The sequence below is a fragment of the Dipteris shenzhenensis genome, chromosome 17 (assembly GCF_047967505.1).
Source record: "Dipteris shenzhenensis isolate YYH24624 ecotype China chromosome 17, Dip_SZ_1.0, whole genome shotgun sequence".
Taxonomy (NCBI): domain Eukaryota; kingdom Viridiplantae; phylum Streptophyta; class Polypodiopsida; order Gleicheniales; family Dipteridaceae; genus Dipteris; species Dipteris shenzhenensis.
Genome location: NC_141612.1, coordinates 51,169,323 through 51,457,680, shown reverse-complemented (window position 1 = coordinate 51,457,680; position 288,358 = coordinate 51,169,323). Strand labels below are relative to the sequence as shown.

At 43.6% G+C, this 288,358-nt stretch overlaps 4 protein-coding genes across 7 annotated transcripts; 1 reads left to right on the top strand and 3 right to left on the bottom strand.

The window, feature by feature from the left end:
* Positions 1-40,604: 40,604 nt before the first annotated feature.
* Positions 40,605-67,479, bottom strand: LOC147892267 (selT-like protein). 2 transcript variants are annotated; one of them, XM_087388240.1, is made up of 6 exons: positions 67,103-67,479; positions 66,974-67,028; positions 65,720-65,802; positions 65,298-65,616; positions 40,770-41,216; positions 40,605-40,660 (listed from the first exon to the last, which is right to left on the bottom strand). In XM_087388240.1, exons 1-5 carry the CDS (start codon positions 67,174-67,176, stop codon positions 41,094-41,096), a joined length of 654 nt encoding a protein of 217 aa, XP_087244366.1. In that variant the 5' UTR covers positions 67,177-67,479; the 3' UTR covers positions 40,605-40,660; positions 40,770-41,093. The 2 variants fall into 2 exon arrangements, with proteins under 2 accessions (XP_087244366.1, XP_087244365.1); XM_087388239.1 differs by lacking the exons at positions 40,605-40,660; positions 66,974-67,028 and having other exon boundaries at positions 40,771-41,216; positions 67,103-67,476.
* Positions 67,480-75,386: 7,907 nt separating this feature from the next.
* LOC147892266 (scarecrow-like protein 28) lies at positions 75,387-77,726 on the bottom strand. The gene has a single exon (XM_087388595.1). The coding sequence runs from the start codon at positions 77,724-77,726 to the stop codon at positions 75,387-75,389; it is 2,340 nt and encodes a 779-aa protein (XP_087244721.1).
* A 15,450-nt stretch (positions 77,727-93,176) lies between these two features.
* On the top strand, positions 93,177-269,916 carry LOC147892265 (phosphatidylserine decarboxylase proenzyme 3-like). 3 transcript variants are annotated; one of them, XM_087388301.1, is made up of 22 exons: positions 93,177-93,492; positions 93,687-93,766; positions 93,954-93,978; positions 98,470-98,529; positions 98,921-98,989; positions 110,166-110,255; positions 110,471-110,521; positions 110,760-110,843; positions 110,961-111,052; positions 122,345-122,500; positions 122,769-122,853; positions 139,876-139,987; positions 171,058-171,158; positions 171,243-171,335; positions 197,761-197,808; positions 197,943-198,089; positions 219,548-219,643; positions 219,938-220,012; positions 220,118-220,210; positions 238,941-239,027; positions 239,151-239,201; positions 269,438-269,597. In XM_087388301.1, exons 1-22 carry the CDS (start codon positions 93,352-93,354, stop codon positions 269,462-269,464), a joined length of 1,863 nt encoding a protein of 620 aa, XP_087244427.1. In that variant the 5' UTR covers positions 93,177-93,351; the 3' UTR covers positions 269,465-269,597. The 3 variants fall into 3 exon arrangements, with proteins under 3 accessions (XP_087244427.1, XP_087244425.1, XP_087244426.1); XM_087388299.1 differs by having other exon boundaries at positions 93,178-93,492; positions 269,455-269,916; XM_087388300.1 differs by lacking the exon at positions 171,243-171,335 and having other exon boundaries at positions 93,178-93,492; positions 269,455-269,916.
* An 8,882-nt stretch (positions 269,917-278,798) lies between these two features.
* Positions 278,799-280,789, bottom strand: LOC147892264 (membrane metalloprotease ARASP, chloroplastic-like). The gene is made up of 2 exons (XM_087388909.1): positions 279,425-280,789; positions 278,799-279,294 (listed from the first exon to the last, which is right to left on the bottom strand). The coding sequence occupies exons 1-2, from the start codon at positions 280,722-280,724 to the stop codon at positions 279,287-279,289; spliced, it is 1,308 nt and encodes a 435-aa protein (XP_087245035.1). The 5' UTR covers positions 280,725-280,789; the 3' UTR covers positions 278,799-279,286.
* Positions 280,790-288,358: the final 7,569 nt, after the last annotated feature.

Genomic DNA, 288,358 nt, shown 5'->3' with positions numbered 1-288,358 from the left:
AGATACATATCAAAACAACATCCGTGCAAAGGTGCAACGAGTTAACCTTTTGGACTTTCAAACATTTTTGTTGCACATTGATCATGTTCTCAGACCTCCTATTGATCCCAACACTGGTATTTGCCCATTAGAGGCATATTTAATTCATTCTTTCCACATTGAGAATTTGAAGACAAGGATGAAAGGACAATCCCCATACATATGTTGTCAACTTCATTGTATTGGTAGATCCAAATGATTGTCCCAACAAGGAGTGTTTTGATCACCAAAAGCCAATGATTATTACTACTTTGTTCTTGGAGACTCCCATTAAGTAGAATAAAAAAGGCAACTTAATGTTGAGTTTCCTCGCAATCAATTTTATAAGACATCTAATTGCATTATCTATGCTAGTTTGACTACTGAGGAGGCAAAATTGTTGGCCTTTGATCACAATAAGGACATTGACTATCGGGATTCCATGTCATGGAGGATTGAAAGAGTATGGTTTTATCACAATGAAGTTGTTATAAAACTTAAACAGGATCGTACTTTGATCATTCCAGAGTTTTGTTTGGCATTGTTGAATGAGATTGGGAAAACTAAAACCATTAAAGATCCATCAAGGCCAAGTGAGAGCTTCAGAGCATGGGATGGGATGTTCCATATTTCTTTTCGAAGTGGTGAGGTATGATTTGATTAATGCAATTTTCACAAAGTGAGAGAATTGTGAAATCAAAGGGGGAAAAAATGTCATGGCTAAAGGAAGCAGGAAGGATACCTTGGCAAGGAAGCCTTTACCTGAGGAGATTCAAGCCACAGCATGGAAGAGTGTGCAAGGAATAAAGCATGAGACTCTTATTAAGTCCGTGCTTGGTAGAGTTGTATCTAGTAATATGTGTGTGTGTGTGTGAAATGTGCAATGAATTTGATGACTAAGTAAACATCTCTCCTTTGTATCATGACACTTTCCTTGATTTTACATGAACATATGTATAAAGAATGTTTATGTTTATTGTTAGGGGAGTGAAAGTAGAATAACTCATACATGTGTTTTACAGCATGCATAAATATTTATGAGAATACAAGAATCAATGATCCGGCAATTGAACAAGCAAGATTGGAAATTTGTTTAGGAAGAATATCCTAAAAGTAGCAAAATGGAGAGCCTTGCTCCATATTTCAATGTCTTCAAAAGCATGGTATGTCAAATTTGGTATGCATAGTTAATGAAAATTGTCTTTTAGAATTCAAAATTTTAGATGTGTAAAAACATTAAGTATTATTTTGATCATAATTTTAGAAACAAAGCAAGAAGGGATCTAAAAGACCATGGTGCCTACTAGTTTCAAGCAACTCATTGATTGAGATATCAAACAAAAATAGCATCAAATATGATAACAATCTATTCCTATTAGTGATGATATGTTAGAGTTCAATTGGGGAGAGAACCATCCACCAAATTTTTTTCTTGTGGTCAATGGTGATTGCAATGAATTGTCAAAGATAGTTCCAAAGAATACTCGAGTACTCATCAGTCATTGCAGAATTACCATATAGTTTAATGTTCCAGGCTCTACATTCGATGAACTACCTTACAAAGCAAAGGAGCTAATGAGTTTGCTTGACTAGTTCATGATGATGATAACAACGGCAACACTTTGGCATGCTATAATTTATCATTCAAACTTGCAGTCTAGGGCAATGATGAGTGTCATTAATATTTGTATCTTGATTTGCTAACAATATGCATCTCGTTTGCAAATAAACATTTGGAAACATGGAGTGGATCGAACCTATGCATGGTTCCCAATAGTAAGTCTTGAAGTAATCGATGAAAAGTGCCTACCACACGTACTTGGTCTTGAAGGCCTCCACCATGGTGTTGGCTTCTTGCACTCGCTCTTGGACTACCTTCCTTGCAGCCCCCCTCATGTTCATGATCTCGTCTAGATCCTTGAACATGGCTACCTCTGTTAGCCAATCATGAACCTTAAGCACTGACATACATGCCATAAGAAGAGGTATATCAGGCTGCCAAATACCTTCAGAGGCCAAGGTAAGAATAGCCAAAAAAAGAAGAACATGACAACAAAATGGTGAACATGAACAACAAAAGAAGAGGATAGCCAAAACATCATTGCCATAAAAAGGATAGCCAAAAAAAGAGACAACCAAAACAAGAGGAGGTCCACCAACCTTATGGCCCCTAACTCTACTGCCACATTGAAATGAAATCTAAAACTTAAGTCAACATCAACAGTCAAAAATTGTGATTGGAGTCCAAGATAGTGTCCCTAAGGATTTTTATCCAAAGAATCGTGTCCTTAAGTGTGCATGATGAGGTAGTCAACAAAAGCAATCAAAGCCCCATTGCGGTGGGCATTGAACACCAATATAGTGTAGAAGGAGAATTGGTGAGCACATGAAGAGTGTACCATCCATTATACCTCTAAATTTTGAGTGTGCAAGAAAGAAAACAAAATAAGAGAAAGTGCCATATCCAAATTCACCTTGTACTTGTTCATCCCAAAGGTTGCATCCATGGCTAGCAAGCCATTATTGGCCTACATTGCATTGCCATTGCGTTTGAATTCCCAAAATGAATGCATGGCCAAATGATTACAATTATGGACCAATTTTTCTTGGCATCAGGGTCTAAGATAAACCATACAAAAACAGGATATGCCCTACTTTCAGGAAGTTCATGAATACTTTTAGATCAGTTGGGGTGCAAAAAAATTCAGCATGGACAAATCTTTTGATTGTTGGGCATTCCTATGGGGTTCAAAGTCAAAATGAAGGACATATGGGAATGGTTTTTAGACAGGTTCAAGAAGAGAATAGACAGACTTGGAGGTTTGCAGGCTAATCTACTAGAAAGAAGAGTTGTCCTAAATCATTGTATCTACCCCATCTCCATTTTCTACCTCTCCTACTGGTGCCCTTCTAAAATAGGATTAGAAAATTTATCAAGATTTGCGGGTCATTCTTATGGGGGGGAGTGACATAAAAAGGAGAATCTCAAAGGTTAGATGGTCTTTTTGTACCAGACCAAGGAGTTTTTTTGTGTTAGTTTCCTTAAGAAGCTAAAGTTTTATACTGTTCTTGAAAGTTTGTATACCCTAATAAAAATGAAAATTTGGAATATTCGCCAGGATTTGAAACTTTTATGCAAAAACGTTCAAAGTTTCGCTAGGATTTACATTTTTCGTTCAAAATTCAAATGAAAATATATAAAAATGTACTACAATGTATCAATATTGTGAAACTTAAAAAATGAGCTCGATACACTTTTGCCAAGATTTTATATTAATATATAAGCACAACTTCTATAAAAACATCCATGAAGCCTCGAGGATTGGGAGTGGTTAATATTCAATTAGCTGCCTAGAAACTAGCTACTACGTGGAATTGAAAAGCCATGACTTCCCCAGAAAGTGATTGGGCTAACTTACTTCTTAGAAATTTTAAATATGTCAGACCGGACAGGGCTCCCAAGTGGAAGAATTTCCCTCTTCTTTTTGCTATTAGCAACCTAGAGCCATGTAATGACTAGGGGAAGTCGACTTTCGAAAATACTTTGGGGTGCATTTGAAGAGATCAAAAGTCATCTAGTCCTTTCTAGAAAAGGAAGTTTCATGTGTTTGGATTCAATTTGGGTGTCAATTTTTTTCACAAAACCATACTTATGTGATGAGGATGACCTCTCTAGAGCTTGGCATTTGTCAAGGAAATGGTTACAAGGCTTGGGGGGATTGTGGGACAAGAACAATTTTAAATGGAAATCTTGGCTAGATATCAAAAGGGAATTCAAGTTAATTAATGCTGATAAAGAACTGGTTATGAACATAATTCAACTCTGAGAGGGTGATCTTACTTGGATAGGGGGTAGGATATTAAACTATTCCAAAAAATTTAGATGGGTAGGTAACTCCTCTCTTTTAACCATCCCCACTCCATCTGAAGGTATAGAAGAGGTGGTGTCCACTCTTAACACTAGATGGCCTCTCATAATGAGAGGAAGTGGGAAGGAAAATTCTCTTTGGTTTGGGAAACAAAGATTCCAGAAAAAATGTGCACACCCTTGTGGTTGATCCTTTATAAAGCTGTTTGGACCAACTGCAAGAGCCTGAGTATTGGCAAGGGAGATGGAACTTGCAAAGCTTGCCATGGGATAAAAGAAGATATTATTCATTTGTTCATAACTTGCCTTAGAGCTAGGGAGGTCTGGAAGGTGATCCAACTCTTCTTGCTAGGGGCACCTGTCAATTAGAAGTCTCTGTTACGAGGAGATGCCTTGAAGATACCCTATGCCCTATGGGTCATCATTAGAGCACATGCACTGTGTTTTATATGGATTGTTAGGAATGCTTTTTAGTTTAATGATGAGTACTTAAGTGCTAAATAGTTATTCATAATTTGCTATGGTAAAAATGCAACTGTGCTTGCTAACTAACTCTTCTCTTGTGTGGCTCAGGCTAAATACCTATTGGACCAAGATATTCATAATTTTAATGATCATATTTCTCAGCTCTATAGGTGGAACTTGAAGAACACATCAGATCTATGGGAAGTTGTTCTAACTATAGCTATGACCTATAAACTCAGATTATTCCTTCTCTTTTTCCAGTCAAAGTTGAGCCAAAAGGTCGATTGCTTTCTACTGAATTTTTTACTCTCTACCCAAGTTATGCAAGGGAACTTTCCTTCTAACAAATGTGTCAGATCAGGTTACCCCATGACTACAGTCTAGATTAGAGGGGTTTAAATTTTGTTTTCTATCATTAAACAGTGGAATCTTTGGCTTCAAAATGGATCTTCCTCGTTAGAGGAGAGAATTTTGCTCAGCTGGGACATCAGATAACCCTCTTTAGAGGGGAATTTTTTGTACTCTAGGAAGAATATTATACAGATCTTATGATTATAATATAAACATCAATTTTTTACTGCCCAACAAAAATAAAATAAAACAAATGAGGACATTAAGATAGTGGTGGTTAAAGCAAATTCAGTGCTTCAATTTTTTACTGCCCAACAAAAATAAAATAAAACAAATGAGGACATTAAGATAGTGGTGGTTAAAGCAAATTCAGTGCTACCATTCATATCATTGTGTAGGTTGGTCGTAAATGAGGCCACTAGGATAAGCTTGGATCTCTAGAGGATAGGTTTGACTCATAAGGATACATAGATTGCAGGGGTGACTTTCTTGTGTCGCTTGGGCATTTGGGCGAGCGAGAGCCCATATGGACCGATGAGGACTGACAACGCATCGAGCCCTTGCGGGAAATGGTGAACCATGAATGTGAGGATGAGCTTGATTCCAAACTAGAATGGGTGCAATTGTTAAAAAGTTCTTGGTTTGGGACATCAACCATAAACTAAAGGCCTGGCTAGGGTGAATTAACACGAGTGTCTTCTTTTACTTTCAATCTACGTGATGTTTCTTTATTGCCATAGAGTTTTCTTCCCCCTGATGGATATTTACAATGTACTAGATTGCAGTATATGCAACCTCCCCACATCAAAAACATTCGAATGCATTGCAAGTTCTTGAATTTTAGTAGTCATAGGAGGGAATGGTACTGATCACACTTGCTGAGATTTATAAATAAGTATCATTCCACTTGCATGTGAGTGTTGTCCTAAATTGGAGACTGATGTCTACTTCAATCAATCATCTCATCCATTGCATCTCCATGTGGCTTGCCCATCTGCATGTCACACACACAATAGCGCATGACATCTTCATGATGCAAAAATTGGGCATGACAAACAGAGACATGCTGATGCATTACTTCCCCAATGAGGACAAAAGACTAGTGGAGACCATGCTTGTGAAAGAGAGGAGGGGGTCCACTAAGGCATGGTACAACTTGCCGATGAATGTTCTTGTGCAATTTGTTTATAGGATAATTGCTTGAGAGATATTTGTTCTTTGGAGATGCTTTGTAAAGGTCACATGCTCTTGAGAGAACTTGTGGGTGTTTCTTGTACAGGAGGAGTACCAGCACAAGTATAAAGAGGAGATGGACAAACAAAGTGCACACATCCTCCTTGGCTCTAGAGGAGTGTGAGAAGATGAAAGAAAAAGCATTGGAGAAGGCAAAAGACAAGGTAAATGCTATAGGGTATAAGATGCAATCCATTGCCAACTTAGCTAATTGGGAGGGATTCTGCAGTGTTGTGTTGTCCATAAATAGGGAGCTAAAAGGAAAGATCATGATTCTTTAGTGTCTTGTTCTCCATAAATTGGGATCTGGAAGGAAAGATTGTAATGGAGGACAAGCTCACTATGCTAGGCTCAGCCAAGATATCTTCAGAGAAGTATATTTTTATGAAGTCTGATATTTGTACTTGTGTTCTATGCTACCAGCATTACAGCATAAGTGAACAATGGTTATTTTAATGGCAAGAAAAAGGAGGTCTTGCACATGCTTGCTGGTGATGCAACCATCTAGATGGATCTTGGCATGCCAAAAGATAATAAGTAATGGCAACAGTACATAGCTAAGGGGACTTATTGGTCTCAAATGATGGAGCAAGCCTATGAGTTGGTTGGGCATGTGGATCCAGATGTTGATTCACTCTATGTATAGATCTCAAGAGATGCAATGAAATATTTTGAGCTCATTGGAAGCTACACTTCCAAGATACATATTTAGACATTGCATCTGACATGAAGAGTTCATCACCTAGGGACAAGCAACCACAATGTTTATAGACATCTATACATCTAGTGGTGTATAAGCTATGTTAGATGCAAGTTTCCTGTGCACCCTTACATTACATGGAGGTAAGTGTTGGTTTATAAATTGTGTGAAAGGGTTGCAAATGGTTCCACAAGCTCATGGAAGAGGGTAGGATCAATGAGAGGCCACAAGAGTGCAATGATTGGGTGGTCAAGAAAGGGCCTTTTGCCATGCTTCCTGACTTTTGGTGGCAGCGCTCTAGATGCTTGTCAATGTGGGAGGTAGAGATATGCCCTTGGTGTTTGGACTACCCAATAAACAAGGTCCCATGCTCTGAAAAGAAGCTACACAAAATTATTGTTGTCATGCTCCAACTCAAGTATGCATGTGTGTCAGCCATTCGTATATCAAGCCATGCAAAAAGAAGTCACCCCCATATTCATGCGTGCTAGAATTTGTGGCCTAGAAGCATTCACAAGGGAAGAAGACAAAGGATTTTTGTTCCACCATAAAGAAGGAGAGATGCACAAAGGCTAGGCATGATGAGGCCACTTCAAAGGCAACGAGGACTTTAAACTTTGAAAGTGGCCCTGGTGGTGAAGAAAGGAAAGGTGGGGGAGATGACGATGCCATAGACCTGTATTTGCTCATATAGAAGCTAAAACAATAGAGGAGTAAGCATTACCAATACATAAATACAATGTACCTACCTTGGGTCATGTTTCTATTACCATTGACCCTTCAGTGACCTTCCATAAATTTTGTGCAAATGTGGTTGTGCAACCTTCATCATCCAATTGTCCTAGTGAAATTAATTTTTCTCTTAAATCAAGAAAATGTCTTCTCTCCTTCAACAACCATTGGTTTCCATTCCGTAATTTTATCAACACCTTGGTCTTTCTAACAACCTTCAATGCTTCATCATCACCTAAATAAACTTCTCCAAAATCATATTGAACATAGTCTTGAAAATATTTCTTATGAGGCATAGCATGATTTGAAGCCATGAGTCCACTACCCATGCATTAGTGATAGTACCCAATGAAAGAATGAAGGCATCTTGCCACACAGTACCTGCTACATTTGCTTCCTCTGTATTCTCTTGTTATTTATCTCCTCCCTTTTACTTTTGCAATCAACAGTCTTTCTTCAGGTTTCCTTTCTGCACACAATGCCAGCACTCCAGGTTCCCTTTGGACTTGGATTTGGTTCTTCTTGACTTGTTGTGATGTCATGTACTCTTTCCTCTCTCTCTTTTTCTTCCCTGTTCTCAAGATTCAAAGCATTACCTAATGTTTCACTTGTGCTTTGCCATCACATTTCCTCCCTAAGGAGAACACCAACAATGTCATCCAACTTTAAAGTTTTTGACCCAGACCAAGCAATCCCAACTTTCTAGCAATGAGTACAAAATTAGGAGAGCTCAAACCTCATCATCAAAGTTTAATCCTACAGACTTTAGCTGGCTTGTATTTGTATTGAAGTGATTTAAATGATTAGCTATATATCCACCTTCTGATATCTTCAGATTAAATAGATGCATCATGAGAAATACCTTGTTAGAAGCTAATGATTTTTCATATAATGTATCCAACGTGTTCATGAGGATTACCAAAATGCGAGCAAAGCAAGCGAGCCAAAAAAAGAGAGCAATACAAAACAATAAAAGATATATAAATCTCCTATTTAAGTAGCCAAAAAATATAATTTATTCAAAAGTCCATATGTTTCCTCAATGCTAGAAGGTTAAGTATGCATATAACTTTAAAGCCACTAACACTAATTTCACATCCCTTATAAGAGAGCTCGTATGTTTCATCATTAATATCAAAGACAAACCCTGCTATAAACAAGTTCCATAAGTTCTCTCTTTTCACACAAGTGGGGTGTCCCAAAGGACTCCTTGAATGGATTAGTCTAGATTCCATGCATATGTTTTTAAAATGCTTATCTTTTTTAAATCTTCACTCTTGGAACGATTCTTTCAATCTTACATCCCACTAATCCAACCAACGCAACAAATTGACCACAAATTCATATTTTGGTGCATGAAATTTTCATAGATGGTGCAAAAAGACATGATAATAATCTAAATCATGCCTTGCCATTTGATATGTAACATGACTTTGTTTGGACTTGTAAATCAAAAGATATAGGGATGTGAAAATGTCATCTTTTGAGCCAAAACAGGGAGCACGTTAACAAGGATGTGAAAGTGTCATCTTTTGGGCCAAAACAAGGAGTACACTAACACACTTCCTGTTTTGGCCCAAAAGATGACATTTTCACATCCTTGTATCCTGGTAAGTTGTCAAAGTCTGGTTTTTTTGGGCTAAAAGATAACTTTTTAACATCCCTACATCTTTTGATTGTAAAAATCAAATGGCATAATGTTATATATCAAATCAAATGATAAGGCATGATTTAATTTGCACCATCTAAAAAAATAACGGGCATAAGAATGTTAATTTCGTGAATTTTTGGTCAATTTGTTACACCAAATTCAAAGCAAGGTTTCCCATAACAGGCAGCGAGAAGAACTACCTATTTTGGCCAAAAACAAAAAGCAAATTTTAACATCCTCTACCTTTTAATTGCACTTGAGGGGTCACTCTTCATCAAACCCATAGAGCATGTGCAAGCAGGCATGGGTTAAAAATTACCCCTATTTTTGCATTTTTTAGATTTTCTCATGTAATTGGTTAAACCCCAATATGTGTTTACATTAAAATTGTGATACTCCTTCATGAATCTACATATACAAATTATGTTAAGTTGCTATTTTATAATCCCCTCATGCAAATAAATGGCATGTAGGTCCCCCCATTAAAAGAATACCCCTCAATGCACTAAAGTGCTATGTTACATGTTTATGCTTGACCCCCCGGGGTAATTACCAAACCCAAATGGGGTCATGTTAAAGTAGTCCTTAACTTTGGACTAAATTTTAAGAAATGTGATACATAATCCCCATTTTGTATACTTTCTACTTCAAGCAATTATTTTAGGGATACTTAGATTCTTTCTTTGCTTGCTTGATTTTCCTATCAATTCAATAAATTGCCACTCGCTTTTTTGGGCTCGCTCAATTTTTCCCGCTCACTCTATTGATTACCTCCTCCTAGCATCTTTTGGTTAAAAATCTCCCAGTCTTCGACTGGTATACTCATAGTCTTCTTTGTGATATTGCAGAAAAAGATCCTTCTAGTACAAATAATCCTCAATCTACATCTTCCAATGCTGGTAGTTCTTGATATTGAACATCTTGAAGAGATGGGTGGGATAGAACCTTCTTCTACACACACACATGTGACTCCCCTAGATGCACACATGCACCTTAGAGCAAGCCCTTGATCACATTTATCCCAACACTTCTCAATTTTGAGCTTTCCTTCTTCCATCATTGCTCCCACTCAAACTAGGAATCTCATTCCAAATTATTCAAATGGGCATTGCTCTGATATTAGTTGCTAGGAACAATGCAATTTTGGAGCAACAATTGAGAAGTGGAACGTGTAAAATACGCAATACAGAAAGTGCACAGAATGGAAGAAATAGAGAGACACCGATATACGTGGTTCACCTAGCATGGGCTACGTCCATGGAGAAATAGCCAAGCCTACATTTTTCTTATCTAGCAAAATGAGAAGATACAAGATACAAGTAGTATCTCCACTGCTCTCTTACTCTGTGAGCCACACCCTTATCTTATAATTTTGACTACACAACTCATGAGCAACTCATGCACAATTTTTCATGTATTTTCCTGACCCCCTTAGAACCCCTCAGTGGCATCCCTCCCCCTACCCCCCCCCTTCATCAAGCAAATGGGTTTAAATAAACGTGCCTTAAACACCCCCTTATGGGTCCTTCATGGGATGGGTAAAAAAAATATTTGAAAAAAGGATCAAGCTCCACATACAGCACAATATAATGTGAGTCCATTGTTCATTGCCCCTCGTTGTACATAAAACAAGTAGTCTAGCAAGCATGTGGTGATGAGCCACCCCCATCTACCACCACCTCAAATGCCAAGGCTAGTATAGCATCCACAAGAGCAATATGTAGTATGTTCCACTTTGTAATGTCATGTCTAGGGATGTGCTCAACCAGGAAAGATGTGGGAAACTTTGGCCCATCATGATTACTACTACCTTACTAGGTGACTCATTTACAGTGAGTGATGGAGGGGTCATCAACTTCAAGAAATTTCTTAGTTTTATGAGAGCCCTACAAAAAAGACCATGACATCAATACTCACTCTCAAACAAGGTCTAAAAAACCACTTCTATATCTTGGCTCAACTAAGCGGATATCTATGCCACTTTTCCACTTCCATTTGTAGCTCTAATGAGTCAATAGTACACAACCAGCTCTACAGCAGCAGCAGCAGAAGTAAAAAACACATTGTTAAGAAACACACTACATTGACCTACAAACCTTGCTAGCAGGAGTACATAATCTATTTTTGTGCAGATTTGGCTAAGAATGAGGCAAGAAAGAAGTTGAAGGGTCTCAAATCAAATAATGGAGGCAAATACTATAGCAAAGACTTTGATAGTTATGCTCATATAGTGGAATTGGTAGAGAGAAGACAACTCCAAGAATGCCATAAGAAAATCTTGTGTTAGACAGGATGAACATAACAATCATGGAGCATGCAAGGAGCATGAGACTAGTCACACGGAGGGTCGCCCTTATAGCTTTAGCTTGAAGTAGTGAATACAAGTGCTTGCTTTTTAATAAACAGATTGTCGCTACCATTGAAGCTGCTAAATCTAGTGAGGACTCCAACATCGTGCCAAACACTCTACCAATGGAGGGAAGGATGGCTCTATATTCCTTTGGAAGACTTGGGAAGCAGAGCATCACCGAGAATCGAGGAACATGGTGTGTCATGTCCATGTCCTCCATTGTGAAGCCATGGTACCAAGGGAAAAGGTACACCAGATGTGGGCCAAGGAGAATGGGGCTCTGCTCCACAAGTGTCAAGGTAGTAGCAAGAGATCTTAGCTGGATGAGGAAGACGCCTCATGATGACCTCCTAGATGTGGTCTCCTTCTAGTGTCAAGCTCGCCTGGTGGATCCACTCTCTCACCTGTCTCCTTGTGGGAGTGAGGCCCACTATTCTACCCACAATTGCCTTGTCCTGAAATCATTGCACTGCATGTTGCACCCGTTGTGCTTGTTTGTTGGAGAGAGGAGTTATAACCTTAACAGCGGCTGTGGGATTTGAGGGTGCTTCCATAGAGCCCCTCTGGCCAGACCAAGGGTCACCACCAAGTTTTTATTTCTCTGGACAAGCACAAAAACTCCCACTGTGAGGAAGGTAAAAAGAAACAAAGAGCCACCTGGATGGTGGGTAGGGGAGCTACCTCACCCCAAGAAAGACTAGGGAGAGCCCTTGAAGAAAGAGGCACCTTGAAGAAGCCCCTGCTACCCAAACTCAAACACACCCAAGGCCTGAGGGTGAGACAAGAAGGGGTCGAAGGGCTACAGAGGGTCCTTTGAAAAGGAAATGGGAGAGGAGAGAATGAGAGAACGAGAGAGAGGAGGGCAGGGAGGGAGGTGGAGAAGGAGGACAAGATGGAGGTAGGGGGGAGATGGGGGAGGTGGAGGAGGAGCCCACATTAGCTTATTAACACAAGTTCTTGTTAGAAGAATTTCCCCAGCAAGCTTTATCAATGAATGAAGAAGTCATTACAAAGACCACCTCCATGCATGTATTTGATGCATCATATGATAAAGTAGACCCATTGTCTCTATAAAAGGTCACACTCTCTATATGGAGGTCTCAAAGCCATCTTCCAAAACTTGCAAATGGGATTGTTGGATGTAAGGAAACTTCTTTCGCATGCATCTTCTAGGTTTCCAAGGAGACAGTAGACCTCTCCACCATCTTGAGAAGCTAAGACTACAAGAACTCATTGGCCCTTGCAAGCTTCAAGCATCTATTCCACGTTGCACTCAACTTGTGAACCAAGGCTAGTACTAGAGCCCCTTCTAGCCAAGGGTTGATTGGATGGAGTGCTAGAATTTGAATTATCACCTATCAAGGCAGTCAGTGCATGTGCCTTCATAGCCAAACTGGCATTTTTTCCATGATAACATCACACAAGGATGATTATTATACATACAACATATACCTATGTCTATACCATGCAGATTGCCACTCGGATCACATCCAACAAACACCGAGGTGCTCTCATATGATGGTGTAATTTTTGCACATATAAGGGGCATTGTACTGGGCATGTCATAGCAATTCCATTTTTTGTTAAGGAAAACAAGCAATGGGATACTGAAGGAGAATACAAACCTATCGATGCTGTGGTAGGAATCCAAAGACGGTGCCAAAGTAAAGGTACTTGCGGTTCCAAGACATTCCCATGGAAAAGACAGTTAGAAATCTTGTCCATTTAGGCACTCTTCTTTATAACTTATTAAAAAAGCAATAAAGTCCCACACTACCAGCATTGCTGCTGCCCACATGGTTGTTGTACAGGGTCATGCACTTCTTCACCATGATCAACATTAACTTCCCACATAGCACCATCAATTTCGCCTAATGCTTGCATAGGTTCCCATGTTGGGCCCAGTTGTAGCTGCAGCATGCTATTGGGCCTAGTTGTAGCTGCAGCATGCCCAATCATATAGGAGTGTTCGGGTCTGGAATGAATCCTCACGTGGGCTATTAATAGCTTTGGTCCCATCTTCAAATGTGTAGTCATGAGGAATGCCAAGAGCTCTCATCACCGAGTGCTACACAATCTCTTGCAACTTGTAATTATTCTAAAACCCCACATCCTCAATGTTATCATACCAAACGTATAACCAGTCTACTCATCTCCCATATGAGTTCCTCTTCCCCATCAGGAATTTAGCCTTCAACATAGAGTGGAAGGACTCAATCGCACCCAATGATAAATGTGTTGGTCATGACCACCTTTACTGGTGAGTGCTCCCAACATAATGCAAAGATGCTTTTTGGTCAGTTGTTACTATTATTCATTTTGCTTTTGATAAATTATGCAAAGTTGTTTTGGTACATGATGCAGGATGAAACTAATGTGAGGCAGATGAAATGACATCGATTCACCTCTGCTACAAAGAACATTTCAATTGGATATTGGTTTGTTGATGGCAAGAAAAGAATAAGTCATATCAATTTCCCAAATTTTTCTACTTACACCTTAGATCATTTAATTAATTCGGATGTAACAAAGAAGCTAAGGCATGTGACAATGGATAAGAATGGGGAGATAGTAGATCCTTATCAAAAACCACACCTACTCATTAATCAATTCATAAATCTATTCTCGAATGGGAATGAGTCGATATAGCTCTACAAGCATAAATATGTAACTTCTTTTCATGTACATATATTGCATCAATTTGATTCTTAGAGCAAAGGGGACTTGGATTTTTGTTTGAGTACCTACAATCCTTGAAAGAAACTCCTACCACCATGACCACATACATCCAAGAATTTCTCCAATCTTATCACTCTAGGGATGCACGTGCTGGCAAATACGGCACCGTCATTATAAATCAGAGTACACTCAATATTATACTTGATCCAAAGGGCCTTCTCACTCCCAACTAAAGGGAAAAAATACCCCACAAGGTTTGTCAATGCCAAATTTCTTAAAATTCAGCCTTTGCTTGCTAAGGGCACTAAGTTCCATAGGGATGGAATACTACTTTGCACAATCATCCATCCTAGACTCAAGGAAGCAGCTGCATTCCTATGCATAATCTTGGGGGTCAAGTGTGGTAAGAATCATCTGGTAAAAAATGTAAAATTCCCCACTTATTGGCAGTAATCATAAGTAAAGAGGTGTAAGAAAATTAAATGACTCTATGCTTGTTCCCACAACCTATTGAGGATCTGGACATCCACTTGTCACCCATGTGGGAGCCATTACAATCCTCTCCTCATGCCAAATTGCCCAATGAGGATGTCCCAAAAGAACTACCTATGATGGAAGTCAAAATTAGGAATTGCCCCAAGAGATGCTACATCTCAATGCACAATTATAACCAATAGATCTCCAATAATAGCAGTAGAAAGAGCTAGAGGCTACATTAGTACAAGCCCCACCTATCAACATCATGCCAGTAAATGAGCCACAAGAGGATCTAGTGCAAGATCAACAACACGACTACTGCACCCAAGTGTTAGATCTACCAATGGAGCAACTTCTTGCCAACACTATAGAGTCATTAGGATGGATGCACGGGCACCAATTGAATGCCAAACATCACCACTGTCTACAATCCTCCATCATCAAGCCAACCAAATGCTTTAAATGTTAGAACTATTCACTCGCTTGGCCAAGGAGGAGCATGCTCGAGAATTAGAACGACAAACTATAGCAGACATACAAGACCAATTCCATGGATCGCAATAGATATTACGGCACTTTGGGCTTAGCTAGCCGAGAATGAGTTGAGAATGAACCAAGCTCTCCAAGTTCAAGAAAGAACAGTGCGGGATATGGCTTTCAACATCCACTAGAGCCAAATACAGCTAATAACAACACTTCATGCTACGACAATCCTACAAACCTCCAATGACCACTTGACCTTAGTACATGCTCAGCAATGGAGGAACTTGTACAAGCTCGTCTCATTCTAATCCAAGAAGAAGAATCACTCTACGATTGCCAAGAAAAGCTTGTCAAGATGCAACAATCTTTGGCGACATGCACTTTTAGCATTGTGGAGGTTACAAGGGAATGCCAACTACTAAAATATCAACTTACCACCAATATAGAGGCAACCACTGCTCAAGCTCAAGTCTTGGATCAATGGTCAAATACCGATAAAAGCCATTCCTCAACAAGAACAGGTCACCTTGCAGATGAAAAAGCTTAAGGGTGCATATACATCCATCTATCATAAAGTATAAGGAAAAGTTTGATGAGTTGCATCTCAAAGCTTTGAACTCCAATTGCTAGTGCAAAACAATGAGGCAGTGGATGACAACACAAATGAAGTCCAACTTCAATCCACGACCATGGTGTACCAAGAGCTTGTGGCTGATCTTCAAGCAAAAGATCATCTTAGAGCACGAGCACTCATCCAATGGAAATAGGTCCAACTCAAGATCATACCTGCTCATCCAAACATAAAATGGAAATTCTCCACAGGGGCAAAAACTTTGTGCAAATTTGCCAAGACTTGTCAGAAGATGAAAAAAATATCTTTTGCCTGTCCACACATGCTAAATTTACTGCACTGAAGACGGATGCTTTCATATCATATGTATGCCTCATGGGAAGTACTCACCTCAGGGTCATTCGTGGTATACTGCCATTGCTACCAAAGCCGTCACTCTTATCTACAGCGCATGACATGTTAAACATCCCACCCTTGCAACTAATGATCCCATCTCACCAAGAAAAAGAAGTGCGGAGGATGACATGCCCTATCTCACATCTAACTTGCCATATCTAACCACTCTCTATGCCAATCTCATAACCTCAATTTCCCTTGCTACTACCACCCTCTTAACCCTTCTTGACAAATATCTACTCCCTTCATTGTCTCTTTGTTCATGCCTCTCACCACTTTCAACTTACCCAACAATCACAAACTTACTAGCCCCTCACTCCTAGCTTCTTCCTCACCCTTACTAATCCTACCCCTGAGGATTACCAAGTTGCTCAATTCATTTGTCTAGTTCTACCCCCATTCCCCTCAAATAACCCTCCCATAAATAAAACTCTTCCATGTTATTCTCCCATGTCCCTAGATTCTCTCCATGCACTGCCATCACCTCCGACACCACTTAAGATGCCATCAGTAGAAATGGACCCGATCTTTGATTTTGAATATCAAGATCTAGATAATTTGAATCGCACTTCCATGCCAAATTCCAATGATGGCTATGATTATGATGTAATACCACTTCCAAGTAACCCCATTAAGGACTTCTGGAACAAATATCCAGATATGAAAACTTGAGATGGATGGACCCTGAACAACTTCCCAGTCAACCTTCACTAGCATCAAATTATTGAAGCTTGTATCTGCAACTTAGATCCCCAACCTAGCTGGTGCCACCCCAATATCTTTGATGTAAAATTATTGAATGAATACCTCCGTGCACCTCCATGCCTTAGAACCCATCCCAATTTCTATGCAGTTCCATGATGGCACAGATGGGAGGCCAACATACACACATTGGTGGGTGAGAATCACACCATTAATTGGCCAATGATTGAGCCATATTCAGGAGTAGAATGGAACATCCTAGGCACACTAATTTGAGCACTTCAACAACATGATGCAATAATGCAAGGCAACATTGACCGCATACTACGACAAGGTGCTATCTTTTGCAATACCTTGGAATACACATTCTTGAGGTCTCTAGCTGCATTGATCACCATTTTTCTACACTCAGTTTCAATCCCAATGGATGGATCAATGCTCAAATTACAAGTCGACTCTATCAAAGAGTCATCTTCTTAGAAACACACTACATATCTATTTTTGAACAAATGGTGTGTATACAGGCTTTCTGGAAATAAAGCAAAAATTGTATGGTGCAAAGGCATTACAACATGATCAACTGGCATGGCACAAGTTTCACAGCCACCACTAGATTACACGCATTGCATCCCAACTCTGTGGTCACAATAGGCCATATCTCAAGGATGGGTAATAAAATGGATTCAGGGGTATGTTAACTCTGTGTCAACCTAGACTCAAGTAACACAAAATGTGTGTATGGAGTAGTGGCAAAGCTCTGCTTGTAGTTGCATAAGTTTAGGAATAATCTCTCTTAGGAATCCAACATGCAAGTTCTACATGCATGTTCTCGAACAATTCCTACATGCAGTTTCTACATGTAAGTCCTACATGTAGCTCCTACATGTAACTTCTACATGCGCATCCTAGATGCAAGTTCTACATGTAGAGAGAAAAAGTCTTACAATTCCTACATGCAAAGAGAAGCTCTCCAACTTGTATAAATATCCCATAACGGAATGTGCCCACACTCTTTGAGATATGAAATTGGGGATTTTTCAGTAATATTGGCAAGAAAAGCATGTCCTAACCTTGTCTCCTACTCCCTGCTCCTCCAACTTTGCAACTTCTCCTCTCCCTCTCCTTCTCTTTTCTCCTCTCTCTCTCCCACCCCCAAGGTCTTGCACCTTCTGTAAAACCTTACCTACCTAGAGTAGTTCCTCAACCCTTGACCTCCAAGACCTATGAGGGAGATGAGTTATCCACCATGTACTCTACTTTGAACCTTGAAACCCGTTCTAAACCCTGAAACCTTGTTTTGAACCCAAAACCTCCTTCTAACCCTAAAACTCTTTCTAAACCTTGAAACCCTCAATGGAGTGAAAGCCTTCATTACCCTAACCATGTTGATAAATTTTCCTTTCACACAAGAATGCACAATGTTTGCTTCCCACACTTGAGCCTATGTCTCTAACCAAAATATGAACCAAGGTACACTTATATGACACCGATATGTCTACAGGTGACAAAAAGCCTCAAAACCCTGCACACCCTACTCATCTTGTGGAAGCCATGGGAAAGAGATTACATTACCCCTCGCCCATGTTGTCCCTCATCTCCCATCTCTCTTCATCGTCCCTCCCCTCCCTCTCCCTTCCTCTTCTCTCTCCCTCCTTTCTCCCTCCCTCTACCTCCCATTGCCCCCTCTTGGTAAAAGTAAGGCATTTCCTCATGAAAAGTGGGCTCATGAACACATATCTTTCCTACTAAGCTGAACACATGTTGGGGGGGGGGGGGTCACATGTGGGTCAAGCCATATGTTGGGGGGGGGGAGGGGCACATGTGGTTCACGCCACATGTTGGGGGGGGGGGGGGCACATGTGGCTCAAGCCATATGTGGAAGGGGGGGGACACATGTGGCTCATGCCACATGTTTTGGGGGGGGCACATGTGGCTCAAGCCATATGTTGGGGGGGGGGGGCAGGTGTGGCTCACGCCACATGTTGGGGGGGGGGGGCATAGGGGGGTGCACATGTGGCTCAAGCCATATGTGTGGGGGGGGGGGGGCATTACATCAATACGCATATCTCAGGTTCACCACAAATTCAGTTTGATGAAGAAATCAAGGCTGGGAAAAGTGCTTCGATTTTGGGAGTGGATGATGTAAGTTGTATTCACCTTTCTTGTTACAAATATACAGATTGATTACTCTATTCCACATGCAATTTGTGAATAGGGCCTTTTGGTTATCCCACTAAATATGTGTTTCCATGTCAAAATCAGGCTCCACTCATTTTTTATGACAAGCTTACTCCCAAAAACAAAATCATCAATGGAAGGGTAGCTATGGTGGGTTCCTTTGTGCTACTTATTCTTGAGATTTTTAGTGGTAACGGCTTTTTAAATGTGATTGGCTTCCTTGAACGTTTGTATTGGTATCTACCACACTTCCCTATTTTGAAATATTGATTGTTAGCCACGTCTAAATTCATGGGAAAAATGTTCTATAATCTTGAATTTATTGTCTATTTTTGAAACTCTTTCTTAGAACTACCAGGGCAATGCTCTAGTTATACTTTTGAAAAAAAGTGTCCCTCCAGTTATTCTAGGCCATGTTTACTCCTCTCTCTCTCTCTCTCTCTCTCTCTCTCTCTCTCTCTCTCTCTCTCTCTCTCTCTCTCTCTCTCTCTCTCTCTCTCTCCTCCCCCCTTCCCAAATCAACTTGTCTTTCTCTCCCTCTCCTCTTGACCAAATCAAAGGTGAAGTTGTTCACACTAGCACTCAGTTCCTCTATAGGAGCCTCTCCAATCGCAACTCGAACAAGGATGATGAGCTTGCACACTTTGAGTCTGCAAGAGCATATTGAGAACCTCCAAAGGGAGAATCATGAGCTGAAAATGCATATGGATAGTGTACTCAAGGGCCTAGCTACACTGGAGACTCAGTTAGAGAAGCAATCTGGCCAACAATGCATTCAAGAAGTTGTACACTAGTGTGTGAGTGATCCTCCTTCAATGTTATTTCCAAGCTTGATAATTTGATTTCCCTTGAGGTCAAATAAAAACTCAATAATCATGTGAATTTAGCATTTAAAGAGATATCCCCAGACAAAATATAGGTAACTTTACAATCATTATACAACCAATAAATAACATGCTACATTTTTGTGCTAAAACCCAAAGCTTGCAGGGTCTGTGTAATGAAATCCCATTGAACCGTGTCACAAGCTTTGGCAATATCTACCTATAGTAATAACACATCCTGCTCCGTGTATATGGCATATTCTATCCCAACATAGGCAATTGCAATTCTTCCACTGCCATATGCTTAGGTTAATTTTCCCCTCCACGATCCCACCTCCACAATTAATACCTTGAATTTTATTTTTGGAATGTCATGGGCACCCAAAACCCCCACCCTTATTAGCAGGGCGAGCTTTCTCTTTTGCACTGACGAATTTCCAGAAATGTGGCAAATGAGCCTAGCTTCTAGACATGGCTGACACTCTTTGCAAGAACTGCAACGACAAGAATGGGAACCATTCCGATGTATTACAGCTTTCATAGCATGTACTGCTCAATTAGTATGCCCTCATAATAAATAATCATTCGAGTGGCTAAGGAACTAATAAGCACACAAGATCCAAGCCCTTTTAATATTTTGGTTATGTTGGTCCTACAACATACAATAGTCAGTCAACCAAGTGGAACATGGGACTCTCTCTTCAAATCAATTCTCAGGTGGGAGTGAGAGTAAATTAGAGAGGAAAGTGCTTAGTATAATATAAACGCAGTACCATAGAGGACACAAATGTAGATGGAGAACATGTGAATGTATCAATCAAGACATTGCCAAGCAAAAGCAAGCCACACGAAGCATCACCTGGAGAGAAAGATTTAGGCAATTAACCTGCTCATAGCATAACTAAAAATATAGGAAAGCTAGGCTGTTGACCAGTTCTCATGAGACCAACACAAAGGAAGAAGGGTACACACAACCATTCGGGTTCATGTCTTGGACTATATATAGTTTTAGCAATACAAGGGTTAGCAAGCATTACTAATAGTCATCAAGGGAAACCAAAGACTCATTCGGATGTCAAGGACGGCCGACGACTACCGCAACACGCCTTTATGATCCCATGGTTCTTCCATGTTCACTAGGTCTTTATTGAGAAGAAAACAAAAATGGAACTTTGCGCAAACTATAAGGGAATGCCACCAACTTCAATGTGGGACAATGCAAAATTGGAGGGTCTTCAAGTAATTGGGATCCTCTCAATACTCATGTTGCTTTCAGGCTGACATTCGTTAACAAAGTATGACAAACCAATGATGCTTGGCACTATGAAATTACTACGACATCTTGAGAGACATTTTGTACAAATCATGTGGCATTGTAAGATTGAGTGTGGAGCATAAATAATAAGAAAACAAGGTGTGGAGACACCAAGTCCCTCTTATGCTTAGGTGGTTATTAATATGCAAAGGATAGGGAAAGGGATCAAAAGGTTTATTCTAAAGATGGAGAGCACACTATTAAGTAGGTGAGTGAGGGTGAGAGTAAGGGGCTATGAACAAATAGTGGGAAGAACTAAACTTAGCTCCTTTGAATGCCAAATGGGACAAGTATGCAAGGCGGCTAGCATTGAACTTGAGATAGCACTAGCAATTAAGCTCTCATCATCATTTTTGTACTATCACAAAACATGCCAAACTTAGAAGGTCAACTAAATTAAAGGCAAACTCAACCCAAATAAGAGGAGTGTATAGTGAGCATACATGGGAGTGTAAGTGATAAAGGTGACTTCATAAGTGTCTACACAAAGATTACATAAGGGAGAGTGTTGGTTTGTTTATAAAGTATCTTCATAGGAGGAACTTAGAGAGCAAAAATGGGAGTGTGAGTGTTGAAATTGACTATGTAAGTGGCTAAGAGATAAAACAAGGGGAGAGCAAAGTTGTTTAACGGAAAGGTTGGTTCACAAAGAGAGTAAGTGAGGCATAGAGTGAGCACAATGGAAGTAGTGGTATTCAAATAAACTACATAATTTACTACAAGTTTATGTAAATATGGATGAACAGAAAGTTACGTAAAACTTGTAATGAGGGATGGGCTATCATGGAGAAGCATAAAGTCGATAAGCGGAGTAGCTGGTTAGTGAATCAACAAATAGGGAAGGTTGAGGAGACACAATTGTGAACACATAGGAGAGCATGGTGCTTGGAGCATGAAGCTCAACATAGTATGATATAGTACTATAAGTAAGCAAGAAAAATGACCAAGTGACAAAGCATAGGGGTAGTAGAGGAACTTGGGCTTCCAACATGAACGAGATAAGCATGGTCGAATGTCAAACATTTGGATGCTAATTTTTGTGGAAGTTGTGAAAGCCGATTATGGAGATAGCACCATAGTACGGAGAGGATCAAAATTAAAGGAGTAGGGACTTTGGGAAGTTCAAGGTGGGTTGACATAAAAGGAGAAGGAATGATACAATAGGTCGCCCGTAGTGGTTAAGGGAAGGTGTGTGGCAAGGGGAAGGATAGAGTAGAGGATGGGTCCATAATATGTATCTATAGGCAGGGAACGTTCCATTGCAAGGGGAGACAAAAGATCAAGAGGAGGCAATGTGGTAGCTGGAATGTTAAAGAGATTAAACGTTATGTGAATATAATTGTATATCCAATAACAAAGCTTGGCCTAATTTTAAGGGAGGTAGAAGGTTCCAAAGTTAATAGAGGGAGAGACATGTTTGAATGTAAAAAATGGAAATAAGTGAAGGGAATTAATTAGTGTAAAGGGAAAGATGGTCTAGTAGGATGGTGTCAGTCAAGGAAACTATGCGTGTGCATGCATGTGTGTGTGCATGCACGTGCATGCGTGTGTGTGTGTGCGTGCATTCATGTGTGTGTGTGTGTGGGGGTGGGTGGGTGAATGGGTGGGTGGGTGGGTGGGTGGGTGTGTGTGTGTGATGTGTGTGTGTGTGTGTGTGAGAGAGAGAGAGAGAGAGAGAGAAGAAGCGCATTGGTCTTCCAATGCCCAAGCTTATATTTGCCTTCTCATTTCTCCATATGTTAGTGGACACTTATTGTTTTCATTCATTTTCTTGTCTCAATTTTTCTTTCATCTCTTTTTGAATGTATGGAAATACCATTGTGAATCTAAGCATAAAAAAGACTCTATCATGTCATCTCTATGTGATTGAGGAGATATCTTTTGGTGATCCTTGCATAAAAAAGATTTTTCTCTTTATTATTTTATTATATTCATCAATTATCTTTTCATATGTGGATGGTGAAAATAACTATTTGTGGATATTTTCCATGATATGTCTTTAAAATACCAACTAGATATTAGAACAAGAGCTTAGAGTAAGCCTTATCCATATTGTAAGGCTAGCCTTGATAGGAATTGAGCTTGGCCTTTTATCCTCCACCAAGTCTTGTCTTTTATCCTTTGACAATTCAATTTTAAAACCGACCTTGGTGGATGAGGATAGCCAAGGTCAGTCTTAAAACCATGCTTAGAGATGGATCAAAGCCAAGGATATTTAAAAGTGATCTTTTCTCTCATCCTCACCAAGGTTAGTTTAAAAACTGACCTTGTTGGAGGATGAAAGCCAAGGTTGGCGGAAAATTTTTCCTTTTCTTCATCCTCCACCGAGATCAATTTCTAAACTGACCTTGTCCTTCATCCTTCACCAAGGTTAGTGTTAAAACTAATGTTGGATATCATTCTCCATTGAGATCAGATTCAAAAGTTGACCTTTTCGTCCTCCACCAAGCTTCGTTTTAAAACCACCCTTTTCGTGCAACCTCCACCAAGATGATCTTAAAACCATCCTTTTCTTGCAACCTCCACCAAAATGATCTTAGAGGATGACACCAAGGCTAGGAGGGAAGGCCCTAAAGCAAGATGGAAAATAGCCAAGGTTGGATTTGTCTCCTTCTTTCAAGGGGAAGATTAAAATGAAGGTTGGTTTTAAAAAGACCTTAACTATCCTAAGGAGGGATGGGAATCATGTGAGAGAGATGGGAGGGTATGGGAGGGATGGGAGGATATGGGAGGGATGGGAGGATATGTCCAAGAAGTAGAGGTGCCACCAGGGTCAATTTTAGAACCGACCTTGGCGATCATCCTTCATCACCAATTCTTTGACTAGCAAAAAAGCGCTATCAAGGTCAGTTTAAAACAAACCTTGGCTATCATTCACCATCACCAAGGCTATCCCTCGCGCCTTGGGTATCATTTAGCTTGCATGTTTTTCTGCCCTTCCAAAAGGTTAGTTTTGCTAGCAACTCTCCTTCTTGCAAAGGGGAGAGCCTCGATGATATCCAAGGTTGGTTTTAAAACAAATCTTGGTGGTGCCTCACCTTTAATACAAAGAGGGCCTCATGCAAGATGAAGGTCAGCTTGAAAAATAAGCTTGGTAGCACCTTTCCTGAAATAAAGATTAAATTTTCAAAACAACCTTGGGTATTAACCTCACAATAGCAAGGTTGACTTTAAAACCAATGTTGGCTAACATCCTTACCTTGGAAGACCCTCCCTTTTGAAAACAAGAAGTGCCATGAAGGCTACTTTTGAAATCAATCTTGGGTATCATTATGGAAGGCCTTGCAAGAAGGAGAGACCACCTTTTATGCTTTCCCTTTTGAGATTTGATGTGCCACCAAGGTCAGTTTTAAAACTAACCTTGTGTATCATCCTAGTGGATCCTTAGGGGTGTATGTAGACATGTATTTTGATGTTGTGTATAGATATATAATGTAGAGTTTGCATTTGAGCTATGGCCTTTTTGTTTTCACATTTTAAAAAAAATAATGCATGTTTATGCTATGATATAGCGTTTACATTTGTGTTATGAATTTTTTGACCTCGTTCCTTTTTTTAATAAATAATGAAAGGCAAGAAAAAGGCTTCAAGTGCTACTATTGAGATCTCTAGCAAACAAGAAGACTATAGGTGTTGCCAAGGTTAAGAGAGCAATTTCAACTGGTGGTGGTTATGGCACACCAACAAAAAATAGTAAAGGCAACAAAAAAGTATTCAATGGATGCAAAGACGTGGAATGGGCATGGTACTTTGATAATAAGTATGATAATGCTCAACCAAACATGTTTCTTGAAGCTAATCAAGAGCCAGCGGAGTAGTCAAAGTCATTGTTGGATGATAACGCATCAACTAGAAGATATGCACCATATTTCCTATTGCTAAAAATTTTGTCATCTATCTTGCTAATCTAATCTTTAAAAAAATTATCACCATGTGACTTTGCCATCATGAAATAGCCAAACCTATATAAGATATTGGCAACTTGCTATGTGTTGGACATAGCAAAAAGCCTATAGAAGGATGATGTAGCTAAGTGCGAGAACCAATGCCAAATAGCTAACTAGTGACTTTACAAGTAATTTCATGCTCTTCGGGTCACCTTGCATGAAGCTTAGGGATTGGTTCGTTCCTGGTGTTGGTGTAGTAATTAGTTGCCACCTTGTCATGCACATGGTAGGCCTTCTCCATGCTTGAGGTCTTTGCTGCTAGGTGACTTTTACTACTCCCATTCATTGCCATCGACCATCTATCTGTGGTTCTGACTCCATTCCACATGTTGACGGACCGGCGGCTAGTGAACCTAGTCCTTAGCACTAATGTGAGTGCATAGTGCCGAGCAAAATTATACCGTCTCTTGCATGGGTCACCTAGTATACAAAACCTACTTGATACTTGGGATGTAGAGTTAGATTTCAAGAGCTCTATCATGAGGGTTAGTGCTCCATAAGTGAAACTATATGAAGACGCATGAATAATAATTTGAAATTCAAATTTCAAGTTGCATTCTTGATGATTTTGTTAATTTTCTTGTTTTTTAAGTTACTATTTTGGGAATGCAATTTGAACTTGAAATCCATCTTCCTTGCCCTAATCCAAGCTTGACGTTCTGCTCTCCTTTGAAATGTGGAGCTTGATCTTCCCTCTTTTAATGTGGAACTTGAACAGTGATAGAAGTTCCTAGGAGATTTCAAACTTGAACACTTTTTGAAGATTTTGAAGACAAGATAGCTCCAAGACTATCACATGGTATGTTTTTAATCAAGTTTACAAGGTAGAGAGGTAGGGAAGTAGGGAGATACTAAGAGAGAAGGAGCAGAGGAATAGGAAAAGAGAGGGAAGGACAGAGAGGTCTATTAATGGTTTGATTTGCTCACTCCGCATTGGTCAACTTATGGGTGCTCAATGTTTGGTGCTTGTGAACCATTAACCCAACCTGTGCGATGATCAAATGAAAATTCTTGCTATTGTAGTCCTTAGGGAGCTATGAATTTGAACTTGGTTGGGTGTGATGAAAATAGATTCAATAGAGATAACTCCAAGGTCGGGGTTCCTATTGAAAGAGAAATTGTATGATGATGGGAGATTGAGGGTGCAAGTAATAAATAGATAGAATAAGAACAATATAAACAAGATGGAAACAAACCACACTTGTATTATGAGAAGAATCTATCTACAATGAAGTTGCCTCTATTTACAATGAGCACTTAGCTATGCAAGCTCCTATCTTAAAAAGTGAAGCTAGAGAGAGGTCATGAACCACAAAAAATGTCACTCTGATGTTTTGGGGCATGGAGTAGGCTCTTCTTGGATCTAGAGGGAATAAAGAGAGCTCTTTCCCATCTTCATGGAGTAGGATAGAGATCTAGAGAGATAGACATAGCCATACCTGAGACTTGGAGGGCAGCATGTAGACTTAGAAAAATGGCAGATGGCTGGGCTAGCTCTCTAGGAAAGGGTTCCCTCTAAGGTTTATGATCAAGTGAGTTAGTGACTGGGATAGCTTCTTTAGGATGGGATCTAGAGGAATTCTATAGCTAGTGCCAAAGAGACCTAGAGATGGATGGCATGGATCATTTTTTAAAGTTAGTTTCATTAAGAAGGTAATCTTTTATTTTGGTCTCAACAGTTTGTATGCCCTAACAAAAATAAATGTTGAAAGATTCACCAAGATTTAAAACTTTTATGCAAAAAAAAGTAAATTTTCACGAGGATTACTACATAGTTATGAGGTCATGTGCACTCACACGCTTCTGCATAGGCACATCTTAAATTGCATCAATAAAAGAACTATGTCACACACTTTTTATTCCACCCTCTCAAAGCATGAGCTAAATTTACATCTCACACTACAGAAAAACCTGTCATACTTGCATACCAACTAATCTACAAGTTTAATGACCAATGGTATACCCTATCCAAAGTGGATGTAGGACCGAAATCCATGCCAACCTCACCCAATGAGACCCTTGCCAAAGTTCGCAGCTATCTGCCTCCTCTCAAAAAATGTGACCAAAGGCATTCGTGGTTTAGAGTGATAGCACAATCATCAATCCTAACTCAAGGAAGCAACTACATTCCTATGCACAGGTCAAGTGTGGCAAGAATCCCTCCCTTCCAATCCGCACATATTTTTTGCTTAGGAGGCAGCTAAAAGAAGACTGGATCCAGCATTTGCTCATCTTCTTAAAGAAACTTGATGGTTCATTTGGTAAAAAATGTAAAACCCCCCACTTATCTTTAACCTGTTAACCACGAACACCCAAAAAAAAGGAGAGGACACGTGGTAGCTTGGAGGAGAAGAGTCTGCCATGTGTCACCAAGAAGGAGCTCTTGGATGGAGGCTTAGAGGGGGGAGGAGGTGGAAAGACAAGAGGGAGGCTCTGGGGAGGAGGTGGAAAGACAAGAGGTAGCCTTAGGGGCAAGGAGGAGATAGAAGGTCAATGGAATGGAGGAGATGGAAGTTCACCTTCGGGAGGAAGGAGGAGATGGAAGGTCTCAGAGCCAAGGGTTAAGACTTAGCCAAAATTTAAGAATCAAAGATCCACCTTCAGATGGGGAGTGGTTGAGGATGGTCATGCATCTTTGCCTGTGCAAAGCACGCAAAGCACGGGTTCAGTACAGACGTGGAGGCTTGGAGGGGGGAGGAGGTGGAAATACAAGAGACAGGCTTTGGGGAGGAGGTGGAAAGACAAGAGGTAGCCTTAGGGGCAAGGATGAGATAGAAGGTCAATGGAATGGAGGAGATGGAAGGTCACCTTTGGGAGGAAGGAGGAGATGGAAGGTTAATGGAATGAAAGGAGGAGATGGAAGGTCTGAGAGCCATAGGTTAAGACTTAGCCAAAATTTAAGAATCAAATATCCACCTTCAGATGGGGAGTGGTTGAGGATGGTCATGCATCTTTGCCCATGCAAAGCATGCAAAGCATGGGTTCAGTACAGACGTGGAGGCTTGGAGGGGGGAGGAGGTTGAAAGACAAGAGGTAAGCTTTGGGGAGGAGGTGGAAAGACAAGAGGTAGCTTTAGGGGCAAGGAGGAGATAGAAGGTCAATGGAATGGAGGAGATAGAAGGTCAATGGAATGGAGGAGATGGAAGGTCACCTTGGGGAGGAAGGAGGAGATGGAAGGTTAATGGAATGAAAGGAGGAGATGGAAGGTCTCAGAGCTATGGGTTAAGACTTAGCCAAAATTTAAGAATCAAACATCCACCTTCAAATGGGGAGTGGTTGAGGATGGTCATGCTGTAAGAAAATAATACGTCTGTGCTCAACAGATAATAGGATCTCGTAGGCAAGAGAGAAAACAAGATAGTATGGAGAATCAAATATTTGATTACTGTAGAACTGATACAATAGATGGCGCTGCCTCCCAACCATGTGCTCCTATGAAAGAAGCTTCGATGGCATGCTGGAAACAGTAGAAGACAGAGGCTGGATGCTAAGGAATCAGGGTTGTTGTAGCCAGTGATGAAATGGGCTTCATGGGCTTGCTCTTATATAGCCACCAGTCGTAGTCGGTTAGGCTCAATTGGGTGACCGACCCAGTCTGCCCAAAACGGTCGACTGGGGGTCGGTCTCGAAATAGGCCACCGACCATACGATAGAACTGGTGAGCAAAATAGAACCGGTGCCCGTTCGGCCCAGAGCCATCCGAGATCATCTGAGGCTCCAAACGGGCCCGCAACCTGAGAGTGGGCTACCTCGAAAAATGCTCCATCTACCCTCAGTGCGGTCAGTCAAGGGATGCCTTCCCGCACTTGCATGTAGCCTAGTTGGCAGTGTGCCAACTCTATCTGAAGCCGTCCAGCCATCAGGCCACACATGGCCCCCATCTGGTGTCCAAACCAGGACCTACCGGATAACCGAGCTACTCAAATGCCTTCTCCTCATATGGGGGGCTTACAAGTAGAGTTAGCCGGTTCCCCCGTAGTTACACGAGAGTGGAGCATTAATATCTAACACATGCATCTTTGCCTATGCAAAGCACGGGTTTAGTACTCGTTGGTAGTAATCATCAGTATAGAGGTGCAAGGATTTTCTTGATACTTGGGATGTAGAGTTAAACGTCAAGAGCTCTATCATGAGGGTTTGTGCTATGTAGGTGAAACTATATGAAGACGCATGAATAATAATTTGAAATTCAAATTTCAAGTTGCATTCTTGATGATTTTGTTAATTTTTTTGTTTTTTTAAGTTATTATTTTGGGAATGCAATTTGAACTCGAATTCCATCTTCGTTGCCCTAATCCAAGCTTGATGTTCTCCTCTCCTTTGAAATGTGGAGCTTGACCTTCCCTCTTTTAATGTGGAACTTGAACAGTCATAGAAGTTCCCAGGAGATTTCAAACTTGAACACTTTTTGAAGACTTTTAAGACAACATAGTTCAAAGACTATCACATGGAATGTTTTTATTCAAGTGCAAGGTAGAGAGGTAGGGAACTAGGGAGATACAAAGAGAGAAGGAGTAGAGGAATAGGAAAAGAAAGGGAAGGACAGAGAGGTCTATTGATGGTTTGATTTGCTCACTTTGCATTGGTCAACTTATGGGTGCTCGATGTTTGGTGCTTGCGAACCATTAACCCAACCTCTGTGGTGATCAAATAAAAATTCTTGCACATAAGTGAGCTCTTGATCATTTGTCTCGTCCTTTGATTGTCTCTCCTTGAATGCTTTCTCATCGAGGGGCCGATCCACTATGGCCTCGAGTTTGGCTTGGAACACAGGATCTTAGTAGGCGAAAGCTGGCCTTTTTGTTGGGAGTTCCCGTGTACCAAAGCTAGCTAAGAGGGAGTTCCCGCATACCAAAAGGTTGTCATATATGACATCCCCTTGGCATATTGCAGAGTAGAGGAGCGAGCATCCTCACGCTATTTATTTGCTTGCCAACGTTCCCCTCATGTTAACGATTCATACAAAAATTTGGACGTAACCACGGGTAACCTTATATTGAACATTGAGATTTGCTTGAAAATGCACTTCGCCCCGTATTGCCCGCATGGAGAGAAAAAATTTCCATCTCCATCAGAGCACTGCAATGCCGCACAACTCTTGGGGTTGGACAGGGGAACAATGCAAGCCCCGTAGCATAAGTCGGCAAATATGTCGAAGACTTCCATCGTGGGAATATCATTCATGAGAGTTATCTAGGATCAACTTCTTGGAGGGACACATGCATACAAGCACTAAATTGAAGGGAGCTCTATGAACCTCGATAGCTATGGTTCCAACCTTGTAGCCTCACCTTTTCTCTTCAAATCCTACCCATCCACCATCCCATGATGTTCTTATTCTGCACATTGCATGTATTGTACACATACTATTATTCCAGGCAAGCCCGATGAATCTCATTCACCTTGTTTAACGACACACAAGCCTTTAGCAACATAGAGACCAAAGTCGAGGAGTCAAAATGGCTATGGTTTTTTAGGGCAGTCATCTTGCTTCTCAATCCTTTAGCTGATCGCCTTCATTTTTGGAATCACATCACCCGAGCTTCTACTTTCTTCCCAAACCTTCCTTTGCTGTGCGTTTCTCGACCCTTTCTCCTTCTGGCTTCAAACAGCCCTCAAAGCTCCACAAATTCCCCTCCTTGTGTAGAACGTCCCTTGACTTGGTAGCCCCGTCTTGCAACAATGATGAGGATTGGGTCCTTGCCATCATCCGCCTTAATGCGCTGCTTGAAGGTGAACAATGTCTTATAAAAAATTTCCAATCGATGCAACATGTTTGTAGCCATAAGATAATCCATCTCTGATCCATGTATTGAAGCATTAGATTGTGGCTATACAAGAGCGCACTCCGTGGACATCCCTGACGCACCGAACAATAGAGAGTCCAATTATCAGAGATATCCCCATACAAAATATAGGCAGCTTTACTATCATTATATAACCAATAAATAACATGCTGCATTTTTGTGCCAAAACCCAAAGCTTGCATGGTCAATGTAATGAAATCCCATTGAACCGTGTCAAAAGCTTTGGCAATATCTACCTGTAGTAATAACACATCTTGCTCCGTGTATATGGCATATTCTATCCCAACATAGCCATTTGCAATATTATCAGTGATGTACCTGCGAGGAACAAACCCATATTGGGTAGGATTGAGATCATCATGTAAATATCCTTTGATGCGATCTACCACCATTTTTGATTATGATCTTATAAACTACTGGCATAAGAGTAATAGGTCTCTAATTAGCCAATGATTGTGGATTGTCTAGCAAGCTATTAGTGTCAATACTTGAAATACAATGTATTTTAATCCTTCTATATTATGGAAATAAAACACGTAGCTTTTCAAAGTCTATGTTAGTAAAATTTCCCTTGTTAAGACATGTAGCTTTTCAGCTTTAATGTTAGTAAGTTGTTAATAGCTAGATTTGTGTTTCTCTTTCTCATGGGATGCCTTTATGATCCCATAGTTATAATAGGAATCTTCTTCCATGTTCCCTAGGTCTTTATTGAGAAGAAAACAAGAATGGAACTTTGTGCAAGCTATAATGGGAATGCTACTAACTTCAATGTGGGACAATGCAAAATTGGAGGGTCTTCAAGTAATTGGGATCCTCTCAATACTCATGTTGCTTTCATCATGTGCCCTAAGGGTAGCACTTAGATAGAGCAAAGTCATTGATCTCATGATAAGGATGCCTTCTCAATCTTGCTTGAGCCTAGATGAAGTGAGTTTGGCATGACATGAGAACAAAACTTGACAGAAGGGAAAGGATTAGCAAGATCTATGGCACATGAATTTGATTTGGGGAGTAGAGATGATTGCAAAGTGCTAGAAATATAAAGGCAACATCATACACCTCATAGCGCAAGAGTGATGCAAGGAGAGCAGACATCAGGTGTATGGTAAAATGCATCACGGTCCAACATTAATTTGTGGGGGTAAAGGGTGATCTTGTAAACCCACAGGTTGCATGGAGAGAGGTGTGACAAGAGCCCTATGAGGTGTCCCCTAGTACCATGCAATCCAAAGTATCACAACACTTTATTTACTTCTTGCCCTTTTATGTGCCTATAACAATGAAGTTGTTATATAAGGAGGCTGACATTCGCTAACAAAGTATGACAAACCAATGATGCCACTTGGCACTGTGAAATTACTACGACAACTTGAGAGACATTTTGTACAAATCATGTGGCATTGTAAGATTAAGTGTGGAGCATAAACAATTGAGGGTACATTTTATGCAAGAAAATACCATTTCTTGCTACTGCATGAATTTGGGCTTCGAGGGGTCTCCAAAGCCCGAAATTACTAAAAATGACCAGCTTCAAGACCAAACACTAAGTGTATGGACAGCAAGGGGAGATTGGCTTAAGGAGGAGGATACAAAATGGCAAGGTTGAAAGGGAGGAGGAGCATACAAGGCTCTGATAGCATGTTAGCAACATGGGCGAAAGAGAGAGAGTGCTCATGAGAAAATGTGGGAGAGGGAGAGAGACACTTGATCCAACTTCTTGTTTGGATTTCATTGCCTATCACACTTCAAATTTGTAGCTTGTAACTATTACACGAGAGGTTTCAACAATTACAAGAAGACTTCATATTTGGATGCTATGTGGATACTTACCTCTCTTATACACTGAAGAGTACCTAAGGAGCCTTCCTTGGGAAGGTCACCACTTATGGTTCCAACCGTAACCTGGTGGGTAGAGAAATGACAACCCACCTTAATCACATGCACAAGACGACGAAAAAGTGCCAATGGCTGCTTCTCATTTTGTTCGCATGGTTCATTTCATTTAACTCAATGCGAGTCCAAGTGGAGCTTCGGTGCTCAAAGTGGCACCTTGATTTTGGAGGTTGGAGATTTGAGCATGAAGGGCCATTTTCCATCCAACCAATCCCAACTTGCCAGTTGGCTCTAGCTTCAAGTCCCACCACCCTTCAGTGTACTAGATCTGACAAGCTGCTCTACCCCCTGGCTGTGTACAAACTTTGCACCTCACAGCCACTACAGGTTATACAATGTATGCCGCTCACAGAGAGCCTCTTGAGATCTCCATCGAATTCATTAATGTGATGCAATTTGGTTCACGTGGAGTATTTGAAGGTGGGACTTCAGCATCACACCAAGTGCATATTTTTGACCTAATATGCATAGACCCATAGAGGATAAGGGGGAAACTAGTTATTGGTGAGGGGGAGAGTGCATTAAGATAACACGTGTAAGATAGGTGAGGCCTTAGGTGCTCAGGGATTTAAATATGCTTAGGGGGAATCTCCTTGTCCCACCTCTCCACCTGTCCACTTCCTTCCTCTTATTCTACCCCACTACTCCTGGTGTTTTAGGTTGGGTTCACACCACCTGCTCGCCATCCTCCAAAAAGTGGTGTGAAGGGACGATGTCCTAGTTGGTCCAATAAGAGGGATGGCGAGCCCAGACACTGACATAAAAGATTTGTGTCCGGCCCATGAAGGCCGCCCACTCCATGGCCAATTCTTCCAACCACTACATGATTGGCCATTCCATCTCCTCTAACTCCTCCACCAATCAGAGGTTGGTGAATAAATGAGCAGTTATAAATCATCCTCTCTGGGTAGGCGGCTAGTGTGTAACCCTGTGTAACCCAACCTTATCCCCCTTTACTCCTAGTGCTGACCAATAGCTCCCCCTTATCCCCCTTGCATCTTCCCCTCTCATGTAGACTTCCATCGCTATGGCTACAAAGCTGCTTAACTAGGCCACTATGGCTTCCTTGGACCTCCTCCCCTTGCGCTCTATCATGGATTTTTCCCTGCCAGAATGATACTATTTCACTAAACAACTAGGTGAGACCTAGTTTAGTGTCCACTCATCGTGATAGAGTTTGATCATCATTGATCCATGGATTCCCAACGGTGTTTTTGGCTATTTTACCAATGCACGCGTTTAGTCTAGAAGGTGGAAATATGATGTCTTAGAGCTATGGTGTGTTTCTTTCCAAGCTTGTATGCAAAAATAGTCGTATGTGGCCACTCCTAAGGAACTAGGTGTGCTATACTTTATGTCGTCCTTTTTTCTTAATGCAAAGATGAGTCAGTCATTTGGAGGTTCTTTACGTTCTTATGATGGGCTTTGTGATATGGGTGTACCAAAGGTTTTGTTGCTCAGTCTAAGGTGTACTTCGAAGATGTCATTCTTGGGCATGTTGTGGTTAAATGCAAACGGATGGGCTTTTGCGGATGGGCTTTTGTTGAGGTAGTCGTCGGCCATCCTCCACATCCGAATGATCCTTTGGTTTCCCTCGATGACTATTAGTCATGCCTGCTAACCCTTGCAATGGTGGAACTATATAGTCCAAGACACAAACCCGAATGGTTGTGTAGCCTTCTTCCTTTGTGTTGGTCTCATGAGAACTGGTCAATTGCCTAGTTTTCCTATATTTTTAGATATGTTATGAGCAGGTCGATTGTCCAAATCTCTCTCTCCGTGTAACGCTTGATGTGGCCTGGTTTTGCTTGGCAATGTCTTGATTGATACATTCACATGTTCTCCATCTACATTTGAGTCCTCTATGCTATTGCATTTATATTATACTAGGTACTTTCCTCTCCAATTTACTCTCACTCCCACTTGAGAATTGATTTGAAGAGAGTCCCATGTTCCACCTGGTTGACTGACCATTGTATGTTGCAGGACCAGCATAACCAAAAAATTAAAAGGGCTAGGATCTTATCATTACCTTAGCCGCTTGAATGATTATTTGTTCCGAGGGAATACGAATAGCCTTAATACATTGGAATGGTTCCTGTTCTTGCCGTTGCAGTTCTTGCAAAGAGTGTCAGCCATGTTTAGAAGCTGGGCCCGCTTGCCGCGTTTCTGGAAATTCGTCAGTGCAAAAGAGAAAGCTGGCCGTGCTGATAAGGGTGGGGGTTTTCGGTGCCCATGACATTCCAAAAATAAAATTCAAGGAGGGATCGTGGAGGGGAAAACTAACCTAAGCATATGGCAGTGGAGTGTTGTAGAAGCTTCCCGCCCCCCCCCAAGCGGGTATATAGACGGGAGGGGGGCGGACGTCTCTGAAGAGGGGAGAGAGAGAGAGGCTTTGAGTAGGCTGAGTGGAGCAAGAGAGAGAGGAGGTTGAATCACCATAGCTTGTTGTTGGTCACGCATAGCCAAGGCTGTACGATCTTATTTTTTGCTCGCCTTAGTTTGTGGAGGGCAACCGTTTCAGTTTGTGATTTTACTCATTCCAAAGATTGCGGGCGATCATCAGGGGCAGTCTTGAGTTCTTAGGAGGAGTTGCCGAGTTGATTCATGAGCTTGTGTGTGGCATGCATCAGAGAGAGAGACAAACTTTTCTACCAAGCAATTGATCCAGATTTATGATCATCACTAGATTGGAAGCTACGGATTTTAAAATTCCAGCGAGCCATTACTTAATAGAATTCAGTAGGGGAGGGTTAGTGGATTAGGTTTTTTTTGGCTTTTGCAATCTTGCTTTTTGATTGCTTTTGTGATGCTGGTGTTGGCGAGGTGTTGTTGGGCATAATGGTGTGTCATGGTGGTGACAGATTTTGACGAATTTCTTGTGTTCTCGAAGTGTCTTTCCCTTGTCGCGGTGTCGGTTTCGGATTCCCTTGGATTGCTTACATGCAACACGCTAATTTGTTGCACGTTGTTGTTCAAGGGTACAACACAATGGGATTTCTATTATGGTCTCGTGTTGTGCATGTGGTAATTTTGGTAGCATGTCGGTATGTGCAGAAGACTCTCAATGGCATGCCAGTTTGTCGTTTGTGTGCTATTGTGATGTTGTGTCGGCAGGTGCATGACTTGCAAAAGAGTCCGGGATTCTGCTGGCTTGGGACGCCAGTATCTGCTAATTGGATTGCTTGTCGATGGTTTCCCTTGCTTGGCCAATTCATATGTAAGGGTAGAGGTGAGGGTCTTGCATTCAAAGTGAGCTTCGAAATTCCTATGAGAGCACATCGGACGTGGACATGGGTGGTGCTTCCCTTGTCTGACCTTGTTATGTCTTTATTTGCTTGTCAATGTTTGTCATGGTTTACGTTTCATACGAAGCGCCGATGTTCACAGTACGTTTGTTGGTTTTTGAAAGCTGCTATGCCGCATAGAAACCCCAATATTTTCTTATGATAGTACCCTTACATACGTATGTAAATGTCACGATATTATTGTGTTCTAGGCTTTGATGCGAGCTGCAGTTCTTGAATTTTGCAATGACCATGCTACACTTTATAGAGGTTCCAATCTATGCCTCTTGCATCGGCTTCCCGCATACGTGTTTGCTAGTTGGCCTCACTACCTTGCAATGGGGTAAGCATTGAGCAGCAACATGCCTCCAACAATGCTCATATTTAGCATCTATCATTGGCCATGTCTGCAAAATTCTCTCCTAATTCTCTGCTTGTGGTGGACCTGGTAGTCAGCTTGTTACACTGATGCTATGAAAGGAAAATTTTACACCTTGGATGAAAGGTGTACCTGAGCTTCACGCCCATATTTTTTCTTGTAGCAGAGCGATAATCTGAGGAAGGATTTTAGCACTTTTAGATGATGAAACTTTATATTTTCAGAAGTAAATACGTGCCTGTCATGCAAACATCCAAAAGTTGAACTTGTGCTTCTCATTGTATTCATTATTTGAGGAAATCTTAAGCTCTTGATGATGTAGATGTGAACATTATTGTGGTTAACACTTCAAATTATTGATGTATCGGAGCACCTCATTTTTTGAAGGCAATGAGATTACATGTTACAAGGTATTCAAGTATTAAGTTTACATCTGCACCCTTTTAATTCTTGTACATGTTGCAGAAGGCTAATGCTAGTGTCCACCACTACTCCCTGTTTGAAGATCTTATGAGTTTCAAACCCAACCTCACTCTACGACAACTTTGTCTGTTGTCCCCCCAAATCAAGGCATCAGACTATTACTATCATGTTGTAATGTGATTCCAAAGTCATATTCCCTTCACAATGCAATTTTTTACAAGCTATAATATCTGAAATGATTTGCAATATTTCGATTTAGTCTATAAATTTCTATTGAAATTCATCTACGTAGCAGGCCTGTTTTCATGATAAAATGAAGGATGTTGAAGCATGATACCAAGAGTCTTGTAGGATATAGGAGATGAATGCATATAGGAGATGAATGCATATTTGGATGTTGAAGTATGATAGGAGTCGTCTTGTAGGAACACAAGATTATCCTCTCAAAATTGATATACATAGTAGGCTTGTTTCATGATGAGATGAATGCATATTTGCGTGTTGAAGCATGATACCAAGAGTCTTGTAGGAATACAAGAGATGAATGTATGTTTGGAAGTGAAGCATGACAAGAAGAGTGTTGTAGGAATTTGTTTGTAATTTTTCCCTGCATTTGATATACATAATAGCCTTGTTACATGATCTTGATGTTAAACTATGATAGCATTCAAATAGAAGCTACCCAAGGATGTTGTCTTTGTGCATTTTTGGCTTGTTATAATGATGCTATTAGTGTTTGGTTTGCTCTTACTACTTATCTAGATCTACAGTTTCAAAGCAACTTACAACAGCAACATTCAGGTTGCCTATCTAATCTAGCAAGACCTGGGGGTCTCATCCTTAGACTCTAGATCTACAGTTTCAAAGCAACTTACAATAGCAACATTCAGGTTGCCGATCTAGTCTAGCATGACCTGGGGGTCTCATCCATAGACTTTTTATTTGTACTAGTCATGGTCAAGCTATGCGTAGGACAAGCAACACATAAAGGGTCAGATATGAGTAAGGAGCATGAGATGTGTGTTTTATATTAGTTAATCCAGTATAATGCATCTGTTACGCTAGTGTTAATCAAGCTAGTGTTAATTGATTAATAGTAGAGTGAAATAGACATTGGGTTGAGTTCATTTAGCTTATACATAATTCCTTTGCTGTGGGGTATTTCCATGATTCATCCCTTCCTACTACTCTCTTAGGGTTAAGTGATTAATTATAGAATGCAGTAGACACTGGGTTGTGTCTGAAATTATTTATTTAGTGAGAAGTGTTGTGACTCGTAAATTAGATTGAAAGTCGGATTATTGGACTACTTGTTCCATCTTCTATCAACACAGAGGCTAACCTAGAAGCCTCTCTCTCTCTCTCTCTCTCTCTCATTCTCTCTCATAGGTATCACCTCAGGATACATAGATACCTAAGTCCAGTATCAACTTCTACGGGGGTGTATTTGCTAGCCTCAATAAAATACAGCTAACCACATAATGCTAGACAGCACATAGGGTTGGCAAAGCTATAGGTATGTGAGCTTGTTGTGTGGTCTTGTGTAAGCCCTAGAATAGGCCCATACTATTAGATGGGATACCATACAACTAGTATAACAAACGTGTAAATACAATGGAAAATAACGTTGGCATACAACCAACAATATAGCCATGGATTGATTTTGATTCCCATCGCATCCCGCTAAAAGTAATAAATACACATGGGTTGCAGCTGCTTTTTCTACTAATCAATGATGACAATGTATTTCGGTATCAATTATTTGGACATTTGAAATAACTTTGAAATAACTATCTTGGCAAAGTACATACCCTCCTTAAACATTTATTCTTACTATAGCAATGTTTGTTGTTTGTACATAACCTTGCATTGTAGGTTTGTTGTGTTGGTTGTATACTAGTTGTAGGTTTGTAGGTTTATTGTGTTGGTATGTAGGTTTGTTGTGTTGGTTGTATACTAGTCCATCTATGCATTTTGTTCCAAGACTTGCACAGGGTTGCACAATAGCTCGTATGCCTGCAACTCTCTCGACCATGTGCGTTGTCTAGTGTGGCCTCAATGGTTGCACAGTTCCTTCACATTTACCAATGTTTTTTACATTTTGGCATTGAGATATCTTTATCATTACATAGGAGCAACATAAGAATGTAGCACTAGATAGATGTTCTTTCTTATTTATCATCATTTTTTACATTTTGGTAGTGAAATATGTTAATGGAACATCTTTCTTATTTATCATCATTTTTTACATTTTGGTAGTGAAATATGTTAATGGTTTCATAGGACCAACAGAGGAATGTAGCAGTAAATAGTAGTTCTTTCTTATTCACAAGCATTTTCAATGTTATGAAACTAAAGTACATTAACAATTGAGAAATGACAGTGACAATAGGGAGGGATACCTAACATTACTCAAATATGAATTTCTTATTGTCATTGGTGCTCTTTCATAGTCTGACTTGTAGCTGGATGCAATGATTTTTACCTATGTAATGCTTTTCTAAAATCTGTCCTACATTTGAGTACTGCAGTTCTTTTTTTTGTAATTTGCTAGTTTTTAAAAATCCTACCTAATACCAATCTATGATGCTATTTTTAAAAGCAAGAGCATGGAAGTTAAACTAATGCTCATAGTTTCAACATATGAATACTATAGTGAATGTGTTGCTCTTTAGTTATCTTAAATACATTCATGCATTTTTATTTTTGCAAAAGTGAATGTCGATCAAAAGAAGAGAGTAATGAATGTATCCAGTTCTTGAAAGAGTGTTTCGAGTGAAAACCCTAGACTAACTACTGCAAGATAGTCGATGAAGTGGTCTCTAATGTCAATGTGCTTTGTTCTAGAGTGCTAGATTCTAAGCTAATGCTTGAGCCGATTGATTACCACACTATATTATTGTTGGCTTTGTCTCATCAAGTAACTATTTCTACCAACAGTCTTTTGATCCATATAGCCTCACATGCACCTGTTGTGAGTACCCTATATTCTGCTTTTGTTGAAGATAAAGAACATGTAGCTACTTGTTTGACAAACATGATATAGCACCTTGACCAAGGAAAAATGCATACACATGTAGATCTCCTCGTCCCATGATCTTCTCCATAGCCACTTTCAGTATCCATGCTACCTTGGATGACTTCCTCTGTATTCTATTCTAAAATGTATCTCTAAGACTCCCTTGGCTATATTCCAGTGAGAATGTTTTGGATTTGTCATAAACTATGTAAGATAACTAGTTGCATAACAAATATGTCCTTGTGATAATCAATTATATAAGAGATCCTGTGAGTTACTGATAGTACTAGTCATTCACTAAAAGCTCTTTTGGATCTTTAGTAGCTTTCAAACTCTACTCCATGGAAGTGGCTTCAATCTTGTAATCTACCATCTACAACTTTTTTGGGATTTTATGAAGTCATGTCTCTTGAAAAAAGGTCACAAAATGGCTGTTGAGAACACAACCTACAAGGCATTGTTGAATTTAAGTTAATGATTAGGCCAATTTTTGGATGTATCCACTTCTATTCCTGACCTAGACACGTCTAAGACGTGTGAAGCCACATAATCCAACCTACCACCGTAACTAACTAAGATTGGGTGACACTGCGAGCTAAAGAGTTAAAATTTGTTAACCATTGGTAGTGTGACTGAGATCAAACTCAAATAACATCTCCTAAGGGATTCTAATCTGGAACACTCGAAAAAACAAGCCGTTGTCTAGCATTGTTGAACTACGAGACAGCATCCACAAGATCAATTTTCCTAATACGAGCACGTCTGCTACAAAATCTGGTGCAAAATAATGCTGCACAATTTCACTACACATTGGACAAATTACATCTTTAATGCATTGTCGAATTTCGATTCTTGCATTGTGTCCTAGTTGTTTCTGAGACCCTTGCCTTTGTCACAAAGTTCATGGCAGTGCTCTTTTTTGTCTATTCCTGGTCTACTTGGGTTCACACAGAAATCACTCTGAGAATTTAATTCTTGAATATTTAACCTCTATTTTATATACTTAAAAGAGATAGGAAACAACAATTATCTTTCTCATTTTCACACATTAATTGAAGTCGACATTAATTGTTGAAAGAAGTGTCTCACATCATTTAAGAAACTGTAGAAGAATGTGAGCACAGACCTCGAGAATTCTGAGCAAACCCGGGATAATCGTGTACATATCTTCTTAGCAAAACATGTGAAAAGGGTTTACGAGCACATGCATACAAACACACCGTCTGATATTGGATGTGGGACGAATGCTTTTGCCATAGTCTGCAAAGACTGGCTGGACGAAACCCTAGAATTTGAATTATTCATGATGACTGACAAGGTAACATGTGACGCAATGATTATCACATCAGTTCAACCGAACTCCAGGATTTTCTACAGCACCTACTGCCTTCAGCTCCATTGTTTTACCAACTCGCTCTCGAAGTTCAAATTCATCTGGAAATCTGTTCTCCTTGAGCTTGGAAAAAATCTGCCATTTCCACAGATCACTAGTTCCGTTACTGTAGCATGGAAAAGAAAATCTAGGGAATTTCAGAATGAACAATCCAAATACTGAAGAATACAAAAACCTGATTGAAGCTTGCGAAAAGAAGCAGAACAAAACAATAATCAAAAGAGTTGTTCTGAATCCCTCACATTAATAAAGAGATTGCATTGCAGAAACATGGAGTACTACTTTACACAACATCAATGATGGTGATGATTATGGCAAACAACCGGAAGTACCCCCTCACAAGGCAAAACATTTCCCTCTGCTGCTCAAAGGGCTCCTCACACGAATTCTTTCACTCTGACTTTTCCTGTGGGATCCCCCTGAATTTCCAGAGTCTTTGCCAGCTGTTTGGATCATTTTTTGACCCTTGCACTCTTATGCAAGCAATGTGCCAGGCAGTCCTATTGACGAGAGACATGGGTTCCTCAACTGACAATATTGTCTGAAATCATAGTTTCTATCAGATCCATATATATTTCTTGTCATAATATGAAATAATGCTGTATTAACCTTCGAAGCAGAGAATCCTCCTTAAATAGTATGTGGTGACCCCACAATACGTTGTGATTGGTGGACTCTTGCCCTGGTTTTGTTAGTTCTTTGGTCTACTGAAAAAAAACAACCGTTACCTAAGGCTACAAAATACATCTGGTCGCTATTCAAGAGTGTGTAGCATTAACGACAGATAGCTCCCATTGATGTTGTAATATTTGGCAAGCCAACTCTTCACACCATCCCAAAAGTCCTTACCTACTGTCATTCATACAGCATAGCAAGTGTTGAATGTAGTCCCCTGGCCATACCTGTCACGGCCACCTATCAGCCATGAATATCTGGATTCTGTCTGCAGGAGACAGTGGCGGCAATACATATGGGACAGGCCAGCAACAGCTATTCTAGGCCACCCAGAACAGGTCAGCCCCTAAACAACAATAGGGATCTGCAGCATAGTTACCATGAACGCCGTTCCCCCTTCCTGGAATGGGGGAACCCGTTCCAGATAGAAGCATGTTCTAAGAATCGGCAAAACGTCAGGTGAATATGAATGCATTCCAAATGTTCCCGGAACGCATTCCCTGGCGACAGGCTGTTTCAGAACGCTTCCCTCTTCTGTTTTTGGGGTTTGCCTGCAGAAGTGATTTCCCATACACTAGAAATACCATTTGGTTATCCACCTACTCCAACAATAGCTTATCAAATGTTCCAAATCGCTAAAATGGAAAGTTGAGAGCTATAGAAAATTAGTCTTTCAGATTCTAATATAGTTTCATGTATGTGTTGTATGATGTGGCATTCCTGACACCCTTTCTGGATGCATGGTACCCTTAGGGATATCATTTGGTTATCCACATACTAGAAGCATAGTTTATGCAATGTTACCGTTTCCGGATCCACGTTCCCTGGTCTTCTCATATATTAAGGATATAAATTGGTTATCCAGCCTAGCTTATGACATGTTCCAATAAATCTTTATAAAAGTTTAAACCTGAAATGTGAAGTTCAACGTAGAAATTTATATCATATATGAGGCGGCATATGACATGGTGTTCACGTTCCCATGCCCACGTTCCCCTTCCCAGAACGTTCCTGTTCTGACATCCGACATCCCCAAAACATTCCTGTTCCCTGATAACTATGATCTGCAGCAGCCTTTTATAGGCTCAGATCCAGTCTGTAAACTCACAGACCAGTCTCTGGAAATGGCAGTTACAGACCACTCTGTGAGATGGCAGTTACAGAAACCTTCAAGGCTATAAAAGCAGGCCTTTTACCTCATTCAGAGGCATAGCTCCAGCAGTCCCAGAAGCAGAACCATCAGCCTCCAACAACACCAGTAGCAGAAGTGCCATCAGCAGCAGCCACATGGCACTGTTGGATTTATCCCATATACAAGGTTGTAATTTTACGGCCAGTCCTGGAACTTTAAAAGGCCTGCTGTACTACATTTTTACGATACCATTGATCATTTGGCAATCATTAATGTGATTGATTCGTAACAGCTGAGTGATTGCTCAAGCTGAATTCTAAAATGGAATTAACTCCTGTCCTTATGCAGCCCCTAAGCGGCTATTTAGTATGCTATTTGATTAGCTAGCTAGCAGTCTGTTGGGTAGTCTTTTTGTAGGGGATTGAGCTTTTGTCACATGGCACTTGGGGATTTATCCCATAAGCAATATTGTAATCTGCAGCCAGTCCTGGAACTATAAATAGGCTCCTGGACTTTATTTGTGCATACTATCGATCATTCCCCTGGGTTTCCCCTATTCTATCTTCTGCCTATGATCTACTAAATCTACATTAGTAATTGGATTGGATGAAATTTCAAAATTTGATTCAATCTGGGCTTTGCTTCTACAATGCCACCAGGAAATCTACAAACCATCCTAGAAGGCACGAGACTCAGATCCTAGAATGGATGGAAATGAAATTGAAGATCCTTTAAGGGCTGCTCGTACTGCAATGAGTGGATTAGGACCAATTGGTGGGGAGCAGGCTGAAACTTCTCTTCGTAGGGGTGGAGCCTGAAGGAAATGATTCACCTTCTAAATGAACTAACAATCAAGATAAGTCTCAAGTTTGTCGAGAACAATTGATTCAAAATTGCATGGGGCCAATGCTCCAAGTAATCAAAACGTAACTAATAAAATCAGACTGAATTCATCCATGGCCTTCAGGCTTCACCCTAGTAAACAAAGACAGTTTCCAGAATTCCTTGATGTAGTCCTTCACTGTACCTTGTTGGGACAGATCATACCACTGACATACATATTGGCATACCACTGACATACATATTGGTCCCTAGCAAGGGGTGAAACAAAAGTCCCTGAACATCTCTGCTTTAAATTCATCCCATGTATCAATGATTGTGCCTTCCCTTTGAAGATGCCTCCACCATGAGTGGGCACAATCCTCAAGGTGCAGGACAACAGATCTGATTTTGCCTTGATCTTCTTTTCAATATTATAGGAAATCCATCTTTTGAGCCACTCCTCTAATTCAGTGGCAGTACATGATTCACCTCTGAACTTGGAGAGATTAATCTTTATCCTTTACATCTTTATCAGGATGCTAGGTTCAGTTGACTCGACGGTTTGAATATATTATTGAAAAGTCAACGTTGCCTTGAGATATACCGGTAATCCTTTATATTCATTAATCTTTTGATATAAGCCTTCAGCATCAGGACTGATCTCTCCGTAGCAATGAAGAGTGGTAGAAATCCATTTACTATTTTGGATTAAAATATGCCAGATGTGTCCACATGCCAGAAGCAGCCAAATTCAGGTGCACGCACCAAGTCAGGTCAATTGCAGGCAAGCCAGGCATGAGAAGAGAATTCGCCCATCTTCTGGAGCCAAGCGGGAGCTGGAATAGCAGGTCATATGCATGTCTAAGTCCCAAGAGCTGCCAGAAGAAGCTCGCATGGGTTTCTGACTGCAAGCAAGCTGATTCGGGGCAGGTATGGGCAAGGCGATTTTTTCCCTAGAGATCTGCTGGCTGTTCTAAAGTGGTAGCTGCTGGGCGAATTGTCCTAGAACTGATTCCTGTTGATTCCGGGGCCAGAGAAGCAGGGCGATTTGTCTTGGAGCTGAATCCTGCTGATTTCCAGGCCAGAGGAGCAGGGCGAATTGATCCTACTAGGGCTGCACAGGTTGTTCCGGGGTATGCCAGGGCTGAGGCGATTTGATCCGTGGCTGGTTTGTGCTGTTACGGATCTCCGACAAGATGGGTCAACTATTTTTTGGAGTCTTCCGGGCTGTGGTATTAGCTGGCTGACCTATCTATTGCTGATTTCTAACCGAGACCAAGCTGTGAATGCTGTGGTTGGTCTATTGCTGGGCAGTAGAAGGCTGGTCGCTTTGTTTTTGGGCTGATTCCAGGCAAGAAAAGGCTGGATGACTGGGGGGTTTTCCAGGCTGGGACTGCTAGCCAGGTGACTATGCAGCGAGATCTCTTGCAATTGGTCAGCTATTGAGCCTTGCTGTGCATTGCAATTCACAGGTTGTCAGACGAGGGGCACCGTAACAGCAAGGGGCTGAGTGTTGGCCTTGCTTGCCAAAGGATTGATGCCGTAACAGCTTGGCGGGGCTGAGATTGTTGGACGATTTCTACTGTGGGAGCTGGAGGCAGTTTCTAGATGGGTTATGCCTTGGAATTGGATGCTTGTGAAGCCATGTTTGGCTCGGATTGCTGAGAGCAGAGGTTATGCTGTAAACTGGATGCCTATTAGAAGGGTCCACTCTTTTTGTTGTAATCTGTTTTCAGTTGAATAAATAATAAAGAAATACCGCAAGGGGCACCATCTGATTTGGGGCCAATCGGTGTATACGTATTGAGCAGGAGCATTCTAGCTCCCTTGTGTTATTGTTTGTTGTGGATGTTATGCCAGTGGAGAAGTACTTGCTAAATTGTGTATCTACAGCCCTTACTTTTATTAGAGGCTGGTTTTAGGAGTTGCACATGCAGGAGTTACTTTAGACGTTTTCATATGTGTTTCCTGATCTGCCCCAACATCTTCCACCTAAGTGAATATTAACCACTAGTGTGCTGGAACTGGGTTCCAAACCTATGAATAAACCTCCTTTAGGCTCTCAAGGGGTAAAGAGGGAAGGCAAATTAATAAGTTAATGGACAGAAATTTAATTACCCAGTTCTTTTGCTTCTCCAGTTCTTTTGGTCAAGAAGGATGGCTCTTTTAGAATGTCTGTTGACTCCCTGCAAGAATTCCCAGGATTGATGACCTATTAAATGAGCTGAAGGGAGCTAATTTCTTCACAAAATTGATCTCAGATCAGGTTACCACAGGATAAGAATGAAGGAAGAAGATGAACCTAAAACTACGTTTAGGACTGAAAGGGGTCTCTACCAATTCAAGGTAATGGCCTATGGCCTTATAAATGCTTGTAATATGCGGGGAACTAGCTGTGCAGAAATTAGATGAACATAACAGGCAGAACTCAAGCATGAAGGACACGAGATCTACCTAACTGCTTTATTTATACATGGTTGCCAAATCCGCATACAAAACTGTGTTGAGGCCACTCCCCGAACTACGACATGTGGGAGATGGAGCTATGCTGCTGACAATGGACACCCCAACCTCGCCCATAGGATGGCTGAAAGGGCTACTGGAGGCTGGGAGCTGGATACTGAAATGAGGAAGGCTGAGTGACGAAAAAGGGGGGCAAGGGCCCCTTATATAGGGCGGGAAACCAGCCAACCTTGGGGCAGCAAAACCGACTGGCTGGTCGATTTTGGCCGACCAGGCCCATTTGGGCCATTCCAGGAAGGCCTTGGGGCTGCCTATGCTAAATGCCCCTCTTGCCCTCCTTCCACACTGTGTGCTGCCCTTGGGAGCCCCCAAAACCTGCCAAATATGCTGCGATCTACTGACAAGGCAGCCGGTTGTCACTGCCACCTAGGCTTGACCCTGGTGCATGTGATAATGCTCCTGCAACCTTCCAACCTCTTATGAACAAGTCCTGCAGCCTTTTCTCTACCAATTTGTTTTGTTATTTTTTTATTATATATTAATCTACAACAAATCCAAAGAAGTGCACCTACTGCATGCGTGCACCATTCTCACATGGTATCATTTACCATTGGTGATGAGGGACCTAGAGAGGGCTGAGCTGAGGGGCTGCTCATTCACTGCTGCTGCGAGTCTTGCCACTGTCTGCCCGGCACATAGGGGTCGGTCACCAGTCCTTAAGGCAGCCTGGTATGAACCAGACGATTTGCTGTAACAGAGGCAGCAAGAGCAGCCTGCTCAAACGTGCACTAAGGCGGCGGTTCCTAGAAGCTTGCCCGAGGCCTGTTTGAGGGCAATCTGCAGGCTGCAGCAGCGATTCGTGGCAATCCATGGGAGCCTGGTACGGGTTCCAGGCAGAGACAATTGGCAGCTGTTTTCAGCAGCCTGCTGGCAAAGGGAGTGCTTGTTGAAGACACCAGAAGGGCAGCTTCCTTCACACCTCCATCCCATCTTGCATCTCTTTTTCTCTGCTTTGTGGCTAATTTTGCCAGCATCAGTAGCAGGGGTACGAGGACTGGAATAGCTTCATGGGACCCCCACGTAAGAGTAAAGAGGATAAGCTCAACAGCATGAACCATGCCCATCAGAAGCTCAGTGTGAAGATATGGTTCATCCAAGGGCTTGTGGGAGCTTGTTCAGGGCTATGAATGGAAGCCTAAACGTCCCAAAAGCTTTATCAATTGGGATGCTGCCCAGGAGGATGATTTTCAAGAGGAACTCAAGGATTTGGTGGATCAGGACTCCAAGGCACATTCAACCTTAGTCAGGACAATCACTAAGGAGGTATCTCTGCCTGTCCAGACCCTAGATAGTGCATCTCTATGCAAGGGGTCTATGCTAGAGGATCTCTATGCAAGGGATTCAGCGATGTGTGCTGTCACCTTGCAGGGACAACTATACAATGTCGAGTTCCCCAAAGGTAGAGCCATACAACCGTTCTAGATGCAGGTAAAGTTTCTCCATGATCAGTTGCAGGCCATGGGTGCTGCCCTCACCACAAGTCAGCTGGCGGCACTCATTCTCACCAAGTTTCCTTTAGATTACAGCACGAGCCCAAGCATTGAGGTGCATAATCACCACAAGTCAACAGGACTTTGATGATCTAAGCTCCGTTCTCCTTGAGGAGGAGACAATACTTGTCTCCATGGGAGAGCTCAGGGTCACTCCAGGACCCAGGTGGCAATCTGGGTTGAGGTGAAGCACTTTTGACGGTGCATAAGAAAAAACGGAGCAAGTGCTACAAATGTAGAAAACGAGGGCACTCTGGCCAGAGATTGTCGGTCCAAAGGCAAACTAAGAAAACAGGACTCAGAGACAGATTCTTCTTCTCAATTAGGTGGTTCCAAGCTTCCCCCACGGGTCACAACCAGAGAAGGCATGTGGGCGGGATTACAAACTGATAACGTCCCCAATTATTTGAAAGTCTGGCAGGTAAAGCAAGGCTACGGAGCTATGGAACAGATAAGTACCGAGTTCACTGCTTGACGTCACAGAGACTATGCACATGGTGTGTACCCATATTTGTTGGTCAAGGTTCTCGTACGTGATATGTTCACCAAAAGGATACATATCATGGTGTGTAACAAAGATCATTATACCCCACTGGGAACGAAGTATAGACTGGCATGGGAAATCACAGGTGAGGACATCTCATTTGCTATTCGAAGGGACATTATGGTTCGAGGATCCAAGCTATTTAATACTCTCTCCAAGCTGAATCCAGTAGGCACGCTGCTGCAGGGTCCATGGTTACATCTTCATCAGCTAGCTTCTTCAAATTATTATGCACACCATGAGCTGCAGAGAGGGTGTTAAAACCTTACCTTTTCTTTTGGGCACATGCCCTAGGTCTCCCTCCCCCATGCTTTCCTCATATGGGGGCTTACAAATGGGGAGGTGACCTTTCCAAGACAGAGGAGGTATGAATAAAAGTCTTGACTCTAGTGACTTGCAAGTTCGAAGTTCCATGAATTTTTAAAAGTCTTGTAGCTTGCAGTCTTGCTCTAACTTGAACGTCGATTCCTTTTGATAAAATTTCAGAAAAGATGGCATACTAGGAATTTGGAGGATAAGATGGGATTGGTTTCATAGGCCAATCAACACTGTGGCACATATGCTCCATCCCCTATAGAAACACCCCTGCTAAATGGAATGATCGGGTGCTTGTGAGTGGATGGACCCAGTACTTGGAGAAAGTTTGTGACTCATCGGTCCAAAATAGGTGAGGTCCCAGAGTAAATTAATGCAGCCCGCTGCCCACTCAGTGCTAATTGCTTTATATTTAATGTTTATTAATGCCTAATTGTTTATATTATCTTTTTTGTATTGCAATTTGCAAATTGCAACAGAATTAAAGAGGGCATAGTCGAGTTTCACAATGACATGGGTGATTTCTCTCATGCAATTGCTAAGGAAAGAGACAACAAGCTATTGGCTCTTACTTGGTCGGAGAAATTTGCGATTTTGAATCCCTCATTGCAAACCCTAGCTCTTCGCATCCTCTCCCAAGATTGCACATTAGGTCCGACTGAGAGGATATGGAGTATATGTGCAGACATGCACACTAGAAAGAGAAACAAGTTCGTTCTTAAGTTTTAGCTACTTAGTCAGTAAATATATATAATCTAATATAACTTATCAGTTATAAGTTATTATGTATACAGTATAGCTTATAACATTTTTAAAAATAAGTCTTCAGACGGGAGAATTGACTTCTTTATATTTATAAATTGTGTTAGGTTGAGCGTGGAGCAGCTCAACAGGTTGGTATATGTAAATGCCAACCTACCCTTGATTGAGAAGTACATGTCTACAGATGGTACTAGTAGCATTGAGTGGAAGCCGAAGCAAGTTGATCCCGATAGAATAAAGTTGAAGCCGGTCGATATGTCAATCATCCAGCAAAGTCAAGAGAACAATGATGTCTACGACTTCCTACAACACGATATGCTCCGATTCCGACGTTAGATAGGATATGCTCCGATTCCCTCTTGTCTGACCTCAGAGGGTAGAGCGATGGAGAGGCTAAAGAGAGTAGGAGAGGCTGAAGAGGCTATGGTAGAGGGAATAGGAAAGGCAAGTAGAGGGTTAAGCAAGGGAGGGTAGAGTAGAGAGTGTACGGAGTGAAAGCTGAGCAAGACATGGAGCATGAGTAGCAAATCGGCGGCCCAAACGATGCAAGCAGAAAACGCCCGTCGAAATTCGCACGTGCAGTGGTTTTACAAAGACAGGCCATTTTGAGAGTTTCGGCAAAATGTTTCAGGGCGTGTATCAGTTACTGCTACTGCATCGTCATCCCGAGGACGTCGAGGTAGAGACAAGCCAAAGCAAGAGGAGAAGGCATTGGCAAACACTACAAACTCAGAGGACTCAGATCAGTTTTGCGAGCCACGGGTTGGTACATCCTCTTCCTCTTCAGAGGACGCAGATTCATCTAGTGATCACAACGATGAGGGCCCTAGGGTCATAGGCTCTAGCTCTAGAGACTAGTCACTAGATAGTAGAGTACTGTAGAAACGAGTGTTTCATGGATCATGGATTATGTAAGCAGTTACCACTTGTGACTTGGCACTGAGTCACTGACCAGTGCAATATTATGACATGTATGATATATTTCATTTTGTTCTCTTTTCATTCGATGATTAACTCTTGAGGATTGAGCCATTGCATCTCATTCATGGGCATTGAAATTTTGAATATTAGAATTTAAAGATGATTGAACAATGAAGATTCTTGAATGATGAATCTTGATTTTGATTCTTGAATTATAAAGTTTAAAGTTTCAATTATATAAATTATGCATAGGTTGTTTAAACTTTAAAGTTTAAGCCCTCTTGGCCTATGTACTATGGACCATGGCCCTGTAGGCTGTAGGCACGCCGCAACACTGAGCAGACTGTAGCCTGTAGGCTGTCACGGTTCACCTTTTACCTGTAGGTTGTAACAATGTATTTGAGAGCTCTTTTCAGAGAGAGAAGAATCTCGAGGTAAATATTTATACTATATATATATTTTATGATTTAAGAAAAGAATTTTAACCACGTTTCTAGGCGTTTCACCTCTCAGAACCTCCTTGGTCGAGTCCACCCGACCCTAACCCAAGGGCCAGGTCAGCTGATTTGCCTGGTCGCGTCAACTGACCTGCTTGGTCGGTTCAATGGCCAACCAACCAGGCTGGCTAGGGACCTATAAAGGCACCCCTCCACTAGTCACTCTATGTCTCACATTGTGCAATCTTTGAGGCATTCTCTTTCTCACTTTCACCAGCTCCTTGGCTCTGGATTGTCTCCCTAGATCTGGATATACAGTTGTATTACCTCTCTCTCTCTCTCCCTAGGTCTGTTCATCGATGAATTGGAAGAGTGGATGACAACACACAGCGCGAAGGTGTCCAGATTGCTGGCTATGCCCTCTTATTGCTTATTTGCGCAGATGATGTAGTCTTCTTCGCAAAAAGCAAGAAAGAGATGCAAACACATTTGGATACACTGGGAAAATTCTGCAGACACTCCAGAATGCAAGTCAACATATCCAAGACAAAAGTGATGGTGATTGGGACTCGGAATAAACACCTTGATTTCACTTTTGAGGGGAAACCTCTGGACGGTGTCACTACATACAAATATTTGGGGCTGGAATTTGCAGACACTTACAAGTGGAATGCATGTGTGGAAAGAAGAATCTTGGGAGGTTTGAAAGCTTTATATAGCTTCCAAAACAAGTTCAGAAAGGCACGCTTATGGAACTGGGAAATGAGAAAGTTTATGTATAACATGCTCGTACAAACAGTGGTCCTTTACGGGTGCTCAACCTGGGCACCTAGGCTCTCTAGGGCCTACTGGAACCAAATAGAGAGTTAGGGGTGAAAGCACAAACACTGTGCCCCATCTTTTTGGCTGAGACAGGTATGATACCTCTCGAAGGAGAGGCATTGTGCCTGGAGCTCCAAATCGCCACTGATCTACTCTTGGACCTTCTCTAGCTGTGCTGCCCACATGACAGTCATGATGCTGTCCATGTGGCAGCCCCTTTCGCTCTTTTTCTGTGGGATACTGCCCAAGGTCTCCCTCCCCCATGCTCTCCTCATATGGGGCTTACAGATGGGGAGGTGACCTTTCCAATGCGCCCTCTCACCGACACATCTCGGCCCAATGCACACATGTCAATGACGATGCTCCAGTAACTCCATGGTCGTAGTCTTCTGGAACATTTAGATGTCGAAATCTTTTCCTAGCTTTTCATCAAGTGGCTCCTGCTCCACCAAGTCTGGTTCCGCTTCCACACACCCTCCTGGTACACAGGTCCATCTTTGGTAGCACCACCTTCAATCACCTTCCCGCCTTCAAACTCGAGCAATCCATCCGTCACAATCTTCCAGTTGTCCCCCTCATACAGAGTGAACAACCTGGAGTCTTGGAAGCACCATGCTCTAAGGGTCTGTTTCAACCCGTTCTTCTTTTGGCAAGGTCTGCAACAAATGAATATCTTCAGATAACCTGGACCACGAACTCTCGCTGAGCTCTCAAGCATGTACTCTTCTGGCTTCAGTACACCTTGTCCATCACCTTCCAGCAATCTGCGTCCACGATTTGAAGAAGCACCCACACTTCCCCTTCTGCCTTCGAAGAAGCCCAATTCCTTCCAATCTCGCATTACCTAACACAAATGAAGAGCAAAGTCTCTCCACAGCATGCTATAAATGCTCAAATGAAGAACATCAAGTACATACCAGATCGTCGTACTGCCTGTGTGCTTGCTTTGAAAGCAAACCATACACCTCATCGAGGCACATACCAATAGCCTGTGTAATCCTGTACTATCCCCTTCTAAAATACAGCATCCATCTAAGCATGAAACCCAAGGCACTCCATGGAATCCACCCTCGTGTCAATATCAACAGCCATGCACCTGGAAGATTCCAAGCACTCCATGCTGCTGTTCACCTTCACAAAGGCCTCTGACTCCTCATCAACCCACATCTCAATGTCAGACATCATCACTGTGGTTTCTAGGTTGGCAAATCTGGCCTCATTAGCACACGGAGATGTCTACAACAACGACAAAGATGACAAGGCGCTACTGGCGTAGGACTATGCTGTCAAAGGAAAGGGCAAGCCTAACGGTGGCAAGTCCAAGAAAGACGTCTCGGATGACGAGGACACTTCCAAGAGGAAGAAGCCAAAGAAGTGTTGCTATTGTGACACGCCAGGACATTTTGCGAAGGATTGCAGAAAGAAGAAGGCGGATCAGAAAAACAAAAGGAAGGAGTCCGACTCAAATTCATAGGGTGATACAAAAGCCAAAGCAAATGTGGTAGTTGAAGAGTTGTTCTTGGTACAAAGCTTTTGAACCTCCGAGGCAGCCTCCTCAGTACCATCGAGGCCAAATGGCACGAGTCCACCTTCAGACCAACTAATGCCAGTTGATTCCTCACCACCTTGACCTTCGTCAAGTGGTCATGTACCGAATCTCTCTCAACAATATCAAGGTTGTAGAGCTGATGCTAAAGAAGCAAGATCAGGGATGTGTTGTCTGTCTCGTACAAATCCTTCAGAGTGACCCACGTCTGTACTGATGTCTCGGCCATCTGGATGTGAGGAAGCACAAAGTCTGTCGTAGTCCCTATGCTCAATGCGAGGGCATGGGCATCTCTGTCTTCCCAAGCTTCGAGCTCCTCTCCGTCTACTGCCATGAGTTATTCCCATTTCTGTCCACCATGTCCTCCGGCTTCGCCTACACTCCCGTTGTCAATTTTCATAGCTTTCGAGCCACTAAATGACTCAAGATCTTCACCTCTAATCACTCAGAGGGCAATGGAACTAAACCTTTAATCACTTCAGCACTTATTTACAGCTCACAAAGCATATATCACAACCATTAACCATTGCATGATCACCATTTGGCATTTACCCATTTGTTCACAAACAAAACCACTGAAAAAGGGATGGAGGCTAGAATGCCCCTGCTCAACAGACATAGACAAGTGCACCCGATTGGCCCCAAACACCGTGGCGCCCCTTTCGGTATTTCTTTATATCTCACAGTGAAATGATTACAAGTTGCATCTGGGAGACCTTCCCTGCAACTGAGCACGCAGCCCCAATTCACTAAGCCTTCGCAAGGCTTTCAAGCATAGAACACCATCACATAAGTGCACTTAACCCATAGGCTCAATCCAAACGCATTCTCTTTTCCAAGTGCAATTCCATTGGCTGTCCAGATGCAATCACACTGCACCCCAGCTGCACTCTCTTTGAGTGGTTTCCAGATGGCATTCACAAAGCTTTTCAAAGCTCCAAAATAAAATCAGCAAAGTACCCAACCAAAGAATGACTCATGTAGCACTGCCTGGGCACCTGTGAGCCAAGAAAGAGGCGGCACACGAGGCCAACCAATAGCTTATGGCAAAAAGAAATTGCAGTAGCAAAATCACAACTCACCAAGCCCTGAAAACTCGAACCAAGTCCTCAATCGCCAAGAGGACATAGTAGCCAATGCCCAATTGCATTCTCAGCCAAAGAGGAGTGCAAAGGCATGAAGAAAGAGCATTTACAAGAGCCGACCAGCAAGAATTCCACTGAAAAATGCGAAAAGAAGCACTTCTGTCGCGAAGAAGTGGGAGTTCTTGGGCTCAAAAGAAGCGTGCTTCAGAGAGGAATGCATTGAGAAGGTTTTGGAGAAGTTTCATCGCCGGAAAGTCCTCCAAAACTGAGAAAAACAGTCAACCAGCGCGTGGGACCACTCGAAATTCAACAGAAAGCTGTAGCTTTGCAAGAGGAGAGGCCCAGGAGGCGGTAGAAGCCAAAAGGTCCAGAAAAAGCCACTTTTGCAAATTCGACCAGCAAAAGAAGTGCTCAGCTCTGCCCGTTCTACCAAACGCACGGAGGGAAAAGCATATCACTACGAAGGGGAGGCAGAGGGGAAGCCATCGGGCCAAACAGAAGTCGAGGAATCCAAACGCGTGAGGAGTTATGAAGAAAAACGGAATTCAGCTGAAGGAGGCTGAAAAACCAGTCCAAAATCTCAACAAAGGGAGAAGATGAGAGAGAAAACCACACGTGAAGTTTAGAAGGCCCAGGAAGGTCCAGGAATGGCAAAGGAGCATGTAGAAGGCACTAGAGCCACCTGGAGCTCTAGGGGGGCCACTGAAGGTACATGGCCCTCTAGGGGGCCCATTAAAAATGCCACATCATCATTTCCCAACAACCACTCTTTTAATTCCTTGGAATGCCTTTGGGCCTAGGGATTAATTACGCTTATGTGCTAGGCACCATGCCGCGTTTAATTACACATTATTAAGCCCACGCTTGGACTTTTAAAACCAAAGTTATCACGGTCTTGTAGTACATTAAAGTACTTAGATTTTCACGCCCCCGTGACACCTTCCAGATCGGGTAATTTGACCCACCCATTTTCCCACACTCTCCAAAGTTAGGGATAGTGAAAGAAAGAAATATGCGGGGGGAGGAAGGGAGAGCAGGGGCTGAAGAGGCTGAAGAGGTCGACATCTCTGCTCCTAAACCACGCAGCAAAGTTGAGCAAACTCAACCTTCAGTAGACCATAACTCTCAACGCACTTGACTGAACATGAGTCACCCTCCTAGCAAGGGCGCTGTACTCCAGTCATGGAAGTCGATTCCCAAGAGCTTTTGAATCACGATCATCCTTCAGCAAGGTCCCTGCCTTCAAGCTCCCACACGTGTGAGCCTCCTACTTGGGCTCTGATTACCATGTTAGAAATCAACCAACAAAGAGTACGCACGATGCAAGACTGATAGAATTGCCCAGGAGCTCACACAGTGTGGTGTGGGGTGTGGAATCACAAACTTCTTAAACTTATGTGCATAGCATAGGTGTGCACACTCATCAATAGACAATGTACCAGCCAGATAGAGACACCACCAAAATAATATATTTCCGTCCAAAGCTATGGACACAATACAAAAGAGATAGATCCAGAGTCCCACCAATGGTGTGGTCCTCTGATCTTACCACAAGGTCCTTCTCCTATACCGGCTATCTCTAGACTCGAGCCCGCGTGCTCCACCTTGAGCGTCTGTAGACTTTCTGTCCAGAATGATCTTCTCAACCTTGCTGCCCTGTGTGTCAGCCTTGGTAGGCAGCCCTCTGTGAGCTGAGTCTGCAGCTCCTCAGCCCAGTTAACCTCCTGGTCATAGGCCCAACTAGTGCTGCTCTGCTGCTCCTTCCTGCTCCCTGAAGTGCTGCTCTAGAAGATGATATATGAGGGCTGAATGGCCCCCTTTTATAGGCCCAGGGCCTGATCCAAAAAACCTACCTGGTAGGGGAATATGGGCCCACCAGACTGCCCCTCCCTACCCAACTTTGTGGTCTGTAAACCGACATCCAGGCAGCCCTTGATTGGCCGACCTGGGGCAGCTCTCTTGGGCTGCTGCCAGGCCCTAAGGGCAGCCCATATAGGGCCCTACCCTTGGGTCCTTCTAGGGCTGGATGGCTGGCTATCCAAGGCCCCCATCCCTTCCACATATGCCTGATCTGCTGAAACTGTTAACAGGCGCTTATTGCAGGCGCCTTTGCCCTGCCGTGCTGCGCCATGTGCTCCTGCCGGATCTGCCCTCTGCCAGGCTCTCTCCAGCCACATGTGCATCTCTGTACTGGTCCGTACTGCTGCTGAGGTCAGCCGCCATGTGTTGCCATCATACAGCCACTCCTCGCCTTTGTCCAAAGCTCCAAATCGCCACTGATCTGCTCCTGGACCTTCTCTAGATGTGCTGCCCACATGACAGTCATGATGCTGTCCATGTGGCAGCCCCTTTCTCTCTTTTTCTGTGGGGTACTGCCCTAGGTCTCCCTCCCCCATGCTCTCCTCATATGGGGGCTTACAGATGGGGAGGTGACTTTCCAACAATGTGCACCACTCGTCAACAAGATACATGGGGTGGCTAACAGCTTATTGAAGCTACCCATTTCATTCGCACAAAGATTCAATATTCAGCCTCAATCGTTGCTCATATGGAAAATGTATTCAAACTGCATGGCTTACCCCAAGAAATTGAGAGTGACCATGATGCCAAGTTTATGAGACAGTCTTGGCAAGAGCTTTTCACATAGTAGAGCAGAACATCCTCAGACAATGGACAGACTAAGAGAGTCAATAGATGGTTGGAAGAGTATCTTAGGCACTATTGCTTTGATACCCTTTGAGGCAATGTATGGTTGCAAAGCCCATGGTTATTGATAAGGAAATTACCAACCAGCAAGCTAAGGATTATCTGGCCAATATGACTGCTCTGTGATAGCAGTGCACACACAATGTAATGAGGCCTCAAGCCCGGATGAAATAATATGCTGGTCAACATCGAAGATACAGGAATACAGCAGGAAGCACCTTCAAGGGTTGGAGAGGAGTGTAGTCAGGGGCTGGATCTGACAACAAGGCTCATGAGGGGCTGCACAAGGACGAGGAGTTAAGTACATTTTAGAATTCAGCCTGAGCAATCACTTATCCGTTACGAATCAATCCTATTATATATATATATATATATTATACATATAGAAAGATAGATAATGAAACCAGGAACATGCCCAAACTCGTCCTCTAAAAACACAACACATAGTGCAGCTTCAATCTCATGATAGTCACTCATAAGGTTGAGAACCATAAACTCGAAATACAGATCCACACACCCACACATACTTGAGCATCCATTTATACAAATACCTTCATACTGAGTTTCTGCCGGAACTCCCGAGGCGAAGGGCGGACTCAGCCATGACAAAGGCTGGCATTAAAGGAGAAGGCTAATTAAAAAGGAATCCACATTCTCTTCATTCAAGCTACAACTGCTTGTGAAGACTATACAATTTCATTTTAGTCTCTCCCAAACGTGATTGTCAAATGATCAATGGTATCGTGAAAATGTAGTACAGCAGGCCTTTTATAGTTTTGTGGCTGACAGTAAAATTCCAAGCTTGTATATGGGATAAATCCAATAGTACCATGTGGCAACTTCTGAGCAGCCTACTAAAAAGCCTACCAAGCTAACTAGCCCCTTTGTTACAGTCCACCCTTGGGAAAAAAAAGTTGTCCTCAAATGGTACCAAAGTTCATTAAATTCTGCACAGTTAAGTAGGGGCGTACTGCTCCCGAATAGATGAACATTGCCAAGAAGATTTGGTAGGGCTCTCCATTTGATGTACTATTGCACATATGACTTATTTCTTAGCACATGTCCCGCCTCATCCATAATTCCTCTAAAATCTACTCCGTAGGCCCCAAGTATTTCTTGAGCAGTGAAACCTGGAAGACACTATCAATTCTGAAAGTAGACCAACTAATAGGGCAATTCACCAGCTTTTCTCAACCTCTTAAATGGCCCATAATACCTATGGGCAGCTTTACATTAGTATTCCCCTTCAAAGATGCATATCCTGATTTGTGGAGCCTTAGAAATACATAATCCCCCTCCTCAAAGTGAAAATACTAGTCTAGTTTCACTTGTTATTCGTGCCGTGTTGTGAAGTGGAGGGTTGTGTAGTGGGTCCTGTGCTTGTGTGAGTGCTGGTGATACTTGAGCTAGGGTCATGGCAGTGAAGGTCAAGGCAGTGTGTCACGAGGACGTGAATTTTTTGGACTTTTGATTTCCAACTCCTGTAATTTGCACGTGACTGCCTTGAGCCTCTGGAATGCGAGGGTCTGGCCATGGGTCGGGACTTGGAGAATTAAAATTCCTAGTGGGCCCTTGTAAATAATGAATGTGCGCCTAGTTACTAGGCAATTAATTCCTAGGGCCAAAGTGTGCAACAGGGGGGCCAAAAGAGTGGTGCAATTAAAAAAACTGCTTTTAGGTACCAAAAGAGAGGTGCAATTAAAAACCACTGCTTTTTGGAGCCTAGGGCTTTAAAAGGGGGAGGGAGCCCTTCTTTTGGATGCAGTTGGCCAAATCAGTCCCAGAGAAGCCAGATCATCACTTTCAGGTGTTCCAGAACCTGCCAAGGAAATTCGTTTTTACCCAGGGGCCAGTTTCAGGTGTTCCACAACCTACCAGGGAAATTCGTTTTTACCCAAGAGCCAGTTTTAGGTGTTCCAGAGCTTGCCAGGGAAATTCGTTTATACCCAGGGACCAGTTCCAGGTGATCCAGGGCTTGCCAGAGCGAATTGCAATTGATCCAGGAGTCTGTTGCAGGTGGCGATTTCTACCAAGGTGTCTGTTCCAGTTTGCGATTTGCTTTTGGGCTCTTCCAAGCTATTCCAGGTGCTTGCGATTGGTTCTAGGGCTGTTCCAGGAGTTCTGGACCTAACCAAGCTGCTCCGAGTGAACTGCAACTTGCTTTTTTCAAGCTTTCAGGCTCTGTAGGAGATTTCGACCTCATTTTTTGGAGCTTTCTAGGTGTTGTGGCTGGTTTTGGTATCTTTCTAGGCGTGGGTGTTCTATTCTAGGCTGCTTCTTGGCTGTGCCAAGGCGGAATCAGCTTATCTCCGCAGGATCTAGGGTTTTCCAGCCAAGGTGACCTTTCTTCTGTGGATTCCGGGTAGAAGAAGGCTTGTCTTTGCCTGTTTTTGCCGTTCCCTGATTGGTTGCTGGCTACTTATTCTTTCCTCGCGAAGAAGGGTTGATTTATGTTGTTGGGCAGTGGCCAAGGAGGTTATAGATTGTGTTTGGTTGTTTGATTGCACCAGAGTTCAGATTTTCCATGTTTGGCTGGTTGGACACTTGGATGTGCGATTGCAAGAGTGGTTCAGACAGTGGATGCTATTGGGGTCTCTGTTGCATACTTTGGTTGGCTGAGGATATAGGATTGTCTAGTGATTGGATGCTGTTCACCGTTTGAAGTTGAGCAAGGAATTACAGGGTGGGCTGGACGGGGAGTCTGCGGGCGTTGGTTTGCCTGTGGTGCAGCTTCCCAGAGACCTTTGTAATCAGCCGCTTGGCTTCAAATGAATGTTAAATAAATACCGCAAGGGGCACCAACGTTTGGGGCCAATCGGTGTCTTGTTTCTGAGTAGGAGCGCTCTAGCTCCCCTGTGATTTGTTCTGTGGTGCATATTTACTTGTCTTTTTACTGTGTATGTTGTATTTAAGTGGATCCTACCACCCTTTACGTTGTTGAGGCTGGTTTCAGTGAATCCATTGCCGGGATCCACCTAACTTCTTCAAGAAGGGAGCCTGTGGTTGGCTTGGTGCAAGTCTAGCAGACTAAGTGAAGAAGACATCATACTACTCAGTAAATATGTCACATAGGGAGAGATCCGTGAGCCTTACTGAGGAGGAAGAGCAAATGTCTCCGTCTCTTGGTGGTGACCAGGATGCAGGAGAGGAGACCCGGCATGTTGCAGAGCATCAGGATGATCAGAAAGATGAGGAGGATGTGAAACTATTCAAGGCACAGATGCACAGTTTCATGAGTGCTTTCACGCAATTCACACAGGATCCTCGCTTCCAAAAAATGATGAACTCAGATGTGCAGTTGAAGAAAAGGAAGCCTGACGATGGGGATAGCGATGTTGAAGCTAACAAGCGACCACATGTCACTTTTCAGGATCAGCCCTCTCAAATCCCCTATGGTCAGCAGCAGCAGCCTAACACGATTCCGGGACCGACTCAAGGTAATAATTTTCAGTCCATGGTTTCCGGACAGCAAGGAGTTTTGGCAAACCAGGTTCAGCCAGGTTATTTTAGTGGTGGTTCAGTGTTTCAGGCTATGGTCAGCCCACAAGCCCAATTTTCAGGAGGTATGCCTGCTAGTCAAACAGTTGGGTTTCATCCTAGTTTACAGCCCATGGCACAGAACATGATGTATGTAAATGTTGGAGCAGCCCCAGGGATGCAAACAGGTATGCCTAATGTAGCAACAGGCAGCTTTGCTTTGGGAAATATGCAAAATTTGGGTGCTGGTCTAAATAGCACAGCTTTTCCTAATGCCGGTAGTGTGTTGTATAGAGTGAGTGCTGCTGTCCCATTTGCCCAGGCTTCTGTTTATGACAATTTGGCACCTCATGGGAAGTTGAAGGACTTTAAAGAGGCAGATGCAGCCGTAAAATTTGAGACATTCAATGGGGTGCAAGACAAACTTAAGGCCTTGACCTTTTTAGATCAATTGGAAGAAACTTCATAGAATCATCCAATGTACGCCCAGCTGCAAGTTTTCTAAAGGGGAATGCACTTCAGTGGTGGACCACTATGCTTATGGAGAGCACCGCACCAAACACGTGGGTAGGTTTCAAGCAGGTGTTTTCAACTGCATGGCTTACCACGACTTTTGAAGTGGATATCATGACTGCTTGGCATGAGCTGAATTCCAATAATTGCCGTAATTTGGAGGAGTATAACAGCAAGTTTTGGGCGGCTTTGTTGCCTGTTACCTCCTACCGGATTGTTCCTTTCACTGAGCAGGTTGAGAAACATTGTTGCGGGCTGCCTAAGGAGTTGAGAGACTACTGCACGAAGACTCAAGTCTCCAATATGTCTCAGCTTATCGAGAATGCTAGCACAGCATATGCTTTGATGCAGGGGAGGACTTCAGTGTTCAAAGGTGGACAGAAGCAGGAAGCTAAGAAAGATAACACAGATAAGAAAACTGGGTTTCGATTTTCCAAAATAGAGAAGAAGGCCAATTGTCAAAAGGATGAGTGTAATCGCTTGTCCCAGAGGAAGGACGCGCTTTATATGAAGCTGGTAAATGTTTTATTTGCAAAGAGAAGGGACATCAGTCTAGAAATTGTCCCAACCATAAGAGGAAAGAGCCGGCTAGTAACACGGATGAGCCACAGAATATTCCGAAGGGCAAGAGTTCTTGATTCCATAGCGGGTTGTTTACGGCTGGTTTTGTATAGCGTTGTTTACGGCTGGTGTTTTCCCTGCTACTTTTGGATGCTCTTTTGTCATGAGTTTTCGACAAAATGAGATTGCTATATTTGTCATGAGGTTTCGACAAAAATAAGAATGCTATTTTTGCTATGAGGTTTCAGTAAAATATGCATGTCATTCTTGTCATGAGGATTCGACAAGATGGGAATGCTCTTTTTTGTCATGTGGTTTCGACAAAAAGAGAATGGATTCCCCTAGACCTTGGTTCCGGATGCACAATTCCTGGAAGTGGTCTATGTCGTGCATTGTTGGCCGCAATGTACGTGGTGTACTAGTCACAGTGGGTGTACTAGTCGCTTGGTTTGCAATGCTATACGGATTTGTTATCTGCAGCTCTACAAATCGTATATGCATTGTTGGTGATCTGTTGGCGTCATGGTTGGCTGTCCACTCAGATTTGGATTTGATATCTCAAGTACTTCGGATGTTCATGATGTACCACTAGTGTGGGTCTGAAGAGATGACCATAGGTGGGTAAAGCATGCATGAACTATCCCTGGGAAGTACAATCTGAGTATCTATGTGCATGCATTAAGTGTTTACATATGCTCATGATGTACCACTGGCAACGGGTCCTTAGGGATAGCCATACGTGAGGTGGATCGGACATCGTGGGGAGCATATTGTTTGTGAGTGCATGTATGCATGTATGCATGTACGTGGAATGTTTGCTTGTCTTTTGCCTAACAAACATTTAGTGTTTCCACTTGGTTTTCTTTTGCAAGCAATCCAAGACGTTTGCCTTCTTTCAAGAAGGGGGTATGTCACGAGGACGTGAAATTTTGGGACTTTTGATTTGCGACTCTCGTAATTTGCGCGTGATTGCCTTGAGCCTCTGGGATGCGAGGGTCCGGCCATGGGACGAGACTTGGGGAATTAAAATTCCTAGTGGGCCCTTGTAAATAGTGAATGTGCGCCCAATTACTAGGCAATTAATTCCTAGGGCCAAAGTGTGCAACAGGGGGGCCAAAAGAGTGGTGCAATTAAAAAAACTGCTTTTAGGGACCAAAAGAGTGGTGCAATTAAAAAACACTGCTTTTTGGAGCCTAGGGCTTTAAAAGGGGGAGGGAGCCCTTCTTTTGGATGCAGTTGGCCAAATCAGTTCCAAAGGAAGCTTAATCACTTTCAAGTGTTCCAGAGCCTGCCAGGGAAATTCGTTTTTACCCAGGGGCCAGTTTCAGGTGTTCCAGAGCCTGCCAGGGAAATTCGTTTTTACCCAGGGGCCAGTTCCAAGTAATTCAGGGCCTGCCAGAGAAAATTGCAATTGATCCAGGAGTCTGTTGCAGGTGGCGATTTCTACCAAGGTGTCTGTTCCAGTTAGCGATTTGCTTTTGGGCTCTTCCAGGTGCCTGCAATTGGTTCTAGGGCTGTTCCACGAGTTCTGGACCTAACCAAGCTGCTCCAAGTGAACTGCAACTTTCTTTTTTCAGGCTTTCAGGCTCTGTAGGAGATTTAGACCTAATTTTCTGGAGCTTTTTGGGTGTTGTGGCTGGTTTTGGTATCTTTCCAAGCGTGGGTGTTCTATTCTAGGCTGCTTCTTGGCTGTGCCAAGGCGGAATCAGCTTATCTCCGCAAGATCTAGGGTTTTCCAGCCAGGGTGACCTTTCTTCTGTGGATTCCGGGTAGAAGAAGGCTTGTCTTTGCCTGTTTTTGCAGTTCGTTGATTGGTTGCTGGCTAGTTATTGCGTTTGGGTTTCTTTCCTCACGAAGAAGGGTTGATTTATGCTGTTGAGCAGTGGCCAGGGAGGTTATAGATTGAAGAAACTCGCTAGGAAGTGTTTGGTTGTTTGATTGCACCAGAGTTCAGCTGTTGAGGGCTTTGTCTTGCAGTTGTTCAGCCGTGTTTGGCTGGTTGGGCACTTGGATGTGCGATTGCAGGAGTGCTTCACACAGTGGATGCTATTGGGGTCTCTGTTGCATACTTTGGTTAGCTAAGGATATAGGATTGTCTAGTGATTGGATGATGTTCACCATTTGAAGTTGAGCAGGGAATTACAGGGTGGGCTGGACGAGGAGTTTGCGGGCGTTGGTTTGCCTCTGGTGCAGCTTCCTAGAGACCTTTGTAATCAGCCGCTTGGCTTCAAATGAATGTTAAATACATACCGAAGGGGCGCCAACGTTTGGGACCAATCGGTGTCTTGTTTCTCAGTAGGAGCACTCTAGCTCCCCTGTGATTTGTTCTGTGGTGCATATTTACTTGTCTATTTACTGTGTATGCTGTATTTAAGTGGATCCTACCACCCTTTAGGTTGTTGAGGCTGGTTTCACAATGTCAGGCTGTGATGGCAGTGGTGGTTGTGGGGTGGAGTTGAAGAGGTTCCAAGCCGCATCCATGTCTTCTGGCTGTACGTCTATATAGTACGCCAAGTGAGAATCATTAAACTGACTTATGCCAGTTTCAATCATATTTTGAAGTGCATAGAGAATATTATTGCCACAGGGTATGTACCAGTGTACGAAGGTGACTCAAGCCTCATTGGTCTTGAGAGATCTTTTCCTATTCAGTTTCTGGTCATTTACTGTTCTATCATTAGGGAAGGTCAGGGCATACTATTATCGATTGTTAGATTAGGTACAGACAGCCAGAATTAGGGCTAGTTCTGTTGCACCTCTACCCTCTCTAGTCAGTCTCAATCATGAAAGCCTTCCATAGACTCAGTCCAGTCCTTTACTGGGACCGAGGTGTCATAGCTCATCCCTCCATTAAGGGAGCCAACGGTTGCACAGTGGGTATCTAGTGATTGCAAGGCCTAACCCTAAGAATATAGACAGTAGTTGGCGTGTCACTTCTCTTCACAAGAGACGTACCCACTTGCTGGATAATTCATTTATTGCATATCTTTACTTGCTGACAATTTCCAGTTCTTTAAATTAGAATGTTTGCCAAAAGAATGCATATGTTTCCTATTGATCAGTTAGGTATTAGTTGGCTAGAGTCCAGCATTTGAGGATGGACCTCCATTGAAGGGCTTACGGGAATTAGTATCCCACAAATTGCCCGAACTCACCCTCGAAAAAGAACATATCGATGCTCTGCCCCTCATCGTTGCTACCTGGGAGACAGAGTGCTAGTCTTATTTGGGCAACTGCATATCCTTAAATCATCATTCCTTTTGTACACAAAACAATCTGCCCAGAGATTGGGTCGAGAACATATCCCATTCATGTAAAAGTTATTTAATTTTCTAGCACGTATACTAGATGAACATTGCAATTCCTATATAAACTCCAACAAAAGACATTGTCAATTACATGTAGGGTTCTCAAAGATCCACAATATCTTGGACAGACACTCATACAGGCATACCCCTTGTACTATCTTAATAAAATATTACAGCCGCTTCATCACAAGCTCAAATCTCACCGAGCTGCCCTGTGACACCAAGCTTGGTGAGATCTTTGCTCGTTGTTTGTTCACAACTTGCAGAAAACTGTGTCTAGTAAATATCAGGAGGCCATATATCCAAATCCTATTGGCTACTGCAGCTAGCTTCCCCTCAGAACAGACACTCCAAAAATAAGGCTAGAAATAAACAAAGAGGTGGATGTAGCAAAACTCGAGCAAGCAGGAAATCGAATAACAAGCACAATGACGTGTTTGAGAGGGATCACAAATTGTGGACCATTGTAGGAAGCGTTTAGCACAATTGGTATTACCAAGTGGCAGTGTGCCCTTACCAGATCCCCATCAAAGTAAACTTCAAAGGCCCCTGTACTCTGAAGCATGTTCTGCAATGCATTGCCTACGATCCAAGCACCAGCTGCAGCACCAAAGCGATTTTGGCGCAAAGAGTTGTACCAAGAAGGGGGAGACAGGTATCCCAACCTTGGAAAAATGTGATCTCCTGCAACGACCAGTGCAATAGCACTAAACTGAACTACTGGTACCAGCTTTCTTAGTAACCGTTTTGACAGAGGTGGTGGATGGTTGGTCAGTAGCACTTCCGTTTCCGGAGAGAAGCTCAGAAGCACATTTCGTGTTTGCACTGCTGTTTTCCTGTAAAAGTATTACGTGCAAAATCATATAAGACAATTGCAGGCACTATGTGCAAACATTCTTGCTGTCTAAAAGAGTGTCACTTTTCAATAAGTTGCCTTACTTGTAAGAACAAGAGGAACAAAAAGAAATGTGAAACTTCCCTCCCAGACTTATTGGATCAGATACTCCTGCACTTCCAAGATACTTCAACACAAAAAAGAGCATTAAAAAAATATTAGAGAATAGTCATGGCGAAACCACAGACTCATTAAATGACGTTTTACTCCGGAACTTTGCTCCTGTGAGCAAGTATATATGTGTCATTCTACTCCTAAACTTAAGCTTATCCTTTGAACAAGTACATATATAAAACCAGGTAGAATGACACTCCACTCCTGAGCTCTTATCCTGTGAGCAAGTCTGCATGCAAAGTCCCAAAACCGAACAAGCAAACTGCAGTACAAACGATGTGTTCCAGACATAGGAGACAAGTTTACGTATAAAGACAGTCGGACCAATTTTGATGACTGAACAGCATTGTCTATTCAATACCAAACATTCCAAAAGGTGTATTGAAGGCATACGATGTTGCAGAGGATTTATAAAGATCATGAACTGTAATACCGTCTTCAATCTACCCTTAAATTTTTGCAGTCACCATCTTACTAGAATCTTTCAAATGCTCAGATGACCAATAAGAAAAACTATGAAATGCAATTGAAAGGCTTAGGCCTATTAGACAGACATAAATGAAGCTCCTGTTCTCCTATCTATTTAGGATAAAATACATATTATCTGTCATCTACCTTGGAAACCATTATAAGACACGGCCTAAAATATCCAGATTACCATCATAAAACAAGGATATATCCAATCTTACAACTTTTAACTTTTTTGTTTTAATGAGTATCAAATAAAGAACAAGAGTCCAGAACTGCGCGTACCTTCCTATATGGAACACCTCCTAGTCTTATTTAGAGCTTATGGTTTAATTTAGATTGACGTAACGTTTTACTTAGGTAACCTACAAAGGGAGAATTCAGTTAGCACTCCCGCTAACGAGGCAGTGCTAATAAACACAAGACTCCCCCAAGAAAAAACACAGACCCACAGTATTTGACGTAACGTTTTACTTAGGTAACCTACAAAGGGAGAATTCACGTAGCACTCCCGCTAACGAGGCGGTGCTAATAAACACAAGACCCCCCCAAGAAAAAACACAGACCCACAGTATTACTTAATATGGGCATAAATAAAACCCGATGATCGACCGTTTAGAACGTTATCCTTTCCTCTCTCGTTCCACCGCTTTCTTCTACAACTGTGGATAGTCAACGACAGGACATCTATCTTTATTCATGAACTGAAAACTTACATATACCATCGTCGGTGAAACAAAGAAGCCGAAAAACGTTACCCGCGCAGGTTTCCTGCTATCCAAGTACAGGTCAAAGGACAGGAGCACAAAATGAAGATTCACGAGCCTGCTGGGTAGATCGTGTACCTTAGTTGGAGCAAGAGCTTGGCGAATGGCATCTTCATGGTGATGATCAGGATGGCGATGGTGATAACGGCCATGATGGAAGTAAGAGTGGACAACGATGTGGTAAAAATCTGAGGCGAGGACTAAGAGAGGGAATGCCAGGAGCAGGAGATGTTTTGTATTCCACGCCATATCTCATGAGGAGGAGGATGACTCGGGCCTGGAATTTTAGGGTGGTTAGACATTGAGGTTGCATTTGCATTGCATTCACATTAAGGGACCTTCATTATACTTGATTAAAGAGACGTCTTAGCTAACGTAACCTAATGAAAGAGACTAATAAGAGGCGAGAAGGGAAGGGAGAGGAGTGAGGGGGACGGCGTTGAAGGAGAAGGGGAGGACGAGGAGAGAGAGGGCAAATTAAGGGCCTTAGCACATTGATGGGGCTAGCATGGGTTTAGGATGGGAATATTTTTGTCATCATTACTCTCATCCTACACCAAGTGGTCTAGGATGGATTTAGAATGGGAGTCATATTAGACCATGGCCTCTAGACCCTCCACCCAGAATGGAATCCCCTTTTTTCAAAAACATGGAAGGATGACATGTGTCCTTGTCCCCACAAGGTCCCCACCTCTTAAACACATGAAATGATTCCATGTGTCCTCTTCCTCCTAAACCCATCCCTAGTTCTTTTTTTGTTAGCACATGGTGGGATGGGAATAGGATAGAAATATGCATGGGACCACTTGGGACCACCTTTTCCCATTCCCATCCTATTTCTTCCCATGTGCTAAGCCCCTAAGAGGCCGTTCTCGCGTCGGCACAACCTGGCAAATATGCCAAGGTTTGGCAAAGTTTGCATTGCTCCCCTGCATCTCCCCGAAGTTCACGCTACTACGAATTGGCAAATCCAACCCCCGCAGAATATGGAAATCTAACCTCTCCACCCGAGCAATCAGGGGCTGTGAGAGGTTTATCCAATCAGCCTAAGCAATCGCTGCTTCTCCAACGGGGCCCAGCCTGCAAACATTGCAAATGCTGCAAAATCCTGATGCGTAAGGACACTTGCCTCTCACCGCCAGGCAATTTGGCAAATGTGCCAAGTTGAGGAACGTGGGAACCTACTCTAAGAGGGATGAAAGAGGGGGAGAGGAGAAGGGTAGCGGGAGGGGTGAGGCCCGAGGGGAGGGAGAAAGGCGACAGAAGGTGTAGGAAATCGGAGCCGGGGGCCGATTCACGGGAGGAAACCAGGGCCCAAACTAGGGCCCCCTTCTCGAGAGGAAATCGACGATCGGATGTCGGAAGTCGATGCCTCAGTTTTCGACTGGAAATCGGCAATCAGTTTCAATTTCTGGCCGTTAGCGATGGGGGAGGGGGTGAACATGTGTCGAGGTGTGTTCGTCGGATTGGTAGCAAGTTTGGCGTTCGTGATGATGCGTGTTTGTGGTCTGCAATAGGGAAGGGACGAGAACACGTGTCCAAGAGTTATTGGTGAGTATGGCGATGGGTGACGGCTCGTGTGCTTGCAGTGGGAGCAGTCTATCATTAATGGTGTGCATGTGCATCGCCGGGTGATCGGCGTTAGATGATAGTATTTGGAAAGTAACCGGTCAATTTTCCATATGGGATTATGATTATGAAGAGGCTAGGATAGGACGGTCAGGATCTCTCCTCCCGACCCCAGCCATTGACGAAAGCATAGGGGCAAGTAGAAGGGAGGCAAGGCGAGGGATGAAGGCGCGGGAGCAAAGAAGTGCTGGGAGGGAAGGGGAGGGGCAATTTCAGAGGGTGTTGTGAAAAAACGGAGCCAAAAGCAAGGGTTGGTTTGTCATTTGCCAAGTTGGGTATGAGGTCTTGGTTAATTGCCTAGTTCAAGGTAAAGGAGGATCCAACCAAATTAAAAAAAGGTAAAGGAGGATCGACGGAGCTCTTTAATTAATATGGAATTATTCTGTGATCATGATGGCTGGACTCTTGAATTTCATGTGGTGAGTGCATATGTGAAAGAGGAGGGTTTTTTAACTCAAAATTGACTGGAAAGCAATGGATTCATAGCCAGGGACTATAATTTTATTGAAAGTAGTGAGGATAGGTCTAGGTCAAAGAGCGATGGCTGGGAAGAGTTAGGTTTAGATCAAGGTTTGATTGATTACCAGTGTCTGAATCCAGAGGCGTTGGAGGGTTCTCTTGGAATCATCGTAAAAGGGGAGATGAGTTCAAGGGTGGTGGATGAGTAATCCTATAAAGGGGGAGTATATTCTAAGCACAAGTATATTAGACCAATGTTCCAGCAATTTGGAAGTTCAATGTCCATGTTGTGATTGAGAGATCTCTTAATATTCTGTTTAAATTTGATAAGAGACATTTACCCTCGAAAAAGTGTTGTATAGAGGTTAGGAGATAATGGAAGCAGGTGTGTACAAGAGGGGATGAGCCTTATTTGAGGTGGAATGTTGCCATATTTGGGATGTATTGGGGAAGGCTGGAGAATGGGAGAGAGTGGTCAAGTCATGCAAAATTAAGGAGGAGGAATTTTTCCCAGCCATAAGGTCGTAAACTTTGGGCAGCCCTGGAGTTATCCCCAAAGGTCCAAGTTTGTGACCACCCTACTAGTAGAATTGGAGCTTGCATTATAGGCTAGGGAGATGGAGGGAGGCTGAGAAGGCAAGGCTGAGATGGAGGGAGGCTGAGATGGCAAGGCTTCAAAGCAGGCAACTATGGCTTTTCATGGGTGTTTGCCCCTCTAAAGTCTTCTTTCAAGCACTAAAGAGGAAGCATTATCAAGAGTTGATTAATATGGTGCTTGATAATCAGGGCAACTTGATGATGGAGTTTTGGCATGTGTCAGAGGTAGATCCAGGCTGAGTGGGATTGTGGGTGAGCTAATGATCCAAGAACCTGAGTGGAGAATGTCAACGAATTATGGAAGGGGCTTGAGTATAGAGTGTCGAATGTATAAGGAAATGCATCGGGTACACCTTTCCCAACTGAGGAGCTTTGGGAGGCTTTAAGTTTAATGGCAAACGATAGGTCCCCATGATTTGAAGGATTGCCTGAGTTTTTTTGTGCCTTTTGGGGTGTGATTGGGTAACATTTGTATAATATATCTAATACAATAGTTGCTAGAGGCTATCTGTCTAAGGACATTAATGTTGGGCTAATGAAATTTTTCAAAATGATAGAATAGGTTGAAGGTAGGAGTTCGGCGGCTAATAACGATGCCAAACACATCTTACAAAATAATTAAAAGCATTAGCGATAAGGATCCGAGAGCTATGCATGGTTTTTGTGGATTGGGGTAGAATGAGTTTGTGAAACCATGTGATATATCTGAAATATTTTTAATGTCTCTACAGCTCTAGATTATGCATGTGCATCTCGTTAGTGCAATTTACTTTTTGGATTTGATTTGGACAAGGCTTAAGATAGAGTGAGATGGGACTTCATCTTGGAAGTTTTTGATAGGTTGTGGTTTGGGCCTACTTTGTCTAAGATGATGTCACACCTTTTTGGGATTGCTTCAGCTATTTTATGTATTGACATGGTTGTGGCACTAGATTTGACTTGAGGAGGCATGTTTGACAAAGGTGCCATTTGGCGCTTTCTCGGCGCTTTGCTCTTTGCTATCTATTTAGTGCCCTTTGTTCATATGTTGAAGATGTGTACATACAGCAATTTGAATCAAGGATTGTAAGAAACTTATTTGAGAATAGCAATAGTTTTACTTGGCTTCGTGCTCGCAATGCAACCTAAAGACTCTTGTCATTAGGAATGTTCATGGTTCAGTTCTAGTGTGGGCAGATGACTTGATAGTAGAAGGGTGAGGTAGTCAAATACCTAAGGATCCGCCTAGGCCTTGGGCTTTCGATTTAATAATGGTTTGATTAGTTTAGGGAAAAATTGAATCTAAGTTGCATAGTCGGTATGGCATGAGCCTAGTGTGGAATGCCCGAGCCATGATCATTCAACTATGTCTACAACATATGTTGCCTCTATTTGGAATTTTAAGAGATGTCATTGGCAGGAAGTGGAAGGATATTGCAGGCATTCTTTTAGACTGAGGAGGGAGAAAAAAGGAGGATGCCTTATATTCTGTGGGATGCACATAAAGGTCCCAAAATGAAGGGTAGACTAGGAATGCTTGATATCTATATGAGAAATGTGGCCTTATTGGGGAAATGGTTTACAAGGTTGTTTGAGTGTCATGCACTGTGGTCAGACATAATCAAATTGTTTCTTGAGAAATGGAGGGGAGTTGGCGCTTTGATCGGACTACTGTCCTAGTATAAACTGTAAGTTTGGATTTTCCTATATGCATTGTTGGGTAGGGCTAACAAGATCATGGAAGGTTTTTGTGAGAATCGTGACTTGGAAGGGCAGGGGGGGCTAAGGGGAGATACTAGTTAGTCAAAAGGGGATTTCATTGAGTGAGGCTATTGTTGCTGATGATGTTCCTTTTGCCCACCTAGATTTACATCCATCTTGGCTCGTCTCTGTCATAAAGGGGTGAGAACTTGGGTTAATTTGTGGGATTGCACGAAAGTGGACTGGTTGTCGCTTGATGAGATGAGGGTGCATTTCGAGGTGAATGATAGAGAGGCTTCCCTTCTTGGTGCCATCATGAATAGGATTCCGAGTTCATAGCCATCCAGTTATGTAATGTCTAAGGGGTGGAGGATGAATCAACACGGTCTTTAGGAAAAACTTGGTTTAAAAAATATCAGTCAAAGTTCTCTATCAACAATTAATGGGGACTCAGTATTTGGTGCCAAAACTGAATAAGAAATGGTCTCTGATGTGTAACGTGAGTTGGTGGAGGGACTAGCGGAGGAAGATTTGGAAGAGGTGTGCGGTCAGTAAGGCTAGCTTCCTTCTCTCAAAAGTCCTACATCATTTGTTACCCATTTGGGGTAGGTTAGCTAATTGGATCTCAGTCAACCCAATCTCTCCTTTGTGTGAAAGATCAATCAAGATGATTAACCATCTGTTGTGGGTCTGTGTTCGGTGACATGTGGAATTTGGCGGTGCCTTAAAATGCCAATTTGAAGAGCAAGGTTGATGTCCCAATTTCACATAGGAAATCGAGTCAATCCAATGATCGAGATTTATCTTCTCCCAACCTTGGACCTTGACATAGTAAGTAGAAGTGCAAGGGGGTAAGCAGGAGAGGACTAGGTGCAAGGCTTGTAAGTAGAGGCTTGCAAGATTTAAAGAAGGCTTGCAAGGTGAGAGGATTGCAAGGAGTAAGCAGGAAAGGATAGGAAGAGGTAAGATGGTTGAAGTGGAAGGGAATAATGATGGTGCATCTCTAACTCTACCTTGGTACATTATTCTAACCTCCACAATGGCAAAAATAAGCCACACTACTTATTCAAAATTGTCATTCAACTAGCTTAATTTGGTAGTTGTAATGGCATTGGCCATTGTGGTGGTTTGTTTTGGACATGGACCAGGATTTTTTTAACGTTTTCATGCTTGCATTAACATGTCATTCACGACCATCATGTTTGTTCTAAAAATGCATGAAAATAATTTGATCAAAGTTGGTAGTGAAACAGATAAATATATTGTTGGTAATAGGCATCATCACAGCGATAATATCCACATTGCTAGTGACCTCCCAGTCATATACAATTGGGACTTGTAAGAAACCGGCGATACATGTATAAATACCATCGATATAGATAGTAATGGAAGTGGTATTAAGGCATGTACTAGCAGCATTTTTGACTCTCTTTCTCACCCATTTTTTGCATATAGAAAGCTTGCAAGAGCCACATGCGCTCAGCATTCGACAACCAGAGCTCCTATACTTAGTGTGTTAGGATAAGGTGGACCATAATTGAGCCATAAGCAATGAGCGAGAGTGTGTTCATTGTGGTTTCAACCAAATTGACTGTGTTCATAAGACTGTTTGGTTTCAACTAGCTGGTTACAACCATTGTGGTAGTGGGTATTGCTACTTTTGAACATCGCGATGGTTCACGTGGGCCAATGCATCTACACTGGAAACTTTTGTGTATGTAATGCCACATGTTTTGCATTACCAACCAAGCATGGTGGTTGCAATAGATAGCTATAGCCTAGAAACCTACACTGGTTGATATCCTCCACCAAGAAGATTTTATGTTCATGGCTTCAAAGATGCACGAGCAGTGCCACGTGTTTTGCATCAGACTAAATATAGTATATAAGTCCACGTGGTACACCATTGCCACACGATAGATATGATGATACTAGCAATGCTAGTGTAGTAAAGGAGTTTGCAGTATAAAATTTATTGTGGTGAAAACCCAGTGAGATTTTGGGCCCTCCCTTTCGTGCTGCAAAAAAAGGCTGATGAGTGTGTGGACTATTCCATGTCATTGTGGCCAGCATGGATAATGTCATGCCCCAAAAGTACTTATGTGATTGGCTACATCTTATTGTCCATTGACCCACCTTTAACAAACCGATGACCTTAAGATCTTAAAAGAAACGAGAGTGGAGAAGACATCAAGGTTGATAGTCAAGACTCACTATTAGTGGCTCTGTAGAGGCGGATGGCAATTAATGGGGGAAGGGGCAATCGGGTCATAAATCATAAGCCGAGAAGAGGACATCACATTTCGAAGTCAAGACTCAGAATCAAGATTCAATATTAGTGGCTTTGCTGAAAAGGGGGGGGGGGGGGGGGGGGGGGGGGGCGTGGGGGTTTCAATTGGGTCAGAAATCATAAGCCAAAGCAGTTCGAAGTCAAGACTCAATATTAGTGGCTTTAAAGAGGTGAATGACGATTTAGTCAGGTAGAGATCAAATGCCGAGAAGGAAGAGCAGACGAATATAGAAATCAGCAAGAAGTTGCCCAAAAACGGCATGGAGATTGGCAAACAAAGCTCAAGCATATGCATCTACCGTGTGGCAAAGAAAGGCTCAATGGCTTCAAGTCCTTAGGGAAAGGACTACATGAGGAAAAGAAATGGCAAGCGACAAGAGTAGCTAGCCAAATTTTTGGGTAGAATTTCCAACCGCTGTCATTTCCTAGACATCGAGGATCCGAGGAAGGCCCTAATAGGATTTTGAAGGAGACTGAAAATCACCAATGAGGTTTCGCCATTTTAGCATTTGAGACCAATCCGAGACTCGATGATGTGTCAAACAAATTCTCAAGCTGATTTGACGTGTGTGGAGCTATGTGACAGGAGACTCAAGTTCTCAAAAAAGAAAAGCCTCTCATTCTACAGCATTGAGGCTACCCTTAGAGGCTTTTCCCCAAAAATGCCAGAGGCCTCGCAAAGCGAAAGTTCTCATGAAGTTGCCACAGCCAGTCACACATGAATTTGGATGGTTGGATAGTGAATTTCAAGACCATCAATGAATGAGAGAGTTGCAAATTGGTGTAGCCCCGTAATGCTAGGTTGGAGAGCAAAAGTTTTGCTCTCCAACTTGGCACACATGCTTGATTTTGTCACCTCATCAGGGAACACAGAGAGCATGGGCAAGCACAAGCATATCTCAACAAGGTGCCCGATAGCGCTGCCCCTTACCAAAATATGAGACTTTGGCCACCAAGGTTTCACCATGGAGGATGGTTGGCAGGCAGAGAGTGTGGATGTGTAAATGTTGTTCTTCCGAGTTCAAAGGGCTCCCAAAATAGCATGTTTCTCTATGCTATAGCTCTGCCCTGTTAGGGCAGTGAGGGCAGTGAGGTGATTCCTAAAATCGGATGTTGGTTTTGAATTATAACAATCTTGAGGAGACGCATTTTCCCGTGAAGTATAAATTACTATACTGCCCTCTTCTAGTGAAGATCGATCGAAATATAGCTGCGCCTGAAACCTCTGCGTTATTCACCTTAACTTGATGAACCAGGCACAAATCCTTGTATGCTAATAAGATTCACCAGATTAGCTAGAGATCCCAGAACGACGTTACATTAACGAACTTTTGTGTGCTCAAAAGACGCTTAATACTAGCGAGTATCGCAGCTAGCAGGCGCTAGTGAAGGGGCTCAAGGGAGTTGAGAGGAACTCATGAGCTTTGCCCACACAATCGCGTGTCTGCTGATTACTGGCCTAGCAGGTTTACAGCGGCTACCTTAGAAATACTTAAGGCACAGATGCCAGATTGTTGGCATATTTGGGACGGTTTTAGCTTGCGTGACATTTCGCCGGTTTCTAAAGTCCCGGCTTTGTCTTCTGCGCGCCGATCTTCTTTTCAAATTCCTTTTAGATTCGAGCTGCATATGCGCCCATCACTTTAAGCAAGATCGCGCCATCATAGATAATTCACCTTCATCAGGCGTGGAGGACATGGAGTTTTTTTAAGATCCTTCACCACTGCAAACTGATGCGAGCACCGCAAACAGCGGTGTTTCTTTCCAACCTATCGTCAGGGCGCATCCATCATTTCCCATTTTGAAAGCATCCGATGCGTATAAACGCAGCAGCAGTTTTGCTTGGTATAGTGCATGCTCGCTAAACGGGATTGCCTTAAAACCAGCCAGATGGAGGATTGACTGCCATTTGTCAATTCCAGCATGCCTTGATAACTCATCGACGCCACTTCCCGATATCAAATTTGTCAGTCCTGAGTTTAGAAGAACACGTTCTATGCGAGCACGATCGGGGTTTCCCCTTTCCAGTGATACTTCCAAGGAATCAAAGAGCGCACTGTAGTAGAACAATATTTCAATGAAACGATGCACGAAGGACGGGGAATCATTGTGTCCCTCGGCCTCGATGATTGTGAAAACTGTAGGATGCAAGCTCCTTACGAAAGTCAAAAGCTCCTCAATAGTGACGCCGTCCCAAAGAAGGCTGTGGAGGATGGCAGGAAAGTTAACGGCAAGCGCCTCTTCTGGCCCTATCGGAAACAAGGCCTTATGTAGATCCCTGAAACTTTTGATCACGACCGGACAGAAGGCAAAATTCAAATGTAGGCATCCTGCAAAATCTGCAAGCATCTTTCCTGTATGATTCAACCTGCTTATGCACGACCCAACAGCAGAGATTTTAAGCATTTTGGGCGGCCCTCCATGTCGCATCGCTAAAGATTGAAGGAAATTCGGCCACTGGATTCCTTGCTTGATGTCAAAGTCTATGACGTGCAACTGAGATGAGTCAGCCACTGCTTCTAGAATTGTCTGGTTTGCCGTAAAGTGCAAAAACTTTGTATACGGCAAGGCCTGGTAGAGAGCAAGGTAAGACTGATCAATATCCCCCGCCTCAATGGAGGAGCCGTCTGGCGCCGATCCGATCAGAATCTGTTGAGTAATATGCCCGATTCCTTTTACATCTTGAGCAACTCTTCTCAGCAATGTATCCGAGAAGTAGAAAGCGATCCTCTCCATAGGACCTCCATCCGGAGACGACATGATCTGCAATCGGCTTAAATGAGGCTGCACGACGTCATAGTGCCCTTCTCCTACCATCTCTGCACAACGGAGAAGGAGATGTACCAATCCAAGGCCTTTCTCTTCGTGCTCTAACTGGTCAGCTGTGCCGTTCATACTCAATTTTGATTCTTGCCTGCTCTGAATGGCAACATTTGGCATTCCTCCTGACGGACTGCAAGAAACGGCATGCAGGCCTGACTTGTAGGCTCCCGAAGGACCGTTTATATTTTGGCTCAACTGAATTCCTAGGGCAGGGATAAGCGCTGGAGTGTAAGCTTGACTTCCAAGCTCGGTATGAGGCTGCTGGAACAAGGATTTCTTGGCGGGCTCGGTGGGACTTGTAAACATGTCACAATTGTATCCGGGGGACATGCTGCGCTGAGAGTCCGCTTGGAATGGGACACCGTTTCTAGAGGAAGGATTGAACTCAGGCAGGATGCCGGCCCCCGTTGAGACTTGTAAGGCGTGGCCTTCATTCAGGGCGGGCTGTTTCTTGTCGGAGCAATATGATGGCGGTGTATAGGTGTCAATCGGATTTCCAAGAAGGTAGTTAGGAAAAGGAGCTTTGTCATCAAACGTCCCAAGGGGTTCATCCATTGCAATACTCCTCTGTGGTTTGAAGGGAACTGCCTTTACGACAGAAGAGACCGCATCACGAACGTCCAAAAACCCATCGGTATCGAGCACGTCTAGGACGGTCGTTTCATCCCACAAGTTGTCATCAGCTCCTCTAGGGCTGTTGGTGAAAACATCCCCAAGGCTGCTCTCTGTTTTCATGACGAAATCAAAGTCAAGCTCGGCATCCAAGTTCTCCAACATATCCATTCCAGAGAGAACTTCATTTTCAGAAGAGCTACCAGGACCAGTAGACACGGCGTCGCCGCTATCATAGTCCATCTTCACACTGCGATCAAATGCATAGCCATTGAAATTTGTTAAAAACATCGGCTGCGAGTTTGAAGTTGGCAACAATCCATTTACTAGCCTTGGTTGAGAACAAGCTAATGCGGCCATATCTCCATGTTGCACGGAATTCTGCAATTGATAAGTCCTTTGAATGATGGACTTGTGAAGGGAAGGGCAGGAAGAACTGCCCAGACCAAAGATCCGATTAGGGCTTGTCCCGGGACTGGAAGCAGGGCTTGTGGTCAAGTCCAAAACAGATGTCGGCTCGATTGCTGGCTCACCACCTCCCTTGTAGGAGCCATGGCTTTGCAAGGATTTGGTGGCCGAAAAGAGCGTTCCAGCGTTCGGCACACGACCCATTGTTGCAAGCAGATTTGAATCCTGAGATTGACGAGATACCGGCTAAACCATCTGTCCTACGATCGCCTTTCAGGTGGCAAAGTTGTGAAGCGCCATGCCGGCAGAACAGACTGTGTGGTCCAGGAGGGGCTGAGTGCAGTGACCTCTGTTGAAGGTCGTGTGGTGCAAGTATCGGAACATTTAGAGCTGGTGTGGTTATCAATGGTGTTTGCACTCACTCTTGGAAAACAGGGAGAGTAATAAGAAGACAGCAACCAGGAGTTGCTCCAAGGAGCAGGGACGCAGCAGGGGGAGGTAGGCATCATGAGTTGATTGGGCTGAGGAGGAGAGCGTGAAGGGCGATGTGTCCGAGGACAAAGGCAGCAGCCACAAAATACGATAGGAAGAAGACGGCAGGGACGTCGTGTTGGGATGGGGAGGCTGCCCGCTTGGCGCTGCTCGCGGCGAGCATCCTGTCACATAAAATATCATCATCATCCATAGGTTTTCTTCATCTGATTATAACGAGACATCCTCGTAGACGCAGGCCCACGCCACACCACGACAAGTTGCATTTCCTCTCCTTCACAACAACAAAAAGTGGGCGCGAAATTCGCCCTCCACTCATAACGCTTTTGTTTCCATGGATGGTCTCTCTCGAGGCCCCTCTCTTCTCTTTATTAATGCTAAAGAAGCGTTGTAGGCATTCCCTCCGAGTCCTCGCCTTGCAACATCCCTTGGTTTAGTGTTTAGGGTGTTTGATTTTAGGGCTCAAGACTAGAAGAGGAAATGCTAGTAGGAGGTCAGCCACAAGCACTCGGTCTACTATGAGGTTTCTATGGATAGGATCTAGCTAGAGATGGGTAAGCCAATTAGGGGAGGCATCTAATTTGTCTTTATTGAATGGGTTCCATCGTTTCAGATGTTGGGGAAGTTCTTTGGATATGAATGCTAATGGATACGAAGCGAAATTTATGGGCAAAGGCTTCTTCCTCTAAGAAAAAATCGCTTGTAATGAGCTTGTTGGTCATTCTTTCGTTTTCATTATGGCCACTATTTTGATTTGATTATCCCCCCCTCCATTCCATGTGGATGAATTTTTGTATCATGAATGTCCAATTTGGGTTGACTTTCTAAGTCTCCCACCTTGGCTTCGAGATACCATTACAAATTTGGCTAGAGTGGAAGGTGGGGTGAAGGTGCTTCTCATCCCTCGTTCTGCAAGGACCCCATTGGAGCTCAGAGGGCATGGATCAGGCACAAGGGGTGTCGGAGCAACAAGACGTCAAGGTTTTTGAAAGTTGATTCATACATGACAAGTACATCTTAGGGTGTTTCTAGATGTCTATTTTGTCTATAAAGAATGTGGACACTTTGCCCAAAATTGCCAGGTTCCAAGGTGTAGAAGGAGCATTAGGGGGATGGAAAGGACTTGCACATCACCAACAAAGCTCTGTTTCTATTATGTCTAATAGCTTTTTAAGGAGGACTCCCAAGTGGCGCAGCTCGAAGAGTTGGCCCCACAGGAAGATACGATTTGGAGCGTACCTAGTCTAAATCCTTTGACGAAGAAGTTTGAAAGTTGGTTGGCAAAAAAGGTAAGGTGGTGACTGTGGAAGCAGGTGGAGGGGTGAAACAGGAGGTGGCATAGGAAATCTTGGATAATGGCAACGCCTTGGAGGACTTTGGGTGGTGTCAATCACGTAGTACCTTGCCTAAGCATTGTTAATAAAGGCATCTCAGATCCAGTTCTTGTGAAGGGTTATGACATTGAAGATTAAGAACTACTTAAGGAGGAAAATCACCACAAGCCAACGTTGGAATGCAAGTAGCCTTCAAATCTACCTCTCTCTGAGGTGGATTCATCTAACGAACCCCCACCTCAAGAGTGGCCATGAAATGAATTATGGATGTAACTCAGAACCTCAAAGGTAGTAAGGAGGGTCGCTTTAATTTCCTGAGCAGTGCATACAAAGCCCTGCTCCTTGGAGGCAGGGCATCTAGATAAAATGATTCTTCTATTTGCAGTGATCATGTCTGTGAATTTGAAGGGCTATGGTGCTAAAGTGAAGCAATGTCTTGTGTGAAGGTGATTCAAGACTATAATTTGGGGTTGTGTTGCTTCAAGAATTCACACATAAAGAAGGATATAATTATTGGTTCTTGTTTAGGAGTTTGGAGTATTAGGTATGGGCTAACTACCTCTTTGAGGGAGAGGAGGCACTGCCATTTTAGCGAAGGTGCTTGCCAATGACCTCGAGGGGTGCATTACTAAGAAACCTTATGTATCATGTGAGTTCAAGAGGAATTTCAACTAAAATTTTTCCCCCAATAAAAACACCCCTCTTTACTTATGAACTAAGTGATTTTTCCCTAAACTTGAATTGAAAAACCCCTCCTGTTATAGTAACCCTATTACATTTTCCCGAAAAGTTGAATTAAAATACCCCTTCTTTTAAATGTACATGGTACACTAAAATTTTGTAAGGTAAATGCCTTAAGCCAATGACACATCCATGTATATTTGTCACCGCTCTTTGCTTTTTTAATGGGGATGTTTTAGATTACAATGATGATCGGTCTATGCATGCTAACATGGTACATGTTTTGGTGTACCTAGTTGCCTCAGGCTAGCTAGATGTTAGGGGCCCAATAGTCAAATCATTGATATTAGAAAAACCTTTTCTAGATTTGAATTTCAATTATTCCTAGGATGTGGGAGAACTCGAGTTTGTCAATTTGTTGCAAACTATCCTATCGTTCATTCCTTTCAACCATTCTTGCGACCAACTACCATCCTTTTAGTCTAGAGTCTCTCCTTCATTGCTCTCTCCTTCTAGGCTCCTTTTGTCCCTTCTTTCTCCTTCCTGGTAGCTTTTTTCTTCTCTCTCTCTCCTTCCAAGTTGCCTTTTTCATTGCTCTCTCCTTCCAGGCTGCTTTTCTCACTTCCCTTGACTTCATGGCAAAGTCTCGAAGCAGCTCAAGGTGGCATGTGCCACAAGTGGGCGTTCCACCTCTCAAGCACTTTCCTATGAAAAAAGAGGAGCTTCATGAAGAGTATGGGTTGAGCTTGACAGAGATTAATCTAGGAGACTTGAGCAACCAAGATGTGCTTAAAATGTTGTGGCTAACTTTTTTTAAAGGAGATCCAAGGGGGGAAAGAAAACATGAAATGCCAAGACGTGACGCCAGAGTTTCCTTCGAAGACATGTTGTTGCTTCATTTCAAGGCATACCAAGAAGCTCCCATTGAACATGGCATTGGCCCAAACCCACGGCACCCAAAACAATTTTCTTTGCAAGGGGGTACGCTTTTGAATTTGACAATAGTAGCATTCTGAAGGAACAAATAAAAGTTGCATGAACTAAGTTTGCTAAGAGCAAAATTTCAAGGCTGAGCAAGGTACCCTTGATAGAAAATTTTGAAGATGGAATGAGCACCAATGGCCTATCAAAGTTCGGGTCCATGGCTGGCCACCATCCATAGAATGTTCATAATGTTAAAGAGGTCCTAGATGAAGGATGTCTTGCAAGAAAAGTAGAACACAAAGGTTATGGTTGAGGAAGCCAAGAGAAAGCTCTATGAAAACGAGGGAGCCATGTCAGCCACATAAGCAAGTTGAATGAGAAACTTGTAAGACATGAGAGGAACTACAAGAGGCCAATGGTCTATTCGATGAGCCATCAAAGCAAAAGCTCCATGTTCAAATTGAGATGTTGTAGTTTAGCAAGAGCCTCCTAATGGAAACTTGAAAAAGCTTGGACCTTGACCTACATCTTTCCATTGCAAAGCTATGTGTTGCATGATTAGTGCCTGCCTCAAACAAGAATTCTTTTTGTCTTTTCTCTAGAAAAAAATGCACATATTTTAAGCACAACTAACTGTAAACACTTTCTCATGGGGAAAACTATTGTCCATAAATTTACAGTTGGACAAGGTACAAGTGCGCAAGGAGTTGATTGCAGATGTGCAAAGACTTATTGACAATGGGCCACACATCCTCTTCCTTCCTCTTGTTTTGAAGATCCCTACTAGCAACACTAGAGTTGTAATGGACGATGCATGCACAGATGTGTACTTGGCTTTGTAGATGATGATGTGGTGGGTGTTGCATGCTGCCATGTAAACACCCTTACCATATCATGTGTTTCACACAGATGTGTACAACCCCTAGAATCATCATGTAGCCAAGAAATCTCCAATGCTACAAAATTAACGAGGGTGGGTTCAATACTGATGTCAAAAATGAGAGTAAGAGTGGTAAGATTTTTCTTTGGTCACTACCTAGTGTCATGATCACTAACTAGCTACCTAGCTAGTTGGTTCAGTAACTACTACTGAAGTGATAGTGGTAGCTCCTGAAGTTGCTTACTAGACTAGCAAGCTAATGTACTAATCATGTGCACAAGTGGGATTCCCAATGCAAAATGGTAAGATAAAATGGGTTCTCAAAAAGTGCACAAGGATAAGATACTTCCAAAGGATAGCTGCAAAAAAGGTATGCATCCATCTTGATGTTGGAAAATGTGAAAGGAACCATTATAAAATGTGACTAGATGACAGCAAATGGTGCCTACCCAACTAGCAAACTCCTGAAGTGCTAACCAATCATGTGCATACGAGGGAGTAGTGCAAAAGTGGAAGATTGACTAGGTTCTCCACAAATGCAAGAAATAATAGTGGAGGATAACATGCTTCCAAAGGATAAATCCACCAAAGGTATGCACCTACCTTGATGTCGAAAAATGTGAAGGAATGAGTATGGAAGTTGTGAATTGTGGTGACTAGACAATGGAAAATGAAATGAGGTTATGGTTGAGCAAGCGCCTAACATTCAAGAACTCGTTTGTTATTGTAGACTCTACATTTGAGATGATGGAAGAGTGGATGTGTAAGCAGATACTACCACTTTCAATTCTGTTGTGAGCGTTAAGCAGCACTTTCAATTTTATTGTAATTGCTAAGTTGCAATTCGAGTATGAGTGCTAGCTAGTACTAATGGCTATATATTGAGTATTGAATAGCACTTGCAATCCTCTATTCATAGTGCTAAATAGTGCTTACAACTATGTTGCATGTGATAAACAATACTTTTGCCACTCTATTGTGAGTGCTAAGTTGCAGTTGAGACTTCACAATGGGTGATAAACTAGCACTAGCAAACACCTGACTACCAATGCTTTCTTGACTTAGAGTGCTAACTACTAGTTATTATAAGACTTTTCTTATTGCTATAAATAGCACTCCAAGCACCATTGTGAGTGCTAAATAACACTTAAAACTCTATTTTGGGTGCTAAGAAGCATCCTTGAATTCAAAATGGTGATAATCAGCACTAGCAATAGTATTGTTGACTACTAGTTACTCTTGTACTAAGCTTGCTAATTGCTTACAACACAGTGTTGCTAGCCCTTTTTCTCACTCCTCGATTGACCTATGAACCTAGTGTTTAATGCTTGACATTATTCCACAGCTTTACATTTGTTGTGTCCTCATAGTAGCTGCCTTGGCTCGTGGGTGACCTCGGCCAAATTATAGGGGTTCGGGTGCTCGAGAGTTGGAGTTGGTGGCCCAAGATGGAGTGAGTTGATGTTGATAGGCTCCCTCTCCTCTAGTTGGCTTTAATCTTCAACCCACCATTGTTCACATGTCGAGCATCTAGATGGATGATGCCAAAGTCTTCAAAATGACATTTGTAGTGTCTATGTGGAGATGGGGGCTTCATCCACATTTTTGTGGGAGTTCTGCAAATTGTTTTAACATGTTGCCACATAATCATGACTTTGGATGTAACAGAGCCCATTAACTACTCGATCAAACATAACTATCATGTATAATATGTGGCCAAATTGGCCATGGTCGGGGGAGGCACATCCCTCAATCTTTGCATTATAGTTTGGCTCTCAATTTAGAATTGCTCTCTCTGCTTCTCAGCTTTCCCTTCATGCCAACTTAAAGTTGTGGCAATCTCTATCATACGCTGAAATGTTGGGTGGTAGGTCACCCAATTGGTTCTATTGATGCCAGGGATGTGAAGAATCCAAAACTATTGAGCTAGAGTCACTAGCCTTTGCTAAAGGTAAGTCTAGAGCTATATAGGATAATGAAAAACTGGCTGAGCTGGGTATAGAATTCAAATACAACCTTGTCCATATAATGGTGACATAGGGAAAAATTTGTGAGCAACGGCAAAGGGCCCGGCTAAAAATGAGTGCTCCAAGGATGTGGGGATGGCTACCTCTACAAGCTGGAGAGGAGAAGTTTGTGTGCTTGTGTCCATCCAATGTCCCAGGGAAGAAGATCCTACACCAATAAAGGACATAGGAAGATGCTTGAGATCAAGGAGTAGTAAAGCCTATGTTGTAGTTCTCTCCTTCAATCCCTATCCAATAGCCTTCATTCTTGGTATGGTCTGCCCTGCACCTATGGTTTCTGTGCTAGTCATCACTATAGCAGCCGGGGGCTTTGTGACTTCAGGAGTGGTAGCAAGAACATGAGTGGGCCACCTTACATGAACGCACCTTCCTAGTCATCATCTAGGTCTTTGCACTGAGCAAGTTTGCTTAGGAGCTCTTGGGGCCTATCGAGCTATCAGAGCAAGGCTTGGATCTATTCCAATGTAGCCTTTGTTGTGGAGGGAGACATTCTCTTCTCCTACCTAGCAAAGCTCAATAGTGGCAGTGATGATGAGGGAGTGAGCCTTTCTTCCTACTAGGCAATCACCTGTTTCATTGTGAATCTACTATAAGCTGGACAATCCAATCCTTGGCGTTGCTTTGCCAAATCCTTGTGCTTAGCTTGTAGGTTAGTATGGGCTTCCTGTAGGCTATTAAGCTTAGCCTACATCTCCTTTTTCTCTCCCTTAAGGTAGTTGGCATAATCGTCATAAAATGAATTGACCCTCTTGTTAAATTTCTCATACTTGCACCTCTTATGAATGAGGGCTAGGGAAGAAATGCAATGTGTAATTATGTGATGCACTGTACAAGTAACTTCCAATCCTTTATCTCATAGTTCTTGCCGATTGGCTATTATGACATCTCTGGAACATCATCATCAAAATGGAACAAGGTATCAATGCCTTCACCTGGCAGCACATGTTTGGGAGGCAACAATAAGAGAGATTCTTGTGGTGGATCCGAATCCCAAAAGGGTGGTCCTTGGCCTTCTCAATCGTGTCCTTGACACCTACATCTAAATGATGGAGTTTCTTGATCGTAGTTGATATGCTTGAGTTAATCAACTGTGGCGTAATTAATTGCTCTAGAACAGCCTACTCTATCATACTCTCTGGTACCTATGGTTACCCTCTGATTGGGTAAATCACTTATTATTTCCGTGCCCTTTAGTTCTGGTACAGTGACAATCAATTTCTATTACTGGGTCAGCCAACTATTAGTGTCGGTGTTCTTGTCTTGAAGTTATGAAAGGGGCTCTTCCTTACTCACCCCCTACTCAATTATCCTTGATTTTCTTAGTGCCCCTTTTCTTCACCCTTTGGGTCTTCCTTGTTTGTATGCTAGGCTATAGGGTCTCTATCACCTTTTCACCTTTCTTAGGTTTCATTGTTGATGGGTTCTTTGCAGTTACCTACTTCTGTGGTGACTCAGTAGAAGGTTGCTTGGCTTAGACCTCATTGGCTGGCTCACCAAATTTGCATTGTCTTTAAGTTCCTCTATAGTGGTCAACTCCATTGGCTCCATATGAGTATGTTGTTCATCACTAGTTGATCCCACCTCTGCTGGCAACTTCTCATGTAGAGGGGAATGGATGGGGTTGTTAGGTCTCTTTGGAAGGGAGAGGCTACTAAGGCTCATCACCAAGCAGAGGCTGTGGAGGCTCATTGGCAAGAGGAGGGGGTTGTTGAGGCTCATTGGCAAGAGAAGGAGGTTGGTGAGGCCCATCAACAGGAGGAGGTGAGGTTTTAGATGCATTTTGAATGCCTTGGATTTGGGAATAGAGAGTGTCATCTTTACTAAAAAATATTAGGCTATTCATCAGAACCCAAGCTAGAGGCCCCAAGTTGATACACTAATGAAGAAGACCTCAGTCGAGGTGGAATTGCAGATGGTCATTCCAAATGCAATGCACTTGGCCATGGTGTGCTTCTCCAATGATCAACCTGCGCTAATCATGCAAAGACATGGGATGAGTTTACAATGTACCTTGCCCTCCCTTGGGATTGCCTAGAGTTTTTAGTCAAAGTGTTTTTTGAAAATGCTGCGCCAACTGATTGAGAATTTGTCTTCACAGGCAAATAGGGCCTTTACAACATAGGCATGTTGCAATATAACATGTGGTTTTCTTCAAACCTATGTACTTAAACAAGAATCCAAAGAAGGGGTGCATCTCCGCATTTGTAGCCTTGTTGATCAAGCATCCCTATGAAGAGGAGAAGTTGTTCTCTTTGAAGAAGCGATCACAAGTGGGCACTTCTTGGAACTGGTGTGATCTTGCGATAGCCCAAGGGTGCAGCAGGCAACATAAAGACAACCTTGAGAAGCTCTTGTCAAGACAAGATGGTGTTTCTTGATGTCAAGGTTGTGATCTTCCACTTTGTAAGTCTTGAGGAGGTCTTTGGAGATAGAAACATCCCAACCTCTTGCCATGGTAGTTTTGTGAACACCAACCCATTCCGCTTGGCATTTGTTGCATCTTGTTCAACTTCTCAATTGGGTGTGATGCATAAAGTTTGTGATATCCTTCTGATGCTTGCTAGGCCTCTCCTTTACTTTGAGTGAAGAGTTAAGGTTTGACAAGGCCATGATAGTAGTGAGGGCAACAATGACAACGTGGATGGAGGAAAGGGTTGAGGAGGGTGATTGCCAAGAGGGCATGAAGGTCTTACAAGAAGAGAAAACACATTGAAAAATGTCAAGAAAAGGAGTTTCACGTGACCTTTTAGCGCACATGCGTCAACAATTTGTTGAACCATCGGATTAACTAATACATGTGACACCTGAGCTGAATTGATCTTCATGTCCGCCCAATGATGACTCCTAGTTAAGTCTAGATTAATAGCTCCTTTGCCATGTGGTAGTTTGTCTTGCATTACAATTTGCACAATATGATTAAAATATTTGACGCTTGGGTACCACCTGACCTTGCAGATCCGCCTGCTGAATTGTACCTTTACTAAAAGGGTTGGTGAGCTTGCAACACCCATTCGATCCAAGTTTAAGATTGTTCCTTGATGGCCCTAGATTAGATTTATACAACAAAACAAGAAGGCCTTTCTTGATATTCTTTTGTACACAACGTGCCAGTCATTGTAAGCTTTCCTTCTTTGTAGAATTACCTATTGTCACTATGCTTGCTCTGATGCACAACTCATCCAACTTAGCTAGCTATTGCAATGATCTCTCTTTATTGCCTCAGGTTCCTCGAGCTAATGCTTGAATGCTACTTGGAGGCTTGGAACAAAAAATTCCAAGGGCACCACTGCTTCTAAAGCAAAAGCCATCCTAAAAGGTTAGATTGGTGGTTACGTTATATGCCATCCAACATTCCCAAATGCAATATGCAACTTGGTACCCCAATCCCTTCAATGAGCAGTCACTATCTTGGTGATGAGTATTGACTTGATGATCTTATTGGTTGACTTGGCTTTCACGTTACACTAAGGATAGTATATTGTTGCAACTTAGTGCATGACCATGAACTCAGTATAGTCAAAATCTAAAAGGATCCATTCATGAAATGTCTACCTTGGTCACTAACAAATTTGATCAGGTAGCCATACTTGAAAGTAATATCCTCAAAGAGGAACGTGGATGTTCTACAAGCTAAGTTATCCCATAAGGCCTTGCCTTCTACCCACTTGGTAGCATAATACATGGCCATAAGGATATACTTGCTCCATGTGTTTTGTGTTGCGTTTTTTAAATAACCCATGTAATCCAAGTCCCATCATTGAAATGCCTCCCATGGTTGGCTTGGTTGCAATGGCATGTGATCCTATAGAAGAAATCTCCTTGTTTTGTTGATAAACATTGCATTGTACACACCAAGCATTAGAGTGATCCACTATCAACCTACCTACAAGTCCTTCCCATTGGGGTTAGCTTGCCGCTAGAGTGACCTCTAGTTGCCTAGTATCTGCCTCAATAAGTATTATGGCTTGTTCATGTGGTATGACCCATCACCTCAGCACTCGATCTACACCATGGTGATACAATTGATCAACAATCAAATAGTATTTCTAGGCTTTCAAAGCCAACTACATGTGCTTATCCTTGGGCATAAGTCTCCTTATGACAGATAGTGTAGCATCTCGTCATACTCAGCTTTTGTAAAATCCATGGTAGACAAATTTGCATCTAGAAGCTCGTAGTTGCTCCTTCAGTTTCATCTAAGGTAGGCAGCCAAGACAAACAATTTACAACTTCATAAGATTTCCTTTGCTTACAAATGATTTTGAAATTGAATTTATGTAGAAAGAGCATCCATCTCACCAAATGCCCCAAAATTATTGCTTTATTGATCAGGTAAATCAATGCTTGGTGAAACATAAAAGATGAATGAATTTTTGAGCAAATAATGCTAGTCGTTTTACACATTATATACCATTCTAAGGGCTTCATGCTCTGTAGTGCTATAACTACACTCTAGTGGAATCATCAACCAATTGGCATAATATAGTGGGTAATCTGGTCTGCCATTTGGTTGAGTGATGCATCCACATAGACATGAAAGATCACATCCCATGGGCTTGTTTGAGAATATATGTCTTGGTTGCTCGTTTCTTAAGCTCATGAATTGCTATAGACACTCCTTGATCCATTGGAGTATGGTATCCTTCTTTGTTATTTCATTAAAAGGTACATGAATCTTCGCCGATTCCTTCACAAATCTTCTATAGAAGCTAATATCGAAGAAGGGACCTTACTTGTAATATTTTCTGGTTCACGCATCTTCTCAATGGCTCGGATATTACTCGACTCATTCTGGATACCCTCCTTGGTGATCACATGGCCAAGTAGCACACCAACATGTACATAGAAAATAAGAGATTCCTACCTATCTACACTTGGCAAATACTTTCTTAAGATAGACCAATTGTATGGGCATGAGATGGGATATTGTCGAGTACACACAAAAATCATTCAAGCAGAGTTGCAATAAACTGTTAGATAATCCTAGAAAGTTTCAACCACAATTATGCATGGTTTATTGATCCTGCATATATTGATTTCATAACTTGGTTTATAGATCAAGTGCTCACTACAAGGCCAATTAATTGTGATCTTGGGCTTGGGTATCTCTCTTCTCTAGTCACTTCGGTGAAGTGACTGGGGCACAAATTTTGTTGCTTATTCTTTATTTTCTATTTAAGATTAGCTATCGCCTAGACATATGACGATTTTTCCGATGGGAGAAATTTGCATTTCCAATAGCCAGGACTAAACAACTTGTGGCAATTGATCTTTGACATCCACGTGTTTGGGGTGGCAACTGTTTGATACCTTGCTTGGACTAGTGGGTATTTTAGCCCTTTTAACCTTAGTATCCCCAGTTTTGGCTATCATAATCTTAGATCCCCGATCATGCAATGAGTGCATAGTCATCATTAGAGCCTATAAATAAGATGGTCATGACCGCAAACTCATGCAAGCCTCGCGTTAGAGTATACTGACCCGATGTCCATCGAGCAATCTCAATGGATTATATTGTCCCTGTGGCTATTTAGAGTGCAAATACCATTTTAATGGTGCCAATTTTGGTTGTGGAGAATGCAGCATGTAGAGCGCATGTGCAAAAACAACACACACACGTGTGCACGTTTGTCGCCTATATGCAAACACATGTGCACGTGTGTGTGCAAACCTACATGCGTGAGTACACACACAACACATATGTGCACATACACACACACACACACACATACATGCACACACACACACACACACACATACGTGCACATGCACATGTGCACGTGCACGCGCACACCATACACACACACACACACTTCTCCATACTTTGACCTCCCTTGAAAAGACTTGTGTTGGGAGGATCCTCAGCTTTTGTGAGGATCATCCGACCATTGCAGGAGGTTGCCAATAGCCTGCTGTTCAGGTGCGGCTAGTGGTCTTGCTCTTGGCTAAGATGAGAGGATTAGTATCTTGATCGTAGTATAATAGAAATTGAAATCCATGCACAATCCTTTAACATTTCAAGCAGTGATTGTTCAAAGGTTTCAAGCTTGAATTCTTGGAAGATTCCAAGGATAGAGATGATTTGGGAAAGATTCCAAAAGGGTATCAACTTTGATTCAATATGTGCAGATACAAGGATGACGTGCAGATCTTCTCGAGGTGCATTTTGTGAGCATGCAGCATGTTGTGCTTGGTGAATTTGGCTACCGATGTGGTGAGAGGCATTTTGCAAGTGAAGGTGTGGAAGATGGCGAATGCAAGATCTTCGAGGTGCTGCGAGGGGCATGCTCAAGTGAGGTGACAATACTTAACACAAAATAGAGGCCGCTGATTAGTGCATTATAGTTCAATGCCTTAGCTGCATCAATAAAGGTAAATTTCAAACTTGCCGAAGTGGGCATTCCTGTGTGGTGCCTTTCTTCATCGAAAATCCCTCATTATCCAAAAAATAGATTTTGGAGACAAAATCGACTTGCTCTACAGGATAGCCAAGCTCCCCGTTAAGATCACAGAGTATGTTAATGTTAAGCGTACAAATAGGGGAGCTTGGTTTTAATCAAATATGAAGTCCTTAAAGGAGATCCAAACCAACGCGACAGTCATTGCAAATTTGGACAAAGCGCTTCACCCTCGCTTCACCACTTGTGCCTGTGTTGGCTTGAATTTTGTTTGTCATGGATGATTGCTATTTCATAGATTAGACGTGGGAATGTCCTCTAATTCATAGAGAGAGGCGACAAACTTGAGTTTCCAAGCTAACTTTTTGGGAAATTTTGCTTTGCATGGTGACGAAAGTCTTACTCATCAAGTTGTGCTTGAATTTGCTGTGGAGCTGAGTTGCATAGTGTGATGTTGCCTCCTATCTCCCCGTAATCTGATGGGGTCTCCTCAAATTGTGACAGAGGCAAACTCAAGGGCCATTGTGAGTGTGGATGGAGAAGCCCAATCTGTCAATTTTCCTTGCTCCATGTGAGCTCTTGGGGGTGAAGCTAGAAGATGTTGTTTCATGTAGGGGACGATTGTTATAATGATATCTTGGAGAGCAAGGGATGTAGGCCGTCATGCAGGGTAGATTCTACCTCTTTCCTACAAGTAAGTTGATGCTATGAGGGAATTGATCGGTGGAGGCAATTCCTAGTTGCTCATCGTGATTCTCGGCCACTTCTCGGCCAGGAAATGCCTACCTTGATCAATTCCCTAGCATTAAGGCTCTAAGGGAGGTGGGTGGTGGCAACGATGATGACGAAAGTGACGTGTCAGTTGGATCGTGCCTTTGCTAGCCTAGTCCCATTAGTTTGGCCTTTTTTTAGTTAGTTTAATGGTTCGTTCAGTTAGTTGACTTGAGTCTCGGATGTGGGTTCACACGTGGGTGGATTGTGGTGTCGAGTTGTGATTTGTTGGTGATGTATGTCTGTGGTTGTTGGGGGGTTTTGAATGTTGGGTTCATTTTTCTTTTGGTTTGGTTTTGGCTTTGTGTCGCACTTTGTTTTGCTCCATTTTTAATGGTGGTGCTTTGTTTGGGTGGCTTTCACATTTGAGATACACGGGTTGTGGATTTCGTGTAGGTTAGATGTCTATGTTTCGTGGTGCTGAGGGGCTACCTGTTTCATGCTACTAAGGGGCTTTGCATTTTATGCTTTGGGCTGTACTAGTTACTTTCCCATTTGTCGTCATGGATGGATTCAATGGATGATGTCCCTTCATTCTCTCTTGGTTTGAGTGAGGTCAATGTTGGTCGTGTTGATGGACATGATTTGGGGCATTCGTCAGGTGGTGGTGCCAATTTGGTTGTTTGTTTGGATGAGGAGGGTGATTCGATTAGTGAGGAGCGCGTCTTTGCTTTGAGTGGTGTTGCATACAATGGAGACAAGGATTTTTATGAATCTGCAGGTGTGGTTTTGTGTTTTTGGCATTGTTTTGTTTTGGTTTTTGTTGTTTCTATGTGTTTGGTTGTTTTTTGCAGGTACGGAGAGTGTTTTGTATGGTGGTGTAGGGGTTGCTTCTAGTTTGTTGCCATTGGATTTATCTTTGGAGGAGGTGTGAATCAAAGCTTGGATAAAGATAATTGGATGAGGAGGAGATTTGATGCATGGAGGGTTGTAGAAGGTTTGGGTGTATTTAGCATGATTGAGGAGTTGGATCTAAAGGTGTTTGGTAGCATTGTAGGTGTGCAAGAAGAAAGGTAAGGGCAACATTTGTATCCTCGAGCTACACTTAAATGCCTTTAAAAGAATTACTTGTAGGTGTCAAGGGGTACAGGTTGCTGCAACTTGTGTGGTGGAAGTGCCTTTTGACATTTTGAAGAATCTACTCTTCTGGAAGGCTAGATCCTCATTGACTAGTGCAATGAATCATTCTATGTTAATGGTTTGAAGGCTACGAAAAAGAGTGAAATCCTTGGTCTAACGGATGGATCTCCACAAGAGGATAAACAAAAGATAAGAACATTTAGGACCTCCACAAGCAAACAAAAACCTTAAACCCTGAACACATCAGAAGCCCTACTAACCCACACTTAAATCTCATACTAACCAAAATTTGCATGGTCAAAACTATGGACCTAATTAGCAACTCACTAAACAAGACATCCTTTGCAGGGCCAAAAAACAACATGGTTATCTTGACCAAATGAACTAACTTCTAAACAATGAATGATTAGCAAAAAACTTATAGCAAGTGTAGGACTCCCTCTAAGAAGGCAATGCTAAGAAAAACAAGCGAGTACAAGTACTTGAGAGCATTGCTCTTAGAGGGTCGAGTTGATTTGAGAGAGAGAGAGAGAGAGAGAGAGAGAGAGAGAGAGTTGTTGATTTGGGAAGGGGGGAGGAACACTTTTTGGCTTGCCCCTTCGGGGTAGCCTTAGCAACAATGCAATTTGGGCAAAGCAGAAATTAGGCATATTTAGATTTTTTGGAAGTGCATTTTTCCTATTGGACAATATGTTGATATGTGGCTTCTCTTTTTCATTGGACTTGAATGAAGACTTTAAAGTGGTTGCCTTTCTCTCTTTCTCTCTCCCCTTCTTTATCTTCTCAAGTCTCCCTACACATCATCTCCCCCTTCTCTCTCTCTGTCTCTCTCTCTTCCCCCCCTCTTTATCTCCTGCAATCTTCCTTCACACCATTTCGAGTGGATTCCTTTTTGTTTGCTTTTTGGCATCAGTGAAGGTGATTCAACAAGAAACGAGAATAGCCATTTTTTATTTTCAAAAATTCTTGATTTTTTATCCACCCACATGGTATTTTTTCCTCTAGAAATCCTCCACATTTTTAGCCCCTCTCTCTCTCTCTTTCTCCTACCATCTTCGCCCTTTTTTGATCTCTGGCAGGCCTTATGAATGATTTATTATCGTTCACCTTGTTAAGAAAAGTTAAGGCTGCAGGGAGTGCTACGTCGTTTCTTGACACATCTGGCCTGCACGTGCCGCCGTTGATCACGTCTGGCTCTCCTGTTGTTTCTGGCCTTTCCCCCCCAGTTGTTGCTGCTACACCATGGGCCAGACGGTCTCTGGAAGATCCCGTCATGACAGCCATCACAATCACGAAGGCTCGTCGAGTCCAGCGAAAAGAGGAGGCGATTCTTCGGTGGGTCGCAAAAACTACAGCGGCATCATTCGGATACAACTCGACCAGGTGAGCGAATAAGTGAGTGCTGAAATGCTCGATTTTAAATGAAAGCAACTCCTTGGTACACGTACGTACTGTCGCGTTGATCTCTGCCACAGTGGATCCTCCATTCAAACACATTCGAGTGTCCCTTAAATGCTTGTTATATTACTTTTAATAAAAAAGTTTCTGATATATTCGAGCTGGTTTCAAGAAAACAGGCCGAAATGCACTTTAAAGACAGATGGTTCGCTTGCGTGTCTTTAGGACAACAAACTTTTCGGACGGCAACATCCAGTCAGTTACGACTTGTGAATTTGGAGCTTCTTTTTATGGCGCATGATCTGCATAGTATGGTTGATGGAACTTAGAAATATAGCGTCCTTTCAATCTTTGTGCGTTTTCTTGCGTTTTGTCGGTTCTTACAGTTCTGTCATGATTAACGATTTCGTTTGTATGTGTATCATGTATCGCCTGAATAAGTGCAGCACAGACAAGCCCATCTGGAAGTCGGTAAGCGTGTTCCCCCCTTCTAATGTATTGCGTCACTGCATGCGTAGTGATTGAGTTAGTGACCAGCTAAGTGATCTTCCACACTTAAGAATGCATGCATAATTCAAGGTGGTAGTGTTAAGTGATAAGTGAATGCATGCCCATGTAGATGCTCACAAGGGGACGAACTGGCCCGCTTGGTGCTTTGCAAGATTCATAGAGTTCTCAGCTTCTAAGGGGGACGATCCAATGGACCTATGTTATAGGACTTGAATCAAAAGACGAAGCTGACATGTTCGCGTTCAACGATACTAGTGACAGTAGGTGTTGGCTGAACGAATCTTGCATTTTAGGGTGGCTTACTGTTAAGAGATGGATCTGGAGCTACCTAGTTAAAGACCCGAATTCAGAGAACGTTCCAGAGAGCTTCTCCAACGGAGCAGACAGGGCTATTGCATCTATATGTATTTGCTCGCCCACAATGGGTCGGTGAGAGGGGGTGTTGGAATACCAAGTCCTCCTCCTCCTCCTTTTCCTCCTATAATCTATCACCTATTGCTCTCCTCAATGCCGAAAGATGCTTATTGGAGCCTTGTCTCCCCCATGGATAGTTATGGGGGAGGCAATGGCTTCAAGAAGTGGAGATGTAACTATTGCAGCATAAGCAATACGGGATTCGTCACACGGGTGAAAGACAATCTAGCGGGTGTTCCCAACAAGGATATAGGATCTTGTGAGTTTGCAAGCCACATACGTCCCAAAACTACCAATTTAATCTCCGCCTTTGTATAAGCTTGTGCATATGCTTCTTTTGATGACCTCAAGCTCCATCTCTACGTGAGCCACTTCATCTTTGCCAGTGGTTACTAGAGTGGTCCTCAGATCTCATGGCTGAGCGCACCTTCCGTACTCCACCACAAAGTGAAGCTCTGTGCTCCGCTCCCTAGATGTCTCTCATGTACACTGTCACTCTTGGGTTTGCAAACTCTATCTCAGTCTAGCATGGTGTCGTTACTAAGAATAGGTCTTCTCTTACCACATTGGTTGTTACCAACTTGTATTGGTCCTCCTTTGCTTGGTCCGCCTTCTTCTTCTTGCAATCCTTAGGAAAGTATCGCAATAGAAGCACTTCTTTTGGCTCTTTTACTTTTTCTTGTTGTCACCAGTAGAACTTCCCTTGTCCTCACCCTTGACGTCTTTTTTTTCTGCGGCTTCCATTTGCCACCTTTGTTCTTTGCTATGAAAGCCTTCTCATCACCATGATCCTCATCTTTCTCGTTGTACAACTTTATTTAAGCTTCTTCCTAAAGCAACAATGGACCCAGCTCCTCAAAGGTGAGTGGCGTCGTTCGTTCTCTAGCGGTGAGAGTCGTCACCAACCCTCTAAAGCTCCTCGGAAGTTAACTGGCTAGGAGCATGGCTAATTGATACTGTCCACCTTGTGACGTGCTCCAAGTTGATCTCTGAGAATCTTTTCCTTCACTACGAAGTCGCCGGCTGACTCGCTTTCGTCAATATGTAGGTTGAACATTTGGTTATGAAGCAGGATGATCCTCCCTTCTTGGTCTCATAGAGATTCTGTAGGGTGATGGGTCTTCCATACCTCGCGCTTGTGTTCGCTAGCTGGATGTGCGGTATCACTTAGTCTACAATCGTCCCAATGATCATGGAAAGCATGATTGCATCTTTTTAGTTCCACTCCTTTGCAATTCACCTTGGTCTACCAGCTCAGTGATCTTCCCTCATGCGTTTAGCACATCGTTGACTCAATCTGGGATCATTTGAGTTGAAGAGGGATTGGCTACCCTCATTCACTCATATGTCCACTGAGTTTTTTTTATTTGCAGTATACTTTGGTGGTATGGGACACTAAGGTATGTTACATATAAGATTCTCTGATGGGGTGGTATAATTCAGCGTGAATAATACCCAAAGACCTCTAGGGTGAAGTACAAGTAGGCTGAATTGAATTGGGGACATTTTTTACGAGGGTTGACTAAGATTCTTTATCCTAAGAGAAGCCATGTATTTTTTGGGTTCAACCCTGGAGCTCCATAGTCTAGACTCAATCTCAGGGAGGGTTACCACATCTCTTTTGATGATGATCTTTGGTTCTCCTAGACAAGAGATCCTAAGAACTAGATGATATTGTGATAGGAGCGGTTTATTGTGCGCAAATTTACACAGGATATCTGATAGTGGATCTTGTTTTAAGAGATCTTGGATTGTATATTTTCGTAGTCTTTGGATCACATAGGATGTTACTCCTATGATGGTTGACTATAGACATGCCTAGAATAGTACCATTGAGTGGATGTAGCCAACGGAATTTTTTTTGATTATCCTCATGTAGGGGCATTTTGAGGATAGATTAGGGGACCATATCTTTGGTCAGAATTTTGCCCATTGATATTTCCATGAAGATTCTTCAATCATGAGTTATGAATTGATACCTAATTGTTTTGCGATGGAAAGTCTGTCATGTAATTCAACCCAAGAATTTGAATTACTAGGGTATTCCGTTGAGGCTAAGTAATTCAAGAAATTAGGGTTGATAGAAATTCCAACCCAAAAATTGACCTTGAGGGGCTCAATTGATGGGGTTGTTCGAACAATGTTCCTTGATCTCAACCTAAGATTTTTGAGTTCAAGGGTATTCAGCATGATGAATATTTTTTCACGAATCCCGAGTTAGAACTCAATAGATAAGGCTGATAGAATCATTTATCTTCAGGTATGGATTTTACCATGCTTGTGTACGGATATGTCAATGAACTAACTATGTGGTTTCAGGAGTTACTTGATTTCTCGAGGAGAATACTTGACAATACGTAACTTTGTTTAGATTGAGACATTCACTTTCCTTGGGTTGGTTATCAAAGATTGTGGCTTTGGCCTTAGATTCTCTTTGATTTGAATCTCATGGAAAGTATAGCACACTCAAACTGATAGTTAAAGTATAATTATTGGCATTGACTCATCTTCATAGAGAGTTTTTGAGCTTTCTGGCGAACTCAGGAGTGAGTTCTTAGAGGAAGGGGAGTATGTCACGTGCATGGTGTACCTAAGGTTGGATAGCAGGTGAACGTGGGTTAGGCCAGTCCCCCATGGCCAAATTGGTTACAAACTTAGTCATATCTTATTTGCTTACAAAATTCACGTCCCCGTGAGTGAGAAAGACGTCTCTACAAAGCTTTCTTTATTGTGAGTATTTGCCGGGCTAGTTTGTGTGCTATCCCAAGGAGTTTGCTACGGTGTCCAAGGACTTCTTTTAGGTAACTTGCAAGCTTTTGGGCTGGCTATTCCAGTAGGTTTTTCAAATTACTTATGTTGCCATTGTGATTTTCTGTGATGTGTGCATATGCTTGAGATTTTAGGAGCCCGTGTTGCTCAACTTCTACCTCCTTTGCAGGGCAGAATTTTTCATTACCTTTGCTCTCTTGGGATCCTTGGTCGCACCCACTTGCCCTACCCGCCTTTTAGATCATGTGAGCTGGTCACGGGATAGCATAGGGCTGGATGGCTATTTTTAGCCAAGATTGCTAGATATAGAGATTGATTCATATATAGTGCTCGTTTTATATGGAGGGAGCAATTCATAGCATTGTGCTATTTATAGCAGGTTTCCTTCTATATAGAGGGGGGGCCAGTGCTATTGTGTAGTTCAGTTGAGCGCTCCTCAACTGATGGATGGGGCTTGGACCCAGGGCGGGACGGATCAGAGGTGGTGTATTGAAGGTCCTTTGGATGGGCTCAGGTGGTATGGGACGCTTGGGTTAGATACGGGCCTATGGTTGAGTCGAGCTGTAGCTCATGTGCTCGGGGGTGGTCGAGAGGATCGAGGCGCCTGCGCTATGATTTTGGTTGGATTGAGGACAAGATTCTAGTTTAGTGATAGGCTCAAATCTTGCGGGGTCATGCCACTCCTCCATGCCAGCCTCTTAACGCCCCCCTCAGCCCACCCCTTCCCTTCTGCCCTGCTCTACATTTGAGTCTGCCGTTTTGTGCTGCTATTTCCCCTTCTTCCACCCTAGGTCCCACTGTTTAATATCTGCGGTGGTAGGAGCGAAGTGACTGCCGAAGAACTGAATCCTGAGAGGCACCCCTAATACTCGAGAACTGTCCATATCAGCCGGGGAGCTCTGCAGCCCCTCCCACCACGAAATATGGATTGCTGCATCAAGCTTTGTCATCTGTATACCTGCTCCCCTCAAAACTCACACCGGTGCATGTTTATGTGAATACCTCTTGGGAGATACTGGCAAGTACTACGGTGTCGCATATCTGGAGAGCTAGATACACAGAGGCATTGAAAGGATCTCAGATTCATCCCTTTGATGGCCAGTTGGGCAACCATGCAGGGTTCTTCCTGGGCAGCCGCTGCTAGGAGGGAGATTTTTCTGAGCGAGTTTTTACTGCAAAGATTCTGTTAAATTCATGTAGTGGACTACAATTGATTACAGGTTCTTGGTGCTTTTGGGAGGAAATAATCACTCGTTAATTGAACTGCAGGAAAAGAAAATTGCTTTGGAAGAAAATGGACCACGAATTGCTCGGATCTCTGTATTTGAGGTTTGTTTCTTCTTCGATACGTAGTTGTTCATTCCTATAATCTCTTTTCAATTTGCAGCTTCAATAAGGTTTAAATGCGCAAGTGACAAAAGGTTGCACTGTTGCCTGCTGTTGCGATGTGCTCCTTCCTATATTTCTTTGTATCCATGTTGTGTAATGTACAGGGAAGTGGTGCTAATTGTCTTGGTGCATTTCTTGATCACATTATGACTGAAAGAATTGGGGGAAAAAACAATGAAGAAGATCTTCATATTATGAGGATTAAATTTGTTAATTTTTCATTTACAGTTTGGGAGGCTATTCACCTTTCATAGTTTAATGTTAATTAAAGGAGATAGCTAGAGCGTTATGTGCTGCAGTTCTTTTAAAGGTTTCTGTAATATGTTTGCAGACAAATAGACTATCAAAGAATAATTTGGTTGGATATTGCGAAATCGATCTATTAAACGCTCTCAATTCTGTAAGTCCACTTTCACCAATTATTATCTCATCTTTGTCAGGGTGGCATTTATTGAAAGTTGCAGTGGCATTATGTAGAGACATTTCAAGCAAGCATTCATATATGCTCACAGAAGGAAATAGAATACACATGGGAGTCTGGTTTGTGACCTCTGAGCTTCTGTGTGATAATTTATATTCAATTCAAATTGGATTAAGTTTTTATGGAAATCAAATGGAAAAGAGCTTCACAGATTTTATGACAACCAATTATTTTCACCTTAAGAATTTTGCTTTTGTTGATCTCCTTGATGGAGTAAATGCATTTTTGTCATGCTTCTAGGTACATATAGATTAATACAGAAAGGTCCTCTTCTCTTATATACCAGAGATACATAACTTGCTAGTGGTGATGTAACCGGCCTTAAGTTTCCTAAAGGGCAGTAGACCGTAACTATCTTAGCATATTCATTAGTCACAGCCATATTGCATCATTTCCAGCCACTTAATTTTTAGACAATACCACTTAGAAACAACTTTAGAAATAACTGGATGGACGCTAGAGTGCCCCTGCTCAATTGAAACCAAATACAAGACACCACACTGGCCCCAAACACTTGGCGCCCCTTCCGGTATTTATTTATTTCTTTAGGAATGGAAATTGTTCATACAACAAGGGCTCACCCTTGCACTGTGTTTCAAGCTATTCCTCTGTCAAAGCCAAACATTGGCTACAACTTGCACTCAATCTTAGTGCATACACTAGTTCCCAACTGCCAGGGCAAGGCTAAGGCATTCACCATTGTCTATGACCAATTGTAGAACTGTCCAAGCATTCCACAAGACATCCAACTCGCTCTAAGGGTCCGGTAGTCCCACAATCCACTGACCAGCCTCTCAGGGCGACAATGCATCAACACAGATCTCGAACTGAACAAGTGACCTCAATACATGAAGAAATCTTCACACTGCCCCTCTGACACCCATCTAGTTACACCCCTTGTAACTGGGTGTCCATTCACAACCTGAATAGCCAAGAGGGGACTTCCAACAAGCTTTCAAAATGACCAAATGCAATCAAAGTGAAAGGGATAGTGACGAGAACTCAAACCAGCTTCAAATGACTTCAATCCAGCTCCAAACGGTTCCAGTCAGCTCCAAGGAGCTCCAATCCAGTCCAGAACACCTCCAGGGGCAATAGATCCAAGCAAGAGGCAATAGGAGGAATTGGCAGCTTGGAGAGAGGAATGAAGAGAGAGAATGGGCTGGAATCAGAGAGAGAAAGAGTGCAGGATGATCATGGGCAGTTTAGAGGAGTTGAGCAGGCCGTACAGCAGGAAAAAGGGGGTGCACAGCAGCGTCGAAGGTATCTCAGGATGCACGCCAGTAGCATAAAACAGCCGTACAGCCAGAAAATTGACATCGAAAGGTATGCAGTCAGCTGTACAATCTATTCGTACAGCGCCTTGGAGTGTGTGCAGCAATCGTGCAACCTCGAGTTGTTGAAGGAAGCAAGATGATAAAAACGTCAAAAAAAATCACGTACCTTAGAGGAAGGGGTGGGTGGACTTGCATGAGGGATTGCCACGTGGCTCCTCATTAAAGTCTAACCTTTCCAAATCAATGGAACATTATTCTGCTCCCACATTAAAGTTCTAACCCCTAAAACCAATGGCGACATTGGTTTCCTTGGGCCCAACTTTATGACCCGTCTAAACCTTGTGGCTTGCCTCGCCCCTAGCATTTTAGGCCTAGTGTGTGCACCTAGGGATTGAACCCATTTCTGGGAATTGTCGCTTCCCCTGGGCTAGTCCCCTAAGCCAAAGTTAATTACGGTTCAACAAATTTCATGTCCCCGTGACAGCTGACCTCAGCTTTCACTACGTAGTGAACTATTTTTTAATTAAGCTGCAATACAACGTGAACTACTCTTACATGCTGAGACAGGTTTGAATTTTTAAGTTTTGTTTCTGTGTCTTAGTACGATCCATGTGATGCCAATCTTTAATACTTGGTGTGATGCTTAGGGGCTACTGATGCAGCCTTAGTTCCTTTTGACTTAAGTCCATATTTGTATGAAAGGAATGGACCACTTTATCCCATTTTGTACACATCTTTTTCAGATTGGAGTGTAATTATAATTGCATATAATGCTCAGGTGATGTTTGAAAATTGTACAGGACATATTTCTTTTGTTGGTGCTTTCATTTCTCAAAATACAAAAAAATAATTTCAAAATTGTGCACCAGTATAAACAAATGATGTGAGTAGCTATAGCACCCAATTAATGAATGAAGCTGTGCCATACGGTCACCTGGAGCCCAGGTTACGTGAAGATGGTGAGGAGAGTTATCTTTGATTGAATATGATCATTAAGGTCTATGGAAGTCCCACACCTTTTAACTCCAATGCAGCACTCATTTCTCTTTGCATACATTTCCCTTGTGTGCCACATTTCCCTCAACGCTTGGGTCATCTATATTATCCCAAAGCCAAACTACATTATGATACCATTGCACAAGAAACTCTATGACATAAAATGTTGATTTTTGTACCAACTAACATGCTACCTTTTGCCTCATAAACCCCTTTTAAAAGTTTCATGATCTCTTGGCTCCTCTGTATGAAGATAATGAGGTGAGTTATGATGGAAACTTACTGTGGTAGTTAAGGTCTATGAGAGTCCCACTCACATGATATGGTTACAACATAAATGTCCACTGCAGCTTTCATGGAAGAAAAATCCATGTTAATCATTCTTTACACAGATGGGGCCGAATTTTAAAGAGTTGATCTCTTCTGCTTAAATAAAAAGGGAGGGACTTGTGTGCTGTAGGACAAAGCATATCATAGAGCCAGCTTTTCAACTGATGAGGAGCCTCCCTTTCTGCGTCCACAAATCTTTTTTAAGGCAAACTACTTTTAGCTTATGACTGAAATTGAGGTGCAGCCTTGGTGAAGGCCAGTGAGCCAAGACTGATTGATTTTGGCTTACAGAGAATACATTGAGCTCAGTATGTGTTATGCACTTTTGTGAGGCAGCAGACATATGCTGATACATATTCAATTTCTTCTTCAAAACAGCAAGCGTGCCAGTGTCTCTTGGGAAGCAGGCCATTTTCATAGGGAGTGATGCCTTGTTTTGGTTGGAAAAACAGTTGCAGATGGGTGGTGCACCTAATAGAAATTTCTGGTATCACGTGCGAAATCGGGTGCAAAGGCCCCAACAGCTAAAAATTCTAAAAAATATGGATTTTAGAACAACACAAATTTTGTATGATTGATATATTCTAGTCTTACAAAGGTATATTTTTCTATCACCTTAGCGACATGTGAATTTTTTGAATTTTTTGTCCAAGTGGTGATCAGCTGTTCAACTATATCGAAATATCTTAAGCAGGTGCAAATACCCCAACAGCTAAAAACCAATCTCGATAAGGGAGCACAGCGATTTGGGGATCACTATCCTAAGCTCTGATACCAATGAAACCTCTCAGTGCTCTCTAAACGCGAAGGGAAAGATTGCTCTATATAAGATTGCGGAATATTGCTTTATCGATAGATTTGCAAGATGAAAAGTGGCCTATACGGGGCTGAGATTGCCCCCCCCCCCCCTTCCTTATCGAGGATCTTTATTATAATGAGATACAAGACCAACACCTTCCGAACTTGAGACCAAACTGTTCTCGAGAGAGAGTCTAGCCAGGGTACTTAAGGCTCAAGGCTCCAAGGGCTCTCCAATCCTGAGGGAAGATGCCTGCACAATTATCACTGTTGCCACACATCAGTAACACTAAGCTGAAGCTTTGAAAATGAGATTTTGATATAGCATAACTGTGTGATAGATCTTTGATGCAACTTTAGAAACTATGCTGAAAACAATGTAAATCTAGTATAAATTAGCTTCAAAACTGAGAGCAGCTGCTGGAAGTAGGATCAAGTAAGGGAAAGTGCTGCTGCAGGAAGAGCTGCTGTAGGAGAGCTACAGTAGGAGCTCTGCAGAGAAAGGGTTGCGAGAGGAGCTGCAGTAGGAGTTGCTTCAGTAGAAAAAGAGGCTGCAGGAGAAGCTGCTGTTGCAGAAGTGCTATTTGCAGGGGCTGGTACTGCAGCCTGCTGTGTGAAGGCTGTTGTTGCAAGGGCTGCTGCTGCTGCAGGACTGCGTAGAGAAGGCTCTGAAGAGTCAGGAGGAGCTGCTATGGGAGTTGCTACAGAAGGAAATGCTGCAGGAGACTATGCACCATCAAGAGGGAGAGAAAACTCTTTGCAAATGAGGGTGGGGGAGTGTTTCTTCTATAGATATAGGAGGGGGCAGCTTAAAAAATGTGGGAGAGTGTGCCCAATTTGGAATGGAGGCTGGCTCCCTGGGATTTTGGTGAGTTGCATGGGGGCTGCAGTTCCTACAGGGACAAGCATGGGGGCTGGAGTTCCAAGTGGTGCCATGGTTCATTCATGGCCCTCCACATGTTCCCACAGGCTTCCATGTGTGTCATGGGCTGCCAAGTGTCCATGCCACATGTCAGGGCTGCCACGTCCGCATGCCACGTGTGATGCTGAAATTTGGACTATGGTAATTTTAACCACCCTTTATTTCTTTGACTAAAAATCCAGTTTAGGTGATCAATACTACTCCAATTTGACTTCTGTTTTAGTTACCTCTATTCAAAGGGCTAGTCTAGGGTTAGTTTGAGTTTGGTTGGCCTTCTCACATAACCTATTAGGCCTATTAGTTTGTCATCTTGTCTTGTATCTCTTGGACTCTTTCATGTTAACAGGTCCACACCCAAGGCTACAGCAAACATTCTCTTTAATAGTTGCTGGGTTGATTTGCATTCTTTGCATTTGATTGGTCCAATATTTGGGTATTCAGGTGGGGTGTGGTCTTTACGTTTCTCTTGAAGAGATACGTCTCAACTTGTGGGACACTAATGCCCATAACCTCTTCAATGGAGGCCCACCTTCAAATGCTAGACTATCTAACATATACATTCTTTTGGCAAACATCCTAACTGCAAGAACTTGAAATTTCAGCAAATAAAGACATGCAATAAACGAATTACCAAGCAAGCGGATATTTACATTGTGAAGAGAAGTGACACATCCCCCAATGGCCATACCTCTGTAGAAAATTTAGGAATTGGCATCACATGGGCTGTAGTGATGGCAAGTTGCACTCTTTTCTTGGAAGATGAAGCTGCTTGTTTGCTGCCCTCTCATCGGGCTGTAGTGTCACCTCAGGGTAGAGACTTGACCCTAACGTAGACATGCAGTCTTGATGTATTAGCTTGTGGGACTACTTGTGCACATAGCTGTAAGTATAATGGCATATATAAAATGTCGGACTTACAATGGATAGGGTTTGTGTGATCTTGCAAACATTGAAAATATTTTGGGCACATATCGATAGATTGCAACGTGATATTGTAGCCTTGCAGGCGCATAATCAGCATGGCCAGTCAGGGCATTTTGCTGGCTATGATATTTTCTATGCGGGTGGCACTTCTTTTTATCTGTAGTAGTGCTTGTGAAGCATGCCCTTCACCTAGTTGTGGCGTATAATGACTGAGAAGGTCGACGGATTGTTGTGCAATGTCTTCTTCAAGGAGGGATATATGAGTTTGCTTCAGTCTATGCACCCCAAGCCTCAAATCATAGAGCATTAGTTTGGCTGGAGGCAAAATGTTGTTGTATGTGGAGATTTTAATAATGCTCCGCTGCCGTGAGATAATACTTCTGCTCATATGCACGTGCTAGCATCGAAGCGGGTGCAGCGGCATAAATTTGGTCTGGCTGACCCTTGGAAGGAAACACGGCTCTTGCTTCTTGGTTACACCTTTCAGCATAATGCGCAGTTGTATCAGAAGGCTTGTGTGGATCGTTGTTATATGTTTAATGCGTAACAGTTTGATGCTTTCACTTGCTCTATGTGGGCTGATTATGCTTTCCCGCATTCGCATCATGCTCCTCTTTGCTTAAACCTCTCTTTCTATGAACTGCAAAATGACAGGCTGCCCGACAAAAGGCTGCTTATCATATACAATAGTTATTTGCAGCATGAGTCTTTCTAAAGCATGGTACGTGATGCCATTGCTCCTTTTTGGTAATGTCTCGAATTGATGTTGACTATGCGTTGTCTACTTTTGTTGCTTGTTGCAGCATGTCATACATGACTATGGAAGAATTATATGCATACCCTTAGCGAGGATGTAGTGAAGGCTAAAGCACTTGTTAGGACTTGAGAAACTCACCCACATTCGAGAATTGTCTCATGTTGATGGTGATTGGTTATGTCGGGCTAGATTTTTCTTGTAGTGCAACGACCTTATAAAGCTAGCGAAATGGGAAACGTAGAGGGCATTTACTGATAAGGTTTGCTTCTCAAATGCCTCTTTTAAGGGGTTGCATTATAATTGGCAATGTGATAATATTGCAGGGTGAAACTTGTGGATGGTAGCTGGACTTCTTTGCTGTGATATCGGCAAGGCATGAACTTCATCAATATGTTAGTCCTATCTTGACTCCTCATCAGGCCATGCAAATTACAGCCCTTTTGAGGCAGGCCATGCAAATTACAGCCCTTTTGAGGAAAAGGAATTGAAGGAGGCAATTACCTCTTGTGGCAAATGGAAATCTCCAGGATGGGATGGTCTTTCAGTGGATGAGTTCTTGCAACATTGGAATGCCATTCCACTTGCACTATTATATATGATCAATCATTCTTTGAAATCTGGAGGCCTTCTGTAGACGTCAATCTATCTTTGCAAAGCTTGAACTCGAGTGCTATAGGTAGCCGTGCCATTTCTCCAAACCTGTTTGCTACACATTTCTCCAATTTGCCGTGCCGTTTCTCCATGTTGTCGTCAAGTGAGGGTTGCGTAGGTAGTTCGAGCTCCAAAGAGTCTTCATCTTCAAGATACGGTTCACAGACAGCTTTTGTCTGATCATTTCACCTATTCAATTCAGCTCAACTTTTACACCCTTAGTTTCTTTCACAGGTAGTCATAGCAGTAGGTTCTTTCTCCTCTTTTTCTAACCCTGTGTTGACCTGAGCTCCCAGTCCAGCCTTGGGGTTAGTCTCAATGAGGGGCTCGCCTTAGAAATTGCCAAAATGGAATAGTGTGGTTCTGCTTTGAAATCCCCCTCTTCAACCTTCTCTATTCTACGGTGGCAACTTTTACGCCTTCCCCGTATGCAAAGACATTTCAGTGAGGGGGAGTTAATCAACCCATCCTTGGACCTCAAGAACATATTTTCTTTTACAACAAGAGGTGCGTGAGTTAAATTGCAGTTGGTAGCTGTGACAGCTAGACTTTAGGTTCTTGAAGGACCTGGCAAGTAGGCAATAATAGATTAGGTTATGATGACTTGTAAGGCTTCTCCCGCTATCCCCAACTAGTCTCTACAGCGAAAGATCTAGTTCATACGTAAGTACAAACAATTAAGAAGGAAGTGATTGTGGAGGTTGATACAAAGGCGAGTAACACTGACATTCAAGGAGAGATTAAAGAGCATGAAGCTAGACGTGACAATGAATTAATGATTAGAATAGGGGGGCTTCTTGAAGGATGGTACAAAGAGGACTCTTTCAATGATACTTTATCACATATCAAGGCAGCCATGCCGAGCATTGAATGGATGGTTGACAATGATGAAGATGCCAGAGCAAATTGTATCCAACATCCTAGAGGACATGCTTTCATTACACTTAGCTCACGAGATTTATGGATCAAGCTTCTCTGACTATCTTATAAGTTGAAAGGGACTAGGTATGGACAACTAATCAATTATATCTGCTCTGCAACTATATCAAAATATCTTACATAGGTGCAAAAGCCCCAACAGCTAAAAAAATTCAATGTAGAATTTTGGACTTCAGAACAACAAAAACCCAAATTTCTACAATTGGATATAGTCTAGTCTTAGAAAGGTACCTTTCTCTATCACCTTAGCGGACATGCAACTTCTTTGAATTTTCGTCCAAATGGTGATCAATTGTTCAATGATATCGAAATATCTTATGTGGGTATGGAAGCTGCAATAGCTAAAAATTTTCAATGTAGAATTTCAGACTTTAGAGTAACAAAAATCTGAATTCGTAGATTGGATATATCCTAGTCTTACAAAGGTATATATATGGATAACCAAGGAACTCGCATGAGCTCAATTGAAGCAAAAGGCAATTGAATTATCTGTGGTTAAGGCTGCTAGGAAGGATGGAAAATGGGCAATATATCGTGAGGGCGTAGCACTTATCAAGTGGTTGAAATCCAAGTCAAATTACTATGTCTTAAACTGATGTATGGCCCATTATTCTTTTAAAAAAAGACTATATGTAGGTACTGTAAATAATGGATGCTCAAGTATGTGCGGGTGTGTGGATTTGTATTTGTGAGAGCATATTTTTATACTATGGTCTACACCCACTGTTGGGCGTTGATGATGTTAGTAGGGATGTCATAGTAGCTAAGTTTATGGTTTTCAATCTTATGAGTGACTATCATGAGATTGAAACTGCACTATGTTGTGTTTTTTTAGGATGAGTTTGGGAATGTTCTTGGATTCATCTAGGTATATGCTTCTGCCGTATTAGTGGACATGCACCTTGTGAATTTTCGTCCAAGTTGTGGCATGCTGTTGTTGCGATAATTCTTTCCATCTTAAATGGTGTGTTGCCCTATCAGCTAGATTAGATGCTCGTTTAAGATGGACTAAAATGAAATCATTTAGACTTCACAAGCATTTGTAGCTTGAATGAAGAAATTTTGGACTACTTTTTGATTAGCCTTCTCCTTTGGTGCTAGCCTTTCTCATGGCTGAGTTTGCCCTTCATCTCTGGAGTGCCGACAAAAACTCAGTATGAAGACTTTGTATAAATGGATGCTCAAGTATGTGTGGGTGTGTGGATTTGCATTTGTGAGAGCATATTTTTATACTACGGTCTACACGGGTGATGATGTCAGTGGGGATGTCATAGTAGCTAGTCCCTGCTACGCGTGATGGAGTTTATGGTATGAGTGACTATCATGAGATTGAAACTGTACACTGTTGTGTTTTTTTAAGGATGAGTTTGGGAATGTTCTTGGATTCATCTAGGTATAGTACTTTTTTGCACTCCTTGGGAGCTGCCATGTGCCCTCCCTAAGTGGATGTATTAGCTGGTTTTTAGCTGTCCAAATCCCAACAGATGTGTTGGTTTTTGTGGACATTGATAGACTTTCTTTCTTTCGTTCTCTCTTTTGTTGGATTTGGTTGTGTTGTGATAGAAATTTAACCTAATTTAACTCTCTCTCTCTCTCTCTCTCTCTCTCTCTCTCTCTCTCTCGCTCTCCCTTTGCAGTTCTTATTCTTATTTTCTGCTTTGTTACTTCCTTGTGCTATCAAAGTTTCTGTTGTTTGGTTGGGATTTCAAAGCTTAGTAAGCCTTGGGTTCACCCAAAAGATTCGGGAATCTATTGAAACCCAGAAGGCAGCTTATGCTTGGGTATTGATGAGAACGTAAGTGTAGCTTTGCTTATTAAGTTAATATTATCATTGATTTTTCTCACTTACTCATAAATTTGTCTAAGGTCGCTTATAAACTCCTTTTCCTTTGTTGTTTCGCTTGTTCTATAGAAAAATTTAATTTGTATGATTGGATATATTCTAGTCTTATGAAGGTATATAGATATTGTTATCCTACCTTGGTTGACCAGCATCTACCATGTATAAGTGCTTATTGTTTCCTTTAAAAAAATATATTTTTTGATACCATCATGTAAGGCAATTGACGATGAAAGTTTTTCCATTGCATTTGTGAAGGGTGCATAACATTTGTATCATAGATCATCTATGCTTGTAGGGCGAGTCTTCTTTCTAGAATTCTTGAAATTTCCCGTAAGTTGCTTTTTGGCCTTAGCAAGCATAGATTTGTATGTTCCACTTGCAAAGAAGCTAGACTTGCATTCGTATAATTTGGAAGCACCTTAGTAATTACCTATCCTTGGTGAGAGGATTTCCCGTGTATCTTTGCTGGTAATTCTCGACAATAAGGGCAGGATTATTGGGCAAGGTTCCCTCATTGCAAGCATTTTTAGTTCTTTTGTTTTGGACTCCTAAAAGCTGGGAGTAAATGCAAGGGTCATGAATACTGCCCATTTGAATAGGGTTTCCCATATGATCTATATCGTCCCAAGATGTCATTTATTGTGGTGGCATATTGCGATCTCTAAGACATCCACCCATGTGCCTGATTATGAGTCTAACGAAACATGCTCGAACTTGACTTGCATCTTGCTTTGGACCGCTGCCAAGTTATTTGGGTTATTGTGAGGCTCCTATGATGGCGTTTATTCTAGTGTTAGCTGCGGTATTGCCATACTTGCTATCTAGGAGCTATGTCTTTTTACGAAAGCTTTGAAGGTATTGAGGACAGTTACAAAGATTATCATGGTATATGCTTCTGCACTATGCTGTGTTTTTAGAGGATGAGGTTGGGAATGTTCCTGGATTCATCTAGGTATATGCTTCTGCCGTATTAGCGGACATGCAAATTTCACCTTGTGAAGTTTTCATCCAAGTTGCGGCCTGCTGGTATTGCGATAATTCTTTCTATCTTAAATGGTGCGTTGCCCTATCAGCTAGATTTAGATTTAGATGTTCGTTTGGGAGAGACTAAAATGAAATCATTTAGACTTCACAAGCAGTTGTAGCTTGAATGAAGAGATTTGGACTACTTTTTGATTAGCCTTCTCCTTTAGTGCTAGCCTTCGTCATGGCTGAGTTTGCCCTTCACCTCCGGAGTGCCGACAGAAACTCAGTACGAAGACTTTGTATAAATGGATGCTCAAGTATGTGTGGGTGTGTGGATTCGTATGTGTGAGAGCATACTTTTATACTATGGTCTACACCCACTGTTGGGCGCTGATGACGTCAGTGGGGATGTCATAGTAGCTAGTCCCTGCTATGCGTGATGGAGTTTATGGTTTTCAATCTGATGAGTGACTCTCGTGGGATTGAAACTGCACTATGTTGTGTTTTTAGAGGATGAGTTTGGGAATGTTCCTGGATTCATCTAGGTATATATTATCATGGTTGTTTCGTATGTTACCGTCCTACAATGTGAAGTAGATCGTATGGATGCATGTTTCTCCCAATGCATTTTTTACCTTATGGTGGTATTTGCATTGATACTTTTCTTCAAATTATTCTCTTTGGGATCGCAGGTGGATCAAGGTCATAAATCTTGTGAACTTTATGATCCAAGCACAAAGACCAAGACTGTTGGAAAGATTACTTTGGGATATAGCATGGAGGTATATTTGTTATCTATTCTTCTATATGCATTTTCTCCTCCTTTTGGGAGTGCCAAAATATGACATGTTTTAAGGTACCAATTCTTTGGTGGGCACTTATGAGTGTCTCTGTTATGTTGTTAATAGCAAGTTTATCAATTGGTTAGAACATTTTAAGAGGAAATAGATGCTACTATTAAGCATTTAAGCCCTAATTTATGGATATATCCTACCAGGATCGTTTGGAAACACAGAGCAGTTTTGCACGGCGACTTCTTTCAATCATGGTGAAGCTCTTTTCTTCTCTCACATTTAGCTTGTTGTCGCAACAAAACTGACCAAAGAAAGCAATTTCCAAGATGCATGCAAGCATCTTTTCTTAAGTGCTCTATTGAACTCCTTACATTTCTCATGGTTTAAGGCACATAAATGGCTATTCTTATTTCATATTTAGGTTATATACAGCCATAGATATTTATTGCTATTTTCTTAAAGAGGCATTCTGTTTTGAGGAATGCTCAACAGGATGAGGATGAGAATGGAGAATTGTCTTTGCAAGAGTTTCGTGAACTTATCAAGGCCTTTGGAAACAAAGTATCAAGTCATGAGGTAAAATTTTTGTAGGGGGTTGAAAATTATGCACTGAAGTTCTGGGCAGACTTCTTTGTTGTGAATGATTTAAAAAGTTATGGTACTTAATTTGAACTATGTCTTCTATGTTTGAAGATAGAGGACCTTTTTCTGAAAGCTGATTACAATGGAGATGGCAAAGTGAACGCTGATGAGTTGGCTCAACTGCTAGCGGAATATAATGAGAAGTATATGTCCCTTCTTTAAAATTTTTCTTCCATCTTCCCTTGTAAAATTTCCCTGTTTCATCGAGAAAGATTCTATACACCAGAAGTTAATAAATGTAAATGCGATTTGTCATTCATTCTCAAGAGATCCCTTTCATGGAATGTGTCCAATGCTTTAGGGAAATACCTTGCTATGCAATATAAGGAAAGGTTCTGCTAAACTTTTTGAGGACAGCATGACACTGTCAAAATGAGATATTGAATTTTCATTGGTATTCTGTGAGGATTTTTGTGAGAAAGCTTTGTAACAGGCTTCAATTTCTATGTTAGTAGCATGGCTGGATAGCATGAGGGGATTATATTTCAACTGAAGAGATAAGAATATACCAGCAAAAGAGCAAGTCAACATTCAACAAGTCAAAACCGTCAATAGATTCTCAAACCTAAGCACCCTCCTTAGTCATTGCTGGGCCCAAAAGCAGCTTGGGCTCAGTAGGAGTGGAAAGCTCTCACTACTTGATCATAGGATTACCAGAGAAAATTCTCAGAGTCTGTAACACACACTCTCATCCAGGGAAAGCAGATTTCTAAGTTCTAATGGGCCCCCTCCAGAGAAAGATGTGGTCCTTGGGAACACGTCATTTGGAGGAGCCTGAAGCCTCTTACCTGAGGGGACCAAGCTAGCCAGCCAAGCTTCAGAATGTTGTTTCAGAACCTCACAGGCCTTGGCAGGTGAGAAAGGGATCAGCCCATACTATGGCAGGTGAGAATCCACAGTACAAAGGCAATACCAAGACTAAACAAGCACAAAGGGTATGTGACCTTTGCTGAAGCAGAATTTAGGTTATTTCCAGAAGTTGGTTTTAGGAGAAAGATGGTCTGTGACAACCTTTGGAATGTGGTCCTCCCTTGCAAGTGGGGCTGACATGAAACTGATCCCTAAACCTCTTGGGTATTTGGTGGCTAGGAGATCGCCCCAGAAAGCCTGGAAAGGGAAAATAGGCTGCATGCTTTTTGGGGAGGGGGGGTTGTAGGAATAGATAGTCACAAATATGTTGAGGGCGCTTCGGGCAACAAGCAGCAGCCCAGGTAAGGGGTGTTTGAAGTCACTTTCCCCCCTGTGAGCCCCCATATGAGAAGGACAAGGGGGGAGCAGACTAAGGTATTCACAGGTAGGAAAGGGAGGGATGGGATTTAGGTGTGCACAGGCCTCAGTGTGAGGCTGTTTTGAAGCACCTTCAGCTGCGGGAAATGCAACAGAAAAACCGCACCCCTATTAATTGGCTGCTTGGGTGGGATATCTTGTGCAATTTACATATCTAGTACAAATGTGTCGAGTGAGATCGGAGAGTGTGAGTGCTCACTGCTTACTTCTGTTGCGAGAGTTCGCTACAGAAAGCAGGTTCCGTTCGCTGACGGGAAGGCAAGGATTCAAGCAGCAGGAGGGTGAGTGGGGGCTCAAGCAGAAGGGGGAGTGGGGGCATCCCTCTGGAGCTCTAGACTCATGACGAGGCTACAGTCAGCAGTGTGGGGAAAAGGCGGAAGGGACATATGGAACAGAGAGTGGGAAAGAGAGGCAGGTCAGGGTTGGGGAGAGCAGAAGGGGCGAGCAAGGAGGAACACAATAAAAGAGGGAGCTAAAGGAGACGCAGTGGGGAGAATTTAGAGTAGAGGTTGAGAGCTTGTGCTTCTGGTTTGGAGCTGTGTTCAAGAACTGAAGCGTGAGATTCTTGTTAACCCATAAATTTTCACAGTTATTGGGAAAATATTTAGTGCAGCTGCATCCCAAGCACAAGTTCTTACTGATTTTGTGCTTTTTTTGAATGTGTATTGAGACAAAAAGAAAATTTAAGCAAGTATTCAATATGGGCACGGCTTATATGGCACTTAGGATTTATTTACTTCACACTTGTATTTTAGCTTGTTTCTGCAAGGTTATGCCTTATTGTAGAGCCATTTCAAATTTGTGGTTAGTTTGAGCATCTGGTAACATATGCATGTGTGACGTGATGCAATGTCATATAGTAACTGCTGCTTTGTACAGAAAAGGAATTGGTTTTCGCTTAGTTTGCCTCTCTCTGTTGCTTTTGGTGTTGTCCTGTTATTCTTTGGGATCATGTTTGGGATGCACAAAATTTTTGCTCTTCCAAGATTTAAGATAAGTTTAATGCACGGACCATTCTGATGCCTGCTTAGAGGCTCCAACCCTCAGCTCATTGTATCAGGTTCTTTTAGTCTCATAGACCTTTCGGTCATTTGAAGACTTTTAATAAACTTCCTTTCTTTCTGCTTGGTACAAATAACATCTTCCTTGGCTAAGGTTTTGTGGGACAGTGTGCCAGTGTGGTGAAATTGTCCAAAAGGGTATTTCAAGTGCAGTGGTCTTCTTCTAAAGGCTCAAAAGACCCAATTGAGTAGCAAAAGAATTGGATGGGAGTTATGGACAAGCACTATCTTTGTTGCATTTTAGGCATATTATGAAAATATCAAATCTCTAGAGGAATAGGGATGCTTAAAATACTTTGGCTTGACCATATCAACTAAAAGGATGAGGCACACGTTTTTAAAGAAATTAATTGATTGGGCTCAAAATGCAGGGGGCTGATGTTGTGATAGAATATCTTGCTGAGATTTTAGATTTGAAAGATCAATTAGCCTGTGCACAATAAATGATATCAGTGAGGACTTCTAGTTGGGTGCAAGTGTGGCTCCTTCGTGTGGTGTAGTTGTCACTTCTTCGAGTTGTTGGTTGGGTTCTTTTGGAGGAGGAGGTAGAGCAAAGATTCAATAGCTTTCCAAATCCCAGAGTTGGATCTGATCGCGTACCTAAAGTACGAAACGTTAGGTACGTTTTAGGGTCGAGTACCTAAAGTACCTAAACTTAAGAAACTTTAGAAACGTATAAATAAATAAATAAATTATATATAATATCTTATTAGTTATTAGTAATTTATAGTAGATACTGAGATGCATCATGCTGCGTGCCATGGCCCATGCACATTGCACTTATTACTAGAACATACATGATACATCATACAATATACAAAATCCAAGGCAAGTACTCAAAACTTTGCTGAGGGCAGGCTGAAAGCACACAGGGATCCAAGATTGACGCATGGGATTGCAGGTTTCATGCGTCGAGCAGCTTGAGGTGTTGGAAATGGCGCCGTACGATGTACGGCCGTCGACCTTGACCCAAGGTACAATTTTTGGGCAAAAGTTCTAAATTTTAAGGCAGGTTTCTAACGTTTCTAAGGTTTCTAAAGTTTCTAACATTTCTAACCTTTAGAAACGCGTATCTATCCAAGCATGCTTTAAATATGAAATGTTTATAACGTTTAAGTTTTTCAGGTACTCTAAACAAATTAGGTTTAATATATTTTTCCCTGCCTTAGAAAACATGCCGCTGTACAATGTATGGCTCTTTTCTGCCCGTTTGTCGACGCCTTCGTTCAGCTGCCATCAGCATATGGCCCATTCGACACGACTGTTGTTATGTTTAGCAGCCAGCCAGAGCTCCTTTGGAGTTCTAGCTACTCAGGCTCTGTGCATCAGCCACAGAGCCAGCAAGAGCCTGTGATACTTTGAAGTTCTAATTTGTAAAAATTTTGCAATTTGCTAAGTATTGTGTACTATGAACTTTCAAGTCTAATTTTGTGGCATGTGCATACAGTGTGCAATGTTTTTTAATGGACCATGGTTAAGGACATGATCTGGACCAACTATCTAGTATCTAGCTGTACGTTGTAACTAATTAGTGGTCACTATAATACTATGTAGTATGTAATGCTACATGTGCATCTACTATTGAATACTTTGACATATCATATAAATCATAATATAGAGATACTATACTGTTTGTACATATGTGACATTCGGGTAAAACATGTATTTCAGTTAGAATAAATTACATTCATAGCTGTCCAAAGTGGAACAACTACTACTCAGAGACCAAAAGCAGTAATAAAGCAGTCTCCAAGAGAATTCACATCCTGGAGATACCGAATGGAAAAAGCGAAAAGCATCCACCAAAAAGTGCTGATAAAATCGAATAGTACAAGCATAATATAATGACCAGAGAGCCCAATAGTAATACCAAGGGAAGAATTGAGCATAGTCTGGGATAGCAACATATCTGCCAAACAACCAGAAGTGCCTGCCAAAAGAAATATTGGGAAAGCGAGCATGAAAAAGAAATCACAAGCAAGAGGACAGGTCCAAAACAAATGTAACACACTCTCCCGCGGATATGAAGTAGGCATGCTGGAAAAGCTATTCGTCTTGCAGCCAATAAAAAACCCACTGGTAAAGCTCCTACCAAACAACGCCATAAAAAGACCCGCTACTTGAAAGGAAGCTTACTGCTCCAGATACATCGAAGACTAGGAGAGCACACCATTTCCATCTTCATCAGTCTCAATGCTTTCACAGCAGTTTTTGTCCTCCATAACATCTCCATAGCTTGAGACATAAAGGCTGAAATATCCCTGGAGGACCAATGCAGCAAAGGTAAATAGAACTGGACAATGGACTGTACTATTCTGAGCCTGACATGAAGAGGCCAAGTAGAAATCTTCCAGTATTCCAGTTTATGTTGAAGTCTTTGGAAGATCCATTTTAGCTGCTGCTTCCTGGTGATATGCCATCCTATGGGATATCCCAAATGCTTGACTACATCTTTGGAATGCACCACCTGACCTGGCCAAAGAATAGAATGCCAGTCACATTGTTTCAGGGGAAGTAATTTAGATTTGTCAAAATTGACATGCAATCCCGCTACCAAACCATACAATGAAAGAGTGGTCATAAGCATGTGAACTTCCCGGGGAGAATTCTATGGCATAAAGAAGGAATCATCAGCATATGCTTGTGCCAAAAAAGATGCAGCCCCAGGGATTTTAAGACCAGTCATCTGTGCTGTGTTTGTAAGATGATCAAGATACATTAAAAGGGGATGGGTCGCAATGGCATAGAAGAGAGCACTAAGAGGGCAGCCCTGTCTAACTGATCGACCCAATGTCCATGACCGAGACAGATGACCCCCAAGAATGCACTGAGAAGTAGAGCCAGAATAAAGCTAGTAAACTGCATTTGCCATCTTTGGACCAAAGCCCAACTTTGTCATGATTTGAGAGATAAAATCCCATTGAACAGTGTCAAATGCCTTAGCAATATCCGCCTGCAATATAAGCACATCTTGATGCGAATACTTAGCATATTCAATTGCAGTCAAGGCATTGGATATATTGTCATGGATTTATCTTCGCGGCACAAACCCATACTGATGAGGATGAAGTCCCGCATCCAGTATCCTGTGAAGCCTATGCACAATCATTTTGGCAATGAGTTTGTAAACTACAGGCATCAAAGTAATAGGTCTCCAATCTGACATATGGTCACACAGATGTTTTTTGGGCACAAGTTTGACTATGCCATGCAAGAGTGCGGCAACTGATTTTCTTGCCAGGCAACATTGATCATTTGCAAGAGGACTTCTGTCAAATCATCCCAAAAAGAAATATAAAATTCCACCGTAAGGCCATCCCAGCCAGGGGACTTGTATTTGCTGAGGTGGAACAATGCATTATCAAGTTCTGTGTCAGTAAAAGGTCTCTCCAAGGTAAGAGCATCATCCATTTCCACTATTCCAGAAACATATTGGAGAAATTCAGTCCTAGCATCAGTCATTTGATTTGATGGGGAACCAGGAGCGGAGAACAATTTCTGGAAATAATTTTGGCATTCATCTTGGAGATCAGAGAAAGAGTGCGTCCAAGAGCCATCTAGCTTCCTTACCCTTAGACATGAGTTTTTCTTTCGAGTAGCATGCAAGCTGTGGAAAAAGGCTTTTGATGAGCAGCCCTTATCCATGAGGGGCTTCATTCTTGCCCTAATCTGCCATTTGTGCAATTTCCTCTGATCATTAACAGTCAATTTAAATTGAGCATGTGAAAGGGAATCCTTTTTTGAATCAGAGAGAGGCCTTAACTGAGAAAATTCAGTCAATTGTTGTGCTGTCCTTTTTGCCCATTTAACCTCATTCCTCCATTCAGTCATATGCCAGTTGCCATACTCCCTAATGACATTCTGCATACGAGAGACAAAACTGTCCCAAGCATAATTCATGTCCTCCTGGGCATGCAAAGGCAAGGGATGAATTGCAAGTCTGATCATTTGCTGGAAATAGTGATGTCGAAAATAAGACTGATTAACATGCAATAATCTACTGGAAAGGGGTGGCAAATCATCCAGAGGCATGCCAAGCTGCAAATTCATCCACAACGGGGCATGATTTGACAAGCCCAATGAGAAATCTATAAGGAGATGAGGGCTAAAATCTGCAAATTGTTGTGGGTAAAACAAATACCATCTGTCAAAGCCTTGCCCCCCCCCCCCCCCCCCCCCCCCCACACACACACACACACACACGCACGCACGCACGCACGCATGCACGTGCACGCACACTTTTTTGTGTGTAAAAGAGATATTTCATTCAAGAAAATGTACATTCATAGTTGTCCAAAGTGGAACAACTACTACTCAAAACTAGAAGTAGTAATAAAAGACTTCCAACTTGGACACACGCGCAACACATGCACACACAAAAAAACTGTTTATAATGTCTTAAGTTTTAGGTTTCTTTAGATACTCAGCCCTTTTGTACCAGATGTTTCTAGCACCAATGCATGTTCCATTGGGTAGTCATTCACGAAATGGACAAGTTTTTTTGTAGCCGTGTATAGCCTTATATTTGGTTCTACTATGCTAGGGGCATACCGCAGCCTTGCTCCCATCCATCTCTACCTCTGCTATGACAGCTGCTGCTTGTTTCTCCTCTTCAAACTCCTCTAGCTCTACCTTTTACATCCAATATACCATATAGATAAATTTATTTTCACGAGCTTACAAGCTTCCATGAGATCGTACCTAAAACAACCAAATTTACTCCAGCTCACCATGTCAGAGATTGTGCAGCTCCTACTCTAGTGGAGCCCAATATCTGTGGGGTGTACACTCATATTTGTAATTCCCCAGTACCATTGTTTCATAGTGAGTAACATGGAGACCAAGCATCATGTGTCATGCTTTTCAGGCTCCCTAGGGTTCCTAGGTTTGCCCAAAGAGTACATGGATATACTACTCTTTATCGGGGGACACTTTTGCATTGTTAAGAGATGCCCCATAATTATTGCCGTGGTCATTATGGGAGACTGTGTACTAAAGGTTGGCTTAGTTGTGGAGGATCTAGAGTTGCTACTATTAAAGATTATATTGGAGACCTTGAGTGGAGGTGAGCTCCTTAAGAGGGTGGAGTGGTTTGAGCTCCTTAAGAGGGTGGAGTGGTTTGAGATGTAGAGAGTTTGGCCGTCTAGCCAAGGTGTATTCTTGTTTTACAAGTAGCAACCCCGGTGGAAGACAAAGCCCGCGGATTTGGCATGAGTGGAGAGGTTCTAAATTCAAGTGCTTGCATGGACAATCCGCAGTTAGCCATCAGTCCCACACTAGATATCTTGCCTGAGTTAGGAGTTGGCCCACTTTAGCTTGACATAGCATCCAAGCGGCCACATACCTCCATCGAGTCAGGGGTTTTGGTTCCACGACCTCAAGCCAACAAGTTACCATGTTGGGCTTATTCGCATCCATGATATTAGTAGCTGAGGTGATTAGAGATGTTGGTACGCTTAGACATGCATACATTTTGTGAGTCTTGGACTTCACATGGATAGATTGTCGTCTTTCTAGTATAGTCTGGAGGCCCCCTTTGTTCCACTCACTTGTCACGATGCAAATGAGGTCATTCAAGGGGATCTCGTACAACTACACACGTACAAGACTTGGTTAGCACCTGGCGAGCTTCTTGTGAAGCTCAATTGTTACAGAGAGCACTATCTACAGATATGAGAGGAGGAGTTCATCGACCGTCTGGCTTCAGGTCTCCTATGGTTTAAGGATCTCGTTTGGGAAATTCAGTGTTTCTTCCCACCAAATAGGGTAAGGGCATTCCTCATGAGGGCTGCATTTGCACTTTATGGGACTTGCAAGAGATTGAGTCAGAGGAGAACTTTAGGTGTCCTGTGTAGGATGAGTCTGAGGCCGCCTCCATTGTCTATTCAGAGATGGATTTGGACCCCTCTCCTGCCTCTTAGTCCATCTGGATTAGAGACGGGTAGCAATTTTCCTTCATGAGGCCGTACAACAAGAGATTGGCTTCTCAAGATATAGAGATTGATTTTTTTTCAGTCAGACAGCATGGACCAGTTGTGCCTAGGGAGATGACGCAGCTGAGACTCAAAGACATAGACATGATAGACCCACCAATGCCTTGATATATGGATGCAGCTTGGGAATCTCTATCCATGTTTGTTGGCCTCAGGACAACCAATTGGGGTGACAGTGGTACTTCTTCGACGGTGAGCTTTTGCGAGGTGACCACAAAGGACCATGCAAGTTGATCAACAACAACGCTTTATCACCGATTTAATCTCTTTTGTCTCTTAGCCACGGCGGCCTCTAGAGGAGCCTTTGTCCGTTGAGACCCTCTTATTCATCCTCCACTGCTTAGTGGATATAGTCCTTAGATAGCATAGAGGATTGCCACAGTGATAGCATGTTGTATATCTATTTGTTTTTTACATCTTTCGGATATAGTATCTGTCTTGGATATGGATGCCCGCTTAGTGGTGCCACCGGCCATTTAAAATTTTTAGTATGTATTCTGTTTTTGAGTCTCATAAAGTCTTTGGTCTTTCGAAGACTTTAATAAACTTTCTTTCTTTCTTTTGTTCAACGTCATATGGTGGATCCACAATGACCCAATGAAGATTCGAATCTTGAGTGTACCAGGGTACCAAATAATGACTTCGAATCACATGTGTTCTCTGGTCCGACACATGATCTTCCTCCAGATTATCAAAACTATCCAGCATGATCTTCCTCCAGATTATCAAACCTATCCAGCATGTTGCCTCTTTTCTTCCTCAATTTCGTAGAGCTGTCCACACCACCAAGTTCCATGAATTAGCAAAAGACTCAACATGCCTCGTCCAAGGACACCTCCCGTGTGTTTGCTTGGAAGTTATTTATCTCCACTCCAATTCATCAGCATGCTTTAAGCAACTGGTGTTGTCCTTCATTTTCACAAAGGTACTTGGATCTTTTGACCATTGCTTAGTGTTGGACATGAGCATTATTATCACCTCTTGGTTTACTTCTTTGAACTCAGGGCTACTCACCAAGATTAACTTCTCAGCCACGTTTTTGTGTTTTATTTCGAAGCTCATCTTCCTTTGAGTGACCCTTCTATTCTCTTGGCTCTCTTTGTCTCTCTGTCTCTATCTTGGTTACATTGAGGATAAGGTATAGTATGAATTTTGTCCCTTTTTGCCCCTAACGGAGGATGGGCTTTTGGACCATCATCTGTCAGGCTCTTTTAGTAGCTGATCATTGGTGTAGGTGAGTTGAATATGTTAGAAGATAGGAGGGGAGGTGGAGAGGTAGGAATTCTTAAAAGAGAGGAGGCGGCGGCTTGGGACGGGCTCAAGTCCATGTGAGAGGACAGGATCCTTGGCATCTAGCTGAGTTTGGTCACTTAGTAGGATCTTTTCTCTTTTCTAGACAGGAGAGACAAGTGGATGTCCGCAATTTTTCTTGAGGCTAGACCGACTCTATGTGGATGAGTGGGCATGTGACAGAGGAGGGATGATAGGCATTGTTCCGGGTACTACCTTCTGTGAGAGTAAGGGAGAGCAGAAAGCAAGACTGTGAGCAAGAGTGAGAGCTGAATAACTGAATAGAAGAATTGAAAGTACAAGTGAGAGTTAGGGGTTTTGTCTAAGTGACAAAACCCTTAACCTATCCACTAACTGTAGTTAGGGATTGGACTGTGGTTAGGGGGGAAAACCTCAATGAGGGAAAAGTACCCCTAACCTACTTATTACACTACATTGGCCGCTGCCTAGAATATAATAATAATTCTAACACCCCCCGCAGTGCTAATGTGGTGTACAAGGTAGTGATCAATCACCAAAAGGAAATAAGTTTAGGGCACTGCGAAATGCCGCAAACTTCTCACGTGGAAGTGCTTTGGTGAAGATGTCTGTAGCATTGTCATGTGTTGACACATAGATTATACCGATCTCCCCTGCATGCAACTTCTCTCTGACATAATGATAATGAACCTCAATGTGCTTCGTGCGAGGATGAAACTCATGATTCTTTGCCACTGCTATAGCACTCTGACTATCGGTGAGAATTGGAGAAGGACCCTCCAATAAGAGATGAAGATCAGCAAACAAACGACGCAACCAAACACATTCAACTGTCGCTGTGAAAGCTGCCCTGTACTCAGCTTCACATGAGGAAGTAGCCACTGTAGATTGCTTCTTGCTGAGCCAAGAAATGCAAGCTTTGCCAAAAAAGAAACAATTACCACTAGTGGGCTGCTTCGTATCATAGTCTCTAGGCCAATCTGAATCACTGTAAGCATGCATCTGCAAGTCACCCCCCCTGGGAAACATCAAGCCATAAAACTTTGTGCCTTGCAAATAACGGAAGATGCGTTTTACAGCCTGCCAATGTGCTGTCTTTGGGCTGTGCATATACCTAGTCACCTGAGATATTGCATACTGAATATCGGGCCTTGTATTGCACAAATAGATGAGGCATCCAATAGCCTGGCTGTAAAGTGTGACATCCATTGATTCACCTGCATCATACATAGTAAGCTTTAGCCCCGGCTCCATGGGAGTGGCTATAGGCTTACAATCATGCATTTTGAACCTATCCAAGAGCTTTTGCACATACTTGGATTGAGACATAACGATGCCACGCTAGTCTTGTATGAATCGGATCCCCAAATAAAAATTTAACATGCCCAAATCTGTCATGTCAAATTCAGCTTTCAACTCAGCTTTGAAATCTGCAATTATTTCGTCATTAGACCCTGTGAGCAGCATGTCATCTACATAAAGAATGATGACCAAAATATCCCCCCCATCCTTCTTGATGTAGAGGGTGCTTTTCGTGGGACTATTATGTAACCCCTTACTTGCGAGGAATGCATCAATCTTGGCATACCATGCACGTAGGGCTTGTTTCAGCCCATATAAAGCTTTGTTCAGCTTGCAAAGGGGTAAGCTGCTATATTTGGCATTATCCCTACTAAAGATGGACACTGGTTTGATGTTCTATGCAGTACAGGTAATTTTCTGCTAATGATTGTAAAATAGAAGATTCGGTGCAGCAGTATATTTTGATATTAGTATCTGTTTCGTACTTTCAGGCACTCAAGTTTTGAATCTTTGTGTCATGCAGGTCAGGTATAATGAATAGGTGTCCAGTATGTGGTCATAATCTGGGTGGCCCCAGCTTCATTGATGATGTTATACATGTAAGCCTCTGCTTTGATGAAGGCACTGGATACCAGACTATGACTGGGGGATTCTTAACAGAAAAGCAAGCATCCTATGGGTGAGTGGAGATGAGATTTTCCTTAGAAGATCCGTTGTTTTTGTTTGACGACTTTGGACTTCTTGCTCTTGTAGTGGGCAGAAAATCCTAATTGCTGTTTAAGTAGCCTTTACCCTTTGTTGGAGGTCGCTTCAAAGCTGCTACATTTTTGTGCAAGCTTAAAGTAGACCTTGTAGAAGGTCCAAATCTGCTTATAGATCATTATGATGAGGTTTTTGGTTTCCCCTGGTCTTGTCGTTGACATGTCCTTGTAATGCTATCTGCCTAGGTGGATGTTCAAGTTAAGCGAATGGGCTCAGTTATCCTCTTATGACGTTGGGCTAAAGGAAGGGCCTAATTCTTCACACATACTGGTAAGATACTTCAAGGTTTCCATTTGTTACTTTCTGATGAGAATATTTTTTGCTAACAGAATATTCTCAACTAGTAAAAGTAAGATATTGTATATGCACCGTGTGTAGAAGACGAAGACCTTAATTTGCTATTTTTAGCATCCCCCACGGCAGCAACAGAGGAGGCAAGGGTTTGACCTGCGTGAACAATAGTACCGTTGACTTCACCACCGTGTGAAAATTACTTACACGGTTCTTGTTTTGATGCCCTGCATGATGTGCCATGGAATGATTATAGGGATATGAATAGCTTCTATTAATATGATCACCAAGGTGTTTTGCGTGCTGTAGCAATCTCTGGAGCTAATAATGAATTGGGCATCTAGTAGTACATTTGATGACTGAAGTATAGATCTTATAGCAAGCCTCCAAGTAGCATCATGGGCTTGCTGGTCATTTCAAACAGTCCTCTTATAGATCCTTTTATTTAGCCTCGTTTAAAGATTTCGTTTGATTAAGGCCTAGCCCCTAAGCTCCTTTGAATAGAGAAGCTATAGTTGGCAATGAACGAAGCATGCTCTGGTTTTTTGCTTGCATTCCCTACTGTTGATTGGGCCTGGGTGCAATTAAAGATGTGCCAATTGTATTTGTTCAAGAGCAACAAAGGTCCTGTCTGGAGACATGAGCTGAAGGGAAGTGGGTGGGCTTCTCGGCTTCTTAATTTATTGGACTGGTGCCTCTTACAAGTCTGTTGTCCACCCTTTAGGTGGCCCCTATCAAACAGCTCGAGCTGTGACATGGATATTCATATGTGGGCTACAAGATCATGAACTGATGTGATTGTGTAGAGAGTACAAGAAAGTCTACACATCTGTCTTAGTCTTAAGATGAGAACCTGAATTCAGAAATGAAATCAAATCAGTACAATACATGAGTTATTGACAATTCAGCTACAAAAATAGACCTCAGATACAAATGCAAAACGTTGTGGAAGATACCAAAACCTATGAGGTAGAATGCTTGCAAAAATCTGGTAAGAATTCAGTGATACTCTGAACAGCAGAAAAGGGCAGTGAAAGAAGATGTTTACCCCCAAGCGTGTGATGTTTACCCCAAAGAAAATACCTGGGAGTAATATGTCACCATATGCCAAGTTCTACAAGTCAATGAGAAGGCAAATATATGAGGCTATGATACAGCTGCAGGATGAAAACACAGCACTGACGCAAGAAGCCAAACAGATGCAATATAAAATGCATGAGATGAATCAGAAAATGGTTGAAATGGAAAAGAAAATGGAGAAAGGGTATGCCAAACTCAATAGCATGGAACAGAAAATGGGACAGCATATGCATGGACAGATTATGCTGAAGGAGAAAGAACAATGCAAAGTCCACCAGAGTCCCCAAAGCAGGACATCATTAATACTATTGATGATCTGGTCAAGAACAAATTGGATGAGTTAACTTCTACAATGAAAGAGCAGCAAGAGGAAAAGGAAAAAGCTCTTAACATTCGAATTGTGGGAATAGAAGAGAGTGCGAATGAGTACAATGCACATATCATCCACCAAATGGCAAGAAGCCTTCCAGGTGGGAAGGAAAGGGGAAAAACCAAGGCCGATAATCGTGAAGTTTCAAGACACTCAATCTTGCCTCAAAGTACCTCACAACAAACATCACTTGAAGGGACAGTTAATCTGGATTAATGAGGACCTTACACAGAGCCAATAATGCCCAAAATCTCAAGGAGTTGGAAAAAATCAGAAAAGCAAAAAAGGAAGGTAAACATGCATACATGAAAGACGGTAAGGCTGTCATTACAGGAAAAATCAAGGAGGGAGGGAAACAAGCATAGGGACTTAGGAGGATGGACTATGGACAAGTCGTCACACTGGAAGGGGATATAGCTGAGACAGACAAGTCGTTACACTGGAAGAGGATATAGCTGAGACAGACATACTTGTAATTTTGGAGACATGGGAGCATGAAGGGAACACACCCCCAGAAATTCATGGATTCATAAAAGCATCAATCTTGAATACAAAAACACACCTAGGGGGACGAGGATTTGGTGGGATAGCATGCTACTTAATAATGGTGTGGGAAAAAACAGTCACGGTTGTAAAGGAAGACCCACACAAACATTACATGTGGCTGGATATCATGGCAACGGAGGAAAATATCAAAATGGCAGCGTGTTATTTTGCACCACCACGATCATCTATCAACAAAAACAATAGCAACATATCCCGAGAAGACCCCTCATGCACTTAGGGGAGGATATAGCCAGGTTTTTAAAGAGAGTACAATTATTCTAGCAGGAGACTTCAATGCATGAACAGGATCAATGCAGGGCATCATAATAACTGAGGAAAGAGACCCAATATGGATGGATAAAATAGAAGAAGATAATGAAGAAAGAGGAGGTTGGAAAAGGACATGAAGTGATGCCGGGGAAATCACTCATATGGGAAGACAAACTTCTCACGTTGTGTGGGTGCTTTGGGCTACAAATATGCAATGGCACAACAAATTTTCAAAACACACGAGGGTACACATGCAAAACAGCTCAAGGTTCGAGTGTAGTTGATTATGTGATCACAAACTCACATGCAAAACACACGATTGAGTACATCAAGATTGAGGATGAGTCTCTCAAGTCAGACAACAGAGCAATGCCTATAGGCATAATGGGAACAAGCAATGCTGTGAAAAAATAGAAAATAATTGCACATCCCAAGTTAAGAATGAACTACAAAAAAGCACATATTTATGAAAAGGAGATCGAGGCAGCGATGGCACAAAGGCCAAGGCTTGAAAGTAGGGACCTTGATGAAGGACGACTTTGATTCAGAAGCTCTTGGGAATCGACTTCCATGACTGGAGGACAATGCCCTTGCAAGAAGGAGGGTGACTCAGGTTCAGTCAAGTGCGTTCAGAGTTCTGGTCTACGGAAGGTTGAGTTTGCTCGACTTTGCTATATGTTGATCTTAGAAGGCTCTTCAGCCCCTTCTCTCCCTTCCTCCTCCCCTAGATTTCTTTCTTTCACTATTAGAGAGTCTAGGAAACTGGATGGGAGGTGAAGATCCGGAGTCATTTAGTGGCCGGGAAGCTGTGGAAACCAATAACGGGAGTGGAGGTGAACTCGGAGGGTATGGCGGACAGCAAGGGGAAGATACTCATATCAGTAGATGGAGAGGAGCTCGAAGGTTGGGAAGATAGAGATGCCCATACCTTGGCATTAATCATAGGACTACGGCGGACTCTGTTCTTTCTCACATCCAGATGGCCGAGACGTCAGAGGCGTGGGCCATTCTGAAGGATTTGTACGAGACAAACAACACATCCTTGATCTTGCTTCTTTAGCAGCAGCTCTACAACCTGGATATGGATGAGGGAGATTCGGTACATGACTACTTGATGAAGGTCAAAGTGGTGAGGGATCAACTAGCATCAGTTGGTTAAAAGGTGGATTGGTGCCAGTTGGCCTTGATTGTCCTGAGTAGGCTATCATGGAGTTTCAAAAGCTTCGTTACAACTGTTACAACATGACAGAGGACGAAACCCTTAACTTTTGAGGAGTTGGATCCATTACTGGTCCAGGAAGAAGCTAGGGAGAAGCTCTACAACAACGACAAAGATGACAAGGCGTTGCTGGCGAAGGATTATGCTGGCAAACACTGGCAAAGGAAAGGGCAAACCTAACGGTGGCAAGTCCAAGAAGGATGACTGATGATGAGGACACTTCCCAAAAAAGGAAGCAAAAGAAGAAGTGCTTTTATTGTGACACGTCAGGCCATTTTGCGAAGGATTGCAGAAAGAAGAAGGCCGACCTCTTCCCGCTCACATATCACGAGGTGAACCAAGGTTGGCACTTTGCGAGCTCCTTGTGAAGCTTAGTTTTTATAGAGATCATTGCTTGTCGGACTTTTGGTAGAGGCTTCATTGATCCACCAGGGTATGCACGGATCCACCTTTCCCACTCCTTAAGGATATCTATTGGGTAGTTCTACATTTCATCAAGACTTCGCATTAAGAGTGGATAGGTGGAGGGCATACCGAAAGAGGGTTGCATCTGCACCCTATATTATCAAGAGTCAAGTCGGAGGAGCATTTCACTTTCAAATACCTCGTGTACTATGAGATCAGAGGTCGCTATTAGTACCTCTTTAGGGATGGTTTTGAACCCCTGTCTAGTTTTCAGTCCTACTGAGATCATAGTTGCCTTGCGGCTTTCTGACGTAGGGAGCACTTATTTAGAATACGTAAGTTAGATCAAGATGTATCTTTCTATTCCACTTAGAGCATATTCATTGAGTTTTTCTAGCCAGATAGCACCGACCAACAGGGCTTAAGCAGACGATAGATCCAAAGACCAAGAGTGAGAGACATGGTATACTCACTAGTGGGTGGAGGCCTAGATCAGACTAGGGGACCTTCCCTCCATGCTTACTAGATCGGAGGCATGGACGAGAGAAGTGACAGTGTCATTTGTTTATTGCGGGGCCATAGCTAGGAGACGAAACAAATGACACATATCGACAACCGTCAACGCTACATCGTCGGGTTTATGCTGCCGCAACAGCCTTGCACATTGCCGACCCCCTTTTAGGCTGCACATCTCCACCAGCTTCTAGATGGTCACCGTGTAGTGCTGCCAGCCCCTATCCTCTCCATGAGCCTAATTAGAGAGTGCTCTCTATGTATCAACATTGTTTTGATTATGGGATTTTTTGATATTCGTCATGGGTGTTGATGCTCTTTTAGTGGCTCCATCCCTTAGCTCATTGTATTAGGCTCATATAGTCTCATAGACCCTTTGATCTTTCAAAGAATTTCAACAAACTCTCTCTCTCTCTCTCTCTCTCTCTCTCTCTCTCTCTCTCTCTCTCTCTCATTGACACCTGGACTTGTATCTTTGCATTGGCATATTGTGCTCATCCCCCCCATTTTGCATCCGGGGGCGGTTTCCGTGCATCTAGTTTACTCTGTATTTAGGCTCAGATTTGACATTATGTACTTTCACTAGCATTATATTGCGTAGCACTTAGATGATATTCGACGATGCCTCTTCTTTGGGGCACGTTGATTTTGTGCTATCTTGTATGCAGAGTTCTTGATGTCCCATGGGCCCATTTTGGCCTCTAGTGGACAATAATACACTTTCTTTCTTTCTTTCTTTCTTTCCGTACTCTCCTTCTGTGGCTCTCCATCTCTGTCCTCTCTGCCTAAGCAACTCCCTTTGCCTCCTAGATCAAAGTTAAGGAAGCCTCTTTCCAAGAACGAATTCGAGGTGTATACCACTTTGAATCCTCAGAGAATAATAGTTGTTATCTCACTATCCAAGATTGTGAGATTCCTCAACCAGCCTCGTTGTAAACGTAAGATTTTTAGAGTTATCTAACTCGAAGTCAATTGGCAGGGCACTGAATCCATGGAATCTGGGATTCTCATCATCACTTAAGAAAAAACTTCACCTCAAGTTTGAGGTAAAGAATAATATAAAAATTCAGGGAGGATTTTCAGGAAGAAATTAGTTATATACGAAGGGGTTGATCATCCTCAGGCACTGCAAATACCAAAGGCTAATCATGTGAGGCTCTAACCCCTTTACTTCTATCTCAAGCACCACTATTTTAACAGGCCGATACAGTCCATCTCGCTATTTTGTCTAGCATCAATAATAGATCTAGCTTTTTAAAAAGCAAGTCCTAATTTTGCTGAGGGGATATCAAAAACAAATTCCCATAACAGGGAGAGCTTCACTTACAATCTTGGACTCCACAAAATAGGGCGACAGATTGGAAGAGGTTTGAGGGACTACATGTGATTATGGGCTCCCGGATGATCCTGAGTAAGCCCTCAGTCCCTCATCATATTATACCGATGAGATGAGATCAACAATATCATACGGCTGGATCTACTACAGCTTCACACAACACGGACTTGGGGAGGGGACCAAGAGTTCCCCACCAAGATCTAGTTCTATCAAGACCATTTCCTTAGGATCTCAGAGGATGGAGTGATAATTGGAACCTCATATCTGGAGGAGAAAGGTATCTCACACTTGTTGAGGATTGCCATTGTGGCAAATGAGAGTCTCATCCCACTAGTTGGGGATAGAGCAAGGCAAAGCTGCAGGATACCGAGAGAGCAGCAGATATGCAGTCTTTGTACACGTACACTAGGAGAGTTGGAGAGAGAGGAGCACTCTTTATGCGTATGTTCGCCATACTATGAGATTCGAGGATGATACCGTTGTGCATAGTTGCCAGACGTTTGGAAACGTCACGTTGGGAAACGTTTGCAAACGTGTTTTGATTCAAAATTTTCCCCAGGTGCTTGTTTTACAAAAAAATTAATTGCCTAGTATATAAGTACACTTTCCTGGAACCTAAAATGCATGATTTCATGCACTAATGGCACCCAGAACACTGGGGAAAACATTTCAGCAATCGAATATGCTCATACACTTAGAAGTGAGCTCGGGAAGGCATTTTCCAACAAAGCGTGATGGCAACAGCTCCTTTAACTGTTTTGATAAAAAATAGGGCAAAAAATTGAGCTTAGGGCCTTTTGCTCGAAAAACCACTCCCAAAAAACGTGTTTTTAATTTCCAAACGTTTGGCAAAGTCTGAAAACGTTTCAAAAAAAAAAAAACGTGTTTCATTGCAACTATGCCGCTGCGTATATCAGGAGGGACTCGGATTTGGACCACTCTTCGCTTGATGCATTTCTAGGATCAGGTATGTGTCGGTTTCTATCTGATGGAGATGAGATGGCATAGAGAGACTCTTCTGAGAGAGATCAGGTAGCGATGCAGCCGAGAGGCAGGTCACAGCTCTCTATGTCTTTGAGTCAGCCCCAAGACACAACGGAGTTGAGGAGGAGGAGATAGATGAGATGAGGGTAGAGTGGATTAATGGGAGGAGATGGCATGGAGCGGCAGAGCAGAGAGTAGCTAGACTGCACACTATGGAGGTCCAGTCTATCACAGCCTTTCTTAGAAGCAAGTGCTAGAGCCAAGGGGTCACTCTCGATCGGGCATGTTCCATGGATACAAAGGTCTTGGAAACCACGCCGCCTCATCTCCCAATCGACATGACAGGCGCAGCTCCGAGATATCCTCGCATCTCACAAGAGAGCCACCATGGCACCTGGATATGGCTTTTGAGTATCTGAGTCTCCATTTATATTATTGTCATATTTTCTTTGAGTTTTCTTCAGGACTCTGCAACGGTCTTAGCGAACCCCTTGCACCAGCCCATAGGGGCTTGTACGAGTCACTTGTGATTGTACTTTGTCTCATAGGCCCGCGAGGCCTCCTGAAGACGTTAATACATCTTTCTTTCTTTCTTTCAGCAGCCCTCCACCTGTCAGCCCTTTGCCTCAGCCAGTAGTTACCTTGGCTAGCAGTAGTCAATCTAAGCCTAACCCGGAGTTGGGCTAAACCCCCAACCCAACCCGGGGGTTAGGTTAAGGTAGGGGGTTTAACAGAGAGCCAATTATGGACTGGCCTACCCTCTGCTCCAAGTCCCCCTCAACTCCTTTAACCTCCATCAGGGCTCGGTACTCTACAGTTGCAGCCATGACACCCTCTCCATATGCACAGAATTACCAACAAGATGGCTCAAAACGACCCATCCTTGGGCAATAGGATCATATTTTTTATCTGCAGCAGGCAATGAGAGAGCTACGATTGGAATTGGCAGAAGTAAAAGGTTCGACTTCACATTCTGGAAGGGCTTGGTAAGCAGGCAGTAATTGATGGGGCTATGAAATCTTGTAAGGATTCCCCCTCTACCCTGCACAACTCTCTACAATCAAAGATCTTGTTCACATTGAAGTACAAATTGCTAAAAAGGAAGTGATTGTGGAAGTGGACATGAAAGCAAGTATGCTTGATATTCAAGCAGAGATTAAAGAACACGAAGATAGATGTGATAATGCGTTGAAGATTAGAATAGGGAGACTCCTAGGCAGGATGGTGACGACCCCAGGCCAGCTTCTATTATGCACTATAAAGGTCATGCAATCCTTACTCTGAAGTCAAAAGATATGCAGATCAAGCTTATTTGACAATCTTACAAGTTGAAGGGCTCCAAAGTATGGATAGGAGAGGAGGTTACACAAGCTCAACTCAAGAATAAGGCAACTGAATTAGCTAAAGTCAGGGCTGCCAGAAAGGATGGAAAATGGGCAGTTTATCGTGAAGGCGTAGCACTAATCAGAGAGTTTAAATCAAAACCAAAAGACTCTCAGTCTTAAATTGATGTATGGCTGTTTACTCTTTCAGACTATCATGTAGGTACTCTAAATAATGTGGGTTGCTTTTGCACTCCTTGGGAGCTGCCGTGTGGCCTCCCTAAAGCAGTTGTACTAGAGGGTTTCTTGCTTTCCCTTTTGGTCTCCAGTGGACGTTAATAGGCTTTCTTTCTTTCTTTCTTTCTCTCTCTCTCTCTCTCCTCCCCTCCCCCCCAATCAGAGGCAAGATGGTCTTGAGTAGAGAGACTACAAGTTCTTCCTGCATGGATTACCTGTAGCAAGTCTGCAGCAAAATGGTCCTGAGTAGAGAGACTAAGGGTTGTACTTCTTGCAGTGACGATCTGCAGCAAGTCATCGGTCCCATACCATATTTTGCTAGCAGAGTTTGGATCTACTCTGTTATAGCTTGATGTAGCTCTTCATATGGTCATGTACCTCCATATAGTCAAGGACTTCGGCACCATGACATCAAAATGAAGTAGGCTATCTTGGCAAGCCTTGACCTCGCAGAGGAGCTGGGTCACTTGGTTATGCAGATGTTTTGCATGCTTGGGACTCCATATAGACATATTGGCATTGTTTCAGTATAGCTTTGAAGTCCTATAGCTTTGTAGTATTGCCACCATATCATGAGGTGTACGAGGTCATTAGAGAGGACCTCCTACAACCCTACACGTTCAGGGCGTAGCTAGCATTCCATAAGCTTTTGGGAAAACTTAGCTTGTACGGAGATCATTGAATGTAGATCCAAAGTAGGCTTTATCAATTGCTCTGGTTGTCTAGATCCATCTCCCCAGGCATTCTGTACAGGTTGAGCATTCGCATCGCCCTATCGTTGACTTTTTTTCGAGGACAGTAACTTTCGCCAAATCCACTATTGACCGAGATCATCTCTTCTATTTTTCAGTTGGCTTGCGGATTCGGTTTCCCAGACAACATGTAGAGATTTTGATACCTTGGTGGACAATTGACCAATTGGTTATCTTGCAAGGACTCCCCTTGGCCCATGGTTCATATGCTAGGTTAGGTGTGCCTCTCCGCAAAGACATTGCATTGTACTTTTTAACTTGTTCTTCTCATCTTAGACATCAGCCTTTAGTGTGGATGCCTCCTTTAGTAGCTCCATCCCTTAGCTTTAACATAGGATGAGATAGTGTCCTCTACTCCTCAAAGTGCAAAAGTGCGCAATACCACTAGTTTGTGAATATTGTTAGAAAATGACCCAACAGAGGGTACGCACAATGGAAGACTTATAGTAATGCCCAGGAGCTCACACAGTGTGGTGTGGGGTGTGGAATCACAAACTTCTTTACTTAATGTGCATCACATAGATGTGCAGACTCATCAATAGACAATGAACCAGCCAGATATAGAAGACACCAAAACTTATATATTTCCATCCAAAACTATGGACACAATACAAAACAGATAGATCCAGAGTCCCACCAATGGTGTGGTCCTCTGATCTAACCACAAGGTCCTTCTCCTCTCTAGACCCGAGCCTGCGTGCTCCACCTCGAGCGTAAGTAGACTTTCCGTCCAATGTGTTCTTCTCCACCTTACTGCCTGTGAATCAGCCTAGGTGGGCAGCCCCTGCCAAGCTTTTCTGCAGCACACAGGTCCATGTTCCACTGCTCCAACCTGCTTGTGAATGGCTGCTCCAGAAGGTATGATGATCTCAGCACCTTGCTGCCCTAGAAGACAGCCAAGGTCCAGCCTCTCCCTAGAGCTAAGTCTGCAGCACCTGTTGCACTCTCTCACCTCGTGTAGATAGGCCCAGAGAGTAGGCTTCCTGCTGCTCCTTTCTGCCCTGGAACAGCTGGCTGCTGGATGTGAAAATGAGGCAAGTGCCTCTGCTTTTATAGGCCCTAAGGCCTGTCATAAAACCGACCAGTCAGGCTGCCTATGGCCGACCCAAACAGGCTGACCAGCCCTGACCTGGACTGTATATAAACGCCCCTTTGGGGCTCTCTTTTCTAGGGCCTTTGGCCCACACTTCCATGCAAGGGCTGAGCCCTTGGCCAGCCCGAGATAGGGCCTGGTTGGCTGGCTTTGCCCAGCCCAACCAGCCCTCCATATGGGCTGCCATGTGCTGCTCCATCCCCTGTCATGTCAGTGTTTGTTCACCCTGCTCTCCTGACCCGCCTGTACCGCGCCTTTGCTCCAGCCCTCTGGTCATCTGCATCTGCTCCATACCTTGCTTCCAGCCCTCCGTACTGGCCCATACAGTTGTGCTGTCCGCCTGCACGTCTGCTGCAGATACTCGCAGCCCAAAGACCTCGCTCCAGGCTCTCCAGGATGCTCTTGAGCAGTGCTGCCCACATGACAGCCTTGCTGCTGTCCATGTGGCAGCCATCTCTTTCACTCTTGGCTGTGAGGTGCTGCCCATGTGGCAGCCCCCCTCTCTTTCTTCTCTCTTCGGTCTCCCTCCCCCACGCTCTCCTCATTTGGGGGCTTACAGATGGGGAGGTGACCATTCCAACGAATATATATGGGAACCTAGTGGAACAAGATCAGAGAGATAGTTGGACTATAGAGATCAGGCAGAGTGGTAGGCCTATACTGATCGTCTGTCACGTGTGATGATCTCAATGGAGAGACATGACCCACATGCACGTGGCAAGACTCCTATAGATTTCGATCAGTGGCTCACCTCAGTGACATCTTTTCATCATAGTTTACTACGTCCTCCCAGAGACCTCACGTTTTGCTAGGTAGCTTTGAAAGAAGGGTGGGATGTTGCTTTTTTCAGACTTGTACTAGATATAATGGACTTTTCGAGCCACGGGGAAGTTCTCCTTGTTGAGGACTTCATTACTAGGATTGTAGATCAAAACGTATTGATCATTGACTATTAGCATGAGTCTATTTTCTTATTTGGCATTGTTTTGGATGAGGCAGGCATATCGCGAATCCCCGCAGATAGGCGAGCCCCGGTCACCTTATATAGCCACTCTTTCATGGGTATGCTTCGAGAGGAGGGTGAGAATCTGCAAGCATGTATCTAGGTATCTCGGACTTTTTGAGCCACAGGGAAGCTCTCCTTCTTGGGGACTTCAATGCTAGGATTGCAGACCGACATGGTGTCCATCGTGGACTTTTAGCATGACTCTATTCTATTACTTGACATTGATTTGGATGTGGCAAGCATATCCTAAATATCGACAAATAGGCAAGCCCCGGTCGCCTTGTATGGGTATGACTCTATTCTATTACTTGACATTGTTTTAGATGAGGCAGACATATCTTGAATCTTTGTAGATAGGTGAGACTTGGTCACCTCATGTGGGCACTCCATCCTGAATCTGGGTAGGATACATGATAGAATTATCTACAATAATTTGGATAGGTCGCCTTCTTCGGGGGGCCCCGCTTGCTTCCCGCTTGTGCTTTTGGCGCACAGGACTAGCTCAAGAAGCTTGGGAAGGCTTGGGGCTAGACAGACGATTCTCGGGTTGAGTTGGAAGGGCATAGATGGATTTGGGTTTGAATTAGGGTTTTCGCTATCTTTTGTGCATTGGGCTCGAGCCTATATAAGGAGCCTAGGGGTTCAGTTTTTGTTGGTGCAAGTTAGAGCGAGTTCAGTTTTTCCTTGCCGGTATGGATTCTGGATCGTGTTGCGGACGTGCACCTGCTTCCTAGCGTAGTCCAAGACCCATAAGCTGATCCAAGGCCCATGGGGCACCAGCGGACGGTAGGTTGGTTGGGATCTAGTTGGGAGATCGCCAACAGATTTGCTTATGGCTCGAAGTGGATGTCCCAGTTTGTCGAGGCTTGTCCCCCGTGGATGTCATGGTTTGGTGGTGAGCTAGCTTGCACCCATCTTTCTTGGTTCCAGGGTTGTTTTCTTGTGCTTATTTGCAGGTTCGAGATTTTCAGGAGCCTTGGGGTCGTATCTTTGGTATCAGAGCCACTCTTGAAAATCGAGTTTCTGCGGAAGGAATCACAGGCCAGGTTCTGCTCATTGTATGCAAGAAATTCATAATTTTGTTGACCCTTTTGAATTTGCCTATCATGCTCTAGGGAAATTTTCGTTTTTGATGAATTAGTCCAAGATGAACTTGAACAGGGAAGGTGGGAGGGACTTCATCATCCGCTACATTGAAGCTGCTTTTTGAGGTGGAGACTCGAGCACTGTGCTAATGCTTTCCTAATGGAGGGAAGTTTAAGACGATAATGCATATCGTCCACAAAGCGTAGTGTGACCAGAAAGCACGGCACGTGATGAGTGGAATCCATATCGTCCACAATAAATCCATGATACCAAGGTAGCAGGTAGACAAGGTGTGGGCCAAGAAAGATAGGACTCTGCTTCGCTAGGGACAGGGTGGTGCTATGGCACTTCAGCTGGAGGAGAAAGACTCCCGTCTCCTATAGAGTGACATCTTGAATATGGCCATTTGTAAATGCTAAGCTTGTCTGAGCCAACCTTGCCCCTCCTTGACGGTGTAAGACTCATGATCCTACCCACCAGGCCTCTATCATCAAGTGACTAAACCTCAATTTCAACCTGTTGCTTGTCCTGAGGAGAACAAGCACCTTGACATCATTGGGAATCGAGGGTGCTGCCATTTGAGCCCCTCTTGCTAGACCAACCTCACCACCAGTAATCTTTCTTTAAAAAACAAGTGAAGCGGTGCACCATAGAAGGAAGGGAATGGTGTGGAAAAGGAATGAAGTGGGAGTAGGGGGAAAAGGCTCGTAGCTAAAGAGAAGAAGGCATGGGGTAGTTGTTCCAGCTTTGTTGACCTCCTTCTAATGTGGGGTGTTTACTGTGGGGATTTTGAATGTCACCTTTCCGTTGCTTCTCTACTTGGTGAGCATTTTGAGCTCCCAAGTGCTCCCAAGTGCTCCCATGAGCCTAGTGGTGGCCTTTTTTCAGCTCAAGGACTAGGCGTGTGAAGGAGCCTACTCCAGGGGCTGGTGGGGCTGCAATTGAACCAAGAAAAACCTTCCTTCATGCTCGAGAGTACTCCATAAAGCCTCCAAAGGCTAGGCCAAAAGAGCAAATCCTGGTGGGCACTCCAACACAGCCCCAAGCTATTTGGGTTGACACGTGGAAGCTAGTCGTGATCAAGAATAGGCAACAAATAACGGTAGCTACTTGCTTCAAACCAAGTAGACCCAAGCGCCACAATGAAACGAACTCCAAGGGGCTAGAGAATGCGAATAAAGAAGGAGAAGAGCTGCTCCAAAGTACACGAACGAGTATAGCTCCAGAAAACACCACCTCCAATCAGGTCGATGCCAAAGAATCTAGGGAGTAGTCGCGAGTACAAAGGCTCTCCAGCTTGAAACGAACTGCAGAAACTGCCAAAGAGCTGCTCCAAAGTACACGAACGAGTATAGCTCCAATCAGGTCGATGCCAAAGAAACTAGGGAGTAGTCGCGAGTACAAAGGCTCTCCAGCTTGAAACGAACTGTAGAAACCGCCAAAGAGCTGCACCAACAGTTGCAAGGACAGGTCCAACAGTCTAAGTGGATTTTGGGTGAAGCGGGCTTCAGCAAGGAGTCCTAGAAGCAGCGCGACTAGAGGGTGCCTAATGTAAGGCTCCCGGTGGAGTGCGACTCCACAGCTCCAGCGAGTCTAAATGACCAATCAAACTTGAGCAAAATGCTGGCGAAGGTAGATAAAACTCAGGTGGAGGAAGTCCAGGGAAGAGGCGAGAAGGGGGGAAGGGAAGGAAGAGAACACGAGGGGGGGCACATGCATTCTACACATAGGGGGACTGTGTGATGGCTTTTATTCTGGAGATGAATGCTTTTGATCTTATGAAGGAAACAATTTCCAAGATTGGTGGAATTCAGAAGATATACTTTGTGTCATACGAAAGGGAGAACAAGCATGAATAAGTTTTGTAAGCGGAGCAAAAGCCCTAAAACAAATCTATAATCAGCTAAGAAACAAGGGCTCAAGGCACAATGCCTCTCTCTTTATAGACTAGGCTACCAGCCCAAAAGCATGGGATCCAGAAAGTTGGGGTGTGTTTTTTTATAAAGTTGGCTTTTGGGCTTTATATCCCCAATTTCGGCGTTGAATTTCGTTTTTGACTCTAGTGGGACACCACTTTCTTGGTGCTTTTGCTCTTGTGGGATCTGCTTTTTTGGCACTTGTCCCTTAAAATTTGGGCCTTCTTGCACTCTTTTGGGTTTTACACATTCACTAAACAATCTCCCAACATTTGAACCTATTAGAGGTTAGACAAATGCATGCGTTTTGATTCTTGGACAATTCCTAGTCCATTGCAAAGCAAAGAAAAAATAAAACGCTTTCTAGTTAAAGTTAACTATCAAGGAAGCACCCATTCTTGGATTACCCGATTCTACCTGGCCTTATGTTTTAGAGGTCGTTGCGAGTGATTTTGCAATTGGGGCAGCTTATTCCATTCCAAGACGACATACCTGTAGCTTTTGAGAGTAAGAAGCTAGACGACACCTAATATCGTTGGCCCATACTAAAAAAAGAACTCTATGCAGTTGTGTATGCTTTGAAGGTTTGGAGACACTACTTGTATGGTTCTAACTTTCTTTGATTGACAGATCATCAGTTAATCAAGTATGTGTGTGACGGGTCTGAATTGAGGGGAAGAAAGGCTAGATGGGCAGAGTTAATGTAAGATTTTGATTTTGAAATAACTTATCGAAAGGGTTGGATGAATAGTGTGGTGGTTGCCTTAAGTCGAGTGAAGTTTGTAAATGCTATGTCATTTATGAAAATATCCTCAAACCTATTTCAATCCTATCGGCAGAAAGTCTAGGTTGGGAGCTCCATGGTTGATCAGGACATAGGGATTATGCCAGCTACGGTCCAAGCGGCGGGAGGTCAGTGGATGATTAGTAACAGCTTGCTGTTCCGGAATGGAAAGGTATGTGTCTCTGTGAGTGTCATGATGTTCCTAGTGTTGGACATCGAGATATACATCGGACTCTGTCTCTTGTGAAACATACCTTTTATTGGCCTAAGATGTGTGCATTTATTGAAAACTAGGTGATAGGTTGCGGGGTTTGTCAGGTTACTAAGGTAGAACATCTTAGAAGCGTGGGTTTGTTACAACCATTGCAAATCTCGTGTAATAAATGGGAATAAGTCACCAGTTACGGTTAGATTTAAGGGTATTCAAAATGATGCTGGAAAGACATTCTTGCAAGACATGCAAGAAATGTTGCAATTTGCCAATGAGTGTATTAGAAGTGTCCAAGATTGGGACAGATTTTATGCTAATAGACATTGTTCACCTAGAGAGTTCTCGGAAGGAACGATGGTTTATTTGTGTATTCGCAAGGAATCCAAGAGCCTAAGTATTGGTTTGGTTCCGAAATTATCCCCCATATATTGTGGTCTGTTTAAGGTTGTTAAAAGAATTGGATCAGTTGCATATAAACTAGAATTGCCTCCTGATGTTAAAGTACATCCAGTGTTTCATGTTAGTAGACTGAAAGAGTTACTAGGTGTGGATGATTAACTTGTTTCTCCTTAAGAAATATTAGAAGTTACAGATTTGACTTTTATTCCACATGAACCTGAGAGTATTCTTGAATTTCGTGAAAGACAGAGTCGTAATAGAACTATCACGGAATAGAAGATCAAGTGGAAGGATCGTGTTGAGGAGGATGGAACATGGGAGACATTACAGAACCTCCAGCGGTCATTCTCGAGTTTTTTAGCGAATTCAGGAGTGAGTTCTTAGAGGAGGGGAAGTATGTCATGTGCACGGATTGGTATCTGACGTGTACTGGGGTACACAAGACTAGCTCAGGTAGCTTGGGGAGGCTTAGGGCTAGGCAGGCTTGATTCTCGGGTTGAGTGGCAAGGGTATGAACGAGTTGTTAGTAAGAGACTTAAAGTATAGACCCAAAGACTCTGTCTTAAATTTGGGTAAATAAATGCAGTTTATCGTCACATTAGATCATATCTAGCTGATAATAATCTTGGAGATGGTCTATGCATGCCCAAAAGATGCCCTTGTGCACTCCCTTTACTCTCTGGTACTCGGAAGTAGTAGCTATTCTTTTTTTGGTTGTACTTTGTCTCATAGGCTCGTGAGGGCTTCTGAAGACATTGGTAAGAACCAGTTATAGGTCTTCGCTATTTTTGGCGCATGGGGCCCGAGTCTATATAAGGATTGAGAGGTTCAGTTCTCATGGAGCTGAAGGGAGCAAGTCTCGTTCCAAGGTGCTAGGTTTGATCTTGGATTGAGTCGCAGACGCGTGCCTGCATCATAGCGTAGCCCAAGGCCCTGCAATAGATCCCTGGCTTCACGGTGCCACCTGGTGGTATGGGACGCCAGGTTGGTTAAGATCTGGTTGGGAGTTCGTGCCAATAGGTTAGCCTGTGGCTCGGAGGGGACATCTCTTGATTCGGGATCGCATCCCATAGATTTTATGGTTGGGTGGTGAGCAGCCTGCTCAGATTCCTCACGTTTGGTGTGTTCTTGTGTTTGCTTTCAGAGCAATGGTTTCAGGAGTGTTGGGGACGTGTCAATATGCGTGTGTTTTAAAAGGGGGTCGAGATTGAAGAGTCTTTGGGGGGAATTTCATTGGTTTCAAGCATTATAGGTGTTTGAATGTGCAGGATAGTGATTCTCGTTCACGTTTGCTATAAGAACAACACTGATCAATATATTTGGCATGCAAAGGGTTTCAGAAGGATAATGGTGCTTGGGAGGATGGAGATTTTGTGCTAGCTTTGTTGAAGAAATCTCTTGAGTTAGTACAAATAGCTTTGTTGAAGAAATTTGTTACTTTTCTCACATGGTTTATCAATGTGAAACTATAGGTTTTCGATAGGAGAACACAAAGGTTGGAGGAGGAATTGATAGATAACAAAATTGTGCTGGGCATGCGAGCCATTTATCAATCTCGACTAGGTCTTACGTTAATTGACAAAGGTAAAATGATGCAATTTACTAAATTTTTTGTGTATGCAAAGTTTGAGTTTCATTTTTACCATATTTTAATGTAGAGTTTCGTTAAATCATACAAACGGTTGGGATAGTGGCATTGGTTGTAATCATTTCGTTATATTGATGTGCCAAACACAATGTTGCTCTGGTCATGAGAGGATTGAAACTTTTGTAACGAGTGTTCAGGGCCCTGTAGCTCTATGCCAAGGTGTTCGGTCCTATAGGTCTATGCGAGCATGTGATTGTGATGTGCACGTAGATGATGGGCTAGAGTGCTATGCATGGGAACATGGTTTAGTAAGATTGCTTTTTCACTTTTCTTGGCACTTGTGCGCATTTCTTGGCTTTTCTTGGCGAGCACTCTTCCCGGAGTCTATAAAGGGAGGGGCAAGGCCATAGTTGCATACACTAGCCAGAGTGAGTGAGCAGAGCTAGGAGGTACACTAGGCGGTATGGGACGGCAAGGGTGAGGTTAAGCCTGCAGAGCTGGCACTCTAGCCTAGGTGGGGCTGATCGAGTTTGGATCAGCATGGTTGGGTGTCAAGTTTGCTTGCACATGATTCTGGTGTTGTAGACCATGGTTCCGCGAGAGTTAGATCATGTGAGGGCGTGACAGATGGTATCAGAGCTGCCCTATCGTGAATGATCTTGATCGTGGTTGAAGTGATGCGAGGTATGCTGGAGTGGTGAATTCCAGGTATGGATCCAATTCGCAGTTTGTTGAAGATTTTGGAGTAGTTTGTGATTTCATCAGCTAGTGATGTGAATTCACCATGATTGGAGAGAGAGGATCTTGATTGTAGTGCAAGAACACCTTGTGGTGAGAAAGGTTGAACCAGAGAGAGGAATTCTCTAGGAATCTGGGGAAAGAAGAGCAGTAGCGTGTAGTCGTTGAGAAATCTGATTAGGGATTAGCAGGAAAGAAGGCGAGTTTGTCCTGGGAAGATGAATCCTAGATGCTAATTTTTTTCTGGATTCTTACAGTTCGAGGGAAAGGTGAAGATGATATCCAACCAAACATTAAGTGGTTGCAAGTTGCTCCCCTTTTCACAAGGCTGCACCTCGCAACCCATATGTGTTACTTGCCATTGTCTTGAAGACATTGCGTTAGGATGGGTGAAGTGATGGCAGTGTGTCTCGAGGACGTGAAATTATGGGACTTTTGATTTGCGACTACCGTAATTTGTGCAACGGCCTTGAGTCTCTGGGGTGCGAGGGTCCGGCCATGGGGCGGGACTTGGGGAATTAAAATTTCCTAGTGGGCCCTTGGGAAATGGGAATGTGCGCCGAGTAACTAGGCAATTAATTTCTAGGGCCAACGTGTGCAACAGGGGGACAAAAAGAATGGTGCAATTCAAAATTGCTAATTTTAGCATAGGACTCCAAAAAGAGCAGAGAGCCGTGGCAGAATGCCAAAATCAGTTTTAGAGGAGCCAGATCGTCAATTGTGAGCTGCCAGAGCCTGCCACGTGCTGCCAGAGCTAAATCGTCATCTTCCAGGAGCTTCTAGACCTTGCCAGGGAAAATCGCCATCAACCAGGGCCTCCCAGAAGAAATTGCACCTGATCTAGGAGCTTCTTGCAAATTCCGATTTCAGCTAAGGTGTCTTCTTCAGATTGCGAGTTCATCTCCAGGTCTTTCGAGCTGTGCTAGGTGGCTGGGACCTGTTCCAAGGCTGTTCCAGGTGTTTCCAGGCTCTGCATGAGATTTTGAGCTGATTTCTGGAGCTTTTTGGGTGTTGCTGCTGATTTTGGTAACTTTCCAGGCGTGGGTGTTCTCTTCTAAGCTGCTTTTGCGACTGTGCTAGGGCAGAATCAGCTTTTCTCTGCAGGATGTAGGGTTTTCTAGCCTCGGTGACCTATCTTTTGAGGATATTGCGTAGAAAAAGGCTTGCTTTTTGCTTGCTTTCGCCATTCCCTGATTGGTTGCTGGTTAGCTATTGCGTTTGGGTTTCTTTCCTCGCTAAGAAAGGTTGATTTATGCTGTTGGGCAGTGGCTAGAGAGGCTATAGATTGAGGCGACCTGTTTGGAAGTGCTTTGTTGATTGATTGCATCAGAGTTTGGCTGTTGAGGGTTTGTCTTGTAGTTGTTCAGCCGTGCCTGGCTGGTTGGGCACTTGGTTGTGCAATTGCAGGTGTGGCGCCAACGTTTGTGGCCAACTAGAGTCCTTGTATCTGAGTAGGAGTGCTCTAGCTCGCTTGTGATTTAATCTGTGGTGCATAATTATTTATCAATTTACTGTGTATGCTGTAATTAAGTGGATCCTACCACCCTTTACGTTGTTGAGGCTGGTTTCAGTGGTTCCATGGCCGGGATCCACCTAACTTCTTCAAGAGGAGAGCCTGTGGTTGGCTTGGTGCAAGTCCAGCAGAGTATGTGAAGAAGACATCATACTATTCAATAAATATGTCTCATTGTGAGAGATCGCTGAATTTTACTAGAGAGGAAGAGGAAGAGCGGATGTCTCAGTTTCATGATGGTGATCAAGGTGCACGAGAGGAGTCCCAGCATGTTGCTAAGCATCAGGATGATCGAACTGATGAGGAGGATGTGGTTTTGTTCAAGGCACAGAGTGCTTTCACGCAGTCCATACAGGATCCACGCTTCTAGAAGATGCTGAATTCTGATTTGCAGCCGAAGAAAAGGATGCCTGATGATGGGGATAGGGATTTTGAAGCTAACAAGAGACCACATGTCATTTTTGAGGGTCAGCCCTCTCAAAACCTCTATGGTTTGCAGTTGCCTAATGCTATTCTGGGGGCAACTCAAGGTAATAATTTTCAGTCCACGGTTTCCGGACAGCAAGGAGTTATGGCAAACCAGGTGCAACCACATTATTTTAGTGGTGGTTTAGTGTTTCAGGCCATGGTCAGCCCACAAGCCCAATTTTTGGGAGTGCATGCTAGTCAAACAGTTGGGTTTCAGCCTAGTTTACAGCCCATGGGACATAATATGATGTATGTAAATGTTGGAGCAGCCTCAGGGATGCAAACAGGTATGCCTAGTGCAGCTGCAGGTAACCTTGGTTTGGGAAATATGCAAAATATGGGTGTTGGTCTGAATAATACAGCTTTTCTCAATGCTGGTAGTGTGGTAGATAGAATGAGTGCTGCTGTCCCTTTTGCCCAGGCACTTGCATACGATAATTTTCACCTCAAGGGAAGATGAAGGACTTTAAAGAGGCTGGTGCAGCAGTAAAATTTGAGACACTCATTGGGTTGCAGGATAAACGTAAGGCCTTGATCTTTTTGCAGCAGTTTGATGCAGCCTACACAGGAGGGAATTCCAGGGAGTCCTCTAAAATACGCCGGGCTGCAAGTTTTCTAAAGGGGAATGCACCTCAATGGTGGACCACCATGCTCATGCAAAACACCGCACCAAACACGTGGGTAGGTTTCAAACAGGTGTTTTCAGCTGCATGGCTTACCATGACTTTTGAGGTGGATGTCGTGACTGCTTGGCATGAGCTGAATTTCACTAATTGCCGTAATTTAGAGGAGTATAACATTGAGTTTTGGGCGGCTTTGTTGCATGTTAGCTCCTACCTGATTGTTCCTTTTGCTGAGCGGGTTGAGAAATATTGTTTGTGGGCTGCCTAAGGAGTTGAGAGACTACTGCACGAAGACTAAGTCTCCAATATGTCTCAGCTTATCGAGAATGCTAGCACGGCATATGCTTTGATGCAAGGGAAGATTTCTGGGTTCAAAGGTGGACAGAAGCTGGAATCTAAGAAGGATGACACAGACAAGAGATCTAGGTTCCGCTTTTTCAAAATAGAGATGAAGGCAAATGGTCAGAAGGTAGCGTTTGTTGCAGGGAGGTGACAAAATAATAAAAAGGCAGCTGCGTATTTGAGTTTAGAGGAGTGGATATGAAGAAAAGAAGTGTTTTAAATGCAAAGAACCAGGTCATGTGTCTTGGGATTGTCCAAAGTGGAATGAGGAGAAGGATGATGCAGGCAAAGGTGATCAGAAGGGAAAGAAATAGAAGACCATGGCTGGTTTGATGCCTGATGTTATGAGTGAAGAGCCCAAGGTGAGGAAACTGAGTTATGCAGAGCTTGGGGTAAGGTTCGGGATCAAGTAACTCTTGTTTTCTTTGATCCAGGTGCAAAGGCCAACTTTATTTCTCCAGAGATTGTAGCGAGATTGGGCATTCAAGCCGAGGAGATGGAACCAGAGCTGTAAAGCTGGTATGCCTGACCTGGAGTTCACCACTCCTGTCACACCTATCATAGGGAAGTTGCGCTTGCATATTGAGTCTTTTGTGGACGGCGAACACTTTAATATTATGCCGCTAGGGAGATACCCCCTGTAAATGAAGAGCATATTGTTTCTCGTTTGGAAAAGCAAAGGCCAAAGGACCATGGGATTGACATCATACCTGGCAGTAGTCCACCCAACAAACCACCTTACAGAGTAAGTGCAGCACAACAGGAGGAGATCACGAGTCAAATAAATGAATTTATGGAGAAGGGGCTGGTTGAGCCTAGTTCATCGCCTTATTGTTCTTCGGTTCTATTGGTTCAAAAGAAGGATGGTACTTGGCGTATGTGTATTGATTACTGCGCCTTGAATAAGATCACCATTAAGAATCGCTTCCCTATACTCAGGATAGATGACATTCTGAATAGGTTGAAGGGGGGAGCTGTTTTCAGCCGCATTGATTTGAAGAGTGGGTATCATCAGGTTCGCATACATCCAGAAGATGTGCATAAGACGACGTTCATGACGACTTTTGGATTGTATCAGTGTTTGGTCATGCCTTTCGGACTCACTAATGCTCTTGCCACCTTCAATCGCATGATGAATAGGATCTTTCGAGACCAGAGAGCCTTTGTGTGTACATTCCTTGATGACATAATTGTGTTTTCGAAAGATGAGGAGGAGCATCGAGAGCAGCTCGTGATTGTGTCCGCTGAGGTTAGGAAGCAGAGGCTGTTCATAAATTCCAAAAAGAGTGAGTTTTTCATGGTGGATGAGATTCATCTTTTGGGGCATATTGTTTCCAAGGATGGGGTTCGTATGGATCCAGCTAAAGTGAACGTAATACGAAGTTGACCACAACCAAAGAATTTGCACAAGGTTCGTAGTTTCTTGGGTTTGTGTTCCTACTACCGTTGTTTCATCCGTCACTTTGCAGAAATTGCAGCCCCTATGCATGCACTTTACAAGAAGGAAGGGCCTTTTCAGTGGACACTAGTGGAGAATGACTCTTTTGAGGAGCTGAAGCGCAAGCTTACAACAGATCCGGTGTTGATTTTACCTGACTTGAGAAAGTATTTTCATGTGCATGTGGATGCTTGTGGTAAAAATGGTATTGGAGCTGTCCTCACACAGGATGGGCATCTTGTAGCTTATGAAAGCCGCATTTTACAGCTAGCTGAGTTACATTTACAGATTTATGAGAAGGAGATGTTGGCTGTACTTCATGCTTTATCCAGTTGGAAACATTATTTATTGGGAGCTGATTTTACAGTACAGATGGATCATCAGTCTTTGCGCTATTTTCTGATGCAATCTAAGCTTTCCGAGAAGCACATGAGGTGGACAAACTTCTTGTCAATGTTTCATTTTCAGAATGTACATGTTGAAGGCAAGAAGAATGTGGTTGCAGATGCTTTGTCCAGGAAGCCACAAGTTTCAGCTGTGATAATTGCTTATCACAATGAGTTGGATGTAATGAAGGATTATTATGCGGAAGATGAGCAATTTTCTGAAATATATGACGAGCTTAATAATGGACAGAGGCACGAGCATTATGTGCTTGAGGATGGGTTTATGATGATGCATGGCAGGCTGTGTGGAACTAAGCAGCTAAGGGAGAAGGTTATGAGTGAATGTCATGATTGACCATATGCAAGACATCGAGGTATTGATGCTACAGTTAAGGCAGTAGAGCATTTCTTTTATTGGCCTACTTTGCGTCGTGATGTTAAGGAGTATGTTCGCACATGCATAACCTGTCAGAAGGTGAAGTTTGATCGCAAGAAGGCTCCTAGACTGTTACGTCCTTTGCCCATACCCGATGGACCATGGGAGAGCATAGCCATGGATTTTATTTTTGATTTGCCGAGGACACCTACAGGTAATGATGGAGTATGGACGATCATTGATCGCTTCTGTAAGCAGGCGCACTTCAGTCCTGTATGGAAGAAGATTCGGGCAGATCATATGACGAAGTTATTTAAGCAGAATATCTTCAAGTATCATGGTATGCCAAAGTCCATTGTGAGTGATAGATACCCGCGCATGACCAGCTTGTTTTGGCGGGGACTTTTTGAGAATATGGGCACTACTCTCCTATTTTCTTCTGCTTTTCATCCATAGACCGATAGGCAATCAGAGGAGGCTAATTGCACAGCTCTAGATTTGCTGAAATGCAATGTCTTGGAGCACTTGTCAAAGTGGAAGAAGTTTTTACCATTGGTGGATTATGCAGACAATAACACATTACATTCTTCCATAGGTAAAGCTCCATTTGAGATAGTGGAAGGTCGACATAAGATTCCACCCATCTTGCTGACAAAAGATAAAATGTTTGAGGTTGATAAGTATGTGGAGAGCTTGGACATAGCTTATCAGAAGATGAAACAAGCATTGCAGAAGTCACAGGAGAAGTAGGAAAAGGTAGCAGACATGCACAGGCGTGATGTTGTCATTAAGGAAGGTGATTTTGTCTTGCTGCGTTTTCAGAAAGCAAGGCTGAAAAGTATACGGGGTCGTACTCGGACATTCCCTAAGCTGAGTATGAGGTACTATGGGCCTTTCAAGGTAACTGAGCCGATTAATGATATAGATTTCGCTTATAGCTACTTGACCATTGGAAGATTCACAATGCTTTCCATGTGAGTCTCCTTAAGCCTTTTCGAGGTCATGTGCCTATGGATTTGCCTCGGGAGATCCAGCCAGAGGTGGAAGACATGGATGAGATCCTTGTACCTTAGCAGATTCTAGCACATAGGCAAAGGAAGGTAAGAGGTAAGTTGCACGACGTTGCTTGGTGAAGTTTTGTAATTATTCATCATTGCATGCGAAGTGGATGGACGAGGACGAGTTAGTAGATATTCCTCAGGTGTTACAGCTTTACCTTGAGGCTTTCCAGTTGGAGCCCACTTTGCGTGGCACTCTCTCAGGTTCAGCAGAGCGCCAGGTGTCTTTAGCATTACCTGATGCACAGGGGGGGAGTTAGCACTTCCATTCCTTTTGCATAGACCCGCTCATTTATCTAGAGGACACTTTGGTGTTGCATTTTGTTTCACCCCAGGTATTGGTTGCTGACAGTATCTTCGCCTTGAGAGCCTCTATGATTGGTGTGCTAGCCACTTGGTTATGATGCATCTTATGTGCAATGTATTTTGTAGTTGTTACCATGGCTCTACAGATACATATTCATTGTTGGTGGACCTGTTGGCGTCATTGGTACGCTGTCCTTTCACCGTTTGGTTGGTCTGTTAGGTCGCTCCCATTTCAGAGTTGGTTGATCTGGTTTTTTTTCTATTTCAGCTTTGTTTATTTCATTTGCTTTTGGTTTTTCCATTGGTATTATTTCTTTTTGTTTGGTTTGCAGGCAATCGAGGGCGTTTGCCTTGTTTCAAGAGGGGGGTCTGTCAGGAGGACGTGAAATTATAGGACTTTTGATTTGCGACGCCCGTAATTTGCGTGTGTCTGCCTTGAGCCTCTAGGGCGCAAGGCTCCGGCCATGGGGCGAGACTTGGGGAATTAAAATTCCCTAGCGGGTCTTTGGGAATTGTGAATGTGCTCCCAGGTAGTAGGTAATTACTTTTCTAGGGCCAAAGTGTGCAACAGGGGGGCCAAAAGAGTGGTGCAATTAAAAATTGCTAATTTTATTACAGGGCTTCAAAAAGAGCAGAGCGCTCTTTTTTTTGGGAGCAGAGGGAAGCACAAGTACTCCTGTTGTAGGGAGGGAGAAGAAAAAGGGGGAAAAACGTCCGAGGGGGAGGCAGAGATGAGGCGGGGCGAAGGAGGGGATAAGGACATAAGAAGAAGAATGAAGGTAAGGAGGGCCTCTAGCTACGTCATCATACATGGGGTGGACCCTCTTCTTTTGCTTGGAAGAGCTAGCGTTAGTATCTTTTATATTATCGAGGGGAGCTGGCCCTCGATCATCTCTCAAGTGCTAGAGGTGAGTTCCTGCCGACCGGGAGCCAGTAGTTTAGAAGATTGTTGTGTCATCCTATCTCCCTACTAGACCCAATGTACTTGATGGTAATGATAGGGGTACACTGCCCATCACATGCATGTTAAATTTGGCACTCTCATATCTATTTGCTAGCCATAGTGAGTCTAGCTCATGCTTCTTGAGCCACCTAGTGGATTGCATATCCCGATTGAGTGCACACTCTCTTGGAAGGTCTTCTTGGATTGAAATGCATGCGTTTGTAGGTGTGCACTGCTCCTTTGAATGGCATTTGCTATCCATGGGGCCCACCTATCTTACGAGAGGCCGTCCTTTGATCGAATTAATTCCATGGTTTGCTGGAATTCCTCCTGGTAAAGTGCATTTGGAATCCTTACCACTTTGTAGAGAAGCTGTCACGGGGACGTGAAGTTATGAACCGTGACTAACTTTGGCTTAGGGGGCTAGCCCACGGGAAGCGACACTTCCCAGAAGTCCCTAGGTGCACACACTAGGCCTACTTGCTAGGGGCAAGGCAAGGTTTCGAGGGGTCTTAAAGTTAGGCCCAAGGAAACCAATGTTTCATTGGTTAGAAGGGGTTAGGATTTTAATGTGGGGGGCAAACCAATGTTCCATTGGTTTGCAAGGGTTAGAGCTTTAATGAGGGGGCCACGTGGGCATTCCCTCATGCATACCTACCCTCTTCCTCTCCTTCCAAGGCCAACGTACGTTTTCTATGGGGGATTCATTTTTCACGCATTTTTGGGAGATCGCCTTTTCCCCACGTTACTTGCTGTTGCACGATTTTCGAGGCTGTTCCTTTGCTCACATTTTTGGCACGAATCCCAAGGCGCTTTGATCATTGACTGTACGGAGTCCTATGCACGCTGCATGTTGTACGGCTATTGCACGCTCCACGAGGTCACCGTACAGCTGTATGGGCCTGCTGTTGGTGATTTGAAGCAGCGGTACTGCTGTAGAGGCTGCTGGTGGGCCCTTTGTGCATTTGTACGGTTGTCTTTTGCTGCAGACACGCTTCCCAAGATTAGCTGTATGGGCTTTTATGACTGCTTTGCACGTAGATCGAGACTGGCTGCAAGTGTACAGGCTGCTGCATGACTCCCAATGTCTTAATTGCTGGCTTTGCGGAAGAGGTACGCATCCCAAGGCTGATTGTACGGAGCATTCATCGCTGCTGTATGGAGCAATCATCTCTTGGGAGCGGTTGGCTTGGGCGGGGCTTGTGCCTTGGAAGTTGAAAAAGAGAGCGAGGTGTAGGATCGATAAACGAAAGAGCAAGTACAAGGTACAAGGGTCGAAGGATATCCGCCATCACGTCAACTAGAGTATAATGAAAAGAAAAGTACATAGTACTTGTAGCTAGACCCTAGGACTAAGTGTCCTATGTGGCATAAAAGGCACAAAATAAACTAAGTGCCTATAACTATGCCTACAAGACACATACCAGGGCCCGTAGGGCATCACTAGAACTGTGAGACGATGGCCTACAAACCCCCCTCCATGGTATGGGCTGAAGTGTTCTGGAAACGTCTTAGAATACTTGGTATTTTGTGGTCATGGTGGCACATGTTAATCCCAAAAAGATATAGCCACCTATGAATGTACAAGGTATGTCAGATCATGTAACAAAGGGAACCAAGTGTAAAGCCTGTCAGAAGACTACGAGGAAGTGCCTTTGTAAATAGATCTACTATGTTGTCCTCTGTGGGAAGATAGGACAACTCTATGTCTCCTGTTGACAACCGCTTTCGAACATAATGATAGTGAACTTCAATGTGCTTGGTACGCGCATGAAACACTGGGTTACGCGCAATGGCCAAAGGACTCTAGCTCTCAGTGTAGACCATGGTGGAGGATGTCTGGCGAATATCAAGATCTGTAAGTAACTGTCGAAGCCAGACACACTCTACTGTAGCGGTGAAGGCTGCCCTGTACTCAGCCTCACAGCTAGATGTGGCAATTGTTGGTTGCTTTTTGCTAAGCCAAGAGATACATGAATTGCCAAGCAAAAAACAATTGCCGGTATGTGACACTCTGGTGTCGGAACAACCTGCCCAATCACTATCCGTGTAAGCATGCATGGTAAGTGAACCTTGATCACCATAGAAGAGAGCTAAATTCTGAGTGCCTCTGAGATATCTGAAAACTCTCTTCATTGCCTGCCAATGCTGTGAACTGGGCATGTGCATGAATTTGCTGAGCTGAGATATTGCATACTGTAAGTCAGGTCTGGTGTGACATAAGTAAATGAGACATCCAACAGCCTGCTGGTAAAGAGTGATATCACATGGTCGGCTCCCATCATGAGCTGAGAATTTGAAGCCAGGGTTCACTGTTGTAGAGATTGGCTTGCAATCCTGAAACTGAAAACGATCAAGGAACTGTCCAATATACTTGGACTGTGACATCATGATACCCCCCTCAACGTGAGCAAACTGAATGCCCAAATAATAGTGAAGCTGTCACATGTCTGACATTTCAAAAACCTGCTGCAAATCAACCTTGAAAGCTGCAATATGCTGAGTATCGGGGTCCGTGATGAGCATATCATCCACATATAAAATCAGCACTAAAAAATCAGATCCACTCCCACGGACATAAAGAGTGGGTTCTATGGGGCTATTCTGAAAACCAAGGGATAGTGAGTGTGCATGAATTTTGGCATACCATGCCCTGGGTGCCTGCTTCAAACCATAAAGGGCTTTTCTAAGCCTGCATACCTTGTTTTCAGAATTAACAACCTCAAAGCCAGGGGGTTGTGTCACATTGACTTCTTCCTGCAGATCTCCATGAAGAAAAGCAGTCTTGATGTCAAGTTGGTACACTTGCCAATGGTGATGGGCTGCAATGGAAATGACACATCTAATGGTAAGTAATCCTGTATGTGGGAGCAAATGTCTCCTCAAAGTCAATGCCTTGTTGTTGGGCATACCCTTTGGCAACAAGACGGGCTTTGTGTCGATCTATACTGCCATCAGATTTCCTTTTTAATTTGTAGACCCACCGGGTACCAATGGCATGCTTGCCAGGAGGGAGATCTACTAATTCCCATGTGTCATTTGTGGCAATGGACTGTAACTCAGCTTTCATTGCATCCATCTACTCTTTGCTCTCAAAAGCATCTTTATGACACAAAGGCTCTTCATTGCAAGCTGTAGCAAGGAGTGCAAACTCAAGAAAGTGACTATGCATCTGTCTATTCCGGGTAGCGAAAGGCTGATCTTGTTTGCTTTCCCTCAATGTATCAAGAAGCCCGGGCAGCAAAAGGCTGATCTTGTTTGCTTTCCCTCAATGTATCAAGAAGCCATCTGGGAACTCGCCTTTGCTGTCTATTGACAGCTCTTTCTTCAATCACTGCATCATGAATAGTGGGATCATTTTGTGCTGGAAGAGAAACGTGCAAATGAGCATGGGGTACTGGCTGATCATTGCTTGTTAGAGGACTTGTAGGAGGCTCATGTTGCTGGTCAAAGTCCTCTTCTGAGGATGGCAGAGGTAACCAAGATTCAAAGGCATCAAACTTGTCAACTTCTGGTTTAGCTTTGCAGTCCACAAGAGGAGAAGCCGAATGTTCAGCAAAGATTACATCTCTACTGACAATAATCTTCCTAGTATTTGGTTGGTATAACCTACATCCTCTGCTCTCCTGGCTGTAACCAATAAATATGCATTTGATTGCCTTGTCATTAAGCTTATGTCTTAGCTGAGATCGTACATGAACATATGCAAGAGACCGAAAAACTCTCGTGTGTGAAAGTGAAGGCTTTTTGCCTTTCCATGCTTCATAAGGTGTAACACTCTTCAAAGCACATAGTTGGCACACATCACTGCATCAAGCCAAAATTTTATTGGGCAAGGACTTGGCCTTAAGCATGCATGTGACCATCTCCATAGTGGACCTGTTTTTCCTTTCAGGAACACGATTATGCTGAGGAGTGTAAGGAGTAGTGCATGAGTGAACAATGCCCTGTGAAGACAAAACCCCAATCTGTGTTAAGGGTGACAAGCTTGCATCCTGATTCATTCTAAACCATATTCAGCCTGTTGGGGTAAAGGCACATTGCCACCCTTTTATTAAAGATATGACACCTATGACTGTCTTAAGACAGTCATAGGGTGAAAGCCTAATCCTAATAAAACCTATGAGTTTGTGGTGTGGCTCAACACTTCACACCCACACTTTTGTGTCTCCCCCTCTCTCTCTCTGTCTCCTTCGTTCCACTCCCTCATTCTTTTCCTCTCAATTGGTATCAGAGCCTTCACCTCTCCCTCTCCACTCCGCTCTACCCCTCCCTCTATCCCTTCCTCTCCCCTCGGGCAGCGCGCAGGTAGAGCGGGGCAGCTCGCACACGCAGCAGCAGCTAGCTGCGCAACGCACAGCGCAGGCTGCATACAGCTGTCGTACGGTCGGGTACGGACTTCCGTACCGCCGTACGGACACCGTATAGGCGGCCGTACTGTATGGACGCCGCCGTACGGTCATTGCGTCAGGGAGGAACAGGTCGAATTTTTTTTTTTGTGGATTTGTGCTCTCGCAGGTACAGGGTACAGCAGGTACCCTACATAGGTACAGCAGGTACAGGAGGCACTTTTTTTTTTGGGGCAGAAGGAAACAAAGAGAGCACTCTGCTCTTCATTCCCGGTTGTTCAGTTCTCAAAACTGTGTGGTTGAGGTCCTCGTGCTTGGGTTGCACAGTTATTTTGCTTCGGGAAGGTCAAATGCCTTGATTTTGCAGAGGGCTTTTATGCTTTTGCTGAGTGCAAATCTCAGCTTTTGGGTGACAATATCAAAGGGCTTTTGCCTGGCAGTTTATGCAGTGTATGCCTTGAGGCAGTGTGGAGCCAGAATGCTCACATTGGTCTTGTTTCCGCAGTGTATTCAGTGACATTTCTTGCAGGTCACATTCTGTGTACGACACCTTGAAAAATCTCAGTTGAGCCACGCTTGGCCAGGGCGCATCGAGTTTACTCGGTCCCTAACTGTCCATCATTGACAGTGCTCAAAAGATTTTCTCTTCAGTGTTTGTACGTTGGGATCTGTTTTGTTTTTGTGTACACAGGGCCGTTTATGCATCACATTGTCAGGTGAAAGTACCAGGAGAGCGCTGTATTTTATATGCTACCTCAGTGTTGAGGTGTTTTTCACTTGGTACAGGTGTCAAATCAAGGGGCTTTTGCCCAGATTTTGCTTGTGAGCACTTGAATTACTGTTTGAGACCTTCAGATGCCTTTTATCCCCTTGGCAGAAGGGTGATTGCTTGGGATTTGTCCCATTCTCTGTTGCAGGTTTGTGACAGGCTGAAGTGTTTGGAGCCTCTTTTCAGTGAACAAAACAGTGTATGACAAGTGGTTTATGCATATAAAATCAGTGCAATACCTCATCTGAGGTGGGAGAAGTGTCCAGGACAGCAGTGTTTTGTGCTTCATCAGCTGATGATGCACTGATAAAGCACTTGTGGAACAGCTGCAGCATTCTGAAGTTACTGTTTTATGCCTATTTGAGCACGGTACAGTGTGTCAGAAGGTACAGTGACTGGAGGGAAATTTTCTGTTTTGCTGCAGATTTTTTTTAACAGTAAAAACAGCACTATTGTGAGTGCTCCTGGCTCTTGATAGAGCAGGTTTTTCTGAGAAATCAGAATTTTATTTAGTCATTTTTGACTTACAGGGAGTCAGGTACTTTCCTTATCTGATATGGCATTAGGGGGAAGTGAATCTTCAATTCTGAACATAAAGAAATTGGAAGGGGCACACAATTATGCATTATGGGCAGAACAGTGTTTGAATGTACTTCTGCTAAAGAAGATTTCTAAGCCCATAAGGGTGAAGGGTGTCAAGCCATATGGGATGTCAGATGATGAGTGGGAGGAGCTTGATTTGTCCGCTAGGGCTGCTATCATGCTTACTCTCAGTGATTCTCTTGTGTTCAATGTTCAGGCTGAAAAGACCTCTTATGGCCTATGGCAGAGGCTAGCAGAGTTGTATGCCCAAAAGAGTTCAGCCAGTAAGGTTTATTGGTTGAAAAAGCTTGTAGACCTTCGCATGAAGGAAGGTACAGCTATGACCTCACACCTGAGTGAGTTCAATGCCATCTTTACACAGCTTATTGCACAGGGGTTGAACCTTGATGAGGAGTTCAAGGCTACTTTCTTGTTGTGTACCCTCCCTGAGAGTTGGGACACTTTCAAGACCACCCTGTCTAATTCAAATGTCACTCTTATGTATGCTGATGTGGAGAGCTCTCTCCTTATGGAGGAGATGAGCAGGAAGAATAATGCGGGCAGCAAGTCTTCAAATGCTTTGCAGGTAAAGGAAAGAGGCAGGACTCAGCAGAAGGGGGGATCTGCTGGAAAGTCCAAATCCCGCAGTCAGTCCCGTGGCAAAAAGGATATTGAATGCTTTTACTGTGGCAAGAAGGGACGTGTGAAGTCTAAGTGCTTCAAGTTTATACGAGATTAGAAAGCCAAGAAGGCTGAGACAAAGGATGCAGGCAGTGGAAACAAAGGCAAAGGCAAGGCCAAGGCAGATGACTTGGATGCAGTGAATGTTGCAGCAGAAGACAGTGAAAGTAACAGACATGATGTTTTATGCTCTTCTGCTGTAATTGCACATACATTGGTTATTGATGGCCATGACATGCACACCTGGCTCTTGGATTCAGGTGCTTCTTTTCATGTTACTCCTCATAGGGAGTGGTTTACTTCCTACACAACTCATGGAGTTGTTCACCTTGGGAACAACTATGCATGTCAGATTGCAAGGATTGGCAGTATACAGATAGTATTCCCTGATGGACGCACATTTATGCTTGATGGTGTTCGCCATGTGCCGCAAATCAAGAAAAATCTGATTAGCACTGGCCTGTTGGATGACAGTGGTTACCACACCACATTTGGGGATTCCAAATGGGTGATTACTGATGGCCAGGTTGTAGTGGGTGAGGGTTATAAGAGTGATACCTTGTACCCTCTTTATGTTTCCAGTGTAGGTAATCATGTTGTTGCCATAACCGAGCTGCCAAAGGTTTCATTGTGGCATAGCCGGTTGGGACACATGTCCATTAAAGGAATGCAAGAACTGTCACGTTTGGGTTATCTGCCGTCTCTTTCATCTTCAGATTTGCCTACTTGTGATCATTGCATATTTGGCAAGCATTCTATGACTCCTCATAAGAGGAGAACTCCTCAAAATAGAGCACCGCTTGATCTAGTGCACACTGATTTGTGTGAGATGCCACAGCTATCACTAGGGGGTGCAAAGTATTTCATTACTTTTATTGATGATGCCACACGCAAAGTGTGGGTCTATTTCTTGAAGCATAAAAGCGATGCCTTAGATGCTTTCAAGAAGTTTGTCGCTCAGGTTGAGAATCGGACAGGTCGCAGGCTGAAATGCCTCAGATCCGATAATGGGGATGAGTATGTGTCACATGCTTTTGTAGAGTTTTGCAAAGCTAAGGGCATTAAACAGGAACTCACAGCCCCTCATAATGCATCTCAAAATGGTGTGAGTGAGCGGATGAATCGAACTATTCAGGAGAAGGTTCGATGTATGTTGTCTTATGCTGCATTGCCCCATGGCTTTTGGGCAGAAGCCGTGCAAACAGCAGTTCACATAATTAACAGGTCGCCGAACAAGGCTTTGGAGTTGAAAGTGCCAGAGGAGGTGTGGTCTGGCAAGCCACCTTCATATAAGCACTTACGTGTGTTTGGCTGCGAGTGCTTTGCTCATATACGCAAAGAACTACGCACCAAACTAGAGCCAAAGTCTTCCAGATGCATCTTTATGGGTTATGGTGACGAAGGTGAAATGGGGTACAGGTTATGGGATCCCGTCAAACGGAAGATTATACGCAGCAATGATGTCATCTTTAAAGAGGATAGTGTACACAAAGAACCCGTGCAACCTGTGGAATACAGGAGGGTTGTTTATGATGATGTCGGACAGCAAAGAATGCCCATTAATATGCAGCAGCAGGCTGCTGTAGATAACCCTGTTCAAGAGGGTATACAGGCTGAAAATCAGCCAGACAATTTTGCCAATGATGCACCACTGGATATGCCAGCAAATGGGGCTGTAGAACAGCCGAATATGGTGGTACAGCCACCCGTCATGCATGATGAACAGGCTAGACAGCAGCCTAATCCGGAACATTTTGTTAGGAGCACCCGTGTACAACGGCCTCCTGACAGGTTTGTTCCAGGAGCCAATAATGTGGCTGATTTTATCATGCTGACAGATTGTGGTGAGCCTTCCAGCTTCAAGGAAGCTATGGGAAGAACAGAGAAAAGGAAGTGGGAGAAAGCCATGCAGTCAGAAATGGACTCCCTACTTCAAAATGATACATGGGACTTGGTGCAGCTACCTGCAGGCAGAAAGGTTTTGCCATGCAAGTGGGTTTACAAAGTCAAAGTGGATTCAAATGCTTTACCGAGGTATAAGGCCAGATTGGTTGCCAAGGGATTTAAGCAGGAGAAGGGCATTGACTTTGATGAGATTTTTTCCCCTGTAGTCAAGATGACTACTTTGAGAGCAGTGTTAGCTCTTGTTGCTCATGAGGACATGGATTTATGTCAGATGGATGTGAAGACTGCTTTTCTTCACGGAGATCTCCATGATGAGATCTATATGAGTCAGCCAGAGGGATATGCTGTTAAAGGGAAAGAGCAGCTTGTGTGTAAGCTCAAGAGGAGCTTGTATGGACTCAAGTAGGCGCCAAGAGAATGGTACAAGAAGTTTGATGCCTTCATGCAGTCCCAAGGGTATCATAGGTGTGAGACCGATCATTGCTTGTACACCAAACGGGCAAAGGATGGCAGTTTAATGCTACTCATTCTATATGTGGATGACATGCTGATTGCCAGTAAATCTCAGCAGGAGATTAGTGCTTTGAAGAAACAACTGCATAAGTCTTTTGACATGAAAGACTTGGGTGATGCAAACCATATTCTTGGCATGCGGATTATTCGTGACAGGTCCAAGGGACTTTTGTTTCTGTCACAAAAGGAGTACATTGACAAAGTCCTGCAGAGGTTTAAAATGGAGGGGGGGAAGTCTATTAGTACCCCGTTGCCTCCACATTTAAAACTCAGTAGTAAGGACAGCCCCAGATTAGATGATGATAAGGCTGAAATGGCCAAGGTTCTGTATGCATCTGCAGTTGGTTCTTTGATGTATGCCATGGATGCCACTCGTTCGGATATTGCTTTTGCGGTGGGAGTCATCAGCAGGTATATGCAAGCGGCACTGGGAAGCAGTGAAAGGTGTCTTGAGGTATCTCAAGGGTACCAAAGACTTGTGCATATGCTATGGTAGGCAGGATGCATTGGTGCATGGTTTTACAGATTCAGACTATGCAGGGAATGCAGATAACCGGAAGTCTACTACCGGTTATATTTTCACATTTGCAGGAGGTGCTATATCATGGGTGTCTCGGTTGCAGAAATGCGTTGCACTGTCAACCACTGAAGCTGAATATGTTGCAGCCACTGAGGCTTGCAAGGAAGCAATATGGCTTACTCGGCTGGTGGGAGATTTGGGCATTACAGGAGATATGCCAGTCTTGCATTGTGATAGTCAGAGTGCTATCATGTTGGCAAAGAATCCGGTCTTTCATCAAAAGACCAAGCACATAGATGTGAAATACCATTTCATCAGGGAGGTACTGGAAGACAAGCGACTTGAGCTTGTGAAGGTGCATACTGATGATAATCCTGCAGATTTGCTCACTAAGAGCTTGCCTACAGAGCGGTTTGCACATTGCCGCCACATCATGGGATTAGGATGAGACCATTCTTATTTTATGGTCTTGTATACAGTAACTGTATATTGCTGTAATTTTTATTCTTTTCTCCCCTTTAGGCCCTTTAGGTGGGAGGTTGTTGGGGTAAAGGGACATTGCCACCCTTTTATTAAAGATATGACACCTATGACTGTCTTAAGACAGTCATAGGGTGAAAGCCTAATCCTAATAAAACCTATGAGTTTGTGGTGTGGCTCAACACTTCACACCCACACTTTATGAGGACATGGATTTATGTCAGATGGATGTGAAGACTGCGTTTCTTCACGGAGATCTCCATGATGAGATCTATATGAGTCAGCCAGAGGGATATGCTGTTAAAGGGAAAGAGCAGCTTGTGTGTAAGCTCAAGAGGAGCTTGTATGGACTCAAGTAGGCGCCAAGAGAATGGTACAAGAAGTTTGATGCCTTCATGCAGTCCCAAGGGTATCATAGGTGTGAGACCGATCATTGCTTGTACACCAAACGGGCAAAGGATGGCAGTTTGCTCATTCTATATGTGGATGACATGCTGATTGCCAGTAAATCTCAGCAGGAGATTAGTGCTTTGAAGAAACAACTGCATAAGTCTTTTGACATGAAAGACTTGGGTGATGCAAACCATATTCTTGGCATGCGGATTATTCGTGACAGGTCCAAGGGACTTTTGTTTCTGTCACAGAAGGAGTACATTGACAAAGTCCTGCAGAGTTTTAAAATGGAGGGGGGGAAGTCTATTAGTACCCTGTTGCCTCCACATTTAAAACTCAGCAGTAAGGACAGCCCCAGATCAGATGATGATAAGGCTGAAATGGCCAAGGTTCCGTATGTGGTTCTTTGATGTATGCCATGGTTGCCACTCGTCCGGATATTGCTTTTGCGGTGGGAGTCATCAGCAGGTATATGGCAAATCCAGGCAAGCGGCACTGGGAAGCAGTGAAAGGTGTCTTGAGGTATCTCAAGGGTACCAAAGACTTGTGCATATGCTATGGTAGGCAGGATGCATTGGTGCATGGTTTTACAGATTCAGACTATGCAGGGAATGCCGATAACCGGAAGTCTACTACCGGTTATATTTTCACATTTGCAGGAGGTGCTATATCATGGGTGTCTCGGTTGCAGAAATGCGTTGCAATGTCAACCACTGAAGCTGAATATGTTGCAGCCACTGAGGCTTGCAAGGAAGCAATATGGCTTACTCGGCTGGTGGGAGATTTGGGCATTACAGGAGATATGCCAGTCTTGCATTGTGATAGTCAGAGTGCTATCATGTTGGCAAAGAATCCGGTCTTTCATCAAAAGACCAAGCACATAGATGTGAAATACCATTTCATCAGGGAGGTACTGGAAGACAAGCGACTTGAGCTTGGGGTAAAGGCACATTGCCACCCTTTTATTAAAGATATGACACCTATGACTGTCTTAAGACAGTCAAAGGGTGAAAGCCTAATCCTAATAAAACCTATGAGTTTGTGGTGTGGCTCAACACTTCACACCCACACTTTTGTGTCTCCCCCTCTCTCTCTCTGTCTCCTTCGTTCCACTCCCTCATTCTTTCCCTCTCACAGCCACCTCTGAAAGCACGAGAACACTTATGATTTATCTTTTAAAGCATATACCCAGCAATATCTTGTGAAGTCATCAATGAGAGTCATGACATATTTGTACCCCCCAATGGCATTTGTCCTCATTGGGCCACAGACATCACTGTGCACTAGCTGCAATTTCCTTTGTGAGAGTCTTGGACAATTCTTTTGAAAAGGAAACCGATGCATCTTACCCAAAAGACAACCCTCACACACATGTTTGGAAACTGTGTGAGTTTGAGGTACATCATTTGCCATGTCCTGTGAATGTAACTTGGCAAGAGCTCTATAATTCAGATGACCCATTCTCTCATGCCAAAGATGAGTTTCAGCAAGCTGTGAATCTGAAATAGCAAATGCTTCAATAGAGAGTGCAGCTGAGTGGTCATCAAGATGATAAATGCCCTTTTTCAAAGTGCCAGTGAGAACTGTGGCATTGTCATCACGAAGATCATATAGTAGACATCTGTATCCATCAAAAATCACTCTGAAACCTGAAGTGGCAATTGCTGAAATTGAAATCAAGTTGACTTCAAGTCCAGGCACAAAGAGATCATTCGTCAAAGTGACAGGATGACTTGAAATGGATGTGAGTTGCACATCTCCAATTCCTTTCACATCTCCAATTATTAGCACATGTGACAGCTCCCCCACAAGGTGCATTAGCTAAGGAATGAAACAACTGTCTGCAAGATGTGACGTGCTTGGAAGCACCACTATCAAAATACCTAGACTGAGCATCATTAGCAGTAAAGAGTGCATCAACTTTGGAGGGATCAAATGAGCAATGGACAGCCCATGCCCAATCATCCTAAAGAGCATGTGCATGCGAAGCATCTGCTGGCTTGTGGGATTCAATTGCATGTGAGGCATTAACTGTCAATCTTGCTTTCTTTTTCTCCGAAGCAATGCGCTTCCTGCACTCTGAAATGTCATGTCCAAGGTTGCGACAATAGTTGGATCTTTTCTTCTTCGACTTATCTGCTGTATTTTTAGATGCATTGGAGGAATTTCCACTGCTATGCGCACATTTAGGCTTGCCCATAGGCTTGGAAGCCTTGCCTCTTCCTATCTGCTGTGAAGCAAATGCATGATCAGGAATAATAGCTTGTCTATTAGCTCGATTTTGCTCTTCCTGGAAAAGCAATGTGACTAGCTGATCAAAAGAGTAGTGGTCTGGATTACCCATGGCCACTAATCGAAGGGTTGTAGCAAACCCTTGATATGTATCTGGTAGTCCATTCAATGTGGTACTGACAAGCTGAGAATTTGGCACCACCTCATCAATATTGGCAAGTTGTTCCATGAGGTCCTTGACCTTTGTCAGGTATGCATCCATAGAGTCACCTTCATTCATACTGACTTCCTGCAATTGCCTTCTTAAAAATGCAACACATGCCTCATTGCGAATCTGATAAAGAGAAGCCAATTTGTCCCAAGCATCCTTTGCTGTCCTGCAAGGCTGGATGTGTGGAATAATGATTCTCTTTCATGATAAAGCAATACAGGAATGTGCATTTGCATCTCTGGCATCCCATCTTGATTGTTCCTGAGTTGGGGGAGCAACAACAGGGGTGCTAGAAGATAAGGCATCAGGAGGAGTACCCTCTGCAGAGGGACCAGCAGTAGAGGCAACCACTGTAGCATTGGTTGGCCTCAGATCAACCCCAGAAACATTATTCCAAAAATGCCTTGCAACAAGAATATGTTTCATGAGATAAGACCACATCGGATTGTTGGTGCCATCCAACTTATCATCTTCACGAAGAATGCCAAATAGATCATGATTGTTGCCAGCCATTGCAAATGGGATACCTTGGAAAAGGCTTGAAAACCGAGAAGCCTCAAGGCTATACTGCAAAGAGCTGGCTGTCCAAAAATGACAGCAAATATTTATAAGTAAATGTTCTACAAATTTCCAATCCAAATCAAAGGGCAAATGCAGATTTGACCCAAATGTGACTGTGTCAGGCAATGTTCACTACAAAAAACAGCAAATCTGGCAAAAGCCCCAAATTTAATTAGGGCAAATAGGCCAAAAAGAGGGCAAATGCTAAAAAAGCCTCCAAATTTTGCTGAGATTTCTGTAAATGTCACCCAATGTATTGTAATCTGACCCAATGTCCTGCAAAAGTGACTCAATATCTTGCAATTTGACCTAAATGTACTGCAATCAAACAAGAAATTGTAGATCCCAAAAGATAGCCTCAGGATTCCATGCCTACTTCAGCTGCAAGGTCAGCTTGGGAGGTGATTTCCAGCATTACCCTATGGCGGATATGGTGTTCGCGATGTTCTTTTGTCCTTGGGGGCCATTTATGCACGGAGGCTGACACTCTCGCTTCCATTTGGGCGGAGATTATCTTCACTCTCAGGAGTCAGTGGGAGCGGTGTACGGGGACCTCTTTGGCAGCTCATGGGAGACTTATATCCTTCATGAGGACATGGGACTGTGCATTATTTTTTCATTTGACCCCTTTTGGGATGTCGTGGCATTTTAGACCACCTCCATGGCTTTTTTGCCACATTGTTGAGGCTAGGGATAGAGTACTTTCTCTCCGACCTGTTGTATGATTTGTTTTGAATGGAATATATCACTCTTTTCTTAAAAAAAAGATAGCCTCAAGGCTTGCAACTGCAAAATTAGGACTTGCTGTCCACAAAGTGATTGCAAAAGTGCAATTGTCCCAACGTATAGACCTCAAGAGGTAGGCTTTCCAAACTATTGAAATAGCTTGATAAGACTTCAAACAATAAAAGGAAGGTAAGGACAACAAAAGCCCTCAAAAGCCCCAAATTTGGAGAATGTCCTGTATATAGCTTCGCACATACAAAACGTGTACGGAACTCCTGGAACAAGTACGAACTGTACGGACAGCACTGTAGGTATACTAATACGGACAATAGAGATATACTTGTACAGTGTACGAGTACGGAGCAGGTACAATGTATGGACACAGATACGACGCAGGTATGTAATGTTAGATATGCTTAATGCCCCACCCTCTTGGTATCCACCAGTGGTCCAAGGTGCTCAAGTTGTAAGGCCCCCATATGAGGAGAAGCCATGTGTGAGCCCGGGACACTGGATGGATCCTGACTTGCATGTCAGGTGAGGTCTATCAATGAGTCCGTTGATGATAGAAAGGTGATCGTGTGGGAGCTTCTTATTCTTGTTGGGACCTGGGGGCCAGCTGGCTCCCATGGTGGGGGTTCGGGGGCGAGAGCCCCTGAGGCGACGGTATAGGGAATATTTCCTAAATATTCCATGAACGACTAGTCGGTTCCACCAACTAAGTTGATTGGTGGGCTCGACCGACTAGGTCGATTGGTCGACTCCACCGACTATGTTGATCCAACTACCGTCCTCATAGCTTAAAAGAGGCAACCTCCCCAGTCCATTGTATCAGATCAGATCAGATCAGATCTTTCAGCTAGTAGCTCTTCACCTAGTATCGGTCTAGATTGCCGTCTAAGCTCCATTGTGGTAGCGCACGGGTGGACGGAGCCATCATCTGTACTACATGAGTATTGACGAAAAAGTTTGTTCCTCTCTAGTTTGCTGCGTACTCTATATTCTTTATTCAGTTTCTGTTCCGCTGCACCGTGTAATTTAACATGGTATCAGAGCTTAGGCGGCTCTAAGGATCGAAGAATAGAAGAGTGGCGAGGGCTTCAACAGCATACGGAGTGATGGCAACAGGAAGCGGCTCAACAAGAAACAGCTCGAGTTCAGCAGCTGCTGCTGCACCAATAATCCATGCATTGAGGATTCGCCCACCAGTCTTCACTGAAGGCAAGCTAGATGGTATGAACTACACTCTGTGGAAGTTTAAAATTACTGCTATTTTGGATTCATATGAGCTTCTGGAGACAGTACTGGGGACTGACCCAGAATCACAAGGAACCCCTGACCTAGCAAATCCGGGAAGTACGATACCTCCTAATGCTGACCTTCTATGAGCTTGGAAACGCAGGAACGCAGATGCTTTGTTGGCCCTGGTTACAAGTACTACTGATAGTGTTTTGACCTTGATTCAGCATACATCTAAGGCAACTGTGGCCTGGAACATATTAAAGAGTCAGTATGAGACGCAGAATCAGACAAGGATCCAGAACTTGGAGAATCAGCTTGCAGCTGAGAAGTTTAATGAAGGAGAGACAGCGGAGGTGTTCATAACTCGAATAAAAAATCTGCGTGACCAGATGGCTGGTGCTGGGATACAAAAGACTAGCGAAGAGCTAGCTCGGCGGTGTCTCCGGATATGTTCACCAAGGTTTGATGGACTGGTAACAGCGCTTAACACTCATGTGAGATCCCAACCATTGTCATTTTAGGAGTTTAGTGCTTTACTTATGGAGGAGGAATTGAGGCTTAAAGTTGGAGATGGAGGTGGCAATGGGGATGCTGCTTTCTCTGCCACTACGAAAGGCAAAGGTGGTTCCTCTACCAAAGGTGAGTCCTCTATTAGTAGTGACAAAAAGAAGAAGGGCGGTAAGAAGAAGTTTCAAGGAGAATGCTTCTACTGGAAGAAGAAGGGCCATATGATTGCAGATTGCCGGGTCAAGAAAGCAGATGAAAAGAATGGTATCCTGAAGAAGACAGATAAGGGGAAAGAGATAGCTAACACAGCGGAAGTAGAGTTGGATCTATTTCTGGCCATTGAGGAAGAGTGTGTTCCTCAGTTCAAGAAGCTTCAACCACTGATTCATGGGTGTTGGATAGTGGTGCCTCCCGTCACATGACCTGCAAGAAGGGTCTATATTGTTCCATGCAGCCTCTATAGGAACCCATCATCGTGACGGTTGGTAATAACGCAAAATGCCCTGTTGAGGGTATAGGTACGGTTTCATTTGTTTCTGTAAATGGAGATGTTAAGAAACTATCTAATGTGCTGAATGTTTCACAAATCAAGAGAAATTTGCTATAAGTTGCTTCCATAACTGACCTTGACCATGAGGTGAGGTTCAACAAGGCAGGAGCAAAAATTCTGGATAGTGCAGGCAATCTTGTTGGCACAGGAGTAAGGAGGAACAACTTGTATGAGCTAAGTGCTCTTACAGCCACTGTTGGAGTGGACACAAGCAGACTTTGGCATGAAAGATTCGGCCACATCGGATTTGCAGTGCTGAAGGAGATGCAGAAGCAAGGTATGGTTGCTCACTTACCTGCAGTCGCAGAAATCAAAGAACCGTGTGAAGCTTGCATGATGGGCAAGCAACAGAGAAAGGCATTCCCACAAGAAAGCAAGAATAGAGCAAGCACTCCTCTAGAGTTGGTGCATGTTGACTTGTGCGGTAAGATGCCTACACAGGCCTTGGGGGGATCTTTCTATTTTTTATTGATTGTCGATGACTATAGTAGGAAGATGTGGGTGTACTTTCTTCGCGAAAAGGCTCAAGCTTTTGGTAAATTTAAAGAATGGCTACAGCTTGTTGAAAATGAAATAGGGAGAAAAGTGAAGAAAATCAATTCGGATGGTGGTGGTGAGTTTGTTTCTACAGAGTTTGGAGATTTTTGCAAGAGCAAAGGGATCAAGCGACAAACGACGACACCACATACGCCTCAGCAAAATTCGGTTGTTGAGCACCAAATGCGGACCACGGTGGAGATGGGGAGGTGTATGTTGAAAGGTGTTGGACTGTCAAACCAGTTTTGGGTTGAGGTTGTCAATACTGCGGTTTACATCCTTAATCGCAACTATACAAAGGCACTCAAAGGTAAAACACCGCATGAGGCTTACAATGGTAAGAAGCCATCTGTCTTCCACTTCAGAATGTTTGGGTGTGAATGCTATGCGCATGTATCAGACAAAGAGAGAAACAAGCTACAACCAAAAAGCACAAAATGTATCTTCTTAGGCTATTGTGATGAGAAGAAAGCCTATACGTTGTATGACCAAGAGGCAAAGAAGATCATAACGAGCCGCGATGTGGTGTTCAGGGAGTAGCCACATGCAGTGGAGGCAGAGAAGAGCTCTTTCACTTTATCATCAAGCGAAGAGGTAATTTACTATGGACCTGTCCCAAGAGCTATAAAGGAGGAAGAAATATCAGATGATGAAAGTATAAGTCACCAACTTGTTGTTAAATCATCGGAAAAGCCATTGCCGTGATGGGTAAGGTAGCTCTACGACCATGATAACTGGATGCCTATGTCTGTCGAGCAGCATGCAGATGGACCAAGGCGGTCTCAGAGAATCGAGGAGCAAAGGAGGGCTTCTGCTAACATAGTCAATATGGCCTTGATGGCTGAGATTATTGCAGAAGTAAAGGAGCCCGCGAGTTTGGAGGAAGCACTTGCAAACCGAGATTGAAAAAATGCTATGCAAGTAGAATATGACAGCATCATGAAGAATGAAACTTGGGAGCTTGTAGATCGACCACCTAACAGAAAGGTTATTGGCATCAAGTGGGTTTGGAAGGTAAAGTACAAGGCCGATGGGACTTTGAAAAAGTACAAAGCCAGATTGGTTGCACAAGGATTTTTGCGGGTTGAAGGGTTTGATTTTCAGGTATCTTTCGCTCTGACTGTCAGAATGATTACTATTCGCTCGGTACTATTGGTGGCTGCTCAGAAAAAGTGGCCAGTTTATCAAATGGATGTTAAATCAGCATTCTTGAAAGGTGACCTCAAGGAGGAGGTATACGTGGCTCAGCCACCTGGGTTTGAGGTCCTCTATTCTGAGAACAAGGTATGTAAGCTGAAGAAGGCTTTATACGGGCTGAAACAGGCCCCCAGAGCTTAATGCACTACTGTTTGGGGATTGAAGTCTGGCAAGAGCTAGGCAAGATCATCTCTCAACAGAAATATGCAAGGGAGATCTTGAAGGCATTTGGTATGTTCGAGTGCAAGGAGATAGCTACACCTATGGAGGTAAATGTGAGGTTGTCTATGGAGGATGCCTCACCAAGGTACAAGAAGTTGGTCGGTAGTCTCATCAATCTGTGCAACACCAGACCGGACATCAGTTTTACTGTTGGCGTTTTGAGCAGGTTCTTCGATAAGCTCCAGGAGAATTATTGGAATGCAAGGATGCGGATGCTTAGGTATGTGAAAGGCACTCTTGATTATCGCATCACCTATGCTACGGGCACTTTTTTGGTTGGTCATTGTGACTGAGATTGGGTTAGAAATGTTGATTCCAAGGAATCAATTTTTGGATATTGTTTCTCTTTAGGTTCAAGTATCCTCTCTTGGATCATTAAGAAACAACCAATAGTAGCATTGTCTTCTACCGAGGCTGAGTACAAGGCAGCATGTTTTGCTGCATGTGAAGCAGTGTGGCTGAGGAGGATCTTATGACACATGGGAGTGCAAGAGGATGAGGTAACTGTGCTGAGGTGCGGCAATTAAAGTTACATGGCCATTGCTAAAAATCCAGTGTTTCATGCGCGCACAAAACATAAAGAGATTCAGTATCACTATGTGCGTGATTTGATCGAGGACGGGATAGTGGAATTGGTCTACTGTCCAACAGAGCAAAATGGAGCAGATATCTTCACCAAGGCACTCGGGAAGGATAAGCTTCAGGGTCATCTTCAGAGACTCGGCATTGGGCCGAGAAGGTAGTTCGCCTATGGGTGGACATTGAGGGGGGGTGTTAGATATGCTCAATGCCCCACCCTCCTGGTATCCACCAGTGGTCTAAGGTGCTCAAGTTGTAAGGTTCCCATATGAGGAGAAGCCATGTGTGAGCCCGGGACATTGGATGGATCCTGACTTGCATGCCAGATGAGGTCTATCAATGAGACCATTGATGGTAGAAAGGTGATTGTGTGGGAGCTCCTTATTCTTGTTGGGGTCGTTGACGGTATAGGGATTATTTCTTGAATATTCCACGGACGACTAGTCGATTCCACCGACTAGGTTGATTTCGGCTCCATCGACTAGGTCGACTGGTCGACTCCACCGACTACGTTGATCCAACTACTGCCCTCATAGCTATAAAGAGACGACCTCCCCAGTTCATTGTATCAGATCAGTTCAGATCAGATCAGATCTTCTAGCTAGTAGCTCTTCACCTAGTATCTGTCTAGATCGCCATCTAAGCTCGAATGTGGGAGTGCATGGGTGGGCGGAGCCATCATCTGTACTACATGAGTATTGAAGGAAAAGTTTGTTCCTCTCCAGTTTGCTGTGTACTCTCTATTCTTTATTCAGTTTTTGTTCCGTTGTGTCATGTAATTTAATACATAACTGTATGGATGCAGATACGACGCAGGTACAATATATGGAACAGGTTCGAAGCGGAGTACGGAGCAAAGCGTACGGCTGTACGAAAAGTGTACGACATAGTACGGAGCGGTACGAAAACTTTTGTACGGCTATACGTTGTGTGCAAGCTGTGTGTACAGGCGTCCGTACAGTCGTACGGATTGTACGGATGAAGGAGTAGATGCAAATCCGGGGGCAGGATACAAGTCGAACTGAGCTCTGATACCACCGTAGGATCGATAAACGAAAGAGCAAGTACAAGGTACAAGGGTCGAAGAATATCCGCCGTCACGTCAACTTGAGTATAATGAAAAGGGAGGATGGCTCGATTCTCCTTGGGGAGCCTTGGGAAGCGGACTGTAACCGGAAACCGTGGAACATGGTGTGTTGTATCCATGTCCTCAACTGTGAACCCATGATACCAAGGAAAGAGGTAGACAAGGTGCGAGCCAAGGAGTATGGGGCTCTGCTCCACAGGTGTCGAGACAGTGTCGGGGGAGCTCAACTGGATGAGGAAAACGCCTCGTCCATAGATGGTGACATCTTGGATGTGGTCTCCCTCTAATGCCAAGCTTGCCTGGATCCACTCTCGTACCTGTCTCTGTGTAGGCGTGAGGCCTACAAGTCTGTCCACAAGCGCCTTGTCTTGGAGGGACTGAACTGCCCGTTGTACCTGTTGCTTGTCAGCTTTGCCTGAATGGCTGTGGGATTCGAGGGTGCTGCCATAGAGCCCCTCTGGCCAGACCAAGGGTCACCACCAAGGTTTTTGTTTTGCCTTCACAAGCACAAGTGCTCCCGTTGTAGGGAGGGAGAAGAAAAAGGGGGAAAAAACGTCAGAGGGGGAGGCGGAGACGAGGCGGGGCGAAGGAGGGAGCAAGGACATAAGAGGAAGAATGAAGGCAAGGAGGGCGGAGGGCGGAAGAGGATGGAGGGTGAGGGGGGAGAGAAGGAGGGGAGGAGAGAAGAAGGCGAGGACAGACAAGAGGGCGGAGAGGAGGTGGAGAGGGTTGCCAGCGGGGGAGAGAAGGGCGCGGGAGGAGGAAGAGGTGGAGTTGGCGGGGGGCGAAGGTAGAGGAGATGGAGGAAGAGAAGGCGGAGGCGAAGGGAAGAGGGGTGGCAGGAGGCAATTTGAGTGAAGGGGGGCGCAGCAAGCGGGCGGGGAGGCAACAGAGATGGGAGAAGAAGGGGCGGGCGGGGGCACAGCAGCGGGCGCAAGAGGGGCGGCAGGAGTAGAAGAGGCGGCGGGGAAGGCGGGGGAGTGTAGAGGGGGCAGACGGGGCGGAGGCATTGGGGCATGCTGGGGTGGTGCGGCGTCACGGGGAGCAGCAGCTCCTCAGCTCGTAGGTCCTATGAGAGCAATGTCTCCCATCCGTTAGATCGTTTGTGCACCAAATGCCGCCTTTTGACCACGATCTTACTTTGTTTTATCAAGCTAGGCCCTAGTTTGGTAAGATTGATACTCAGTTCATTGTAAAGCAAAACAATAAATGAATGCAACATATATATAACCACACTGATCACATTTGAATGTGCATGGCCCACCCATTTTGAGCCCAGTCAAGGTCTTGTACATACACTTGGTTAGTCTTTGTTGAATTGTCTTGGTCCTTAGGTTTTGTTCAGGTGAAACCTAAAGGTGGATTGTATTGGATTATAATTAGTGCTAGCCTTCGTCATGACTGAGTTTGCCCTTCACCTCCGGAGCGCCGACAGAAACTCAGTACAAAGACTGTGTAAATGGATGCTCAAGTATGTGTGAGTGTGTGGATTTGTATGTGTGAGAGCATATCTTATACTATGGTCTACACCCACTGTTGGGCGTTGATGACGTAAGTGGGGATGTCATAGTAGCTAGTCCTTGCTATGCGTGATGGAGTTTATGGTTTTCAACCTTATGAGTGACTATCATGAGATTGAAACTGCACATTAGCGTCATTATGTCCCTATGTCAACTATGCCTAACGAACCGCATTCATGTCACATATTGGTGCTATGCTACCTGGCTGGTCCCAACCTGCAGTGAATTCATGAAGTACCTCTATCTCTACTTGCCAAAGAAGTTGCGGTTCCACATTGGTCGTCGTCTTGCCCCATGATAGGGGGATTTTTCATCAGTCTATACCACTCAGGTGAATCTAGGGTAGGCCTATTAGTCAGTTCACATTCGTCACTTTGGTTGTCCGCTAAGAACTGCAATCAGTCCGATCTGAGAGTCAGTCACTCTAAGTCCCACCTAAGTCTCGACCAAGGGGTCCTTAATGCAAGCACCAAAGGACATGACCGATCCAAATTCCAGCAGCAGGTAAATGACATCACAAGAAGGTTTCGAAATCCTCATTTGCCAATTCGTCTTGGCATCCTGTGCATTGGCAGAGGAAAAGGTGTCATCACTCCCATAGATCTCATTCAGCAACAGATGTGTCCCATCATAAAACTCAGAGTCCATGTAAATTACAAAAATTCGAATATATATTTTGTTTATTTTTGAGGTGCTGACTCCTTCCTTGCCTTTGTCCGCCAGTTGAGATTCTTTTCAACTGCATGTTTAGCAGCATTTGAATAATTTTTATATAGCATATATATGTATTTGGGGCCGGAAAGTACAAACTTTTGTCCAAACTTCTCACAATTTTTTGAAATGTTTCAAAAGATTTTGTGCTTCTATGTTTGGAAAATTTTCTTGTGAATCTGCTGGAAACCACACACTATTTCACAAGCCTGAAGCTGCATATGTGAGCTCTACTCCTGCTGGGAATTGGAAGCACAATCCAGCTCGAATTTCACATCCTCAGTCTTCAAAAACCAAAAGACGAGATTGCAAATTATATCCTACCTAGACCTTCATTCATAGCTATAATCACTGTATGAATCCTTCTTGCTTATATGGAGGATGCTATAAGGCCCATGGTATTGTTCGCTAGCAACAAATAGTCCATGCTGTTTCATTCTTTGTCCACGTTAGCCTTATATATCTAGTGGAGCGTTATTACATGAAGGGTCCCTGTCATTGGAAACATATCACTGTCTTCATCGACGACTTGGGAGTTCTGTTCGTAAAGACTGTGCTTATACACAATATTATATCAATGGAACTGTCAGTGAATGATTAATGCAAGGAAATGCATGTAGTTTCTGTGCAGCTAGGGGTACTGAAAGGTGGTTTGATGCATTTAAAAAAAAAATTACATGTGATGAATAGTTTTTAAGTCCACAGGGTGTTGCATGAATCTAGATTTGGACATCTCGGTATGATAAATGTGAAAATGTTTTTCCAATGAATAGTAAAAGTTAGTGTTTTTCGTTATCTAAGGTACCAAGGAGTTACTCCTGCACATATCAAAGCAGCAAGGTGTGCAGATGAGCTCCCCAGAGTCAGCTAAAAATATACCGAAGTTTATTGAATTTTTTCAGGTAAGCTTCCCTGTAAGACGTGAAATGAGGTTGTAGTGGATAATAAATGCCTTGTTCAAGGTTGCCTCATTTTCATGTCAACAGACATCTTTTGCGATTGGAATTGCAGGATCTATTTTCATGCGGGGTTCCTACCCTTGTTTTTTTTTGGGGTGGGGCTGTTCTGCTTACAGGGTGGTAAATTTTTTGATCATTGCCTTACACTGCACTGAAAATCTTGTGTTTGCTCTAGGATGAAAATAGATTTTGTCCGAATATCGTTTACTACTTGCAATACCATGTGAGTTTATACATTTCTTTAGTAAAGGATATATAAAGAAGCAACAGGAATGTGTTTTATCATGGAGGCATGGTGATATTGTCACCCTAGCTTTAATCTAAAATGCATTTGTGCTTCTCATTGTTGAAAAGTATCTGAACATGTGCTTGTAGGCAAGTCCTACCCTGTTAGAATGCACAATGGAAAATTGAACCATGCATGAGATCATACTTGAGAATTTAGATCCTAATCGGGGTGTGCACACATACACGGAAAACTCAGATCTGGAAGAGAAAGCAAGAAATGGCAACCAATAACGGAATAATCCAAAGACAGGACCCAAAATGTGTACAAAATGTGCACTCACAAACCAGGTGCTCCTCATTAGTGCTGGAACTGAGGCCCTGACTTGTTGTGCTGGATGCCTCAATGAGGTCCTCAAGAGCTATGGGAGGAGCCCCAAAACTCTGCTGCTCACTACTTGTATTGCATGCCTCTCAATGAGGTCTTGAGTGGGTATGGGAGGAGCCCCAAAAGTGTCTGCCAGCACATTTTCTGTGCTAGGCCCCTATGTGATCTGCTCACTGGTTGAGCTCTTCACAATGGCTAACGGCTGCTGCATCTGTTGGTGCCTTTGTTGCACTCCCTGGCACCCTTGACTCCATCTTCTCTTGTGCCTTGAAGCATATATTAGGGCTGGATCTAGATTCTACTGTCTGACTGCGGTGCCCTTGGTGCTGCCTTCTTTTGCTTCTTCTAGTGCCTGGAATCGTCCTGAAGAGCGTAATGCAGCCTGCAATGCTGCTTTGCAATCTTAGATTTGTTCTGTGCCCCCCAATGGGGGCCTTATATCCTACTAGGGTTAGGGTTGCGCCCCTTACCAGTTTGTTGGCTGGCCAACCCAATCTGTGGACTGACTGACCACTGACCAGCCCTTGGGGGCCTACAGAATCCCCTATCGGCTTTGTCCATTTCCGCCCATTGCCCATAATCAGGGTTAAACAGTCAGCCCCTTAGGCCCCATCAATGGGGCCTCTAATAGGCTGGACGCATTGTGAAGAACCAGCCTTCCCAAGAATGCAAATGTGTGCAATGGATGCAGAATTTGAATGCTGATTGGCCCTCCAATGGGGAAGAGTGCCCTCGTGAGAGTACTTGTTTCTAATTCAACCTACATGCAAGGTGTGTGAGAGATGGCGGATGAATGCAATGTGAATGAAGAATGCTACGTGAGATTCACAATGAAAGGGTGATACCCTTTCATTAATGTCCCTTGAGATCACCCAAGTTCCATCTTCCCATTTACACCTACCCTTAGCCTATGACCCATGCATCCACCATTCAATGCACCTTAATGCACCCTTCCCTTCCTATTGCCCCTAGGACCTAGACACTTGTGTGCACATTTTTATTAATAGAATAAGTATCACATGTCCAAATTTGATGCCGGCTGAAGCAGTGGCTCCAGCTCGACTAGTCGTATCTACTCAGATGATCCACCGCAATAACAAATCGGTCGGTGTCCATCATAAATACATATACATGTTACACCATTGGCATATAATATATAATAATGTTTTAATGTCTACTAATCACAGATTAGTGATTTCTTTTGTCATGACACTCCCTCCTGCTTGAATGGGCAAGGGTCCTCTTTTGGATCCTCTCTTGTCTCTTTCTCTTGCATACGCTTTTCTCTTTTACTTGTGCATTTGCATCTCCTCTTCATAATCTGCAAATAATCTTCTCTTGGTAGTACACTCTCTCTTCTGAATCGGAACTTAAATCCCATCTTCAAGTTCTGATTCCTCTGGATGCTGAATATTCAAAATGCAGAAGTACCATTGCAGTGCCTCTTCAGTATCTCTTCATGCTCGGAATCCTCTTCTGAATACTTGGCTGCTGAAATCTCTTTACAGTAACTTGCTCAATAAGCTGAAACACATTCTCACCAAACTGGTCAGTATGAAAACAATTCTCTCACCCAAATGTTTCATTGAACTAGGTAGACCTTGGCTATGGATGATTTTGCGATGGAGAGCTACTTAGTCTATAGAAACTATAGACCTTCAATCTCTTTTTCCAACTCTTCTATTTCAGCCCTATTTATCCTATCAAATGCTCTACAGAGAGCAGAAAAATATTTATTCTCTGTCCATACTCTACAATGAATATGCCTACTCTCTATTCAGTTCACACATCCATACACCAGTGGTGGTTGAATGGATAGCATTTACTCTTGGTTCTATGTTCATCGTAGAGTCTTGGAATGAGGAGGTAGACGCCTCACCCTCCTGCTTGGATGCTTTGCCTTTCTCTTTTACAGAATTGGTTTTGACAATTTTGGCTAATAGAGTAAGACATTTATGCCATGGATGCCCTGGCTTATGTTTCTTACATCCGAAACATTTACCCTCCTTAATTAGCTTTTTCTTCTCATCGTTAGTCATGGAAGGAAATGGTATCCATCCAGGATGTGATTGGCTGTTATTATTTTGTACAATAGCTTTCTCCTTTCCTTTGTTGAAAGGTTTACAAGGATTCAATTTCCTCTCAGCAATCTTAGCCAATTTAGTGAGGTCTTTTAAGGTGGTTGGGTTGAACATTTCAACCTCATACCTCGCTTTCGAGGTTAGGGCTGCTAAATACTTCTTCCTTTTACCATCCTCACTCTTCTCAGGTAACTCTAAAGAGAGTTTCCAGAACCTAGCTGTAAATTCAGCGTTACTCTTGTTTTCGAATTGCCTGAACCTTTCCCAGCGGAAGGTGAATTCTTCTTCATGCCTCGGAGGCATGAAAGTGGCCTTAAGCTGCTCTACAAATTTGAACCATTGAAGAATAGGCTCTTTTCCCATTTGTAATAAGGACCACCACATCAAAGCATCCTTATGTAGATGCAGTGTGGCAAGAGCAAGCTTCTTGTGCTCGGTCTTATCTTGATGGGCAATATAGCTCAAAATGGCGAATCCAATTGAGGATTTTATCCGCCTCTCTTGCTCCATCATACTTTGGGAATTCTATTCTCTCTCGGGGTTGGAATTTAGCTCTCTTTGAGGGGGTACTTCAATCGTCATCCCCAAAATTCAGTACTCTCTTAGTTCCTAATTTTGTCATAATGGACTGTTCAATCATATGGCTAAGCTGAGAAACCCGCTTATCAACGGGAGACTCCTCTCTCCCTCTTGCACGTGGATTACAATCCATGTGTACGGGATTTTGAGTTAAAGGCGTAAACTCAGCGGCTTGCTCTTGGATGAACTTGTTTGTCCCTTCATTTCTGAAGGAAAACTCCTTATCAAGAGATTCTTGAAGGACAGATGAAGGTAATTCTATACGTGGGTTATCATACTCAATGTGTGCAAAACTCTCCTCTACATCATCCTCTTCAGGAGGAGGTGATGGTGTTCTCTCCCTATCTCCTTTTGGTAGTGGAGTGAAAAGGACAAGTTCATTATTAAATATCCTTTCCCCTTCCATTCTTTCCTTTTAGTAATACAAGAGAGAAAATGACTTGCTGTAATTTCAGAAAGGGTTTATTTTACAGCAAAAGTAAAGTGTTGTAGAGTTGGTGGTACTTATCCGACTCCTGCTTCATTTGTGTCGAGAAAACACTTGAATTGACCTCTTCTTCCTTCTCTTTTAAGCTTTTCTTCTTGTATTTCTGCTGTAAACTGGTGCACTCCGTTTGGGCTACTTATTTTGAGTGGATTGGAGCTCTAGATACCGTTATAGGGGTACTTGATGGGTGGATCACCCCCTTAAAATCTTGTTCCAATCCGACTTTCCGTTGGGGAGAACCGGGGGGGGGGGGGGGGGGGTTCTCTTTTCCTCATTGTTTAAGGGTTTTAAGAGTCTCAGGGCTTCAATTTGAGGAATTGTGGCTTCCAGGACTGCTACAAATGTACAGCCCTATTTTGCACGGGGTCCTTGCAGAGGCCTGCTTTGCGAACAGATTTTCCACACGGGTGCCTGTCGGAGGCCTGTTTCGCGCACAGATTTGCAAGCTCTTGTACCTTCCGCGCCCAAACAGGCCCACTGCTTCGCGCATCCCTTTTTTCACCCGCAGCTCCCTGCACGTGGTCTTTCTTCCGCTCTCTTGGCATGCGCCTTGCGTGCAGTCTTCCCCGCGCGTCGCCTCCTTCTACGACCCTCTTCCAGGCAGCGGCCAGCCTTCTAGTACGCTCGTGCCTGTTGTCCGTACCTACGTTCCGCACACTCCGTCCCGGTCGTGGATTGTCACAGCTTTGATACCAAATGTGAAGAACCAGCCTTCTCAAGAATGCAAATGTGTGCAATGCATGAAGAATTTGAATGCTGATTGGCCCTCCGATGGGGCTTGTCAGGCACGGATCTTTCACAATCACGATCAAAATTGTAGCAAGATAATAATCACGAATGAAAAAGAAGAGAGATTGCAGTATGAATCAAACTGATGAATCTTTACAATAATTTCGGAGAAGAATCAAGAGTGCCCTCGTGAGAGTACTTGTTTCTAATTCGACCTACATGCAAGGTGTGTGAGAGATGGCGGATGAATGCAATGTTAATGAAGAATGCTACGTGGATTCACAATGAAAGGGTGATACCCTTTCATTAATGTCCTTTGAGATCACTCAAGTTCCATCTTCTCATTTGCACCTACCCTTAGCCTATGACCCATGCATCTACCATTCAATGCACCTTAATGCACCCTTCCCTTTCTATTGCTCCTAGGACCTAGACACGTGTGTGCACATTGTTATTAATAGAATAAGTATCACATGTCCAAATTCGATGTCGTCTGAAGCAGTGGCTCCAGCTTGACTAGTCCTATGTACTCGGATGATCCACTGCCATAACAAATCGGTCGGTGTTCATCATAAATACATATACATGTTACACCATTGGCGTATAATATACAATAATGTTTTAATGTCTACTAATCATAGATTAGTGATTTCTCTTGTCATGACACGCATGCCCTAAATCAGGGCCCATGTTTGATCCAAAGGATGGCCATCACCGTGGCTGTCCCTTCTAGTACACCCTAAAGGGTGGGTCTAAGTAAAACATTAGAAGGATTATCATTTTCTGTCTACATCCCTCTCCCTTTTCCCTAGTTCTCCATAGGTGTCACTCCCTCATGCCCTCCATCTACATGCCTCCCCTTCCCTCTTTTTCTATACAGGTGTGAGTCGCTCGTGCCCTCCTTATTTGGGGGCTTATAAATGGGGAGTTGATCCTTTTCTTCTGACACCCCTTCTCAATGAGCTGGTGTGAGCCATAATCCACTCCTCAAAAAATGCACTCCATTTGCTCGCGGGGAAGAGCAAGTCAAGAACACGTCGAAGGCATCTTCTATGTCTGGTCCAAGCTCCCATTGGCAAACTCCTTTTGCTTCCGGTGGCATGGTTCATGCCATTTGAAAACTGCTCTCTATCATCCATACTCCACCTTTTAGTCATACTGAGGAGCTCTCCAACCTGTCGCAACCATCTAATAGATCTCTTCGCGCAATCTCCGTCGAGAAGTTTTAACTGTCAGATGTCCATCAGTGGGTCTGGAAACCACTCCCAAGTGCTGTAGCAGGTCAGAAATCCTCAAGAAGGTAGCGGTAAGGACACCAAATGTAAAGATATATCTCGAAATTTGTGAAGAGCCTCAGCAAGCCAGCTCCAAACTACACCGAGTTGCTGCACTAGACGTGTAGATGTACCAAGAATGCAACCGCAAATCCCAAGTGCTGTAGCAGGTCCGAAATCCTCAAGAAGGTAGCGGTAAGGACACCAAATGTAAAGATATATCTCGAAATTTGTGAAGATCCTCAGCAAACCAGCTCCAAACTACACCGAGTTGCTGCACTAGACTTGTAGATGTACCAAGAATGCAACAGCAAATCCAAAACTGATGTAGTAGGCATCTAGAGTATTCCGAAATGAAGGAGCAGGTCTCCACAATGCAAAACGTCTGTTGTAGGTGTGCTAGAGTCCTCAAAACAGCTCCAAAAGGCACCAGGGTGCTATAGCAAGTCTTCACGTAGAGAATCGATTGATTTTGATGTTCTAAAAGGCCAGAAACACCTCGAAAGTGGGTGGAAATGCAGCACCAAAGTGATTTAGGCTTTTGAAATGCTGGAGCAGATGAGTAAAACACCCGAAATCACCTTTGATGTAGGTGCTTATGCTGCAGCAGCACCAAAACAGCTCGAAATTGCAGCAGCAGCTCCAAACTAGGTCGAAAAGCCTCCAAAAGATCACGAAATTCTGCAATCAAGGCCGACAGGTGGTCGATTTCTGCTGTAGCAGCCTGGAAACCCTGATTTTACTATGGTCTACACCCACTGTTGGGCGTTGATGACGTCAGTGGGGATGTCATAGTAGCTAGTCCCTACTATGCGTGATGGAGTTTATGGTTTTCAATCTTATCAGTGACTCTCGTGAGATTGAAACTGCACTATGTTGTGTTTTTAGAGGATGAGTTTGGGAATGTTCTTGGATTCATCTAGGTATATTGCTTTGCTTGCTAAGTTTGTTTGCCTTTTGTTTTTGTTTTTTTTTTGGTTAGCTCATTTTCTTATCTTTCATTTTCTCTTTTATTTTTGCTGCAGGATTTCGGACTTTAGAACAACAAAAATCTGAACTTGTATGATTGGATATATTCTAGTCTTATATATAAATAGATATCTATAAGTAGCGAACCCAATCAAAGTATGGTCACATATTTCTTCCACTCAAGAGACCTAGCTTGATGCTGCAACGTCACGAAGAAGTCATGATTTAGAGATCACAACACTGTAGACTCATCATCTTGTTGACCCACACATGGGTTGCACATATCGCCTCCTTACTCTTTGACTTGGAGACACAGACGATGAGTGATGTTGGCACTTGTGAAATAGAGTACTATCTCTTGGGGCTTCTGTTCGTCACCCTTGGCTTCCTTCCAAGTCTCCCTCGCTACCATGTGGCTCCCTATCTTCACCTTTAAAATTGGGAAGTTGCTCATGTTGGCCTTGCCATTGTCCCCAAAGTTGGGTTACAGCATATGTAAACCCATCGGATCCTGAAAGAAACTGAAATGGGAATTGCTAGATGGTAAATACTCCCACCTTTTCCTATCTTCAAGCATACCCTTTGGGTTGACCTTTTTATCCACTTGTGTGTCGATTTTCTTTGACACCATGTTGGAAATTTTCTTCTAGCTTAAGTCGTAGCTTCTCATGCCATATGAGAATGCACACTTGAATTCGTCAAAACTCTAGATCATTTGGGGGATACCTTACAACCAATATTGAGTCAACAGTTGCCAACAAATGACGGTCAAGAAGAGCTTTGTAGGGAGGAAGGAGGAAAAGGGTTAAGTGAACCTGAGGCTAGTTACAAATGTTGGAGAAAAAAACATATCAAATTATAGGCCAAAGAAGTACACAGAACACATAAAAGATAAAAACTCTGATATTATTGAGCGTTGGCTTCACAATTGGGATGAGGCTTTTGCCATTTGTGAAGTGCATGATGAAATTATGAAAACTCGTGAGGCTAGTCGCATGTTTATTGATTGAGTGGATAATTGGTGAGTCATGCAACAAAATGACAGTGTCACTTTTATGAGTTGGGAGAATTTAAAGGTCGGGTTTAGAAAGCTTTTTTCACCTCCTAATGAGGCATCAGGACTGGTGGATGAATATAGGTCTTTGAGACAAAAGACTATATCGATAGTCAATAAATTTAAAGAATTTGTAATGAAGATTCTTGATTCATTGACTCAATTTGTTCAAGTTGAATGTTATACCTTTTGCTTGAATGATTAGGAAAAATTTGAGATGCCAGGAAACAACAAATACACTGGATGATGCAATTGCAATTGCATTAAACTATGCATATGTAAGAATGAAAGCTAGTGGTTTGTGCATGAGGGGTATGAGTACCCAAAGAAACATGACCATGTGAAGAGATTTGTGAAGAACCATTAAACTGTGCAGATGGAAGAATCAAAGCTAGTGGTTATGTGCATATGGGACTGAGTTTGAACTTTGAGTACCTAAAGAAACATGGCCATGTGAAGAGATTCGTGAAGAAGGGAAGCTTTTAACAACCTAGTGCAGCAACCACGATGGTTAAGGTGACAAGCTATGGTTCCTTGTCGAGTACCAACATTGGGGTGAAAAGGAACTTTTGGCCTGTGGCAATTAGGGCTTGGTCAATGCTCTCCTTGATTTCTGAACATAAGTAAAATCAAGAAGAGAGGACTTATGTTTTGGATGCAAGTAGTCACATCAGTGGAGAGATTGCCCAAGAAATAAAGGACGCCGCATGGCAGACATGTTGATCTCATGTTGCAATGCAGAAATGGAGAAGAGTCCTAAGGCTGAGGAGCGTCAAATTCAGCTAGCGGGACCTTCTCCTGCTAAGAATATAGAAGATGCCCCTTGTAATATTTTCTCGAAACCCATAGCTGTTAGATTATGAGTAGTGTGTGTGAACACACCCTTGGGATACCTTTCCCCTCTAGTTAGTTATATGGTTATAAACTTCATTTTGGTGGTTCTCATAATATATACAACGTCAAGTTTTGGTGTTAGCCTCTCATCTCAAAACCAAATATGTAGTATCAGAGCCTTGCTCCTCCGTGAGCTCAAGCTAGTCCTGCTTTAGGAGAAGGTTCTCCAACAAAACATCTTCCTTTCAAGGGAAAAAGTTAATGGGTGAAGAGGGGAGGCTGTCTCGATGGAGAATGGAGTAAGAGCAGGATTAAGTTTTGGTTGGTTATGCAACCATGCAATAAAAATGCGCTTCCATCCCCCAAGAGAGCCTCTTAGTCGAGGTACCATATAGCTGTGCCCACATTGCTGAGACCCACTCCTTGCTTCCTGCTTCATTGCGCTGCACGCTTCGCCTACGTCTGCTTCATCGTTCGAGAGAGGCGCTTCACCAAGGCAACCATACAACAATGCTCATGCTGCTGCCTGCCTGCCTGTGCTTCTTCTTTGAGAGCTTGCTTCAAGACTTGGGGTTGAGAGGACGTTATATCAGCATTATTCGCTTAGCTTTGCGGATCATACATGCTCAGATTCCATATTGTTGCTCAAGATTCCGTACTGCTTTGGCATACATTTTGAGGGCGTGAGCTACTGTTGGAGCTTTTTGAGTCTCACACGAGTCCGACCTCGTCTGAACTTGAAGGGAAGCAGAAGGTCCTATAGCTTGCTTTCAAGCAGCTTGTTGCCTGCCTCTAAATGGTGAGGTAAGCGCAATGCTTACAGGACGCGACTCATCCCCATAGACATATACCCATATATTCTTTGCAACCAATAGATATTTTACCATAAAACTCCATCAGGAGAAGTTGCTTCCATCCAACTTGTCCTTCGTCACCCCAACCCCAAACACATCTACTCCTTGTAAACCCATTATCCTGCAAACAAAATTTCAGAGTATGCTGTACGGTTGCTCACAGGTGAGTGAATGCCTACTATAAGCAGATGACTAAGGGCAGGCTGGTTGTTCCTTTGGGCAGCTTGGAGGTACGAGGTTGATAGGTTGGCTGTTGCCTCGGGCTGTGTACTCATGGCTGGGCGGTATTAAATGCCAACTACCCACAAGTGGGCAAAGTAATGACCAGGATAGTACATGCTTGTTAAGAAGAATGCACAGAGAGGTTATGCTTGGGGGTCATGCTGGCCAATGAGCAGTGGGCTGTGTTTTTCAAGAGTCTTGCTTGGCAGGGTGATCACAATGTATGCTCGCAGATATTGTTTGTGCTTCTGAGCATGGGGGGCAGCTGAGTTTATGCTTACACCCATTGTTTGGGTATCCTAGTGGATCAGCGAACACTTGTGATTGATTGGGGAGCGTGTGGCCTTGCTTGGGCTGTAAATGAAGACTCCCATGTTAAATGCAGGTGTTTGCACTGAGTATGGATGCCTATGGTCACATGGGTGTGATAGCAAAGCCCCGCAAGGCTACTATGTTGTGACATTGATGCCTCTGAGTGAGGGAAGAGCATTGAATGCGTGACTTGGTACTCATTGTGCAAAATCTTTATGGCACTCTTCAATTAATAAAGAAATACCGAAAGGGGCGCCAAGGCTTTGGGGCCAATCTGTGCCTTTGTATTTTGAGCAGGAGCGCTCTAGCTCCTCTGATCTGTCTGTTGAGTGTTTGCTGAGTATTTTATTGTGAAGGCTTTTGTTTGGTTAGTGTTCTACCACCCTCTTGTTAGCCTTGAGGTTGGTATTGGAAGTCATGCTTTCGTCGGGGTATTGGGAGTGTGCATGGAAGCACTGTCTTTCTAGTCGAGCTAGAGCTCCTTGCCCTCGTGTGAGTCATGGACACTCGTGTGTGTCATTGTGAAAACATGTCGTGCAAAGGCTGCCTCAATGTGGGTGTATGACTGTAGAATCTCCACTTGCTCTCCTCGGTATGTAAAGCTGTGTTGATGAAGCACTGCTCGTAAGTGTTGAAGATCATAACCTTGGTCTTGCTAAGGTTGACCATGTCTGTGTCCCTGTAGAATACCATGACAGCCCAAATGATCTCCTAGTCATAACCTAGATCCTCTAACCATCCAACAAGGCGGCCCCTAGGTGGTGTATCAAAGGCTTTGCGGAAATCCACAAAGCAACATGTGGGATGTCATATAAGGTGCGTGCATAAGCGTGCGAAAACATGAGTACCTGTGAGAGGTGAGGGGGACCGTTGCTCAAGGAATGTCCTTCAAAAATCCTTGGAGTTGTCACTTAACAAGGTGTTCAGTAACTAGTCATTCCGGCAATTAAATGCTTGTTTCTTCTGATGAACCAGGCGGCAATACACATTGTCTCCGGTTCGGTTGGAAGGTTATGTTTGATCTTGAATTTGAGTTGATGGCTCAGGGTCTTGGACTCATCATCGTACCAACGATTGCATGGATCGATTCCCAGAGCTGGTGGGCAAGTGGAGCAAGTAGTGTACGGTGAATGTGTGAAGTGCAGTCAATGTAACCAAAAAACGCCTTTCTAGTAGGCGAAACACTTAGAAACGTTTCTAGACGAAATGTTTTGCCGAAACGGGTGAAACACGAGTGCATTGGGTGAAACTTCCTAGTACAGGTTGTCACCTGTGTCTTGCTCTTTTGAGAGTGCTCAATGTGTATATGTGTATTTGAGAGCTCTTTACACATAGAGAGAGAGAATCTGAAGATAATTATTTACGTTTTATACATAACTCATATAAAATACAGTTTTAAAAATTTGTTTCTAGACGAAACGATTGATAGAATCCAGTAAGGTTTCTAGAAACGTTTCTTGTGACACTAACTGTAGCCTCATGAAGTGAGCGAGTGATCAAAGCTGCTTAGTCCTCTAGAAGGGGTATAAAATCAATGAATGTGCGCAGTGTATAAAGTCGGGGAGAGTAGCTAGATGAAAGATTGTGATCGAATTGTATGTCATGGTAAGTGGTATGAGTGATTGGTGGTGTGTGTGGTACTGCGAGATGGGGAGTATAGATACAGAAGAGAAGACATGTCTGATCCACTCCTGGAGGAGGTGTGCAACAGTGAACTCAGTGATACAAAAGGTGAAGGCAAGGGATCCCATGATATTGTCGACCATGCTACCGCCCGTGTGGGAAACAAGTGAAACCACTTGAAGAGGGCCGTCGGTTGAGACCATTGTAGATAATGAGATTATGCATCCTCCCGAAATCTAGCATTGCATGCTGTTAAGGTGTAATCGGGGCTCGCCTATCAGTTGAGACTCGTGCATACCTGCATCACCAAAGTCAATGTCTGGCCATAGGATATCATCATCTCTGAAATCAAGGAGGGGCACCTGTGGCACCCCCGGCTAGGCATTGAAGTCCCGACAAGAAGGACTTCTCTGCGGCTTGAGAAATCTATAATGTCTGGATATAGTGTTGCATAGGGCGACCTCTTCGTGTCGTCCCAAATATCTCGTGCAAAGTGGGATGTCTCAAGTGGACAGTAGCACACTGCAATGAACAAGTCTTGTCAGTCCATACGTCGGATCCAGATCCTGAGAAATCTAGGATGAATGTCTCTCCTCTCTACCTAGATCGCCCCAATAGGGGATGATCTGTAAATTATTGCAGGTCCTCCTGAACCTTGGACCCCACCTCTATCCCTCGTCTCGTCTCTAAAAGCTGTTTCCCAAGTGTACACGCTGACAATTGTTAGGGGTCACTCTGAACTCAAGTGTGTCTCTGTATATAAGACTATGTCTGTACTTGTGAATGACTTCGAGAATTTCCCTAGTTTAGACCATAAGGTACCATTACAGCTCCGAATAGTACAGGACAGGGCTTTAGTATCCTGAGTCTCATAGACCGCGCCTCCCTTGGTAGGAAACGGGGCGGGCACTCTACGAGGCCCGGTGAGGAGTCTCTGATCATGTACCACCGGCTACTTCCCACTTTGCAGGCCAAATCTTGCTGTTGCATTAGGGTACGCCTCTCTTGAACCTACAAAGGTGTCAAATCCTCATCCATGGAGATCGACGGGTGGTCCTATAGGACCAATCTACGGCATAACGTTGCTAGTTGAGCCTAAGCATCATGGAATCGTAGATGAGGGACTGCTCACGGTTGGGGTTTCTCCCCACTCGCTAGGCTGTCTCAATCGATGCTTTGCGACCCCCAGTGTTTGTTAGGGGCACTTTTCCCTCATTGAGGTTTTTTCCCCTAACCACCATCCAATCCCTAACTACGGTTAGTGGATAGGATAAGGGTTTTGTCACTTAGACAAAACCCCACTCTTTCTTGTACTTTCTACTTCTTCTATTCAGACATTCAGCTCACTCTTGCTCTCACTCTTGCATTCTACTTTCCCAAACCTCAGAGTTGGTATCAGAGCAGGTTCTTGTTGCCGGTGCTCCAACTGTTGCCCGTACTGCTCCTTCAGCTCGAGCTTCAGCTCACGCTCCTGCTTGTCCCTTTAGATCCGGCGCCATACGTACTTGCTCGCCGTACATCTGCTGCATCAGCGCCATACTGTAGCTGGACGTCCGTACACCTGCACTATTCCAGCCCAATCTGACAGTCCGTACACCTGATGGAGCACCGTACAACGGCCGTACACTTCTGCTGGAGCATCGTATAACAGTCCGTGAAGCGCCGTACATCACCTGCATTCCTTGCAGCTCTTGCATTCTGTTCGTACCTGCTCGTGGTGCACGTCAGATCTGTACTGCAGCTATTCCGTACAGTCCGTACGGATTTCGCACTATGTTCCACCGTCAGCCGTGCAGGTTGCTGTACAAGCTGTCAGCGCAGGGTGCAGTCCATACCATCGTACCTGCTCACGACACATTTGGTGTCCATACACTCTGCAAGCTTTTTTCCTTGCAGGTGTATTTTGCAGGTGTTTTTGGCAAGCATTTGTGTAGATAGCCATTGTTTGGCTTGCATTCTGGGAGCACATTTGGGGCTTTTGCAGTTTTTGCAGATAATTGCAACATTTGGGGCTTTTGGTTGATTTGCCCCCTTTTAGGTGCAATTTCTTGCAAAAATTTGGCGCTTTCGCATTTTGGATGCAATTGGGTAGTTGAAAGATCATTTGGGAGATTTGCAAGCAGTTTTGGACTCACTGTGAGTCAAATTGCAGAGCATCGTGGTGTATTCCAAGCCTTTGATAGGCTGTGACACCATTGTTATTGTGAGCATGATTTTTTGGCAGACTTCGGTACATCCCAGGAAGGGATTTTACTTGTCTTGTTTGCTGCATTTTTTAGTCTTCTAGCAGAAATGTTTAGAACAACCTCAATGAGGTGTTTGGAGTCCTCACACAGGAGGATAAGTTGATAATGGCACACTCCTTGTGGAGTTTTATGGTTGGCAACATCTTGGTTGGCAGACATCTCTGGGATTATGTCAATGGAGATGAGGCAAGGCCAGAAACTGTGGCTACACCTGTCACTTCTACAGCTGGAGGCAGGGATAGAGGTCAAAATGCAGCACAAGTGATTGGAGCAGCAACTGCTACTCCAGTAGCTCCCACAACAGAATAGAAAAGATGGGATTCTAGGGATGCACAAGCGCTTTTAGTTATTTCTCTTTCTGTCAAGAGGTTCATTATTCCTCACATTCGGTTGTGCAAGACCTCGAAGGCAGCTTGGGAGATTTTAGAGAGTATGTTTGCAGCAAGAAATGATGCCAGAGGTTCCTTCCTGAAGAGAGAATTATCTCATACACACATGGATGAGGGAGATTCCATGAATGCTCACCTCACAAAACTTCAAGATTTAAGGGAACGTTTACTAAATATAGATGAGGTTACTCTGGATTCAGAGATGATTACCACCACTTTGAATTCTCTTCTTGAGTCTTATCTCGGTTTCTACACCTCGCTGAATTTGTCATCAAGGGGGGGCAGCAATCCTCACTCTTTTCACGAGTTGGTAGGACTTTTGTTGTAGGAATAGTAGACAAGAAGAAACATGGCAACACGGGCTGGCTAGCATGCCATGCTTTCTAAGTTCAAGCCCAAAGGTAAAGGGCAGCAAAAGCAACATGCCAATCAGACCACACATCAGCATAAAGCTGATTCAGGACAGCCCTCTTATAAGGCTAAAGGTGATGAAGATAAGCCTAAGAGGAAGGGCATTTGTCACTACTGCAAGAAGCCAGGTCATTACATTGGTGAATGCAAGAAGCGTATAGCTAAAGAACAGAAAAGGGATTTAGGTATGGCTGTCTCAGATGCATCAGCTCCTAATGCACATGATGGTGAAGTCAAAGGTACTATTGTTTACGCAGGTCAACCCCTTGCCTCTTCTGTTGCTGTTGTGGGGGATGCTAAAAATAGCAAATTAAGGTCTCCTACACACGGTGCATATACAATATCTTACTCTTACTAGTTGAGAATATTATGTTAGGAAAATACATTCTCATTAGAAAGTAACAAATGGAAACCTTGAAGTATCTTACCAGTATGTGTGAAGAATTAGGCCCTTCCTTTAGCCCAATTTCATAAGAGGATAACTGAGCCCATTCGCTTAACTTAAACATCCACCTAGGCAGATAGCATTACAAGCACATGTCAACGACAAGACCAGGGGAAACCAAAAACCTTATAATGATCTATAAGCAGATTCAGACCTTCTACAAGGTCTACTTTAAGCTTGCACAAAAATGTAGCAGCTTTAAAGCGACCTCCAACATAGGGTAAAGGCCTTAAACAGCAATTAGGATTTTCTGCCTACTACAAGAGCAAGAAGTCCAAAGTCCTCGAACAAAAACAACAGATCTTCGAAGGAAAATTTCATCTCCACTCATCCATAGGATGCTTGCTTTTCTGTTAAGAATCCCCTAGTCATAGTTTGGTATTGAGTGCCTTCATCAAAGCAGAGGCTTACGTGTATAACATCATCAATGGAGCTAGGGCCACCCAGATTATGACCACATATTGGACAACTATTCATTATACCTGACCTGCATGACACAAAGATTCAAAACTTGAGTGCCTGAAAATAAGGCATCGTCCAACCAAGTATCTCTGCCACAGTAGTGAAAAAGGAAGGTATCCCAAGCTGCTCTCTTCAAAGAGTGAAGTCCTGCTTCTCTACCCCCTTTTTTGTCTGACGGTAACTCAACCATGTTAAAGTCACCTTCAATAACCCATGAATCCGCAATGGGGGCCCAGGAGAGCAAATCCTTCCACATAATGACATGTTCCCCTCTAATGTTGGAGGCATACAGGTTAAGGAAACCAACCTTACGCCGTCCAATCAACAAAATATACTGCTGCACCAGATCTGCTATTTTACAGTCATTAGCAGAAAATTTCCTTACTGCATAGAACATCAAACCAGTGTCGATCTTTAGTAGGCATAATGCCAAATCTAGCAGCTTACCCCTAAAATTTAGGATAAGTCTGACCATTTTACGGTTCTCGGAGGGTACCACATGCGGGGCCTAGGATTCTCAACAAATTGGTATCTCAGCATTTTAGGCAGAAAGTTTGAGTAACCTGCTTGATTGGAGGCTAGATAAGGGAGGCTCTTTCCCTGATACAGTTGATTCGTCAAAGGTACCCGCTCTCCTCCCCCTCTCCTCCCTTTGTTCCCTTTTCTAAACGGAGGCTTTGGGGGAGGCTTGTTCGGATTGTGCCTCCTGATCTGACAAAAGGGGGAGCTACTAGGCCCCGAATTCTGTAGATGACAAAGCCCTATTTGTGGAGGGCTCTGCTAGTAGTCTGGAGAGAGTCAGACTTCTCTAGGAACATTATTGCTTGGGAACCACTCTCAAGGGGGAGGCATCGAATTAAAATCTGCGTGCAGTTTCCAGTTTGGGTGTGGTGAATCACTGACCCAAATCCTGTAGGAATTATGCCACTTGATCAGAGCTCTCAAAGCGAGGCAAGAAACTCCGATGGCTGAAAGAAATGCACTGAAGTGGTCTAGCCCTCCATCAAGATACACTGGCATATCATCTACAAACTCTGCATCAAGAAGCTCCTCCAAAGCTACAATGGACATCGTGATGCCATGAATACTTGTGCGTCTGTCTCTCAGAAAACTCCTCATAGCCTTTGCAATAGATCGGCCAAGCGAAATCACTGACTAGCTGATCCACCTACATGAAATCTGTACCCTCAGGCTCCTCTTATGAAATCTTAGCTATGTGCTGAGGAGTCGAGGGGTGATCCCCTCCTATCCACTATCTCGGGAAACCCATTCTATCAAAGGTCTCTTCAAGACACTCCCAATCCACCCGATCATAGGCCTTCTGCAAATTAAGAAGCAAAATAGAAGTCCTCTTGGCAGAACCTTGCCAATGCTATGGCCTCCCAAAAGGCAAAGATGTTAGCAAAATGCTCCAATCCCGTTCAAAGCCTGTGTGGAGGGCTGAATAACATGTAGTAAGAGGGGGCAAGTCTCAGGCTGATGGCCTTAGCTAGGATCTTGAAAGCAGATCCAAGCAAAGTAATAGGCCTGCATTGTGAAGATCTCAAGCATGTCTCCGCTGCCCTTAGGAATAAGGTAGATGAGCCCCTCTAAAAGTATGTCTCCATCCCGGTCTCCACGACATTCTGAAAAGCTGTGAGAATGCCTAAGCTCATAAGCTCCCAATGAGAGTAAAAAAGGATCAGCGATAGACTGTCTTCTCCTATACACTTGCCTTTCGGAACAAATGTGATCGCTTTCTCGTGCTCATCGATAGTGAAAGGCCTCACAAGATAAGTACTCATCTCCTGTGTGAACACTCTCCTCGTACTCCTTCAAACCTCCTCCTTGGCTGTGCCAAGTATCTGTGAGGTCGTAAAGTCGTGATGAGCAGCGATCAATAATGGCCTGTGGCCACGAGTCCCACATCATGTGGGACATCATGTGGGCTAGCTGCAATGGTGTCATCTAGCCTCCTTAATCTCCTCCCCCAGATGTTTGGGGTCTATACTCTGAAGAAGTCTCGGGTAACTCCGTCTTTGCTGTGAGTCCCAAATGCATCACTAGCATGGAATCTTGTACTCTGACTTGGCCTCATGCATGGCTTGAATCTCTGCTCTAGAAATCTGCATCCTCTCCACCACCCAAGGATTTACTCCAATCTCTATAGGGATAGCAAGCTCGCAGCCTTCTCTCTGTCTGAAAGTGCCCCTCTCCTAGTGTCAGCCTCAAGACAGAGAAGTGCACTAATCGTCTGTGAGTTGTGGTCTAAATCCTATGCTAGTGATCCCCTCAGAAAGGTTCTCATCTCCAAATCTCCGCTATGGGCTCTCTAAGTGAAACCTCTATCATAACAAGTTAGGTGAAGGCTCCCCCCTCTATTGCTCCAAAAGAATGACCTGTGTGGAAGAATGATCGGAGAAGGTGTTAGAATTCTTATTATATTCTAGCAATGGCCAATGTATTGTAATAAGTAGGTTAGGGGCACTTTTTCCTTATTGAGGTTTTTCCCTCTAACCATAGTCCAATCCCTAACTACGGTTAGTGGATAGGATAAGGGTTTTGTCACTTAGACAAAACCCCAACTCACTTGTACTTTTAGTTCTTCTATTCAGTTAGTCAGCTCTCACACTTGCTCACACTCTTGCTCTCTAGTCTCCTTTACTCTCACATTTGGTATCAGAGCACGTTCCTGCCCGACCTCCTGCCCCATCCCGCTCCAGCTCGTGACCTTCAGTTGCCATCGCGTACAGTCCGTACGACACTATGGATTCCGTACGAGCTGCCTCGTACAAATGTACCGATTCGTACCAGCGCCATTGCATGCCGTCCGTACACATGTACGGGTTTCGTATAGTTGCTTCATCAATGCTGTCATCCGGACTGCATTTCGTACCTGTCATCGCCGTACAATTGCGTCATTTTGCCTGTACAGATCGCTGCATTCTGTACAAGCTGCGCCAGGCCTTCCATACAGCTGATTGTACTTTCGCCCTACAGCCCACGTCAGTCCTCCGTACAGCTGTACAGTCCGTACTGTACGGACTCTTGCAGATTTTCAGGACAGGGTACTTCTACAGGGTACTCTAGCAGGCTGGTTGTTTGGAGGGTTTTCTTTGCAGGTGAACTTCGGAAGGTGTTTTTGGCAAGCATTTTTTGCATTTTTTGGCAGACATTTTGGAAGGTGTTTTTGGCAGGCATTTTTTGGCAGCCATTGTTTGGCTTGCATTTTGCGAGCACATTTGGGGCTTTTGCATTTTTTACAGAGAATTACAGAAATTTGGGGTTTTTAGTTGATTTGCCCCTTTCAGGGGCAATTTCTTGCAGAAATTTGGGGCTTTTGAATTTCGGATGCAATTTGGCAGTTGAAACAGCATTTGGGAGATTTCCAAGCAGTTTTGGACTCGGTGTGAGTCATACCAAAGACTTGTTTTTTTTCCAGCTTAGTAGTAGAGGTTGGAGACCTTCCGGAGTTCCTCATTGGGAGGCTTTTAATATCATTGCGGTCCGCGGATTTGCAGAGGTGCTTCTAGAGGAGACTCTAGAAATCCCACAAGCACCTCTGCAAATCCCACATGAATAGAAAGATCACTCTTTTCTTTTGGCTTTCTATCCATGGTGGGATTGCAGTGAACCTTTGGAGATCCAGATTCGGAGCCGACCCTACTTGCCCTCGTTGCCTCTCGTCTTTGGAGACGATTCAACATTGCTTATGGGATTGCAAACAGGCGAGGATGATTTTTTTTTTTTTTTTTTTGCAAAAAGAGACTTCTATTAAGTATTAAAGAAAAACCGTTAGAGCAAGCTCCATACGGGATACATCATGCAATGCACGAAAAGCTCAAGAGCCAAAAAGAAAGGATTGAGGCTGAAAGTGCCATCTCAATCCGGTAGAAGCCTCCGAGAAAAAGGGAGAACCCCTCCAAACTCGAAGAAAAATAGTCCTTCTAGAGGAGGCTGCCCGTGAAGAACCCTGCATGCTAGCCCATATGGCTATCAAAGTGTGAACCGTGTCAGTCCAAATACCCGTGAACACCTGTAATGGGTGTATCTGGGTGCCATCCAAGGCCTCAGTACATCTGGCTCTCCAAATGTGCCAAGAGGAAATGCTAGCCAAAATCTCCCAAGAGGTGTCCACTGAAACATGAGAAGCTCTGAAAGGAGTAAGTGGTACATCCTGTAGAGAGCAGGGCTCTATCATCTGCCGGCAGACCGAGAGTGCCCAAGAAGAAGGCTCACCCTCATAAAACACCTGGGGCCCGGTAAGAGATAACCATGCGACCGAGCCCCAAGTCATGAAGAAAGGGGATGTGTGAAAGATGCTGAGTATCCGAGCAACCCCTTTCCAAACAGTCCTCGCCTGACTGCAGTCCCAAAGGCAATGTCGCACTGACTCCTCTGCAGAGTGACAACGAGGACAAGTGGGATCAGCCCCAAAACGTGATCTCCACAGGTTCACTGCAATCCCTCCATGAATAGAAAGCCAAAAGAAAAGAGTGATCTTTCTATTTCTGAGGGATTTCCAGAGCCTCCTCCAGAAATTTCTACGCAAGTCTGCGGTGATGAAGAAGCTTTCCCAATGGGGGGCTCTGGAGGGAATCCAACCCCTACTGTTCAGCTGAAACCTCCTGGCATTACCAACCGTGAAACGAAAGAAGGGAATCCCCCTCTCTCGGTGCCCAAGATCTATCCATTCCCACTCTCCTGGGTCCCACTGCAAGCACCTGATAGGTGCACCTCCATATAACCACAACCTCCAGGATCCCAAGGCCAAGAGCAGAGGGTCGGGGTCTAAGTACCACTGCAGGCCCGCTCCAAGGTCCACAAAACCAGCAATCCTGACAGGCTGAAAGGCAACCTCAAGAAGAATGCCATCCCTGGATGTAGAAAGTAAACCTCCATCCCCAACATCAAATACCAGAGCGTCTTCCCCGAGACCTCGGAGAGCGATCACCTGTAAAGGAACTGATGTCCGCGAGGATGATTTGGATGGGGGTAGCCATGATTTTCAGTCACTTTGTGTACTTCCCATTCTTTATGACATGGGGCTCAGTGGCTCGCCTTTCTCTTATTGGGCCTCAGGTCTTTTATGAGAGACATGACTCGTCTCTGGCCATTTCGATTCCATGTCATCAGGTTGAGTCCTGTTCTTTGGATATGGTACCACACCTTCCTTTTGCAGCAGTACATGCCTCTGTGGATACCTCTTGGGAGATACTGGCGGGGATAGCAGCCTGGCATATTTGGAGAGCCCGATGCACAGAGGCATTGGAGGGAACTCAGGTTCATCTCTCGCACACATTGGCTAGTATGTGGATAGACACCATACATACTTTGATGGCCGTATGGATGAGCATGCAGGGAGACTCCAGGGCTTCTTTCTTTAGGGAATGGAAGGATTCTCCTTTCTTCTCTGAGACTCTTACAGGGTTGAGGTGGCACTTTCAGCCTCAGCCTTGGTTGTTTTCCTTCTCATTTTGAGGGGGTTTAATTATCCTCATGGCTACATGATGTATTCCGCTTTGAGCTTGCTCTCGCGGGTTTTTTCTCTTACTTAATAGAAGTCTCTTTCTTGAAAAAAATTGAAGACTTTTGCCACTTTTTGCAGATTTTTGGGCATTTACAGAGCATTGTGGTGCATTTCAAGCCTTTGATAGACTGTGACAGTAATTGTCACTGTGGGAAGAGTTTTTAGGCAGACTCAGGTTGTGCATTTTACATCCCAGAAAGGATATTACTTGTCTAGTTTGCTGCGTTTTTTGAGTTTTTCTCAGGTTGTGCATTTTACATCCCAGGAAGGGATTTTACTTGTCTAGTTTGCTGCCTTTTTTGAGTCTTTCTGGCAAAAATGGCTCATAACAACCCCAATGAGGTGTTTGGAGTCCTCACACAGAAGGATAAGTTGGATGGCACCAACTACTCCTTGTGGAGTTTTCTGGTTCGCAACATCTTGGTTGGTAGACATATGTGGGATTATGTCAATTGAGATGAGGCAAGGATAGAATTTGTGGCTACACCTGTCACTTCTACAGCTGGAGGCAGGGGTAGACAGCACAAGTGATTCGAGCAGTTGCTACTCGAGTGGCTCCCACAGTAGAGCAGAAAAGATGGGATTCTAAGGATGCACAAGCTTTTTCTATTATTTCTCTTTTTGTCAAGAGGTTCATTATTCCTCACATTCGGTCATGCAAGATCTCGAAGGCAACTTGGGAGATTTTAGAGAGCATGTTTGCAGCAAGAAATGATGCCAGAGTTTCCTTCCTGAGGAGAGAGCTATCTCATACGCATATGGATAAGGGAGATTCCATGAATGCTCACCTCAACAGGTGCTGAATATAGATGCGGTAAATCCGGATTCAGAGATGATTACCACCACTCTGAATTCTCTTTCTAAGTCTTATCTTGGTTTCCACACCTCGCTGAATTCATTGAGAGGGGGCAACAATCCTCTCTCTTTTCACGAGTTGGTAGGACTTTTGTCGCAGGAAGAGCAAACATGAAGAAATATGGCAACACGGGTTGGCGAGCATGCCATGCTTTCTAAGTTCAAGCCCAAAGGAAAAGGGCAGCAAAAGCAACATGCCAATCAGCCCGCACATCAGCATAAAGCTGATTCAGCACAGCCCTCTTATAAGGCTAAAGGTGATGCAGATAAGCCTAAGAAGAAGGGCAATTGTCACTACTTCAAGAAGCCAGGTCATTACATTGGTGAATGCAAGAAGCGCATAGCTAAGGAAAAGAAAAGGGATTCAGGTATGCTTGTCTCAGATGCATCAGCTCCTAATGCACATGATGGAGGGGATGTTACAACGAACTTTGTGGAAGAGCACTATGCCTTTTTGTCTTGCATTTCAGATTTTTCCGTGGATAGTCCAGATACTACATCCACTCTTGAGGATGACCCGTATGCTTTCTTGACTTGCAGTTAGGATCCTTTAAAGGATGCATGCTCTTTCAGTGTCAATGAGACACTCAACACTCGGTATTTTGAGAGTGGTGCTTCTAATCACATGACTTCTAAGAAGAGCCTTTTTGCATCTATGCATCCACCACCTACTAAAAAGAAGGTGACATTTGCAAATAATTCTTCTTATTTAGTGTGTGCAGTGGGGGACATCATCCTCATATCCACAGATGGCAAAGATTTCAGAATTACAGATGTTCTTTATGTGCCAGGTATAAAGAAGAATTTGCTTTTAGTGTCCTCTCTCAATAGAGGAGGACTTCAGGTCATATTTGAGTGTAGTCTGAGACAAAGAGAACGACTATGCTTTGATGTTGTCTTGCACTTTGTATCCGGGTCCTTTTTTGCTTGATATTTATGAGAAAAGATCCGATCTTGCACTTTCAGTGAGCACTCCCACTGCTGCGATGTAGAATGGCATGCTAGATATGGGCACATGAGCTAAAGCAGCTTGATGACACTTCAGAAGCATGCTATGGTTGATGCATTGCCTCCTTTGGAGTCACCTCCTCCTTATGCATGTGAGGGTTGCATCCTTGGCAAAATGCATAGATTTCCTTTTAAGAAGGATGGTGCATTAAGAGCTACCAGTAAACTACAGCTCATACACAGTGATGTTTGCGGTCCCATGAGGACACCTGCTTTTGGTGGTTATCTCTATTATGTTACATTCATAGATGCCATCACCAATTATCTCTACGGTGCACCTCGATGAGGAGAGATTCCCAACATCCTGTGGATCGGCTTGTGGAAACTCCGGTGCCCCAGCTATCTGAAATTGGAAGGGACGAGGTATGAATTTAGACGGATGAGGTTGGATAGTTCGTGGTGACTGAGTAAGATGGGTGAGGTATGAGGATGACTGAGGTAGGTTCGAGGTGATAGTAAGATCCTTGCACTGAAAGAAGGTGACGAGGCACAAGCCATCCTAGTCCTACTTGCATGCTGTCTTGAGTCTGCCGAAAAAGAGAGCCGTCTGAGCGTTTGAGCATGATGTGGTCATTTGAAGTGTTAGGGTTGGAGACAATGACCCTAACTTTGTGCACCCCATCCGATCTGATCGCCTTTGCTGTTGAAGAGGGCATACGAAGGACGTGGGGGATCTTAGTGTCCTCTCCAAATGAAGCTTCGATCGTGGCAAGGAGTTGATGGTACACTTGGGACAGACTTGGAAACTTGATAAATAGAGAGTTGTCTTTCTGTCCTCATGCACGGTCGAATCCTATAGAGAAGGGCTTGAAGACAATCTTCCTGGGACCAAGCGCTAAAGTCTCACATTGAGCATAGTGGTCGTGGCTCCAGGATTGTCAAAAGCTTCCACCATTTGGTACTTCTATGAAGAAATAAACTATAACTTTTATTAGAATTGCCTTAAATCGGTCAAAGGATGTTGACTTTGGTTAACTAAGAATAAGTTTTATTGTTTTACTTTGGCTTTGGATTGGCAAAAGAGAACCATGGGGTTGCTCACAAGGGACTAGGATGAATTATGACTGCATGCATTTCAATGGGTTAAAGTGTTGGTGTTTGTGTAGGACTTGGAAGAGTGCAAGAAGGCCCAGAAATGATGGAGCAAGTGCTAAAAAGCAGGCCCCACAAGGTGTGAGCCTTTGTAAAAATAGATTTAGAAAAGCATGTTTAGCGTTGGCTAGGTCAAGTCTATAAAAGAAGAGCCTCACTACTCCTATTCAAGAGTGGTTCTCAGCTTCATGCTCTTCTCAGTGCAAGTTGTACAAAGTTATTTTCTCTTGCAATAAAGACGTGTGGAGGAGAGGGGCGGGGGGGGCAGCCCTTATTTCTTCCCCCATGTCTAATAGGCTGAATTAAGATTTATTCCAGCACCCTGGTCCTTCTCTTTGCATGTGTGGTGTCCAGAGTGAGAGAGAGCTTGCTGCGATTTGTTACCAGCCACCAGGCATCCTCCTCTTGCTGCGAGTGTCTCAAGAGGCCCAGATTTAGCTGCGAATTGATCCAGGTGGTCCCCCGTCTATTGCGATTTACCCAACATCCCCTCTATTGGCAGTGAAGTGATTGCAGAATGGCTTTGGGAGTCCTTGGAACTGATTTCAAAAGCCACATGAAAGAATACTCCTCCGAATAATCAGATGTCGGTGAGGTGCGGGGTGAGGTCCTTAGATAAGGCCGCAAGCATCTAGTCCCTAGCCTATGATCTAGAGGGGTGGGACCTGTGGATTTGTGCGAAGAATGTTGTGGAGCTCTTGAGCTCCACGTCCTTTTGCAGTTGCAACATCTCATCTTTTGAAAAGATACACGTTCTCGTGGCTGGTGGAAGTGGATAAGGCTGGATTGGATGGGTCTCCCTTCACCAGTCAAAGGTGGAAGGACAATTCAAACCGTCGAAAAATGTATCCGTGAGGGAAGGGTCAGAGGGGGGAGAGGAAGAGGCTGAGAGGGGAAAGGGAGAGGTGTAGGCTAAGAGGGGAGAGGTTGAGGCCGAGAGAAAGGGGTTGAGGGAAGGGTAGGAAAGGTGAGAGGGGAAAGGGAGAGGCTGAGAGGTCCTAAAATCGGTTTTGGAGCAGCCAGAAAGGTGAGAGGGGAAAGGGAGAGTCTGAGTGGTCCTAAAATCGGTTTTGGAGCAGCCAGAGTTTGGAGTTTAATTTCATTTTTTGGAGCAGCCGGAGCCTAGAGCTGAATTTCGTTTTGGAGGGGCAGCACTTCATGGATCAAAATCGTTGTAAACTTGAAGCTGAAATTTGTTTTGGAGCAAAAAATTGTTTTTTGGAGCAACCAAAGCCTTGATCTGGATTTCATTTTGGAGCAGCAACACTTCCCTAGATCAAAATCGTTTTTTGTAGCAGCCAAAACCTGGAGTTGAAATTGGTTTTTTGGAGCAGCCAAAGCCTGGACCCCAATTTTGTTTTTGAAGAGCAGCCTAACTGGAGCTGGTGAAGGAGTGAGCAGATGGGTAGAGAGGGGGGGCGGGGGGGGGGGGGAGGAGGCTGAGGGAGGGGGAGGGAGCTAGAGGCTGAGACAGAGGGACGGAGAGACAGGTTGCAAACTTGGTTTGAAATAGGAACGTTTTATCTTGGTCTCTTGAGACATCAATTTTGAAAAGTAATGTATAAAGCAAAGGTCTCTCATAACAAAGTCTTTGTTCAGGTCTTGTTTGGCATGTTGCATTAGTTCCTGCAGATCTCTCTTTTTTTGACTCGGATTTTTGACAGACATCGTATACTCTTCCGTAGCCTTCATACTGAGCTGGAGAGCAATGAGCTGGAAAATGATGGCTTTCACAACTGAGCAGTCATAGAGGATCATTCACTTGTAGGAGCTTCATAGGCATTGAGGTTTGAACTGAAGATGTAGTAGATATATAATGCTTCAGAGCACATGCTTTCGTTAGCAGAAACTTGGAGAACAGGTGCTGTCCTTCCAAATAATGTCTCTAATGATTTTCCTAGGGGCAGGTTGTGTATCAGTGTAGGATCCACCTTGGCACTGACAGTGGTGCTCTTAGAATTTTCTTGCAGTTTCTTTGAAGACTTTCCTTCAAGTACATACCAATGGCTCTACTTTCTTGTGCAATACGCAGGTATTCACATCCTGATTTCATACGTGGACCAGGGTGGCTCTAACCACTACATCCAGCAATCAGCGGTCATTGTACACACAATAATTAGCTTGTAAAGTTAACCAGCACAAAGGATGCCTTCCTTTACTAGTCGTCTTACCATCACAACTTAAAAGTTGGCACTTGGCTATGTATGAGAAAGACCATAATGTTATCCTATTTTGTAACACCACCCTTGGGCATTGACGACTTGGTGGGGACATCATAGTAACTAATTACCTTGTTCAGTGATGGACGTTATGGGTGACTGTTATGGGATGGAAACAGTTCTATTCATTGCAATTTTAGAGAATGAGTTTTGGCATGTTTCTAGAATCATCTGGATATATCACTATCCAGAATTGAGAGTTTTTTTAAATTTCATTCATGTAAATTTATCTGTTTGATCTATACTGACGCTGTTTCTTAAATTTTCCATATGGACAGGATCGTATCAATCTTGATGAGTTCAAGTATCCTGTCGAGCATTATAAGGTTAGCTCTTAGATTTCATTTGTAAATATTCTAGTGCTCATGAGGTTTGACAAGAGACGTTCAATTATAAAAAAGTGGCCTGTTTTGAGACCCTGAAAAAGACACCCCACAAGTGGCTTGGTATTGACTTGCAGACTTTTAATGAGTTTTTCATAAGGGAGTTAAAACCTGGAGTGCGTCCAATTGACCATGAGAACAAGGACCATGTTGCAGTGTGTGCAGCAGATTCACGCCTTATGGTGTGTAAATCAGTAGACGATGCCAAACGTTTCTGGATTAAGGTCTGAAACTTCATGTGTTCTGTTTTCCTGCTCCGTCTCCCTCTATCCTTCCGCCCAGATCTCTACATGAATAGTGGTTGTGCTTGTTATTCACAACAGTAATAGCTATAACTTTGTAAAATTTTTGATTCTTATGAGATCTTATTTTTTTGAGCTTCAAGCAATAGACCTGTCTTAAGGGGGCTGTGCTAAAGGGACTTCTGTTTTACTTCATGCTTAATTTCACTCTATGGCTTAACAAAAAGCAAGAAAACAAGACTGCTGCTCCCCGCTCCTCCTGCTCCCCTCTCCTCGCTCCTTGCTGCTCCCCCGCTCACTGTTGCTCCCCCGCTCCCTGCTGTTCCTCCTATTCCCCTCCTCGCTGCCCCCTCCCTGTTGCTGCTGCTGCTTCTCTCTTCGCTCCCTGCTGCCTCTCTCCCCGTCTGCTGCTTGCCCCCTCCCTTCCCTCCTCGCTGCCCCTCCTACCTGCCCTTTCCCCCGCACTGCCCCCTCCCCCGCACTGCCCTCTCCCACACACTCCCCCCTCCCCCGCGCTGCAGCCTTCCCCCCCCTGCGCTGCAGCCTCTTCTCCTCGCTGCCCCTCCTTCCCCTGCGCTGCAGCCTCCTCCCTCTGCGCTGCTGCTCCCCCCCCCCTTCCCCGCGCTGCAGCCTCCCCCCCCTGCGCTGCAGCCCCTTCCCCCTGCGCTGTCCCCTCCCCTGCGCTGCAGCCTCCTCCCCCTGCGCTGCTGCTCCCCCCCCGCACCAGCTGCTGCTCTCCCCCAGCTGCAGCCTGCTGCTCCCCCCTCGCCCCCGCCCCCCCCCCCCCCCCCCCCCCCCGCTCCTGCTGCTGCTTTCCCCCCCCTCTCCTTCCCCTCTCCTCTACTCCTCTTCTCCCCCTCTCCTCCACTCCTCCACTCCCCTATCTTCCCCTCCTCTTCCCTCCTTCCTTCTTCTTCACCCTATCCTTCTTCTGGATTACCCCTATAGGGGTCTCCTGGGGTTCAAGAAAGCGGACGGAGTTTTAATTTTTGTGTTTGAATCGGCCAACACACCTCGATTGACGAATGGGTTCCCATTCAGTCAATCCGTCTCCGCTTACACCGGCCGCGAGAACCGTCACTTTCTCAAAAGACGAGCTACAGCAGTTGCAAAAGGATTTCGAACATGAGTGTTCCACGACTCTCTTCGCACGCATTCATGGCTCACATCCCTCCAAGTTACAAGCTAGAGATTGGATGCTGTCGGCGCTTCCACAGGACCTCGCCCCCCACCTCAAGGATGTTCGTTTGTTGGGACGGGGTTTCTTTCAGGTGTGCCTAGATTCCCCGGACGTCACGAGAGACCTGCTACAGGCCTGGTTTCTGCGTCTAGGCTACAGGAGGATCTTTTTGTTTCCTTTCCAACTGGGATTTGACCCAGTTGAAGAGGACAAGCAGGGAGTCTCTGTTTTCATCAGGTTCCCTGGTCTTCCCTCAGTTTATCACCGGCTTCTTTCAGTTATTGGCGAGAGGTTTGGCGTGGTGGCAGAGATCCCCCCTCTCCCTGGCGAGCCCTCCTCGGCTGCTGAGGCGGTCAGGATGGACGGGGTTCCCAGGGTTAGGGTCATTGTCCAGGACCCCAATATTTCAGATGACCACATCATGCTACAGCGACCCGATGGGTCTTTCTTCCGCCAGAGATTTGAGGTTGCAGGTCGGCAGGACCAGTGCAGGATTTGCAGATCCTCGGGGCATTTCGCCAGAGATTGCCCAAAGAAGAAAAAGAGGCCCTCAAAGCAACCAGCTCGTACTAGCCTACGACAGAGAGCTGGAGTAGGACATACCGCTCCACAGACACGACCTCCTACACGGGCTCCCTCCTCTCCTAGGGCTACTCGAGTCCCTTCGGCACCCCGAGCCACCTCTGGCCCACGGTGGGCTTCGGTCGCGGCTAGGCCCTCTACTCTAGTTCACTCCTCCACCTCTTCGGAGGCTACCCCCTTGGAGCCTCAGGAGGAGACTACTGTTCAGGAGCCTTGTTTGTCTCCACCATTGGATCAGGCTGTACCTTCCTCAGCAGCGCAGGTTGTTGGCACCTCGTCTGCTCCACCTTTTGATCACGATCCAGTACAGGTGCCTCCCTCTTTGGACAGAGGGAAGGGGGTTTTACATTCTCTTCCTGCTTCGGTAGGAATCCTTCGTACCCCCTCCCCTGGACTGGCTCAGCGGAACTCTTTTTCCGCTTTGGAGGACCTCTCTAGCCTCCCAGATGGTGATTTTGTACCCTCTACTTTTGGAGAGCCAGTTATCGGCTTCCCTGTTGAGAGATCCTTCTCTCTCTCACCTGTGGACTTTCCTCCCCTCGGATCTCGTGTGTATGGCAGGAGGTCTGCTCTGGAAGGGGCTTCTGTTTCTGCCACCAGGTCGGGTAAGATATTCCAACCTACTTCCTCCCGCCGATCAGGATAGCCAGTTGGAATATACAGGGATTGGGCGGCATCCCTCATCGCCGTCGCAGACAGCTGATTAGGAATCAGCTCCATCCAGGTGTTTCAGGTGGTTCCCTAGACATTCTTTTTCTTCAGGAACACAAATTGGATATCAGAGATTGCTCCAAGTCAGGTAAGCTGCTCTCAGGTAGAACTTTTTGGCTTCCTGCCTTGGGAACTAGAGGAGGTACATGCATTTCAGTTTCAGACTTTGTTCTCCCTCTGGTCATTGGACACGGTACCATAACCCCCTCCAGGGCCCAGTGGGTTTTACTTCTGATTGATGGACGTAAGGTTGGTTTCCTGAACCTTTATGCTCCGAACAACAGAGGGGACCGTGTTTTGTTTTGGAAAGAGTTGCTCTCGTGGGCTGACATTGCGGATTCATGGATTATTGGAGGTGACTTCAACATGGTTGAGGCACCTTTGGATAAGAAAGGGGGCAGAGAAGGTGGTATCCACTCCCTTGAGAGAGCAGCCTGGGATGCCTTCTTGTTCAGGTTCAGTGGCAGAGATGTTTGGTCAGATGATGCATTTCTTGTTCAGTCTCAGTCACTTTTATTTTCATGGTCGAACCATAGGGTGCAGATGCCTATCCATGCTCGGATTGATAGATTCTATGTGGATGATTGGGCTCTTAATAGAGGGGGGACAGTTTGCATTGCGCCCGGTGTTTCCAGTTCAGACCATTTTTCGGTAATTTTGTCCATTTCAGAGCCTCATCTGAGAGGACGGTCTCACAGTATCAGGATCCCAGACGCATTATACACGGATGAGACTCTCACAGAGGCAGTGTTGGAGATCTGGGTTTCTCATATGCAGGGGGGGTGGCCGGTCCTTCACATGTGGCCACAGCACTTGACAGTATCAGCAACTTCTATCACTCAGTTGCTAGTGCTCTGCGAGGTGAGGTACTCAGGGGAGATATCGGTATCCGCCGGCAGTTGGCAGTCCTTCAGAGGGAGGAGCAGAAACGACCTTCAGACGCCTGGATACAGGAGCGCCTTGCTGCGGCAAGGGTTCACTTGCAGACCTTGCTAGATCAGAGAGCAGAGTATGCCTTCCATGCACGGGAGTCTTTTTGGATACAGATGGGAGGGAGAGTCAATAAACACTTTTTCTCTACACTTGGCCCTAGACATAGTAGAGAGAGTGTCAGGCAGCTTATTGACTCCAACGGCGTTTTGCAGTCCCATCCGGAGACCGTCATGCATTTAGCGACAGATTTTTATACCTCCCTTCTTTCCGCAGATCCGAACTCACAGGCCAGAGAGGTAGCTAGAGATGAAGTTTGGCAGAGTTTACCTGTGTTGGTCACTCCAGAGATGTTATGCTCACTTGATGCACGCTTTACCAACACAGAATTCAGGATTGCTCTTTCTGCCCTTCATAAGGGCAAGTGCCGTGGTTCCGATGGTCTTACCCCCTCTTTTTTTATAGCCTTTTGGGATATGATAGGTGATCATATTACTTCAGCCCTGCAGGGCATTTGGGACTCAGGCGAGATGCCTGACTCACTGACCGAGCGACTCATTCACCTTATCCCGAAAGGTGGCAACAGGAATTTTGTATCCCATTGGAGACCCATCACTCTTTTGGGCACTTTTTACAAAATCCTTGCCAAGGCGATCAGCATTCGACTACAGCCTCTTCTTCCACATCTCATCCATAATACTCAGACAGGCTTTGTGCATGGCAGGAGCATTTTTGATAATATCTTTTCCTTTTGGGAAGCCACAGAGTGGGCTATGCAGAGTGGACAGAGGCTAGCAGTCTTACTCTTGGATTTCGAGAAAGCCTATGACAGAGTAGATTGGGGTTTTCTTGAGGGCACTCTTCTACGGTTTGGATTTTCAGATGCCTGGATCAGAGGGGTGGCCTCCCTTTACAGATCAGCCCACAGCCAGGTTTTGATTGGAGGGGTAAGGGGTGACAGGTTTCAGATTTCCAGATCAGTTCGTCAGGGATGCCCTTAGCCCCCTTCCTCTTTCTTTTTGTGGCAGAAGCTATGAGTATCTTCCTTAGATCTCAGGCTGAGCTTTTTGGGCTGAGACTTCCCTTGAGACAGAAGCAGGAGCTTTTTGACTGTGAGTTGGCTGATGACACTGCTATTTTTATTCAGGCCTCCTTGTAGTCATTTGATTCTTTCCGGACAGCCTTGGATATTTTTTGCTCAGCTGCAGGGGCACTCATTAACTGGCATAAATCCTTTGGCTTTTGGATAAGTGATGAGGACACTCCAGGCTGGGGAAATTACATTGGTTTTTCCTGGATTCAGAGGGGTGTTCCTATCAGGTATTTGGGATGCCAGGTAGGGGGCCTTAATGTCATTGACCCGGACTTGCAGTGTAGGGCATTGCTTTGTAAGGTGGTGGTGAGGGGACTCATGCCTGGGCAGGAACCTTGGAAAGATTTCTTTTTTGGACGCATTCAGGCTTGCACACCATCCTTGGGAGATGATTGGGTGGACAGCCCTCGATGGATTTTCACTTTTGCCCCTCTCAGATCTCCTACCTCTCCTCTCATGACTGCCATCCTCAAAGCTTGAGGGAGCTTCAGGAACACTCTTCGAAGGATTCCACCTTCTACCCTCGAAGAGATTGATAGGCAGCCGATCATTTGGAATGATATTCATGATGAGCATGCCAGACCACTGGGCACTTCCCATTACATGCAGTGGTCTAAATGGGAGAGAGGCCCCGCCTACACAGTAGGCACTTGGAAATCTTTTATCAGGCTACCTGTGGATCAGAGACTGCAGTCCGTGAGTCACGCAGGATTCAGCAGATAGATGCAGCCATCCCGGTGGAATGGACAGTTGAGCTGCCTATTACTTCCACCACTTGGATGGGGGCTTTTTCGAGGACATCAGTTCCTTTACAGGTGATCGCTCTCCGAGGTCTCGGGGAAGACACACTGGTCTTTGATGTTGGGGATGGAGGTTTACTTTCTACATCCAGGGATGGCATTCTTCTTGAGGTTGCCTTTCAGCCTGTCAGGATTGCTGGTTTTACGGACCTAGGAGCTGGCTTGCAGTGGTACTTAGACCCCGACCCTCTGCTCTTGGCCTTGGGATCCTGGAGGTTGTGGTTATATGGAGGTGCACCTATCAGGTGCTTGCAGTGGGACACAGGAGAGTGGGAATGGATAGATCATGGGCACCGAGAGAGGGGGATTCCCTTCTTTCGTTTCACGGTTTGTAATGCCAGCAGGTTTCAGCTGAACAGTAGGGGTTGGATTCCCTCCAGAGCCCCCCATTGGGAAAGCTTCTTCATCACCGCAGACTTGCGTAGAAATTTCTGGAGGAGGCTTTGGAAATCCCTCAGAAATAGAAAGATCACTCTTTTCTTTTGGCTTTCTATTCATGGAGGGATTGCAGTGAACCTGTGGAGATCACGATTTGGGGCTGATCCCACTTGTCCTCGACGCCATTCTGCAGAGGAGTCAGTGCGACATTGCCTTTGGGACTGCAGTCAGGCGAGGACTGTTTGGAAAGGGGTTGCTCGGATACTCAGCATCTTTCACACTTCCCCTTTCTTCATGACTTGGGGCTCGGTCGCTTGGTTATCTCTTACCGGGCCCCAGGTGTTTTATGAGAGTGAGCCTTCTTCTTGGGCACTCTCGGTCCGCTGGCAGGTGTTAGAGCCCTGCTCTCTACAGGATGTACCATTTACTCCCTCCAGAGCTTCTCATGTTTCAGTGGACACCTCTTGGGAGATTTTTGCTAGCATTTCCTCTTGGCACATTTGGAGAGCCAGATGTATTGAGGCCTTGGATGGCACCCAGATACACCCATTACAGGTGTTCACGGGTATTTGGTCTGACACGGTTCACACTTTGATAGCCATATGGGCTAGCATGCAAGGCCCTTCACGGGCAGCCTCTTCTAGAAGGACTATATTTCTTCGAGTTTGGAAAGGTTCTCACTTTTTCTCGGAGGTTTCTACAGGATTGAGATGGCACTATCAGCCTCAATCCTTTCTTTTTGGCTCTTGAGCTTTTCATGCATTGCATGATGTATCCCGTATGGAGCTTGCTCTAACGGTTTTTCTTTAATACTTAATAGAAGTCTTTTATTGCCAAAAAAAAAAAGTCTGGATTTTTAAACTGTATGAGGAGAAGGCATTTGAGTAGCTCGGTTATCCGGTAGGTCCTGGTTTGGACACCAGATGGGGGCCATGTGTGGCCTGATGGATGGACGGCTTCAGATAGAGTTGGCACACCGCCAACTAGGCTACATGCAAGTGCGGGAAGGCATCCCTTGACTGACCGCACTGAGGGTAGACGGAGCATTTCTCGGGATAGCCCACTCTCGGGTTGCGGGGCCCGTTTGGAGCCTCAGATGATCCCAGATGGTTGTGGGCCGAACGACAACCGCAGGTTAGTTGCTTTGTTTTGCGCACCGGTTCTTTTGTATGGTCGGTGGCCTATTTCGGGACCGATCCCCAGTTGACCGTTTTGGGCGGACTGGGTTGGCCATCCAATTGAGCCTAACCGACTACGACTGGTGGCTATATAAGAGCAAGCCCGTGAAGCCCATTTCATCACTGGCTACAGCAACCCTGATTCCTTAGCATCCAGCCTTCGTCTTCAACTGTTTCTGGCACGCCATCGAAGCTTCTTTCACAGGAGCACACGGTTGGGAGGAAGCGCCATCTGTTGTATCAGTTCTACAGTAATCAAATTTTTGATTCTCCATACTATCTTGTTTTCTCTCTTGCATTCGAGATCTTGTTATCTGTTGAGCACAGACGTTGTATTATTTTCTTACATGGTATCAGAGCCTGGACTCTAGCAAGAAGATTTGGTAGTGTGTTTCTGTTTGCGAGCAGATTGTGAGAGAGCCCAGCCTGCAAGACTGCGAATACCACCGTACGGCTCTAACTATCCTCTCTGGAAGTTCAAGATGAAGACCATCCTAAGCGCATATGAGCTTTGGGACATTGCTACTGGGGTGGACGTGAGGTCAGTTCTGAGATCGGATCCAGCCAATGCAGGACAACAGATAGTACCAACTGCGGATGAGATTCTCGCGTGGACAAGAAGAAATGCAGATGCGTTGTGTTCTATTGTCTGCAGTGTTAGTGATTCCGTCATGGCGTTAATTCAACATGTTACCACAGTGGAGGAGGCATGGACGGTTTTGAAAAATCAGTATGAGATCACGAATCAGACGCGGATTCAGAATCTGGAGACTCAACTCGCGAACGAAAAATTGTCTGAGTCTGAAGCGGCAGAGAAGTTCATCACCAGGGTGAAGAATTTTCGCGATCAGATGACTGCGATTGGCAGCACCATCACCAACGAGAATCTAGCACGAAGGTGCATACGGATTCTTCCATCAAAGTACGACGGTCTTGTTACGGCGCTGAATACGCAGAACAGAAATCCGTCCCTCAACTTTGAGGATTTCAGCGCGATGCTTTTGGAGGAGGAGATGCATCAAAAGACGAAGACTGGAGAAGATTCGGCCTTCTGAACCGGATCAAAGAAAGGTAAGGGTAAGGACTCTGGTAACCCATCTTCTTCTGATGATAAAAAGAGAAAGAAGAAGATCAAGTGCTTCTATTCCAACAAGGCAGGACACAAGCAGAATAAGTGCCGCAAGAAGATTGCAGATGAGAAGAATGGAGTAAAGAAAGAGTCCAGCAACAGCGCGCAGGCAGTATCAATAGAGCTGTTCGTCGCAATTGAGGAGATTTGCACGGAGGCAGTTCATTTACCTGCGGATGAAGCTTGGATCATTGACAATGGTGCATCGCGCCACATGACCAGTCGGAAGGATTGGTATACCTCTCTACAGGCGGTAGGAAATGACATCATGGTAGCAGTCGGCAATGATGCAAAATGTCCAGCAAAAGGAAAAGGTACGATTACTCTCAAGTCAGATGGAGTTGTAAAACAGTTGTCCGATGTTCTTTATGTGCCAGATATTAAGAGGAACTTGTTGTCCGTTTCTGCGATTACGGATCGGGACCTCAAAGTTCAATTCGATAAGAATGGTGCATAGATCCTGGATCTTCAAGGGAAGGTCGTTGGTAAAGGTACACGGCGCAACAATATTTACGAACTCTCAGCTTTTAGTGCTCGAGCGGATGTGAAGAACACTAAGCTGTGGCATGAGAGGTTTGGTCATCTAAACCTTAGTTCTTTGAAGGAGATGCATAAAAGTGAAATGATTGTAGACCTACCGGAAATTTCAGATCTGCCCGATGTATGTGAAGCTTGCATGATGGGCAAGCAGCATCGGCAGCTCTTTCCTAAAGAGGCCAGCAGGGCAAAGGCTCCTCTAGAGCTCGTTCAGACTGACCTCTGCGGAAAGATGGAGATGGAAGCTTTGGGTGGTTCCTACTACTTCATGACGCTGATCAACGACTACAGTAGAAGGATATGGATATACTTCCTGAAGACGAAAGACGAGGCTTTCAGTAGGTTCAAGGAATGGTATGTAATGGTCGAAAAAGAATCGGGGAGGAAGGTGAAGAAGCTGAGATCAGACAGAGGTAGAGAGTTCACATCGGCTGAATTCGAAAGTTATTGCAAAAGTCACGGGATCAAGAGGCAGAAACTCCCGTCACATACATCACAGCAAAATGGAGTAGCAGAACGCAAGATGCGCGTCATCTGCGAAATGGGCCGCAGTATGATGAAAGGGAAAGATTTGTCAAAGACTTTCTGGGCTGAAGCATGTAACACTGTAGTTTACATCCTTAATCGTAGCTACACGAAGGCTGTGAACGGGATGACTCCACTGCAAGCCTTTTCTGGTAAGAAACCTTGAGTTGCACATTTCAGAGTTTTTGGATGTGACTGTTTTGTGCATGTCCTTGATGCTATCAGGACCAAATGGGAACCGAAGAGTCGGAAGTGTATTTTCTTAGGCTACAGTGAAGAGGCGAAGGGTTACCGTCTCTATAATCCTGTTATCAAGAAGGTAATTGTAAGTCGCGATGTGGTCTTCTCAGAACAGCCGCATCAATTAGAGGAGGATGCTTCCTTCCCAAATAACCAGGACCAGGATATCCATCCAGTACGGCCACCAATAGCAGACCGAACTCCTCCAACAGTGCTTGGGAGGATTCAAGACAAAGAAGATGAAGAAGACCCTGCAGAACCACAACGGCAACGGCCATTCCCGAAGTGGGTAAAGTAGCTTTTGGATGGCAGAGAACCTCCAACCATTGAGGAGGAACCATCCGAACACTGTTGGTCCAAGAGATTAGAGGAGCAAAGGAGGGTGCATGAACACTTGGTCAACTATGCTTTGATGACAGAAGTGATCCGTGCTGATGAACCCAAGTGTCTTGAAGAGGCACAGGGCGATGATAGATGGATGGAGGCTATGCAGTCGGAGTATGGCTCCATAACGAAGAACAACACTTGGTACATTGTAGATCGACCACCAAAACGCAAGGTAATCGAAACCAAGTGGGTGTACAAGACCAGTACAAGTCCGACGACACGTTGGATAAGTACAAGGCTCGGCTCGTGGCAAAAGGATTTGCACAGGTACATGGTTTTGATTATCAAGATACTTTTGCTTCCATAGCTCGACTAACCACAATTCGTAGTGTTTTGGCTTTAGCTGCCCAGGGAAGTTGGCCCGTGTTTCAGATGGATGTGAAATTCGCCTTTCGGAATGGAGATCTCAAGGAGGAGGTATACGTGGAACAACCACCAGGTTTTGAGATCCCCGGTTCAGAAGGTAAAGTCTGCAAACTGAAGAAGATACTTTACGGGCTGAAACAGGTCCCACGAGCGTGGTATCAACGAATTGATGTCTACTTTTTGCAAAACGGGTTCAGGAGGAGCCCATCTGATGCAAATTTGTATATCTTCAGAGAAGGAGGCATGTGTATGATCGTGGTCCTTTATGTGGACGACCTTGTCATAACAGGGAACCATGAAGAGAAGATCTCGCAGACGAAGCATTTGCTAGGAAGAGAGTTTGAAATGACAGACCTTGGACTGATGCATTTTTGTTTGGGGATTGAAGTTTGGCAGGAGCCGAAACAGAACTTCATTTCACAGTTGAAGTATGCTGGAGAGATACAGAAGGCATTTGGCATGGCTGAGTGCAAGACAGTTGGTACCCCTATGGAGGTTGACGCGAAGCTCTCAAACGAGGATTCATCACCACTGGTGGACGAAGCGAAGTACAGAAGGCTTGTGGGCAGCTTGATCTACCTGTGCAATACACGGTCGGACATCAGTTTTGCGACTGGTGTTCTAAGCAGGTTTTTCAATAAGCCTCGGGAGAACCATTGGAGGGCAGGGATGCAGGTGCTGAAATACATAAAACGCACACTTGATTATGACATCACCTATACCAAGGGCAACATCTTGACCGGATTCTGTGACTCGGATTAGACAGGAGACGTGGACAGCAGGAGATCAGTGACAGGGGTACTGTTTCTCACTTGAATCTGGAGTTGTGTCATGGGTCAGCAAGAAGCAACCCACAGTTGCTCTTTCTTCTACCGAGGCCGAGTACAAATCTGCATGCTTTGCTTCTTGCGAGACAGTGTGATTGAGGAGGATTTTGGGGGACATGGGTGCAGTGCAGAACAAGCCTACGCAGTTATCATGTGACAATCAGAGTTGCATGGCGATTGCAAAGAACCCGGTGTTCCACGCTCGCACAAAACGCATTGAGATTCAATATCACTTTGTACGCGAGCTCATCATGGATGGAGAGGTCGACTTGGTGTATTGTCCGACTAGAAAGAATGCTGTGGACATCTTTAGGAAGGCTCTTGGAAGAGACTTGCTGGAGAGGCATCTTCATCAACTTGGCATTGGGCCGAAAAAGTAAGTTCACTTGCGGGTGGACATTGAGGGGGGGTGTTAGATATCAATCTCCACTCTCATGTAACTACGCGGGAACCAGCTAACTCTACTTGTAAGCCCCCCATATGAGGAGAAGGCATTTGAGTAGCTCGGTTATCCGGTAGGTCCTGGTTTGGACACCAGATGGGGGCCATGTGTGGCCTGATGGATGGATGGCTTCGGATAGAGTTGGCACACCGCTAACTAGGCTACATGCAAGTGCGGGAAGGCATCCCTTGACTGACCGCACTGAGGGTAGACGGAGCATTTTTCGGGACAGCCCACTTGGGTTGCGGGGCCCGTTTGGAGCCTCAGATGATCCCGGATGGCTGTGGGCCGAACGAATACCGTAGGTGAGTTGCTCTGTTTTGCGCATCGGTTCTAACGTATGGTCGGTGGCCTATTTCGGGACCGACCCCCAGTCGACCGTTTTGGGCGCACTGGGTCGGCCACCCAATTGAGCCTAACCAACTACGACTGGTGGCTATATAAGAGCAAGCCCGTGAAGCCCATTTCATCACTGGCTATAGCAACCCTGATTCCTTAGCATCCAGCCTCCGCCTTCTACTGTTTCCGGCACGCCATCAAAGCTTCTTTCACAGGAGCGCACGGTTGGGAGGCAGTGCCATCTATTGTATGAGTTCTACAGTAATCAAAATTTTGATTCTCCATACTATCTTGTTTTCTCTCTTGCGTACGAGATTCTGTTATCTGTTGAGCACAGATGTTGTATTATTTTCTTACTGAAACAAAGCAGAAAATAATTTCAAAGTTGCCAGAGGGATGACGCATTTGCAAAGACTTTGTATAAATGGATGCTCAAGTATGTGTGGGTGTGTGGATTTGTATGTGTGAGAGCATACTTTTATACTATGGTCTACACCCACTGTTGGGCGTTGATGACGTCAGTGGGGATGTCATAGTAGCTAGTCCTTGCTATGCGTGATGGAGTTTATGGTTTTCAATCTTATGAGTGATTCTCGTGAGATTGAAACTGCACTATGTTGTGTTTTTAGAGGATGAGTTTGGGAATGTTCCTGGATTCATCTAGGTATATGCTTCTGCCGTATTAGCGGACATGCAAATTTCACCTTGTGAAGTTTTCGTTCAAGTTGCGGCCTACTGGTATTGTGATAATTCTTTCTATCTTAAATGGTGCGTTGCCCTATCAGCTAGATTTAGATTTAGATGCTCGTTTGGGAGAGACTAAAATGAAATCGTTTAGACTTCACAAGCAGTTGTAGCTTGAATGAAGAGATTTGGACTACTTTTTGATTGGCCTTCTCCTTTAGTGCTAGCCTTCGTCATGGCTGAGTTTGCCCTTCACCTCTGGAGTGCCAACAGAAACTCAGTACGAAGACTTTGTATAAATCGATGCTCAAGTATGTGTGGGTGTGTGGATTTGTATGTGTGAGAGCATACTTTTATACTATGGTCTACACCCACTGTTGGGCACTGATGACGTCAGTGGGGATGTCATAGTAGCTAGTCCTTGCTATGCGTGATGGAGTTTATGGTTTTCAATCTTATGAGTCTTTCGTGAGATCGAAACTGCACTATGTTGTGTTTTTAGAGGATGATTTTGGGAATGTTCCTGGATTCATCTAGGTATATGACGCATTTGCAAAGAGTTGTCCTGCAGATCTCAGTATTAATATGACTAAACTACGAAACACATATATGGAGCAAAACTGTGTCTTTTCTTAGACGTATCAACTTTAACCATCATCATAGATGCAGACGAGGTTGGATTGTGCAGTTGGCTTGCTCAAACAAAGGATTGCTGCCATCCAATCGCTGTGGCCTCAGGGGTTTTTGGTGTTTTCGGAAGTGTAAGCAGCATAGGTTAGTTTTCAACTGCCAATATTCATTGTGAGCTCAGAGCTATTTGTAAAAGCGGGAGAAGAGTGGCATGTTGATCGTGATTACCGTGGTGACAGCAGGAAGGAAAATGATCGATATCACAAGGGATGTCAAAATCAAGTATGTACACATCTTGGAGAAGAGATCCAAAATCTGTGTTGATTTGGTTATCCCTTCTAGGTCTCCTGCTCCTTTTATTCCCTACCTGCATTCTACCTTCTGCTTTCTCCTTGCTGCCTCACAGCCCTTCTCCTTCTTACTGCCTCTCGAGAGGCCACGCAGTGGACAACTCATATCAACAGCCATCAGCGCTCTATCACGGGCTTTTTGCCACCGCAGCCTCTTACATGGACGACCCCTCTTAGGCTTGACATCTCCTTCAGCTTCCAGATGACCGTCACAGTGCTGCTGCCAGTCCCTATCTTCTCCATGAGCTGAGAGATTTTTCTCTCTATGTATCGGTATCACTATCATTATGGCTCGTTCTGTATTCGCCATGGGTGTTTATACCTGTTTAGTTGCTTCACCCCTTCAGCTTCTTGTATCAGGTTCTTCAGTCTAATAGACCGTTTGGTCTTACAAAGAATTGTAATAAAATTTCTTTCTTTCTTTCTCTCTCTCCTCTTTGCCCTTCCATGGTGCCTTGCTGCATCACCAGTCCTTTCTGCAATCTTTTGTTGCTTCCTCTGTTCTCACTATTGCCCCCTTACTTCTCTCTCTCTCTTTCTCTCACATGCAAAGTTCATGATTGATATCAAGATTGAGGAGTTGTCTCTTGAGCCTGACCACATGGCACTATCTATAGGGATAATGGGAACAAGTAATTACTAATGCTATGAAAGAACAGAAAAGTATCACACATCCCATGTTAAGAATGGACTACAAAAAGGCTCATATTTATGAAAGGAATATGGAGGCGGTAATGGCACAAGATAAAATGCCTGCTACCTGTCACGAAATGAGCAAATAGATAACAGATATGCTACTATCAACAGCCCAAAAATGTTTGACTAAAAGCAAGGGGAGAAGTAAGGGAATACCATGTAATCACTGGTATGACCAGGATTGTAAAGATGCAATAGAGCGTGGAAAAAACAAGCACAACAGAGAAAGAGGATAAAGCTCGAATATCTATATAGGTGGTAAGAAACAAAAAAATAACATTTCTCAAAAGCAAGCAGCTTGAGAGCTTTGAGAAGCTGAAACAGAATCCCATAAAGTTTTTTTCCAGAAATTACACGACAACAAACCCCAAGAAAGGAAGCCACAATGGGAAGACATGAAAAGGTTTGTCAAATGCCTCTACAAGAGAGATGGGGAAGAGAAGAACAACCACAACTATACTATCAAAGAAACAAATGGAATCAGAACAGAGGAAGACATGGGAAAAGTCTTTAAAAAACTAGCTAATGAGAAAGCTCTAGAGATACAAGGGCTAGTGTGAGTTGATTCGTTGCCATTTTGCCTTTGAAGGAAAGCTACTAGCAAAGCACGGGACGTACAAGGCCAAGGATGTGTCTTACCCAACATGCTTTAGAGCTGACTTTACAGACTGTGATAATTGCCAGACAGTCACTCTAGTGATTCCAATGAATATGCTCATCAGTTTAAGGATAGGCTTGATATAGAATCATTCCATCGAGTCAAGGGTGAGTTTGTCGGGAGTAGAGCAACTGTCAAGGGAGGCTCCTGCAATTTCACCTTGCATGTGAATGCCACTACAACAATCACGCATGATGAACAATTTGAGGGCAATGTAAGCTTTCACCTAAAACTACAATTACTTTGTATGTTCCTTGTGCATCTTCCATTGTCAACTACAATCCAGGGTCCATAACCAATGTCATGGAGACAATATGTTCACTATGGATAGTGAGGCAGCTACAAATGACCAGATTATTATTGCAGATGGGTCACATAACAAAGATCGAGCTGTGGTAAGTCCTTCATTGGAATGTCTAGCAATGTGAGACTCTTTGGCATTTATGATGTGCTACAGCTATCTTTCGTGAATGAGTCTAACGTTCGCTCCAACACCTCATCGTCATCTCTTCTTGAGCTTTTTGCTTCTTTACTCTCTGAACTATTGGAGAAGCATACTAGAGAACCTGTGCTACTAGTCTAGCTCTCTACTCTCAACTATTGGGGGCATGGCGTGTGCAAAAAGACAAGGAAAATACTTACTAGGCGTATAAATATGGCACTAGAGGAGAGTTTCCCATCAGATTGGATGCCGAAGGATTGTACCTGTTAGGAATTCATCCTCATGGGAAGATCTGTGAGTGGTTAAGGTTTAGGAGGGTCATTTTATATACCATGATGATTGGTTCAATGCTGTGTCCACGTGAGTATTACATGGTTAATAAGGTGACATTATTTGATGCATTCTCCTACGTACTAGGAGGCCGTAGTGAACTGTTCTCATTCCAGTTGTCTCCAGAAGTCGGTTTGAGGGTCGACCCTCGTGAGCTCAAGAGGGTGGCATGGCCCTTGGCCTTTCTACAAAGTCGAGAGTAGGAAAGCATGCAGCTGGTCTTGGTCTCGTGAGACGGCAATACACAGTCAGTGTTGATGCTTGATATTGTGGGAAGTAGCTCGACGTTTTTGGTGTGTGAGTTGTAGTGTGTTGTCTGTGTGTGTGTGTCTTTGTGGCCATCTATGATTGTACCGAGCAAGAAGCCCATTAGGGATGAGCTCTTGGTAATGATAATAGTTTGAGTTATCATTTGTGAGAGTTATTGAGTCATTTTCATTTCTTAGATGCTCTTGTTTTCATCTCGGTTCTACACAGTTAAGCCTTTGCATGCGCCAAGTAATTAGAGGCATTACGCTAACAGTGGTATCAAAGCATGGTTGTCATCATTTTATCCTTGTGATAATTGTTGTTGTGGTGCTTGCATGTCTCAGCCTTCTGCAATGTGGTGGTCGAACGTCAAAATCGTGAAGCTACGGAAAAGCAAACGACGTAATCAAAGTTCGTTACACGTACTTGCAGAAGCTTTCTTCAGGGTTTTACTCAATCCCCATAGATTGTGAGCATGGATTCATCGAAGAAGGATAAGCGTGGAGCTATCCTGCAAATTTTTTGTATCTTTGCAGTTGGTCACACGTCAAAGCTTTAGGGCCAGTGTATTTTCACCATTTGGATGTGAAAGCTAGTACAACAGAGAATTGGTAGACTTTGGAGACTCTCTCTGTAGTGCGTATGAAACACTCCAAGTCTAACGTGAAGCAAGATCTTCTTCGACTTGAAAATAGATGAGTCGCTGCTTATGCAATTGAGTGATCTTGGAGCTTGGGTCGAGGATGAAGACAAGAAGGCGATTCTATTGCGAAGCTTACCTCCTGAGCACAGCTCGGTGAAATTGTATGTATACTACGCTTCGACGATGACATGGATTTTTTGGATTGTGTAAGCATGCTTCTTAGTGAAGAGAAGCGCAATAGTTTCACTTGGCTCAGTGGAAAGGCATATGCTGCTAGTGATCAAAGGAGGAAGCAAGGTCAAGATACACGTAAGTGCATTTACTGTGGCAAAGAAGGACACATTGAAAGTTTTTGTTATACCAAGCAGCGCGACAAGATCTTAAAACAAGACAAAGGCAAAGACAAAGCACTAGTGGCGGTTGATAAAGAGGAGACGACCATGATGGTTGAGGTGGATCACTTCAAAGAACAAGACTGGGCTTTTCAGATTGCGGGAGGGCAGAGTTTACTGCCAAGTTTCAGGCTCTTTGTGAGCACATGATAATTGACCTCTTTGTGATCAAGTTTCTAGGTTCTTTGTATTAGTTGTCATCCTCTTTGTGAGCATGTAGTTGCGGTTTCGTTTCATTTGATCTCCCATTCGGCTGAGGGAGGGTTTGTTAGGAATTCATCCTTATGGGGAGATCTGTGAGTGGTTAAGGTTTAGAAGGGTCATTTTAAAGTATGATGATTGGTCCAATGCTGTGTCCACATGAGTATTGCATGGTTGATAATGTGGCGTTATTTCATGCATCCTCCTACATACTAGGAGGTCGTGGTGAACTGTTCTCATTTGAGCTGTGTCCAGAAGTCGGTTTGAGGATCGACACCCGTGAGCTTAGCAGGGTGGCATGGCCCTTGCCGCCTCTACAGAGTTGAGAATAGGAAGGCATGCAACTGTGGTCTTGGTCTCGTGAGACGGTGATACCCAGTCGGTGTTGATGCTTGAGATTGTGGGAAGCAGCTTGACGTTTTTGGTGTGTGAGTTGTAGTGTGTCGTCTGTGTGCCTTTGTGGCCATCTATGATTGTACTGAGTAACAAGCCCAATAGGGATGAGCTCTTGGTGATGATAATAGTTTGAGTTATCATTTGTGAGAGTTATTGAGTCATTTTCATTTCTTAGATGCTCTTGTTTTCATCTCGGTTCTACACAGTTAAACCTTTGCATGCACCAAGTAATTAGAGGGATTAAGCTAACAATACCGATCCATAAGGGAGGAGATAGTAAGATGGCAAAAATTATTGGACAATCATGCTGAGCAGCCTATTGGCAAAGCAAGATGGCACTATCCATGAGCAAAAATATCAGCAAATGGGCAGAGGAACAAGGAGTCAGGGCACCATCCCAAGCAGGGTTCTGTCCCAAACGCTGGACGGTTGATAATCTGGTCTGCAACTGAATGAACCAAACATAAGAGAGCCTTTGATACAGTCCAATGTAAGAAGGTATGGAAAATTGGAAAAGCTTAAAGTTCCTCAAGAGCTTAGAGAAGCCACGTTTTAGCAGAGTTAGCACAGGTGCTAGTGGATGGGTCATGCTCCACAGGGAAAGCTGTAACAGGTAGTGACATAGGGGCTAAGCAAGGCTTTGCCCTCTCACCAACACCTTTCGGTCTGTTTATCGATGATTTGGAGGAGTGGATGAGAATACATAGCAAAGAAGGTGTTCAGATTGTAGGTACACTTTGCTAATTCTTATCTACACAGATGATGTGGTATTCTTCGCAAAGAACAAGGATAACTTGCAAGCACATTTGGATGTACTGAGGGAATTCTGCAAACAGTCAGGGATGCAAGTCAACATAGACAAGACAAAGGTAATGATGACCGGGACACGTTACATACAAGTGGATGCTTGAGCTCCTTGGATTTACTCGGAAAGAAGCGGAACTTTACATAAACGTTTCCTGAGAGGGGAGCTTGGAGTTAAGACATAGACGCCCTAGCCCATCTTACTGTATCATACCACTAGAAAGACCCTTATGTCATAGCTTATCTCAACAAAGTTGAGAAGATGGATGCCAATAGGATACCGCACAAGGCGATGGATGCTGTGCGAGAGGGAGTGAAGTGGATGGAATCATGGGGTATAACAGCTTCCAATATACGAGAAGATGCATTTTGAAATCAGGGAGAGTGTGAAGGAGAAAATGCTACAGAAACTATGGCAAAACCAGGGGACAAAAATGAACAGGAAATTAACTCAATGGAGAGCTATGAAATCGAGAAATATCTCAGGGAAGACACATCAAAATTTAAAAGGCGTCTGATCTGCAGAATTAGAACTACTTCACATGATCTCAAGGTGGAGAAGGGTAGGTGGGCAAGACCCAGGATCCCCAGAGAAGAAAGGATCTGCAAAATCTGCCCCATGGAAGAGGTGGGAAATGAGCAGCACGTTTGTAATATTTTTTCTCACTGGATATAAGGAGATGTTAGTTAATAGCGACTGCCAGTCCCATAGATCCTGAAGGGTCTCACACGGACTTTAGTACAACCATATCATCAGATCATATCATATGATCTCTCTCTCTCTCTCTTCCCCCCCCCTCGCCCCCCTCCTTTTTCTTACCCCAATAAAAATTACCTCTTCTGTCTGGTTCTTTTTCTCCCTTTAACTTTTCTTTCCTCTTTTCTTTGGGTAGTGAGAACCCCCTTTTCTCTTGCACAAGCTAGGAAATCTGTGATGTTTGGTTTTAGGTAATGTCTAGTAGAACCTGAGATGTATTCAAACCTCAGGTGCCTTGCACCAATGGCAGCACTAGATTGTTGCTTGATGCCATCAGATTCCAAGGACTCAATGAGAGGTAAAATGAACTAGCTAAATACCAATGCAAGGAGGGTTTATTTGCATCTGCCAATGTACAAGTACTAGGAAAAACTATACCTGCATGGAAATGGTGGACGATGAGTCGTCATAGACTGGTTGTGAACTCCCACATCCGCTTGCCATGAGAATCTTAGCACAGCTCTCCTGTCTAGCACTGTAATTTATAGTCGTATATGTTGGCTAGCCAGGGAGATTTTTCATTTGCTCAATGCTATCCTGGCAATACATGATTGCAAATTGACAGTTGAAAATGAAGGTATAGACTTCGCAGATCCTTTGATCTCTCCTCCCCATCCCCCCCCCCTCCCCCCCCACCCGCTAAAAAAGACTTATGTGAATTATGAACAAAATCCACGAGAGTAAAAACTTAAGGCGGCAATACATCATGCAGTGTATGAGAAAACATCCCTCAAAAGGAGGTAGAAAACCGCAACTCAAAAGGTTGGCTTCTTTCTGATTAGATGCTTTGAGGTTTAGGCTTATCTGATTGGCAGCCTACATGCCTTGCTTTCCAATTGTCCGAGAGTGTAGATTAATGGGACAAGGCTCCCTTACCCTCATATGTCCAAGTAATAGCTTCAACAGTTATTGCACAAAGATAATGGAAACCATACAGCCTTGGTCACTTTACCAGAGACCTTTACCCTGAGGAGAGCTAACTGACTTCCTGTTGCCAAATAGTTCTTTACGAGGGCCTATAATCCTCAGTGTTCCATTTAGAGAGGATGTTGTCACTTGGTGCAGCAATGCCTTAGTCACAGACATTAATGTAGCTTCTTGTCCATGGGATGATGGAGTTGAGCAACATGGATCATAGATCTTGCTTGGGTAGTTGTTTGGAATCCCATTCGTAGGGTGCTGGTGCTAGCCAATCACATTAGCAGCCATGCAATGACAAAGGATCAAATCAACAATGGACATGATCCAACATTTTGAGGTTTAAGATGATGGTCCACATTACCAAGCCAATCAGAGGACTTCGGTTGCTAGTTAAGCAAGTTTAGTTCTCTCTTCCAATGCACATTGTGTAAATTATCTTGATTCATTGCTTACATTGCTCCGGAGATGGCCCCATCATCCTAGGAAGAGGACGTGCAAGACCGGCCTTACTATAATTGGCAGTTTGAATCGCTAAAGTGGTACAGCTTTACAGTGTATCTGTCAGTAACATACGCTTTTGATGGAGAAGTTTCGGGATCCATCTAAGTTTAGAACAGGAAGTTTACACCTAGCAGGCACGGTAAGTGCTTGGCAAGGAGAACATCTTGTAAAAAAGAAAGCACTTAAGCAGTAAATGGAATCTAAGAATGGCTTCAAAGAACAGTTTTTTTTCCAAAGCAATTCCAAGATGAGGTTCACACTACTTGGAAGAGTATCAGAATGGAGTTTATTTGCAATTCTCTTCATTTGAGAAGACTTGAGAAGTATCTCTAGGAAAGAAGAGAAAAGAAAGCTCAAAGAAATAATTTTTACAATATTGAAGGCTAAGTATCCCTTGTATGTTGATGAAGTCAGCTTGTTCCAGGAAGACACTCGTCATGATTGAGAAGTCTATAAAGTGTTATGTAGAATCAAATCATTACACAAGGAAAGTAGAAATTTGAAGAAAGATAAACAAGAGCAGGTAGGGCGTGAATGAGGCCATTCTCATTTAGGATCTAGAGACTTGTTCTATTTCTCTTTCTTAGTTAAAGAAAGACATGATGTACAAAATATGGAAGAATGGCAAATCTGGAACATGATTAAAAAAATAGGGAAGAAATTTGGGAGGTACAAGACCCCCAAACCTTAAAGATAACTTGTAAAAACCAATCTTTCCAGATGAGTTAGAAGTGTTTGATAAACTAGGAGAATAATCTCCATGTGGATGATTTCTTTTGTTTTAAAAAGAGAATCCAGGTTAAAATCTCTAGGAGAAACGTCAAACAAGAGTGTGTAGCACCAAAAAGTAGGGTAAGGTCTACTTGAAGGGCTGATATCCTTAGGAGAAGCTGAAAACATCTATTGAAGCTGATGATCTCTTACAAGATGCATTTTTCCATGACAACATTAGAGAAGGTTTTTTTAACAAAAATTTCGCAACATAATTTGCATTTTATTTGTTTCCACTCATTTAGAGAACATGCTTTTTTGAGAAAGGATGCTCAGGGTCCTTGTAACAGTGGCCCATGTTGAGGTTATACTGCATAAGTGAAAATCAACTGATGGCAAGGTCTTTCATTTGTTTGTAAACTTGCTGTTAGGGGCGTAAGTTTTCAATGAGGGGCCTTTTAGGTGATGATAACTTTGCAGAAGATTTCGACGGTGGATCACTAGCTATCTTCCGGTTAGCTCCACAGGCAAGTGATCTATTTATTTCAGTGTTTTCTTGTCTTCTTTATGAATGGGTTCATAGCAGCCATGTACTTGCGGATGAATGCAAATGCTACACAGTAGGCGATCAGAATAGTACCTGTGTATTAGTATTTTATGCAAATAAAAGTTAAATCTATGCGCACCTGCGCTCCGTTTTCACATGTCTGGGGGGGAGGAAGGGGGCTTCTGTTTGGCTTGCTGGTCAGGATCAGTCACAGTCTGGTGACTTTCATGGCTCGTATTCAGGTAGTACTGCTGATGATCCATCTGTTGAACAGGATTATCATCGTTTTCACATGCCTGTGAGTGGTGTCATTGGTAAAAGTATTGAAATTCCTGGCCACTTGTACACGGTACGATTGTGCTGGTTTGTACTATATGGTTCACATCCTATACTTGATAGTTTGTAGACCACAATAAGCAGTTCTAATTGCGATTTCTCTGCTTTACAATGCCAGGTAAATCCTATCGCTGTTAACAGCAGGTATTGCAATGTATTCACTGACAACAAGCGTGTTGTCAATGTTATTAGCAGCAAGGAATTTGGGAAGGTACCTCTTTAAAACTGTTATAATGGAAGTTGATACTTCTCAACCTCCCATTGGTCCTTTAGTCATTCAACGGTTGTGATATTGGTACCCAAGCTGACCTGAAATTAGATTATCTGCTTCATGATGGACAATTCTGTTCACATACTAAAATTTCACCTAATACTTATGTCTTATGCTAATAAAACTGATTTGCCGGAATTAATGTGCATGTTTGGAAGATCTCATTATTTGCCAACTTGGAATTTTTTCTGGCTGTTTAGTATCATGATATTTGCTAGTACGACTTGAAGAGTTCAATTAAATTTGCAATTTGAACTCGTCAAATGTCTTCATTTTTTGTTCCCTAAATGTATGTTGAGTGTATACAATCAAATGTTTAGCCTGATTCTTGTAAAAATAGCTGGTGGCGGCCTCCTTCAACACTTACCATGGGACCAAGTTAAGGAGAGATGGACTGATGCAATGGCCCCCATGGAGGACACAACTACACCATTCGAAATGACAGTAGATCGTAGATTCAACATCTGTATTGGTCACCCACCAAGAGAGCATTTTGGGAGAGATTCGCTGTCATCCCTCGACTCGAGAATTATGTTTAAAGTCAGGTTTGGTCCTTGAATTCGGAGCTCACCCCCTCAGAGCACCAAAGATAGATCCAACCGAGCTTGGGATAGCAAGGCACTAAGAGGGTGTGCCACAGGTCACATGAATGGCCCGCACCTACTAGAGTTTGGAGATAGTCATGGCTTCATCATATATAATGGCCTCCATCGAAGGCCATTATGTGGATGGCTTACTTGCTTCCCACATATTACCTGATTTGCTCGCTAGCCTTTTCGTCACATGTACATGATCTCACCACCCCACTTGGTGCTGACCACGCCTATCTGGCATTCACCATATTTACCACCGCGCCAGCCACAAGACGAGACGCATTGGCCCTAACCGTGTTTAGATACACTTTGACGATGCCCTTCATGCGGTCTATATGAGCCATTTGTCCCATCAGCTATGGACCTCTCTTGAGGATAATGCAGACCTTGCCCATGTCTCAGACACTGTGGTATCAGTGGGTCAGTCTGCTGTTTGCCAGATCATTGCCCATAACTCGATCTACAACAGGGCCCCTAGCTGGGAAGTTGCCCCAGAACCGATGGTTTGATGATAAGTGTTGAGAGATGTGACCTCAACACACACATGAGCGGGCTTTGGGACACCTTGTGACGCGTGATCAGTTCCTTTGAGGGGTAAGCCACCCATCTTTATCCTCACTCTACGACATCTCGATCTAGGCACCACCGGATGTGTCTTTTCTGCCCCACCACATCGATCCTGTTCACTGCACAGAATGTGCGAGCAGCACTACACCGGCTTGGCAACCCGAAAGCCCAGGACTATGGGGGGTTGCGGATAGAGATTTGCAGATGGGCAGGAGGTTTGGTCTCCGATCTTGGGGCACATGTTCAACTATGTAGTATGCCATGGCTTACCCCTACTTGGAGGAGTACCACCACCATTGTGTTGATACACAAAGCAAGGAACCCTATGGACACGGGGAACTACCACACCCTCATGATTAGCCACACATTGGCTAAGTTCTATGGATTGGTACGAGAGACCGAGAGATATCAGCTCTTGCACAGAGCACATGGGCAGTAAGCTTTAGGACATGTTGGTTTTCTGAGGTAACATTCTACTCTTGACCACATCCTCACTCTACAAGTCATCATTGAGGAGATGACATCGAGATCACATAAAGTCTATGTCTGTTTTATAGGCTTTAGGAAGACCTTTGACACATTCCACGAGCTTGCATGATTAGGAGACTCCAAGAGATGGAGATCCCAGGGGACGTGATCTGAGGGATGATGAGATTATCTTAGTTAGTCAGAGGGAGATTATGGCTCCCTAGAGGCCTTTCCCTAGAAGCCTGTCAGATTGGATTGAGAGCACGAGTGGAGTGATGCAAGAATGCCCCTCTCACCTTCATTGATTGTCTAGGAGGGGAGGGATCGTTGCTTGCTGATCTGATGATACAGATACTGCTGCACGCAGAGGACATAGTCCTCATTTCCTCTTCATCGGAAGCCCTGCAGAGACACCTAGAGGCTGTAGAGGTGTTTTGCAGAGAGAGATATCTGACAGTCAATCATGGCAAGAGCAAGGGTATGATCTTCAACCCCTCACGGGCAGTACTTCCTCGAGACAACTTCACATCTCAAGGGGAGCTGATTGAGATGATGCACACATACACCTATCTAGGGGCAGTCTTTGCGGGGACATTTTGCACGATGAGTCACGCAGCCCATGCAGCCAGGGCATGAGTTACACGTGGGTAGGGAGCTCGGGCTGGACTAGGGAGAGAGTACTTCCAGGCACACTTCTAGGACCCACCGGCCAAGGGATGGCTATTTGATACATGTGCAAGGCCTACAGCCTTGTATGCAGCACTTGTCAGCAAACCGATTGGCGGAGATTCAAGAGGCTATAGGTGATCATGCGGTCCAGGATTATTTAGAGCAAGCCTTCGGTCCCCCATCAGATTGTCCAGGCAGAGATTGCTATCACAGCACTCCAAATTGGTGCCATGTTCGGTGACATATCCTCACCAGGTTTGCCCTTCCTTAGCGGGAGATCATAGAGGATGGCACTAGGGTCATCCAGATGACAAGCTGAGAGTGGGGTTAGCACGGTCTTGTATGCACGCATATCCAAATGGTTGGCCAATCAAGGCATTTAGATGGACCATCTCTTCCCTTTCCAGTACAGCTTGGATGCTCCATCCATCCAAATACTGCGAGATGAGGTCAACCGTATTATATGGTTGGATCTACTCCTGCTCTATAAATCACAGACTTGGGGGGGAGTCAAGAGTTTCTGACCAAGATCTAGTTCTAACATGACCAGTTTCTAAGAGTATCAGAGGATGGAGTGATTACCATGTCCCAGTAGCTAGAGGAAAGACGGGTTCCCAATTCATTGAGGATTGACATCGAACACATGCAGTCTAATCCCTTTTGTCTAAGGATCAAGAGAGGGAGAGCTACAAGCACACTTAGACAGTAGTGGACCTACAGTTATACACACTAGTGGAGGTGGAGACAGAGGAGCACTTCATGTGCACTTGCCCGGTCTACTATCAACAGATCCGAGGACGATACCATTGTCTTTTTCAAGTGGAGTACGGGTTGGTTGGGCCATTATCAAGGTTGATCCACTTCCATGACTAGCTATGCGTTGGCCTCAATTTGATGGAGATGCGGGGACAGAGAGAAATCTTACTATAGCAGATTAGATAGCAAGATGTGATAGTATCACAGGAGGCAGATCGTGCGCAGTGACACGACACCGACTTCCATGCATAGTGGAATAGAGGAGGAGGAGGTAGTTGACATGAGGGCAGCATGGATCGACGGAAAGAGACAGTATGGAGTGGTGGAGCCAATGATACGAAGACCCCACATGATCCAGAGGTCGACCATAGCATGTACGATAGAGATCCAACCCATCCCTACCCTACTTAGAGGAGACAGCCGAGCGGAGGTGTCAATCTTGATAGAGATCACAGAGACCATGCCCCCTATCCACTAGCGAGAAACGAGCAGATAGACACAGATACGAGACATCTTTGTGTCTCGTGGGATAGCCACGATGGCGCCTGGATATGTATTTGGAGCACGAGCTTTGAGTGTTTGAGTTTTTGAGATTGTTAGCGTAGCACTCAACAAGCGGCTTTGTGAGCCCTTGCTTCAACCCATACTGGCTTGTCTGATTGCACTTTGTTGCATAGGCCTGCAAGACCTTTCGAAGACATTAATACATGTGTGTGTGTGTGTGTGTGTCTTTCTCTCTCTCTCTCTCTCTCTCTCTCTCTCTCTCTCTCTCTCTCTCTCTCTCTCTCTTGCCTTCCCTCTTCTCGCTTAGCTCTCACTTGGCACTGACCATTCAGATTTATGTATCTCGACTGCACTGCTAGACACTGGATGTGATTGCCTGCCCCCGTCCAGATCCGAGTACACTTTGACCATGCTCTGGCTAGCAACCCCCCTTGTAAAGGATGTAGACCTTACTCACGCCTCAAATACATGTGTCTCAATAGTTTAGGATGGGGCCATCAGATCATTCCCCACCAGCCACTCTACAACACGATCCCCCACTGGGAAGATGCCACAAAACTAGTGGTATCATGATGAGTGTCGAGAGCCGTGATCCCACCTCGTACGGGAACAGGCTTTGGGACAGTTGACAAGATCAGAGCCATAGTTTGACGCGGCCTAAGGGATGGGTCTTTCTCTCACACTAGATGACTAATGTAATGCAATCTTTTTGACGAGGAGATCCAACCATTGCGTGAGGGCTTCTGATCGAGGGGAAGCTATCACAAATTGAGGCATATGGCACACATACGCGACATCACTTAGATGCCTTGGATCAAACCCCGCCTGATATGTCTTCCATCCTTAGGCCGACGACTTGCACTCTGTTCACCACCTACAATGTGCAGGCCGCACTATGTCAGTTTCACAATTGACGAGCTTAGGATTATGAGGGACCAATTTTCACTTGGGATATAGGTTGTGGCTCTAGTCCTAGTGCAATTGTTTAACTAGACTGTCTATTAAGCATTTCCCCTCTGCTTGAGCATTACCATGATTTTCTTGATACACAAGTCAGGAGACCCCATGGATACTGGGAATTACTGCATACTTTGGATTGGCCACATATTGGCCAAGATCTACGTATCAGTGTTGGAGAGAGAGATGATTCATAGAAAGACATGGGTAGGGCGGGTTGGGTCCAGGAGACAACACTCTACTCTAGGTCACATCTTCACATTGCGGGCCATCATTGAGGAAGTGAGGTGGAGGAAGCAAAAATTGTACACTTGTTTCGTCGACTTTCGGAAGGGCCTTGACACCGTCCCATAGGCTCCGCATGATTAGGAGGCTTTAGGAGATGTAGATCCCCTGAGCCGAGGGTGATGAGCCTATATGGGATACTCAGAGGTAGTACGCTCCCTAGGAGATCTATCAAATTGGGTTTCAGAGTATGATTGGAGTAAAGCAAGGATGCCTTCTCTCACAGACACGTTTTGGACTTTATATTGATGAGATCACTACCTTCATTGATAGTCTAGGAGGTGAGGGATCACTGCTCGTTGACCTGATTGGTAAAGATACTGCTATACACTGATGACATAGTCCTCATATCCAACTCCGCTGGCGGGTCTCCAGAAGTACATAGAGGCCCTAGAGGTGTTTTGCAAGGAGAGGCACCTGACCATTTCCTTAGAGTGATGGACTGATCATCAGATCCTCATACCTGGACGGCAGACGCATCTCACATGCATTAACATTGCCATTGGAGAGATGAGTGTCTCGTCCCATGAGCTAGCGATAGAGGTAGGTAGAGTTGCCGGCATATCATGAGAGCAGCCAATATTCAGGCTTTGCACACTGGGGGAGTGGAGACAGAGGAGCACACCCTATGCATATGTCCAGCATATTATGAGATTTGAGGGCGGTACCACTACCTATATTAGGAGGGGCTTGGATTTGGACCACTTTCTCGCCTAATCCATTTCCAGGACCAAGTGTGTGTCAGTGTTTATGTGATAGAGATGCGGCGACATACAGAGATTCTTTTGAGACAGATTAGACGGTTTGTGCTGACAATATTTGTCACCGTTTGGGACTTCTCGTAAGAAAATAAAGAGTAATCTTTATTAGAATTGACTTCGGTCAAAAAATGGTGAAGTTGGTTAACCAAGAATAAGTTTTATTTTTTTAAACTTTTGCGTTGCATTGGTAAAAGGAGAACTATGGGGATGTCCACAAGGGACTAGAAATAGTCCAAGAACTAGAATGCATGCATTAGTCTAATTTTTAATGTTTTAAAATATTAATTTTTGTTTGTGGCAATGTGTAGGACCAACAGGAGTGCAAAAAGGCCCTAGAATGAACGGAAAAGTGCAAAAAGCAAGTCCTACAAGGGAAAAAGCACCCAGATGTGGGTGCCTACTTTATGGAGGACCCCACAAGGGCAAATCGGCAAGAATTCTTGCTCAATTTCCAAGAAGAGCCCCCTAAAGCTGATTTTAGGGAAAGCTAAGCTTTCTAAGAAAAGTATGCCTTATTTAGGCTTAAGAACGAGCTAAAAGCTAGCCCCAACTTATTAGAAAGCTCTTGCTTTCGGGTTGGAGACTAAATTTATAAAAGAAGAGCCTCAGAGCTCTAGAACACACACATTGTACTTAGTCCATTCCCTTTTAGAGCCAGTTGTACAAAGCCTTATCCTATTGCAATGAAGACCCTTCGGGGGGGGTTCAGTCCTTATTTCTGGGCCCTAGTGCGTGTTTTGCTCCTTACCCTTCTCTCCGAGCACTCTATCTTATTGGCGATTCGATTTCCACAGCTTCAACACGTTTCTCGAGAAGTGTATGGAAGTTCCAACGCCAGGCATCCTACCTCGGGTACCGTGATTTGCTCCCGAGGAGTCGCGTGTTGATTGCAAACTGTTACCAAAGTGAATTCCGATTTTCATCTGATTTGGGTTTCAGTGGTATCAGAGCATGGTTTTGCTACTTTCGTTGGTAGCAACGGTCCAAAGAATCAACAAAAACATCCGTCAGGTGCATATCGATAGACCTCGCAAATCGCACCAATTTGCAAACGCATATCGAGAGACTTCGGTAATCGCATCCGTCAGGCGCACGGCACTCCGTGGGCGGAAACCTCAATAATCGGCACTCAGAGCAGGCTTGCTGCATGGGGCAATAGAAAATCACATATATTATTTTTAATTTTGGCCGACACCCCGGACTAATGGTTGAATGATACAACCAAGAGCAACACCCACCCATACTTCATCGCGCATGGGGCTGCCTCCCGTCTTCACTCGTAAGCGTTTACCTCCTTGAAAGGAATAGGGGCTTTGCAGTTAATTGCTTTAGGCCTAGTCACGTTGATTCGGTGGGTTCAAATCTCCATCTCCCACATCATGGTTTTTGAGCACGGAGTTAAGCTACCAAAAGGCCTAGTTCAGCCTCTAGACGATCGAAGGGATCTGAAGACCACCTTAGTGAAGGATTTGTGAAAGAAAAGATCTGGGAGTTTCGGTCTCTGAAGTAAAAGCCTCGATTTCAGCATCTATTCGAGGAGACGATGACCAAGCAAGCTTCAACGTCGCCAAAAGAAAAGGGAGATCAAGAACTTTCTCTCACTTCTTGATCAAAAGACTTTTCTAAGCATTCACATTCTCCAAGGAAGTGTTCACATAGTAGTGCATCACACCAAAACCGTCATACTTAAGAAAAAGAGGGAGGAGCTCCAAGCCTCACGGGAGACGAAGCCGAAAGCATGGAAGGGGATCTCCTAGTTCAAGCTCATCTTCTGATAGTTCTTCTTCTTCTTCTTCTTCTTCCTCTTCCTCATCTTCTTCTGCATCCCGAGGACGCTCTCGTCATAAGCGCAGAAGAAGGAGATCCAGGTCTCAAAGTAGAGACTTCAAGGAAGGGGGTAAGTCAGTCAAGTTTGCGACTCTTAATGGAAAGTATGGAGCCACTGAAAATGCTTTGCAATTCATTCGTCAGTTTGATATAGCCTTTAAAAGGGGGCACTATCGCAAGAAGTCCACGTTAAAGATTGTAAGGCTTCACCTGACAAATAGTGCTAGTGCTTGGTGGGGAGCTCTTCTAGTTGCAGAAGAGGCTCCAAAGACATGGAAAGACTTTTAAGAAGCAGTTTTATGTGCAGTTTTTGCCCAAGAATTTCTTTGATGATATTCATACAGCGTCTGACATATAATCGAAAGTTTTGAACAGCTTATCTTCAAATCACACCCTTCAAAGAAATTTCCGAAAAGACGAAGCTTCAAAAGTATCGAGCGGGATCGCTTCCCAACAACAAACTCAAGTAAGCATTGATTCAAAGAAGACGAAGCTCCAAGATTGATGCATTTGGCTTTCGTGGTTGAACTGCTAAGGGAAGACCTCTTTCACTCTGTGGCAAAAAAAGGGAAGGGTGTGGATACTAGCAAGAGGGTTGGGGCACTAACCTAAGGTTCAAAGAGATTTCAGCCTCAGAAGCCGAGGGGCCCATTCAACCTTTCAAAGGGAAGTCAAAGTTTACTCCAGAATAGATTGAAACCTTCCGAAAGGAGGGTAAGTGTTTCTATTGTGGAAAAGAAGGGCATGTGGCTACCCAATGACCTGAAAGACCTGCGGGTCCAATGGAGCAGAAAATGACAAGAGAACCACGAGATATGTTGGACTGATGGAGGAGTCCCAGATATGTTGGGAGAACCACGGAATCAACAAAGCGAGAGCTGTGCCTCGCGTGGGGTAAAGTAAGAGATCAGAATGCTTTCATTCTTTATGATCCAGGAGCTACCAATAATCCAGCAAGAAATGTGAGCCCTAAGAGAGGGTTGATGGTGTGCGAGGCTGTGGTGGTGGCAGGAACCGTATGATGGATCATTGGTGGATGTCAGTATGTACATCCTACTGAAGTCTCCTGGTTGTAGCTCTACGGCGAACAAATGCCAAGGTCACTCCTCTAGGTCGGGTGTGTGACCTAATGAGCATGGCCGTGAGGTCCACTATTGTGATTTGTGCCTTTGTGTGCTGTCGAGTGTAGCATGTCTTTCACTCGGGCTCAAGGCGCCACGGTGGACACCTCTGTGAGTCCGGCTGGTTAGTATTGTCTGTCTTGAAAAACTCAGTGATCATGCTGTGAGTGGAGTATGTGTGTGTGTTGGGATCTCCCCTGTGGGCCAACAACCGCTCTCTATGCTGTTCTGCCTCATGAATGAAGGCTGCCAAGCATCCCTGGTGTGGGTAGGATAAGAGACTAGGTAGAGAGATGAATCCATCTCTGAAAAGGTGGTGGTATCAGCCTTTGACCTCGTAGTACACTAGGCACTTGAAAGCGAAATGCCCCTCTGACTTAGATCTCCCAAATGGCTGCTCGAGATGTGTTTAAAGATCATGACCTTAGTTTTACTTAGGTTGACCTTCAAGTCGTGTCGCACAAAAAGTATGTAGCGCACCCTGTGTCACTAGAGACCCTCTACTGAAGAAGATGATAGGACCACATCATTTGCATAGTATCTGAAGCAATGACCCGGGTAGAGAGCAACCAGTCCCTCCCAAGGTTTCGATAAAAGTTTCAAGCTCATCTATGTAGAGGTGAAACAAGGTCGATGATAAAGGACACCCTTGTTTGAGCCAATGGTGCTCATGATCTCCTCTGTTCATCTTGTACGAGTCCGAACTTTACCTTAGACACTTAGACAGTGCCATGATTGGTCAAATGATGTCCTAATCGTATACCAACTCTTGTAGACGCTCGATGAGTCGAGCTCTGAATATTGTTTTAAAGGCCTTGAAATCTGCAAAGCTCTCAAAGCTGTTTAAAGGCCTTGCGGAAATCCACAAAGCTCTTGGTGTTGTGTTTCTTCACGTTTCAAATGCCCAAAACACGTTTTCTAGTGACAGTGGTACCCTGACACGAGGAAGTAGCGTCATCTTGGGTTAATTCTAAAAAATGACTAATTTATGTGAATTCTTGACAGGCAATTTTGGCTTTACCAACATCTTCTCTATTAGAGTTACCATTCTCCCTGGGTGGACATGCTACCTTTCCCAATGAAGCTGCAATTTTTGGCAATAATTTGGCCAGACATTGGGGAAAATCGACGACTTCAACCCAAACCGGACAACGATGCCGAATCAACGAAGGATAGTCTCGTGTGGGAGACCAAGGCAAGAGATGCACCATTTGTTGCCCCTAATAGAGTGGAGAATGCTCCAAAAGCGTTTGTTTATGCACTTCATTCGTCGTTATGACTTCCAAAAACCGCTGGTCTGCATAATGGACCTTCTGAACAAAGCATCCACCCAAAGTGCATGTCAGCCAGTTCCCCACATCTGCAGCAACCGGTATACGTCTTGGGAAAAAGATAATCAATGCATTCTTAGCATATTCCCTTACGGGATTGGGAATATCATCCACTTCAACAATAATACCTATTGTAGGAGCGGGCTCCTTCCTATCCTTGGGAGTATCTTCAAAGCCCTCATGCATGACTTCATATACAAGTTTCAAAAGATATAGTGGAAGGGTCATCCTGAGCCATAGCTTGCTTCTGCTTCTTATTTTGAGCAAATCTTTCTTCATTGAATGTTTTGTCGTATTGATAGGCTGCCATTCTTTCTTAGCAAGAAAGAAACTGCAAAAATTGACTTTTCACTCAAGGATATGAACAAAACTAGATGAGCAGAGATAAAAGCCCCGCTATAAACAGAGCTGGAAAAACTCAGAAAGCCTCCAAAAAACAGCAGATGAAAGAAAGCTGAAGACGGATGTTGAGGAAGTGCACCATCAAAAACGGAAATTTGGAGAGAATATTACACGACAGCAGACTGGTGGAAAGGTGCAGAGCTAGACGACTGAAAAACTCAAAGGTTAGGCCTATGCACACACACACACACCCCCAGACTCCACACTGCAGGCCATGGCCAAACTTTGCGAAAAATCGCGACAAAGGCGTATTAGAGAGGTCGTGGATGGGAGAGAGGTGGGGTATGAAACGTCCAGGGCAAGGAAACAGTTGTACGGGCTGTTCCAAGATGGCGTTCAGGCTGAGAACTTATTGAAGAGAAGGTATTGCTGTACACAAATGCTTCCAGACTGAGCAAGGGTATGCAGTATAAGCACATGAGAGCGGCGCCCAGAGTTTAGCGAATCAGAGGCGAGCAGAAAATCAAAGTTGGACAGAATTATGGAGCCCGTAGTGAAGGTGCTTCCACAAGCACAAGCAAACGTACACTCTTTATTTGAGGGAGGGTTAAAAATTTGATGCTTTTTATTAGACAATAGCTTTCCGTGAATGGGGAGCTGAAAAGTACATCTGGAAACGATCCCTCACTGCCTCCAGAGCTGTCGTAGCGCAGCGAGGATTTGTATGGGAGCCCTCAGGATTATGACCCATATGCAGAGCCTTCAGAGGGGCTACACATGGGGGATGGTGGCTTGGTTGACAGAGGGAGGACACGCGTTCCAGATTGATGAGATCTCCGCAGCTTGCCGGATACAGGGTCAAAGCATTCAGAGGATAGAGCCTCATGAGGTGGTCCCTCCTGATAGCCATGTTCCTCCTCCTCCAGAGGACAGCGTATGGGAGGTAGTAGCCAGTATTACTGCGTGGAACATTTGGGTTGCTCGCTGCAGTCTGGTGATGGGTGAGCATCCAGTTCCACCCTCGGCTACCTTGGTCACCATCTGGCAAGATATCATCTACACCCTCGGCTACACTTAGGAGCGTGGGACCCCACGCTCTAGGGCGACTGTTGCAAGGCGTGCTCAATTCCGCAAGGCTTGGCATGTAGGAATTTTCTAAATATTCACTCCGCAAGGGATTCTAGTCTCCCCACCTGGCTGTTAGCCCTGGTACCAGAGATCCCCCAGGCAGTGAGCTGGGTTTCTCTAGAATAGGCCGGTTTTTCTTTGAGCCTTTTTCGGTTTTTTTCCATAGTCAAGCATTAATAGAAGGTTCTTTTCTTTGCCAAAAAAGAAAAGAAAAAAGGTAGATCAGCAGAATTCTCTCACACACTTTTTTTTGTGAGAAGAAATATTTTATTGCTGTAAAATAATTACATTCATAGTTACTTCAAAAGTGGAGTAACTACTACTCAACTGAAAATCTCAGTATAAGTTGTATATACATCATGATCAATCAAATGAGTCTGAAAGCAATCATAAAACGATTGCTGCAGAGATCGTTTGAAAAAAACAAAAGATGGAAAAGTAGGATCACCAAAAACTCTATGATTTCGGTCCATCCATAGAAACAAAAAATAAATCAAAACCCTGTCTAGCTGGATGAAAACCAAACAACCAGAAGAACTTGCTAAATGTAATAGTAGGAAATCACGTTCGAAGCCCCTGTCGGATGAGAGCAAGGAAATCACTAGTGTGTGGACAGTGCCAGAAGATGTGAAGCACATATTCAGCAGAGTGTAGACATCTGTGGCAAACATCCGGAGCAATATGTCTATGCGCGAGTAACTGGCCAGATGGAAAAATGCCAAGTAGGACTTGCCAAAGGAAAAGCTGTTGCTGAAGAGGGACTTTATAATGCCAAAGGAGACGCAGCCGCTTTCGCCACCACGTTAGTGGGCGATCCATATGCCAAACAGAATTTGCTCTGTCAGAAATCCAAGGCGGAAGTAATAACACTTTATACAGAGAAGGCACTGCGATATGTGAGAGCTCAAAGGACGGGCTGAAGGGGAAGAAGAATGTAGAGTCCAATCCTCAAGCCTATTCTGAAGTTCCAAACGAGGTACCGGCAAGAACGGTTGAAGCATTTCTGAAATTTGATGCCATAAAGGACGATAATGAGCTCCCAAACCATATTTGCTAGCAGCCATAGAAAAAGATAAAAGAATGCCATCATCCTGAAGTACATCCACCATAGAAGAAATGCCTTTGAAAGATAGAAAATAAGAACGCCTGGGTTCTTGTATAGCTAAAGGAGGGTGGAATACTTTAGACCAATAAATATTCTCAGCCCTCAAGGAATTGCTTGACAGAGAATCCCTGCTATTCCATTCCAAGTGGGATAAAATATGCTTCCAATCAAGAAGCAAACGAGTGACAAAAGGGCAACCTCTGATCTTGCCTTGAATAGAGCCAAATGCCCAAAAGCAGAAGTATGAATATGCAACAAAAGAGAGCGGATCATGAAAGCCCAAGGCTGATCCTCTTGCCTAAACTGCAACTTCATTTTCCCCCTGTGAGCAAGTATATGCATTTGAATATTGAGTATGTTCAGACCCCCGTGCATTTTTGGAGAGCAGAGACGATGCATAGAGAGTAGTCTAAGACTTTTCTTGCCATTTTTTGAACACCAGAAACTCCCATGATAGCAGACATAAAGGAAACCAGATTAGTGAACATGATCAGAGGCAGATAGAATTGTATGTATGCTATCAAAATGGATTGCGTTATTCGCAAACGAACATGTAATGGCCAAGTTGCAAGCTTTCAATATTGAGGTTTTGCCCTCAACTTTGTGAGCACCCAATCAGCTTGTTGAGAACGAGTGAGTCCCCAACCTAGAGGATAGCCAAGATGTCGAATCAATTGAGAAGTCGGAACAATTTCCCCAGGGCACAAAAGACTATGCCGGTCTTTGGCATGCAACGGAAATAATTTTGATTTCTGAAAATTGACACGAAGACCAACAGCCAAACCATATGTAGAAAGAGCCTGCATAATCATGGAGAGATCGCTTCGAGTATGTTTCGGGGTGAAGAAAAAATCATCAGCATATGCTTGAGCGATCATGCTACGGCTGCCAGGAATTTCCAATCCGTGTAACATGCCAGTATCCAAAAGGTGGTCCATTTATTGAAGCATTGGATGAGTGGCTATGGAAGAAAGTAAAGCCTCGAGGGGACATCCTTGCCAAACAGAACAACCAAGAATCCAGGTTGAAGAAATATCCCCTGATAGTATGCAGGCAGCTTTACTATCTTGATATAGCCAATTGATAACTTGCTGCATTTTTTTGCCAAATCCCAGTGCCTGCATAGTTGATGAAATAAAGTCCCACTTAACAGTATCAAAAGCTTTGGCATTATCAACTTGCAATAGCAAAACATCCTGCTGCATATATTTGGCATATTCGATTCCAACATAAGCATTAGCAATGTTATCCATGATATGCCTACGAGGAACGAAACCATATTGCGCAGGATGCAACCCATCATGTAAATAGCCTTTTAGCCGATCAACAATCATTTTGGTAGTGGTCTCCAATCAGCCAAAGATTCAGAAATTTTCTTTTTTGGAAGGAGTTTAATAAGACCTCTCTTCCATGTGTCTGGCATTTTCTGATTTTGCCAAGCAGAATTCACCATATGCAGCAATAATCTCGAAAAAACTCAACTGTAAGACCATCCCATCCTGGAGATTTCCATCTACCACAGGATGTGATTGCCTCTGACAATTCCCTCTCAGTAAAGGGTTCCTGCAATTCCAAAGCTTGAGTAGTGGAAATAATAGGAGAAACATGTTGTAGAAGTAAATTTCTTGCAGACAAAATCTGCTGCGAAGGAGGATCTGCAGAACCAAAGTGCTGAGAGAAATGATGTACACAAACAGAAGCAAGCTGTGACCATGATGTAGTCCATGAGCCATTAGGCAGAAGCACCCTGCAAATGTTTGTTTTTAATCTCTTCTGATGCAAGCTTTTAAAAAATTGTTTAGAAGAGCAGCCTTTATCTGTAAAAGCTCTTTGTCTTGCTGTAGTCTTCCATTTAGCCAGTTTCCTATGATCATTGATTTGAAGACAATGTCTAGCTTGGCATAGTGTTGTTTGCTCATGCAACGACAATGTACGAAGATGACTGAGTTCAGTGAGGTCTTGACAAGTCAATTTGGCCTGAGCAACAGTTTCCCTCAGAGTCTTCATGTAAGACTTGCCATAACTTCTAATTACAACTTGCATTTTAGAAACAAAAGAATCCCATGCAGTATCAATATCAAAGTGGCTTTGAGAAGACAGAGAGTGAGATGCTTCAGTGACCATGGCCTTGAAAACATGCTGCAAATAGCTATTGTTCACAATCAGATGTCGCCTTTGAGGCAGTCTATCATCTGGCATATCATAAAAAGATAACCTCAACCATAAAGGTGCATGATTAGAATGCACAAAGGCATAGTCAATCCACATTTTGCATGTAAAATCATCATTTTGTTGCGGAGCTACACTATACCAGCGATCCAGACGTGCATGACTCATTGGACATTGCGAAGCCATGTGCCCAAATTTTTTACATTCAAAGCAAGCCCCTGCAAATAATTCCCATTTCAATTTATAAAAAGCACTTCCCATGTCAACATTGTTCACCGTGACTGAATACGACTTTGGTGTTGGATTATCAGTATCCCAGAGAATACAAAATCGATTTCAGTTGCCATTAGGCCGTGGTGGGCAAACCACTTTGCCTAAAGTCGTTGCAATTTTAGGCAAGAGTGAAGCCATACATTGCGGGAAGTCTACAACTTCAACCCAGACCGGACAATGGTGTCGGATCAAAGCTTGAAAATCCCTTGTGGGAGACTGTCACGAGGACGTGAAACGAGGTGTAAAGTATCTTCGTAACTCAACCTACGTTTAGCCCAGGGTTAACCAGGGTTAAGTGTGGTAATGGTTTGGCCGTGAGGGACTGGCTAGAGGAAGTGCACACTTCCTAGAAGTTCCTAAGGGCAAAGTCTAAGTGCACCAGTAGGTCCTAGGGGCAAGGCAAAGGCTTTAAAAGAGGGGTCTAAAAGTTGGGCCCAAGGACAACCAACGTTGTCCTTGGTATGGGGGTTAGGACTTTAATGAAGGGGCAAATGGCAAGGAGGAGGTGCCATTTGTGAAGCATGTGTATGCATGTCCTTCCCCCACCTTCCATCTCTCTCCCCTCATTCTCCCAGAGGTGTAGGACGTTTTCAGTTGTTCTTGTGCAGTTTTTGAGCTGTTTGAGCTGTTTCAAGCCTGTTTTCAGCCGTTTTAACACTGTTTTGACTGTTCCTAGGCTAGTACGCACTTCTAGGAAGTGCCAAAACTCATTTTTGGACTTCCAGAAAATTTTCGCACAGACTGTACGGACTTCCGTACGGCTGTACGGATTTCCGTACAGGCGTGTTCAGCTGCCTCCAGCAGGTGCCTGGGGTTGTCTTTTGCTGTGCTGGACCTTTGTGCACATGTTTTTGGCTGCGTGGTGGCTTCTGGAGCTGTTCTGGAGCTGTTTTGGACCAGTGCAGGCTGCAAGAGGAACTTTCCCTATTGCTTTTGGCACCTTCTCTTAGGAGAACTCAGGCACAGATCCCGAGGCAATCATTTTGGGGCAGATCTGTGAATCATTTTCCCTCTACAGCTCTTTCTTGTTCACCCCCCGCTCTCTACCTTCATTTCTGTCTTCTCCTGATTGCTGGAAGACACCTGCACCTTGCGGGGAGCTTGGATAGAGGATAGGTGCGAGGAAGGAGCTCGCCCCTCTGCCACAGCCAGCAGGAGTTGGTTCCAGGTTTGGTTTTTTCCTTGTTCTTTACTTTGCAGCTTTTTGCAGTGCATGCGTGTTGTGTGCAGTCCTTTCAGGACTCCAACAGGTTCTAAGAAGCACCCAAAGGCAAGGGTGATCCTGTGGAAGGCCTAAGGATAGTGTGGATGCATGTGATAGCCTTGAGGCTGTCTTGAGCTCAGTTTGCCAGTAGTTTGGATGCCTGAATGCCTCTAAGTTGTGTCAGATAAGAAGTGTGCCTGAATATGCCTTGCCAGTGGGAATTCTAGTGGTGCACTGGGATTAGATGCCTTGAAGACAAGTAGAGGATTTGCAGAGAGGAACAGTGCAAGGTTGAACCCTTGTTGTATGTACCAATTTCATTCCTAAAGAAATAAATAAATACCGGAAGGGGCGCCAAGTGTTTGGGGCCAGTGTGGTGTCTTGTACTTGATTCCATTGAGAAGGGGCACTCTAGCCTCCATCCAGTTATTTCTCAAGTTGTTTCTAAGTGGTATTGTTTAAAGTTAAGCGGTTGGAAATGATACAATGTGGCTGTGAATAATGAATATGCAATGCAAGTTATGGTCTACTGCCCTTTAGGAACTTGAAGGCCGGTTTCAAAGACCATGGCAAAACGTGCACCATTTGCTGCCCAAAGAAGAGGGGTGAATGTTCCAAAAGCATTTGCCTGTGAATCTCATCTACCATTATGACCTCAAAATAACCTTTGGCTGCATAGTGTACCTTCCTAACAAACGAGCCAGCCAGTGTGCGGGTCAACCAATTGCCTACCTCTGCAACAGGTGGCATCCGACCTGGGAAAAATAATATAACTGCATTTTTGGCATATTCTCTAACTGGATCCACAATTTCATCCACTTCAACCATGAGTCCAACCGAGGGAACAGAGTCTTTCCACTCTTTTCTTGTGTCTGCAAATCCTTTATGCATGACATCATAAACCAGTTGTGCTTCAACAGAATCATGCACTTGGTCATGCTGACCTTCAGCCTGCTTTTGCTTTTTGCATTGAACTGATCAATCCTTTTGAAAAGTTTTTTCATAAGAGTATTCAGCCAAAGGGGGTATCTGTAAAGTGATAATAGAGAAAAAACAGTCCCAAACAAAAAACTGCCCATAGAGAAGAAAAAAATAGTGTATTTGCAAGGAGAATAAGGGGAAAGAGAGATGTAGAAGACAAGTTCTGTAGAAGAAAAAGAGAAAAAAACCAATAAAGTTCCCAGATGAACTATATTTCAGAAAAAGAGGGGAGAATTTGGCTATGGAAAGAGTACACAGGACCCAGAAAACCAAGAGGAGAGAAAGGGGATCAGCAAAATGCAGCTGTTAGAGGCAGCCCGTAAGTAAACCCGGTAGAATTAGTGACCCAGGAGCAAGAAAAAAGCCGGCAGCAGCAGCCTGGAGAAGGCAGACTGGGCCGTACAGGTCCGTACACCTGTACGGAACGGTACGGAACTGTGGTGGGCTGTACGGCTGGTAATAAATGCTCCAAAACACCGCTTTTTTGACACTGATAGGGCGCAGCAGGTAGTTGAAGCAAAAGGGCTGGTCTGGAAAGGCTAGGGAGCTGATGGGAGGGCTGGAGCAAGGGCTGCAGGTCTCTCTCTCAGATCACTCGCACACACAGAATTCACACACACACACACACACTCCTCTCTCTCTCATACACACGTGCGGATGGGCCATAGTACACATACAAAGACTATGTACCCAATGCACACACATGCACATACAAGGTACACACTCAGAGAGAGACTATAGTGCAAGTGTACACACATATATACACATACACAAACATAGTACCAACACCCCCCCATCCACCCCCCCATCCACCAACACCTCAAACCCGAGCCGCCCTCCGCTCTTTGCGCAAAAAAGAAAAAGGGCAAACCAAATTGTAAAAAAATTATTTAAGAAATCGGGGTTAAAAGTTGAAAAAAAGTGCCCATTAAAAAAAAATAAATATTGTTGTATTTGGAAGAGCCACGTTTCATAAAACTATTCAGATATACGCTTTTGGGTTACTATGTGTAGACTTTTGGCTTTTCTTTGAGCAACCCTTTTTAGGGTTTGTTGGAGTGTAGTCCATAGTCTTAACCCTAAGGATCTAGCCCTAAGGCAGATGTGGCTTGTGAAGATAGGTTTGATTGGAGAGCAGAGAATTTGCTAGAAGGAACAAGGTGGTGTTAGTGAGATTGCATAAAATGGTGATTTTTAGAGAGCATTTGGGTCCCCAACATGTTTTGTCACGTCGACGATGTAGATGGCTAGGCAATGAAAGTAAGATTCCTGTAGGTGGCTTCATTTGGAGGCGTTTCTCTTCCATAGCCTGACCTGTTTGTATTCGAATAAATATTAGCAAAAAGAATCATTTTTTGCACATTTGCTATTGTTGATCTCGTAGCCCTTGTTAAGCAGTAGACATTTTCTACTTGATCTGGATAACCAAGGTAACTTACTTTCTAGCTTTTTCAAAGGTCAATCTATCAAGCTCTCTCACAACAATGTGTGTCTGCTGCAAACCCACACATAGGATGTACTTATGGATTTAAGCATTTCCCGGACTTTTGAAATGTAGTATTAGTTGAAAGATGATGATTATGATTTGAGATAAGTATACTCTCTAAGTTTCACTGTGTGAATGCTCAGATGGCTTTCGTAGCTATCGGTGCAACAATGGTGGGCAGCATTACCTTCACCAAGAAAGAAGGCGAATCTGTAAAGAAGGGTGATGAGGTGATCATGACTAATGATGTACTCTGCAATTGCAGATGGTATCTGAATTTTACCTTTATGTAGTGCAACATGTCCCCCTTAGCAATTTATCTTAATAAGCAGTGCTCTTTTGTCAATGTGCAGTTCGGCTACTTTTCATTTGGTGGAAGCACTGTTATCTGTGTGTTTCAAAAGGTATGGATATCTTTGGCCATCAGATCAAGGATTCTATCTACTTTCCTTGTGGAGTTTGTCTTGTCGACTTTGACCAATTCAATTCCATGGACACAGTATCATGTATGATCAAGTTCCTATGGCTTTGTACATTATTAGCTTTGGTGCTTGAGCAAAGCTTTAAATGAAAGTTTATCAAATGGATATATGTTTTCAATTGTAGATTATTGACGCTACCCTCCAAGCTCTGTTTATCTAGCTTGGCATTCCTTTCCAATAAGGCGAGAAGAAAGAAAAGAAAAGAAAAGAAACTCTATTATAGAGTGTCTCACCATGCATGATCATATTCCTACGGATTCATATATTATTATCTTTGGTGCTTCAGCAAAGCTTTGAATGACAGTTTATCAAATGCATGCATGTTTCAATTTGTAGACTCTTGATGCTATCCTCCAAGCTCTATTTATCTAGCTTGGCATTTCTTTCGACTAAGGTCAGATGAAAGACAAGAAAGGGAAGTCTACTAATGTCCATGGGAGACCAATAGGTCTATGAGGCAGCAAAAAAACCAGTTCATACATCCGTTTCAGGGATGGTACAAGGCAGCTCCCAAGGAGTGCATAAAGCGACTCCGTGTTATTATAAGGTACCTACATTGTAGTCTGAAAATAAGACAATAAAGAGCTGCCCGTCAGTTTAAAACTGAGAGTATTTGGTTTTGATTTAAACTCTTTGATGAGCGCCACGCTCTCACGAGATACAGCCCATTTTCCATCCTTCCTAGCAGCCTTGGCATCACCTAATTCCATTTCCTTTTGGTTAAATTGAGCTCATGTGAGTTCTGCTATCCACGCGTTGGTCCCTTCAAGCTAGTAGGATTGGCGAACAAGCTGTAGTGAGCATAACTACAGCATGACCTCTAGAATGGTTGATTGTGGTGGTGGAGTTGTTTCGTCTTCGTCTTCCTCTGGTCCTTAACAGCTACGTGTGGGTCTCTTGATTTGTGCTAGGGTCTCAATGAACGATGCACATCCTCTTTGTCAAACCAGCCCTTAAGAAGGCCTCCTATTCTGAATGGCAGAGCTTTCCTGCACCTGATGTCATGCTCGTTAAAACTCAACCTGAATGTCAGTTTTATTTGCCTTGTTATTCACCGCTACAATTGCTTCCTTCTTGATTGTTGGCATCTCTGTTTGAGCATGCTCCTTTGCCGAGAAAACAATTGGGGGGTTAGGAGGACAGCCCTTGCAGGTCTGCATTACGTCAGCAGCCCTTTGCGGTCCTGGTTTTGGGTATTAGTTCAAGAAGTCCTCGTCTCCTTGCTTGGTTTCGCGGAAAAGAATTCCGCCTTCCATGGATCCAACCACCACATGTACATGCCATTGATTTCTTTAACCACTCCAAGTCTGGTGGCAAAACCGCTTACACTCAAACACTGGTTGTGTCTGGGCAACTATTGCAAGTGCAAACTCTACAAAATAGAGGACTTTTGACGGTTGTGTCAATGATCAAGCAATTTCTCTTTGCTCAATTGTGTCAAGCTCATACAGCCCATTAAAGTGTTCTCATTGTAAGGAGAGATTTTCATTGACAGCTGCTCCATAACCTTAGTTCTAGTACTTCTCGCTGTAGATAGAAAATATGCTCTTGGGAGCCAACGATGTGCAGGTTAAGGGCCCCTTGTGGTATGCACTTAAGAGTATAGGATTTTGCTAGCTGGAATCGCGGTTGCAGGAGATTTTAAGGAGCATGTCTGCTCCGTTTTGGCCATGATATGCATGCGTGCATGTTTGTGCATGTGCGTCCTGGCTGTCCTGTTTCTACTGCTTTTATTCATGATTGGAAGAGAATTCTCTCTTATGCTAAATGGTCAGGTGCTTCCTCCCATCATGGTAATTCTCTTCGTTTTCCATTGGAGCAAGGTGTTTGAATCGCCTCTTGCTTTACAAGCACCTATTAAAGCATATAATCTTATGAAATTGGGCATAAGATTTGTCGGAGATGTGGTGGATCAACATGGTTATGTGCTTTCATTTCCACAAGCTTGCAGGACATTCCCCTTGGGTTTGCATCATAGGCCCATTTGGAGAATACTTACAACTATGTTGCAGCCATTTGTTCTTGTTCCTCCGTTGTTTGTACAGGACAGATTACTGGACTGGAATTTGACTTCCTTGTCTCCTGCTACCTGTTCACTTTCAATGCATAATTTGACATCCTCGATGGTCTACAGATTTCTTCTTCCACCGCCATGGATTGATAAGCATGCCAACGCTCTTTGGAATTTGGATAGGCCTTTATCTTGGTGGCAATCAAAACTCAAGAAAATTTGGAAAGCTAAATTGCCATTGAAACAGAGGCTTTTCTTTTGGAGATGTATAGTGGGAGCTTTTTCCATTGGGGTGAAATTGGAAGCACGTCGTATTGCTTCTTCTTCCTGCCCCCGTTGCTCTCATCACCGTGAGACAGTTTCCCATTTGTTATGGTCTTGCCCGCACTCTCGGATATTGATCACTCATGTCTCTCATTTGCTGCGGCTCTGGTTTCCCTCTATCCGATTCGGGAAACTCTTCTGGATGTTTGGATGCTTCTCATCTCAGATGTCTCCATTCCTCCTTTTCTTTCACTGGGCTCGTTTTTGGGTACTATGGACTATTTGGACATAGAGATTGCATTTTAGGATGGGACAACAGTTTCCTCAGGCATATGCTTTCTTCAGAATGTGAGTTCTTCCATTAGGCTCTCTTTTGGAGTCTAATGTCATGTACATTGATTTCATGTTAATTTTATAGTTACTGGTTTCACCAAAAAAAAAAAAAAGCGTGTGTGTGCTCACACGCGTGTGTGTATGGGGGGGGTGTGTGTGTGTGTGAGAGAGAGAGAGAGCTGCGCACAGGTGAGTGTGTGAGCGAGACGACCTGCTCCACGTTTCCTTTAGACTGTGTGCAGCCTGTTCGGAGCCCTTACCTCTGCTCGCGGGAGATTTCGTCATTGTTTCGCCATCCTGTGTGCTCTCTAAAGCCACCTTCAGCGCCTCGTTTTTTGTTTTTGCCCACTCTGTGAGTGTGTTGGATTAGTGTAAGTTGTGTGTAAGGCAATATTCCTGCAAGCTTTTTTGTCACAACAGGTTCCCGTGCCCTCTTGTCCAAGTCTCGTGCCCTTCTGTGCAAATCCCGTGCCCAGTTGCTATAGCATTGCCGCCCTTTTTCTGGTTTAAACCCAACCTGTCTAGTTTGTGTTACTATCTGGTTACTCCCCTCTCTCGCTTGGATATTGCTGCGCTTGTCTATTCCTTTTCAACTTGCTATCTGCCTCGACTGAATTTTTTGTCCAGTCTGTTTATTTCGTCTTGGCCCTCATCCCCCTCTATTTCATAGCTTGTTACCTAACTGCAATTTCAGCTTTGAATCTTTCTATTCGACTAGCTTCAATGGCAGAAACAAATAAGTATTATGTAAAGAGGGCGCTCTCTCCAGAACCCAAAAGACAGTCAAGGGAGACTCTGCCCCCCATAGCCCCTTCATCTGAAGATGCTTCCTATGTGTTTGACATGTTGAATGAGGAATTTCAACAAAGTAGAAGAGAATGGATGCTACCTGCTCCGGAACTCACTTACAAAATGAAGTTGCCTTCTCTTGTGCATCCTTTGAAGAAGCTCTCTCAGACTGCAGTCATCATCTTTTTCCTAGGGAAAATACCTTCGGCTAATGATGTGGGACAATGGGTGAATTCCCTCCTAGGTGGATGCTATGTGGAAGGAGTTTATTTTGCCTCCCAAGGATTTTATGAAGTTGATCTCCTAGATGCCTTGACAAAACAAAAGATGCTGGAAATGTCCCCTTTATTTTTTGGTCGTCAGATGGTACACATCATGCCTTGTCTCCTAATAAGGACTATGAGAATCTCATCAAGCATCATTGCCCTGCATGGGTTGAAGTGGTTGATTTCCCAGATTACATCAGGACGGAGCTTCCTGGCTTAGCAATGACATTGGGACAAGTGATCTGTCCCCCTAGTCCCACAGGTAATAAAAATCGCTTTTGCATCTTATGGGATACTGATAGACCAACCCCTCCTTCTATTGCTGTTGAGATTGAGGGTGTTAATTTGGGAAAGAAATATTTCACTTTGAAATGGGGAATTTTTGCTGGAGCTTGTTTCTCTTGTCACAAGTTTGGGCACCTAGCTTCTGAGTGTCCCTCTATCCTTCATCCGCCTCCTCCAGCTGCCATTCCTCAGCCATCTAATAAAGGAGGTTAGAAGACTTATGTGGAAAAGACAGAAGCCAAAGGAGCAAAGCCTTCAGTTCATACAGGGAGCCAAGTCATTTCAGCTCAAAACAAGGATAAAGGAAAGAGCAAGCTAGTGGAAAATAATTCATCTTCTCATGAGGGTTGGCAGACTGCAAAGAAGACAGTGCCTCTCAAACAAAGACCTCTCCAATCTCGTAATTGGGATGCTTCTGCTCCTTCTCCTGGTCAACCATCTACCTCTTCGGACAGCCCCATCTCAAAGGCATGGGTTAATGCAGTCAAGAATGGTATTCCGCTTTGTGAAGAAGATGATCTAGTCAGGGAATTGGATTCTGAGGGTCAGCAAGACCCTGAGGCAATGGCAGAGGCCTAATGCCTCCCTTTCTTTCTGAGGACTACTCATTTCTTGTACATATTTTCATGTGTGCTTCTCTTAAATGTGTTTCTTACAATATACAGGGCCTTTGCAACCCGAATAAATGGAGGCTCCTTTGGCATTATATAAAATAAAACTCATCCAGATGTTGTGTGTCTGCAAGAGCATAATCAGCATTCTTTTGCTGGCCAGCATGGGTTCTTTTCAGGATATGATATATTTTATGCAAGCTCTGATCAATTCTCTGGGCTGTGCATTCTAGCCAGACATGATTTGCAGCCGTGGGTAGCATATAATGATCTATGTGGCCGAGGGATGATTATCCAATGGATGATCAATGGAGAGATTTTTGAAATTGGTTCCTTGTATGCCTCTCAAACTTCAGCTTCTAGAGCTCGAATGTGGGACTCCATAAATATCCTTGGTCCACAAATGCTGTACTTTGTGGTGATTTCAATAATTCTCCTCATTGGCAAGACAATACCACACATAAATCCCATATGCTGCCCTCTGAAATTCAGCAATGGGAACATTTGATTTCATCACTTCGTACCGCAGATTTATGGACAGCAACTCACCCTTCAGTTTTGGGATTTACATATCATCATAATGCTTTTACATAATATTGGGCCAGGCTTGATAGATTGTATCTTATTCATGCTCAGCAATATGATGATTATACATGTCAAATGTGGACTGACTATTCTCAACAATTATCTGATCACACTCCACTTTGGCTGAACTTTTCATTTGGCATGCCTCTGGATGACATGCAGCTCTCTTCAGTCAGACACTTATAGGTCAATCAATTGTATCTTTCTCATGGAAAATTCTAGCAAATGATTTGGTTGGCTTGCAGGCCATTGTTATCTCATGCTCAGGAGGATATTGACTTTGCTTGGAACTCTTTTGTACATCGTATTCAAAATGTCATCAAGGAATATGGAAGATGGTACATGGTAGAAACCAGGCATCATATCCAGTGGGCAAAATCATAGAAGCAGACCTTGTTATAGATTAGCCATCAAAGGTCCCTTTCTGATTCTGAGCAGAGTTCATTGTCTTGTGCTTCTTCCATAATTGATGCTAATGATAAACGCAAGCTTTCCAAATGGCAGACAAGGGCTAGAGTGTAGCCTATGCTAGATAAGGGCTGTTTCTCAAAATCTTTCTTTCGGAATTTACATGCATATAGACAAAGTCAATCTATCATGAGAGTCAGAAAATCAGATGGTATTTGGACCCAGACTTTATCTCAGCTAGAAAAACAACGTTTGGATCATTTTCAGGTGCTTTTTTCTCAGCCATCTTCTTCTACTTCTCAGGTTGAATTGGCTCGACGCAAATTTATGATCTTGTTTCTCCTATTGTTTCTTTGCCAAAAGCTTCATTGCTGGAAGTATATTGAATTAGATGAAGCCCTCAAACATTTGGGTAAACATAAATCCCCTGGCTGGGATGGTTTGACGGTTGAATTTTTTGCAGCCTTCTGGGCTGAATTGAAGGGTCCAATCTTGAAGCTCATTAATGTAGCCTGGCAGCATCAACATCTTCCTTCAGCTTGGAAGCATGGTCTGGTCAAGCTTATGCCCAAAAAACTCCTATGTGAGACTATGGTTGAGTGGAGGGCCATCACTTTGATGCCTGTTATATATAAACTTATTGCTAAAATGTTGGTTCATCGGATTTTGTTCCAAGAAGGAATATACATGATAATATCTCGAGTACTCTCATCGCAATGGAATATTCATAATATTCAGCTCAAGAGGTTTTGGTCATGCAGGTGGATGTGGCAAAGGCATTTGATACCATACAGTGGGATTATGTCTCTCAAATCATGTCTAGACTTGGTTTTGGGCCAAAGCTAGTTAATGTCATATATTGGCTTTACTCAGATTCCATTGCTCAATGCTTTATAGGGAATCATTTGTCTGAGTCTTGGACTTTGGGACGATTAGTTCGAGAGGGATGCCCTCTCAGTGCTTTGCTCTATGCTATTGCTTCACATCCTTTGCTTCTTTATATGGATCATTTGGTTGATATTGGACAGCTAGTGGGGCTTCAGATTCCTGGCTCACGGCCTTTCATTGCACAGGCTTATGCAGATGATTCTTTCTTCATGCCGAAGAATTGTCCTCTGGAGCTTGGCTTATTGATGGATACCCTTTTTGATTTTGGGTTGGAAGCTGGTCTAAAAATTAATTTTCAGAAATCAAAACTCTTGCCTCTTAAGCATTGCGACTGGCATGATCTCCTTTGGCCAGGCCAGATTATTCATCCGGAAAACATAGTAAGACATTTGGTTTATCCAATTGGCTGGAAAATCAGAAATAAGCAACAAATGTCTTGGGTATTCAACAAAATTCAAGACAAATTAGAATATTGAAAGATCTGCCCTTGGCCTTTGCATGTTCGGCTTCGAATTGTCGAGTCCATTGTTTTAGCTTATGTCCAGTTTTACCTGCCTTTATTACATTGGTCATCTCGAGATCTCTTTTCTTTTATGTCTGAAGCCATGGAGATTTTTTGGAAAACTAAGCTTCATAAAAAAGCTCAAAATGGACCTGCTCTGCTCACCAAGAATGCATGGTGGTTTGAATATTCTAAACATCAAATTTCATGTGTTGGCAAGAAAGATCACTATGCTCAAGGCTTTTTTTCAGCAAGAGCAGCCATGGTCTATTATGTTGGCATTTTTGTGTGGCCAGAGGCGCACAAATGCTTATGGGCATTGGCTAGTTGATCCATCGGAAGTAGTACTTGGCAAGTTTCAAGGTAAAATACCTGGTTGTCCATTTTCTACTGCCTTGATTTAGGATTGGAAGTAGGTGCTCTCTCGCATCAAATGGTCTCCCCATCTTGCTTCTATAGCTTCATCACTTCGAATGGAAAGCCTTCACTGGAGTGCTGTTTTTTACTCTCCTCTTGCTGTACAACAACCAATTAGAGCTTACAATCTCATGAAGTTGGGCATCCGGTTCATTGATGATGTGGTAGATACTCAGGGGCATATTCTCTCTTTTTCGGCAGCATGTCCCCAGAGAACACTATTGAGGTCCGACTTGTTACAGCTTTCGTCAGGGGGGACCGACAGAGACAAGGGGTCACTCTGGAAATACCTCAGAGCGTTCAGAGGAGACCGCGTCCCCCATCACAGCACGAGACAGCTCGACAAACACAGAAACGATATCTTCGCAGCCCACCAGAGAGCCATCACTGTACTAGGCTTCTGTTTCAGAGTCCCAACATCGAGACTGGCTTGTTTTTTAGTTTGTACCTGATACTGGATAGATTGATCTGGTCCACTATGGAGTTGCAGTTGTGTACGGAACGCGCCCTTTCCTTCAGCCCACTGAGACTCGTATGAGTTCGCTTTTCTGTGTACTTTGTCCCATAGGCCCACAGGCTGCCCATGGACATCAATACATCTCTCTCTCTCTCTCTCTCTCTCTCTCTGTGTGTGTGTGTGTGTGTGTGTGTCTCTCTCTCTCTCTCTTTTCTGTGTACTTTGTCCGATAGGCCCACGCTTGCTATAGAGAAGGGAGCTTGGATGCATCAGCCCAGACACACCAGACTTTGTACTCTCTGCGACTTGCAGTCAGTTGAGACGGAGGCACATGTAGCTTTACAGTACCCTTGATATGCACATATCAGGGAGGACTACTAGTAGATACTGGAGGACTCCGCTTAGTTTACATCAGTTCTCTCTACTGCCTCTCTAGCAGCGTTGGGATTTTTGTCACCCGTCTTTTTACATGTTGTCATGAACTCATAGATTCATGACCCCTCTTTTTTAGGAGACTTTCTTTACATTGTATTGAGATGGTCCCATGGGTCATTTTTGGCCCCCCGTGGACGTTAATAAATTCTACTTCTACTTCTCTCTCTCTCTCTCTCTCTCTCTCTCTCTCTCTCTCTCTCTCTGTGTCTGTTTTGTCTATGTATCTATGTATCTATCTATCTTTTTATCTATCTATCCATGACCAGGTCTGCATTGGGCTCTATTTGCTTGAGATGCATTGACACAGGTAGATCTTGCTATGACAGATCATAGAGCAACAAGAGGCGATTAGACCACGAGATACAGAGACTGACCAGACACAACAGCAAGTCACAGATTTCTATATTTTTGAGTCAGCTTCAGGATACAGTGGAGTGGAGGAGGAGGAGCTAGCTGATATGCAGGCAGTCTAGATTACTGAGAGAAGGTTGCAGAGGCCCCGCAACACGGAGAGCAACCAGAGATTGAGGTCCGACCTATCACAGCTTAGACGGTACGAGACAAGGAGTCACTTTGAACATAGCTCAACGGGTTCATAGATCGAGGAGACCACATCCACCTCCGCCACCGCAGCATGAGACAATTTGATACATGCAGATCTGAGACATTTTCAGTGCTCATAGACGAGCCACCACACTGCTGCGTTGCGGATTTTGACTTTCAGCTCCAGCTCTCAGCCTACTTTAGATAGCACATTATATGTTTTTGTACTTGATTTTGCTTGAGCTATTGAGATTTTTATTTTCAGCATAGTACTCAACAAGGGTCTTAGCGGCCCTTTGCTCAAGCCCTTTTTAGCTTGTATGCGTTCTTTTCCCTTTTGGTGTATTTTCCCTTTTGCACTTTGTCCCATAGGCCCACGAGGCCTTCGCGGATGTCTCTCTCTCTCTCTCTCTCTCTCTTTCTCTCAAAGCTCCCCTGGCACCAAGAGTAGGCATCTCCCGAATCTACGAGAAAGTATCGTGCAGACTAAAACAAGAGCATGGATTGTCAGCTGCATTTCAAAGTAATATGGGGGTAAAACAAGGTTGTTCTGTCTCACCTACACTGTTTGGAATCTGCATTGACAAGTTAGAAGAACTCATAAATGAATTTACGGCAGAAGAAGGGGTAAAAGGACCTCAAAGTTCCCTTGACACTAAGAGTAGGAATCTCCCGAATCTACGAGAAAGTATCATGCAGACTAAAACAAGAGCATGGACTGTCAGCAGCATTTCAAAGTAATATGGGGTAAAACAAGGTTGTCCTCTCTCACCTACACTGTTTGGAATCTGCATTGACAAGTTAGAAGAACTCATAAATGAATTTACAGCAGCAGAAGGGGTAAAAGGACCCACACTCGGGATACGGACAATACTGTTGCTTCTATATGTAGATGATGTGGTTCTTTTTGCTTATGACTCTGATTCCATGCATCAACTACTACAAACACTTCAAGTCTTTTCCAATGAAAGTGGGCTGCAAGTTAATGCCACCAAAACCAAAATGATGGCAGTATGCACCACTCAACCTGAACACCTTCTTATTATCAGCTTTGCGGGGCAGCCCATTGAATATGTCAACACCTTTAAATATTTAGGCATCGACATACCAGCTTACCACATATGGTGGCAATGTGCACAAAAAAGGTTGGACACAGGTTAGGGAAAATACTATCAATTTGAAAATGATTGCAGGCACACTGACACCCGGAATTGGAAGATCCGGAATATGTTGTTTGATGCATATGTGGTCCAAACAGTGCTCTATGGAGTAGAAGTATGGGGAGGTAGCATCTCTCCATCTACATGGAATGAGATTGAAAAAATGCAGAAAGCATTCCTACGATGACATCTAGGGGTCAAGGCTACTACCCCGTACTCTGTGCTCCTTTTGGAAAGAGGCAGGAGGCCAATTGAGTTTCATGAATTGATGAGAGTGATGCAATATCTAGTGGACGTGCAACAAATGCCAACAGACAGATTACCACTCAGAGCATGGACATCAAGTATGAAACTTCAAAAGAACCATAAAAGCAAGATCATATGTACAGGATGGGGGACAGACATAAGGAAATGGTTCAGCAGATGGAAAGTGGAACCATACTTTGACTATGCCACCTGAAAAGGTCAAACTACAAGAATTCCAGTTGTCCTTACTATGCACCCTACAGGCTCAATGGCTGACAGTAGAAAGAAAGACCAAGTTAGAATATTATGAAGATCAAATAAATCCTCTATGCTGGTCATCATTCATGAAATCAGATGCCTCTGCAGCACTTCCATCCCTCTTCTCTATCGCAGGAATATTGCGAGATTTCGCACACGGTCACATACCTTGGTCATAGAGAAAGGAGCTTGGCTGAATTTGCCACAACATGCCAGAGTTTGCAGATTTTGTGATTCACAGACAGTCGAGACAGAGGCACATGTAGCCCTACAGTGCCCCAGATATGCACATATCAGGGATGATTACCAGCAGATACCGGTAGACACCACACAGCTCTCATCAGTTCTCTCCACTGCCTCTCCGGCAACGTTGGGGTCTCTTGTCACTCGTCTTTTTTCATATCGTCAAGAACTTAAAAACTCTTGACCCCTCCACATCGGAGGATATTTTTTGTACTGAGGATTACGTCCCATGGGTCATTTTTGGCCCCCTGAGGACAATAATAAATTCTACTTCTCTCTGCAAAGTTTTAGGACCTCCTGAGTCCACCGGAACTGACAGATCTACAAATGGTTGCTCCAAACTTGAGTTCCAACACCTGGGCAGAAAAACGTAGGAACTGACACAGTGAGTCAGAAATCCAATGAAATGATCCCAGATTCAAAAATGAAGTGTTTCCAAGCTTCTGAAGTGAAGTGGACACCAAAAGCAAGCAATAGTTGCCTCTACAAGTCAATACGGAGTCTCTGTCATCGAACGGAACAGGGAAAAGCTCAAAAAATGACTTTTTCTTTGAAACCACTTAACAGGCTCTCAAAACCACTTTGCAAAACCAAAGTGACTTTTCCAAAGGTTCCTTCAAGGTCTCTGCACACTCGGATGCAAGTAAAGTCACCCAAAAAGCTTCCCATAGAGCTTCTCCTTCCTCTCACAGAGCTGCTGAGCTTCAAGCATTCACGCACGCTCAGCTAGATCACCCGGGCTCTGATACCAGTTGAGAGTGCTCTCAACGGAAGCAAGAACGGAAAAGGGATCTCTCTCTCTCTCTCTCTCTCTCTCTCTCTCTCTCTCTCATATCCATGGACCAACACATACAGATTTAAGACATACTCGAGTGACACAACAATTCCAAATGGAACCTCACAGCTCCAATCACTTATGGTCGACTTTAGACAAAGCTTATCCCGCCATGATGACACCTCATATTTGATAGTCTCATGATGCCCATGAGTGAGACTGGACGCTTTATTGGCTGACAAAGCTCACATAGACAAGATACTCACTGAGATCAAAAAGCAAGGTGGGAAAGTACAAGAGGCCAAAAGAGCTGCTACGTAGCAACCAAGAAGCCAAAGAGGCTCACTGAGCAGAGGCAAACCCTCCTGGGAGCTCTAGCAATAGTGCCCCACCATAGCAGCCCCACTAGTCCTTTATCCTCCTCTACCCAAGCACCTTTGTCCTATTCTACACTAGGCTAATCTCACGAGGACGCCGGCACACCACAAGCAAGGCCCTCACTCTCTAACAGATTCGTGTGACATCAAGAGATGCTGACCTCCAACACCCCCTTACAGCTCCTTGATGGAACATGATCTCTAGGGAGCTAGGCGTGCCATCATAACAACTGGAGGAATCCGTCGTGTGATGCTCCGTTGCAGAAGACCACCTTTGCCTCCAACAAGGCACTTGGGGGGATGGGAAATAGTAGATATGCTGCCCCAAAGGTGGCCGCAGAGGGTGACCACAAGGGTTTGACAAAGGAGAGGGAGGCTGCAAAGATATGGAAGAGGTCAGAGCAGAGAATGCAAGTCTCAAGAAAGGAATTGCACAATGAATGACAACATACTGAATTCGCACAACTACATAGTGGACCAAAGCAATCTATCCAGTATCAGGTACAAACTAAAAAAAAAAGTCAGTCTCAGAGCTAGGACTCAAAATCAAAATCAGAAACCGAAGCCTGGCACTGTGATGGCTCTCTGCTGAGCTGCAAAGATATCTTGTATCTACATCTATCGAGATGTCTTGCATTGCGGTGGGGGGCGCGGTCTCCTTGCTCTCTGAACTCTTTGGGCTATGTCTGGAGTGACCCCTCGTCTCTGTCGGTCTCCCTTGAGTAGAGCTATGATAGGTCGGACCTCAATAGAGTGTGCCTTGGGCACTCTTTGTCGTGCATGTGGTCTCTACGTCCCTCTACCGGTGGTACAGCGTTGACTGCTAATCCAGACTGCTCTCATGTCGGCTAGCTCCTCCTCCACTCCATTGTGTTTTGGGGCAAACTCAAATGTATAGAAGTCTGTGACGTGTTGCTATGCCCGCTCAACCTCTATGTCCTGTTGTGGTCTAGCCATGTCCTACTGCTCTCTGATCTGTCGCAGTAGTGTCTCTGTGTGCGGACACATCCCCATCAGATAGAGCCCAATACAAACCTGTCATGGAAATGGATCAGCCATGATAGAGGACCGAAGCCACTCCCCTCCAGGTTCAGACCGTGGTGACGCCCTCGGACGTCATAGTAGGTTGGGCAAACACAAAGAAAATGCTCCTCTTTCTCAACCGCTCCTAGCGTACATAGCGTGTAGACCCGTTGTTCTTTGGGTATACATGCTACTCTCCCTGCCTTGATCCTCAATTGATGGGACGAAACCCGCATCTGACCAATGGCAATCCTCAGTGCATGGGAGACTCCTTTGTTCTTGAGATACTGGGTTTTGATGATGAATCCCTCCTCTGATAGTCTCAGGAAGTGGTCGCGGTAGAACTGGGTCTTGGTGGGGAGCTCTTGGTTCCCTCCCCAAGTCTAGGATGTATGAAGTTGATCATATGATACGGTTGATCTCATCTCGTGGGATCGACTCAGGAGGCGTGTGCTGTACTAAAAGGGGGGAAGCATGTGCATCTGAATACCGTGCTTGGCAAGCCATGCCGATATGTGTGCATACCATGTGTCTGCCCCGCTCTTTGCTAGTCGTCTGGATGACTCTAGGGCCAGCCTCGGAAGTCTTTGGTGAGGTAAGTCCTAGACTCTATGGATGATTGTCATTGTCTGAAAGATGGCATCAACCTAGAGAGGTATCATGGCGAACTTTGCATGCAATATCTCATGTGGGACTGAGGGTTACACTGAATCATCCTGGATCCCATCATCACCTGCACCCACTCGAAACTCCTCCAGTCTGTCCTTGGGAGATCGCATCCCGAGAAGGGTGTTGCATACATGGGAGTCGGTGGCACCAATGTGTCAAAAAGCCAGCCCTTCGTCGGTGGATCCTAAAAGTGCGCCTAGAAGCCCTGTCGCTCTAGTCTAGCCAAAGCACTACACCCTCGTGTGAGCCGTTCCTGGATTGCATGGGTCATCGTGAAATGGGTCTTGTGAAGACTGCTCCCAAATATGCGTACAACTACACTATCTCCACTAGCTCGCCACGATAAGTGAAACTAAGTTGGCGAAGCACTACTCGTGAGGTGTTGAGATCATAACCTTGGTTTTCCCAAGGTTGACCGTCAAGTCTCTCTCTCTGCAAAACACCTCTAAGGCCTCCAAATCTCTCTACAACCCCTCCGTTGAAGATGATATACGGACTACATCAGCATATAACAATATCTGTATGAGGAGGTCACCCAATAATGAAGCATCGCTCCCTAGGCGATCTATGAAGGATGTGATGTCATCGAGTAGAATCAAAAGAGAGTCGGTGAGAGAAGGCAGCCCTGCTTCACCCCAAATGTGCTCTCGACCCAATCCGATTGATTGCCTGCAGCATGGACTCTACCTCTAACTGACTCATATAGACCCCAAATCAGCGTCTCTGGAATCTGCATTTGTTGTAGTCTCCTGGTCATACAGGATCATGAGACAGTGTCAAAGGCCTTCCGAAAGTCTACAAAAGATGTGTATATAGGCCATTTTGTGGGCTATCCATAGGTGCCACTTATTCCCGAGGCAGTTTCCAGCCTTTTCATCGTGGGAAAACATCTTTTTCAAGTTGCTGCTGCATTTTTCGGCTCTTTTTCTGCCTTGGTGAAGCCATTTAAGTCTGTGCGGAAGTCCGTAAACTCTGTACAGACTGCAGGCCTTGCATGTGTGAGCTGTACAGCCTCGTTAATTGCTGTACGGAACTGACAGAAGCATTTAAGACGCTGTACAGACTGCTGTCGGGTCAAAAATAGCTGTACGGACTGTGTACAGAGGCATTTAAGGCTGTACAGTTGCATTTATTGCAAGACAGTTCACACGTGCAGTCCATACACTCTGTATGGACACTCTGTACAGCAGCATTTATTGCAGTTCGGAGCAGTTTGGTGCTGCCTCGTGAAGCATGCCAGCTTTTGGAGTACATACATCAGCCGACTTTGGCATTTGGAGCTTGCTACAGCATTTTGGGATGACTATTTCCCCGACTTTAGAGTTTGGGCCTTGCTGCTACACTTTGGAGCATTGAAGGTCACAAATTTTAGCATTTGGGACTGATTCTTGCACTCTTGAAGCGTCCACTCTTTTGGGACAGCAAGATATTTGTGCAGTTGAAAGCCTTGAGGCTTGTGCAGTCACTAGTTCTTGTAGTTGAGAGTTGTATCTCTCCTTTTTGCTTTTGTCCATTGTGATACTGCTTCTCTATTTGCATCAATGACTAGCAACAAAGATGACCTTTTTGGAATGCTTGGGGCTGATGACAAGCTTGATGGCACCAATTATCCCATGTGGTCATACATGATGGGGCATGTTTTGGATGCCAAGAATTTATGGCATCTTGTTTCAGGTTTTGAGGCCAGGCCTACACGTAATGCAGCTTCTAGTGCTACACCTACCGCCTCTGGTGCTATAGGTAGTGCGTCAGGTTCTTCAGGTGATGGGTCTCATGCTACTTTTAGAGCAGCTGCATCTTCTACTACAAATGCTTTGTCTTTTACTTAGGAGCAGATTCAGTGGGATGGTCGTGATGCCAAAGCACATGCCTTGATTGCTCTTTCAGTGAAACGGGTTATTATTCCTCATATCTGGTCTTGCAAGATAGCTAAGCAAGCATGGGATCAGCTTGCATCCTTGTATCACGTGCGGAATGAGGCGAGGGTTGCCTATCTCCACAAGCAGTTGAAGGACTTGAAGCTTGAAGAGGGTGGTAACATGGAAGTCTATCTTACTAATGTGAAGGATTTGAAAGAGCAATTGGCCAATATTGATGAGATTATGCTTGAATGGGTTGCCTGATTCTTATCAGGGCTTTGCTACTACCTTGAGGTTGGCTGCAACTGGCAATGCCAACCATTTCTGTTTTGACCAGCTGGTTGCTCTTCTCCTTCAAGAGGAGCAAAGTTGTGCAAATCTCAATGCTTCTATGGCTAGTGATCAAGCCTTTGCTACCCAGCATAAAAACAAAGGCAAAGGTAAGGTTTCAGCTAGTAAACCCCCTCATTCACATGCTGATCATTCTCATTGTGCCTCTTCTTCGGGGGATAATAAAAATAAGAAATGTAACTATTGCAGGAAACCTGGGCATGATATTTCTGAATAAAGGAAGCAGATTGTATTTGAAAAGAAGAAGAAAGTTTCTGGTTTTGCAGTATCTGGTTCTTCTAGTGCAAGACCAGCATTGGGCTTTCTTGGTTACATGTCAGTATAATCCTGATGTTCATGATGCCTGCATGGCAGTTTCAAATGTTCATGATGCCTGGTTCTTTGATAGTGGTACATCACTTCCTACAGGAAGTTATTCAGCTCACTAGAGCATACATCTAAGGGGGGGAGTGTCACATGTGCTAATAATTTCTCTGGTGGTATTGTGACTCTAGAGAATCTGCTTTATATTCGAGGCATTCGCAAGAACCTCATTTCTATTTCAGCCCTCTGATTGATCAGGACAATTTGCACAAGGCTCTTGACAGGAAAGAGGTGAAATCTAGGAGCCCAAAAAGGTTCCTCGTTGGCCGCAGATTTTAAGCTTGATTTGCAGAAGACATTTGCTATGTCTGATCTTGGTCTTTTGCACTAGTATTTGGGCATCCAATTTGCTAGCAGTGAGGGGGCATTTGGATGTCACAATCCAAGTACATTGTGTTGTGGGAGAGGAGAGCAGACACAAAGGGATAGGGAGACACCAAAAGTGGTGGAGCAAAAGCTACTCCAGCTTATTCCTCTATCATATATATATGAGTATACATGGGCACTGTACAAGTGGGTGGGCACACTGCCCTTTACCCCAACAACCTCCCACTTAAAGGCAGTGTGCCTTTAAGGGAGTATAGTACACATAATACAATCAGCCATAGGCTGAAAAACAAGATAACCAGATCGTCATCCTATGCCCATTGGCACTTTATAATGTGCAAAGTACATAGAGGATAAGCTGCTAGCAGACATCAGGTTTGCAGGATAGAAAATGACAAGCTGTAGATGTCTGTTAACCAAGATCTCATGCCAGATCTCACTGAGAGAGTGAACTCTCACCACCACGTGCTCCTGTGCTAAGTCCATAGCACCCGAACTGTCACTGTGCAAAGAAAATGTCTCTGTACCACCTGTGACCATAAGCACATGTCCTACAATAGACCTCTGCTGGTCTACCCAACCTGCATCACCTGCATGCTGCTCCTGGAAGCATAAGGACCTGATGTCCACAACCGCTTCCCTACTGCTAAAATCTGCCATAATCATGCTACCAACTCCCACTGCAACGGAAGCAAGAACCGGAAGTGTAGCCCCAATGGCAAACATGTGAGAACCAAGTCTCAACACAGTCATGGATGCATGAAGTACTATGGCTGCCATATCAACCATAACTTGCTGCTCAACTGATCTGTGATTGTCAAACCTGCTGTGTTTCAAGTATGGAGCCAATACAAGCAATGGAGTACTCAATAACTTCCCCCTCTCCATACTGAAACAACCAAGTATCTGACAAACATCATCAAGACCATGCAGCTCCCACTGCAAAGCATCCCTGTCCATAAGGAACCATATGGCAAGTAACCTCAAAAGGATAGCAACCTCCTGAATACTGAGACCATAACCTGTCTCACTGCGCATCACATCCTGAGCTCTCATAATGGTATCAAACCTATGAAGCCAAGCTCGAGGGGATTGCTTTTGGCCATGGAGGCACTTACGAAGCAAACACATCAATGATTTCTGCCCATGCGCAATATGACCCGAGTCAATAACTGCAGAAACCACATCTGTCTTGGCATAACCAGCCAATGGATCATACTGGGCATCATTAGCCAAGGTATCCTCCTCAGCATGCATAGCCTCATCCTCATCTGCAAGAGGCACTTCGCATCCTGGGAGTAAACTGTAACTATCCATAGAAGATGCATCAACAATCTCCATAGGAGTATAAATCTGTGGAATACTCGAGACATCTGATCGTCTCTGACCAAAATCAGGAAGTAATCGTGGCTGTCCCAACTTTATAACCTGCTCACCGTGGGAAAAACCTCCCACTCCAAGGGATATGGGCTGCCCCTGCAAAGAATTTGGAGGTATCAGTGCACTTATACCCTCCTGGAATACCACTCTCCTGCTATCCACAGTCTTGGGCTGTCTAAACATAGCATCCTCTCTGAAATAGACATTATGGCTGCGTATCAACTCTCTAGTTGAAGAATCCCATAATCTGTAGTCCCTACTGGACTCACTGTATCCAAGGAAGATACACCTCCTCGATCGGGAACCATGAGCATAAGCCTCGCAGCCAAACACACGTAAATGCTCATAACATGGTGCCCTGCCTGTCAAGAAGTCAAATGGCACTCTACCATTCAAAGATCTCCTGGGTGACCTGTTAAGCAAGTATGCAGCTGTCTTACATGCCTCGGCCCAATAGCATTCGGTAAGACCTGCATATCGTAGCATGCTACCAATCCTATCCAATAGAATCCGATTTATGCCTTCTGCCAAGGCATCGTGAGCAGAAAGATGAGGAGTGGTCAACACCCTCCTGATACCAAGTGTATCACATAGATGCTGAAATCTAGAAGAGGTAAACTTTGCATCACCATCAGTCATCAAGCTCTCATCACCATCAATCATCAAGCTCAATAGCTTCTTTCCTGACTGATTTTCAGCATTACCCAAGAAGCACTGAAATGTATCATATACATCATGCTTCTGCCGAATCGGATAGACCCATATGTACTTTGTAGCAGCATCAATAAATGTCACAAAGTAAGAGGCGCCACCCAGTGAAACGGTAGGCATAGGCCCACAAACTGCACTATGAACCAACAATAATGACATAAAATTTGAGAGAAATCCATAACAGGAATGTATCTCAATGTTATAAGGGCTTCCATACCTGCAGTAGACATATGTCCAAGTCTGGCATACCATAAACTAACTGATGGCTGCTTACTAATCATAAGCATCTTATCCTGGACACCTGATACATGCAATGCATAAGAGAATCCAACCGGTGATCCCCTAGCCATAACCAGATTGCCTCTAGCAATCTTCCATGCATGATCACCCAAAGAGACATGATAACCTGCCTCAACCAACTGTCCAGTACTGATCTTGCTCGTAGCAAGTCCTGGTATATGTCTAACCCTCTGTAGAACAAGAATAGAGCCACTAGGCATAACAAGGTGGATATCCCCATAACCATAGACATCCATAAAATGATCAATGCCCATCAAACCACTCTCCACAATGCATTCCTGATATGCACTGAACCATGACCTATGAGGGGTCATATGACATGAAGCACATGGATCTAACATCCAATCACCGAGAATGGGTACATCAGTGGCCAAGAAAGAGGTGTCAGACATAGACAAAAGAATGCTTTCATCACTGCTACTGTCAGTGGAAACCCTGGCATCCACGCCTTGAAGCTCAACATGCTTCTTCTCCTTCTTCCTGTCATTCTTAACCTTGCTCTTCTTCTTGTATTTTCTCAGCCATTTCCAGCAATACTTTTTCATGTGGCCATACTTTTCACAATAGAAACATCTAACACAAGTCCGAGAGCTAGACTCGCTCTTAGAATTCCCCCTTGAACATGACCTGTTTCTACCAATTGATCTCTCTCTGGAGTGCATATCAAGGCTGTATTTCAGCACATCAGGGCATTTCAACCCATCATGCTGTAACATAATACTATCATGGTCATACATCCGGCATATACGAGTATAGAACTCATATGCATGGCAGTCTACACCCTGTACACCATCATGCTGCAAGTAGACTGACTTCGAGAGTGATGACTGAATGATAGAGCATGCTTGCTCATCCATGTCATCTCAATCACTCTGTTTAATGCTATTAGGCTTGACACCTTTGCATTGAATGGGCTTATGCTTCCTTTTCTGCACTAACACATCATAAATCTGCTCTTTCCAATACTGAAAGTTTGATCCATCCAACCTCTCAATATCAAAGAGGGCACTACCAGCTGTAGATGCCATATCTGTGGCACAATAGGTCACAACCAAAGAGCAGTATAGTGCAATAGGCAACCCAAATGACCAAAAAAAATAGTGTTGTCCAGACCAATCAGGTCTCCAAATAAACTGGCTGATCCAATGCTCAAAAGCACTCAGCCATAAAGAGGCATAAACAAGTATGTATGCAGCCGAGTAACCTGCCAATGCCTAGCAATCCAAGTAAGGAATGCACTGAACCAAATGAGCAATGCCTGCTCAACCAATATCAATAGGAGCCCAGCTCAACTATCCATAAACATCAGTGCAGCATCCACCAATGCAAATCCATAATGCATCGAAATGGTATTTACTGCATCACCAATGCATCACCTCAAGCGCGCGATTGTTTGGCAACAAAATCAAGCATTCACCACTTGCCAAATGTGCCAAAGTGACTTGCCAAAATGCCAATAATGCCCTTGGACTGAAGTGAGATTCCAATCACTTTCTGTAATTTACTGTGAGTTCCCAATTCACTGTTGTGCAAGAGAAATTCCTACAACAATACCTCACAGCCACTTTGGGCAAAATAACACGCTGTCCCTGTTTTTGAACAGTGATGTCTTTTCACTGAAAGACCGGATGCCAAAGCTGTAAACAGCAAAGTTGTAGCTTGTAGAAAGATCTACAACTTATCAGTTGACCTCAAGAGCCAAATCCTTGTGGATTCTCAGATATTCTCACCTGAAAAACAGCTTCCTGCACATTGGTCACAAATAGACAGTAGACTGCAACTTTTTGTAGTTTTGCAGAGGCTGTAACTCCTGCAGCTTATACCGGATCAACTCGCTTCCAAAAGCAAAGTTGTAGTATGTTCAGTGAACTACAACTTTTCAGTTCGGCACAAAGTGCAATTCCGCACCAGGAAAGAGATATTCAGTCCTGAAAATGACTGTTCTGTCATTTAAAAAAAAAAAAAACAGCAGCAACTATTCAATGACCTGTCAGTCAAGAATATCAATCATTTTCTCGTGGGCTTCAAAGCATAACCAGATATTGAACATCCAATTTCTGAGCAGAATACTCGCATATACTGTGGCATCCAATGCATAAACCGCTTTCTGGAAATTGCATACCAGAGAATAAAAAATGCCTTTCAAGAGTCCCCAAAATGCATTTACTGCATGTATATGACCTCATTATATTGGCATTCAATTGAACATCAAATTGTATGCATTTGCCACTCACTTATGCATCCAAAATGCATCACCAATGGCATATACCAAGTGACATTTACTGCATCATTTTGCCAAAATGCATCAACCTGCCAAAGTGTATCAACATGTATGCATTTGCCAATATACAGTCTGCAAAATGGCTGTCTGCACACTGATCACGAACTGTCCCTATTTTGGACAGTAAATAACTCTGTACTGTAAACTCGGATGACCGAGCTGTCAACAGAGAAAACGTAGCCCTTCCAAAGTTCTCCGACTCCTCTGTTGGGCACCAAGCCTAAATCCTTATGGATTTGCAAATACTTGCTGTCGAAAATGGCATTCTGCTCACTTTTACTGTCTGAAATACTGTCAGATTTTCAGACTAAGAACAAAGAACTCACTCTTTTTCTCCAAAGTGGATGTTGTTGCTATCACTGGGCTGCTCTTCCTTTGCTCACGGGAAGGAGAAGGGTATGGAGAGAAAGAGACTCCTATCTACTCCATCTAAGAGCTCGCAGTGGCTCACGAGCCATCTGTAGCAGCTGCATCTACAAAGAGCTTCTTCAATGACTGCTAGGCCTCAAATAATGATGAGCAATGCCTAGGCTCCTCCAACTGAGCGTCGACTCTTACAATGGCCTCAGATGCCATAGCTCGACTCTCCAACTCCAACAGATTCAACCAGCTGCAAGTTGGCCAGGCCACTCCAACTGCTTTACGACTCTAGAAGCCTTTCACGACTGTGCCCAAAGCTCCAAGCACATACGCTTCAACCACAGCTCCTCCGCCATACGGGCAGCTCCAACAATATCCACTCGTGAGTTGCAAAACACCAATGTCAACGATCTCCAGCAAGTATCTACGAAGCAATGCCTCCATCAACGAGGCAACGAAGCTCCCAAATGATGTCTTCTCCAACCACTCCTACTCACGGCTCTACAATAGTGTCCTGCAACACACGCTCATGGGTGCCTCAACAGCCTGGGCTCCCTCGATGGCTCCATTGAACTCTCTCCTCAGGCTCTTCTCCTCGGGCTCTCGGAGCTTAGATCAGCAGATAAGCATAGCTATGGCTGCCCCGTCTTCTCCACGAGAGACATCGATCCAAAGCTCCTTCAATGCTCGATTCGCACACACCACAAGCCCTCGCGAAGATCCCCGCAGATCGAACACCACGACCTGCTCTGATACCAGTTGTGGGAGAGGAGAGCAGACACAAAGGGATAGGGAGACACCAAAAGTGGTGGAGCAAAAGCTACTCCAGCTTATTCCTCTATCATATATATATGAGTATACATGGGCACTGTACAAGTGGGTGGGCACACTGCCCTTTACTCCAACACATTGGACAGCTTTTGCAGCGTTTTTAGTTTGAGGATTGCAAGCCAGTATTCACACCATTAGAGCTTGGTTTGCACTTCTGAGGATGGCAGCTGTACATGTGATGTCACTCTCTATGACCATTGGCATGCCATGAAGCGTGTCTTCATGTATCTCAAAGACACTCGGCATTTGGGCTTTCTTTATGGGGTTGATACTTCACTTGTCATGCATGGATTCACTGATAGTGATTGGGGTGGTTGTTCGTACACTCGTGTGTCACATAGTGGCAATTGTTTGATGCTTGGTACTTCATGTGTTTCTTGGTTCAGCAAGAAGCAAAGTACAATTGCTACTTCTAGTTGTAAAGCTAATCTCCCTCTGTAGTACCGATCCATAGATCTTGGCGAATGTGTGGCTAATCATGAGGGTGCGATAGTTCCCAGTGTCCATGGGGTCTCCTGCTTTGTGTATCGATGCTCCATGCTGGTGGGAAGCCGTGGTAAACTGCATGGTTGAAGATCTATGTAAAAATTGAGGTTAGAACATCCTACTCATGTGCAAAATGCTTTGTCCGTAGGACCTCATGATCCTATGCTTTCCAGTTGTGTAGGCGGCGAAGTGTAGCCCTTTGGAAGCAGCATAATTCTAAGGCCATTGCCCTCATTGGTCTTTGCTTAGTTGACTCTCTCATCCATCGTGTGGATTTCAAGTCAACAACTAAGCAGATTTGGAGTTGCCTCGAGACCTTCTTTGGTGATAAAATCACCAACTCCAAAGTCTTGTTGAAGCTCAAATTTAGTGATCTGAAAATGGAAGAGAGTGAAGAGTTGAGTGATGACGAGGATCCATTTGACCAGGATTGGGCTTTCTAGGCTCCTATGCTATGTGCGTTTGTGTTGAGTCACATAAAGGTTCTCAGCGTTGAGTTGTCCTGCTAAATTGAATGTATTTGGAGTCAATAAGAGGTCCTTTGCTCTGGGTTGTCCCCTAAAAATGATTGTATTGTGTTTTACTTTGGTTGATGTTATTGGCCACCCAGTTCAGAGTAAGGGGGGATGACGAGTGATGGTTTGCCCTTGCGACTCGCAAGCTGACTGAGAAGTCACTATCACACAGGAGGTGTTGGATAGTTGGACTTGCTCTTTGCATTATTGCGGTGGAGTGGCGATCAGTCTACTCTTTGTGTTGGGTCTCACACTCTTTGCTTTGAAGGGGGGTGTTGGAGATATCATAGCCAAAGAGTGTGGTGATGCGATGTGTAGGTCTGTAGTACTAGGTGATCTAGTACTAGTCTATGTGTGTGAGTCTTGTGTGAGTGCCACATGTCATCATGGGACTTATCACATATGCACTAGGTGCTAGTGTGTGAGTGAGTAGCCTATATAAGACTTGTACTTCACTTGTCTTGATACACTTGATAAATAAATGAGAGCCTTCTTCATGTCTTCATTTTGTACCCAGGGGCGGTTTCCTTGCATCTAGCTTACTTTGTATTTAGGCTCGGATTTGACATTATGTACTTTCACTTGCATTGTATTGCGTAGCACTTAGATGATATTCGACGATGCCTCTTCTTTGTGGCACGTTGATTTTGTGCTATCTTGTACGCAGAGTTCTTGATGTCCCATGGGCCCATTTTGGCCTTTAGTGGACAATAATACACTTTCTTTCTTTCTTTCTTTCTCTCTCCCTCTCTCTCTCTCTCTCTCTCTCTCTCTCTCTCTCTCTTCACCATGTTTCTAACAGACACAACAGCCTGATAAGAGGGCAGCAGCCAAGCAACAACTTTCTGTCACGGCAGCCCATGTGTGACCATTGGAGGATGCATCATTCCATGTCTGAGGAGGTAAAGCACTCCTAACAGAGACAATTGTCCTCGGAATCTACCAAGTTTCAATGGAAAATCTGCTTTAAGCTAAGATGTAGAGGGCATTGAGCCAAAACCATTCCCATGAGGATCAACCTTAGCTTTTCCTTTATCCTGTGGTGCACTTGTTGGTTTATTTCTGTGATTTTAACCCCAAAAGCCCTGAAGGCGTCGCATTAGGAGGCATTTAATGCAAAATCAAAGGGCATTGCGGAAGCCATGTGCCCCAATTTTTTGGACTTAAAGCATGCTTTTGCAGAGTTCCATTCATGCCATGGATCCCACTCAGTAGAAACAACAAGCTGTCTCAATTGAGCTTTTAACTTAAAAAGCCACTTCAACATTATGACTTGATGGCATGAGCAAAGCACACACTGTGATGAAGCAATGCGTCTTTTGACCGATGTCATTCCCACAGGAAAAGTCCCAGTAGACATCACCACACGAAACCTTTTTGCTTCAAATGGAGATTGGTTTGCTAGATTTGCCATTGGCACATAGTCCACCATCTTAATGTCTTAGTGCGACCCCAAAGCTGATTGGCATATTGTTGTATCCAGGGACGGGGCATCAATATTCGATATGCCTTGGCTGCTGTAAGTTCCCTTATTGAAAATGCAAAGTACTCATGCTCTTGTCTAGCAATCTTCCAATCATCCAGACAATTTTGTTGGTCCCGCATTGTCATGTGAATGCAATCCCAAAGCATACCTCCGGCTAGCGTAGGGCTTTAAAGACATAAGATTACCATAAGGTTGAATCACATCCTACCTATATTTGACTCCTTTGCAGGCAAGGAAATATGCTTTTCTGGGTTTTGCCCAATTGCAAAACATACGACTCCAATGTACACTTTCCAAAGCATGCTATTGCCCGAACATATCACAACTATTGCAAGATTTGCTGCCAGTGTCTGAATACTTCAAGAGATTTTTTTTGGGGATATCTCGCGAAAAAGAGCCAAAATGAGGTGATTGCTAGTAATGAAAGAGAGAACATGATTACCCATATCAATGGTAGGATCCACCCAGTCCAACTTACCGATATCCTTCAAGAGATTATTCAGCCCATGTGCCACGCAAGGATTGAAGGTAAGGTGAGGGTAATTCTCTTCCAGAATCCTCGTTGCTGCCGTGTTGGAGTTCTTACCATCAGAAACAACCGGGATAACCTGATCTGCCCCCACATGCTCAATGGACTCTATCCAAATGCTAACCAACCTCTCGGCTGACTTTCCCTCTGAATTATCAATAGCTTTAATGAAAAAGCTGGCCCCTCTGGAGTATGCAATTATGCCCTGAATAGAGCGGCTCCTAGTATCACTCCATCCATCTCCCATCAATGTGACACCACATTTCAGCCATATGTCAAGGATGGGAGCCAAATCCTACTGTATGGCGGTCTTCTATGTTGCCAAAATTGTGGTGCATAGGGCCTTACACGTGTGAGGAGAGAAACTAGGGCCACAGGCTGCAATCTCCTTCACCATATCAATGAGTAAGGATTGCGGGCTTTTGCAGTGGGTACATAAAAGAATTGGTCCACTGCAGCATCTACCTATGCCCTCCTCCCAGGATGCCATGATGCCACAAGGCTGGCCTGCACGACTCTCAGGCAGGGGATTATGAAGTGGGAGTCCTCATATGTGCGTGTGAAGCTGTAGTACCAACAGAGGAGCTAGAAATAGAAGAAAATGGAAGCTATTGCACTGGCACATGGGGCTGCCCGTGCTTGATCGCGAGGATCAAGAACCTTTTGCCGTGCTGCCCTTGCATCCAACCTATCTTCTGCAAGTGCCCGAAAACGTGCGGTATGTGCAGCTGGAATATTTGCAGGGCAACGATTAATGTCTCCGTTCTTTATTTTCAATAAATGATTCTGCACTCAGTCTAAGCCTCTAGATTTTTTCTCATTACAATAGGGACAATGCCACTTGTGTGCTCCTCCTTTTGACTTGTTATAAAGGGCTCCAGGTTTCTCCTACTTCCACCACTCAAATTTGTGGCCTTGATCGAGGCCATGGGGAGGAGCCATTAAGAGAAAGGGGGGCTGAGAGAAGAGGGAGAGAGTGGAGAGAAGGGGGGGCTGATAGAGTGGCCTCAAGCCTAGATTTTGAGAGGGCTGAGAAGACTTGAAAGTAGGGGGAGAGAGTGGAGAGAAGGGGTTGAGGAGTAGAAGGGAGTGGAGAGAAGGAGGTAGAGGGGGCTGAAGGAGTAGAAGGGATTGAAGAGAAGGGGGTTGAGGGAGTGGAGAAAGAGAGGCTGAACTTTGAAGACTGAAGCAAGGGAGCAGGAGGAGGAAGCTAGGGCCAAGGCTGAAGCAACGGAGAAGATGGAGCGAGAGTGGAGTAGATGGAGGGAGGCTGGAGAAGCAAAGGCGGAGCAGTGCAGGACTGGTGCGAGCAGAAGATCCGGGAGAAAACAGCGCTGTGCAGCCCATTGGCCCTTTTTACCAGGCCCAGACCCGGAACGTAGGGTTTAGCGTTGGAACGCAAGCTGGAACACGTTCCGGGAACGCGGGAACAGTGTTAGCTGGCAACATGTCCGCGGGAATGGTGTTCGCTGGTAACATGTTCCCAACGGACATTCTGGACACGTTCCAGACGTTCCCTGGGTCTATCCTTCCTGGAACGGTGTTCTAGACGTTCCAGAGGCTGGAACGCCATTCCCTGGTAACTACTACATCAACCTGGAATCCCTAGAAAGCTGAGCTATGACATGAGATAAGGTGTATATTACCAGGGGGAAAGAAAGGCCCTATAAAACTGAGGTAGGCACAGCAATGGAAGAGGCCCAAAGGGATGAGAATTGGTAGAGCTGCAAGCAAGAAAAGACGGACTTATAGATAGCAGAGGAAAAGCTCCCAAAAGAAAGGTAATTCACATAGTCAAAGGAGGGAAGGTGAAAGGCTAAGACCGGGGCAGCAGATAAGACCAAAAGGCGACACAGATCTGTAGACAGAATCCGTGGGTAGATCCCGGGTGGGTCAGGGCACCCCAGAGGGGAAGCAAAGGCAGGGGGAACCACCCTAGACGGGCTGGCAGCAGAGAAATGCCATAGCTGCTCTCTCTCTCTCTCTCTCTCTCTCTCTCTCTCTCTCTCTCCAAGCCGTCATGCAGTTCCTGAAGGAGTTCCCGAAGGTGAAGACCTTTGTCACAACCCCTATCAGTAAACCCTCCTACTCTGATATCGCAGCAACACCCATCCCCTACACATTTTTCTACAGTCAAAGGATCGGCTCAGACCCACAGAAACAGATATATTTTCAACAGCAGGAAGTTAAGAGAGCTTAGGCTCCAGCTTGCAGCCCATGAAAGAAAGGTGAAGGACATTGAGAATAATGGAAAGAAGGAAACCATTGCAGAAGTATTACAAAGTGGAGATATAGATGGCCATCATGGCCAGCAACAAAATCAATAAAGTAGACCTTTATGCAGAAGTCAAAGAGCAAGAAGCTATAGCACATAATATGAAAATACGACGCATTGGAGGGATACCAGAGGATTGCATTAGCTACCTCGATGATGAAGAGGGGTACACACAAGTGGGAAAATTCACATGTCTCTAGAAGGAGATACCACAAGTTGATTGGGATGAAAATGATATTAAGTTTCACTATTCTGGGAGAATGGGGCACTGTGAGATTGAATGCAAAAAGGTGGTGGATCAAGGAGGACAGCAGCAAGTATATGCAGTCCCAGACAATTACATGAATGCAAATCAGTTAACCAATGTTGGAAAAGAAATAGCATCTCCCACAAAAAAGGTTAATGAGCATATGTGCCTTTGGCTAGGCAACCAGCACTATGTGATGGCAACCAACTCATGATGACTATGCACCTAAGAATTTTTTTAGCCACAAGCTGCAGCAGACAACATGTTCAAATGAGTATTCTTCACTAGCAGTCATCTAATGATCTTGTATGTGATGAGTTGTCCAGTCATGAGCGTCCAGTCATGAGCAGCTACAAGATTATCATAGATGGAAAATCAAGAGTCTAGATGATCTATTGTTCTACCAAGGATAAATGTAGCATAGATAGGCTTCGCCGCAGGGGAGGTTTTTTCTTACTCCAAGGTTATCATGTACAATAAGTCGGGACACAAAGAAGCGGGCTGCAATCAATGCCCCACAGATAGCTTAGTTTTATGCCCATATTTTCTGTCTATCTTTCATTATCAGTGGCCTCACATCACTCTCAGTAACTTTCATTATCACTGGCCTCATGTTACTCCTTCAGGGACATAGCATGCAATCCTTAGCAATCTCCTACATCACACAATCTCGGATTCTTCACAATGTCCATCACTCTCATGTTCACCAACCGAGCCATTTTCAGTAACTATTAAAGGGAATGTGGTCAAAGAAGATAGAAAACTCAAGCCTTAACTTGTTTAGTAAAATTACATGCATGTAAGGCCAAAAGGTTCCTAAAAATAAGTGTCCCAATTTGGAATTATGGGTATTATTACTTGCAACTCTGTACTCATTCGCATTGTGTGCACTTTAGGGTCGTAGGTTAGTGCATTTAGGATATGTCTGTATCCATATGTCTTAGGTTAGTGCGCTTAGGATATGTCCAAATTCATGACGCCGCTTCAACACCCTAAGAAGAGAAGACAAAAGGCGGAGTATATAAGACGTGGTGGCGTGTTGCATTCTTTGGAGATACATGAATGTATTTCCATGGATTTTCTGGTAGGATTTACCATGGACCTCTCAAAGCATGATGCAATTTGGGTGATCGTGGATTGACTCACCAAAATGTCATGCCTGATTCCTACAAGATAGAATATTTCAACCCTGTATGGCTTACTAGCTAAAATAGTCATTGACAGAGATGCTAAGTTTACTTGGCATTTCTAGAGAGTGATGGATGTTAAAGTGCCAATATAGAGTTTTCTAGGTCTGCGATGAATTTACCTAGCCTCCAGCTATTAAAATTATTTGCTGGCCCTATTTGATGTTAAAGAAAATAACGACAATGGACATGCTCGCGGCCATAGATTCCAGTGTCAAGCCGCCCCCCCCCCCCCCCCCCCCCCCCCCCTTCTCTTCCTTTCAGTCTTTTCTCAATTGCCTAACAGACCTTGGTTCCACTTCTCACTTTGAACCTAGATAGTGTTAGCAAAAGGACCACATGATTAAAACGTCATGAAGAAGAGGTCCGGACATTTCTAAACGCAATCACTGCCTTTGGTGATTGCATAGATGTAGCGAATGGTGGGTCTGGTTCCCTTTTATGTCCCGCTCTCAACCAGCTTTGAAGGGAAGACCTAGCATCTTGGTCTGCTCCTTGAAGCTCAAAAAGCCTCAATCTCCTTGTGAGGACGATCAATTATCAAGCTACCCAGGCTCTTGCTAAATGAGACTCAATTATGTGGTGACTTTGTAGACAAGCTTGTCTCCACTGAAGTGGTACCACTCAATAGGTATTCTCTAAGCTTCCAATCCAACCTGAGGCTATGCATACCATGCAGAGCCCTTGTACTGTGTATCTTGCATTTGCCTTGCTTATGGTGATGAAGAGCTCAAAACGATTATAAGTCTACATGTTTTTGCCAACAAGATCAATTACGTTTCTATCTTGTCAAGATTGGTTGCAATTATTGCTCGCATCACAGGCTCTGACTTTTTGAAGATGAATTTTAAGTGTGCATATAGAGACATCACTGACAGAATTAGACACAGCAAATGAATTTATTAATGTTGTGAATTTGTTCTTTAACTACAGGATTCTATAGAAATTAGAAATCAATAAAGCACAGACAAGAGTACCTGGTGTGCACAGCATAGCTCAACCCTAGTAAGAGTGATGTTGACAACATACTTAGGACGACATACTTAATCATATTTTCTTTGCTTTGTCTGTTCCCATCCATCAGCTATTTAGATCATACATCTCAAAATTGTTTACATGTGGTAGTTGTGCTTTTGGTGCAGGATGCTATAAGTTTTGACGAGGATTTGATTGCAAATAGTGAACGGTCACTCGAGACTCTAGTTTTTATGGGGATGAGTCTCGGCATCTCAGGTGGGATGTCTATAGAGGATATTGCCTCAACACAAAGGCCTACAATTAGGAATAGTGTCCTTGCTTTGGACAATGAAGTGGCCAAAAAAGGAATCAAGGCATCACAAAGCTTCAATGCAAGAGGGACCAGGCTTGGGGATGCAGATGAAAATGAAGATGAAATTTTAAGTTGAAGTGATCTAATTTGTTTATTAACAATAGGAATGGATGGCATTATCTTGCACCAAGCTTTCTGCACATCTTCGGTAGGAGATGTCTTCTACAAGAATACTTGAGTAATAGTGCGGATTTATTGTTGTTTGATATTGTTTGTGAAACAAGAAATGATTGTACTAGAGCTCACCTTAATAAGACATGCAACCATCCTTATACTCGCATCTTTCGTTTCCTACCTAAAATTTACGAGTTCCAAAGATCTTGAAATCAATCATTTAAAAATTCTTAAGGCATCTACACATCATAAGTACATGCATGCATGTGTGTGTACAAAAATTACAAAGAAATAAATATTTAAACAAGTAATTGTTAATAAGAGCATATAAATATATATATATGAACAAAGAGACAAATGCGCGTATAATCAAGGCAAATGAATCTCTCTCTCTCTCTCTCTCTCTCTCTCTCTCTCTCTATATATATATATATATATATATATATATATATAGGGGATTGCACTCATGATGCACCAAGACAAGCCCATGCAGAGGTCTTCATGTGGCAAAACTGAGTTTCTTTGGCCTTCATAAAGTCTTCATAAGGCAATCAAAAGAGAGCATGCAATGGCTAGAAAGAAACCAACTAACAGCAATCACAAGTTGGTTGACAGCAATTGCAGGTAAGGTAATAAAGAGGTAATTGGCACGTAAATGCATACTTTAAGAGACTACAAGTGTGAGGAAGAAGCAGAAAATAGAATGGTCGAGACGAGGCTTTAAGAGGAAGAAAGCTCGAGGAAGCTTGTAGAGGCAACTCGAGAGGACCTTGACAAGTCTATTATACGAAATCATACAATTGTTAATTCTATCACACGAATCTTGACAAGTCTATCAACTAAAATCATACAATTGTCTAGACGTTCATTCCAGAGGAGCGCTCATCCTTCTTCACTCGTTAGTAAGCATGACTTGGGCAAATTGTGAATCTTTGAGGGCTTTATAATTCAATCTGCAGTTCTTCAGAATTGCAATTGCACCTCTCAAAATGTGCCAACGCCTATTTTAGCTTTGCATTTTCTTTAATAGCTATTTTTTGCTCCTCGAGCGTAGCAGTTCTTTGGTCTCGAATTATCCTTTCTCAATCCACTCTCTCAAGCTTCAACATTATCTGTAGAGACACTCCCAACGTCATTCTTTGGCTACCTACGATTTTAATTGCTCCTATTGTAAATAAGCATGATGGCTTGACATCACTATAGCACGCCTTGTGGCCTTTTGTACAAGCTCTATTGCCTTCTAAGTTAATCTCTGCTGGTTGAGGTATCCTTGGAAGCCTCCCTCAAATGCCTTGGCTCATTTGATTAATCGGGCTTCCCTAATCCCAAGGACTCTAATGTTATGATCATACTCCTGTGAAGTGGCTTGTCCCTCCCTGAGCATATCCATGTGATCAAAAAAAGTAAAGGTGACATTGATGTTTCCTTCTTCCTCTAAGTTATTTTAATCTTCATCATGTATTTCTTTGAAAGGACTTCTTGATGTTCCCACACCTCTACATGTGGACGTTGATGTTGCTAGAGGACCAATAGAATGTGGGACTCTTGCTTGTATTACTTGGGTACTAGCCCAGGAGGTGGTGGCATTGGCTTAGGACATGGTAGCACTAGTCCCGGAAATGGTAGAAAGGCATGTGTTTCCACTGATGATTTTTTATGATAGATAATAGAGTCATCACTTCTTTTGTACCACAAGAGGGGGTGGGGATTCAGCATTGTCGTCGATGTTTAATTGTCTCTATTGGTCTTTTTGAAGACCTTGCCTCATTTGAAGGGCCAGAGTCATCTTCACGTTATTTGCACTTCCTTTCCCCTTGTTTGCTCTCTTCGCTATTGGAGTCTCTCCAGATCCTATACTAGTTGGTTGGTAGATCCATCCTTTTTGTCACCTCGAACTTAAGCATCTTCAATTCTGAGCATTCTTTCTTTCAATGTCTAGGACACATGCTAGAAACAATCCTGATAGGGGGTACACAAAAATATTCCAAAAAGTATTGCCTTTGTACTATCATCATAATGAAGGGCCATCTCCCCAATGTGCCTCACACCAAACTTAGGACACTAGTATTTCAGGCCCAGGTCTATATTCGATGCCTCATCAACCAAACCGGTGAAGGCATTACTTTTAACTCTTTGCAGACAATACTATCAGCCTCATCAACCAAACGGGTGAAGGCATTACTTTAGCTCTTTGCAGACAATCTAGGCCATGAGAACGTGCTTTTGTGAAATTTGAAAAGGAGAAATGAGGAGGGTTGGCATGCATTTGTCAAATGTTGGTACCAAGTGAATGATAAAACGTAGTTGCTTTAAGGTTATCTTAATCGTGGATGAATATATTCTCTCTCTGCCTAAGTTTTCTTTGAGTGAGTATTGTATCTGTGATCAGTTATCTTGATATGAACTAGAGCACATCAAAAATGGGCTTCAAAAGTGGGCTCTTGAAATGCAAATCACCTTAACTTTGGATCCTTAAAGAAATTTAGAATCTGGAATGTTATGAATAGCCAAAATTCTCAACATATCATACTCTACGCAATGGTTACACATCTTCATGGTTGATACACCTTTGAGCTTTTGTACGAGGAAGTGTGGTCAAACCAATGAAGGGAACCAATATTTAGGTGAGCTTTTAGGGCTCTTTTTGAAATTTTTTGTGAGCTTTTAGGGCTGAAATCTCACAAAAATTCCTATTGAACCCTAAAAGCTCACGAAAATTTTGCTTGAAGCCTAAAAAATCACCATAAAGAACTTACAAAAATCACCCTCAACTAAGAATGCTACTCATCAACAATCATCATTGTCAACCCCACCACATGCATTGTCACTAGAGCACATTCAACCATGTGACATGGTTCTATGGATTTCAATCGACGCTGATAAATCCTTTGAGTCAAGAAGTTGTAACTGATGATTTGCTACCACATGTTTAGCCCTTTTGTCTTTAATAACATGTTGGAGCCAAAGGGCTCCATGATTGTTAAGGGAAAACAAGGCAAAAGGTGCTACCAAATATCAAGGGCAGAGTAGGCATGAGCTCGACTTAGCGCTCTCATGTGTACCTTGAACTACATTCGAGCTTTGTACTATGGCTTATACTATGCCAAGATTTGGGTCAATTCCGTTTGTAGTCTAGCGTGTCTTTTTCAATTCAAAATCTCTATATTTAGATAATTGCAATTTTAAATTTAAAAGTTACTTAAAACATTTATTTAAACTCTCTAAATGTCTTGTTGTTATTTATGTTCTTGAATTTATTTGTTTTCTTTATTTAAATTGTTATTTTCTTAAGTTGTGTTAAAAATTGGACATGGGTATGTTCTTTAATATTTATTTTTAAAGTTCTAAATATTTAAATTACTACATCTTTTACATATTGCATAAGCGTTCCAAAGGATGGGTAAATTTCTCATGACTTCCATAAGTGTCCCAATAATTGTGTAATTTTCTCATGCCTTCCATAAGTGTCCCAATAGCTACGTATTTTCTCATGTCTCATGTAAATCTATGGTACATTGTAAGGCATTGCACAATGGTAATAGAGAAAGTCTAAGAAGATGAGGAGAAACATTCATTGTGCCTTGAAACATAGGAACCAAATGTGGATGCTAAAAATTTTATTCCCCTAAAACTCAACTTGAAAGTATAAAATTTATTAGGTGTAGAGACAAAGCATTCCCAGTACATTTTCATGTAACAAAAAGATGTCCAAAAGTTATGCTATGTTAGAAACACATCATTTTTAATGTTTAGAACGGATTGTAAATAGGGGGTTGAATAAGGTACAACCAACCAAAGTCGATGGACCTACAACACATGAAGCTGGCGCGAATGTATGTGCTACACACATGCATGGATTGGTTTGACAAAGCATCGTCTAATAGGGACAATTGTGCGCATGCGCACCCCCCCCCCCCTTCCCTCATCCCCCTTGTGTACATGCCCCCCCCCCCATCATCTATCTCTACGCAACCATGTAATAGAAAGGGTATTCTCTTATGACACCGAGAATTATACAAGAGCAATTAATTGCAAGAGCAAGTGTGATCCATACAAGAAGAGTATGAGGATCTAGGGGCATCTATTGCATGAGTTAAGGTTATGAGAGAGAGCATGATCCATACAGAAAGGTATGAGCATCTATGGGCATGATTTGACACGACCATACACCTAGTCAAAACAACTTCGGTATGAAGGATATAATCTCCACAGACACATTGTCCTAGGACTCCATTCCCTTGCAAGCCCAATTGACCTTTTTACTCTAAATATGGCGTGCCCCTTTAAGAGTTTTTGCATGTTATGTTCAAACGGAAGTTAGATATTATATTCATTTGGCCACTAACTCCCTTCCATTGCTCCAATTTTTGGCATCGAGATTCAAGACCAAAAGGCATCCTTACTCAATAAAGCACTCGTGGATTCTAATTTGGAATCCCTTTGCAAATTGACGTGGAATTGTTTTATAAAGCACTTGTTGCATTCCAATTGTGGAACGCTTTCTGAACCAATGCATCGAATTTGAGTTTACACTAGGGGAAACCCTAACCTTCTCTCTTGTGTAGAGGTCAATTCTTCTCTTTTAAGTCCATTCATCTAATGCTCAAGCTCCTAAACGTGACATCAAATCTATGTCATTGGCCTTATCAACAAATGTCAAAGCTATATTCAAATCATTCACATTTTTTATTCTTGGATACATCATATCAAGTGGATTATCCAATTTGTGAACACCTCAATCCATATTTGGAAGCCCATGGTAACCCCTTGAAAAGTTAGGAGAAAAGTACTTGTCCTAATTGTTTTTGGACACCAAAATCAATCCATAGCCAAAAAACTATCCATTAGCTCATCCAAATTTGGTTCTTCCTCCACCAAGAATGTGTGGTCAGTATGACTATCTTTGATAGGAGCTAAGGGAAATGTAGATAAAGAACTCTACATGAAACAACCATAAGGTTGCTTCCATTGGAAGAGCAAAAGAAAGCCAGTTTGTAGATTGAAAAATATAGACTGAAACAAGCATTCAAGAGTTGGTATAACAAAGTTGGCGAGTATTTTGTAACTTCAAATACCTTAAGTATGTAAACAACACATCTCACTACAAAGTTGATGGGGATGATATGATAATAGCATTACAATATTTCCACGCTAAGATTGTTACGATAATACCTAAGGAAAGAAATATTGATTTTCAAAAAGAAATATTGAAGATTAAACCTTGATAATTTAACTTAAGAAATAATGAGTTAACACTGAACATAATATGTTGATGCTTTACTAAAAAGTCTCATATGCAAGAATGCAAGATAGCATTATACGAATTGAACATAACTTTAAACTTAAAAAGGTAGAAGAGAAATAATAGTGAATGAAATATATACGCAAATAATTAGAAGAATAAAATGCCTAGCACCAAACTAGACCCATGTTATCCAACCAATACATCATGTAGAAATAAAGCAATCACATGCGAATGCAACAATAAATGCATCACAAGTTGGAATTGATTATAGATAAAGTCCAACAACATTGCATGGACATTTGATAATGATGATGTAAGACATCAAAATGCATCATCTTTCCTTGTCAAAGGGCACCCCAAAAAAAAAAAAAAAAACTTTAAAGAAGCAAAGTATAAATCTTTAATCACATGCGCATGTGAGAGGATATTGTTAAGAAGATTTATTAAACCCGTACTATAACAATAGACTATGATAATCAATCGACAAAGCATTTGTAAATATTTTGGTATTTTTCTATAGAACAAAGCACATAATATCGTCAACTAAAGAGTACTACTAGGTAAAATCACGTTGCAAAATTGTGATAGTGAAAAAATGTCGTAGACAGAAACACAAATAAACTCTTAATTGAACTCAAAATAAGGAGATTTCCCATTAAGGAGGAGTAATAAGGATAAGTTGTATCTTGAGGTAAGTAAGTATATAGTTTGTGAAAATAAGCCCTATTTTACAATGGACGTTGGTTTCAAAGAATCTATGCTCACCCATGTGTCTGTGTTGTTACTAATTTTTCCTCCTCACCCCTCCTAGCCGAGTAAATCTCGGACTTGGTTGTTGATCATCATTCCAAAAGTGATCAATTTGCAAAGCGATGTCGTGACAGACCTATTAGGCAAAGATTGGTTATAATAAACTAACCTAGCTTGATGGAAAGTTACGTCCCCTACGCGATTCAGAGGACAATCGTACTCCAGGAGACTGATATATATCATCTTGATGTAATGTTATGAGACTTGAGTGTTTTGAATTGATCGCTGGAGCCAGTACCTCATTCTTTTTGAAGCAGACTCCGTCGTGCAAGCTGCTTCAGATGAACGGACGACAGTACAACAAGTTCGGTGATAATCATTGGACGAAAACTAACTGTCCGGCTCTGTATTGTTCGACTTATGGCTCTTGATATCCCACATAAAAACTGTGGGATTTGGATCTCAATAAAAACCTTCAGAAAGGGAGTTGCTGTGGGATTTGGATCTCAATAAAAGCCTTCAGAAAAAGCGTTGCTGCTCATCTTAGCATCTCTCTCTCTCTCTCTGTCTCTCTCAGATAAATGCTGCTCTTGTCCTTCGACAGGGTACAAACATGACATCTTGGGGCCCAGAAGCCGTCTTCAAAGACCTGTTTCTGTGGGTAGTGACAAAAAGGCCTTCATGGATACCATATACAACGGCACCGTATTAAACCTGTTACCTTATCAAGCTTGATAACACCGTCAAGACATCGGATGAAATGAAGAATCTCTCTCCACCTCTCTTCTTTCCCACCCTTTTACACAATAACTTCCTTGTTAGAAAATACCCAACAGAGGGTACACGCAGCGGAAATAATGCCCAGGAGCTCACACAGTGTGCGGTGTGGGTGTGGAATCACAAACTTCTTTACTTATGTGCATTCAATAGGTGTGCAGACTCATCAATAGACAATGAACCAAACCAGATAGAGAAACCACCAAATAATATATTTCCGTCCACAACTATGGACACAATACAAAAGAGACAGATCCAGAGTCCCACCAATGGTGTGGTCCTCTGATCTTACCACAAAAGTCCTCCTCCTATCTGCTAGCTATCTCTAGACTAGAGTCCGCGTGCTCCACCTCGAGCGTGAGTAGACTTTCCGTCTAGAATGATCTTCTCCACCTTGCTGTCTGGAAACCAGTCTAGGTGGGCAGCTTCCTGCAAGCTAAGTCTGCAGCACAAGGTACTACTCTCTCCTCCTGACTGTAGGCCCAAAGATAGCCTTGCTGCTGCTCCTTCTGCTGGTGGAATTGCTGCTCCAGATGATGCTGAAATGAGACCTGAATGGTCTCCTTATATAGCCCTCAAGGGCCTGGCCAGCCAACCGACTTAGTCTGTACAAAAACCGACTGAGTCTGTACAAAAAACCGACCCAGTCTGTAAAAACCGCCCTTAAAGGGCTCACAAGTCAGGCCTTTTATGGCCCAAACTTCCAGGGCTTTTGGCCCTCCATTCAAGGCAAATATGCAGCCTATAAAAGGCCTGCCACCTGCCCACTGACAGTCACATTCCTTGCTGCAGATCTGAGCCTGCACTCCCTGCCATGTCTGCGCCTCTGCAAACAGTGCGCCTCCATGTCCTAGATCCTCCGCAATCTGTCCCAGACTGTCTTGCTTCTGCTCCGTACTTTCCTGGCCCTGTGTCCTGCCCTTAACAGTCCTAGATGTGCTGCCCACATACCAGCCATGATGCTGTCTATGTGGCATCCCCTTTCTCTCTTTTCCTGTTGGGCACTGCCCTAGGTCTCCCTCCCCCATGCTCTCCTCATATGGGGGCTTACAGATGGGGAGGTGACCTTTCCAACATTCCTACCCTCTTGGAACAATGAATAAAAATGAGAGAGAGTGTGTGTACACGTCTGCCACCAGACCCACATGATTAAAAGGTTGTATGTATACAGATGAAAGGCAGCGCTTAATGAATCAGTGCTTCAAGAGAGAGAGAGAGAGAGAGAGAGAGAGAGAGAGAGAGAGAGAGAGAGAGGCAACAAGGGTCTCCAGAAGAGGACACTACAAAGTTCAGTACTCGGAAATACTTTTGTTTCACATTACAAGCTGCCTTCATTGTACAAGAGTCTCTACTGCACTACAAGATATTGTTATGACAATTGATTTTCTTCACGCCAAAGAAGAATATATACTTAGATGAATCTGGGAAAATGGTCCAAAAAAAAAGTTTATTGCCCTGTACTGGTTATCAAATAAAATAGAATCAGCCAGACCTGTTGGCAATGTATTAGTATTAAATCATCATATACTTATCACTTTTACTTCCTCTCTGTGCTCACAGGACTTGGACAACTACTGCAAAGTAGTAGCTCGACTCTGTCCTGTTGACAGTATCGAGCCAATTATTTTTCCAGGTTTGAGGTGTGTTGACAAGACCATGCAAATTTACATGGTCAGGCTGACATAGATGCGCCATCGAAACAACAAGAGCCATGTCTGCATTTCTGACATTAGGGTGACCTTGCAGGATCATCACATGCCAAGAACATTGTCGGCATGTTTCCTTGGGTTTTTTGTTAAACTTCTCTGTCCACTCATCACGTGGTTGAGAATGTACGTGTGAAGGGTCACATAACCAAATGACTAAGCAAAAGGGAAGGAGACCTCTTCCATCCAGCTTGTCTCACTTTTTTAAAGAGCGTACCAAGACAGTATGCTGGAACCAGATCCCAAACACATCATTTGACAATATATAAAAGAGAACTGTAGGACAAAAAGCTTAGACAATCTAGCTCATAGGGCAGCACACCACTTAAGATAGAACTTATTGCAATATCAGCAAGCCGGTGAAATTCACATGTTAGCTCATACGCGGGAGCATATATCTAGATGAAATCCAAGAACATGCCCAAACTCATGTGCAGTTTCAAGCTCGTATAGTCACAAGGTTGAAAACCATAAACTCCATCACATAGCAGGGACTAGCTAGCATGACATCAGCTAATAAGCTGAACATTCCATATTTAGAAAGACACTCGCCCTACAATAACACTTGATAAAAGAAAGTATTGGCTCTCTTATTTTTTTGATGTGTGTTAGCTCTTACAACCCTATACGGCAGGGGTATCCCTCTGACAGTAACCCAGAACCCCTCTTCAAATATGGAAAAGCTTACAGAAGTAGCATGTTAATGTAATGGACAAATTTAGAGGAACAAGGACTCCCTCTATGAATCGAAGCCATAGCCATACTTGCACTCCAGTGATAACACCCACAGACATTTTTCGAAAGCATATAATAAAAATTAGAATGAGTGACTAACTTCCACGCTGTGCATGGCTACACGCTCTTGACGGACAGTCACCATGCAAAGTTTTGAGCTGTATGTGAAAGCTCTTGATCAGCTTTTTTCCTGAATGGAGTGATCAAGTGTCTAACCAGTAAAACGTTTAGCAGTGGATGAATCAACATGTAAGAGCCTCGATGCTTGCTGAGGCAACATTTGTGATTCCACGCGCCGAGCATGAAATGTGGCTGCATCAATAACCTGTGCTGCCAAGCACTGGGTAAAAATTATACATTTTACAAGATCTGAACAAACCCGAAATTCAGAGCATCTCTGACCATCAAAAACGTTCCAAGCGCAAGAAGCAGTAGAATTCCTGAAGACATTATACCTTGCTCTACATTATTTGGTAGCTTCTTGCCTCCTCTCAGAGCCTCCAGAGCAATTAGAAAAAGATATCCACCATCCAGTGCTGGGAGAGGCAAAATATTTACAACTGCAAGATTTATACTAACTATAGCAGCAAATTGGGAGAGTCCAGCTACGTCCGTCCGTGCCACCTCAGCCCCTACTGCCACGATCGCAACAGGTCCGGAAATCTTGTCGGCAGTTTGAGCGAAGTTGAAAACGACCTGCCGCAAACCGTCCACAACAGTCCCAAAAAGGCGCGCAAATTCACGGCTGGCGAGAATAGTGGCTTGCGCAAGATCTTTAGCTTTCATTTTCACGGGTTTGGAGTTGGGAGCCAACTGGACACCAATCTTCCCCGACCCGTCGAAATTTTTTTCAGGAACAATCTGAATTTCCAGCTGTTCATTCTTCCTCGAAACAAGAAACGATAGCTGCCTGTCGGGACTCGTCTTTATGGAGTGAACAAGGTCAAAGACAGCATTTTCACCCAATGATAGACTTGTACCATCAACTCCGAGAATCACGTCGCCCGCTTGAATTCCAGCCCTATTTGCCACAGAAGCTGCCAGAACGTCTGGAACTACCACGCCCGGACGTAGCTCTTGCTGTAGAAGCCCTGTCGTCGACACTTGGCCGAAAAGAATAAAGTAAGCAAAGACTATGTTTGCTGCCACCCCAGCAGAAGTGACAAGAAGGCGGTCCAGTATGGGTCGGTTCTTCAAGAGGTCAGGATCGTCCGGAGCATAATCGCCCTCCGGGTCTTCGTCAGGAAAGCCGACAAAACCACCAAGAGGAACTGCTCTGAGAGAATACTCGACTTTCTTACCTTGTATCCTGAAGAGCGTAGGGCCGAACCCAATGGAGAACTGGGCTATATGAATGCCCTGCACATAAGCAGCGAGGAAATGCCCACATTCATGGACGGTGATTATGGCTGCTAAGACCCCGAGCGCCTCAAGGACAGATTGAGGCCCTTGGAAGTCGAATCCAGCAAGGCCGGGAAGCGCTAGGAGGATTGGGCTAGCACCACGGATGAGCGAGAGGGAGAGGGGTTGGAACTGTGGAAACGGGCAACAAGTGGGCAACGGCAACGGCTCATCATTGTTGCGCTGGAGAGAGCAACGCACAGGTGAGTATGATGTAACAGCAGGGCGGGGGCAGGCGCGGGCGCGGGCGCGGGCGGTGGCGGTGGTAAGCAGCACAAGTGGAAGTGGTGGAGGAGGAGGAGGGTTGGAGGAGGAGGAGGAGGAGGAGGAAGTGAATATGAGCGTGGCGGCCATTCCCGTGTTTGCTGCTCTTCCTTCCACACTCTCTCAACATTATCTATAGCCCCCCCAACCACATTTCTTCTTGTTTCTTGTTTCCTCAAACCATACTGCCGATCCATTTTCTTATTTCTTTCTTTTTTAAAAATTGTGGACATGAGACATGACACAAGCCAAGTAACACGTTTCAATCTTCAAAACTAAAAATGTTTTTCCTGCGTAATTATTCGGCGTCTTCATTTTGTGGTGATCTCACTGGCTCTATGCCAGGTCTGCTTGTTTTTTTTAGCATCATTCTTTTTTTGGTCATTTATCTCTCCTCCTCGTTGGGAAGCCTCACCTCTGCCTGTTTTTTGTAGCATCATTCTTTTTTTGGTCATCTATCTCTCCTCCTCGTTGGGCAAGCCTCTTGAATCCGATTCACCTTGTTATCTACGTAATGAATTGGGATCTAACACCTATGAATCACGCATTGCTCCCATGAACTCCTAAGTTTTTCTCTTCCTCAACATAAATGCACTATCCTTGAGACCTATACATCATTATGGCTTAAACTCATTGCTCTGATGTCTATGTTGATTCACTAGCGCTCCCTCATTATCAAGAACATGCCTCTCATAAGCAAAGGACATGCATCAAAAGAGAGGAATGTTGTAAGAATTCACATTGAAAACAAGGAATTTTGAATGAACAAGCAATTAGAAATATTCATATGATAATATAAAGTATAATTATTATAACCACGCACAGTTTGGGCGGGGAGGTGGCGTGCTTCTTTTCCCAAAGAGTTATAATCCGAGGGAATGGGCCCTTCCCCATGCATCAAAGAATGAGAGCATCGAGAATAAGTCTCGCGAATGGATAAGATTACGACATATTACCTGAATGTCAATAGTCATAATCGTAGTCGAATGCCGTTAAAATCATCACGAGTGGCATGCCAAGCGAAATTCAAATTATCGTCATCTTTTGGTGATTATATTGAAGGCGGAGAAAAGGCCACATTGTTGCTGCAGGTCATCAAGCTCAAGGAGCATACGCTTCGATGGTAAGTCTTCAATAAATGAGATCCCATAATTATACTTTGTCTGGCTGATGAATCGACCAGTAGAGTCCAGTAGAGTCACAAAGAAGTCTTGTGAGAAGATCACGAATATTAGAGTCCAATAGAGTCGCAAAGAAGTCTCGTAAGTGGATCAAATGCTGACATGTTACATGAATATTTAATGATATCAGTCTTCACTGCATCCTTTCTATTCTCACATGATTTGATTTTTTTTTGGTTACTTGATTGTTCAATGCTTGTTGACGATGGCATCTGTTTGGTACTTCGATTAGTTTGTAGATGTAACTTGATTCAAAAATGTAGTTGTTAGTAGTGATTTGCGAAAGAGTCTCGGTATAAGGAGAGGACTTTAGTATTGATCATAAAGAAATAAAGCCTAGATTACAATTGGGTCATGGATTCAGGAGCTAGCATGGAGATTATAAAATCTTTTGTGATATTCTTAGCATGTAGTGGGCGTGAAATTTGTGCTCTCCATTTTAGATGCACGAATCTTGAATAAAGCTTTCATAGAGTGTAGTGGCCTAGCCATCTCCGAGGACAATGTCTGCTACAAGCTTATAGCTAATGCATGAGGCCTTATGCGTGCAATTGTGTGTGCTGAAGATGATGGCTATGATATTATCATCTTCAACTGCCTCATAGGAGCAGTGAAGATGCTTCCCCCACCCTTGCATCCAAAGAAGCTCTTTGTTTACTTTCCATGCCATATGTACATGGCAATTGATGATCAAGGTCCCTAATGCTCTTTAATATTTTCATTTTCATGAGTGGTTGCAATCTCTCTCACTTTGAGGTTTTCAACTCCAGAATTGGCAAGGCTCTCATGAAGTCTTTTGGGTTGAAGGTGCTGTCTAGTGATTCCTTCCACTACCAGTCTGCTTATGAATTGGTATATCACAAACTAGTATTCCTCCTCTCATGCTGCCAGAACTTCATCTTAGCAATCAAGCCACCCCATGGAAGCATGGCATTCCAAGCATTACAAACACAACGCAGTTGTTGAAGCTTTCATAGAGCAGCCATCGCAAGGGATTGAAGAAACCTCTCATCCTCGATGATCTCAACTCTTCGCTTCTTGATTCTGTAGCACCAAAACAAAGCCTAACAAAGAAACCCCAGTCCCAAAATGGTGCCCACAGATGCTGCAATCACTGGACTAGTATGTGTGCTTCCGTTTAAGGAGGCAAGACTCTCAAACTTGGTTGGACTATTGAAGTCTTCTAAAACTTGGCAAAGTCCATAGTATTAGCATCTGAGGTAGATTGGTTAGAAAAGGATTGGTTGTGGTAGAAGGCAGCTGCACAAGAGCAGTTTTTTCGCAAATCCGTTGGCACTCCTGTGATGAGACCAAAAGAGACCCAGAAAATAGATTGGCGAAGTGGTCAATGAAGGTTAAGTTCACCCGTGCTATGCTTGTCAAATTTTGAGAGCAATTCAAAGCCTCCATAGCATTGTAACCTTGTGATGGATCGGAGCTAACTTGCTGAAAGGATGGGGGCCACAATGATCAAGTTCCTAGGAATCGCTTGTCAAAACTTGTTGTGTTGCTTATGTCTCTTCTCCATCACCATGTAAGCACTCAAGAAGGACTCTTTCCATAGGAGTTCAGCATTTGGGTCCTCAGTCTTTACGTCATAACCTCTTGGCCCTGCCCATGGTGAAAACATTACTATCTGATAGCTAATGCGATACAAACTTGGCATCAAATGCTGCTCGCAATACACGTCCCAAGGTTTCAATTTTAGGGACAGAATGCTCACAAATTGTGAAGTGCATGGGGTATGCTACCGTTGAGCCTATTAGAACTCAAATCTGGATCAACAGATAGCTTGTTGTAGGCAATAAGAAAACAATAGTAAATTATCAAGAACTTTCCTTTAAGCGAATCACGTAGTGACGGAAAAATTTTGTATGAACCCAGGACATGCAAAATTATCCACCAAGCAGAAAAGTTCTCGATGCCAAAGAAACAAGCCATCAGATCATGCTATGCAAGATAACGAAGAAGCAATGAGCAAGGTTAGTAAAGGGCAATGGAATGATCTGAATCGATCAGCATGAATACATGTAGCTGAGAAAATCAAGAATCATGGGTTAAAAAGGGCCAAAAGCCCACACTTTCTTGGATTTTTTACATATACCGTTAGATCTTTATTGTTCTAGGATTGCGACACGTGGTTCTAGGAGAGCCCAAGAAAAGAAAACTTCCCTCAAGGCTTCCTACTCTGTGTGTGTGTGTGTGTGTGTGTTTAAAAAATAAAACCTTTTAACAACACAACACACGATGCTCAAATAAGGGTAGATAAGAAAATTCTCATTATATGGGTGTACATAAAATATGTATACAATTGGTACAAAAGTATCGAATCTGTCAAGTAGTCCAGGATCTGAGGTCGGGGTCCACTTACGTGTCACCATCCAAACAAACCTATGTGTTAGAACAACATAGATTTGTGAGGGAAGACAGGTAATGCCTGTGCACCCCAAAGACAAGGACACAAAACAGGATTCTTAAAATTTGGGGCTAATCGGGCTTTGCAGTAGCTCTCCCTTCTACCCACTTAGTGAAGTAAACTGTGGCCAAAATAATATATCTGGCCCCTGTTCCCTTAGATGTTGGGCTTATTGGTCCGATAAAATCCATGCCCCATTTCTCAAAAGTCTGGTCAGTTAATATTCCTATTAAGGGCATCATGTCCACTTTCTGTGGGATTTGCACACGTTGGTAGGAGTCACACCGATTGACAAATTCATATGCATCTCTGAAGAGAGTCGGCCACCAAAGGCCAACTTGTAACACCTTTAGTCATAAGAGAATAGTTGGTAGTTTCAACCTAAATTGCTTTGCCATTCTAAGCATATATCAATCTGGCTAGTGGTTTTCTTTCCCTAGTAGACCATGTGAGTTGCTGCTCTTCTTAGGGTGTCTCTGGCAATTCTTTCTCTTCTTCATCAACCTTTTTCATAGATGATTGTGTAATTTAAAAAATGATAGCATAGCAATGAAAGGAGGTTTTAGTGCTCAAGGCTAGTAATCCACACCATCGAGGAAAAATATATTTATTTACTTTAAAAATAATTAATCATGGGGGGTAATCCACACCCAAGATTAAGGACCATAATTTAAAAAATGTTGGAACCTAAATGAGAGCTTAAAGGCTTTTAAAAAAATTTATCCTATGCCTACTATGAAGCATATAAAAGATGCTAAAAAGCATTAAAAGAAGCCAAAGATAAATCTTCCTACACGAGATCTTTTAATCTCTTAAAAAGCACTACTGAAATTACTTATAAAATGCTTAGCTAGTCGTAATCATGTAAAATGACAAAGTGCTAGCCAATCTATATTATATATAGGAATAGTAATATTATTAGAACTAAGGAAAATATAAGGGGGGAAATTTTTTTGAATAAAATTTATTGATTTGATAGAATTAAAAGGAAGAAGTGTTAAAGGCAATGGGGCAAACGTGTTAGGTACATTACAGAAACTGGAACTAATTCAACAAGAAGCAAGACTAAGTTCTTAAAAAGAAAAAAGCAAGCAACAAAACATATATATATATATATATATATATATATATAAAATAAAGGGCTTAGTATTTATTTAAAAAAGTATGAAGAAAAATCAATAAAGAAAAGCTTACAAAAATAAAGAAGGGAAGAAGTATACAATAGATAGAAGGGAAGGTAAATAAGAGTATAAATAAAAATATGTAAAAGTTTATATATATATATATGTGTGTGTAATCTTCCTTCCTTCCCGGTCGAATGGGGAGCATATGTATGGAGGCTCAACTTAAGGAATAGGTTTACCTGCAAAGACTCCATATTTGCCCCCGAATCTAATTGTGCAGCCGGTTGCCTCAAGCCCAACGCGACTGGCAGGTTGCCTTGAGCCCAATGCGACTGGCAGGTTGCCTCGAGCCCAATGTTTTTGGTGGGACGTCTTGAGCCCAACGTATCTGGGGGAGTTCTTCAGGGCGGGAGTTTTGAGCAATGCATAAAGTTCAATGGACACATGGTTGTGTCAATGTCAAGTTAGTCACCCTGCCTTGCATGTCTTTTCCCTCAAGGAATCCAATGTGATCTCCCTGCTAAAAAAAGGGGGGGGGGATCCCGTTAATGTCCCACAACTGTGGTGTGGTAAGGGTACCCCGTACAAAGGTGGACCCCACCCTCTACCTGGTATATTCATCATTCCCATGGTTTATAGAAACTATTCCATTATTGTATCCTATAGTATCGTTATTTTCCTTTTCCTATACCTTATCCCCCATTTTTTCTCAAATCTAATATATGTCTTCTTTTATCTGGTCCCAAATTAAAGAGCTCCATCCTCATAGCTTATGGAATTTTTCTTTTCGAAATGTTTAATTTAGGAATATCTTGAAATGTCAATATAGTTTTGTGTATCCCTTCAATTTCTTCTCTCATTCGGTGTCCCTATAACAGATAATAATAGGTGGAAAAGTCGACTTCCTAAGGCTTTAGCTTAAGTATATACATCGATCCTTCTCTCAACATTTGTCCACACTAACTCGAATGTGTTTCTTTGGTTTCCTTGACCCATTATCGGATACTATGTCCTCCATTAGTTGGCTCCCTAATAAATACTTGGTTTCCAAGCACTCGTGCTGTCCTTGGCATGGTAGAGTCATCTAGACTACTATTCGTTTAGAAGTCAAATTACAAGCCAAATATAGCGAGGGAGGGGAAATAAGTGTGTGTGTGTGTGTGTTTCCTATTAAAAAATCTAGCCTACTACACTACTAGACCAGTCTTCAATGTTTGAGTAAACCAAATGCAAACAAATGTCATTGCCCCTTTTTTTCAAAACAACAAGTGAGAGTAATCCATTAAAATTCAACCCTTCAGACAGAGTATCAAAGTGGGAGTCATCTTAAAAACTCACATTCATATTAATAAAATGTCTAATATACAAAAGAGATGAAAAGTAATCTCCAACACATAAATTCATTCCCATATTACAATAGATGGAGATAATATGCCACCAAAAAAGTTTTGCTCGAAGTTGCCAACGCCATATTTTATGTCCATCAAATCATGCCAACGATTTTATAATGCCAATCCAATGGAGAGGTATGCCGACTCACCTAGCACCATCACAACCAAATGAAAGTTAGAATAATTCATTCAAGTTGTGGTAGCCAAGCTTCAATGCCAGCACAGAGTTGTTATCCATGTCACTCTATTTAGAGTAGCACAATCAAACCTTGGCATTCTAGTATTCAAAAATAATCAAAGGTTGGCATTTAGATAGTTAATAAAATGCTTATAAAATGAGTAATTCTCACGGAAATATATAGACTAATCAAAGGCACCGTTGTCCTTTTATCAATTCTTAACCAATCATGATGTTGAAACATGTTAGGCCTGCAAGCAAGAACCGAAATGATGCATAGAGACTTGCATATAAAACAAAAGGGTGAAATGTGTTTTAACTCATCTCCAAGACAATCCCATGTTTCAAGTGGATAATCTATAATAGAGGGCAAAAAAAACTTTTTGCCAATGGTCCAAGATCATCCTAAGTAAAACCCATTGTGATACAATGTCAATGGCCATTTTTTCAAACTTCAATAGGTGCATGTGAAATGCTATTATTAAACAAATTTCTTTTTCATCCATTTAAGCAAAGGACAAGGGGGCATAAGGTATGTTCAACTCTATATCCTGGCAAATATTTGAGTCCTCTGCAATGGGATTCACATAGCAGTAATTATCAAAGGGTGACATTAATTGCCATGTCATTCCCAATTGATACCACTAAATGGCTCTCCGACTAGGGATCATATGAAATCTGATAAGAAATCCCATACAATGTATTAGGTCTATGATCTACAATATTAAAAAATGAGAAATCTCATAATATACTACATTGTAGTAGTAAAACATTCTTAGGCAATAGATTATAAAGGAAATCCCCATAATATCTGCAAGTCTAGTTCAACCTTCTTGGTCAGCCTTCAACCATAATACTCTTAGCATGATTAATCCATTAAGCTTCATATTCTATCCAAATCTTGCCACAAGTAGGCATACCATCATGTTACAAAAATTCAAAATAATAAACCTTGAGTGTGTATATTGAGCATATATATTAATACAAAGCATAGAGAGCCCAACAATTTGTGAATGGCTCTATCGCGTAAGCCAGACAGATTAATTTATGCAGATTTGCATAATTTCTTTGGATAAAAAAAGGGGCACAAAAATAATGAGATCCCTTTAGGGATTTTTGAAGAAGGGGTGTTTAAAAGGGGACTTATGTATGTTTTGCCTTGACCTATGATGAATTTATAACTGCTCAAAGTTTTCTACTTTGTCCATATTGGGTAGTACATGCAAGAAAGCTAGAGGAAGGGCCTTATAAGTGTAGGCTAGAGATTTTTCCTCCTTTCAACTTGGATCTTGGAGCCGTGTATTCTTCCTCTCTAAAGTATCATTACCTAAGCCCTCTCAGCCAACTATCCACCTTAGTGGGGCGCAGATTCTCACTGGGGGGATTTCCAGAATTTCGCTTCTACTAGTTGCACTGCCAAGATTACTACTCGAT

Excerpts from the sequence above, each read along its gene's own strand:
- LOC147892267 (XM_087388239.1), bottom strand. The coding sequence starts at position 67,273 with ATGGCGTGGAATACAAAACATCTCCTGCTCCTGGCATTCCCTCTCTTA. Across the intron at positions 65,803-67,102 it reads AAGCTCTTGCTCCAACTAAG|TATCTTGGAAGTGCAGGAGT; the intron begins GTACACGATCTA and ends TTTGTGTTGAAG. Across the intron at positions 41,217-65,297 it reads TTTACTTTGATGGGGATCTG|ATTTTTTCCAAGCTCAAGGA; the intron begins GTAAGGGCACAC and ends TGGAAATGGCAG.
- LOC147892266 (XM_087388595.1), bottom strand. The coding sequence starts at position 77,726 with ATGGGTCGTGTGCCGAACGCTGGAACGCTCTTTTCGGCCACCAAATCC.
- LOC147892265 (XM_087388299.1), top strand. The coding sequence starts at position 93,352 with ATGGGCCAGACGGTCTCTGGAAGATCCCGTCATGACAGCCATCACAAT. Across the intron at positions 110,256-110,470 it reads CTTTGGGATATAGCATGGAG|GATCGTTTGGAAACACAGAG; the intron begins GTATATTTGTTA and ends ATATCCTACCAG. Across the intron at positions 122,501-122,768 it reads GAAAAGCAAGCATCCTATGG|GTGGATGTTCAAGTTAAGCG; the intron begins GTGAGTGGAGAT and ends CTATCTGCCTAG.
- LOC147892264 (XM_087388909.1), bottom strand. The coding sequence starts at position 280,724 with ATGGCCGCCACGCTCATATTCACTTCCTCCTCCTCCTCCTCCTCCTCC.